The sequence below is a fragment of the Chiroxiphia lanceolata genome, chromosome 10, assembly GCF_009829145.1.
Source record: "Chiroxiphia lanceolata isolate bChiLan1 chromosome 10, bChiLan1.pri, whole genome shotgun sequence".
Lineage (NCBI taxonomy): Eukaryota > Metazoa > Chordata > Aves > Passeriformes > Pipridae > Chiroxiphia > Chiroxiphia lanceolata.
In genome coordinates, this window is record NC_045646.1 from 17,346,795 (window position 1) to 17,635,152 (window position 288,358).

Here is a 288,358-nt window from a genome sequence, read left to right on the forward strand (position 1 = left end):
CTCCTTGGGACAGCCCATCATTTTAGTGAGGCAGTTTGGAAAGGGCTTTCTTGGCTTGAAAATCCAAAAGCCTTCTGTGAACAGCATGTGCAGAGCCAGATGGGAATTGCTGCTGATCTCTTATCACATGTGTAGTCTGACTTGGAGGCAGAAGGTGTTGGATACTACTCTTGTCCTGTCAGTCTGGCTTTTGAGGGAGAGAAGAAGGGAGAGAGAGAAAGGATATCAAAAGTGGGAGGCAAGAGATGAGCCAATGTAACCTCTCTGACTTGACTTCATATACAGGGAAAAAAATCGTGGGTTTTGGTTTGTTTTTATTTTTTAATGCAGACAAATAAAAAATGTGCTTGGCTCCCAGGCAGTTATTCTAAATGCTGATATACTAAAGAATAGGAGACTGTGCCATCAAAGTTAACTGTCTCTGCATAAAACACAGTTATGTGCTGGGGAAAAAGTTATTGTGACTCCAGGTAGAGACTGAGACCACAGGTCTGTGAAGCTGCTGAAATTCTGTGTATGAGGACATCAGGGTTCCAGTGAAGGAGACAGTAGAGTGAGGTCTTGTGTCCTCTGTGTCTTGGCATAGAGCCTGGATGGCCATTCCTCAACACGTGCCATCCAGGCTCCCACTGAGCGTCACACTTCAGTTCTCAATTTGCAATCAATACAGTCCTGCTTATCTGGTATGGCCTGAGTTTATACCTGTCTTGTGTAAGCTGTTAGGATTTGTGTGTGAAGCCTGACCCATTCATTTAGTACCTGATTCCACTCTTTCTTGATGATAAACCATTAAAATTTTTCTTTGTAAAACAATATAAAAAACATTAAAAGAAATAATTCATTTATCTCATTTAAATTCCTACCTCAAATTTTAAGGCATGTCCATTTTTTCCAACTCAAGTGAGTTGTTTTAAAACTTAAGGAGTATATGAGTAGATAGGAGTGGGCCAAGAAATACCTTCCTTTGCAGGCTCTCATGTGACCTGAAAAAGAGAGATCTTTTCAAAGAGTTAGAGGCTGAAAGTGGTCTGGTTAAGGAGCAGTTCTGGTTTTAGTTATCTGTTCTCAGCTGGGTTTTAAGTAGAAAGATGTCATTGGTTTGGAGTGGAGGCAAATATGAATAAGAAATACATTTTCTAACAAGATATCACAGTCCTAAAATTCTACTTTACTCCACATTTAGGCGGTCTTTTAGAAAGTAACTACAGAGTCTCTGTAGTTGTACTTGCTTTGTATATTTAGCCTGTATTTGAACAGAAGTACTAATTTTGGATTATGGCAAGCTGTGGCTATTACAGAAGTAGAGAATAGGTTGCACATCCTGAAGATGAGGTGTGAGCCATGCAGGTTTCTATGGCTCTTGGCCAAAGTTTGTGGATGTGAGGGAAAGTTTTTCAGTGTTTTTTTAGGCTCTTTATTATATTTTGAAGAATTGGTATTTTATTAAACCACTGAGCTGTTCAGGCCATTTAACACAGAGAACATTGCTGTACAAACAACACCTCATCCAAACCCACATCTTGCTCTTAAAACCTCATTATTTTTTTTCTCTATGCCAGTTTTGGTTTTCAGACTCTCTCCCATTGGGTTAGTGAAACGGAAATTGCCTGGAAACAGGATCAGCTGCTGATAATGCTGTTTGAGGGGTTGTGTGCTAGTTGAATGTGGATCTTTCTGAAAGAAGGTAATAATTTGCTACTAGTTCTTCTTGGGAAACAGTGGGGTGGTGGCTATTTTTTTATGGCTTATTTTTAAAATCTTTGTTTCAAAAGTTTCAGCTCAGCCGGAGTTGTAACTTAAGGTGAAAATTCTTCACAGAGTTAATGCGTTATGTTTTTATTTAACTGTGTGGCAGAGAAAGGATGAATTTTGGTAGCTCCAAGTAATTCACCACCAATTTTATGGAATAATAAAAGTTCTTTTTTAAAACAAACAAACATTTTCTTTGTAAGTTAAGTAGTTATTTTTTCTGGTTTGAAGTCAAATATTTATTTTTCCTGTTACATGTTTAAGGAAACCACAACAATGCTCTTAGCTGCTCTTTAGAATATTGTGTGCTAGGTCCAGAAGCCACTGAAGTGCATTGAAATAAGGAGGTTTTCATCACCATGTGGTGATCTGCATGTGATCTGCAGTTCTCCCATTTCATTTAATCTGAGAATAATCCCACTGATCTCACAGAGGTTGAAATTGTAGAAAACTACCTGTCAAAGTGAGGAGTTACTCGAAAACCAGCAGGGTGCTTCACCTGACTTGGAAATAAGAATGTGAAAACTATTTATATGCAAGTTATAAATTCATTTCACTTTTTGTGTGAAGAGAGTATTCTGAGAAAACCCTTTAGGGGTTAAAGCTCCAGACACGTGGGAGTCTAGACTAGCTTCTGTCATTAGCCTGTTGGAAATCCTTTAATCAGTCTTTTGTATAATTTTTCCTCTGTTTTCTTATTTGTCAAGTGGTTGCAATTTGTTGATGCCATCAGTAAACTGCTGTGGGATCTAGTGGGGAAAACCTCTGTATTTTGGCCACATACAAGTGTGGTAGTAATTAAGAGTCCTCCACACAACTTCTGTATAATATTTTCCACCAGACATCAACATGAAAGAGCAAAGAAATATTGAGAAGACAAAGGCAGCAGTGGCACATGCAGTCATATTTCTGTGGTTATTTGACTTTTTTTTTTTTTCCCTCCCGTGTCCGTATGTGATGGTTTCCATTTTCAGCAGGTAAAGGCAGGAAACGGCACTTGTGAATTGGTCTTTCATGTACTACTCCCTAGAGGGTGCCAGACACCTACTTTCTGCAGCCCAGTGCACTCTGCAGCCAGGTGACACTGCAGTGATTCTGGCAGTGCTGGGATGTTTCTGACTTGCACTGGTGTGAGCAGCACTTGCTGCTGGAAGGTACGATGGACAGAAATGAAGTGGCTGAATGGTTCAAGCACCTCTTGTATAGTTATAACTCTCATTTGTGAGTTTTTGCTGACTGTAACTTACTACATTAGGAATTGTTTGTGTTGGTCAAGGATAACTTTGTGAGAAGGAAATTTCAAGATGAAAAAGCTGGGTATCATTCAGGAGTTGTGCTGACCAGTTACTGCAGCAAAAGCCTGCTTTCCCAGATCACTAGGGAGAAGCTGGTAGAAACTAAAGAAATACAAAGCCTGTGTACTGCTGCTCTTAGTCACCTGCTCTGCTGTTTGAGACCTCAATGTGTAACCATTTTGCAGCAACATTTTGAAATACAGTGCATTAATGTTTTGAAATGAGTTGATGAGGGTATGTTATGAGTGGAAGAGGGTATGTTATGGCTTGTAGCACCTGTGAGTGCATAAGCTTTCTTTGAAATATATGCAGGATCCCCGTGTATGCTTTAAAGCTTTTTTCTTTTTTTTTTCTTCTCAAAACACATGGTACCACTGGTTCAGCCTAGCACTGCACAGCCTCTTGTGCCAGGCCACTGGACTGGATGTGAAATATTTGGGGCCTACCCGTTGGAAGAGGAGACCAGGCAACTCCTTGAAAATGGATTCTTGTAGCTCTCCAGACCTCCACGAGCAGCAGACAGAGAACAGGAGGTGGTGTTGGAAATGCTACTTCTGTGGCAGTGAGAAATACCCCTGTAATATGGAATCCACCACATTGCTTTAAGGCTACAGTCATTAGAAAAAGTGCATGGAAAGACCTGAGCTTATACTCAGGTAATATATACTTAGGATTTTTCCTCAGGCATCAAATGTGCAAGGAAAGGAGGCCCATTAACGAGAATTCTGTCATTAAGCAGACTGCCATGAAGACCTCTTGGAGTACTTTACCCATCTGATCTGGGTCTCAATGCTGATTCCTTGGAGGCTGTTTTGGATTCCACTGTTTGTTTTTAAGTAGCAGAGCATTAAGAGAGACTTTCAAACGTGGGTGCATTTTCTTCCCTCTGCTTTCCTTGTAAGTGCTTCCAAACCTTTATGAAAATAAATACTGGAGACAAAGACCTTCAATGTCTTTGAGGAAAATTCCCTTTGCTAAGAAGACAATGAGTATCAGCCCTTTTTGGTTTTGGAGGGATGATGTTAAAATGCTAAAGTTCTGAGAGATGGCACTATAGCTCACCAAAATATGAGTGATCCTCATTTGCATCAAGGAAGAGACTGTAATTTTGTTGTTGTATCTTGCTGCAAATGTTTGTCTGCTACTTGAATAGGCCAAACCTTAAGAGAAGTTATAGTAAAACTGTCTACACGTGGAGCTGTGAGTGAGAGTCACTGGCCACATTGCTTGTGTGCTGTTGGTATAGCACGTCATCATCTGTACCAGGATGATGTATATGGAATAGTAACTCATGTAGGACAGCCTTGAAAACCTGGAAGACTTGCTCTGCCCTTCCCAAAAGAACAATTCATACTTTAAAACAGTCAGGGCTTGCAGGGGGTTCTGACTCAACCAAGTGCTGTACATGTCTGTGTGTACCAGTACATCACCTGGACTAGAACCACCCCGAGCTATCTCTGGTGGAGCTGAGTGAGGTAAACAGCTCACCTGGCAAGTTTCTGTTCTACCTCTGAGGGATTTTCAGTGAATGGACAGTGTTTTACCAGTTTATTGACCCATTGGAGTTCAGGTGAATGGTCCTGTGAGTTGGCTATGGAGTGCCAGCAGCTTTGTATAAACCCGCTTTACACCAGCGAGTACCTTGCTCAGCTGGACACCTGGACATCCTTTGGTAACTTGTAATGTGGAAGGAGCCTTATCACCTGTAACAGTGCAGTTCTTGTTATTTGTACTGCTGTGCTGCCTTAGTTCCTGCTAATGGCTTGAGGCTTTTGTGGACCAGACTGAACACACTGTTGTAAACAGTTTCAGGGGTGTTCCTGTTTATGTGGATGGCTCCTGTGCTCACCCGTGTCATTGCTGCTTTAGGATTGTCACACTACAAGAGCTTCTGTGTGGCTTCTCAGTACATGTCATGCAAACACATCTTGGAGAAGGGGGGCTTATTTTCCAGAGGATTAAAAAAAAAATATTGTCATCATGTCAGCTTAGATGAGTCTTTGCAAAAGGTTCTTCTAACCTGCAGCCGTCCTCCTTGCTTGAGAAGAATGCAACCCCCCCTTTGGGGTTAGTAGGAAGGATCAGTGTTTAATTTGGAAAGTCATTCTCTCACTAAAGGAACTCCTCCAAGAGCTGCCTTTCTGCCTTCCTGTTTAAAGCCCTCAGCTGAAGACCAAAATACCAATAGGTTGTATCCTGTTTATTCAGATCACAGCAATTCAAGTGCCACAAAGAGAAAGGAAAACTAATGGAATAAAGAAAGCTGTGGAAAGGAAAACAACTTTTAATGCAGTGTGCTAATGAGGTATGAAATAGGTGTGTAAGAAAATGTTTGGTGGCATCTTTAGGAAGGCTTGCAGCTTGCAGGAACAGAAATATGGAATATTGAGGAAGAGAAATAACCCAGTCCTTGGAAGAGAGCAGGGTTACTCTCTGCTGCAGCCTTCCTGCTAGAGAAGGGTTTACCTCTTCAGGCCCTGGCTGCCCTTCTGCAGAACTGATATCTCTTTCATGTGGAAGCTGAGGCTGGATGATGGATAGCTGTTAACTTGAGGATCCAGATACCTTTGAATTCTACTTTCTTATCACGGACTTTATAAGACATGGCAAGTGTGACCCACTTCTGTTCCTGCACAGCTCTGCTGCTACACAGACACAGCCCTTGGAGTTGCCAAGGACTGGGTCACTGAAGTCCTCTGGGTTAAAACAACCATCTTACCTATCTAATTATTGTGGGGTTTTTTGGGTTTTGTTTTGTTTTTTTTCTTCACTGAGTTACCTTTAGTGGTCTGCTTTGGTCTACTTCCCAGCCTGTTACCATAAACCATCGTGCTGGTGTTACATGGTTCCTTAGCATAGCTAAAATGATGGTGGCTAAGAATGGAGTGAGAGTGAGCAGTGGAAGGCTTCCAGTGTGGATATTCCTTAGCCCAGCATTGCTGCCAAACTCTTTGTAATGGGGAATTAAGGAGTTGCTTGCACAAAGGAGTATTTTGCTTCCCAGGGGATTTCACTGAATTTTGCTTCTGGATTAAAGTGCTAATTAACACAAAATAGCGCTTGATGCTTCACTGCAAGAGTAACTAACACTGCTGATAGTTGGTGTATAAGCATAATGTATGCTAATGAGTTCCCTACCTTGGTAAAACAAAGCTGTTGATACTCTGTGTGTGTCCTGGCATTTTTAGTGGGCCGGGAGTTTCTGGTTTCTTTTCCGATGATAGTTCATGGTTCTGTGAGATTTCCTTAAAACAGAAGGGGTTTTTTAGCTCTTCAGTGGTTTCTTTTCCCCTGTGCATTAGCTGTTTTTCAGTTCTTGAATTTTGATCAAGAGCTGGAGGCTACTTTTAGCTGGCTTTGGTTTGTTAGTTTACTTGCTTTCAGACTAAGTGTCATTTTTCTCTCAAAAGAGACGAAATGCCAAGACTGTGTCATTCCTGCTTGTATCTAATAATAGCTTAATCCACAAATAATTGTAATGAAGACACTTGAGCCACTGGCAGACAATAGTTTGATCTAAAGACCACTGGAATGAATGGGATTCCTCGTGGAGAACAAAGTGCAGCTTTGGTTCAAGCCCCAGGGTGCTATTCCATATACACGTGCGTGCACACGTGTGACAGTGTTGGGCTGTGCTATGGAAACCAAATTTCATAAAATTCCCTGCCAACTCTCCCAGCTGAGCACTGGTGAGGAAAAGAGGATGCTGCACAGACAGGAGATGCATTAGCAGCCCCCAAGGTGGGAGAACAGTTACCATAACAGCCAGCAACAGATGTTACCCAGGACGGTATTGCTGCTGCTGGAATTAGGGTAGGAATAGATGTCTCCCAGCTGCCAAGGGCATCCTTTGTGTGGCCAAGGTGTCAGTCACACTTCTGGAGTAGGCAGACTGATGAAAACATAAACAATAGCAGCAGCAGCAGCAGGGTTGCTGATTTGGTGCAGAAATTACCCAGCTGTGCCACTGTGCTCTTGTAATCGCATTAGGAAAGTCAACCAAACAAGCATGATGCGAGGCCCTCTCTGCAGGGTTTGCTGGTGGAGAGGCAGATGCATCACTGAAGTGTGTGAAATCTGTGCCCAGTGAGATCCGAGGGGGAAGAGCTGGGAAGGTGCATTGGCAGGGCTGTGGGTCAGTTTGTGCAGTGCCTACCAGTGCTGCTATTTTCCATATGCACTCAAAGCAGTTTGCTCTAAAGAAATAAAGGCAAGAAATAATGGCAATGAGCTTGTTGCTTTTAAGGAACAAATCTAAAGGATTTACCTTTTCTGGGAAATGGTTTAATTAGAATTATGACGTCTTTTGCCAGATGCTGAGCAATTAAACTCTAGTCAACCCCAGAAAAGGTACTTCTATGAAAAATTTTCAGTGCAATTTCTGACTGAGATTGTGAAGAGAAGTATTATTTACCAATATCTCATTAACAGACATTATAAGGTTGCTTATGCCGCCATTGGAATTTATGACAAAACTCTCATGGCCTTGATTAGAAATCAAAACCTTTTGATGCAAGGTAAATATGGTTTTCGGTGCACATGTAATAAAGTTATACATATTAGCTTAAAAGCAGCTGCTCTGGAAACCCTATCGGAAATTCTTAGTTTTCCTAATGTGTAGCAGAAATCCATTTTCTGTAGGTATTTTTAGTGCTAACTTCCTTTCCTGTGCTATTATCTTACACTCTCCCCCATTAGTGCTTACTGTGTTTCCAGGTCAGGCATGTGATTGCCGAGCATCCCTGCCTGCTTTTTGAATGACTTGTCAGGTAGGAGCCAGAGAGGCAAGTTGTTAGTGCTGGCTGCCGGCAGCAGCTTCTCCCAGCCTGGATCCCCATTGATAACACACTAAAACACTCTCCTCTTCCCCTTATTAGAAAGTCATTGCTGTGTGGTTCAGTGTCAGACCCTGTCAGCAGAGCCCCTCTTGTGCAGATGTAAAAATGTGTTACTCTGAAGAAGGCACATGTGTGTGGGAACACAAAACAACCCCACTGTTGAGAGGCATTTCAGAGCTGCACAGGGCTGGTTCCATTAAGCCACGACTATTTTAGCATGAGCTGGATGAAGCAGACCAGGATTCTGCTTTTTTACCACTTGTTACATTTACAACTCAAATGAACTTGCTGTGCTTCAGAAAATTGCAAGAAATGGTAAAAAAAACCCCAACAGTCCAAATCCCTCAGTAAGCTTAAGTATGTCTCTTTTTTTCTTTTTTTTTTTTTTTTTTTGTGGTAAAAACCCCTTAGGCAAAGTATTTTAAAAGCAGCAGTGCTGATAATGAAAGCTAATAACTTTCCAGCGATTTGCTGTTTTGCTACATATGACTTTTTTAAAAGGGTATTTAAACTGATCCTGCCAGTTGTTGTGGATGCCTCTGTGTGCGTTTAGTGAACAGCTGGCTCTTTTGAACTGGGAATTTTAATACTTTCAGTTCCATGAAACTGGAATTGGAGGAGGCGGCTGATTGTACAAGAGAGGGAGCACATTTTCTCATGCGAATTCAGAAGCAGGGAGGGAGGGAGGGACAGAGAGGAAAGCATCATAATATTGCGTGTGTTTCTGTTTCAGTGGATCAAATCTTTCCTCTGTCTGCATCCAAGCTATTTGGTTGTGATCAGATGATCAGGGCTCAAGGAAGCGATTGGAGAGCGAGCTGGCTGCAGCTGCACTGTAGGCTGTTTTCAGGGACAAGGAGCCACTGTTTTTCAAACATAGCATAAACATAGAAGTTATTTTGTAGGCTTCAGGATGCAGATATGGGTTGTGCTGCCAGCATTGTTCTGCTCCAAGCCTTTCGTTCTGTGGTACAGAGGAACTGTCCACATATCTGCAGGCGACGACGACGAGAGGAGTTGTCACATGAAATTCTGCCGCTGGATAGCGATGATGAAATGAGCAGACCCAGGACTCTCATCATAATGGTATGGTGTACTTTAATCAAGAGGGAGAGGTGACAGAATTATTATTACAGATGTTATGTGATTATTTTTTTTCCTGTATGTATTCATAGAGAAAGAGCATTGACAGGCAGTTTGTCACTGTAGATTAGTTTGCTGGTAGATTTGCTGTATCTGTTGTCAAACATAGCTGAAATGTTACTTTGTAGGTGAAGCTGTGAGCTGCACATAACCTCTATGTAAAGTAAATATTCTGTTGTTTAATTGTTGGTGGATTTTACTGCTGTTTGTGAGATAGGCAGCACTGGAGCCTGTAGTGTGGTTTGTTTTATTTCAGACTTGGAATTCCAAAAAGCAGACAGCTTAGGAAATGTTTACTAAGTCTGTTCATCATAAAAACAAAAACAAACCCAAAAGCCAAGAAAAACAAAACAAAACTTTACTTGCACCCAGGATGCAGTTGGAATTTATATTAAGTTATATGCAAATAAACTCCCATATATCTTTGCCTCAAACAGTTTGCAGCAGTAAATTGTTTGCTGGATCATTTCTTTCCAATTTAGTGAGTTGCCTCCGTTCTTTAATGAAAGAGGGTTTGAAAGGCTCAGTCTTTGAGCATCATTTTCTTTCTGAATTAAATTGGATTGTTTTTATTTTGTGGTGGGAATATAATAAGCACTATAGGTTTATTAGGAATAAGTGACAGGGTTGTTCCTCGTTGTAAATCGCTTTTTCAGAATGAGGAATACTGCTTAGTTACTGCTCTTCTTTGCCAAACACACATATGGTGAACATTTCCAGAACCCTGGAGTGGTTTGCGTCTGAGATGGCAATGATTTGTTGCTCTGTGGCTCGCACTTGATAAAAAATATTACCAAGACACTGAAAATAATATTTTTGCCACTTTATCAGGACACATTGAAGTGGTAGAGATTTGGGGTTTTTCTATGTAAAGTGTATTTTGATGAAGTCCAAAGCACACCCCCTGATACCCCACTCTCACAGAGGGCTGTAACTTAGTTGTAAAGAGATGATGGTGGCATTACAGAATTTAATAGCTTTCCTGAGCAGTTGGTTTGAATAGAGCATTGCTGCTCATACAGAGGTGTGTGGTACAGTCATGGCAACTATAGTAGTAATGACCCAATCTCAGCAGTGCTTTATGTATCAGCTGAGGGTATTATCCAGTGCATGGGGGAGCCTAAGGGTCATAATGAGGAAGGGGATGGATTTCATCATCATGAGGCTGATGTTTAAGCTCCTTTTGCTCTAAAAGTATCTGTATCTATACAACAAACGTTTTTTTTTCCACTTAATGGTTAAGTAAATGACCTCAACAGCATTTAAACAGATAAATGTCTCCTTCCTGGTAGTAATTTCAAGCATAATGAAGTGAGAAATGTCTGGAAGCATGTCTGAGTATGGATCATCTGTGCAACTTGCTTCAGTCATGGAAGAAAAGGGTAGTCTTGGGTGTTGTGGCAGCAAACACTGTATCAGCCTCTCCATACCCAGAAGGAGTTTTTAGCAGCTTGAATTGCAGGGGTTTTTTTTGGTAAGTCCTGGGAGATCAGGTTCCCAAGAGCTACTGCAAAGACCCCTGGGCTCTCAAGAAAGTGATGCTTTACTCTGCAGTGTGGAGGGAGCTGTGGAAACTTCCACTATCCTGCAGAGTTGGGGATACCCAAAGGAGAGGCATACTGGTCAAGATGGTTTATCACTTGATGTGAGCTTTCAGGGATCCCTTCATGGCCTCAAAAGCATCCACCCATTGTACTAACAGGGGCTTATGTTTTCTGTAGCGGTGGTTAATGCACTGCTGTTTGCCCTGTCAAAAGGCTGCCCTTCCCAGGAGCTTTGTGGGATCATTTTCTCCCTCTGAACCCTTTTCAGAAGAAAAGGATGAATGGTTCAGCCCTGTCAGAAGGCTGGGGTAGGTGTAGGCAGGTGCTCTGGAGGAAAACTGCTGGACTGGGGATGATCTGGGGAAATGGTCTTTCTTTACACATCTTTCTTTTTGGGATCTGTATTATTACTGTGCCTCTTTGTCTTGAAACAGTTAATTATGTAAAAATCTAAATGAATTTGCCATTCAGCTTCGCAGTTAGGCTTAGTAATGATGTGGAGACCTAGTGGGCTGAGAAGAAAGTGCTGCTTCAGAGCAGTTTGTGACAGAATGGATGGTCCTCTTTCTGCTGGAACTCATGTTACTTGAAACAGCAGCATGAAAGAGGGCTGGAGGCCTTAATAAATCACGTTGTGGTCCTAACAGATTAGTTTTTTCCCCTTGGTCTGTTGTAGATCACTGAGGTTTATGTGTGGATAATACAGTGGAGGCAATTATGTAGATGAGCAAAAGAGTGTTTAGTTCACAGTGTCATTATGCACATTGTGCAGATGCCAGGAGCTAAACTGATCCCAACAGGTTACTGAGTGTTCGTGTCTGAGGGCAGTGAGTAATCGGAGTGCCCAAAGAAGAGAGGTGAGGAAATCCCAAAACGCAGAATACCTGAGACACACTGACAGGCCTGGGTGTGATTGCCAGCAGCATTTGGTTCCTGTCAGCTGAAGATCTGGCATTTTGTCATTTCATGCCTTCAGATGAAATGGTCTTCCTCTTTGTAGCTTGTGTGCCACTGGCTATATGCTCACTACTGGGAGTGTTAGTATTTGCTATTGATTTCAGGAGATAAACTATGCCTTCTATTCGAACAGCTTTTTCAAGTCACCAGACTGTTGTGTGTTCTTGCAAGTTTGCCTGTCCTGTGTGAAGCAAAAGTAACATCTTAGTGTTGCCTTCATGAAGAAAGCAACCCTGAGTCAGAGATAACAGAAGTCTACCCCAAAATGCTTATACTAAGTATACAGCTCTATGGCTGTGCCCCATTTTGCTTTGTTAATCACTGAAGGGGAACATCCTTGTAGGATATTCTTCTAGGAATTGTGTTTTTGCCAGTGGGACTCCAAGCAGGGGATGGTGTGGGTGCACTCCACAAGAAAAGAAAGGAAGAAGGCCCACACACCCCCTCCAGCTATTGCTTAATGACCACCTACTAATCACTGTATGAAACCTTTAGGCATCACAGCAGGTAGTTCTAGCATTCTAGTCCTTTCAGAAAGTGAGGATTGATGTCTTTATTCACAGACATTTTTTTTCCTCTTCAGTCTGTTAGTTTAGAAATCTGGTTTTACCCTTGGGCAAGACAGATAAATCATCTGTTTTAGAACTGGGCTGTTTTGCCTGGATCCACAAAACTGGGAGAGCTGTTTGAAAGAAAAAACTGAAAATGCTCTGACAATTTCTATTGTGTATCATCTTCTCTTGGATGAAATCCTGGGTGTTGCCAGAGACATGCAAAATAAGTGTCCAAACACCCTCTAACATGCTATACAAGTTGAATCAATTTGTTCAGTGACTCTGCATTTGATAGACCCTTGTTTTCTGTGCCTTTAAGAGTATGTCTGCAAGAGCTAGTTTTCAAAATAAGTCCATGAGATGGTGAGGTTTGAGATATCAGAAACCCTTATAGAGTGAATACAAATGACTGTGCATGCTGTTTCTGCAAGAAAAAGGAGAAGAGAAAGATGCCTGGAGGAAGAAAATGTAGTACATGGGATTATGTGGAACTGTTTGGTGTTTTAAAGGAGGACACTAACATTCAGGATGGTCTGCCTTTGGAATTTGTGACTTGAAGTTGAGCTGTAGCTAGTAGGTCATTCTTCGGTTTTTTTATGTGATTTATTATGAACTGTGGCAGCTGAGATTTGTGTGATAAGAGCAAAGCATATTTGAGGATATAATCCTCCTCACCACCCCCACCCCTCCTGCCCTTGGAATAAACCACATAAAAATGTAAAAAATACTGTAACTTGAGCTGACACATTATTTGAATGCAGCAACAGCAATATTCATTCACTTCATTAATGCTACCCAAGCTGCTTTTCAGGCCACTTAGTTTGTAAATGGATTTTTACTTTTCTAAAAGCAGTAGAGACAACAGAAGAGAAAGAAACAGAGTTTTCCATCATCTAGTACTAAAGTTTACTTCCAGAATTGTGTTCTTTAATTTTGTTGCGTGATCTGTGTTAATTTTCTGCTTTTATGTGAAATAATTCAGTGCACTGATTTCCTCATTTGTGTGCTTTTCCCTACTGAAGGTCTGTAGCATATGCATATAAGTGCTATCAATGGATGACAACTCTCAGAATTGCAAGACCTCTGACTGATAGCATACTGTTTTTGTAGGTGGGAGTGTGTCTGTGTGTACACAAATGGGGAGGACTTGCTGTGGCTTTTGGAGGCCAGCATGAGACTCAACTCTGGGACGAGAAGGGTATTCTCTTCCTGCAGTGTCTTGGAGAAAGGATTGTCTTTGCAAAGCCAGACTACCCAGGGCTGTGAAGTTCAAAAAAAATATTCAAAATATTCATATCTTTTTAGCTTAAGTCAGAAGCTTCAATGTGTAATACATTTTTAAGCAACAATAAACATGTAGCTTTATTTGACCTTAACTTCCACTTTGGTGCTTGACCTCAGCAGGAACAGAAACAGGCCTGTGTTTGAATAAATAAATAACTTTAGAGTGTAAAGAGGAAAAGTAGTAAGTGATGCACAAAATGCAGTTCTGCTTCAGAGCCATTTTTTGCCACTGCTCTTGTTACCTTTGCAACTTCTTTGCCCAGTGCCCACCAGACCTGTGAGTAACTGCAGTGGTGTCCAGCCCCTCCCCTCAGCTCCTCTTCTCTGGTGGGGTCAGAGGGGCTCAGCACCATCATCAGCACAGCAGCAGAGGAGGGACAGTGTCCATCACTGCTCTTCAGAAAGATGCTGAGTTTGCTTTGGTGTTTACCAGTATAGACAGCAGCTATGGCTCTGGGTGTAGTTTCTTATATATGGAGGGGAGTGAGTCCAAGACGTGGGTCTGTTTTCATTCTTGACTTGCAGGAACATTTAAAGTATGCATATGGATCAGAAAGAGATAGTGTTAAAAATGGCCTTTTTCCACTGAGCAAACCCTTCTCCATCTGACTTCAGTACTCTGAGCAGCAGTGTTTTGTATTGCTTTCAGTTCTTATTAGTGTTGCAGCAACATGTGTAGTATGACAGTATGTGGAATGTGATTACTGTGAATGTGTTAACCAAATTTCTGTGACAGCTTATGAAAGTGTGGACTGAAAGCAATAAAGTGGTGCAAATATCCTCCTACATAAGAGCAATTTATTCTTTTTCTTTTTTTAAAGAAAAAAAAGAGAGAGAGAGAGAGAAGCAAGCTATTTATTTGTAAGCAATGCATACCTGAAAGAGTAGGGTATAAATTAAAGAGGTGCAGAAAAGTCTTCGTAAGTAACAGTCCTTGGGAGTACTTCGGGAAGGCTTTGTGATTTATGCATTTGACAAAAATCACAATGTAAGATGTGTGTGTGTGTGTGTGGTCAAAATACTTCTTGACAGAGAAGAAAATTGACCTATAGAAAGGCAGTGGCACTAGATTAAAGCCAAGAAGGCAAAGAGAGAAACAAATACGCACAAGAAAAGCAGGGAAAAAAACACATTTCAGGTTTTTCAGGCTTTGGCCAACTGCAGCCACACTGCTCTGTGTCATAAGCACATATGTAAACACAACTATGCACACATATGGTTGATTCGTCCCAGTTTTGTCTGCAATGCTCTGCAGTTCTGCTTGGCTCTAGCTCTGATGGACTGTAGCAAATGCAAGCTTTCCATATTTCCCTTGATCATTTTGCTCTTTGGGTCATCCTACAGAGGAAGGTAGGAGAGTTAAGAAAAGAATCCTAATGGTCTATTTAGTCCAGGATTTTGGGATTGTGTGAGCTATGGTTGTAGGAACCTGGAGCTGTGTACCAATGGTACCCTCATACACCAAATCAGCCATGAGCATAGATTTTGCATTTATGTTTGTCTGCTTTCCTGTGTTTACCACAATATTAAATACTTGAATGAATTATAAAGAAAATATTAACTCTGAGTAATAATTAAGATATTAACATGGATTTAAATATCAAGTGCTAGGCACGGGATGAACCATCTAAAATTAACACAATAATATCTTTGAAGTTCTGAAGAGTTCACACAGAATTTAGTAGAGGTATTTTGTTTCATGCTGTCAGTAGACAGTGTAGTGTTGAACAAAAATATAAAAGATATATATGTGTATTTGGAACCAGCAGCCTTTAGGCCTGTTTTCAGAGTAATTCTATGAGTCTTTTATCCACATCTTGGGCTGCACAAGTAGTTCCAGACTCATGAATTGGTTCAAATAATTTGGTCTTTTGCTTCCCACACTGAGGTTTTGGTGCTGGGATGTGTGGCTGCTCCAGGCATTATGCTGACCAGGCTGTGTGGGTGGATTGGGTTGATAGTTAATATCTGCAGAAATGGACTGGGAACACTGATACTACCTACTGCAGGGTCTTGGCTGAGGAGCAGGGTTGTCCCATGCTGCTCAAGCTCCATTACAAGGAGCATAATCTCCATTAGCTGTGGTGTTGCTGTCTGTAGCTCACAGGAGGCTGGTTGGGGCAGCATAGACAGTATGTAGAGCCAGAAGGGTGCAGAAATCCACCTGGGATGCTTGGTACACACCCCTGGCACACCTCAGGTGTTGGCACTGCATTGCCAGCATGGGTGCATGTGGTGATGTGCAGCTGGAGCACTGCCCTGTGGCACAGGGCAGCTGGAGAGCCTCTGGCTGGGAAGGTGAGTGGCAGCCTGGTGGCAGCAGCACTTTTCATCTTAACACGTGTGCTCTATCCTTGGCTCAGGCTCTGGTAGATTGTTCTCTTTGGCTGAATTAGGGTGAGTCGCAGCTGGTTCAAGAAGAGTACAAAGGCACAGTATATTAAGCTCATGCTTTCAGAAAATTATATTAGTGCCAGTCTTCTGCCCTTACCTCTCACTGGCCTTAACTCACTGCTGACTGCAGCACTGAGGGCTGGGCTGGGCTTTATTTTTCATGCTGTTGTCAATACAGAATCCTCTGAGTAGCACTGAACTGGATTTAAATGCATATGTCTGAGCCCAGAGTCTATTTCAGACCTTTGGCTACGAACAGGGGGATATTGATTTAGCTTGGAAACAACTATGCCCTGTAAGAGGTATGCTGGGTGAGGAAGGGAGCCATAGTGACACTGGGGCCCTTGGAGAGCGCTGGCCAACCAAAAGTACTGCCAAAGTAAAAGCTGCTGGGAGAGGCAAAGGGAGGAGGGAGAGCTGTCGAGGCAAAGACAGTGTGTAAGAGAGGAAGAGTTTAGTGATGAGAGAGAGAAGTCAGGTGGAAAATGCAGTTTCTTCTCAACTGAAATTAATTAGTCACAGTACTGTTAAACTTTGGTCAGATATTTGATTTTTGAGGGCTAGCTACCACTGTTCTATGTTGACATATCAAGATATTCTGATGCTGCTTTTTCTTCCCCCCTTGTTCCTATCAAAAGCTTTGCTTTTGCTTCACAGTGAGTATACCTCTTCCTACTGAATTTAAACTCTCCTCCCTTGCCCTTCTTCCACTTCTTCCTTCCCAAAGTGGAAAACCATCTTCTGCTTTGACTTCAGCATAAATACACTCCATTCCCCTTTGGGGTGGATTGGAAGTCTGAATGGAGTGTGACAGATATGTTCCTGATATTTCTCGCTTTCATGAAGTTTCTTCTTTACAACAGCAGTCTTAATACACTTGTTCTAAACCTAGTTTAAATAAATCAGAATTCCAGTTTAGCACATTTCAGACAAAAGCCTTACGCAAAGCTTCATTACTCATGAGACAGAGGTATATCTCTGAGCCTTTATACTTCCTACTCTTTCATTTATCAGAATTATTTGGTTTTAATGTATGTGGAAAGTCTTTGTTGCTCCATAGCCTCTCCAGTAACCCCTGGGCAGCAAAGCAAGGTCACGTGGCAACAGGAGTCATTTCACTTCATAGCAGGTGCTGAACCATTCCACCATCAGCTGTGGCAGAAAGCTAAACTGGGGAGTAGATACTGTGAGTACATCTGCAGCGTAAACTGAAGTGTGATTGACTGTGTGCTGTAAAACCTGGTGTGGGTAGCTTTGGTGTTGTTATTTTTGTCTGTGCATCTCAGGGGGATTGCCACCTGATTTCTAAAACCTCCCAAGAGATTCTGACTTCTAGATTACATTTCCTGAATCATACAAGGTTTTGATGACAGGCAGCACTGCTTCATGACTAGCAGATGACTACTGTCATTGTGTGGATGAATACAGACTAGTTCTGGCTTGTGATACCTCCTGTACCTTAAGGGGAATGGGACAAACACAGAATTTGGTTTCTAATTCTTCAGCTTATCTCAGTCTGTCAGCTAGTATTAACTGGCAGCTCTACTTTCATGAGGGGAAAAAAGAAAAAGAATTCTCTGCTGAAGTACTCAAGTAACTGCACTCTTGTTCACTGCAGTACTGTGTTAGGAACACAGGAACAGGTGTGTTATCTTTAGAGTGTTTGGAGCCAAGGAAGATGAAGGAAAATGCACTGTCTAGGAAAGACAGGAACAGTTCCTGGTCTTTTAGATTTTGAATCACTTCCTTGAATAATGAAGGCTTCCAGTTTGAATTTAATGATTGGAGTGAGAAATACCATGGTAGGGAAAGGATTAGAATTCAGCATCAAAAAGCATGTCACATGAATACTTCAGGATGTTTTGGGTGGCAAAGGTCTGACATCATCTCAGGGCACTGTTCCAAGTCTAATCCAGCTGAAGCTGGCTCAGACCATGGACCCTGATCTCCTATGCTGAGGTGCTGTAGCTGTACATACGTGCACATATTTCTAGTCAGAAAGAAACTGATTCCTTCATTGTTCTGGGGCTCAATTATTTCAGTTTTGCTAGGACTCTTATTTTTAAATTCTGTAAGTAAATATATTCTATAAAAATGTGCTTTTTTTGTCCTGCTAATTTGGTGCCTCTTCGGAACAAAATGCTATTTTCTGCCTAAACAGAAAGAAATTGTGTGCAATATCTTACTTCAACAATTGCAGTCTGTTAATAATTATTGCCAATTTGTGGTTAGCTTAAAAAATAATAGATTCTCTGTGTGTGGTTTTCAATGAAAAATAGCTATTGTAATGTTTGTCGGACTTCTTTCTGCCTCAGGGATCACTCTGAATACAGTGTATGGAACCAAATGAATGGAATACTTCGTGTCTTTGGTGTTTGTTTTTCCTCACTTCTCATCTGTCAACTGCTGTGCTCATTTTCTTTTCATTAGTATTGATACTTGCTGGAAGATGAGATGGCCAGATTCAGTTCTCAGTTAAATGTGTGCAAATCCAGCAGAATAAGGTTTTGACTTCATGCAGTAAAGTGGATCAGAAGGGTAGTTCTGTGCCACTTGTGTGCTTCTCTTTCCCGAAAAAAGAGATCATGAAGTTAGAGTGGAAAATGTGTGTCGCCTTGCTGCATCAGTCAGTGTTTAGCTCTGAAACTGGGATGTTGGGAGTTGAACATCATGCCACCAATCATTTGTAACTTTCTTTGGCTGTTCAGTAAAGGTTTGGTGTTACCTTGATGTTTTCCATAGGTTTTAACTTATAAGCTAAAATTAACTCTTTCAGAGGGTAAGCCTTAACAGTAAAGAGATTAATTACTTAAGTGTAGATTCTTGGAACCAGATGCTCCACTGTTGTCTTTTGAGATGTTTCTCCCATTAGCAAATTATGTGCAAACATTCATTGCAGCTATCTCTGTAGGAGATCTGATCTTAATGGGATTACAGAGAAGTTCTGGAGAGAAACTAATCTTGGAATTGGGCCTATTCTTTCTTATTTTTGGATACTTGTGGCTTGAAGGTAAAGAGTAAGAAGTGCTCACACAGCTGATCTTCACTTCTTTCTTTTCAGTGCCTTAGCCCTTTCCCTGTCTGTAACCTATTCTCCCACATGCTTGAGGAGGAGCCTTTTCTCATCTCCCTAGAGCTCCTAGAAGAAGCAATGAGGCAGAGAGTATCCAGCTGCCTGTTTGGTCTCTCCACCTGCCAGCTGGCACTTGTGCCTGGCTTTGCTCATTCCAACTGTGACTCTTTTGGCTTTTGCAGTGCTGAAGTCCTTCTAGATGTTGACCACCATCAGCTCTTTGGTTCTAAACAATAGCACAGTCCTTAAGGAGGTGCAGTGATCTAAGCAGTTACCTAAGAGCTTGTTTGTTGCCAGGAATGTCCGGTTCTTTTGGCCTTTCAACCTTGCGGCTGGGTCTCCTTTCATCTTTGAACTGTCCTGTTATGAAAGAAACCAAGTCCCTTGTCCTCTCTCTGCTCCCAGGTGTTGTGCATGTGCTCCATAACACATCCTCCAGATGAATGTGAGCATCAGATGGGTCGGAGATACAGGGAGAGTAATCCTAACCTTGAATCTGATACATCCAGCTGGAAACATTCGCTGTTTCTCTGCAGACTTTTAATGAATACATTTTCCAGTATTTCAGATGCACAATATGTTTTTTTTTTTTGTTCATGATGCATCTGGTTCTTCATGATGACCATTTGCCCCTTGTAGCACCTGATTTTGTTTGTGCTGACAGTGTAGCAAAGACGTCAGTTGGGGAAGGACTCGTGACTGGAGTGTTTGTGCATCTGTCACCTGCTTTTGTTCAGAAACCCTCTGACCAAGCAGCTCTGACAGACAGCATGCTCATTCCTCAAACTCTTGTGTAAATGCAAAATATTTTAGCAGAATGTATGGGAGTATAGAGAAAACTCATGAACACAGTTTGAACTGAAAAACTATTTGAAAATAATAGAAATGTTTGCTGACACGTGCTTAATTCTGCTTTTTATATAAAAGATAGAAGTGAATCCAAGCCTGGAATTGTACCAATGTGTTTTTGCCCTTCCTCTCCAAATCTAATTGAAACTGTAAATATCAGTTAATAAAATGTAATTCTGAAACATTTTCACTGTATGAAAAAGCCAATTCTTGAAGAATGCACCAAACTAGACCTGCCCAAATGAAATGTCTGAGATATGAGTTGACATAAAAGTTTGTACCAGCTCCCACTGAGAAGTTTCTTTACACAGTATTTTTAAGCTGCCAAAAGCTTTTGTACATGCTAAGTGCTTGCCAATTTTCCTTTTTTAAACGAACTCAAAGGCAATTTTAAGTTACATGAGCCTGAAGAAAGAATATGAATTGGTGGCTAAACATTGCCTTTTGTAAATTGCATTCAAAACACAACTGTATTTCTTGGAAATATTTTCAAAAAAGGATTTGTTCCTTGAGTCAGGCCATGTCTACAGTGTTTCGGGCAGAACAAGGAGCTGAGTGAGGAGGAACTGCGGCAAACTCTGCTCTATTTCCCATCCACATCCCTTTCTGGTGCTTGTTTATGCCTGCCTATAGTGTGTATTTGTAGGAAATCAGAAGTTAACCTCTTAGTGTCTGATTTCCTGAACAATCGTTTCCAGCTCAAATGGCACTTAGTAGAAATAAGAGTCAGGATGTTCCAGCTATTTCTACAGTAAGAGGGGAATTTTTTGGACTTTCCAGAATTTCCACACTAAAAAAAAACCCCAGAACTTCCAAATTAAAAAAAAAGACCTCTTGGTACAGAGTCAGGTTGTTGGTGACCAGTTTAAGGTTGATGATAAGGCAAGAGCGAAGACCCAAACAATGGTCTTTGCACATTGGATACAAAGAGCAAGACGTGGGAGTGGGGAGAAACACCAGGGGAAGAATACTGGCTTGCACTCATCCCATCCGAGAAAATCATCCAGAGCAGGCTAAAGAAAAGGAATTACTATGATTCAGCTCTCTGCCTTGCAGAGGCTGGGACCTGGAAGCTTAGAGCAGCTTTACTGTGTTAAGAATGACATAGTTTTGGTCCTGTTTTCCAGCTCACTGAGAAATCATAAATAAATTTTGCTTTTTGATCTGTCCTTGGATAGAAGAGTTCCATAGCAACTTCTTGGGAGGGCTTTAATACCTCATACAACTTGAAACAGACTTACTGGAATTGGAAAATTACAGAGAAGGGCGAGGAGGATCAGCAAAATTAGTCCATGACTACATATGTACATAAAGACTAAGCCTGGACTGGCCTGAAAAATAACTGAAGGGATATGATGAAAGCCATAAAAATCAAGAATGATCAGACTTTGCTAGCAGTTTTTTTCTTTCAACATTGAGACAAATGAAGTAGGAATCATTAAATTAAACTAACAGGGGGCAAGTTTGTGAGGGAAAAAAATTACAGAATTAATATTAAAACTGGATTTGCTGGACACAAAATGTGTAAGTTTGAAGAATGACTGAAAAAATTTCATGAGAGACAAGTCTTTGAGAACTAATAAATATGCTGGTGCCATCTCAGGCTGGGAACATGCATGAGTGCGAACTGAAAGAGTATTCAGGAGAAACACTGTTATACTGATGTGTTCTGTACTTTGACATAAGCATCTGTAGACTCACACAGGTGCAGAAATCTGGGTTAAATCCTACATGTTACAACTGTGCTTCCATAAACTGGAATTTAGTGTGGCATCCAGGTGAACATTTGTACTTTGTTTGCTACTGAAACAGCACTGCACTTGGCGTGGTCTTGCCTCCTACACATGGCAAATATGTGGGCTTAGTTGCTTCTGCTCCCATGAATTATTTTGCATTTGTTGCAGGTTACAGTCCCTGTGCATTGCAGGTTTGCTGGTGTGTGGTTCCGTGTCTGTGTGTCAGGACCCACAGCAGCCCACTGGATATTCCTTTGCTGTGAGGTTGGGATAACTGAAGGAGTAGAACTTGGTGGATTATATCTCTTTTTTGCCAGAGTTGGGTTATATTTAGTTTTAATGACTTTACATAGGCTTTCACAAACTGTAGGGCTCTCCCAAGCACCCTAACCACTGCTACTTTGGTATTTTCCTTGAGTTTTTTAACCTGCTTCTTTTGGTAATACCGAAGATTGAGTATTTGTTCTAAGTCTCAATTAGGATTAGCAGTTTTTAATTAAGAAATTTTTTAAAAAGGCCTGGAAAGGTGAAACAATTCTCTGGGTCTACGGAAAGTTGTGTCAGAGTAAGAAATACCATCTCAGCTGTTGGCAGTGTCTATTCCACCATGCTGGTTTTTTTCTGTGTTCCAGGGAAACAAAGAGAATGATAATGCCAAAGGGATTGCAAGTTGTCTTTTTCTCTTTCCCACATACCAAATTTAAGTAATGTAAATTTGTCTTGCAGTGTTTTATACTTCACTCCTTTTTTTTTTTGCTAAAATAAGAAAGTAATCTTGCTTATCTGCCTTTGAAATTTGTGTGCTTTTTTATCTCTTCCAAAATGCCATTATTTAACTTTCAGTTATAGGATCCAGATGATGAATTATTACATGCAGTTGCTTTCTCAATTGCTTAAGATACCCACAGGCACTAGAAGAGAGTTGGCAGGAATCTGTGACACTGAATATATGTTACAAGTATGTGATATCAAACACAAAAACAGTTGTACAGTCAGCTTGCACATGTATGGAGGGGAGTGTGTTTTAGTACTTGAAAGAAAAAGAAACCAAAAAAAACAGTGAAGAGGATTCCAGGGTATTTCATATCAATATTATATCATTGTAGATGTTGATTGTGACCTTGAGTAAATGAGTGAGTTGCCCAACCTCCTTTTGCTTCAGTTATTCCAGCTGGAAAATTGGGTGAAAATGTGGATTCTCTTTATAAACCAGATGTCTGGTCTGAGCTTTTCTTGGTAAAGAAAATGAAAAATCATTTCTGCAGCATAGCATAGACATGAATAACAAGGATTAAAATTGCAATCAGAAAAGCATGCAGCAGAAGCCCAAGTCACGGCTGCATTGACATGTCTAGAGATAGTGTAAATTAAGATGATTAAATTATTTAATCACCTTTCATGGCCCTTCATCACTATGTGTGTTGTTATCAAGGGCTGATGCCAGTCCATGTAGATGAAAACAAAAGGGGTAATGTTTATTTGAAATTTCCCAATGGACAAAAGTAAAGAAGAAATTAAAGTAATTGCATATTTTGCTTTTGTACACATCAGCAGGACAACATTGCTAATGGAAAGTTTATTCTTCCAACCTGATTGCCAGTGTAAGAAGCAGCATTTTGTTTGCTCAGAGAGAGTAAGTGCAACCCTATTTCTACCCAACCTGTGCAAAGCCAGCCGGGACAGCAGCCTGTGGTGACTGAGCTCAGCTGTGCTCTCAGTGAGTCTGCAGTGCCACTGTGCCCCTGGGACCCTGGCACTTGCAAAGGGGACCAGCTGGCAGCACCACAGCAGTACCAGTGCCCCTGCTCTTCGTGCTCCCCCCGTGGCTCCTGTCTCCAGAGGGCTGGTGGGGGAGGTGAGGAACAGCCGTGCACATGAGCTGTGATCATGGTGTTCTGTAAGTGATACCATGTGGTCGTTGTCTCCAGAGTTGTCTCCAGTAGGTTCTCCAATGCCCTTTTCAGCCTTGTGGCAAGGGAATATGTCATATTCATGTTGGGTGCAGGTGGTTTCCAGCTTAAGAAGCTGCTGGAATGATGCTGCTGTTCTTGAAGGGTGAGCTGATAGAGATCCTGCAGTGGCAAAGACAGTGGGACAGTGTGTGCAGGGGAAGCAGCATTCCTAGGCTGTGGAGGAGGAAGGGACTGCTTCTTCCCAAACAGGAGGACAGCAAGACATTCCATAGGAGCTGTAAAATCAGCAAAGGCTTTTTGAGTGTGGACATTATTAATAAGCTCTTGTGAGTGTTTACATGGTCATGTTGAGGTGATGAAATGGCCCTTGAGCACTGCGTGAGATCAGGCTGGGAACTGCCAGATTGCCCTCCCAAGGCCTTCTCCTCAACCCCCCCGGGAACCCCTCCAACCACGAGTGAATTGCTCTGGCAAGGCATGAAGAGACTGGCACGTTCGACCTGGGGACGGCTCCTGTCACCACCAGTTCAGCTGGAGGGGGTGTTTTAGCCTTTCACACAGGGCAAAGAAATACAGCAGCCTCTCACAAACATGTTCTGCATGAGTGCACTAATATCTGGGGCATGAAACAAAGGTGAGGGCACACAGGGAGGAATCGCTGAGATCAGCACACTGTCCGGCTGGGAAGAAAAGAAGTGGATTGACATAGGTGGAGTCTCTGACATCAGGGACTGATATCTGGAAAGATCTGTTAGCAGAGCTCTGACAGATATAAGGGCTGCTTTTCATGGATATTTATGCAGGGGAACTATCCCCCTGCCTTGGAGAGCTCACCTTGTGTGCTGATGTTGTTTTAACTGTGATGAATTCCAAGCCCTTTGCCTGGTCAGAGCGAACTGTATGGATGTGTGGGCAAAATGCAAACATCAGCTATTCTAAAGGCTTTGTGGAGTGTTTGTGTGCAAGGCTTGATGTATCAGCTTAAGTTGTTAGGCCATAGGTGGAGTCGTATTTCTCAAAAAACAATGTCATTTGCTTCCAGTTGATACAGTACCAAAGTGGCTTTGCAAAAGGTTGCTTCAGATGTCGTTTTTCTAACTCAGTGTTTTTACCTTTATGTTTACATTGTTTTGGATTCATATTTTTCCTTTTTTTAATATTTTTTTTAAAGGACATTTTCAAAACACAGACCAATACTGAGCATTTAATTCCAAAATACGATCTCTTCTTGGTTTGATTTGTTTTTTGATTTTTTTGATGGGGGAGGAGGAAGAGAGGGAATGTTCAGTCTTTGACAAAGGGATTGGGATGGAGGTCGCTAGTACTTTCTGTTGTTTTTGTTAGGTGCTAGTAAAAACCACCTATCTTTTTCTGGCCCAGTGTAGTAATTTGCTTTACCTGTCCACCATGAAGCTTTTGGGAAGTGCAGTTTTCAGTCACACTCACAAACCACCCCAGAGCACACGCTGTTGCCGATGCCTGGACGATGCAGGTAAGATGAGTGTGTGATGTCCAGTCATTGTCACCTCAGCTTTGGTTTCACTGTCCCATTAGTAGATTTTTGGCACTCGTATCTGAAAAAACACGTTCAGTGTGTTGCCACTCAGTACAATCAATTTCCTGGCGGGCACTGTGACAGCAGAAAGGACAGCACGTTGGATCTGATGTGTTTGGCTTTGTCCAAACATAACTCACTTCTGGCAGCATTGCCCTGTTCAGGTTGTGACAGACAGCGATGGGGGACTTGCTGGGGGATTTTGACACTGAAGACCAGGTGAGGCATATACAAAAAGCAGCAATAGTATGTGTACTGGCACTGCCTGCATGCTGCAGGGTATGAACTGCGTTAATCTCCTCACTACTGGCCTCGGAAGTTGAGTATGCCAGCTAGGTCTCCAAGTTTTGAAAAAATAACATAAAAAAGTGAAAATTAAACCCCCAAAAATCTAAAGGGCTCTTTTTGACCCACTCCAGGGTACCCTGTTTTTCTTCTCCCCAGTACCTGAGCTGAGAGCTGCCTGCCCACCATGTGATAATGGCATGGTCACAGAGTGCAGGGTTGTCTCTGTGTCTGCCCAGGGGCTGGGTGTTGGGCAGGGCTGGCATCCTTCGGTTTTTCTTCAACGACTTTATTGCTGTGGTTCTACCAAGAACTCTGACTTGCTGGAAATGCCACAAGTCATTCAGGGGAGGTAGGCAGGTTCTTATCTGCACTGTGCCAAGTGGTGAAACGTTAAATGTGTTGGACAGATCTCTCAGTACTGGTCTATGCTACAAAGACTGTATGAATGGCAGTGTCACTGTCATCACTAAGTGCTTTTAGTTTATACATGGAGCAAGTCTTATTATGAGATGCTTGTGTTTCATTTCAGAATTTAGATTTAGATTAGGTGTAATAGGCAGTTGGTGCAGCTTGTTCCAGCAAAAGGAGTTTTCTTGCTTGTTCATAAAACTGTCTCTCAAATCTATGAAGAAGAAGGCCCAAGTCATGATTAGGTGTGTAATGACTCTGGGTGTGCAATTATTTACATATGAACTGGCATAAGTCAAGACTATGTTTTTGAGTTGCACTGTTTGTACATGTCACCATTGCTTCTGGACAGAAGTCCTGAGCTGAAGTGAAGCATTCATTCCCTGAAATTTGCTATGAATTTGATGTTTGCATGAGATTTTTTTTCTGTTCTAAATTTGGTGGGGGGCAGAGGGAGAGGGAGAGGAGGGGAATGTTTGTGTGAGCAACTGAAGCATCACTTCTCAATCCTTCTTGGTTGGAGTTGGTAGATTTTATTATTTTATAAGTACAATACAGTGAATTCAGTATTTGCTACATAGCAACCCAAATATTCAGCATGTTTTGGGGTGTCTTTTATGCTAGCTGAATATAAACACTTTAGGAACTGAATTTTTTAATCTTTTTATGGCTACTAGCAAAGCACTAGTGAAATACATTTTCCAATAACATACTGTAGAAGTGGATTAGTTTTGTTCAATTTTTTCACATATTGCTGTGTATCACAATTCAAACTGAAGTAAATTATCTAAGACAGTGAATAGATCTAGAAGGGAAATGAGAAGCTCTGGAAGAAATATAGGAAAAGGGAATTAAAAGGTTCTTTAATAACTTGTGACCCCTGTCAGAACACTTAATGCTAGTGGCTGTGCAACAAAAGGAATACATAACTATTCCTTAGCTGGAGTAGGGATATCAAATGTTGCTATTTTTCCTATCTAGATATTATAAGTTTCTGAGAAATGCTGGGAGCAGATGAACATATCCCACAAAGACAGCAGAGCAGAAGGCAATTAAACACTAAATTAACTACCTTACATAACTTATCATTTTCTGAAAGGCTTCAACACCCTTATTTTGACTATATGAATTGGGTACAGCAGTTCACAAATGTAAACCAAGGCTTGTGGTTTTCCTGTGACCAAATACCTCTTTCCTTGGGATAGGCTGGGGTATGGATAATACTTCTCACCTTACACATAGTAGTTCTGAATTTAAAAGCAGCACAGGAGCTTTATTCTTATTAACTGATTTTATTATCATCTTAAACTACTCAGTACCTTTAACAGAAAAGGTAGAGAAGTCTTGAGGAGAAATTAGGAAATCTTTTAGTCACACTGATGCTAATGAAGTTTGCTTTGTACTTCTGCTACAGGACAAAGCATTATGAGACACTTGAATGGTTTTGTTATTCCCCATTACAAGTGTAGAGGGATTTGCATTCAAAACAGATCTAAGAAAGTGGAGTCTTTATTTGCAGTTGTTTACTATTACTTTGGTTCATATCTCTGTGTGAATGCTGTAGCTTATTTGTTATTTCATTACTTCAACCTTTTAATGCCTTGGTGTTGAGAAAATGCAATGCTAACTGCCTTTAGCATTGTTCACAAAAGTCTGTCTGTCAGAGATATGGAAATAAATGAGGATTAATAGTATTAGGAATGAAAATCCTTTGGACAAAAGATACTCAGTGGAGTAAACTGGATAAGGACCAGCTGGAAACTTGAACCTAAGTTCAGATTTTGTATTATTTTGGAGTAATACAAGTTCATTAAAGTTTCAGGAAGCGCTAGTGACCCTTATCTCAGTGAAAAGGACAACCTGGAGGGGCCAGTCCATGCTGCAGGAGGCAGGAAGCTGGGAGAGAGCCTTCCCAAGGAAAGGAAAGATGGAACTCTGCTCGTTCTGTGTGCCAGTTACAGCAAGGAGTGGATAGCCAAAGGAGCCTCTGAGAGGAACTGATACCTGCCTAAAGTGAAGCCAGCAGAGCTGATGATTCCAGCGTTAAATTTAACTTCTGGCAAGGGCCTCTCATCTTGGCAGCCACGTTCACTGTGTCATATGAGAGGCACTAGGGGCTCCAGTATAGATAGTGTGGTAGTTTGAGAAAAAACAAGGGTGATTCCAACTTGGTTAATGCTGTGGTTCTATATTGGTAGCCACTTGAAATGTCTGCATACCTTGGCAAAGGGTTTCTGTTGTCCTTTCTGTTTTCTAGTGCTAGACACAGATGGTTTTTACCACTAAGTAGGAGTACAGTGAAATCTGTCTTAAGCAGTCGCACAGCAGACTGGTAACAGTTGAAAGGAGATGATCTTCTCAAAGGCAAAGCTGAATGACAAAGATAACAATGAGGTGGGGCTTTAATTCATGAGGTTGTACCATGTTTTAACAGTGGGAGAGGAAAGCAAACTGATCAGACTGATGTGGTTTTATAGTGCTCAGGTCAGACACGCTGGGCTCGGTGTGAGTGTTCTCCTGGCTCGGAAATCCAGCATATGGAACAATCCTTAGAACTTCTGCAGAGGTTTGTTACTTTGGATCAAATGTAGTGCTGAATCAAATTTCTAATGCTGAGACACATGTGAAAGAGTTCATAGAATTCAGAATTATTTGTTAGAAAGAAAAAGAACAGAAAATGTCACTCAGGATAAAGCTGCAGATCTCAGACTACTTAATTGAAGCAAGTTGTGGAAAAGATGCTTATTGTCCAATTTGCAAAAAATCCAGAATAAGAAAGCAAAAAAACTATCACTTTGTCTTAGTTATGCACACAGATATTAGGTTTTTAGTTTTATTTAATGCATGCCACATAAAAGCTGTGTTTATAGGGGAGTGTAGCACTGCTGCTGCAGCAGGATGAATCCTCAGCTGGAACAAAGAAGAAAAGGTTCTGTGTGTGTGTGTATGAACATGTGTGGGCACTGAGGGGGTTTGTTCAGTTTTAAAAGACCTTTATGCCCTGCCAGCCTTCAGACAGCCAACGGCAGAGTGAGTCTCCTACCTTAATTAAGAATAGTTTGATTGACCATGTCACTGCTCCCATTACCACTCGCAGTTCTGAGGCACTGAGTGAGAGGCTTCTAGCCTGTCAAGGTGCTGCTGGGATTGGCCCTGTGTGGGGTAGCAGAGAAGAGGAGCTGCTGGGATTGCTGTGTAGGGTAGTGGGATGGGAGAGCTGCTGAGGTGGCTCCTGTATGGGGCATCTGGGGAGCAGGCTCTGTCTGGCAGCTTTGCTTTCCCCTGAAATGAGAGCAGGGTGAAGCAACCAGTTTCTTAGTTGCCAGGTTGCAAGCATTTCTAAAACCAGGTTTCCACAAGACACAAATGCATTTTAGATACCAGCATATAAATTTCTATATTTTCCACTTTTTACAACTGTCTGCAAATTTAGGAATTTGCAGGGTGCTTCCTCTTACTGATGTTTCATGCCATTTTGAAAGGGGAACTGCTACCTTGGTCCAAAAGCAGAGATGGGCCCTGGTAGCACAAACTTGTCGCTGCGTGCTCAGTGGCTGAAGTCTGCTACCGAGGGGCTCAGGAGGAGGTGGCTGTTCTGTGAATGACTTTTTTTGGCTTGCAGATGCACATGAAGTAAGAGTGCAGTTGTTTAGGCTTTCGAATCAGAGAGGGTGGTGAGGAGAAAGGATGTGATGGTGTTTGAGACAAAGATAGATTTTCAGTTGCAGTGTTTTTTCTACAACTTCCTATTTCAATTTGCATTACAGGTGGGGGTTGGGTGTATTTATGGTTTAATGAGGCACTCTCGCCTTAATAGCACAATATTATTCACAGGAAGAAATGAGTTATTGCTGGTTTTCTTCTTCTTTCTGTTCAGTTACTGTGGATACAGCATGTAACTTTTAGACATACTTCCCCCTTGAACAGTGTACGCAGCTTCCAGTTGTTGTGCTGAAGCTGCTGAAGAAAGGAGGTTAAAGGAGCATAGTTTTTAAAGAGAGATTTGTTTGGTGCTTAATTCCTACGGATACAATGAGCTTTCGTGGGAGATTCAGAAAAGAGACCAGCGAACTGCGAAAGAAGAGAAGGACCACTAGGCGAGTGAATCAAGGAGAAATTCACAGATTAAGCTGTGTGAGTATCAACCCCTTCTTTCCCCTGTTCTGCAAAATTGCCAAGAAATTGCAGGTCAAACACCCTTCATGCTACACAGAGGAAAGCGAGGGATTTATTTCTCGGTGTGTATGTGGGATTGACCGAGTCTCATTCAATCTGTGTGGTGAGACTCTGAATGCTGGAGAACGATTACCGGAGTCTGAGACTGAAGCACTGGGAGTTCAGGAGTTTACAGAACTCAGGTGCATTTGGGAAACTTATAGACTCTCTGACACCTCATAGAAAGTGTCTGGTAGTTCCATGAAAATCCATAACGCTGCTTCTGGAGTAGAAAGTTAGTCTGTTAGTAGAAAGTTTTGGATTTCATGATCTCTGATGGGCATCTCTCAAGGCCGGGAAGAGGAGGAAGACACTGTCCTTCTGCAGTACAGGGAGCAAATAGAGAAAGGTCCAGAACCCTTGGTGGAAAGCTGGAGCGAGGTTCTACCCCACGAGCTAGATGACAACTTGGCCAGTGATGGCTTTGGGCCAGGACTTAACGTCCTGAAACTCCACCATGGGCCCCTGAGAAGCTCACATTAACTGCGTTGTGCCTAAGCTTTACTGACTGAAGCTAAAACTGCAGATAAGTTTAGGTAAAATGCTTAGAGCCTGCTGTTGGGGAGTCTTAGGCAAGTACTGGTTTTCAGTGTATTCTCTTAACTTGAGAGATTACTTTAGATCATAAAGCATTTAATGGCTTCCCAAGAAGAGGCAATGAATCCTTTTCTTCAACACAAGAGATGTTTAGTTTTCTTCTGTGGTTTTGTACATCCAATTACAAACTGTGTTTGCATGTGCGTGCTGAGGGCTCTTTCAAGGCTATTCTGCATGTCCAGTGTAACAGAATCAGTGATAATAAGCCAAGGAAGAGCATTTTCATTGAATGTTTTAAATAGGAAGGAAAAGAACTTTGCAGTTGTAACACTTGGTCACAAAGATACTTCGTGGTTCATCTAGTAGGGTGCTTCGGTTTTGCTTGTGACTAGCTACTATTTTGGACTTGTATTTTGTATGGAAGGGGATCTTTTTGACAAGGCTACTGTGCAGTGTAGTTCCTGCTGCCCTGAGCTATTGACATACAGTCCAAGACACCATGTTTAAGCTTCATGGTCTTGGGCTCTCAGAATGAATGCTGGTGGTGCTGCTGAAAGCATCTAACCTTGGCAGTTCATGGGACTTTGGTAGAAGGTAGGCACTGCTAGATTGACTTCTCCTCTTAAATCCTGGTTAGAAGGGATTATTTTCATTAATGTACAGGTTCTGACTATACTTTATTAGTGCTCACCAGAAGTGGTTGAAGTCTTACAGGAAAGTACGGCTGGAAATAAAGCCCAAATAATAACAATAAGCCAGCAGCCTGCCTGCACATAAAGAGGAATATAATTGTTCCTTTTTGCCTGTATCCTCTGATAACAGAAACTGAGTGTTCAATTTAGTGGTGTCAAAGAACCTTTAAATTTTATTGATTCTTAGAAATCATAACAGTGTATCACAGTTTGACCTAAACCTTAGAGGGCTTGTAACCCTGTGCCTGTTGCATTTAATTGGAAATAGACAATGTGCCTTTTTCATCAGAGGCTTTTGGATCACACTGCACTTGCCCTGACGTGGATGGCTGCTGTGTGTCTGGGACATAACTCAGCTTTTCAGGGGAATCTGTGCTGATTTCTGTTCTTTTTCAGACATAAGATGGGGTCACTGTGTCATATTATTCTGTGAATGTATTTCTCAATAGCTTGTTTAGCCCTTAGGAAATGCAGGCATACTTGGCTTTACTTTTGTGACTTGCAATCTGTGTCTTTCTGCCCAATATTTCATAATTGGAGCATATTAAATCTTTGGCCTACAGGCACTTTTTGCTATCAACCAGCAACCAGTTTCTCCTTCATGCATCAGTCCTCCAATGCTGCAGATTTCAAAGTGGTGTCACTGCCACTGCAGCTGTAAAGGCTTTTGTATGTGGGGACCTTACTCAGAGAGTGCATTTCTTCGTATACTACACGTGTACCTGTGTTTTCTGTAGATGGACTGTATCATTTTCTGGAAGCTCCATTTTTTGTAAGACTAATTCTCTGATTAGCTTTAATTGATTGTAGGTTGTTGACTGAGCTCAGTGTGGCTGACCAGATTTTGCTCTCATTTACATCCTGTGTGTGTAAATGCCTTGATAGCCAGATAATTGATTGGGTGGGGAGTTGATGTCAAGGAAACAATAACAATTTTAATGTCATGGTGAGAGATGAGTTTATAATGGCCATGTATAGATGATACCAATTTTTACAGATAAAGCCTCTGTGGAAATACAATAATTTACTCAGATATATAGCGTGAGAAATATCTATAACTTGTGAAGAGATAAGTGACTATAGTGTAGGCAGAGAAAGAGGGTTATTCACTGAGTAAAATGAAGTGGAACAGCATATATGAGATTTTGCCCCATGGGGCAGTGACTTATTACTAAGTACTCTAGAAGTCAAATGGTATTTTTTTTAAGTTTGTTTAGAGCTAATGCAAACATTTTTCTTGGTTGTTTTTGCTTCAGGGGCTTCTGAAGTGGTTGAGCCCTTTTCAAAACTATTTGCTCAGCAGACAGGTCTAGGTCTTCATACATCTAAATTTTAGGTTTGAATTGAAAATGTACAATGGATGTTTGCTTGTGTGCAGCATTGCAACTTCATCAGACATGCAATAGTGATGAAAGTCTTCAGCTTCGGAACACGATAAGAGCTTTCCCTTCAGTCCTTGAAAAGCAAACTCTCCTATGCACTCTAAAGACAAAGTCTACTAAAAAGAAATCTTTATTTTCAAAGTAAATAAAACTGTTTTTAAAGACAATTTTGTGCTGTGCACAGCATTATGTAAAATATGCCCCATTTTAGCAGCAGGTTTGTGCTGGATGATCCTGATGGAGGAGCAGGTGAGGTGGGATCACCCAGCATATCCTTCCTTTTGTATATTTCCTGAGCCTGTACACAGATGAGTGTGGGTAGATCGTCCATCTCCCCTATTTCATCCAGTTCACAAAGACAGAGGGGACTGGTTTGCCTGTTGCTGTAACTAATTCTGTGTAGTGTCAGAACTGGGGTTCTGCCTTTGCTAGGAGGGTCATCTGAGTGCCACGTAAGGGCAAAAATTGGGAGTATCTTTTCTTATATGTAGACTTCCCTGAGACTACAATGACTGTTTATGTGCAGTTATCTGTATATACATATGTGTATGTGTGCACAGATAGACTCAGAAGTGCTGTCTACATAAACTTTATACTGGAAGCTTAAAAGCTTTGGTCAAATCCAGTACGTGCAGGTTCCAGGCTGATTTTGTTAAGGTTTCTGTTTGCAGCCATAACTCTGCCCACCTGAGACCGTGCTAGAAAAAAGTGAACATGAAGCAAAGCATGTTTACAGAACAGCTGACCTAGACTCACTTCAGCATCCCCTTTGTGGTGACAGGGCACTTCTCCTTCCCTGGGGTGCAGTAATCATTAACAAGGCAAGTGGCTGGGTAGAACACTCCAGCTCTGTTGGCAGCTCCTCTCTGCTCTCCCACAGCTCCATCCCTTCTGCCCAATCCCCTTCCACCACATCCTACCTGTGTGTTCAGATGTCTACATGAAGAGGAGTGAATTGCATCTTTGGCTTTTGCTTGCTTTCTTTATGAATAGATTCAGTGTGGTACCTTCAAAGAAAGCCTTTTGTTGCTAAAACTGTACTTTTTTTTTTCCTAGTTAAGGTCAGGTAAGGAGAGAGAAAGTGGCTGAATGTTACCAGGTTAGAGGTTTGTGTAAATTAAACTTAAAAAAAAAAAAAACACCTTATGATGTTTTACAAAACCTTCCTGTTTTTCCCCTGAAGTGACCTATGGGCAAATATTTAGTCTAGGCTTCAGAAGTCCTCACTATTTAAAAGCTGTCATTTTTGACATTTTGAAAAGCCAACTGATTAAATTTAATTTTAAAACTTAGCAGTTCTATTAGAGGTCTTGTCAGGGGCTGCTTTTAGTAATTGTATGATTAAATGAAACTTGTTTATCTCCTTCCTAAAAAGAGTTTCCAGATATGGCATAAACAGAGAGGACAAGTAAGTTGTTGTCTTGTTACCTTGAATATTTTCTGCAGACTGTACTGATAATTTTATCCAGTGTCTAAAATGACAAGTGCTAGTCAATAAAGATATACATGCCCGTGCATATACATTCCAGATTCAGAAAGCACCACAGAGGGGCTACAGTGTCAGGTGCATAATCATGGATGAGAAACATAATTCAGGAAATACTTATGATTAAGCAGAGAATAGCACAAACCATCCCCTCTCTCCCCCCAGCTGGACGCTCTGCTGAACCAACAGTCCTGTGTGGCTTGAACGTTTTAACTGTGAGTGGGGTAGTGTTATGAGGCCTAGAACTTTTAAAATTCATAACGAAAGCAACGATAAATTCTAACTTGGGAAATAGGAGGTATTAGAAAGAGTAGGTCACTCCCAGTTGCCTGAGAACAGATCTCTGTGGTTTGAGCAGCCGTAACCGTGGTCGCTCCTTGGTCGGCTTGCTGGAGAAGCTACGTGTGCCACTGAAGGCTCTGATGGCTCCAGCTACCCTATCAGTTAAAATGAAGGTTTTCTGAGTTAGCTCATCCAGATGAGAGGTGTTTCAATTTTTCAAATATTTAACACACTGAGTTCTCTTACAGAAACTTTTAAAGCTGGAAAATATACAACGTAGATCTTTATAAATTTTGATCCACGAAACAATGGGAATGTAGGCAGTTAAGATTCATCCTATCCCAGCTGTATTTGTACAAAGTAAGTATCATTTAGTCACACAGGTCCCTTATTGGTGTCAATCAGAATTTTTATTGAATAAAGAGGCTTTAATGAATGAAAATTACTTTTCACTTTCATTATTCCCAGCAGGGTCTTCAACAGGTTTCGTTGCTTTTGCTCTGCCTGAGCTGATGGATACTAGAGTGTTTTGGCAATTTCTGAATCACTAGGAATTGGGGGGTTGAATTCTTTGTAATCCCTTGCTGTTTTCTCTGTGGCAGAATTGTGTGGGAACTGGCAATCCCCTTAATGAAATTTATTGGCACGTTGGCTTCACTGCTACCACTGAAGAGTGTATCAGTTGTGCTGTGCAACCCTGACTGGATTCCTTCCAAATACAATTCTCCAAGTTTTACTGAAAGTCATGACAAATTAAGCATATTGGACCTGACAAGTGAGTGTATTTTAGACTGGAAGAGAGGAGGGGTATGTAAAAAAAAAAAAATCTTCTTTGTTCCACTAATTTTAATAAATTTGTTGACTATGTTTCACACTGAGCCAAAGGAAGCCTTTGTAATGTGGCCAGAGAGTTTGTTGACCATGAATAGATGCAGAATAGGCCAAGCAGTCATAAAAAGGAGATCTGAATCAAAAAGAGAGGCCATCTGCCTGCTGGTTCTGGCTGTGCCTCCCTGTCCATTCCCCAAATACCTTTTGCAGACGTTGAATTGCCTCTCCTGTGCTTGAAATGTAAAATTTACTTTCCTTAAAGGAAATCTATAACATGATAGAGACTGTGTTGGGAGTGGAGAGAGGGTTTGAGAGCATTTTGAGTGGGTGAGACCTGTCACTCCCAGCTCAGCTGCTTGAGGGTGTTGGGGACACCATAATCCCCACGTGGCTGCTCTGTCTCTGCTCACTGGGTACAGATGCTGCCACAGGAGCCACTGCCAGGATCACTCTGGGTCTCAGGCTGCTCACCTGTGGTCTCGGGGGGGGGGGGGAAGGGGGTGGGAAAAGGTGCACTCAGTGGAGATATCCTTCCCATGGTGCCCACCCCAGGCACCAAACTGCTCTATTGTCTCATGGTGAATAGAGACATACCTTGGCCCTACAAAAATGCAAACGTTTTGGTGACTCTATAAAAACCAAATTGTTGTCTAGCCTCAGCTTCATCTCCTTGAGTATTTAGGATCTGTGACTATCACATCTCAGAGCTGCTGGACAGTCTGTGTCACTAGTATGTCTGAAGACAGGGTTAAATTCAGCATTTACACGACACCTCCACCAAAAGTCATGGGGTCGTGGCTGCTCTGTAGCTTCATTTCAGACATGTTTGGCAAAGAAATATTCAATTGAATTTGGCCTGCCCTGGTGGAATATAATTAACTACATATATTAACCATATAAAAAAATAAAAGGACGTGTTATGTCAGAGACAGAGTGTTTAACTGGGGAAAGGAAGAAACAAAAAAGTGCAAAAAGCACTTCACATTGATGCCATTATGGAAAGTACTTTAATTTACTGTTGTGAGTTTTAGTAGAATTGGGTTTGGTTAATAATATTAAGAAGTCTATAAAAATAAAGGAAGGCAATGCTGTTATTTTAGTAAGTGGTCCTTTCTCTTATAAGTCTGCCCATTTCCATATTTCAAGTGTGTAGTAGAATGAATTGAAATTTTAGACAAGCCATAGTTTGGATGAAGTATAAAATCAGAGTCTTACTTGATCTTGACCAATCTGACCATCATAATTGTTTTGACTCTCTTTATGAACATACAGTGGATCCTTCTGTCACAGAGGTACTTTAGTCCAGGTAACTGAAGTCCATCAGCTTAAATTCTTTGTGTTTATCTGTTTCTTTAATTTTTTTCTTCCTGGCACGTGGAAGAGAAGGAATTTATTTAAACATCTATATTAAATTCAATAAATTTTAGATACTTTGGATTGGTTGTCAGAATAATATGTCATTAAAGCATTAGAAAATCACAGCATTTGGTCTACTTTAATTTTAGGATGGGGAAGTGCTTGGGATGACTATCCAGAGACTGTTGGTCTCAGTTACATCATTTCCTCCTTTGGGGAGCGTTCACAGAAATACCACTTTAGGAGGATGATACGTAGTTATGAAGAGAAGATGGGTGCAAGCATCAGTGCACAATGACTGTGCAGCTGGCAGCAAGCCAGGTACCATATCTGATTCTGTAACATTATTTATATGAATATTTTTGCTCATTACTACTGTGGAAAAATAATGCTTTTGTACCTAGACCAGAAGATGATGGCAATGAAGCCATATATCACCGGTGGAATCTGGGCTGATTCACCTGTGTGAAATTAAGTAGAGATTATTCTCCCATGGTATTGGCTCCAATGTTCATTTGACAGCTTTTCAGTATCCCAAAAGAGTTTGGAAAAGTTGGCTCACCAAAATTCAGAACGACACGCCACAGTACTGTCAGGGTGTGAAGTAAATGGTACTGCTGAGATTGTTGTAGCAGGTGAGGAGTCAGAGAGTGCCTTTTTACTAGATATATTCACAACTGTTTCAGCACAACTAAATTCATTACTCACTTGAGATGGAGAATATAAAAAGCATTATAAAAATCCAAGCCAGTATAATTCGATCTTGGCTCAGATTGCCAAGTTGGCCTGTTTCCAAAAAGAACAGACAAGTTAAATTGAGAAGAGGCAGCACTATGGTTATTAAATTAGCTTTAAATCAGCCCTACTCATTTACAGATCTCTGCTAGTGCTTGCAGACAGAATTTGCTAATCCCAACATCACTGCTTCTGTCTGCCTGTGAGGAGAAAACTGAGCAGCCATCCCACAGCTTCTAGAGATAAACTAGAAATAACCAGCTGTGACTTCCATCAAAACTGCAACACTAAGCATTGCAGTGCTGAGCTTTGCCAAGTTCAAAGTACTGGCTCTACAAAGCATGGAGTCAGTGTCCACAGTACCCAGTCTTACAGTCTGTAAGAACGTGCAGAATTGATGGAGAGGCATCGTGTTTATTACACCACCATGCTTGTTGTTGGCAGGGAAGGGATGATCTCTGCAGCCACTGTATTGACAAGGATGCCCTATTACTTGCATCTCTGATTTATGGGAGTTGGCATAATAGAATATTGCATTTTATACAGAATTTTGCTGTAATGCCATAGAAGGAAGAAAGTAATTTTTATTGCATCAGTAGAAAAACATCACCATTAATACTGAAGTGCTTTGCTGAAAAGTTTTGCAGTCAATTTGATAATGTCACACCTACCTACATTTATTTCAGATGTGTAATCTTTCTCAAAAGACTTCTCTGTTAACATCTGTTAAAATGTTTCCCTCAGATCATGCCCTTTGCAGCACTGAGAGTAAGAGAATTAGTGCCGTGGGAACAGTGATGTTCATGCACTTGCTGTGTTTCCCTGCTTCAGGGTTTTCTTGAGTTGTATTCTTGTCTCATGTAAATGACCTCGTAGCTGCCAAGGAGAAGTTTTCCCCTGGAGTGTTTCAGCAGCTATCAGGAGTGGCTTTCTGAGCATTGCCAGTTTCTGAAGAGCAAAGCAAGGGCAATGTTACATAGCTTACCCTGCCTCCACCTGCATCCCAACATCTGTGTGATGTTAATTTTGAAGGAGATGTAGTTATGTTCACCCCAACCTTACAGGGACTTCCAGGGGGAAGAAGGAACACCTCTTAGTTCTGCAAAAAGAGTAGTTTCCACGGCCATAGAGAACCTGCAAATGCTAGGACTTTTTATGGGATCTCCCCATATTTCAAGAGAAGTCTCAAGATTTCTGGGATTTCCCAGCTCTTCCATGGTCTTTGACTTCAGTAGAAAGGTGTCTATTTATGTCATTTGTTTACTTAATGATATTTTTGAACTTTTGAAAGCTGGCATTCATGATGTTTCCAAGAAGGATCTGACCAAGATTAATATCGTATTGACATGTCTACTTTGAGAGAGTGGACATTTATGATATCAGTGGCATATCTGACTTATTAAAAGTTGATATTGTTGCAAAACAATTAGCCTGACAGTATCAGCTCTGGGAAGGGGGCATTCTCAGTGTGATGTCACAAACTTTCTGCAGAAAATGTTCTTGTTTTAGTGAAACCACTGTACAGGAAAAATGCCTCAGTGAAACACTGGTGCCTCATAAATGTCGGTGCATGTATATTTTCACTTTTACTTTGAGTTTTCCTGTAAGTGGTTGCTATAAGGTTTCCTACTGAAGGTAACAATTGCACTACTTACAAGTTTGCTTTCTGCTAAATTTAAACTGAGTGAACTTTGTTCAGACCTGGGCATCATTACCAAAATGAGTGGTACAGCATAGAGGTGCACTGGTGTTTTCTCTTCGTGGTTTCAACTCCTTGAAGCTTGTGTTTATAGAGGAATATTTAATACATAAATACAATGATAGATTTAATGATGGAGAGTCTAAAACTCCTGTTGAAAGGATACTGCACTGAGTTACATGTAATTTGAAAGGGAACAAGAACAAGCTGTGCATGGTGACATGGTCAGATGACCCCATTAAGTTCCTGTGGGAAACCACTGTCGTCAAACTACACACTGAAATCTCTCTGAAGAATATGGCAGCTACTCAACCTGAGAGCTTCTTGAGCAGGGCTGGGTAATTATGTGTCAACTGGTGCAGACCAGGCCCAAGTACCTGCTTGAGGCAGTTTAAGGTGCTGTGGCTGGGGTCATATGAAGTATCATGTGTCCTAGTAGGGCTCCTTCTCTTACCTGAACATCACACAAACCAGTGTGATGTCACAGAATCTAAATTAAACATTAAAGCAGTTTCTTCCCACGTTGCCCAGAGAAATTGCGGTTGCCCCATCCCTGGAAGTGTTCAAGGCCAGGTTGTATGGGACTATTTGTTCTATTTCTTACTATTATGTGTTGGTCTTGTCTGTCTTTTACAATTCTTTAATATCTCAGCATCAGCAGATAGTGCTTTTTACCTGTGAATGCTAAACACTAATGATTTCAGAAATTTATTAACTCTTAAGTTGACAAGCAGGACTGTGAGAGTTAATAGACTGAGAAGAGAGGTAAAAGACTGAACTGTTGAAGGAGCAGTTCTGACTTTTTAATTGTCTCTCCATCCTTTGATGGAGCTTTGATGCTTTGAGCAGGGAATTGGAGTGGATGGCCTGCGGAGGACCTGAGTTGTTCTGTGATTCTAGCATCAGCTGCTCAGCAATTGAATAACCTTCTAGGAACATGTGTATCCCACTGTTTTAATCTAATTTGTGTGGTTGAGTTACTGATACATAATTAAACTTTTCATAGATGCGTTTGATGCCAAAGGGAGTCTTGAACTCAAAATAGAAGGGTAACAGTGTTTACAAGAGCTGGAGAGAAATCTTGAGATGGCTGTGATGACTGAAAAAAAAAGGAACTCTTTAGAACAAAGTCAAAAGAGAGAAGGACTTTTATATTTGAACCACTGTATGTATAATGGACCATATGTGAATTTTATATATGTATATACCTATATAAAAAAAATCAGGTATGGTCCTTTACATATATATATGTATATATAAAAAATCAAATACAGTGGACAATCATAAGATTGTCTTGGAGAAACTTGTTTTGTGGAGGTGTCAAAGCTTTCTTTTTCAACACACCTTGATTTTGATTTAGGGAAGAGGGAGGGAAACTTGATATTAATGTAGATAGCCCAATGCAAGAACAGTGGGTAAAATACCACTTGCTTAAGGTCCACTATTGCATCAGACTGAAGGACTGTTCAGCAAAAGTGTTTCTGCATTTGCTTTTCACTAGTGTCCTTTTTCACTCTTATCATCTGCTTTTCCATCCCTCCTGACAGTTCTCTTGTCCTTTCTCACTCACTCTTTCTGATACTTACATCTTTAAATTAAGCAAATGTTGTGACTCTAATACTTGACTTCATTTGTTTAATGTATTCTAGCATGTCAGACAGGCTTCTCTTTTTCTATTTTTGGGTTGTATTTCAAGACATTGTGACTTCAGTTTTGTTTGGTGGTTCCTGTGGTGGTTTCTTACTTTACTGCTGTTTCAGGCAATAATAGAGAACTATTACGATGATACTACTCCTGTTTCTGACAAGACAGACCATGGGGGTGGATGCCAGATAGTTTATTCCAGGAGAATAATCTTGGATTATTACCAACTAAAACAATATGGTGGCATTCACAAGCTACCAGCAGTTCAAAAGGTGGGACTGTGTGAAACAGTGAAAAAATTAGTAGGTTTCTTATTCTAAAACATATTAGCTCAAAGTCATATCTGTGCTCATTTCAAACTGTCTGTCAATTTGCCTGCAAGTATTTACAGGGAAAGAGAGAGACAATTCCTGAGAATGCCAGGTAAGTTAATGTGGTGGGTTTAGTCTCTGTAATGAGCTGACAGATTGCTCTGGAATTATCAGATGGAGAGAGGCTGTTACAACTGGCAGAACTTCCTCACTTCCACTCTCTCGCATGAGCTCAGCTACAACAAACTGAGAAGACTGGAGTGAGGAGAGAAATTATTCATGCTTTGGTGTATGAAAGGAAAAATATAGCAGATCTCAGTTTATGAGAGGGAAGGAAGGTAAATTTGGATGTAGAGAGTTTACTTGATTTTTTTTTTTTTTTTCCCAAAGCAGGAAAAACCCAAACTCTTGGAGCCTCTGGATTATGAAGCTGTTATCACAGAAATTGAAAAAAGTATTGGGGACAGCCAGTTTAAGGATCTGATATTATTCCCTGATGATGACTTTTCAGTAAGTACAAGACAAATATGTGTTATTCTTTTCCTTTGGTTCATCTGTTCATTTATTTTATCTTCATTGCTAGAGGGAGAACCAGAAGTTGTCCAAGGGCTCTCTAATATTTTCTTAATTCATGCGTAACTCTTCACTTCCCTCCCACTGAATTCACTTGTTTTTGTTGTTTTTTTTTCCTTTGACATTTTTATATGCGTGACTTTACTATTCAGGATTAGATAAAGCTCGAAGCCCTGGTTGTCCCCAAATATATTTTGGGAACTCACTAAACATGTTATTCCATGACATATACTTGTCTGTATACAACACAGTGGTAGTTTGGCCAGTGCAAGAATCTCTCCCTACTGTTATAGTCTAATTTAATCTGTAACTTCTGATTCCATTCTGTTTTGATGTATTTGGCCACTAGAATCCCTGGTGCTGAGGAAGGCTCCCATGGGTGGGACACTGACAGGCAGTGGATCCCAGACCCCACAGCCATGGAGCTGCCTGACCTCATCCTGGGCTCTCCATTGCTTGTCCTGCCGAACTGCAAAAGAGCTGAGAACCTGGAAGTCCAGGGCAGCTCTCCCAGTGGCAGTGTGGGGCGGCTCAGGAGGGCAGGGGTTGCCTGCTGGGCAGCTGGGGAGGTGCATTGCCAGGCAAGTGCGTGGGCATCGCACAGCAACTTCTTCAAAATCAACCCATCTTTGTCAAATATTTAGGTTTTGATGAATAGGCATTCTCTAATGGAAATACATTTCAATTTTGTGACCAATTCTAACTGCTGTGTGAGGGCCCTTCCCATCAGCTCATGGCACTGCTACTGTCCTACGAGGCCAGCTTAATCTAATCAACTGCTTTGTTTTACTAAATGGCTCTATTTCCTTGGTGGCATTAGCTGAGTTAATGTGCTCATGGGATTGAGAGAAAACTAAACAGAATAGATTTCCTCATTATCGTTAATTCCTTTATCCATTTTGCACATTTGTCAATTTATGAAATTGAAATTTAGCATTACAAAGCTGACTAGACATACTGTGTGCCGTCACAAGGCCCTTGAGCCCTTTGATTTAGAGTAACTAAGCTCAAGTCCACAGAGCAAACCCTCTCAGTGAAAGAATCACATCCTACTGCTGAAGCTCTGTCTGTCAAGCATATTTTCATAGCCTTTTATTTCGTTTTGAGCAGTTGTTGCCTGGATTTGAGTAGCTACTTCTATTTTGTTTCGTCTGTGTTATGCTTTGCACCTATTCAGCATAATCTATTTAAATTTAAAAAAAATAATAAGTAAAAAGATTAAGACAGATGAGAGAGGTACTTGCATGGTAGAGGTGGCCTGTACTCACAGAAGAGCAGGGGTAGTAGTAGGTAGGGTCCATATCCTTGTGATAAATCTCTCTCATCTTTGTTATCCTCTGTCGAAGTCAACGGCAGTAACAAGACCCTCTGCCCCCAAACAGGACTGCAGAGCTTCCGTACCAGGCAAGTTTTCCAGTTGCAGAGTCTCTATTTATAGACCTGCTCCATCCTGCTGAAATATCACCTGTGTGCAAAAGTCTGGGTCAGCCATTTGAGTAGAAAGAGATCCACGTCTGACTGAATTAGGAGGTGCTCGGGCTGGCTCTGAGTGGTATTTAATGTGATAATGCCCCAGGAAACGGTGGACACTGTTTAACTAATGATTGCAGTTGCTGCAGACATCGTGGCTCAGTGTTGATGCAACCCCAGTTTGGGCCCATAAGTGAGCAAATCCTATGGGCAAAGTGGTCATACCTTCCTTATAACTCTCCTGCCTGCCTAAAGCCCAGTTTCCATTTCAGAAAAAGCATGTTAGCTCAGCTTCTTCTGTTCCTGGATCTTGTGAACAAATTTCCCTTCCATTGCTGTGCTGTGAAACAGTGGCCAGTGGACATTTCTGCAGCAATACATCGATACAGCACTTTCACTGCACTTCTTGATGGTAGTGAGATGGAGTTGATGGGCTTCCTGTTGTGCTCATAGAAAAGGCAAGCTTGTTAGTGATGCTGGTACTTTTGCATCCTCATCATTGGGTTACTGTGCTTCCTTCACCTTCTGTTCCCCAGGTCTGGCCACACTCCCCCTTGACAAATGGAACTGCCGCTGTCTGGCAGTCCTATTTCTCAGTTCTCTTCTACGTGTTTTCCAGAGGGGAGGCCATGAAAGAAGTGTGACACCTTCCTTCAAATTGGTCTTCCTCTCACCGTTAACCTTTTGCATCTTAGTCTTGCCCAGTTTCATTGTCATACATTTGTACTTCTGCTCCTAAGCACAGACATATATGAAAGCAAAAAAAGCTGTATCCTTTCATAAGTATTTTTTCATCCTTTCTTCATGTCACCATCCTTTGGAATTCACTGAACACTCAGCACCCTCTTTTCAAATCTCTCCAGGATCTCGAGTCTTGCATAAAATCATTGATACTCTCCCTTAGTGACAACTGGCTCAGCACCCTTTTGCTAATACCTTTGCTTATGTGGAGGTTTGGTAACTAAATATGTGTAAATGGTATGTTTGTAAATAGAAGTTAATTGTCTTAAAAAGGTAACTGAAAGTATTTAATAGGCACTCCAATTTGGTATGGTGTAAAGCATGTTAAACTCTGTGGGTCATGCAAATTTGTTCCTTCTTCTCTGCCTATGTATGATTCTTTTTAAATCTCTGTTTGAGAAGTAGAACTCAGACTTTTTTAAACTGTGTAGAAGTGTGGCCAAATGCCTGGTTTTGAACCTGCGATAGAAACAATAATTAATTGCCTTAATTTAGGACCAGGTGTAAGATGCAAAGCTTGCCTGCATAGTGCAAAACCTGAAGAAGTTCAGTCTGATATGCTTCTGATTCTTCTGGGCTTTTGAAAGCCCACCTGGGTTCCCTGTTCCTCTAAGTATCACAGAGGCCTTAGAAGAAGAGGGGCTGAGTTGTGCTGTTGCTGGTCCTTGCCATCACTGCAGGTGTGACTGTTTCCAGGCTTCTTTTTTTTTAGCTCTGAACAAGAAAGAGCCAAAATCTCCCTGATTAAAAGATTGTGAAACCTCTGCTATCTAGATACTGTGCAGGGACAAAAGATGATCATTTGGATACAGAACTTCATAACAGAATCAGATATATCTTTAAGGGAAGGGAGCAAGAATAGGAAAGGACACTGCCTCAACACATGAAACAACATGTGTGCCATAGGGGCAGCTTGAAGCACAGGCCTTGGAGCCTCCTTGGAAATACCTCTGTAAACATGACTTATTTCTGAGATCAGAAGGGTTGCACTGGTGAGATCACGGTTCATTTTCAGTAGCATATGAATTAGTTCCCACTTTCCCATGTGACAAGCAGTATCTGCTCATTCTTAGAGGAGCAGAAGTTGAGTCCATTACTCTCATGACTAATGGGATATGGGTGTTCTTGACATGCAAGTTCACATCATCCGGCAGGAGCAGGAGAGTGAGAGGTATCTACAGTTCTAGGGACACACTCCAGCTGTTTAAGTAGAGACAGCTCATGCAGTCAGCAAAGCAAGCTGTGAGCAAAGCTTAGCCTCTCACACAGAGTGTGATTTAGGCAGTGATGCTGCAAAATCCGTCCTTTAAATGTACTCTGTGCTTGCTCTCCTTTCGCTTTGCCCCACACACGTACCTCCATGGTGAGGTCTGTGCTGGGACAGCAGACCAGCACTTTGTCAGGGGGCCTCTGCACGGTGGTATTTGTACAGCATAGTTGCACATTAGACTCCATTTTAATTTAATGGAATAACTCATTGCAGGGTTTTGTAACATTAAGTAAATCTGTTTACTTGGATGAAAATGGGGCTGAGCAGCTTTTCTTTAGAGACATTGAATCTAAACATTAACAGAGAGGGACGTGTCTGCCTGTGTGTGGTTAGCTCTCTTAGGAGGGCAGCCTTTGCAGGAAGTAAATACCATCACTGTTGATGCATCCGTCAAAAGATTTAACCACTGGTAACAGTCTTTCAGACTAAAAGCTATTTAGAATAGATTCAGACTGAAAATGTTTGAAATGGCTAATGGAGTTTGAACTCCGATTTCAAATGCTAAATTCACCATGTCACTGGAAAGTAGTCACTGCCTGAAAACATTATTCCTAATTAGTTGTCAATAAGGAGCAATATTAACTTCTGTGTTTCGCTGTAAAAGGTGGGTGTAGCAATAGAAGGTGCTTAGTGAAATTGCACCTTATAACTCATTCAACACCTGGGGCCAATATCTTATGCAAGTGTGACAGCCTGGCAATGCCAGAAATCATGATTGGATATAGGATATTTATATAAAATAGATTAAAAATAATTCAGAAGAATTATAGAATTGCATGTTTTAGGCTGATACCTGCATTATTTGATTAGTTTGCATGCACAAATGACAGGGTAATTGGCCCCTGGTTTGAACAGAAAATTGCTATGATTGCCAAAGCATTAGAAAATTAGGCTGCATTCACAGCACATTTATAAATACTGAATTTTCTAAATAGAATCCTTTATTTTGTTGATGACTCTCTCAGCAGCACATAGTCTGTTGTTGAAATTTAGTTGTTTTCTGAAGTAAATAGGTTTGGGTGGTTAATGCTATGCCTGATCAGCCTTTAAGAGCATTTAACTTTGGAAGGAATCGTGTATGAACAGGAAGTGCCTTTGTGGCCTTTTGCAGCGAAGTGGTTAAACATAACTAATTCTCAGAAGGGAAGTGCTTTGTAGTTTTTAACACAAGGTTAAATATAACAATATACAACATTTTCCATGTCCCAATTCTTTGTAAATAAACCTGTGATGTTCTTTGTTAAAGTCTACAAACGCACAAGCCCAGTGTTACCTGATTTCTCAGGTTTGCACGACTGTGTTTCTTTCTTTCAAGTGTGGTCTTGTTAAGGACAGTGGGGGGAAAGTACCACAGGAAAAACAGTGGGGTTACAAGGCTTGTTCAGCTACAGTCCTTTTAACAGGCTATGTAAGAGGAAGGAGGCACAATGGCCCCATTAGGTAAATGTTAACTGTCTTGCTCAGTGTGTTGATATCAGTTGACAATAAGTGTTGTACTAGGTAATGCTGTATGTCTGATCTATAAAAAAAGATGCTGGAAACTATCTTCTACATGGGGCAGATAAGCTTTACTGTGGGTGAGCAGGACAGGTTGTTGGTGTCTCTGAAGCTTATTCACCATCATGACAGGGTCAGTGTGAGTTACAGAGTGCATCTCATGTCTCTTCTCCTGTGGCCTCCCACTCTGCCTTAGTCTGGGAACAACAGATCTTCAGCAGTGGTGTGTGTGCTGGAAGGATAGTGTGCGTGTTTTGTGACTGCTGCTGCTGGCTGCAGGGTCCCAGCCCAGGGAAGAGCTCCATCTGATGGGCCACAGGGACACTCATGGGTTTTCAGCTGTGCTTGAGGATTGTGTCTTCTTGTGACTGCCAAAAAACTGGGACTTAAAATGTCACGTATGTGTGAAGTAAAAGTAACGAGGTGCATTCCGGAGGTTGTGGGTACTGCTGGGAAGTCCCTAAGCAACCAAGGATTCAGACATCTGTTACTAAACGTGGCCTGAAAATTCATACTTCTCCATCTGCTGTCTCTTTTACTCATAGACTAAATGATTGCATAAATCACTTCACATAGAGTTGGTAACACAGCTGAGTAGAGACCAAGAACTCACACTTACGGAACTATGTTTGGTTTGTTCAGAAGAACAGGATTTTTTTCACTTTCTGGTGACTATGAGGCACTATCGTTATTCATGAGAACCAGAGTGTTTTAATCATGTATCCTGAGCTCTCCAGATGAAACCAAAAAGTTTGGGGAATCCCATGATATTTCTGTCTCAGTGATACATACATTTCTTTCACAATTACTCACTGAGAAAGGGATGGGGGGAAATCAGAGTGGTCTGTGTAAGCTCAAGGAAAAATGCAGTCAATAATCTGCAGGCAGTTGTCATGTAGAGTTTGGGTGCTTCAATTTATAGAGGAAAACCATCACCTTTTAACCTGAGACTTTTTAGTCTGAGAAGATAGGAAGGAGAGCCTCCAGGGGCACAGTAGACACTGCAAGCTGCTTCATGGTATTATTAAGCAGTGGTTCTTCATATTAAACCAGTTGTATGCCATAGGCCTTCTTCTGGAATTCATGTGCCTTTCTGTAATGGAAGAGAAAATGAACTTGGGAGGTCAGATTTATCTGGGTTTCTGTCTTGAGTGACAGAGTTACTCCGTCGCAACTGAGAGCATAATCTGGGCTGCTGGGGTTTGATTTTGTTTGGCTTACCCTCTTATGGGAGAGAAAATAAGTGGGACACATCTGTAGCTTAGTTGAAAATACCCCAAAGCTTCCTTCTGTGAGCCTTTTGCAAAGTGGCTGCTTTGCCTGACCCCAGCATGGGGGCCCTGGGTCACACACAGGAGCACTGCTGGTGGCCCTGGCCTCTCGTTGGCCTGCTGGGAATTAAGGGAAGCTTGGCTCCTTGTGGAGAACTTCTGGAGATCCACTTCTCTGTGTGGTTTCCTGCTCTGGGGCCTGACAAGCCAGCTCAGTCAGCAGCTGCTTTCAAAAAAAAGGGACTAATTTGTGCAGCTCCTGTGGAGCCTGGAAGAAAGCTGCAGGCTGTGCCAGGAGTCCCTTGTCAGCTCTGCCCTGCTGCTTGTGCCCATGGGGGCGAGTGTTCCTCTGAGATGCTGCTGCCTGGTTCCCCTTGCTTTCCGACCATCAAACTGTTCTGTGACCCTCCTGTAATTGGGAGGACTCTGCTCCTCTCTTCTCCTTGCAAAAGAGTCAAAGCTTTTGCTTCTGTCTCCACGTTCCTTGACTAAAAGGAATGAGGTTCAGAAGCGAAGTGGAGAACGCAACACTGTTGAATTTGGCATATATTTCTGGGAGAGGATGTAAGGAAGACTTGATGACTTTTATTATCAGAAACCTCAGACTGAAGCAAGTTTACGTGGAACAATTTTATTCCCAGAAATCTATTCGAACTCTGCTCTTGCTTGTAATTAATACTTTAGTTGATAGTATTGAGTAGTGTGTGTGGGCAGGGTTGCAGTTGTTGGTATGCATGTGTTGTTGGCTGCATGACAAATTGAAAAAATGCAAGCCATGATAACAAGGTTCTTAACCTTTTCATGAGACAAAACTGCTGTTCTGTCACTTTGAGTAAATTGCATATTTTTTGTTTATTGGCAGATAGACACAGTTTCACTGGAAATCAGGACACTGTATCCTTCTGTACCTGAAGATGCAGAACAAAAAGCAGAAAATTTATTTGTTAGAGAGGTAAGTATCTAGTGTGTATATCCTCTAATTTTAAACAAAACCAAGGGTTTGGGGGAGGCTTGCTGTGATTATAATTAACATCTTTTTTCTTTTAATATGCTTTCGGTGATTTGAATCATATTTGAATTTTGAAGGCCAGAAGGAGGGGGAGGGTTAACAACATATCTGCAGTTGACTATTCTGAGATTCTTGTATCTAGAAAAATTTCAAATGCACTGATCAGCTGTCATTGTGCTGTTTTCCAACTGCATTCCCTGTCACTACTAGTTCACTGATATTGATGTTGGCATTTTTACATGAGTGCTGCTTATTGGTGATCTGAATGCTCTTTGCACTTTGAAAATATTGATATCTTTCAAAAAAAAGATAACTAATTGGCACCGGTTTAGACTCTTAAAAGTGCATATCTCGTTTGGAGGTGTACACCTGAGGAGTAGGTGCACCCTGAAGGATGTGTAGGGGGTTATATCTGTGGTCAGTATTTAGAGTCTGTTCTACCTTTGCAGTAGAAAGTTGAACAAAAAGTTCTTCCATGACAGTTAGAGCCCCACCAGGAGTGAATAATTGCTCTACATTTAAAAAACCCCTATGGTTGTGTTGTTTCCGTACCTGATCTGGGATTGTAGGAGAAGATTGCTCATCCTGCTGCCTAAGGAACATGTCAGGTTGTCACCAGTATTATCCCTTCAAAGGACATGAGAGATACTGGTCACACTGTTCAGAGGAATCTGCTTTAGGTGGCTCCCTGAACCTTCCCCATCTTCCACTACAGATGTAAAATATAGCTCACCATGTGCATTAACAAAACAGGTTTATGAAACCAAGTTTTTGGTCAGCTTCTACAAGGAGTTTAATTCCAAGCATTTATAACTAGCCCATAATGTGTACATTCTCTACCTTTGTTTCCCAGATTGGGATTTTTCACACCTGAATTTCTGGTTTGAAAAAATATTTCATATGTGCTACAACTACAAGAAAATGGGGGGAGGAAAAGTCAGTTGCAGACAAACACAGGGTTTGGAAAACATAAAGTCCAAGACTAGGCAGAAATGTAGCTGTTGAATTGTATGCAACATGACATTTTACAGACTGGCTCTATTTCTTTTCAGCAGGTCTAAAAAGAGCAGTAACAATTTACTGCCAGCTCAGATTGCCTGAACTTTGCTGTCTTTCTTAACCTGACAGCAGGGTTAAAAGATAACATAGCTCGTGGAATTATCTACCTTCCCAGAAGCCTCACTGCCCTTTCAGCACTTTGGGGTCTGCTTTTTACTTTAAGGTTCCACAAGTTGCAAGGCCAGCATTGTGCTCATGGCTTTACAAAGAAAGTGGTGGGTCTAAAAATGGAACCTAGTACACAGAGTCTGGGAATCATTACAGCTGAGTACTCCAAGGGGGTGCTAATGACAACCTGGTAAAATACATATTGAGCACATCTATTAGCTTTCTCTGCAATACCAGTGAGCCAAGGGGAAGGGGAGAGATGAGCTATGCAGTGGAAAAAAAACAGTACTACAGGACTAAGCCTGTGCATGTAATAGGAGCAGTAAAGACCCTGTTTTAAAGTAGTAATGCATATGTTCCATTTTGCCACAAAGCCAAAATCTATATATATGTGTGTATATATATATATGTATGTATGTATATATGTAATAAATTAAATTCCAGGAAGAGGATGGTTTCTAGTCCAAAATTAAGTAAAACTGAGCATGGGGTTCTGTGAAGACCTGTGATTGTGGTCCACTGCAGCAATTGTATGAATGTGTACTGACCCAGCAGAAGCCTGTTGTGTTCCTGGTGGGTGTTCAGCACTTCTGGATGGATGTGCAGGAATGGTTTTTTGTTTTGTTTTGTTTTGTTTTTTTGAACCATGAAAAAGCCAACGCTTTACTCATTGAAGGAGTCTCTTCTTTCTTCAAATATAGTATGGTGTCGTGAACAGTGGAAGTCCATCTTGTACACACTTGACTCTCTGTTGGTCATCTGGACTTGTTACAACCCAGAATCAAATGCCTAATTCCCAATCAGACTGGGGGGGAAGATATACAAAGGCAATGTACAGCTTCATCTTGCTGAAGCCATTTTAGGAACAATTGTCTCTGACTGTTCACTTATGTTACACTGTCTCAGTGGTTTAGCAAGTTGAGACACAAAGACGTGGAGCGAGTTGGTGAACTGCAAAGGAAGGGTCTGGTGCAGTGTGAAGACATGGTACTGAAATTATTTCAAGAACTCAGATCCATGATGTCTTGTCTCTTTCTTTGTTGGCTTTCAGATGGTCTTTTCTACAAGGGCTGTCAAAAGTCTGTGGTAATGCCTTAAAATCCTGTCTCTTCCTGGGTGTTCATTTCTCACTGGTGACAGTAGGAAAGCTTTACTTCCATCTCTAGATCTTTCATTGCTGGAGTCCTTCAAGATGAGGGTTTTTTTCCTCAGCCCTCACCAAGATCCATACGTAAGACAGCTTGGGAATTTGATCAAATTTCCCTTCCTCAAGTGACTGTAAACAGTACTTAAGGAAGCCATGATGACTCAGTTGCCTGTGCAGTATCAGTGTGTGGACTCAAGAGCTGACAAGCCAGATGAAGGAAGATGAGGCTGACATTGCTGAGGAAAACTTTCAGTATCGGTGGTGTTTGATGCTGTCCACCTGTAGTGAAAGGGGTTTGCCTCTAGCTGTCTGTTCGGTTTTCTTAATACTGCTTTTAGATTCCTCAGGAACTAAAAACTTTCACTTTTGGAGATACTCAGATGTTATGGCAATGGGTAAGGCAGAACAATTCATTTTAAATTAAGATGTCTGACCATCTATCTCTGTGTTTTGCTGAAACTGTAATATGAAAATTTTAAAAATAAAACAAAGGTGATAAACAGTCTTTGATAAGTATTTTCTGCATGCAAAGAGAATAAATATTTTACATCTTATGATTGATTAATATCTGAGTCCATTTGTTAATTTATACCTAATTATCAGCTATATTTTAAAGGTAATACTTTGTGAATTGGTTATTCTTATACCTGTAGTTGTCTTAGGATGTTTTTCTTGTGGACTTTTCCACCTTAACTTTTCTTAGGCAGGAGGAACCTGATGAATTAAATTAGGTTCCAAGAAAAGAGAAGTTTCCAGAAACTTATAAAGCCAGAATTAAATTGTCTTCAGTGGGTTGGGGTTTTTTTAAGTATTCCTGGCTTCCTCGAATTCTGTACTGTCATCATGCTGTGTCCTTCCAAATTCTGAAATTTCTTACTCCTAACAGAGTCAGCTGCACATTTGCTGTATTTATGCCAGTCAGCATTGTCCTCATGGTCCATAATTTTGGCAAATAGAAACATTCACTCCACAAGAAACAAAATAAAATTCTTCCTTTTAGAAGGAATTCCTAATATCACCTTTCCCAACTCTTTATCCTGAATATTTACATCAAATGTCAATTCTTTGGATTTTCCCTGCATTTCATTTGGAAATATAAGGGGATAGTGTATTTTGCAGTTCAAAGTATTATTTAGTCTGAGGAACTTAAGCTACCTAATTGCAACATATTTAATCCCATATTGGCTTACATCAAGTCAATATTTTCAGGAAGCATGTGGGCATGTGAACAGACAGACACGCTCTTGTGATATTTGTATCTGTATCTATAGGAATGAAATTCTAGGTAGTTATGAAATAAAAATCCAGAAAGTAAATAAATGTTAGCTGTCAACTGTCCTTTATGAAATGAGTTTAAGCCAGATGATCCTTCTAAAAATGATAGGTGCTACTTGGATAAGTTTTTGGGAAGCCTGTTTGCAGAGGGGCTGGCCGCAAGGATGAGGAGGAGTGTGTAGGAGCTGTGCAGGGACAGAAGGAGTAAGCTTCCTAGGTAAAAAACACAACATCAAAATGGAATAACAGTGTAGGAATATTGAAATTTCATTTGATGAATGATGTAGTTACTTTTGTCTCAGATAATACAGTATTCATGTGGATGTCTCTGAATTTTCCTGTGAGGGTTTTCTAGATGCGCAAGTGGGAGTTGTCACTTGTAGTAACCTTGTAGAGCCCTTGCCATTCATCTAGGGGGTTTTTTTATTTGAGATTTTGCAAGTTGGGTCTATAGGATCTGTAAGTAATTATTAAACATGAGTTTTATTAATCACAATGTTAAAAGAGCCACAGCCCCCTATATAACTTCTGAAAGTTGTCCTGTGTCCATAAAGTTGATTTCTGAGGCTTTTTGATTTGAAGGCTAATCTGCATTGCTCTTACCTCTTTCAAAAATTAAATTAAAATGGGAACTCCTGTTGGTAAATGTCACCCAGAAAGTTTTGTTATTGCTCATCGCAGTGTAAATTTCCCCAACTTCAAAATCTAAATTTTTTCTGTACTTGGGAGAGCTGTGGTGTCAGGACATAATATGTTACTAAAGGATAGTCATTCTTTTGATACCTTAAAACAATAGTGTGTTTTAATGTTTTGGTTTGTTACATGGCTCTGTCATTGGACTTCACTGTATGTGTGAACCGTGTTATTTTGGGAGCGGTTTTGAGAGGTCCAGAAGAAGATCCAGGTTGGAGGCAGCTTGTCGTGATGCTGCCATGCTTGTCATGGGCATAAGGAATCTGGGGTAGGCCTGGGTGGAGGGCTGAATTTCAAACCAGGGTGATCTCACCACCTTCCACCTTCCCAAATCCGAGCACACTGGCTTTGGTTGTTACAGCAGAGGTCAGAGGAGGGAGGAGCAGTTGGGAAGGCTCCATGAGCAGAGCCTTGCATGTCACGGGAAGAGCACAGAGCCATCCTGCAGCTTTTCCTCTGGCACTATGTCCACATCCAGCTCTGGAAGGTCTTGGCTTTCTGTTTCCAGGCTCTTGCATAGGCTTGCCATGGCCTGTTCAATATCTCTTGTTTTACACCTCAGAAACAGCCCCTCTTAGGGGGCAGAGTTGCCCTATGCATGGAGTTCTTCTGCAAGAAGCCCAGTTGTTTCATAAATTACTTTTATCATATGTTCATCTCTATTTCTAGTGCTATCTTAGAGAGCATGTAAGCAGGGGAGTTGCCTTTAGATGTGTCAAGGTGTTTGCTTCATTTGTATTTCTCTCACTTCCCATTCCCCATTTATTTTTTTGTTTGTTTGTTTTATTTTTTTTCCCCCCTCGGAAAGGTTCATTTCAATTTCAGGGTAAATCTTTTTTGGTGCCTTTTTCCCAGTGGTAGCCATCATGCTGTCATCACCAGAGCCAGAGTTAAGAAGTTACAGGTGGAAAAATCTTGCAGGACTGTCTGTCTCTCTAAGGAAAAATTAAGCCCTCTGGGCAGCAAGAAAAAAAAAAGTAAAGACCCGGGTTTGATAGGGCCCTTGGGAATGGGCTGTGCAGCCTGCCTGGTTAACAGAGTTCATGTAAATGTGTGCCAACCCTCCCACATCCCAAAGCTTCCATTTCTCCATCTACATTTTTCCTCCCCCACAGTTCACTTGAGCTCAACAGCCCTTGCATTGGTACCTCTGCTCTTTGCCAGAAACATTAGGATCCAGCTCTGGCTTCTTGATGAAATTTCTGCCTCTAGAAAAGTTTTTGTCACTCCTCAATTCAGATTTGCAGATACTCTTCCTGATTGTTAAAATTCCATTTCCAATAATAATTTCCAATTCTAAAAAAATCTTTGTAAGTCAGAACAGTCAGCAGCAGCATTTCGAGTTGGGATATTCTGAAGAGAAAGTGCTGTACCCTTTTTTTGGTGTTAATTCTTGAGCTAGATCTAGTTTCCTCACAGCAAGCTGGTTCAAAAACAGTGGTAGCTGTTGCATTGGGCTGGCTTGTCTTCTGTGACTTTACTGAATGATACTTGAATGTGCTGCTTTGTCCCCTTTGATTTTTATTTTGATTAGCTTTTTCTTGGAGGAGCACAGTAAACCTTTATAGTTACAAGATAAAATACTGTGGCCTGCTCTATATGTAATTTACAACTGCTTTTTTGAACACATCAGCCTATAATGATTGCAATAAAAGCCTACATTGAGAATTCTCTCTGGGCTTTAATTGCATCTGTAAGTAGAATATTCAGTAATGGATGTACCACAGGAGAAAAGTGGTCCTTTCTGTAGAAGGTTCAGTTGGTTTACGCTTGCTAAGGAGTGATGTGTGAATTGGAGGGTCTGTGCTCACCCTCACAACATTCAATGAGCTTTTCATTGGCTTACGTAGAACAGAACGTATGTTGCTCTTGTAGGAGTATTCTTACAGGCCAGGTGACTATCACAGCGTTTTAACACAAATACGAGAGTGACCAAATCATTTTATGAAGAATCACAAAATAGAAAGGTTGAGGTTTAGTTGTTTTTTTTTTTTATTTCTCTATTCAAAGGCAAAGTGCAAACAACACTGGAGTGCGGTAGGAACATGGTTGTCAGGGTTAACTTTGGGCCTGTCCCTGCCAGGTGCAGAGTGAGTCAATTATGCTGCCATAATATTGTGTTTATTCTTGGAGAATACGTGATTATATTGTCTAATAGTCACACTTGATTCTGCATCCTATAAGATAATGATGGCTTGTGTCAGATGAGAAGGTAGGTACTAGATCCACGTGGAATGTGTTTACTGCCTTTGGTTGTGCTGAGCTGCTCAGTTCAGTGTTGAGGAGGGAGAGAAGTGCCTATAAATGTGCACCCACTTCCTTGCTGCCTTTTCCATACTCTAAACCAAATAAAGATGTCCTAGAAGACTCTGAATTCGCAGATGGCTTCCTAAAACAATTTGTGGCTGCTTTCTCTGTGTAATTTCCACAAGACTTAAAAAGGAGATTTGTTAACCAGTGCTAAGTAATTTAGAAAGCACCACCATTAAGTTTTCAGCCCGTCCCAGATTTGCTCCAGCAGCCTGATAATCCCCTCTCTGTCCCTCTGAGACAGAGACCACTCTGCAAGCAATGACCCCCATGGACACTTCAGGAGAGTCTGAGAATGATGAGTGGGAATAGTCATGTTTGAAGGAGTCCTGTCCCTTTATTGCCTCTTCTTCTACTTTCTCTGCATAGCTTTTGGCTTTCAGATACCTTTGATATATCCTTTAATCCATTCTGTTTGTCTCCTAGAGTCTCATCTTTCCCCCACATTTCTGTGAGACTGTCTTTCCCGTTTCCACCTCAGATTCCTTTCAATGCTGCTGCTTCTTTTTCTACTGTAGATCTCCACCCTTGTCCTTTCTGACATGCCTCCTTCTCCCTATGGTCTTGGGCAGTAACTTCTGCTGTTACATTGTAGACTGTATCTCTCTTTCTTTCCGTCTCGTGGGCTGGTGCAAATTTTGAGGTGGAGTGTGGGGAGAAAATAATACAATACTGGGGTAAATTCTTCAGTATACTGTGCAAATACCAGGTTGCAATTTACACTCTGTACAAAAAACCACTAGAAATTCTGGCATTGTGTCATTTTTCTTGTAGTTGTGTACCTTAGCAGTAACTGTACATATCTTATGCATCTTGTTGCCTTTCAGAATGTCATGTTGGATTTAACTGCATTGAAAAAAGTTCTGCGTCTGGTAAATAGCACAGTTATTCTGGTCTGTTTGACAGCATAGCCAAACCCTTAAGTATATTTTTTTGTTCAGGTCTGTTTTCCTTATTTAAGAGAGATTGATGTACTAAGAACAATTTCCAAAGGTGAATGCAAAACCAGCAAGAAGTTATTTAGGTAATAAAATCTAAAAGATGGCGAGATGACTGAGCAAATTCAGTGTGGAAGGGAAAATAAAATGAGACTGGTGAAAAATTATAGTCCTATTAATATATTCCTGATTGTTATTAAGAAGTTAAAGATCAATCCCTAAGGTCAGAACAAGAAGTAGAGGGCTTGTGCTGCAATAACAGGGAATAAAAGGAGTAGGACAAATGTATTTACAATGGAAGACTTAGGTAATGAAACAGGATGCAAACAAAAAATGTGTAATCAGTGTCCATGAAGGAAGTCAGGCCTAAACTAGATAGTGTCTTTTAAGGCAGTAAGTATATAATTTAATGATGTTTCTTAGAGAGCAGATGAGAATCAGTAAAGCATGTTAAATTGCTATCAGCCCCCTCCTCCATCTTTTATGATTCAGTGCATTTGATTTAAAAGGGAAATTATGCTTTAAAATATGGAAACATATGACTCTGACTTTCCTTTAAGAACTGTGCACCCAGCTATAAAAGAGAAGAATATGTTCTCTAGCACAAAGGACTCCCTGAGATCTTTATTGGTTCTCTAGCCTTCTTGAGTCTAAACACTTGTAGTAATTTTATTGTTGTTGTTTGTGTTTCTTCTCTTTAGGCTTGTAAATACTACAGTTCCCAGTGGCATGTTGTGAACTACAAATATGAACAGTATTCAGAAGACTTTCGACACTTACCACAGTAAGATCTAGCATAAGTTCTTCCTTTTTTTTTATTTTTTCCCTTTAGGTTGGTGTCATTTGCTAAGCTTTGCCCATATTTGCACTTTCCTTTGTCTCATAAGCTCTGCTTGTTTTACTGTGTTTTTAGTGCCTTGCATTTTTAAAAAGGGGAAGAAAAGGTCCTTTAGAAAAGTTCAGGACTCTGCAGAATTCAGTAGTATCAACAAACCCTATTAGTGCTGATTCAAATCCTTAGAAGCGTATTTGCGTATTCAAAGCACAGTTGATACGGGAAAGGTGGCTTTTCGTTTTCCTTAATAATGCATAAATGTCACTCACCTTTAGCTGTGATTAATTCTCCTTTTAGTTACCCTGTGTAACAGAGAGTAGGATTTCAGTGTTTTATAGCTGCACTGTACAGAACTGGGTGCAGTGTGTGCAGCACTGATGAGGCTGTAGAGGTGTGCAGGTGTTGGGGTAGATGGGCTTCCCTCCTGTTCTTGGAGGCAGAACATTAAAATCAGTGTAATGGTGTTGGGGGAGGAGCAAAAACAAGTTCCTTGACTTGAGTGGAAAGAAATTAAGAATCTGGTGCTCGTTTCTACATGTGTGAGTTTCTACCCATGCTCCTGTTTCTGGCAGGTTTGTATTCTGTGACCTCAGGATGGTTTTAGGGAGTAGTTAACAAAATCACTAAATGCCAAAATGAGCTGTGTTACTGCTTCCTTTCCTGGAATTTGAGTCATTAAAATCACATACTGGATGAAAAAGTTTTTTGCATGTGCATAACACAGGAATGGGTGCTCCAGGCTTGGGTTGGATGGAAACTAGTATTAGCTATATTGCTTCAGGAACTGATAAACTGATTCTTATGGCCCCTTCAGATGCTGTGTTTAGAGGGTTTTGTGCTTCAAGCCTTCCCTCAGACCTGCATTTGCTCTTGTATGTTGGTATTTTTGTGAACAGTGGATGTGGTAGTACAAAAAGCCATTAAGAGCAGTTTTGCTAATCAGAGATTATAAACATACAATTTCTTAAGTACCCAGCATGCTGATTGTTTTAGAAAGTTAATGCATTTAGTGCTCGAGAAAAACGTTTGCAGCACAGCAGTTTTTTACTTAACCTGAAACATCTTCAGTCATGAAATATGCATTTGACAGATGTGGTTGCATTACTCTGCACAAAAGTACATTTTAGCTGATTACATACATCCTCTTTTGTGAAGGGTATTTTAATATGGTGCTTAAATGTGATTTGCTTTCATGAGTTCATGCTCTAGGGACACTGTGCTGTCTTGCATCTCACTTTTTTTTCCCCCTTGCATAGAGGATTATAATGAAGCAAGATCTTGTTGTGTCTTGTATCACAACATAGCACTTAGAAGTGATTTGGATACCACAGTGGTTGATATTTCAGCCACAAAGTTATAGCATGTGTGTCTGCATTTTTTTTGCTGAAAGTTACCATGGCTTTTGAGCTTAACCTACCTTAAATAGAGCTAATTTGAGGTCCACCTCGTTTCATACCGTTCCCAGCCTCTTTGACCTTGATTTCCATGTACATGTTATGAAGTTTGGTGTTCTAGACTAAATCTTCTCTTGAAAAATAAAGTGACTGTATTGTCATTGTATTGTATCTCACTGTTGATAGGTCTGGATGCCCAATTTTCACAGTATTTTGTTTGATTTGTGCAAAACTGCTGTTGTACTGTCAGAAATTCCCTTATAGGAAGTCGTATTGGGGAACATTGGATGATTGTTAAGTGTTTAGCTTTGCATCATGGGAAAGGAACACAGATCTAACTGTGACTAAAGTAATTCCAGTCACTGAGGGTGTGCTAAACTCTCCTGGGGGCTTTCCCATTTGTAACATGCGAACTGGACTCAGCAGCCTTCAGCAACGCTGGAGGACTTCGTGCTTGGCTGTACTTGAGGCCATGCTGTGTTGTTTCACACAATCAGACAACATGTCAAGTAATGGATACATGGTGTAGCAGATTTTTATCAAAGTTATTCTTTCTGGATACTGACCCTTTCAGATTGGAAAGCAGTTGCAGTGTGATGCTGACCACCTGGGGCAGGCACGGAGTAGTCAGTGTGTCCCTGGTGCGATTCCACCGAAGCTGTGGCACCGGGCAAGAGCTCAACACCAGGTGCATGACATGACCAAAATATTTAGCAGTTGCTTTAGTTTTTTTCTGAGTGTGTTCCTCCTTGGAGATTTTTCTCAGGTCTTTCTACCCCTTAAATTCCTCTCTGTGAACTCTCACTACCTCTTTTTACACTGTATTTTATGCTTTGTGCTGGTGTGTTCTTGCTTCTTGAGCAAGTGGAAGAGTAGAGGAAGAAAAGGCGTTGCTTAGTGTGTGCTGTGGTGGCAGTCTGTCTGGGAACAGAAATAGTCATTAGCAAAATTTTTGCTGTTGTTCATAGAAAACCTGGAACGTTTGGTAGATATTTCAGGCCTGGTGCCTTGGAATTCCGCATCTTTGTATAGGTCTGAAGAGGCAGTAGGCAGAGAAAAAGAGGCTATACTGAACAGGATCCTGTGCTTACCATGCTTTATCTGCCTGCCCTAGAATGATGAGAAGCATACCCAAAAGGATTCCCATCCAACAAGGGAAATATCTTCTATGGAGAATGATACAGAGGTCTGAGTGGATGAATGTTTCATGGGTGGTCAGTGAGATCTGACACCTGAAGCAGCAGTGGTCTATCCTTATCTAAGTCTTTTTAAGCTCTACTGAGGGGACAGAAGGATTTCCTTATTTCAGAGAAACTCCCAGAGTACCCAGACTTGTGGAAGGGCTGTGGTTCCATGGGACAGGCTCACTGTCTGCACATGGAGCAGCAGAGAGGGGCAGAGTTGCTGTATCGTGTGGTGAAGGCTCAGCACCCCACTAATCCAGGAGATTTCTGACTCCTCCTTTCCCTCCTCAAGAGCGTCAAGGGGATTAGGGTTGGGGATTTGTTTTGTTGGTTCTTTTTTTTTTTTTTAAAGTAGCTGACTATTTGTCCCGACACTGGTACCAAATATGAGGGAGTGCAGTGAAGTTACCTGTCCATGTGTGGCCAGAGGGCATCGGTCAGTCTGCCTACACATCACCTCAAGAGCATTGCAGTGCACTTTAGCTCTGAATAATGAATAAGACAATGGAATTTTTGTTTAAAAATGTGAAGACTTGCATGTGGTTTTGGTTTTTTTTTTAGTAAAAGTTGGGATTTGGCTTGAGGTTTTTGGTTTGGAGTTCTTTCGAGTGGGAGGGAGTGTTTGTGTAAGAATTTTTAACAGCAGTCCTTGGTTGCATTAAAAAACATGCAGTGAATTTCCATCACAAATATTCTGAATATTAATACTTTTACAGATGTGAAAGGTGCCAATAGGTTGTTAATGTTCCTTTTATTCAAAATATTGATCAGTTGTTTACATTAAAATGCAAAACTGGAACAAACTGAGGAAAGGATAAAACACTCCTGTGTTCTGTGTGCACTTATGGTGGGGTAGGCACATCAGGAGAACACTGGCTTTGAAATGGGGAAAGTCAAGACAGCTGGGTATTGCTCATTACTCTGATCATCTGAATCTAACTGAATTATGAAGCTATGTAGAAGCTTTAAGATGAAAATTCTTATGTTCTTTTTGCTTAGAAAAAGCTATTGAAGACTTCAGTCTCATTCACTTGATAGCCTTAAATGGGATATCTCTTTGGAAGCTGTTTCAGATTTGTCGTCCATAGTGGTGGAAGAGCAGTGAAGAGAACAGGAACTGGTATTTCATCATTTGTTTAGAACAGTTGCAACTTCATAGTTCTGGGGGGAAAAAATAGATGTGGCTTAAGAAAGAAGCTGTATTTTAAAACTAGTGATTTTTAAAGAAGACAGTAGGATCACAGCAATAGGTGTACTGACATTGCCATGGGGGCTCAAGATGGTTACCTCCCTCAAATAGCCAGTACACAATTATTTTTAATAAATAATTTTTTTTCTCCCCTCCCAGAAGTGAATGTAGACCAGAGAAACTGCCATCACATTCCTTTGAAATCGATCATGAAGATGTGGATAAGGATGAAGTATGTATTCTGTTTTTTGGTGGTTTGGGCTTTTTCCCTGGGAAAGAGTTATTTATTGTTTTAATATCAAATGAAGAATGATAATTGAGGCTCATTATCTTCTATAAAATATTTCATATTTTAAATAACTCTGAAATTAATGGAATGGCTTTGTCTCTTATTTCATCCTGTGCATGGGAGGCATGTTAATAACATCTTATTTTAAAAGGAATGAGAGGGTGATTTGTTGTCAAGCAGATATTCACACATTACAGTTGTCTTTCGTCTTAGAATCCAGAAAGCAAGTCCATGCAATATTAATCATTTCTTCTATACAGGATACAACATCCCACTCATCTTCTAAAGGTGGTGGTGGTGGAGGAGGAGGAGGATTAGCAGCCGGAGTTTACAAGTCTGGATGGCTTTATAAAGGGAATTTCAACAGCACTGTAAACAATAGCATTACTGTTCGGGTAAGGAGACAGCATTATTCTTTCCTTATTCCATTTGGATTTATATCCCCCACAGAAGCACACTTGTTTTCCATTGTCATTTAGCTGTTTATATCTCATGTTTGATTACATTATTTTTAATGATAGTAAAGTAATATTGTGGTGTCTGCAAAATAGTGCAGTCAGGAGCTGCCTATTATGTAAACCCTGTGAGTAAAATATCAGTGAAAATAATTTGCAACACAACAATTTTCATTTTTCTTTTTTCCCCGCCACTTCAGTCATTCAAAAAGCGCTACTTCCAGCTGACACAGTTGTCAGATAACTCATATATTATGAATTTTTATAAAGATGAAAAAATATCGAAGGAGCCAAAGGGATGTATTTTCTTGGATTCTTGCACGGGAGTTGTACAGGTAAGTTCCAGTCTGTTTCACTGTATTGTTTGGGGTCTTGGATACATTTTAAAAGGCAAGCAGAAGAACGTCTACATTAATGAAATAGGGTCTCATTAGCAGTTTCAGGAAACGAGAGCACTGTTGATTTTGCCTTTAAATTGATGCGAGTGCTCAGACTGACACATTGCAAAACCACAGCTGAATTATGGTAGCAGATCATGCTTATGCTCTTTACATGGCACACATGAGAAAAAACACCGTGAAATGTTACTTTTCACTGAAATTATTTTCTTAGATGTCAGATTTTACCCTATGCTTACTAAGAGCATGCTTGCCTATTGTGGGGTGAAGAGATTCAGGTTACAAAGCATTGGCTGTTGGGCAAGTGGAAAATTAATCTTGTATCCTGAGCCTTTTTTAAGATCATCACTTTTGGAGGTGATAGAGAGTCTTAATGTCAGCAGATAGGACAGAACCTTGTTGTTTGTTGGAAAAATGAATAGCCAGAAATGTTTAACACAACCTTTTTTTTTTTTTTTTTTTACTTCTGCTGCCGCTAAGATTGAGTTCTTAACATTTTTCCTCCATCTTGTTCTGCCTTTCCTATAATTCTATTAGTATATCTCTGTTTTTTCTTTTTTTTTAATTCTAAACAAGATGTTATCTTGAATAGTATGTGACTATTGATTGATCTAATCCAATGTGCCACTGAATAAGGAAATCCCTTTTTTTTATCTATACTTTATTCTTTACTGCTTAACCAGTAAAGATTGATAACAGTGCTAGGTGCAGGCTGATCAGAGGGTTGCTTTGAAAGACACCTTTCAGGTAATGCAGGGGAAGACCCCTGATAAACACAAGGTTTTGTCGGTTGTGAAGTCTCTCCTTCATCCCTAAACCCTTTTGAAGCAAGAAAAACAATCAGTCAGTAACTCACTTTGGGAACAAATACTTGCTCACAGTCCCTAGCAGTCCCCAGCTCTGTGGGCAATGACCATTCCCCCTGTGTAGTTCAAAAGGGTGTTTCTTTTCCCAACCAGGTATAGAAGAGGATGGAGATAAATACAAAGACAGTGATGTTTGCTGGTACTGGTCCATTGGCTTGAAAGACCCTAATAGGGAACTTAGAAATGTAGCAGAAGCTGTAGAGGACATTTTTATACAGAAATCCTGTTTAGAAATTACTGATTGCTGCTGCTTGCTGGCAGCAAGTGCTTTCTTGTAAGGGAGGGTCTCAGCCAGAGCTCTAGTCCAGCCCTGAACATCTCTGTAGTGTGGTTTTAGTTACAAATTTAATGCTGTCCCAGTGGATGCCCGTTCTGCTGTGGTGGTGTGTCTTGACTGCAAGATTTCTGGCCTTTTTGAATAACCTCTGAGAAAAAAGCTCAAAAAACCTTTGAAATTCTCCTCCTTCTGAATTTTTGACAGCTGCCTTCTAAATCTACAGTGTTCATCCAAATTGCCCCAAACTGGTTGAACAGTGTGTCTCCTCTTGCCCACCCGCAGACATTCATTTCCGTGGTTGTTCTTTGATTGACATTTAATATGGAATGCACAAATTTATGGACTATCTTCACTAGCAGGAAGTTAAAGTCTTAGCCAAGGGGGTACTAGGTAAATTTGATCAGCTGTCAAAGTCTGTGATGAACTTAGAATCATAGGTCTGAAAACCAAAACTGGGCTTAGAGCTGCCATAAACAGGGAGGCCATATAGTGTTGAGAAAGATTTAGGTAAAACTGAATAGTTAGTGAAAAAATGTGACATGAAAGTTCTAATTTAATAAGTTTTAACACCACTATAAGTTGTTTAACTCTGTATGAATGACTTTGAGCTTCTGTTTGATAGAGGTTGAATAGCTAAATTGTAGTAAACATCCCAGAGAAATCATCTCCAGATAAAATACTACATGCTCCCAGAAAAATTCTTTTATTTTGGAAGAATGACCCTGCAGGCATTAGGCTTAGCCTGATATTTCATTTATAGCTCGTTCATAGTTTCTTTTTGAATCTTGTATTATTTCCTCCTAGAAGAAATTTTTAAACTTGAAATTAACTGTTGACGGTTACAGGTCAACCTCAAGGTCCACATACCATATGGAAGGAGTTATAGAGGAGCAAACTGAAAAATGGTACTTTTTTTTTTCCTGTTAACTGATCAGGAAGAAAATAGTTGGCCTTAGATTTGAAACAAAGACTTTGCTGTAGATCTCATCTGCTTGCCAGAAGTCTGAAGTGCAGATGGAAAAGTGGATATTGAAGTTTTCCTGCCCTGATGTTCTTAAGATTCAGCATGTGAGATGTATTGCTGTATTAGATAATGTCTGATAGTGTTTCAGTACCTGACTTAAAAGATCTTGACCATGCTATAAGGGGAAGTATATAATATAGACAGTAAATGTATTAATTTTAAATGTTCTTTGTACTTTCTGGAGATAAATTGAAACATAGCATTTTTATTTATAGATTGTGCATAAACTGGTGTACGTAATCCACTTTACAAATAATCTATCTTTAAAAAAAGGCCACTCCTAAGATTCTTGGCATAGTTTTGTTCAACTTCTAGCTCTTGGTCAAGGCCTCATGTTATATATGTAGCAGGTTTTAGTGAAATTTTAGTTCTTGTTTTACATTAGTTTGAACATATGATTGGAGAATTAGAGTGATTTCAGGATCAAGAAAAATATTGAACACCCAAGAACCAATTGCTACAAAACCTAATTCTATTTTTACCCTGTGTTTGATGAGCTAAAATTTATATCCCAGAAAGAATATTCACCTCCATAAAGTACTGAAGAGGAAATCTATTTCCTATTTAGAGAATTTCCAGTAGCAGAACTGAAAAATAACACACAGGCACACATATACACACACAGAGTCCCAGGTCAGTTTGAAAAGCCAAGATCTGTCTGACTCTGTTGACCCAAGTAGCTCCAGAAGAAGTAGTTCAGTCTTAACTGATTCCTGATCTGGGTCATGACCTGCAATATAAGAACTGGAGCAAGTGATTAGCAACAGATTGGGTAGGAATCTTCTAAATCATCTCTGCTGCTGGAAAAAAATGTTCATGGAACTTGATTCTCAGTGTCTTGAGTTCTCAGACAAATCAGTATCAGATTTTGCCTCTGTTACTCTTAAATAAAAGTATCGCTATTATCTCATCATCTGGCTTAGAAACTTCTTAGAACCTTGTTGATATAGGACCCTACTGAAAAATAGTTACAATATGTGGAATTACAGGAGATCACTGTCATGCTATTTGAGACTGTTAATGAAGAAAAATAAAATTGTGTGAAATGGCCAGTTATTAGGTTTTTTCCTTTGTCACCATCACTCCAAGGTTAGATCTGTCAGCAAAGTTGTGGCAGTTTTCTGGAATGCTGAAATCAAAATGGTGGCAATGATGTCCATAGTCAGTAGTTTTAAAAATTTGATGAAGTATTAGGGGGTAGGATGTGTCAGTGTTCTTTCAGATTTAAGCAAGGAGGAAGATGCAACTCCTTCCTTAAGACTGAGAGATATATGCCTCACTGATTTGATAAATGTGAATAATGAAGCACATTGTATTAGATCACATCACTTTGTTTAATTTCATTGAGCTATTTCAGTAACTAAGTACCTGTTAATTCTTATGACAGAAATTAATGGATTAACCATCTACTGCAGGGAAAATCCGGTGATGCAGAACAGAACTCCAAACTCAGTCTATTCCCAGTATACTGGGCATGTGTTCTTGTTCTGTACTTGAAAAGGACACCATTGCAATGACTGACTAGTACTATACCTCAGCTTTTGCCTTTTGTAAAGAGTTGTTGACATCCCCTTAGTTGTTTTTTAAATCCTTCTAAAACAAAGGTAGAGGTGGGAAGTACCCATTGTAGTCTTTTATTGTGCAGGAATTTGTCTTGTTGCAATCTTCTGGAAAGTCCTGTTCCCACTGAGCAAATGTTTGCATGACTTTGGTTTGTCTTTCTGCGAGTCTGGTGTGCTGGTAAGGTATAGGAGACTTGTTCTTTAGAGCTGTTCTCTTCAGACAGCTTTGACTTGTGTAGCAGTGCTGTACTTTGCCTTCAAAGGTCTTTTATTATTCCACTTGGGAGGTATTCCTTTCTGTAGTATTGTCCAGTCTTCCCTTTTTATGGCTAAATAGAAGATGTATGTTTGGCCACAGATGCACAACGACCCAAGAAAAAATTGACATAAACTTATGTTAATATTACACTACTTGGATTTTCTTTAAAGCCACAGAAGTTTGCTTGAATGTTATTTTTAAGAAGTGGCCATATACAAGTCCATCTTATGGATGCCTTTTTCAGTAACTTTTTTATATTAGTTCTAGTGTTTATTTTTTCTTTTCCTTTTGTTCCAACAGAATAACAGGCTTAGGAAACATGCCTTTGAATTGAAAATGAATGACCTCACATATTTTGTGCTGGCAGCTGAAAATGAGCAGGATATGGATGACTGGATTTTCACTCTTAACAAAATCCTGCAAATAAATCCAGAGGGAGCCATTCAGGAGAGGAAAAGTGCAGATCTCACTGATCTGAAACTTGGTAAGAGTAAATAGTCTCTTGTGTTGTTGGGAGGTTTTTTAATCAAACGTAAAAAATGGAACTTTCAGATATCAGTATTGAATCATTTTAACTGCCTGAGTCTGTAATGGATTCTGTACCTGCTGCTTCGTCAGAAATCAATACCAGTCTTGGCAGTCCCTGAACAATGTCAGCTAACTCCCCACAGATCATTTTCAAAAGGCTGGAGGGGAGGTAAAGCTGCTCCCCACAAAGTCAGCAGGAGAAACGTGGCTCTGTTTTGCATATGCAGCTCTTTTTCAAGTTTAGTCCTTTCTGTCAGTGATCTTGCTAGTACTTTTTGTTTTACTGTCCTGGAAGTCTGAAGGTTTTAAAGAGTTTTGTGCTGGAGAGTGGTTAGATTATTTCTTTTTCCAGCATTTTGTTTTCTTTAAAAATCTGGAGTATTATAAAAAATAATAATCCCAGCTGTGGTATATTGCTCTTTCCTGAAAGCTTATTGACTTTTCATTTCTTGCTTCTTTGAGTTTGCATATTAATATGCTTTTGCTGTGGAAGAAAGAATTGGATGCTCTGTTATACTGTACTCTTCATGTGGCAGTAACTCATTCCTCCACGTAATAAATCCATGTTCAGTTTGGATGAGCCCCAGCTGAAATTCTAAGACTGAAAACACTTGAAACCTTAATACAGATTTGAACTGTGTGTGCTCTGAGCTGAGTCAAAGCTTTGAATCCACATGCATCTGACTCTTAGGGAAGTTCAGAGCTAATTGAACTCCTTAGCCTGATGTTTATAATAAGTTCTGATTTTGGAAGGACAGGATGCTCTTCATATAGCCAAAGACATTTTTATAACTTGGAGGCAAAAGAGTCTTGCACTTCAGAATCAGAGAAGTACTTTTGAAAATCCCACCCACAGGGGATATTAATGAAACAGGAAGAAATATGTGCATAAAAGGTCAAAAACACAGGCTAACAGAAAACAGAAGTTTCTACTGGTAAAAAGACCCTAGTAACAAGCAACTGGAATGTGCTATGGAGTTAACTTGTCAAAAGGCATGATGCTTTCTTGGCAGAAGAGCCCTAAATGGCTGTAATGACTTATCTCACATGAGGCTGAACTACCTCGTGAAAAGAGAGCAGTCCCTGGTGAGCTGAGTAAAGCACAGGGCTTGCTGTATAGTGCTGTTTTCTGGATCCATAGGTTTGCAGCTCAGAGTCAGGACTGCATCCCTCTCATTCCCAAACCAAAATCTTTTAGTTGACATAACCCTTGGTGTTGCAACAGAGAAGACTGAGAGAGGAAGGTCTTTGTTGTGGGCATGAATGTTTGTCATGGATGAATGTCTTGGATAGAGTCAGACCTCTTGTTTGGAAGCTTAAACACAGACTAAGTTACAGTAAGCAGCAGTGGGAAGTGGGGTTGAGGACAACAGAAGTTTACATTAGTATCACTTCCATTTGTTAGCCTGATGAGACTAAAAGGAATGAAAAGAAACAGCATGAGAATAGGTTATTTTCTCTTTCAAACCCAGTGGTAATAGCAAGAATAATAAAACAGTCTGTATTTTTTTCTTCTCTTCAAGACTCTGCAGAAGTTTCTGTGAATTATGATTGCTCTCAGGAAGAGACAGATTCTTCAGAGAACACCTTGCACCCAGACTTTGCAAAAGTAATGGATATTATATTTATCTTTACAAGTTTGCTGAAAAGAACTTCCTAGGTGAAAAATGCCTGCCAATAGGTGATCATTAATATTATGAAAGGTTCTAAAACATAGCACAGCCCATTGCAATTATTAGAGATACAACAAATGACCGGAATAACTTTCTTTCTGAACAAATTATTGTTTTGTTTAAGTGAGAAAATCTTCACTAGATGTAAAGAGGTGCTTCACAGAGAAGTTCGATTTAGACCTGTGAAGTCACTAGGGGTCTGGTCCCTGCAGTTGTCTGTGAAATATTGCTCACCTTAAATGCACTTCAGAAGAGATTGGCCCTTGGAGAGTCAAGATTTCCCGTGTGACTAGCAAAGAAACAAGCTCTGAACTGCTCATTCCCTTCTGTAACTTCATTGAAAGGCACATGTGCTGTCAGGGGAGGCATTTTGTCCTCTGGATCTCATGAACTGCTTCATGTGGATGAGATAATTGTAGACAGTGCTAAGAAGCTTTTTAATGAAAAGCTAGGTTGGAAATGCTTCACTGCTCCCCCTTCTGTCCTCCCCTGGCACAAGTGTTTTTCTGTGGGGCTTGTTGCTGGGGTTATTTTCCCTTCAACTTGCAAATCTCTAAAATAATTTTGGTGCACTGATCCACCATTCTGACCTTTTACCCAATGGATAGCATACACGAACATGCATGAACTTGAATTATTTATTTGATCTATTTTGGGATTTCTTAGAAGTATCATGGCCTGAAAATCCCTGCTTCACAAGCAAAGAGTGCTTCAAGGCGCTTTGGGATAACTGCTGCAGAAGTGGGAAGTGTCGTTACAAGCGAAACATTGATTGTTCATTTAGAAGTCTAACAACTCTATGGATTTCTGTTCTTGTGCAGAAAACTAATTTATTATCTGTCACCACAGTATATCACAGAAACAGAAGAAACAGTGAAAGCTTCTCGAAATACGGAGCGACTAAACCTTTTCTCTTTGGATCCTGATATAGCAGTAAGCGATTTTTAATTTATTTTTTTTTTCAAATTCTTCGAACTTTTAAAGTACAGGTGGTCTGAGCTAACTGGGTTAGCTAAGTCACCAGAGTGGATTGTAGTTCAGCAAGCAGCTGGGTATACCCAGGACTTCAGCTTTGAATGGAGAGGGAAGCTGTCTTTAGTCCATAAAGATTTCTGTATAGACTCTACGCATATTTGTTTGCAGAGTGGTTGAGGATGGCAGTGACCTCTGGAGGTCATCTAGTCCAGTTGAGCTAAGCTTTGAATTAGCTCAAAGCAAGCATTAAAGCAAACTGAAAATATTACAGGATCAGAACTTTCTCTAAGACTGGCAGTGTTACAAGAACGGTGTTCTTACTGTTATTATTTACATGGAATTTGATTACACAAACATAAATTGATATAAAAACCAGTGGGAAGGTACAGATGAAGGTATGCATAATGTTTAGTGTCGGGATTCAAAGAACATTATTTTTTGCACTGAATGTAATTTCAATGGAAATTTTATTTTAGTTGAAAAGAAGGCTTAAGTAACAATGGGATCACTATATATTCAAACTTGATCCTGTTACCAATAAACTGTAACACCATTATTAAAAAATATTAATTGAATTGAAAAAGTGGTGTGGTATATAAGTAAGGGTAAAGGACAGGAGAGGTCTGAAGTCTCATTCTAAAATTTGATTTTAAGACTCTGAAAATAGGAGGGTGTTTAAACTATATGAAGAAATTAAGAGCTAAAGTTTCAGAAACAGTAAGTAAACAAGAAAAAAATCTGTTCTAAAATTAGAAGAAACCTAATTTTAATTCCTAATTCTGCCTCTGACGTTATTTATGTCCTCAGGCAATCTTTTTGGTTTGCTTCCTAATCTATAAATTAGAAATAACACTCATTTACCATAGTAATATGAATAGACCAGCAGTGACTTTTTGAGGTTTTCAGGCGCTTCAGTGATTGTCAAGACCTTTAAAAAGCTTACTTAGTTTTGGAATACAATGCCTTTTCCAGTGTATAACAAATTGGCCAACTTATTTCAGGCATTGAATCCTCAGAAAAAGGAGTTTCCAGGGACAAACTTGGTGATAAAGCCATTTGAAGAAAAGCCTGCAAAGAAGATCCTGATAACTTGCAAATCCCTCAGTTTGAATCTCCAGGCCTGTGTTACTGAAAATGAAAATGATCCTTCAACCAACGTAAGCTTTTCTTATTTCCCTGTGATTTTTCTTTCCTTTTTTTTTTTTTCTCTCTTTCTGTGCTCTTATTACTTTGGAAAGAGAAGGGGAAGGGAAATCTCTATCACACACACGTAGTGCATCCACTCCTCCTCCCCTGACTATCCCTTTGGATTGAATAATGAAACTGATTAACTTTTCATTAGACATTTTGATTTAGATTGCAGACTTTTAACTACATTTCAGTGGAGAATTAAAAATCATTGAGGGTTCTTAACAATTGCTATAAGAGAAACAAGTTTAAACTGCCAAGACCTATCTATCAGTTGCTGGTGAACTGGGGATTTTTTTTTTTTTCAGAGAGAGACCAGGAATGAAGCAGATTAAATTACAGGATAGAAGACAAAATAGAAAGGACAGGATGCTCATCTAGTGGAAAAATCCTGCTAAAAACAGGACAAAACAGAAAATTTTGCTTATTCTTACTGTAAGATAAAAGGACAGGGGAAAATGAGATGTAGATATCAGTCTATAGCTTTTAGTTCTCCTCTGAAGCAGGAAAATTTTGAGACATGAATGTCCTGGCAACTCAGCTTTCATATTACACATGAGACATTGATTTGTTTGTTGATTTGTTTGTTTTTCATTTGAAGATGACCTCTACAGCGAGTCCCTATTCAGCATGTTGTGATCAATATCTTTTTTTGGCAGGCTGGAATAACTGTTTAAATAAAGTCATGGTAACTGTACCAAGGGCATGTAATATCCAGTACAGAGGCTGAAAAGGCATAAAACATTGTACCTGCTACGCCTTGGTTTTTATCTCCAAAGTTCTAAGATTCTGCTTTCTGGACAGCTCAGGTGGTGTCATTCTGAGCCTGATGTATTCCCTCAGAACCACGGATGCTCTTTGGAGGTTACTCTCAGTCATAGGACTGAATGCCCTGGTACTGTGCCATAGAATAAGTGGGCACTGTCAGAGTGGTTTGAATGCTCTCGGTTTCCCAGCAAAATGGAACATGTGTTTCCCACAGGATAATACACCCACGCTTTTGTGTTGAGCCAGTAAACATTTTTCATCTACTTACGTTTGTCATCTTTGTGCCTCATTCCTGACGATCCCTGGAAAGCCCACCCTCACTCTTCCTTCTTTTATAATGACTCTGAATCTACATTTTAAAAATCCTGTAATGTGTTTTCTGGGGCTGTATCAATTTATTCTAACAATTAATTATCTGTGACAAATACATTTGGTTTTGATTCTGTGAGTTTCTAAAGCTGTCAATTCCTGTTCTGGCACCCTGTTAACAAACTATCTTTAAAAACCCCTAAAATCACATGATTAGAAACTAATTTGGATGGGGGTGTGTGTGAGCCTGTGTTTTTAATGCATCTCATAATTTGTAAATAATATTTATTTGCTTTCTTTTTTTCTAGTTGTGGAAACCCATTAAAAGCTAGACTTTACCCCCCATCCTCTTAGTTACCACTGTATTATGTTTCTGGTATTTTCTCCAGGTAGAGCCTTTCTTTGTGAGCGTGGCACTGTATGATGTCAGGGATGGCAGGAAGATCTCTGCTGATTTTCACGTGGATTTGAACCACCCCCTCGTCAGACAGATGATTTCAGGTTCCTCCTATTCATTAGAAAATGGCACAGTTGAAAATATAGACTCAAATGAAATGGAAGAACCACAGGTCAAAGGGTTCCCAGAAGAATGGCTGAAATACCCCAAACAGGTATTCCCCATGTGACTTGCATGATTTGGTGAATCGTGTGACTTATTTTAGTACTGTAGCATTCATTTTCATTGGAGAATTTTTGTATACTACCAGTGGTTCTTGTTTTCAAGAAAATTCTTTTTGTGTGTCAGTAGTACAGATGCTTAATTTCTGAGCTCCCTGTATAGACTTTAAGACTATTTACAGTCAAAACTTTGATAGAAGTTAGTGTCTCATTTGAAGAAACCACCCATATTTCCTGTGCTCTTTGGGTCCATTTGCTGTCCTCTCCTAACCAGTCAAACAAAATCACAACTCAAAACAACACCAAGATGCTGCATAAATCTCAAAGTGCTTCCACATTCTCACTGCTGTAAGCTCTATGCTGAAACACTAGGTATTACCTTTTTTTCTCCCTTTCATTCCCCTGAGGTATGACTGATTTAGGGTGGCTTTTAAGTACTGTCCAAGAGGAACAGTTAGGTCAGGCAGTGCTAACATGGTCACACTGCCTTTTGACTTGAGTCAGTCTGTTTGCAAAGTGTTGCATGAGCACAAGGTTACTTCAGCACTAGCACAAAGATTTTATTTTCTCTCTGGCTGTATTGAATATGTAGAGATAATAATCCTTAATAATGCCTTCTGAATTTGGTTTGTTATTGTTTCCATCAACAGGGAGCACTGGCAATATTTCGTTTCTTCAGTATTGCTGTAACTTTTTAACTGTTTCCCCTTTTATCCACAGGCTCTTTTCTCCATAAGTAATCCTCATTCTGAGATCGTACTAGTGGCAAAAATAGAAAAGGTGCTTACAGGAAACATTGCCAGCAGTGCTGAACCTTACATCAAGAATCCTGATTCTTTTAAGGTAATGTAACAGGAACATCACTTCCTCCTTTGTAAGCTGCAGCCTGTTGGAAGCTGAAGGCATTCCAAATTGTGCTGATGAATCTCAGCAGTGTGCAGCTGCTGAACAGGACAAGCTCCCAGGAGGCCCACGCTTCAGAAAGCAAATGTCCAAGTTCCATTGACTAAATGAATGAAGGACCATTTTGTCTGCAACATGCAAATGCATTCATTGTACATTGCTATGCCAGTTATGACTTAGCAGAGAGGTATTCTTTTTCAGCAATCTTTTATGAGCTAGGGAACTTGGTACACATGCAGAGTTGGGGTAGGCACCTGTTTGTCTCTGAGAGCAGGCACTGCACCTGCATTGGGTACATCACAGAAAACTGGAATAACAACTGTAATGCAGTTCTGACTAAGGGAGTGGTGACAGGGTTTAGTTTGTCAGCAGCATCATATTTGTCTTGTGTTGTCTTTGCTGTGCACTCAGAACCTTTGTTGTGGGCAGTACCAGGCCAAATTGTTTTAGGGACACTATAGCCTCTTCAACAGAGGAGTACCAGGATATAATCTGTGCAACATTTCAGATGTTAGAATGATATTGATGAAATAATTCACATTTCCTTTTTCATAGTGTGCACAGAAGGTGTTAAAATCCAATAAGCAGTTCTGCAGCAAGCTGGGGAAATACCGTATGCCATTTGCTTGGTCAGTGAGGTATGTATTTGCTCTTTTCATGATTTTATAAGCATCTTATAGCTTATTCTGTTCCTGGACTTCTGTCCCTTTGTTCTTTTTCACTTTTTCTACCTGAAGCTAAGCAAAGCTTTCTTTCTGGTCCAGGACCCCAGAAGATCCTGCAGCTTTATTATTTCATTGCCCTATTTTTCTCACAACTAAACGTCAGTTACTTTCTCATTAAATGTTACTGTGGGGGAATCTTTTCTTCAGGTATGTAGTGAAGTTGCCAGGGAGTAGCAAAGGTAGCTGACAGAATACCAATTTATTGTGAGCTCCACATTCATTGAGTGCTAAAAATTACCAAAGAGACTTCAAAGTCACAGTTCTCACAAGAATTTCCTGCAAAGATAATTATGGTCTGAAATATAGTTGCAGTGGCTACCCAGAAAGTAGGTGCACAGGTGTGAAGCTCTGTTGTGGTTATGATGCTTGTCAAGTTTTAAGAAAAATCTAACCAAGGATTTGAAGTGCCTTGGGGGTGATATTGAGGGATTGTGGTTCAGGTAGTCTCGCATTTTTCATGGTTAGTAGGTGATGGAGAATTTGTATTTTCTTGTTTGGCAGGTCAGTTGGGTTTTATGTCAGGTCAGTGACATAACTGACAGTAATGAATTTTTGTTCTTCCTCTCTCTCCTCCTGTGTAATTTCTTGCTGGTCTCACCTCAAGATGGAGGCACCCCTGTGCCTTTTGATCACCTTTTACCAAATATGCCTTTTTTTCTGTTTGTTCTCCCTTCAGATTTCCATGTAATTCCTTTTGCTCTCCTCTCCCTTTTTTCCTTCTCAGTCTTCTGTAATTTCTTCAACTTATTGCTGCCCTGGGATGAGAAAGCTCCCTGACTGAGACACTCCTTTGTGTCCCTGTGACAGCTCTCCCTTCTTTCTGCCATGCACAGAGCAGGGACTATAAATTTTTATATTCCCTATAAAAAGGAAATCTGTCAATTGCCAAGTGAAAACATTCCTTTTCCTCTGTGGCTTCTGTTCTCACAGTAGCAGGCCAGGTGGAGAGCTGCCTGAAGTTGTAGGGAGAAAGAAAGAGCAAGTGCTAGGTGAAAAAGTCATGTTGTGGCATCACCCATGACTATGAGAGAGAGCTCTGTGTGCCTCTGGTGTGGAGTGTGGAGCACCAGGATTGCACAGATTCCCATGACGTGTGTGGGGGAAAGCTTGTGATTTTAGGATATGGTGCTTAGATTGCAAAGAGGAAAACATGCTGTGAGGTATGGCCATTCGAAGAGTTCATTTATTTTTTATTGACATGCTTTTTTGTCGATATCCAGTTAGATAGGAGAGGTAAGTGCATGCTTGCTCGAGAGAAAGGCAGATGATGTGTTCTGATCTGTCATCGCAAGCTCAAGGATGCTCATAAATATTTACTACTGTGTAGCCAAAGGACCATTCATCAAAATCATATTGATGAGTAGACAGAGCCACTTTCACCTTGTAATGGACTGTAAAATGGCAAGAGGTGCAGGCTTGGCACCAGACTGATTTGAGACTTCTTATTGACTGTCCTCCCTGCCTGTGGTCTGTGGTGATGTCCTGCAGCTCGGTCCTTGCTGTACCTATCTTTAGATACAACAATGATTTTAACTAGTTTAGGGTCTGGCTAGGCACTTGTGCATGTGGAGAAGGCTAGAACATTCTTTCACACCTTCAGCAAATCTTGCCGAGAATAAAATACAGAAAGGTTTTCTTCTCATTTTGAAAGCAGTGCATTTTCCTTTTATAGGATTCTCCAGGTGTCACTCCCTAGTTGCCTGTAGAACCGTAGCTGCAGGTCTGCATTTGCTCTGCCTAAGGGAAGACAACAGACATGAGTGAAGTTCTGCTGCTATCCCTGTGAGGTGGATAGCACCATAAATGCCCATCTAACTCGGGTGCACTGAGAGAATTCAAATTCCGCACTCATTTACATCTGCTTGTGTATTAACATTACTCAGAACTGACTTTGGTAAAAGAAAAGTATAATTTGGCCCTATAAAATCTATTTCTATTTTCACAGCTTGAAAATAGAAGTTTCCACATGAGGCTATCGCACTACAGGGGAAAAAACGGTTTGGCTGTGATAAATAGCAAAACCCTGGTTTGGAAATGTGTTTTCCAGCTAGTTCATTCTGGCATTAACCACACTCCTGTTTTTGTGTGGAAATTTTCCCTCCTTTAAAGCATTGCAGATGGCCACAGAGTGATTTTTACGTATACATTCAGCAAGCCAAAATCTTGACAGTTGAGTACTGTGCATGAGACTGAAACTCTTAATTAGCTCATGTGGCACCAGTTTGTTAGCATTGCTCAAAAGTATGACTCAGGGTTCTTCTCTGATTTCTCACTGGAACTGGTGGGATCTGGTGTCTGTGTTCTCTTGCAGGTATAATTACAGTATGTGTTAGAATTACAGTGTGTCAGAGCCTCATATTCCTGCCAGAACTGCCAAAGTTTGCAAATATGTACCTGAGATACATATTGTAGATGTGGGGGGAAGTTTCATTCACTGAGATTAGTTTTTTACACTTTTATTCCTTCAAACCTTCTCCACCCTCGTAAACATCATGTTTTAGAGTCTAATATTTGAATCCTTCAGTAGCTTGTGCAGCTGCTGATTTGGTTCTCAGCTGCTGTGGGTTGATGTAGCTGAAGGCAGTGAGGCTGCATCAATTTCCAGTAGCTGCAGATCTCACACCGAATGTCTAACCCTGATGGTGAACAATTTTTCCACAAACCATAAACCACTACTTCAAAAGTACTTTTTGTGGTGTTAAATTATGAACAATGTATTGGTTTTCTGTGCTCAAAGAATTTTTAGGATTGTCGATTATCAGCTAACAATGTCACAAGAGTAGAATCATATAAACACTTTAAGTACTGAGATGATGTTTCAGTTTCTTTACTGTAATCTATTAATTTGTTTTCCCCTACATTACCACCCTTAGAATCTCTCCAAGATTTTATTTGTGTGAAATTTTTCTTATTTGAATATCTCTAGTAAATACCTGACAGTAAGGCATTGTTACTCTCTTAGGCAAATATTGGACTCCTGGACTGTAGCACTTTCTAATGCATTTCCTTTTTTTGGTGTGACAGTTGTCATTCTCAAATGCTTTCAGTATGTTCACTGTGACAAGGAGCACTCTTGCTCCATGTGCAAGGATCTAGCAAAACATGGGATTGTGGTTATTTAGCTGCAGATGTAATACATTCCATACTTGCTGCTCTGGCAATTCTTCAGTTCTAACAAACTTGGGCAATGGAGACACCAGTACAGTTTGACCAGTAGAAAGTCATCTAACTCTTCTCTGAGTGCATAAAATACAGCTTTTTAAGGAGGGTTATGTTGTTTTCCATGCACATCTAAGTTGCTCATGTATTAGTAAGAACTTTACATAAATGGAGTATTGTGTACAAGTTGGAGAGATGGAAATACTTTCCTGTTTTGTAGTGGTTTCATGACCTTAATTTTGTCCTGGGTGCATTATTTAGGCTGGAATATGCTGCTGAACTGATGAGGAGCAGTTCTAGAGGTAAAGCATATGCTACCTGGGGAGCGCTGATGATGAAGAGCAAAAGTTGTAGGCAGAATGACTCTGTTAAGCCCTTCTGACTCCAAACCAGCGTGGCCAGAAAGAAGGAGTGGATGATTGTGGAATGGTTTGGGTCAGAAGAGACCTTAAAGATCATGAAGCTGTGTCCTTGAGCCTCCTGAAAGGCAGTGCTCAGTACCACTGATCCAAAGTGAGCTACTTCCAGCTTTTTTTAACTTTTACACTTACATCCTCAGCCCTTCCTTGGTGAGTGCCCCTACACCCTGCTGTGCTGAGCAGTGGTTCGCTTGGTGTCAGAGCCTGCCCTGGAATTAGTTAATAAGCTCCAGCAGAGCCTGGGTTTGCTCAGCATCACACTGCAGAGTCCAGTGGCACAGTGGAAATCACTCACTGAATGTTTTAGTCCTCTCTGTTAGTCTGGAGGCGGAAGCAGTGCTGAGTCCAAGAAACATCATAGTGTCACCAATACTGTAATAATTATTAAAGCTTATCTTTTTTCTTTCCTTTTTTTCTTTTTTTTTCTTTTTTGACAGCAGTTTGATAGGATTTGTAAAGTAAGTGGTGACTGCCAGAAATTAGGTCTGGTTTCTCATTAATGACTTAAGATCTTTGACACAGAGTGTTGGTGTGGACCTTATTTCCCTCTAATAGCTGGAGGCAAAAATCTGATAGAGTTGATTATTCTCTACAGTTGCAAAGAAATGAAATAGGGGTGCTTCTCTCAAGTTAAGATACAGTGCATTTATACTTATACTTGGAATCCTCTTCCAAAGGTTTGCTCTGTTATTTTGCATCTGGCAACAATTTGTCCTGGCATCAATTCTTCTTCTCACTGGCAGTGGAACAGAGAAGTAAATTAAGGAAGCAAGATTGGCCAAATGATTCACAGAACAGCACTTAGTGTCAAGAACATTTTACTTTCGTTAAGCAATGTTTTTTCATACTACAGTTGAATCCAAGGTTCGTTAATTTGGATAGCTGTTACATTATCTGGTCCAGCCAGCATGTGTGATACTTGGGGATATACAAAGGGCACTGGAATGTCTTAATTAAATCTTGAAAGTGTCAATGAGCAGGAATGGAAATATCTGGAAATGTTTTCCTGTGCACACAACAGCTGATATTTATTGTTCTCAGTCATAGATTTTTAACACTTCATTTGGCACTTTGTAGCTGGTTCACCAAAAATTCAGTTGGTGCTCCACAAACCTGTTTTCTGAAGAAAAGCTAAGCTGCAGTGAGTTGGTGTCTTGCTCCTGGAGGGCACAGGACAGAATTAATGCATAGGAACATTCATTGAGGTCTCTAACCTGGTTCTGCAAAAGCATTTCTTTGTGTGGTAAGATATGGTGGTTGGGATTTGACAGCTTGCTGTGATTTCTCTTATTTAAAATTGTAATGATTTGCCTTGCATAATAACTTCTTGGACAAAACTACCTATTGAGGTTGTGAATTCTTCAAAATTATTCCTAGAAATGAGGAGTCAGGCTCTTTGTTGAAGTGAGGAGTCATGTCCTGGATGGGTGGGAAGGGTGGTGAGGTGCCATCAGGTGCAGGGTCCTGGCTCTCAGCCGGGGCTGGTCTCTCTGAGCTGGAGAAGGCAGCCTTGCAGCCAGGGCCATGGAGGGCTAGTTGGGAGCAGAGAGCTGCCTCCAGCGAGGAGCTGTGTGCTTCCAGCTTTCTAAAGTGAGACTAAACTACAGAAGAGGGGGGAAAAGTGGTGGATGTGGAGCTAGATGGAGATCTGTGCCCGCACTAAACCCCAGCGACTCCTGACTGTGAGCGGTGCCACTGCACTGGGGTCAGTGGGGACTCTGCATCACGTGAGATCAAACCAGGTCTCAAGCCTTTGCAGGGCTGGGACTGCACATGGAAGTAAACTGAAATTATCTGTGCTCCTGCAAATATACAGCTCAGCAGGGCTTCCTTGTGTGAAGATCTGCAGGGAGCCCTTGAATTTGTGTAAGAATTCATGTCGTAACCTCGTTAAAAGATTACGTGACAGTTTCAAATGTTCAAACATATGGGTGAGTGCTTATGAACATGTCATTTTTCTTTCTTTATAGACCAGTGTTTAAAGATAATCAGGGAAATGTTGACAGAGACTCGCGATTCTCACCTTTATTCAGGCAAGAAAGTAATAAGATTTCCATGGAAGATTTGATGAAACTAATAGCAGAATACAGAAGGTAAGGAAAAATGTTTAATTTGCTTTAAAAAAGAATAAAAGCTTTATAAAGCAGTGCAGAATAATTTTCTTTTTTTTTTCTTCATGTAACACAGAGTGCCAAACTGGCCATATTAAATTATTTTAAATTAGTGTTTTTCACATTAAGCTATTACCTGCCAAAGGGTGCTTTAGGTTGGACTTTCCAGGAAAACTGAAACGTCATTTGGCACATTAATAAATGCTAGTGTAAGCTAAAGATAGTGTTTCCTTAAATTAGCTTCTGTCAGGGGAGATGCAGGTGAAGTAACCAAGAAGGGAACATTATCTCAGGGAAAAAAAAATGAAGAAAATAGAAAAAAGGAGAGAGAGAAATTAAAAACATTCTTTATAGGTTTCCCCACTCCTTGCTTTTGTTTTTTTGAGTCTCCATGACAAACTGAAGAGTGGACATTGAAAGGAAAACCATCTCCAAATGTTTGACAGTGTGTAAATCAGTGAACAACAGTTTGGCTGGATAGTCTTCCACACAGATATAAATCAGGTTAATCCTAGAGCAGAGCCTATGTTTATATTGGATAAGTGACATGAGAATTGAACCATGAATTCCTTTTTGTCCCTTCTGCTCTAAATGTACCTAAAAATGAATTAATCTAAATAACTTCTGTTCCATTTGTATTAAAAAGATCACAGAAAGATTGAATGTCAGCTACAGGGAATGGATCAAGCCCACAACTTGCCATGCCATCTTATGGTCAGGAAACTTTACTGAAATTCTCTCTGCCCTTACTAGTCACCACTGCTGCGTTTGTCTCTCTAAAGCATCTCCTAATAAGAGAAATTTAGCATCATGGTTTTGGCACTTCTCAAATTTCTTGGGCACAAGGAGTACATCTTGCTCCCTTTTCATGGCACTTGCAGAAACCCTGTTGCTGTGGGCTCCTCTCATCCCAGTGCTCATTGAATTCCTTTTAGGGAACATTTGATTCAGATTTTAGAAAGAAAAAGTAGGTGAGTTAATTCTGTAAGGTTTGGTTCACCAGTTTCTTCCTCTTCTACAAAATAATATTGCTTGAAAAGAGAAGGCAGGAATGAGAACAAGGAAAAAAAATCACAAAAAATCGTATTTCTTTTCTGCTGTTACATTTGATTTTAATTTAATAACCAGTAGATGTACATAAAATGCATTTAATATATATTTATATCTTAAATCAGGGTCTGGTTTTCATTTTAGATCAATTCCTGTGATGGTTCTCATCTCCATTGTTCTAATTTTCTAAAATGTTTTCATTTCTGTCCTTGCAGAGCAGAGAAGATTAGCAAAATACAGACCATACCTGGCTGTTTGGAGATTGCAGTTGATTGTGTTCCTTTGGAACATCCAAGTATGATTCCACTTTAAAATTCATTATTGTAATTAAACAGGACATTTCATAGGCTTTCTGTATATAATTGCTGCCTCGAGACAGGTCTGGTAGAAGTGCCTGTTGAGTAGAAAAATGTGTGCAGAGGATTGTTCTTGATTTTATTTTTTTTTTTCATTTAATTACACATTGTTTGTTTTATTTTGTACCTGTTTTCAGTGTCTGTGAAAGAGAGGAAAGAGAAACCATGCTACTCTAGGTGGCACAGAGCTGCTTCTCCCCAGCCTGCTTGGGCTGCAGAGTGCCTGCGTTATCCTGCAACGGGCAATTTCCTCCCGTGCTAGTTTAGAAGGAAGTAAAATTTGACAGAAGGAAGTAAAATAGGGTTTGAGGAAGGAATCTGTATGCAGGGCTGTCAAATGGCTTTTCCCAACAATAGCTCAGGACAGCCCTAAGTTGCTGACCCCTCTCAGCTGCTTTTGCTCAAACAGCCCTTGAGTTCTCCCTGAAGTTTAAATGTCTCAGTGATTTAATGGCAGAGGCAGAGAGAGTGTTCTCTGTCCATTTTCAATCTCTCCCAATCTGAGTGATGGGGTGCTTATTTTCATCTTCTGTTTCTTGATCTTATTTCAGATGTCCCAATTGCATCATATATTTAATCTAGTTCTGCACTACTTGTTTCTTCATTTTATTTACTATGTTATTAGATAACAGAAAAACTTGAATGAGATCTTGAGCTGTAAAATTGATTAGAAGCAGCATCACTTCAGTATATTCTGTTGAAACTGTTCATATACCAATTGGGCTGTTATGCCATTAAATGTCATCAAATACTGTGTGTGTCAAAAGAGGCTTCCAATGCTGTACTGCTTAACTCAAGTGAGATAAACCATTTAAGGATGATATATTGCAATTGTTCTGAGGTAACATATAAATTTAAGGCATGATTTGACCTGTTGCATCTCATCATTACTCATTCCTTGCAAGTTAAGGCAGGATTTTGCATGTTCCATATCAATATCGCTTATTAGTAGTAAGACTGTAAAAACAAACATAATATATGATGGTTCTCTTTTCTGTTCTTTTGAAGACTGTGTAACTTCATCCTTCATTCCAATCAAACCATTTCATAATATAAAGGAGTATCAACCTACAGTGGAAGTTGAGGAGTTTGTGCAGGAATCCACAAAATATTCTCGACCTTACAGAGTGTACAAGAACCAAATATACATATATCCAAAACACCTCAAGTATGATAGCCAAAAGCACTTCAACAAGGTACAGTATGTGACTAATTTAGGCCAACAGTGGGTAGTAGGGTACTCCATGAGCTTTTGTTAGAATGAAGGGGTACTTATAAAAGAGGGGAAAATAGTGATTTCACTCACTTGGCTTTTCATCTTTTTCAGTTTTTGCAATCATAAAACACAGTACAATTTTAATTAATTGAATCTGGGTCAATTTTAAATTGTATCAGTGATTCAAAGACAGATCATGTGGTAATACTTTTTTCACAATTTTCAGAAGGGCTTTATTTTAATGAAATAGTGTGTGCAGATAAAATTAATCTGGCTAATATTTGTAGTTCTGAAGTGAAACCTGAGTACTACTTATATGTTCATAGTGGTTGAAAAATAATTAAGGACGAGACATAGGTAAGTGCTGGTCACTTAATAATCTGCTTCTACACAGTCATTTTGAGGTCTGGCTTGCATTTTGCCAGTTCTTCTTGGAGATATTATTTCTAGTGACACCACTGTGACTTAAAGGCATTGTAAATATTGATCCACCATCTGCATGTTTATCCTAGATTTTGAAAAGACCTTATTTCAGCCCTGTAGTTTGCCTGAGTTTTTATGGGTATCCCATTTCTGATCTAAGCTTTAATGCATTCCTGTCTTTCCAGGCGAGGAATATAACAGTGTGCATTGAATTTAAAAGCTCTGATGAAGAAGGAGCAAAGCCACTAAAGGTGAGCTACAAGAGTATATTCAGAGGACGCTGTTTCTGAGGACGTTACTTATAAAACCCAGGAATGAGGGCTATACTGATGGAAACAGTTAAAGAGTGAATGTTGTTGTACATCCCTCTGCATCTGTACTGTGGTTCTGTTAGATCCCAGCTTGACATGGTGATTCCACCTTACAGTGGCACTTTGCAGTGCCAGCTTTCTGACTGGTGGAGGGCAAAGAAGATGATATTAGAAAAATGAACCTTTTTTTTACAGTGCAGCTTGCTTATTCTAGAGTTTAGCATTTATCATACAGTTCTCACTGAGCTCAGGACACTTGATTGGAAAGAGTGAAGCACAAACTTAGAAGGCCCTTAGACTTAATTCTTAACTTCTGCTATTGCCCAAGAGCTATTGCGTAGTATAGTTGTAGTCTTAATTTCCCCACCAATAAATAAAATTGCCATTACTCGGTAATCAAGAGCCCCCAGACAGACTCTGCTAGAAAGGAGATTGTTAACTGGGATAGCTTTTATAACATTGAAAAGTCAGTAAGGGCACTGTATTGTGTATTGAACTGCATAAACATGAAATAGCTTTTGTAAAGGTTTTTGCAGAAAACTGATAACAGCAAAGAAGAAATCTAATGAGTCTGCATTGCTTAATTGAGCATAGGGTAATTTTCACAGAATCAATGGACTTTTACTGGAAGTATGTATAAAAAGTCCAGGTTTGATCACTTAAAACGTTCCTTTTAATATTTGATCAAAGTAACAATCAATCTTTCATGACATCGTTTTCAATGTGCATGCATATTAGATATACCAAGACTAGTATCTTCACAATGTAATTAAAGCATGTTCCTTTTATCAGTGCATTTATGGGAAGCCAGGTGGATCATTATTTACAACATCAGCCTACACCTCTGTGCTACATCATTCCCAGAATCCTGATTTCTATGATGAGGTCAGTCTGCTTTTCCTTTCATTAAATGTCTGCCAGTCCTTATGTTTACCAATGAGACAGAAAAATATCTGTAAAGAATGCTTCTGTTACAACTGCCTGTGTGTGTGGATGGGCCTGTGTTATGTAGATTGACATGCAGTCTCACATTTTGTTTTCTTTTCTTAAATCAACTCAGTGAATCATTCCTTTTGTAAGATGTTCTGAGTACAGTTAAGATGCTGTAGAATTAATTAGGAACAGTCCAGCTCTCTAAAATGCACGTCTGGATTGCATTAAGGGTCCAGCTGCATCTCTGAATTTAATGGAAACAGTAAACATTATGATGAAGTGTGGAGCCAAGTGTCAGAACAAATCCCTCTCTGAGATATAAGATCTGCATTGGGGCATTTTTGTTGATCCAGTGGTCTGAACAGAATGTACAGTGACGTGTAGTGGCTGCAGCAAGTCATTTAGCTGGTGCTTTTGAGGGTAGAGCTATAGAATAGAGTTCATAGGTTGGGCTTTGCCAAATGTTAGTCACACATGCACCTTTATGTTTCACCAACACCAAGTATTGATTCCCCAGGCTTTCTGCAGGTGAACTTAATTTCGCCCTTAGAGTGACTAGTGTGTTTGATGGCCTGTGAATGTTATGTGTCTGTCCTGGGTTTTCCACTACTGCTTTATGTGTAGTGATAGGACTGGCAAACAGCATAGTGTATATAGCCAGCCTTTTCCAAATTTTTCCATGAAAAACTTCCCTTTTCAGTAAAAATTTACTTTGATAAAATGGCAGAGCCAAGATCAGCAGGTAATGTACAACTACATGTGACGTATCAATTGTAAGATTCATGTTTAGGGACTGAGTGAAACTTAAAGCATTACATTTTCAAGATCTTGAACTCCTTGTAAATCCTTTACAAGACATGCCATGGGGTTTAACACATCTGAAGGTGCCCTTCATGTGATGCTGGTGAGCCATTTGGTTTGGGCAGATTACTTTCAACTAGAACAAAGAGCTGAATTCAGATGTTAATAGCCACTTTGGCTGGAAGAGATGTGCACCTGTCCTAGATGTCCCTAGTACAGCAAGTGCAGTCTTTAAAAGAATGTAGTATGTCAAGAAAAAAGTTATCTTGATCTCCATGTCTGAGTGCCCATTTCATATGTATGTTTATGGTATTAGATTCTTACCCATAAGCTGATTCAACACTGGAAGCATTTGTCAACAATTTCTAACCCTTACTCTAGCTTGGATAAACTTCAACATAGCTCACAAGGGCAAAGGGTCATTTTTATTAGTTCCTATGGTAACATTTTTGATTACTTTGTATTTTTATTCAAATAGATTAATAATTCCTCAAGTCCAGCAGGTAGGGATTCATGGATGGTGTGATACAGGGTTTAAGACTGAGCAGAAATCATAAATAAAAGTTTATTTCCTTGTCAGCCTTTATTACTTGGTCTTTGCCATGAAATGATGATGAAGGAGTAGCAGAGATGTCATTTGTGTTTTCAGATGGTCATCCTGAAAATATGAGCATGGTGATGGCTATTTATGACTGCTGGAGTGCAGGTGGTCACTTCTAAGCAGGGTCCATCACTCTTTAGTTCTGTCCTTATTCATATTACACTCTTTCATCATAAATGAAAATATTCATCCACAAGACAAAGTGGAAAAAAAACCTGTTTAAAGTAAAAGTGATAGATGATCACCCTAAAAAATTTCCTTAAGAGAACATTTATTACCATGGGACAAACATTACCCAGTAAAGGTACTTAGACCTCTGCGTAGAGAGACATGTCACTCATTTAGCCCATCTCTGATGCCTGGTTTAATCAATTTTTAAACTAAAGTGAGGTGTAACATTTTACATTTCAGGTGAAAATTGAACTTCCCACTCAACTCCATAAGAAACACCACATTCTGTTTTCATTTTATCATGTCACCTGTGACATAAATGCAAAAGCTAATGCCAAAAAGAAAGAGGCTCTGGAAACACCAGGTACCTGTAGTAGAATTACTTTCAATTATAAATATAAATTATGTACATTCAAATAAGGATTGCAAAGTTTTTGGCTGGATATTATTGTCTTCCTTTGAACTTTAGAAGATCATTTTTTCCAAAGAGTCATGTTTATTTGTTCTTGTGCACAGTGGGATATGCTTGGCTTCCTTTGTTGAAAGATGCCCAATTAGCTTCCCAAGAACACAACGTGCCAGTGGCAAGCAGTCTGCCTCCCAATTACTTGAGCCTTCAAGAACCAACTAGTGGAAAGGTATTAATTCATCCTTCCCTATTATTCAAATGGTGCAGAGCATTTATTTTCACATGTTTTACATGAGATCAGATTTCCATTTGCATTTACTGGGAAGTGTAAACAGTAAGTAGGGTATCTGTCTTAGAATATTCATTTGCATATCTCTGAGTATAGGAACTAATATATGTAGCAGTGGACTGAGTGGCATATGTTGCTGATTCACAGGTGTGTATGGGAAAAGTGCATTTTACAGCTGTGTGTTCTACAGTGTTATACCTAAGTTCTCCCAAATGTAAATCAGAGTGGTCAGAAAGAGCTCTCTTCCCAAACTCCAACCATATGACATTTATTCTCCAGCTGATGTGATCCACAATTGTGATTCATTCTCCAGTTTTGTGGTGTGATATCATATTTTCCCGCTGATCCTGCCCAGCTTGGATTATTTCTGCCTCCTTGTGTTTGTTTTACTATTGTCATGAGGACAGGGTGGGGCAGTGATCTGGTCCCTTGAATGAGGGACAAGCATTGGGCTTGTGTTAAAAAGTGGGTTTGTATTGCAGTAATTCTGTGTTTGTGAAAGCACAGTAGCCAGTGCAGTTCATGCACACTCGTATGCAAAGCTGTGCACTGAGAAGTTGATGCAAACTTGAATAAGTAGGAAATAGGTGGGAAAAATGTTGTTTCTGGTTTTGTTTTAATAGCAGATCGGCTGTGATGTAAAATGGGTAGATAATGGGAAACCACTTTTCAAAGTCTCTACTCTTGTTGTATCGACAGTAAATACTCAGGTAAGCCAACCTTCCTCTTAGCTCTGTTATCTGCTTACAGATAATAGAATGGTAAGGAATTAAGTGGCAAGGAATGTCTGAAAGGTGTTCTAAAATCTTGTATGAATTTGTTTCTATAACATTTAAAGGTTATTTCAATGTAGAAGGGTGAGATGCCAATGATGGAATACACACTTTAAGGAAAAATAAAAATTGCTTAAGGTCATACCAACAGAAAAATGGCGGAATATCAGTTTAAATAGCAAGAAAATAAATTGTGAGCACCAGAAAGAAAAAAGATTCTGGCCTTTGGAATTCCTTAAATTGTGAGGAAAAAAGTAATCACTGACAACAGTGAAAAAAGAGTGGTCAAAGCACCTAGAAACAATTTGTATATAGCAAGCTGTGCTGGGCAATGGCTTGGACTAAATAAGTTGATTTTCTTTCAGTGCCTCACTTCAGTGGTGGGGACATGGGTATCATAGATGATTGCTGTAATCAATTTCTGGTGCTGAATTCTAATCTTTGCTATAACACACATTAATGTGAATGTTTATCATTTTAGGATCCATACCTGAATAACTTTTTCCATCAGTGCCAGGAAAGGGAAAAGGATCTATCTCAGCCTCCTACCTCAAACTTTGTCTATTCTTGTAAGGTAAAGTAACCTATAGCATGAAGTGCACCATACAACTGTATTTAGGGCTTTCTCTCAACTCATCCATCACTGCACAGCTCTAAACAGGCTCACCAGGAGGCAGTGGGTCAGTGACAGCTCTGGTTTGATGTATTTGATGTGACAGATGCATTTCTGATCACAGAGCTGCCTCCTATCTGTTCTCATTTAGAGCACAGCTGCATCTGCCCCACCAGTTTTGATAATCCAGCCTATGCCAAACCTCAGATCCTGTTAAAGGATAATGTAACGTTGCTCTAGGAATGAATGGGAAAAGAAGTTATAGTCTGTAGAGCTGCAATATTCCTGCTAATCCTCTCTTGCCTTAAATAAATTCTATCCTTACCTCCTCTAAAAACCTGGATGCTATCCAAAGGACTGCTCAGGGTATTCTGTGTGTATAAATCAAGGGTTCTTGTTGCCTGTCAAGTTCTGAAATCAGAAGGAACATATCCTTTCTGCAAAGATGAAGTGAATAAGCAAGAGCTGCATAAAATGTTCCTGTATTCAATAGAGGTCAAAAGCTGTGAGAAGGGAGGAGCATGACAAGCAAATTAGAAAAGCAGCATGTAAAAGTAAGACCATGATTCTTTACCTGTTCATGAGTGCTGAAATTCAGAGTTCTTGCTCTCCAGTATGCTTACAGAACATTGACAGGCAGATAAGCAAGAAAACTGAAGGGTAGATGTGACACTGTTCCATCTCTGAACTGTGACTCTGACACATCATGTATATACATTTTTTTATATTTCCTTTTAGCAGTCTGTAAAATTTAATAAGTGTTTTGGGGTTTAGATGTTACCATCATGTAGGTGCTTTCCCCCTTTCCTTCATTGTTCATATTTTCCTGTATGAGTGTACCTTAATCAGATATAAGCTGCTTGGGAAGAGATTTTTACTTTAATAAATAAAGAATAAATTCCAGTAAATCATGGTCGTTCTCTGGGCAAATCCATAAGGGTGGCCACTACTTTTGTTGGTAAATGCAGGTAGACCTGAAAGGAGTGGCTTTGTTTTCAGATACTGTCTTGATGTAAAGAAATTATCAAGGGGCGTGTTCACAAATCAAAGCATCAGTGTTATTTAGAAGTTATAGCTCTACAGAACGAAGCCCTGAATTAATTTCTGGGAAGTCATTGAGCATATTAGACAAAGTTTAGGAATCCACAAAAGCTTTACAACTTTCTAGACAGTAGTTGGTTACCTAAACTACTGGAATTGCACTGTACTTTATTTGCTATTTGCAGTTTACCTGATTTCAGTAATTTTTATAAGAAAACAAATACAATCTTGTATTCAACAAGAGATCAACTATACAATATAACCAGAGACTAAGTAATCTTCCCCAGAATATTTTGCTTTTATTTATAAATCACTAATACCTTTGTTAGAAGTTCTGGAATGATTTGGAAATCACTGAAATAAAAACTTAGGAGAAATTCAAAGGAGGGTTTTGGTTTTTATAATTAAAAGCTCAATATCTTTCTTGAATAGAGAAGATAATATAATGTCAGTCCAGTCAGGTTAGCTTCTTAATACTACTTTTTACCACTGTGCTTTTAACAAAAGTATTTTAGCCACAAGAAGTTCAGTTTGTCAGATCTCTGCACAAAAAAAAATTAGTTTTCATAAAAATAGGAAATGCATGTGTTTGAAAATAGTAATTAACTTCTTTTATTGCCCTGAGATACTTATCCTTAGTGAAATGAGAAAATTCATTTGGGTTTCTTTCTTCTCTCTTCTTTTGCCCTTAAGTCAGGGTAAAAAAAAAATACTGGAATTCTGAAATTTGGGCAATACCTACAGTTGCATTGATGATCATATTTAAAACAAAGTCCGTTGGGAACCAGTTCTCAACTCAGTTGACCTGTTTTCCTACTGCTACACCAGTGCATGCAGCTTCATGACAGTTGTCAGCTTTCACTGCCTGTATTGGAAGTCTCTCATTTTCTTTCTTATATCCCTTACAGAATTTGCTGAGGATTGAGAAGATCCATGTAATTCTGAATTTTCTTCCTATAGTTCTGAATCAGCTCTTCTGGGTTTTGGTGCAAAACAGTGATGATGAAGTTACAACAGCTGTGACCAGGTATCTGAATGTTTCTTTCAAGAATGCAAATGTAGATGTCAGTCCAATTATAGCTGCTCTATGACATTTAGACTTCAGTAGGTGAGAATGCCTGCTTGCCCCTTAACACAGGGCTCTGCAAATAATGCATGTGGCTGACTGTGATACCAGCTAGGAAATCCTTTACCATGGTGGACACATCTCTCTACCCAGAGGCAGTTGTAGGTAAAGGTCTCATTTCTAAGGAGCTAAGTGCTTCCTGACAAAGCTGATTTTCAACTTTGGTTTATGTTTGGTTCTGAGGTTGTGGCATTCAGCATAGAAAGAGCTTAGCCTATTGCTGCATCTAACATAGAGTCAAAACAACCAGGCCACACTGTTCCAGGGCATTTTTTAATTAGAATATATCAGCAATAACTGAAAAGCAATAGAAGCATTTTCCAGTGAGCGGGTAAACAACTGGAATGATTTGCTGAGCCTCTCACCCCTCACATAATGAAATTGTCTTTATTGATGCTGTTAATCAGGGTAGTAGGGAAAAAAAAATACTAGAGAGATTATTATGGGTCTCTGCAGGAGGGCAGAAAGTTGCCTTCCATTTATTTTTGGCCATAATGTTGTTTTGGTTGTACTTCTGCCAGTAGCTAAACATGGGGACTACAATACTACTAGTAGGAAAAAATTACAACTGTCCCTGCAACCCTGTTAGACTAATCTGCTCTCAGTATACTTTTTCTTCCACAGACTGTGCTTCAGAATTAGTTCCTGAAGAAAGATTAATTAGGAAAACTTAAAGGAACAAGGAAGCAGAATTCCCCATCTTAGCCTTGAAAAGCTAGAGTTTCAATATGCTTTATCAAAGGATTGTGGCATTTTTCAGGGCAAAGTCCATTTTAACAACAGCTAGAAACTAGGATTAAAAGAACCTTTCCTGGTAAATGTGCGTGATTTCATCAGTGCACACTGTTTTCAAGGGAGAGAGGCCATCAGAGCTTTGTTGGGCCCCCTTCGTGGCCAACAAATCAACTGATGTTTAGGCTAGAGAGAATGAAAACTTTTGTCCCAGGCTACAGTTTCAATGTCAGTTAACTGACTAGAAAAATGCTGTAGAAGGAGCAGCTGTTTAAACTATAGTTTTAAAGATTAGATGGAAAAATGGAATGATGATAATTTTTTCATGCTTCAGATTTTGACTATACACCCACCTGGCCAAAAAAAAAAAAAAAAAAAAAAGAGAGAAAAACCAAGCCCAAAAACAAAAAGGAGAAGGATCTCTCTCAGTGTCTTTTGCTTGCATGTGTGGTAGGTTTTGTGCTGGTAGGACTGATGTCAGTGGCAATATGCATGTCTGCTATGTGTGTCATTCATTGACGTGTCCTATATATACCCACGGTGATTTTGTTCTGAATAGCTTGAAGCAGCTTGTGTTGAACTTATTAAAGGCAACAACAACAGAATGAGAGCATAGATTGGCTTATGTGTGGGGCAGAAAACATTCCTTTTATACTCTTATGGTTATTTACTTGTCTGGGGGCCCAGTCATGTCATCATTTCTCTGTCACATCTTTGCCAGAACTCATTTCAGTTTCAAAGCAGAATGAAGGCTGAAGGATTGAAATGGACACAATTAATTCTGTCATAGCTTTTGTGTTTTGCTACAAGTTTTACTTCTCCTACTAACAGCAAGAAATTAGATATATTAAAAATACTAACTTAAAGAGAATTGTAAAGCTTTTGATTCCAGTAGTAATTGCCAGGAATCACTCAAGTCACCAAGCTAGTCAAAAAGGGTATTTGTATGTGGACCACAGTCAGGCATATTAATAACCTATTTTAGTCACATAGTTACTATGCATACCCCTCAGTTCGAGATATGGTTCACTAATATTTGACATTTGAGTATCATGTCTCCTAGCCATTCTTTTAACATAAAAATTAGATTATAAAAGAGTCTTTTCTATATTAAGTACCCTGAAAAAATGAGATCCCAATAATCAAAAGGAAATTATGGTTGAGTTGAAGAAGACTTCTTGCCCAGACTTGTGTTTTCTGAAGCAGGATGATCTCAAACAAAGATGACCCAGTTACAAATTGAAGAAGAAACTGCTGAAGTTCTTGGTCTCAGGTAGTACCATGTCTGCTATTAGTAGGAGCTCAGGTTTTGGGAGTGAGTGCTGGCATGACCCAGGCAATTTTCTTCGCTGTTGCAGATTCCCAAGCTGATCTGCAGATGCCCAAAGCATCTATGGTCACACCCAGTGTCCAGCCTCTCCCTGCTGTGCAGTAACAAGAGGATGCTTAGCTCAGCCTCTTGTGCTGGGACTGGGTCCAAGGATATGGGCAAACAGTGCAGGAGAGGGGCCTACTTGGGCTTCAGCCCAGGCTTGTGTTTGTTTTTGATGAACAATGACATCATATGCAAAATATCAGAGAATTTACAGAATTAAAAAGATCTGAGAGAACCAAACAAGTAGCATTCCCAGAAAAAGGTGCTCTTGCCTCTCTGTTTCACTAACATACTCTGATTTTTGTTATTCCTAAGTATCCAAGATGTGTATAAGCTTTAGTTGGTTAACATTTTTTTTTGTTGTGATGACAGTACATTATCCTTAAAACTGGGTGCATTTTGTTTGGCCAATGCATATGTAACAGCACAATCCATGCAAGTGGAGGGCCCGAGGAATGACTGGGTTTTTTCCCAGTGGACAGGTTCTGTACATGCCCTTCATCATTTGGATCACATCCCTCACGGACTGTTTTACCTGAGCTTACAGTAACAGGACAATGTGATGCACCAGGTGGATTTTCTCTGCCTTATGACACAAAACAGCTCAATTTTTTTTCTTTTTTTTATCCTGCAGAGTTCTTACCAACATTGTTGCTAAGTGTCATGAAGAACAATTAGACAACTGCATCAATTCTTATGTGACGGTATGGTTGCCGTTGTAGTGTTAACTGTTGGGGGGGTGGAGGGGTTTGGTGGTTTTGTGCATTTATTTCCTATTTATTGATTGTACTTGTTTGTGGCTTTTCCTGCATTTGCATCATAACTTTCTGCTGTTAGTGACTGTGTGACTGTAGTGAGGAAACTAACTTAAAAACTGTTCCTTTGAGGAGAATGAGGAATTGCTCAGGTCTCCTCTGCCTGGTGCAGCTTTTTTTTCCATCAGATACCGAAGTCGAGCAAGCATGGGAGCAGGAAGCTGCAGTGCACTCAACTGATAACTAGAACTTACATTTTAGAAGCAAAACCTGGTGCAAATGCACTGCCACTGAACTGCTAGGAGTGTAGCCTTAGTGTCAGTCTTTGTGAAATGGTGCTAAACTGAGAATTTCCCACCATGCAGGGTTTGAGAAGGAAGGAAGGGGGAAATAACTACATGAAGGATCATGAAACTTCAGCCAGATAGATACTAGCAAGAGATATTTAATGCAGCACTCCTCTTGACTGTGATGAGATTTATCACTATGAAGTATCTGGCCATCTATACTATATAGGTACAGGGCTGCCTTCATTGCAGTTGAAAAGGGTCCACAAGTAATTTTTATGAACGAGGTACTTCTTGGTGCTTTTCATGGTTGCAAGGTGGCTGCATGTCTCTTAGGAACCTATAGCTTTTCAACTTCTGATTATGAAGTTACAATTTGAGTTTCAAGATCCCATGTTTTTGCATTTGCTCTTGTACATGAATTCTTTTCTCATCTGTGGAGTTCAGATTCTCACAACTTTTCCCTGTTTACTCAGCTTTTTTCATCCATTATTATTTTGAAGAATAGGATATATTTAGAATATATATGGCTATGTTCTGTGTAGGGAGTTTGGTTCTGGACAAGCTGTAGTATAACTTAAAATAACAAAGGAGTGGCCCCTTTAAAGATGATCTTGTTTTCTGTAACAGTTGAATATCCATTAAATGAGTATGAATAATGCTGTTGGCCAGTAAGTTTCTCATCATCAGTACATTTGGGTAACAGGTTTATAAGCTGAGAATTTTATGAAGCAGCGTGTTTTTAAGTAGAAGCATACGTTAACTCCTCTTACTGGCACAGGCAGAAAAATCCATCGGCACTTTAGGGTGTTACACTTATTTTTTCCCTTCACTTGCCTGTATTCTTTTCTCTCACTTTCAGTTGCAGGGGAGAGGGCTGGAAAGTTTTATTGTAGTCATACTAGATGAATCAGTAATGAGAAAGTTGTAAAATCTCTGATTATTATGTTTATTAACTTATTTGTGTATTTCAAATAGCAACATAGAGGAGAATTGCAGGTTGTTAGAAGAATTGAAGTAGATATTGCCATCACTTTGTCTCTTGACCTGCTCTGGTCAGTGATGGCAGAACTAATGGAGGTTGTGATAGCAATGAGAAACCACTCATAGTCATGGAAAGAAGCTATGAGAGACACACAGTATGATGGGCATCACACACAGTATGATGCAACAAGTAGTTTTCATGAAGTACATTTCATTTGTGGATGATGAGTAATATACGTGACATAAGTTTGGAAGGAGGTGTTTAAATTAGTTTTAGGAATAAAGTAAAAGCAAATATGTTCCTGATAAACTGGAAACTTTAGCATGTTCGTGGGCAGAATAATGAAAATAGGTTAGGAGTTAGGTTGCTAAATGGGAAAACAGTTCAATTTCAGTGTTTACAACTGTTGGTTGATATTTCCATGGTATAGATTTACTTTCATACTTTATGAATGTATGTGTTTACAGATCATGTACCTCAGCATCTGAGGTGTTCAATTTTAGTCTCAAGTACTCCAATTTAAGCACGGAAGAATTCTGCTGAAGTCCAGCAGACCTGTTCAGGCTCCAAAATAAATAACCCCTGTAACATTTGAATATAGTTAATTAAGTGGGTATTGAAACCTCAGCTACTCAATAACTTTTAAAAATTGTGGTAAACACCTACTGAAAGAACCAGCTAAATATCTTTGAAACTACAGGTGATTATTAAGCTACACCATGTAGCTTAATTAAGCTAAGTTCATGTAGCCTGTTTTCCCATTTCCAGCTGCAGTCAGAAACCAATAACTGTAATCTCTTTTTTTTTTTTCCATCTGTAAGGAAACAAATACCCAGTTTACAAATGCTGTTTTGGGGATAAGGAAGTTGAGAATTGTGAGTCACAATGCAGTAATAATGCAAAATTACCCTGACTTCAGTAACTGGACCCAGAAGTGCCAAACTGCATAGGGAGAAGCTATAGCATCTGCTATGGAAACAAGGCTGCATACTAATAAGATATTTTCAAGGGATATTCCTTTCTTTTGCCAACCTGGTTGTATTGAAAAGGTATTTGGTCCCAACTGATGCACTGTTAGAGCTCTTGCTTAAGGGAAGGCTCAGTGGTACTGAATTGCTAGCTTAATATGTTGAATAAAACTCATAGTAGATTTATGAGTTCCGAGCAACTCGGTAGATAAATTCCTTTCTTGAGGGCTTGGTTTCTGAGAGGGGTATAGTTTTCCCCTTCTATCAGCTCCAGTGGGTGCACTACACCTTTCAGGATGAAGAGTTGTTCCCAGCTCTGACTAGCTGTTGCCACTGGAAGAAAGGAGCAAGTGAAAGGTGGCCCTGACTAGGTGGGTGAAGAACCCTCCATACTTCCTCTGCTTGCTTAATCTTTTCTTTCCTGGTGAGCTGGCTTGAAAGGCAGTTTAGACATGTCAGGATCCTATGCTCTATTAAAAAAATAAATTCAAGTGCTGATTTTAAGCAAAATTTCCTCTTGATTCACATTAAGCTGAAATCAACAGGAAGTTGTGCTTGAAACTGAGATTTTGTAGGGGAGCAGTGTTGTGCCATTACTGCCAGGGAAACTAAACTTTATGTGAATGGACTGTTCGGTTGAGATATTTTGGCAACAAAGATTGCCAGCTGTTGGTTGTATATAAATAATTTATCGTCACCGACTGAGGTTTTTTTATATTTGTTGTAATGCACATTTTGATAATTTTAATTTTTCCTTTCTTCTCCAGTATGTGTTCAGGACCAAATCATTTGATGGAAGAACTGTCCATGAGGAGCTGTCCAAGAATATGACTGGTCTTCTGAAGTCGAATGAACAAGTAACAGTGAAACAGGTTTTAAAGGTGAATGATAGCTTGAATTAGCACATTTATAGTTTTACTACTGGTCTTCTGCCTGAAACTCACTTGTCTCATTTCTTTCTCCTCTCCCCTTTCCCTGTATGAGCTTTGTGCAAACCACATCCTGCAGTGATTCAACAGTCAGACTTAGCACACCTGCTGCAGGTTCTCAGCATAACACATTTCTCAGAATGTGGTTTGCATAATAAAAGTTCCTTCTGTCTGTTACAGCTCTGTCTGAGTTGGAAACCTAATTCTTACACAATATGATGTGAGCAATTACTCTCAGGATGCTTTGTTTTAATTTTTAATTTGGAAGAGGCAGGGAAAATATTCATCTGTATGTAGGACGTTTACATCTGATTTCCTCTCATAATCACCTTTGATTAACAGTTACCAAAATAGAATGATTGAGGTTTCCTGAGGTTTCTCATATCAAACCAGGTCTCAGAAATTCATACATGTGTAAGGCCCATCACTGAGCCTCTCAGTTATGGTACAAGAGCTAGCTAGTCCAGCTCAGGAATTCCCAGTGGCAAAAATACACTCACTTGTTTAAAAAGAACCAGTTCTGATTTCCTATGCTGAGCCACTGCAATGGCAAAAAGTGGGCTGAAAAAAGCAGAAATGCTAGCCTGCAGGAAGAAACCTAGGCCATCCAAAAGTGCTTGTGGTTGGGTTTGTTTAGGGGTGGTTGGGGGGTTTTTTTGCAATTTGTAAGCTTTTTGAGTGTATTTGTCTCACATATCTGAGGATACAGATATCTGTATCCCACCTATTCACTGTTACAAACGATATTTGAAGAACCATTCTGTTCATGTTTTAAACAAGTACCATCTTATTCTGTGCCAAATTCCAGTCTGCTGAAACTAACAAAGGAGTTTATTCTCTGAGATTCTCTGCATCACACTTTCCTGCCAGTTACCTGCAAACAAGCCATGAAGACCGTGCTCAGTAGGAATGGGAAGATTATAGGAGTGGTGCCTGGGGGCTCCTTGTTGCACAAAACCACAATGACAAAATGCTGATGGCTTCAGCTCTCTTAAGGACATAATCCAGTGTTACTCAAATACATGACACTTAGGTTTTTAAATTTACTTGTTGCATAGTTTTTATCATTGTTCATTACTGAGACATGCAATCCATCTGCAAGAAATGGTAATGCATCATAAAGTATTTATTCAAGTAATTGTTTTTCATTCACTCTTTCCTTCTTTTGAACAGCATTCCTGGTTCTTCTTTGCAGTTATCCTAAAATCAATGGCACAGCACTTGGTTGATACAAACAAAACAAAGGTAAGTATATGAATAACTCATCAAATAGACAATCCTTCTCTTAGGGAAAATATAAAATACAGAATCCTGGGAAATACACATATTTGAACTTTTCTCCTTGACTGGTCAATAAAATAAATGCTGTTATACTTTGTAAAATATTTGGCTTACCTAAAAAAAATTATATTACCTGCTAGGCTCAAACCTATTCTTGACTGTACAAGAACTGAGGATAGGTTTCCCGCTTCCCTGTGGAACAGATTTTTCTGTTTGGAGTTTATTCTCAGAATAGATCCATGGAATTCTAGGAATACTTTTCTTCTATGTTGAATGGCCTGTGCTTTAATGTCTTTGTTGTTGGCATGAATGTATTTTCAGGTTTAATGTGCAGCATCATACACTCTCAAGTTGATGATCTATTCCCTGCTTAGGTTTCTCGAACTCGGAGGTTTCCAGAATCATTTCAAGCTGAGCTGGATACCCTTGTGATGATTTTAGCAGACCATGTTCTTTGGAAGTACAAGGATTCTCTTGAAGAAACCAGGAATGCAAACTACAGCACTGCCAAATTTCTCAAGGTGAGATGTTTTGTCATTACAGCATGTGCACTTATTTACCCATACTTAATGCAAACTAGAAACTATTCTAGTCCAGTCAAAGGGATTAAAACCAATTCTGAGTGAATGATGGCTCAGTTTCCAGTTTCAGTGTTGGATTGTTTCGTTTTCTGTGGCCTTGGGTCTTTGAGATTGCAAAAAGCTTTATGTAAGTCTGCTTTAAATCAGTTGTAATTCATTTCTGTGTATGAAGTTTTCAGCTTTTAGAGATTCTTACATTACGTTCAAATGGGTAAAAAGTTTGGTAAGGAATGAGACTGTAGTTAGAGTTGAGCTGGTATTTTTTCTTTAAATGCTATAGCTCTGAATGACTGTGGGTGGATTAATTGTTCCTAATTGAGGAACCATGTTTGAATGTGTGTGGCAGAAGGCTCAGGGCTTTTCTAGTTTTGCAGAGTTCAGGAACTGCAGAAAAGGAGAGAACTGAAGATTGCATTCTCTATCTGGTAGGCTGACTCTGCAAGTTAAAAATGTCAGTAACTGTAGAACCAGTTACTCAAAAACCTTTACTTCTGTCAATATTTAGTCTCATCAGTCAGGAAGAGCTTGTAGTAGTAGTGTTGTACTTGGTCCCAGAGAGAAAACACAGCTCAGACAATGAGTATTGTGGCTGGACTGATTCCTCACAAGTCACTGCCCTGTTGCTGAGAGAGATGTTCAGGTCAGTTCCCATCATGTGCCACCTCTAACAATGGAGTGGTACCACATGTGAATGACTTCCATTAGATAAGCTTTCTCTAGTGCACTGTACACTGTGATGGCTATTTTAGTCTGTGGACACAGTAAAAATGAAAAGTTTGATCAATTTATTGTTACTGAAAATAAATGTAAAGATCAAGGCAGATTTGCCATTTCCCTGATTTTCCTTGCCCTGCTGAAGGCCAGCCTCATCTGCACAAACAATTCAAGTGTGTGGGTGACCCAAAGGGAACAGCCAGGTAAGTGAGGCCATGTACTGCTCCTTTTGGCTATAAAATAATACTTCTTTTTTTCCCCCGCTTTCTTAGCGCTGTTTTACATTTATGGATCGTGGGTTTGTGTTCAAGATGGTCAACAATTATATAAGTATGTTTGGAGCTGGAGATAGCAAGGTATGGTTTTGATTTATTTTCTTGTTTGTTTCTGTTTTTTCTAAAGTGATTGACTAGCAGAATATTTCCGTATTGAAATTATTTATGATTCCACGACTTCACCATGCTCAGAACTCAAGTCAGTGAAAACATTTACTGTAAATATGGATTAAAACCTTCTGGTTTCAAGCCACCTATCCCAATTTTCTGAAAGTAAATAGCCATGTTCAAACAACTACTCACTGAGACCTGTAAGAGCAGACTCTGCAGACTGCTCAGGACAAAGCATTCAAAAGGCTGAATTTAATCTTTGATTCTTGGAGAGTACATTTGTGGTTTGGTCCATAAAGATCAGCAGCAATTGGCATTAATTTTCTTTGAGGAGGATGAAGTAAGAGCATATGAAAGGAGTTACCATTGTGTAAACTCAAGTGAGACTGTAACCATGAATGCCATGTTCTTACCTCACTGATGATGCAGGAAGGCAAATCTGCTCCAAAAAAGTTTGTGCTTGCTATGAGGAAAATTCCCTGCAGCCTGAATTTCTTCTACAATACCTGCAGTAGTCACTGATATAGTTTGAACAATAAATTTCAAACAGCGAGAGGGCCCCAAATTATTCAGCTTGACTCCTTTGCTCTTCATCCATCAGGATGAGTCACAGGCTTTTTCTCTTCCATACCAGAGTTTATGAGCTACCGTACCAGAGCATATATATAGATAACAGAATGTATTCAAGATATACAATTTGAATGACTCATCTTTCCCCCAAAAGCTTACAAAACTTTCATCCATCAACTTCTTATAATTCTTTAGTGGTGATCTGGGCATTTGTAGCTAGAGTGAGATTACTTCAGGTCTCCTTTGCTTTTTACTATAACCAACTTCCTTCTGCTCTCAGGTCTTTCACCTAATCTCTGGAGCAGATGTAGAATGGAGTCTCTCAATTATTGATGTCATAGCCTAAAGTCTATAATTCTGTAAATAATATTATGCAATCTGAAAACTGTTTCCACATTTCAATCTTCCCTACATACAGTCAACCACAGAAACAGATGTTTAATTAAAAAAGCCCATTAATGGCCAATGGAAAAACCTGAGATTAATCAGTGTGCAGAGCAGCACTTAGCACCTCCTTGGCAGTAAGTGTGTGAGCATTGCCAGAATCCCTCCAGGTCCATCTGCCAGGGTGTTGGAAGCAGAATCACTGCAGAGTTGTGACAGATGTACTGCTGGAACAGGCTTTGTAGCACTTGAAAACAATAGTCACAAAATAAAACCAGAGATTTCTGACCTCAAGGAGAGAGAGGCCTTGCATCATTTTCATTTCAATGCCTAAGCAAGAGTCAGTCTTCTAAATGTGCTGCAAGATTTCTTTCTGTGTGTCTTTTGCTTCTTTAACTGGATTATTTATGTATCAAAAAGACAACCTGCAATCTGACCTCTCTTTTCAGAAAATGTAACAGTGTATATTGTTGCCTGAATATTTTGTTGGTGTACCCATTTATAGCAGTGCAGTTTGAATTAATTGTAATTCTGTTCCACAGAAATATCCCTCATGGTACTCCATATTTTGACATTTAAGGATTGTTTTGAGAAATATTTATTCAAAAGTTGAAATACCTCGTTAGAAACCAGTTCATTGCTGTGTTCCCTCAAAATGTCACAGTTCCTCTTGGGAAACGCATTTCAGATGCTTCACTTCTTTATTTGCCATTAGCATGTCCAGCTGTGTTCCTGATGAAGTGCAAGAAAACATTTCAGGGAAAAATTTCCTACTATCCACTACTTGGTAGACTCTGAAAAGTGCATGTTCCAGGTACCCTAGCCTGACAGTGGCAGCAGAAATGCTGCAATTTAATTATAGTGCAAATTAAAAGACTTTTACAAGTGCTTTCTAATGCTAGAGCATTCAGGGTAGCCCTGAATAACTGCTTTCTGCCACTGAAAACAGTGAGCTGAGAAGATGGAAATAAAAATTTGTTACTGGATATCATATATCATCTTTATATCCCAGTGTCACATCATTATAGTAGGAATGATAAATTCTTGAGGTAATTGTAAGGCTCCACAAAAGATCATGGATGGCTTCTTTGGAGGGAGATACTAAGGAAATAATACCAAAACTATATATTACCCAAATCCTTTGGAGCTGGAACTCACTGGCATCAACAGAGGAAGTTTTTACTACTCTCAGTAAGTTCTAGATCTGACCTGTTTGGCTGAAACTTTGTATTTGACTGGCAAAAAAAAGAAAAAAAAAAGGAAGTAAAAAAAAAAATAAAAAGAGAAGTCATAACTATGATGGTTTGAAATTTCTGTGAACTGGAGAAGATACTTCACTATGATTATATACTATAGTATATGTCATCAAAAGACCCAGCGTAGCTTTAAATATACCTTAAATATTTAGTTTGGATCAAGCTTAGGTTTATTAGTATGTCTTCAACGAAAAATCATGGTTGAAGAATCCAAAAAGGTTGTTCATCTGTGACAAATTCTTTTGATAACAAAGATGAAAAGCACATGTTATTTGTGCAGCTTGGCCTAACAAGCAGTAAGGTTTTGTTGTTGAGTGTGAGTGTGAAGTTTGAGGTAGAGATAAGTAGTAGTGGAGCTCTGTCTCACCATTTCCCCTGTTTTAATCTGAATTGAGGTATTGCCTGTTGTGATTTTCAGACTTTACATCAGTTCAAATTTGACTTTCTCCAAGAAGTCTGTCATCATGAGCACTTTATCCCTCTGTGCCTGCCCATAAGGTCTTCAAACATTCCTGGTAAGGTGCCTCCTGGGAGAGTTTCTATATGATGGCAAATTATTGGGAGGTTCAAAGAGCAGATAATAATTAACTCTCTCAAGTGCTCTTATCAGGCTCTGAAACCTCAGACAGTTTTTTGGGTGTGGTACTTAAGCAGTGTGATAAAAATAACTTAATTTCAGTATGCCTGTAAGTAAATGCAACCTCTGACAGGCCAATGAGGGGGGTGGGAGGCGGCTCTCACTGGAAGTTCTGAGGTGCATGAATTGGACTCTTTGTGATGACTGATTTACTAAATCAGTAAGGCTACTGCAGTAGCCATGGGAGGTGGTGAACGAGGGAAGGGTTTCAAAAGGTACAACAGAAAGGGAAGAAGCTCAAACAATGGGCTCGTCTTCATTTTACTTCAGTTTGCGGCATCAAAAAAATGCGTTTGGTTCTGACATACAGCTTTTTTTTAACAGTAGAAGCTGCTTAATTCAAATTTGAGTCAAATTTTTAAAACAAAGGCAAAGCAAATATGTTTTTTACAATTAATAATTAAAAAGTGCATTATTTTTGCTTAATTTTTATGTTTATGAAAAATGAAGACACTGTGACACCACCAGAATCAGCACAGGAATATCGAACATCAGGTATGAACAAAATGACTGCATAAGTGAGCAGAATTGTACATCAAGAGCTTTAAGGTTTACATTGACTGCTGCCACAGCATTTAGACAAAAATTATTTACTGTTTTCAAAAGTGGAATTGCTCTCAATCTCTGTGGTTTTTAAGAACCCTTCCAGCTAGGATATGGAACCAACAATTTGTGCCTCAAAGAAATTAGTAGTCTTATGAGCAAAACATTTGAGATGCTCATGTGGGAATTTATATATAAATAGTAGAGACTGCATGATTTTGATAAATAATAATATTAGATGAATTCATTCTGGCAAGTGAGGGAGCAGAATGAGGCAGTCAAATCAAGAAATCGAGGTTTAACAGTAGATGGAAAATTTGAAAAATGACAGGGAGGATGTATGTAACCTATATATTAATTTAAGCATTCTTGTCCATTCTGTTCCAAGATATTCCAGAGTACACACTGACTAATGAATTTTGCCGTAAGCATTTTCTAATTGGAGTCCTGCTGCGGGAGGTTGGTTTTGCCTTGCAAGAAGACCAGGATATCAGGCACTTAGCTTTGGCTGTGCTTAAAAACTTAATGGCAAAGCATTCATTTGATGATCGATACGCAGAGCCGGTAAAGAAACTGTTTATTCTTTTCATTTGCTTGTTTACACAAGAGCTAAACATATTTAGCCACTGGTATATGTTTAGTAGTTTCTTGAGGATTATGTTGTATGTTTCATTTTCAGGCAAAACAGGCACAAATAGCAAACCTGTACATGCCACTCTATGGAATGCTTTTGGACAATATGCCAAGGATTTACATGAAAGATATGTTCCTCTTCAATATCAATACTTCCAATCAGGTAATTCATGTGATTTTTTTTGGAGCACTGAAATGATCAAACTGAGCCATTCTAACCCAATCAGTCTGGTGAGAAGAGGTCCAAGTTTATGCTGGTCACGTATTAGCTAACAGAATGCAGTTCTGAAAATGCTGATATATTTGCATCTGCAAAGTTTCATTTGGAAAGTCTCAATTTGCAGAGCACCTGCAGGGCTCTGGGAGTCTTTACTGGCAGGGTTGGGAACAGCCTCAGGACACTGGCTGTCACAGGGCTGGAAACTCGAGGTTAGAAGTTTGGAGCCCCAGCCAGTCCCAGTACATTTGCTGCAGGCTGGGGGCTGAGGATGTGTCCTCAGGCAGGTCCCTTGGCCGGAAACTGGGAGACCTTGATGTAAAGAAAAGCTCCCATTGCCCACAGATTCTTTGCAAGGTTACGTGGTGGACCCAAAGCCAGTACAAAGAGGGACCATGAGCTATACCATGAGCAGGAGAGAGAGGGAATGCATACAAGTAACTGAAGGAGGGAAGGGGTACAGCAGCAGCTTTACTGCCACAGAAACTGTCTGTATAAACTGTGCATCTGGAGGAGTATGTTTGTTTGTTTCTTCAAAGTTTAGATGTGTTACAATTGTAGCCCTGCTTTAAAAACTAGAAGCCAGTTTCTGCAGGGGTGTTGTGTCTTTCAGTGCTTCCAGCAAGAGCCCATTTCATCTGAGCATTGCTAATGGCAATTAATTTTCCTTTCCCCGTGCTGTGTTAGTGTTACAGAAGCAAACACAGCTAGACTTGCCCGGGTCCTTTACAAATTCCACTATGAGAGGGTTTCATATTGCAAGTAACTATTTGGCATATTATGGCAAACCTTGATCCTTTGAGGCTGTCATGTCCAAACAACTGAAAGTAGGTTCTCAAACTCAGCATCTAAGCCTACTGGGTGTGCTGTCATTATCAAAGTTATGAGTGATATCACCTACTGGACTTTCCTCTGTTTCTTTCAAATACAGGGATCTAGGGATGACTTGAGCACAGCTGGAGGATTTCAGAGCCAGACAGCAATGAAACATGCAAACTCTGTGGACACGTCCTTTTCCAAAGATGTTCTGAACTCTATAGCAGGTACAAATAACAGATTGAACACACACATAGTCAGATTTCTGTGTACCTCAATCCATTGTGCTTTCTGCTTAGTATTCATGGAGGATGCCATTAACCCATTTTGTACAATATTTGGGGAAACATGGTATGCAATGTTTCTCTTCCCTGTGGGTGTTTCTGGATTGATTTTTATTTCTTTGGTGAAACTGTTCTTCTTACACTGCTTCACTTTCTCTCCTGCTCTGGAATGATGCCAGTATTCAGGCTCTCAGAATTCCCTTTGCCTGAGTTTATTCTTGTAGTCTCTGCCTGATTTAAGAATAATTCCAAGGTTTCTCCTGGAAAATTCTGTCTCTTGGAGGCAAATTTTCTTAGTTTTTCCAGGCTTAACAGAATAGTAGAAACACAACTTACTTTGTTCGCTTCCTCCAAACCCCATTTCAAAATTCAAGGAAGTGAATTCAGGCATCTTTCCTCTGATTTTTGTGGCTTTAGGTTAGGCCTGGCAGAATGCAACAGGCCATTTTAATGCCATGAAAAATGGAAACTGAATCATTGTACTTCGATTTGTTGCATGTTTTCAGTACTAAACATACCCATCAATAGCTTTGCTGTTGGAAGATCAAAGCACTTGTCTCAATCCAGCATGTGACACCTTTTAAGTTTTCCATTTTTTGTTAGTTTTTGTATCCATAAATGTTTTAGTTTAGCATGTTTGCTATGACTTTCATTTACAGCCTTTTCATCAATAGCTATCTCTGCAGCAAACCATGCTGACTCCAGAGCTTCCTTAGCAAGTCTTGAATCTAACCCAAGTACCAATGAAAAAAACAGTGAGAGAACTGACACGTGTGAAAAGGTACATGTGCAACTGTTGAAAACACTTACCAGAGGTGGAAGTCTATCACTATACTAAACAAGGCCCCTTGCTGTCACTTCAACAGATCATGAGACCTTTGTCTTTGATTGGATCAACTCTTCGTTTTGACAAGTTGGATCAAGCTGAAACCAGAAGTCTTCTTATGTGTTTCCTTCACATTATGAAAACCATTTCAGAAGGTAAGAAAATGTGCGCTCACCACTTAATTTATATTGTTGTAAAATACTGTGAATGCTGAATTAAAACACAGATTAAATTAAAATAATTATCAGTGTGTTTTGCAGGCTTTGGGTCAAGTTTAATTTGCTATAACAGATATATAATATATTTTAATATCTCCCTTTAGATGCACTGATTTCCTACTGGTTGCGAGCACCATTCTCAGAAATAACAGACTTTTTCAGCATATTAGAGTAAGTTTACTTTGTGGTTGTTTGATTTTAATGTTGAATATTCTAAAGTGATGGCTGCAAACAATTTCTCTTTGGGTTTGTCCACCTAGTGGAATAGGCTGAGATATTTTTCGTAAGTATGAAACCATTAATAGACATAAAATGTGTTGTTTTATCTTTCAGGGTTTGTCTGCAAAATTTCAGATATCTAGGAAAACGCAACATTGTAAGGTAATTCTCTAGTTACAGACTGTATGCTATAGTATTTAAATATCACAGCATTATATTAGACTTAAATGAGGTTAACAGTGTATCTATGAATTTTCTTCTGAAATCATCAGTTTGTCATACTGAAGCCAATGTATGCTTCATTTTTTCTTTTATGGAAACAATCTTATCAGGGTGTTCTGGATGTCTGAATGCATACCTGCTACAAAAGATTAATTACATGCAATGATATACAACCATTCTTGCATTTATAACCCAAAATACTGGGCCTTTCTCAACAGTATTTCTGTTCATATGCCAAACAAGGGAACTTTGAACACTGGATTTCTATCCAAGTCATGGAAAGAATAGTTGTAATGGGCATAAATAAATGTTTCACAGCAATAAAAAAAAATAATGTTCTGCCTCTCTGTACTCTCTGACAAAAAAGGGGGGTTGTGTTCAGCTGTGAAATGTGAAATGCATGCTTTATCTCAGTTGATGTTTCATTTTTTATTTTATGTTACCACTGTGAACTGATCTATATGTCATACAGTGTAAAAGTTAAAGGTCGCCAAATAAACCAGTTCATGCTCCACGGCAGGTTTTGTCAGGCCTGCATTTATTCTTCAGGGACGTGGCAAAAAATCAATGTCACATTCCGTAACAGATTAACACTTATTTTCTCTTAACAGGAAAATTGCTGCTGCTTTTAAGTTTGTTCAGGCCACCCAGAATAATGGAACCCTGAAAGGTTCGAACTCCTCTGGCCAGGCATCGGGGCTGCTCTCCCAGTGGTAATGTCACATTGTATTACTAACTTGTGTAAAAACAAAACCTTTGTTGTCACCCTCCAGCCCTCATACCCTGCCACAGCATTGACCAAAAAGAGGCTGACAAAACATGTAACATATTTCTGAGCCTCCAAAGCTGTAAACTATATGAGTCCCTTTAACTTCAACTTGACTTACAAGCTGCTGTTTAAAGTGTAATGTTCAGAAGAATTCTTAGTTACTATCAATATTGTTCAGTATTGCAGAAATAGTAGCTGTTGTTTTCAGCTCAGATCCTTTAAAAATTATTATAATCATTAGTATTTTAGTTCTAAGCTTCTCATTATAAATTAATGATATGTTTGTCAGCATCCAAGAGGATTAAAAGAACACATGCATATGTACACATATTTTTACTGTCATTGTCAGTTTGTCAAAATTTTTTCACCTAAGAGTAACCATATCGTTTCTTTCTTGAGCAGGATATATTTTTCTTATATTCTGAGCTAACAGAACTCATCTCAGTTTCTCTTCAACCAAAGACAGTTTTCTAAACATCAACCAGCTATTTAAGCTGGTGCTCTATTTCAGTGCTCAGTGTATGTTTTGTCCCCTGTGATCTCAAGAAATCACAGCACCTTTGTTTTGTCCACCTCACTGATTTTCTTCATCTTTGTTTCTCTGAAAAATTTTGCATCAGTTTGTTTAACTCAGCCTGTGAGAAGTACTGCAGTAACTGACACGGAAAAATTCAGAACAGGCATAATAATATATTCTTTTTTTCTGTTTTTAATGGTACCTTTCAATTTCAGGATGCATTCTACTTCAGGTCACGATGGCCACAAGCACCACAGATCTCAAACATTACCAATAATCCGTGGCAAAAATGCACTTTCTAACCCCAAACTCTTGCAGATGATAGACAGTAGCACTGCAAGTAAGTACAGAAATTAGTTACTTCACTCTGGACTTCTGTGGGGTTTAGGTCGGGCTCTGTATAGACTTTTTTATGGCAGAAGGTTCTTAAAATTATGAGAACAAAGTTGTCTATTCCACTTTTCAATTAGGTTTCTCACCTCCTTTGAGGATGAACAGAAACAATGCAAGGATATACTCACATCTCTGGTGCAGCCAGTGAAAGTTGGCTCGAATTTCCCCTCCTTTCATCTCCTATAAGCAGTTTTCTTCAAAATATCCCTTTAAGTGTGCAGTTAGAACCCCATCTCTACTGTATGATACTTAATGACCAGACTGAGAATTAAATCATCTTCAGCAACATTTAGAAGATTGTTTGTCATCTTACTTTTTATATGTTGCAGGTACCTCCAGTGAAACAGACATTGTGCAGTACGTCGACACAGAGGCAAACATTGCTACAGAAGTGTCCCTCACAATCCTCGACCTGTTGTGTCTTTACACTCTGAATCACCAGGTATATTTTGCTGGGTTTGTTTTCTGTTTGAACTGGTGCCATGTGGGATATGTGGTGGAACGAAGCAGGCACACAGAAAACTTGGAATGCCTGGGGCAGCAGGATAGGGAAATAAGACATGCCAGTCCTCAGTGAAGGTCTTTTAGAAAAGAATTGACTCATAGTATCCAAACTGAATAGAAGGATGTGGAAGAAAAACACATATCCAGGGCTAGGTAAAACCCTGCTCTACTTGAAATTGTCATGCATCTACTAATACAACACCTTTTCTGACTCATGGTTATCCCACTAGATTTCAGAGATTTTTGACAACAGATTTCCAAGCTGATTATTATCTATATCTCTTCAAGTCAGCAGATAGATCCTCTGCTTCTTTAAAAACTGCTCAGATTGCTTCAGCAAGCCCAGATGACTTGTTGGAGGTCTCACAGCCACAATACAGCAAACAGGTCCTTTTACATTTTCGTGTTCCCTGTCTGCTACCCAGCCCTTAAATACAGTGTGTACAAACCACAGGCATAGAAAGTGCTGTCCTTGAAGAACTATAAGGAAAGAGCCTGTAGCAAGCTGAAAAAGCCTGATTTGCAGAGATTTTTACATTGAGAAAAGCATCTCCATGGGACCACTCCGATGTAAAGTCCAGCTGATCCTGCTTCTGTTCATTCACTTTAATAACCAGAATGTCCTGTCTGTGAACTTTTCAGAGGCAGCTCCAGCAATCTGATTGCCAGAATGTGTTGATGAAGAAAGTCTTTGACACACACATGCTCTTTTTGCAAATCAACCAGTCAGCAGCAGCTCTCAAGCATGTCTTTGCTGCCCTACGGCTGTTTGTGGGCAAGGTAACTATGGTTTTATCCTGTTAGTTGTGCCTGTAACAAGTACATCTTGGGGGCAACTGGGTACTTTGAAAGAGTTCTGAACTTCACTGTATTAATACTTATTTCTGACAAAGATGATCTTATTTATTGCTGATTAATAGTAAGAGGTTTACAATAGCTGAAAAAATTAGTTCTGGTTTTGAAAATGAAAAATTTACTAAGAAAGTTTTAATGTAGATAGATGGTGTTTGGCTGTATCATTGACTTTCCTGCCTCTACCACTTATGGAAGACAGCTTGAAACCCTACAGGTCCACAGTCTTTGTGGCAGATACCTGATTTGCAGTATTCAGTGGTGAATGACTGCTGCTGTCCCCAGAGGAACTAGCCGGAGAATATTCCATACACTTAACCAAAAGTTCATCCAAACTAAAACAGTTTTACAAATACATAGTTTTAAACACAGAAGAGTTTTGGGGCAAAAATATGCTGATGTGTCAACCTGTTCCTTTGCTTGTATTGCACGTATGTAAATGATCATGGGCAATTTGGCACTGGGTGCCAACTGCAAAGGCTGCACAATTTCCAAGTCATAGACTTAGATGAGATCCTCTTAAAAAAAGCAGAATGTAGCACACAGATAACAATTGCTATGGGAAAGAGAGAATAAGGAAGGCTGCCCTCATCTCCTAAATGTTCCTTTGAAACACAAGAGTGTAGATCAGTGGCCTCACTCTGGTTGGTATCTCAGGGGAAAGGAGGAGGAAATCATGTTTCTTCTAGTAATGCAGCTTGAAGACATGGGGGAAACATGAAGTAAACCATCCACAGACAGCTTTAAATTACATACCAGACAGTTAGGAACAGAAGAGCTCTCTGCGTTGGGAGAATAAATATATATCCAGAATTGCCCTTTAAATTTATCCTATAGCTTAGGGGATTGAATTCTCTCTTCATAGTTCTGTGGGAACAGTGATCAGTTGTGGTTCCTGCAGCAGAACCTCTTGGGAAGTACTTTAGATCTGTGGCCAGTATGAATGTCCTTCACCTCTCCTCACTCTGTCTTCTGTTGCACTCACCCTGTTGATAAAAGTAGGTATGGCTTGGAAAGCCATCCTTCACTCTCTGTTGCCTCCTGCTGTTCAAACTCTTGACCTCTGGAAATTCACTGACTTTGCTACTCAAAGAATATTTTCCTTCTCCTGAACAACTTTTACAGTAGTACAGAACTCCCCCCCCCTGCTTTTCCTGGTTAGCCATCCTGCATTCCTTGTGGAGAGGCTGCTCTGCTGCTGTGCTTGCTGTCTGCCAGCTGCTGTCTGGGTTTCCTGGAGGCCAGTTTGATGGCATATGGTGTTTGTATGAAAATCTGTGTGCATCTCTTACTTAATCTTAATTTGCACGTGGGATTATGTTTAGTTTAAACCCTGGTGTGAATGACTGTGGGAGAGCTGTTTTTACTGCAAGCTTAACAGAAAAAATTGTTAACTCAGAATAACTGCACCAAGGCCTGAGAGTAGTGCTGAACATATTCACACATTTCTTTTCAATAGTTCCCATCAGCATTCTTCCAAGGGCAAGCAGATCTCTGTGGTTCCCTCTGCTATGAAATCCTGAAGTGTTGTAACCATAGGTCACGTTCGACTCAGACAGAAGCATCTGCTCTTCTTTATTTTTTCATGAGAAAGAACTTTGAATTTAACAAGCAGAAATCAATAGTCAGATCCCATCTACAGGTAAGCAAAGTGTGAGATCATCGGTATTTAACTGATGTGCACTGGTTTTTATCATTATTATTTTTATGCATTGAAGCAAGGCAATTCTCAGTGGCAGCTTGATTTTCCTGCCAAGTGTGAAGTTGGACTGGATTCTCTCGTGTTTTTTGGGCTGCTCAGCATTGTCCAGGGAGAGACAACAGCTGCGAATGTGGCTATGTCACCAGATAAATGGCTCTTCCTGATTCACATGCATTGCTTACAGCAGTGAGAGCAGAGCTGAAAAAGAAACTAAACAGAATCCTGATAGTACAGGAACAGAAATGTAAAGTCCATTAATAACACGGTTACTCTGCAAAATGTGAGCAGTTGCACACATTGGAAAGATTATTCACAGTCCTTGCCGTTGTATATGCTGTCTTTTAAGACAGGTAGCACAGTGCACTAGCCTGCTATATCAAGTGATACTAAAATAGGGGTTAAAAAGTATTCTGAAACTCTGATTTTCTTTGCTAATTGCATCCTGTGTTTGCTCCCCCTGTGCAGCTCATCAAAGCAGTGAGCCAGCTGATAGCGGATGCGGGGATTGGCGGATCTCGTTTTCAACATTCACTTGCAATTATAAATAATTTTGCTAATGGAGACAAGCAGATGAAAGTAAGAAACATTTTTTTTTTCAATCACTGCCTCTTGGAAAAGGTCAACAGTTTCACAGGAGCAAGTGTTTCAATGAATAAAATTGCTGGCTCTTATTAGCCAGTGATTTATGCATTCATAGTGTGCCTCTCTCAGGCAGTCTGAAATTCATGAAAGTGCTTCTGACTCAGAAGCTTAATAACTGAAAAATAGTTTTCTTCAAACAAAAAGGATTTTTATTTGAAAATTGTATTATTTGTTATTTATTGCTTATTTTGTTCATTTGCCTGATGTCAGAGATGTCCTGCATTGTGACTAATGAAATGCAATTGCAGTCAACAAACAATTTTTAGTCTACAAACATTCCCTTTCCTTTCTTCAGTAAGTGTGTAGCAAAAACAGGCACAACCTGAAAAAGGCACTTAGCACTTATATGAGTTACCACTGCTATTATAATCATTGTCTATACTAAAATTGTTGAAAAAAGATTCTGGTTTATAATTTTTGCAATTCCTGTCCAAACATTTGTCAACATGCATTTTGAATTTCGTACTCTGGAGGTGTTGTTCCTTCTCTGAAGGTGACTTCAGGGTAGCTCCACTGAGGTTAATAATAAAGTTAGTATAAACAAATGGGTAGATAATTAGCATAAGTAATTTGATGTCTTTGTGTAATAAGATGCAGTTAACAATTGTATTTGTTTTCAAAGTCCAGCTTTGATTTCACAGCACTGCAGTCAGTCACACTGCTTCTGTGGCATGCTCATCTCTGTGTGACATAGAGGAGGGAGCATTTAGTTTCGCTTACTTTTTCTGGATGTTTTTACTTTTAAACAAAGCAAAGGAGGGAAACAAGTCTGAAAACATCAAGAATTTGTGTACAATGTGTATGTTCTGTGGAACTGTGACTCTGCTTCCAAGCCTACTGAATTAGGGAAAGGTACAAAGGTCTTCCATGAGCAGAACTCTAGCTCATTCGGGGTGCTCCGTGTGACTCTCTGGATGGTTTTAGTGATGTGTTGCTTATCTTTCCCAAAGAACGTTAATTTCCCAGCAGAGGTGAAGGATCTGACCAAACGCATCAGGACAGTTCTGATGGCCACAGCTCAGATGAAGGAGCATGAGAAGGACCCTGAGATGCTTGTGGATCTGCAGTACAGCCTAGCAAATTCATATGCTAGCACACCTGAATTACGTAGGACGTGGCTTGAAAGCATGGCCAAGATTCACGCGAGAAATGGAGATTTATCAGAGGTAAAGTACATACATGAATAGGAAATCCATTTGTCTTTAGGCTGAGGTGTTCTGATGAAAAGGGCTTTGAAAGACAGACAACAGCAGTCATTTAAGAGAATCATACAGTATCTGTCACATACTTGAAATTAGAGGAATACAGGTTTGAAAAACACCCAGAGATGTGATTTGCTCATCCCAGTTTACCTGATCATGACTACCTGAGATGTGCTTGAGCAAGACTTGGAACTCTCTGATGGGAAAGCTGTGGGCATTTCTTTGGCATTTCTGCTGTTAAACCCTAATGGGCACAGCAGCTGTAGCGTAGCAGGGGTTATGAGCAGTGAATAACTTACATAGAGGATTTTCTTCTCCCCCACTATGGCATAAAAAAGAAGCTTTGTTTATAATGTGCTGTCCTGTTCATCAAAAACTAAACAGGTGATGCAAAACTTCACTGCATAATCTAGGAATATCGTATTTATTGAGTAATCTTAATGGTTTTCTTGAGCAAATCTATGTATTTACATAAGACACATAGTGAAATTAACGCTCCAGAAGGATTTCATCATTTAATCCTTTGTTTTCTTAGTTAGATTAGTTTTGTCTTCCCTTTTCTGCATCAAGACCTGGCAGTGGTGAAAGTATGTGCTCCGTATCACATGTAATCTGTAAGTCATACAGTGCACTTTTACATATCCATGTATGCTGGTCTCTCCTTGCAGGCTGCTATGTGCTATATTCATATTGCTGCTCTCATTGCAGAGTACCTGAAGAGAAAAGGTAAGATCAATGTATTCAAAGCCAACTATGTATCTATAAACGTTATTTTTCAAAATAAGTTTTGGCTGTCCTGCTTTCCTTCCTTATATGTAAAGTATTCTTAAAGTAGCTTGAATTCTTCCCAAATATTTTATTTTTAAAATATATCATAAATGCTAGTCTTAACACCGGAACAGTGAAAGTGTGTGTTTTGTGTAAAGAGGGTTAATTAAATGTTTGGCAAGCTAGTGCTAAAAGAGAATGCTTCACTTGTTAGTCTGTTTTTATTACATATGCATGTATTAACACATACCAGTAGCACTATACTAATACCATCTTACACTATCATAGGTTACTGGAAAATGGAAAAGATTTGTACCTCACGTATGCTCCTGGAAGATGGTCAAGTCTCTGATAGTAATGTGTTACTAACAACTCACAATGGAGGAAGTGAGTGCTCTAACCGTGCCTGTTTATGGGTCAAATAACATAACTAGGAAGTCAAACTATTGTTCTGCAACTGCTCTGGAAAAATACCAACCAAAGCAAAACTATTTCTAGTGCATGTTGAAGGCTGTAATAGAAAGCAAGTAATGTCAGAGACGTGTTCCTTTCCTTATGTTCTTTGGCTGGTTTGATGGATTGCTCAGAATGTCTCTGGTTATGGGCTTTTTCAGCATGGGAGCAGTTTGCTCTTCATTGGCAAGAGAAATCCCTCTTGGATCAGTTGGTGTTTAGCATGCAAATCCATGTCCAATTCCTTGGCTATCCAAAGCTGGGAGGGCAGGGGGATGGAATTAATATCTGGTTATCCATATGTAACTTAAGGTTTTTTAAATCTGTGATGCTTATTAGAGAAATAAAGTGCAGGCTTATATTTTTTAATGCTTCTATGCCAATGGATCTATGGTTTATGAAATGTGTATTTCACAGTAATTCTCTGCATGAGATACAAGGAATTTCCTCAATGAGCAATTTCTAGGGTCAAGGGCAAATATCTGGGGAAGAGAAAACTGTTAGTTTTGGAAAGACCATAGTTTTTCACTTGGACTTGTCTGTGGGCAAGATGAAAAAAATACATCCTTTTAGAGGGAAGCTTTCTGTGAAGAGCAGTATTTCTGAGGTAGTTCAGTAGTGGTAAAATACTTTGCCTGAATAACAGATTACAGTAGATGGAGTGAAGAACTTGGGTCATATTAAACCACTTTCAAAACTTGAAAGAGGAGATGTAGCCTCCTGTCTCAGTGTGTGTGGGTTAGCTTTTTTAATTGTGCCATAGTAGCACTTTCTTACTTTTTGATTGAACATGAACTGTGCCAGGAGTTCATCATCTCCCCTGGCACATTTACCTTCTCTGTTCGAGAGCAGTAGTGAAATCCTGGTTGGCCAGACTTCCCCTGATCTGTAACATTCAGTGCCTGTGCAAGTAGTTTCTGCTGCAACCACTGCACTAAGGCCTTAGCTTAGCAAATACTCGATGTAAGCTCAGTTTGATTCCTTGTGAGCCTTCCCATCAGCAGCTTCTGCCACCAGCCTGAGCTTTCTAAAAGGGAGTTTCTTGGCTGGGGCCGTGACAGCCCTGCTGGCCCTGAGCAGGACATGACCTCTGCTACCAGCAGCTTGAGCCCAGCAGAGGCACAGTCTGGTCCAGAACAGCCATGTCCCCATGGGCTGTGGTGATCCTGGGGGACTGTGCAGGTCCCAGAGTGCAGGTTTCACAAGTACAAATCGTGTTGCCTCAGCCTGGGAGGATAATTCCTTTGCAAGGACTGCTAGCACTGCACAGCTCAGGAACCAAAGAGAGGAGTAACATTGCATCAGGAAAATGTTATCATTGCCCTTTGCCTGGACAAATGGATTTATATCATTGATAAAATGTATAATAGTGTCTGTCACAAATTCAGTCAGCTTCATTTGTGCTTCTCATTACTTAGGCTGTGAAAAAAATAACTAATCTAGTCAAATAAAATCAGCTCTGTTTCAATGGCATCCAGTAATTTCTTCTGGTTATTCAGTCATTAATTGACTTTGTTATGACTTGCCCTTCAAGGCTTATTTTCCATGGGATGGCCTGCTTTTCTGAGCATTACCCCCAACATTAAAGAAGAAGGTGCTATGAAGGAAGACTCTGGGATGCAAGATACTCCCTATAATGAGGTCAGCAACACTAACATTTATATACCTGTTCTTATTAACAGAGAGTGTTAATTCTAGCAGATGCCTGTGCATGTTACAACAAACTACAGTGAATGTACTCACACAGTATTAAAAGGTGCACAGCTTTTGAGTGAAATGTCACAGCTGTTGTATTAAGCAGCCAGGACTGGTGTTTAGCTAACAAGAACATGAAGTACCAGAGATGGAAGTCAGAACAGGGGAGAGCCCACAAAGCAAACCCATTCTTCTGCATGAGATGTCAAGTATTCAAGTATTTTCATGTTCCTGTTATATCAGGGTTTTTTTCTACAGAAAGCTAGGTCAGCAATAACTGATTAAACATCGTGTCATTGCAATAAACCTTAACATAGACGTTCCAGAATAAAAATGAAGTATTGGTTATGTGCTTTGGTGGCATTGCTATTAATTAAATGCCACCAGCTGTCAAGTCATTGAACTATTTGTATCTGTGAAATTGCAGAATATTCTTGTGGAGCAGCTGGAGCTGTGTGTTGAGTACCTGTGGAAGTCTGAGAGATACGAGCTTATTGCTGAGGTTAACAAGCCTATCATTGCTGTTTTTGAAAAGCAGAGAGACTTTAAAGTAAGTTGGTGTTTGGTTTGGTTTTTTTTAATTATCCTAAAGCAACAGAACAGATCAAAATTTTTAGGGGAAAAAAGAGTGCTTTCTTTAAAAGGAATGTTTTCTTTCTTCCTGTCTGTAATTTCTCCTTTTAATGCTTTGTGCTGTGAGAAAATAAAAAACTCTGGTATCCTACCTTTCTCTTTTCAGCATCAATACAACAGTAAATTAAAAAAAGAAATTCAAACCTCTTGTCTTAGCCAGTGGATGTGATTTTTTTACATGGGTTTTAAACCAGGAGCACATTTGCATTGTTTTTAAGTTTAGAAACTGCTGATAAATTGCCTGATCTCTTCACAGTTTCAGAGTTTCTCGATTTCTTATTGACTTGGCAATTTCAGTACGTAATGGATAAACAGATCAACATCTCATTTACTGATTTTTCTGGGTTTAAATTTAAAGAAAGCCAAAGTGGTAGGTAGCAATAAGGTGTATGCTGAGTAAACAGGTCCTCATATTTTAACTTAGGTGAAATTTGGGTTCACTATCCTAGGAAAATGCAGCTTAGTGGTAATTTTGGATAGCATATCTTTGCATGGAGTTGGGAGCTGATTGGAGTTGTTGGCACCTTGCTTTCACCTGCACGACTGACACATGGGTTCTCTGACCTCTTAGTAGGTCTGTACCACTGCTTGGTAGTGGGATGGTTCTCTTCCTGTGTGACCCTGTACCCAAAGGCATCCAATGCCACAAAACTGGTCAGAAGATGACAGAAACCTTGAAATGAATCTTTAGTGACTGCTAACAAGGTTAAACTATTCCCTTAGCGTGTACAGCCATCTTGGCAAAGGTTTGGGAACCTGGTTAAGGCAAGCCATGGTTGTGCAGAGCTGTAGTGGTGTTTCCCAAAATATGCTCTCACCTTCCCTCCCCCTGCCTGTCTCCTGATGTAGAGGCTGTCTGATCTGTACTACGACATCCACCGCTCGTACCTGAAGGTTGCAGAAGTGGTGAACTCTGAGAAACGTCTCTTTGGGCGATATTACCGTGTGGCGTTTTACGGGCAGGTAAGTCAGCTTGTGGTCTTTTGTACCCACAGATTCCCAAGTTTCAGTCCTGTTCTTCTGTTCCTGACATATTTCAGGGAAGCCAAAACAGGCAAGCACTTGGTAGTGAATCACGGGGTAGAAACTGCCTTGTGGGTCAGACTTCCCAGCAGGATTTTACTCAGGAGAGAGAGCACTTGGTTGCCTCTGTCTAAAACACTGCTGTGGATTGAGTGGTGTAGTGGAGAACAGAGTTACTTGTATGTCAGCTTTAGTTCTTGACTTCATCAGTCAAAACTGAGACTGAGGCAGGGCAGGATTTTTCGAACTAAAACATAAACAAAACCAAAGAAGACATCTTTTATATATGGCACTCTCCTCTAATAGAGCTTAAAGTAGAGCACTATGTAGTAGATGTTTCTCTCTGACTGACTTCTTCTTCCAGGCCACCTCTTATTTCTGTGCAATGTACTGTAGAATAGTTTTATTCCCTCTGCTGTGCTTCAGCACCCTTGAAGCATTATTTTGTGCTCTCTTCCACTACAAACTGGTGTAGAAATCCAGCATGTTCCTTTAAGTCCTGGTTTTGGCAAGCATACAATTTCCTGTATTCTAAAATAATAAGATGTGTAAACAACAGATTGATGTGAATCATTCTGTTTGCTAATTAGATTTTAATGCAGAAATTTGCTCTTTTCTCCTTTTGATCTTATTCAAGGCTGTGGTAAGTCTAGTTCTTTTGCATGTTTTGTTTAATTCTCCTCACACATCCTTCATCCTTCCCTGTACTCTTATTTAACATTAACTTTCCTGTGCTCTCAATTCTTTGGTTCATGGCAGATGAAATAATGTTGTTTCATTCACTGCTGCATCCTGCAAACTAACTTTTGTTTGTTCAGTTAGCTGAATTACCAAGCTGTATCTGTTGTCATGTTTTGTGTGCACTGTGGGGCTCAATGCTGCATCATCTCATCTCAGTGGAAGTTTCCCTCACCTTCACTGGGAGTGGGATTGGACTCCTTCTTTCTCTGTTGAAAATCTTGGAGTAGCATTAATGCTGTTTGAATGCAAGCCTGCTTTCCTGGCCTGTGCAACAGCTCCAAAGATGAAGGCTGTTGTGTCAGTCCGAGATCCATGGCAATGGTAACTGGAGCACTCTGGGCAGGCTGCAGCCATCATCCTGGTGGTCCCTTGTAGGAGCAAGCAAATGGAGAGTCAGAGGGAAGTGGTGGCTCCTGGCTCTCGAGACAGATTAGCAAAGCTGGACTTGCCAATTGCAAGTAGAAAGTGAGCTGCACCTTAGGAAGGGCAGAGTATCCTTATACCTCCAAATTGGGAGCAGCACAGGGGAAAACGTGACTCTCCTACTTGCAGCTTCTTGCCAGGGCTTTCCCAGGGGGCAGTGGCTCTCCCAGGGGGTAATTTAGCTGAAGCACTTCTGCTGAACTGGGTTAACGTCTCTGTTACAGTGCAATGACTTTCCAGCTGCCAGTGCCACAAGGGCAACTTCATTTAAACAGCTTTATTGCTCTAAAGCGTATGACTTTGTCACAGCTGTGTGTTGCTCCGTCTGTTCCCTGGTGCCCCCCAGTCACTGAGCTCTGAATACAACAAGCACAACTTTCTCCTCGCCCTTTACAGGAGAGATGTTATGTGGCAGAAAGTGGGACTGCTCTGTATGGCTCCTTGCAGAGTTATAGTGACAGAATTAATTAAAGGTAGATCATTCCTATCAGTGTTACTTGTGCCTCATTGACCAAGATAAACAGGTGTGGGTGTGGAGAGGTGATAAAGGAGGGCTTACCTGTACACAAAGCACCATGGCACACATGGGAGCTACAGATGAAGCTTGACCTGGAAGGAGTGACAGAGGGAACAGATTGTTCCCATACACTGGTTGTGCCTGCATATTTTTTCCCTTTGGAAGGTTTTGTCTATGTATTTCTGTCAGTCCCTTTTTCCTGTGTGCCACTTGCTTCCATTCTGGCTGTGCAGGTGGAAAGGTATGGGGTCTTTTGGTCCTTCTATTGCCAAGAGTATTGCAGGCCTCCATGCTGAGATCAGCCTCAGTGTCCAATCCATTTAAAACACTAAAAGCAATTCCCTTTCTTTCTGCTTCTGGCAGACTTTGCACACTTTCTCCCAAAAGCTAATAGCTGCAGGTTTTACTAGTATTACAGAGTTAAATGGATGTAAAGCAATATGAATCACTTTGCTTAGGCCACTACAAAAGGAATGTCACAGAAGTAAACTCAGTGTTCAGGTATGAGATTCCTTTTCAGTCATACACATACAGTATTCTTCAAATAACCAGGGGTAGATACATATGTAAGAGCATTCACGTTAAAAATATTATTAAATATATACATTTATGCAATAAACATTTTTTTCAATTGCATCAATACTAAATATATACATGCATACGTTTTGTAAAAATGGAACACTGCTGTTCCTTAACTGAAACAAAAGCTGCAGAGGAAGCAGATTAAAGGACAAGCGAATAACGTAAATACTGTTTGCAGGGAGAGTTTTGGGGGTTCTTAGTAGAAAAAGACCTGCAACTGTACCTGAAAACCACTCTTCATGCAAAGGCAGAGACATTGCTGCATTGCTGTTGCTGCAGGGACCCTGCACAAGGATGGTTTGAATTAATGTGGTCCTCAAGGAGGATGCAGTTGACTGTTTTCATCAGCAAGCTTTATTGGCCAGTTCAGAAAGCTGGATCTCATGGCAGCTGCTGGTTTAGGCTGTGAAGTCTGTTAAGGGCCTTTGGTGACAGCATCTGATTGCACCCCCAAGTGACCACACTAGCCAGCACATATGATTTTATTCACAGATGAGTATTTGAGAAGTCAGTATCTTTCTTGAATTAAAAGCCAAAAAAAAAAAATTCTGTTAAATATACTGAAGAGCTGAGAATTTATTGTGTTGATAAGCGAAGCCACTCAAGACTTGTTTTTCAGAGCAGTGTTAGGTTAAGGTAGAGCTGAGCCTTTGTTCTCCTGTGTGTGCAAGAAGCTGTAGAAGTTGGGAGGGCAGAGTTTCATAGTGTTAAGCTGAACTGCAGGTGTATGTCTGAAGAGCAGATGATGTGTCCCATTTTCCAAAAGTGATAGAACAGCTGTAGCTTCCCTTACCAAGGAAGGCAACATGCTCACTTACCGTGGGAGGAGGCGCTCAGCTGACATAGACAGGGAAGGATCCATTAGATGCTAACTGTTGGCAGGTAAAGCAGAAGGCTTTTCCTCAGCATGTCAGCTCTGGGGATGGTGTGTGTTCTTCCAGCAAAGGGCAGAGAAGAGTCCGATTTACTGTGAGCACCAAGGGCTGTGTCTAGGGGTGTATGGGGAGGAAGAAGAGCCTTTTCAGAGCTCCCACAGTGGTAGCCCTGGGTCACAGCTTGCCTCCCTGGAAATCAGAGCACAGTGGAAACCAATAACCTACTGTCCAGGAGGTCATCTCCCTTCCATTACCTTCAGCTGTAACAATTTTCATCTATAAGGCTGCGCTGTCCTTGTAGGGCAAAACCAGCCAGTGTGAAAATAATCCAGGGATATGCATCGATAATGTAACCTTAGCTGCTTAATATTTTGAAATCCTGAAATTGGAGGATATTTGGCTTCTGAAAAGTATTTAATCTTACTTTCAATAGTCTTTGCCAGACATATAGCATATGGCAGACGTGATTATTTATAGCTCACAATTAACTTCTGCCTGTCACTTGTCAGCCAAAATACTGTAGGGAATATGTACTCAAATGATGTCTCTTCCATTAGAGATAAGACTAAATCTGTTAGATGTTTGTTTTCAGGTATTTTTTTTTTAAGTAGAACTATTAACACAGATATCATCTTAGTGTGCCATGAAGCATCAGCACAGAGATTTGGCACTTACATATAAACATTGTGTTCCAGCATGCAAACATAGACTGAATCAGAGTTTAAGAGCACAAACTATATTCTAGCTTGCTATGTGATTAATTTGGAAAACATGAGGGTTTTTGTTGAAAACACTGAATGCTAAAAGAAAACAGATGTCTTTTGACAGAAACAGTCCTGAGTAGAGTGTTTAAGTATGGTTGTATTGAACTAATGAGGTTTTCCCACATAAAGCAGTTTTGCTTGGGTGGAAACAAGATGAGAAACCAGATTATGATCCTGCAGATCTTTTCTCAGTGAAATCAATAGAAAGTTAATTGCCTGCCCAGCTCAGTAGATGTTTATAGGGTGTCAGCTTTGGAGCTTGAGATTTGTTCTGTAATTACCTGTGAAGTTCTTCGTATGCCTATGGAGTTTAATTGATAATGTTGTTAAAAGTTCTGCAATGTTAAAAGGTCACTGTGAGACTGATTAAGATACTGTCAGATGAGCTGCTGTTGCAATTAGTCATTGGTTTCCAGTAATGCCCACAGTGCTCTTGGCACTGGCCTTTTATTGCCCCTCATCCTCCCTGGAGGAGAAGCCACAGATACACTTATTTGTTAATCCCTATTGAAATAAAGTTGAGGGGTGGGGTTCAACAAGCATTGAAATTTACAGCTATTTTTTTTTAATTCAATATATTTTTGTGAACATAGTGAATAATTTTGTGAACATAGTCAATAATTTTAGTGGCCAAAGTTGAAATACACTGCAACATGAAATGGGTGGATTTTGCATGACTACCTTCCAGAGAGATTTTGGAGGTATCTCTTGACTTCATTAATTTCTCATTCTCTGTTTTTTAACAGATGGCAGTTTGCCAGGTATATTGTAGAAGTAGCTGTCCAAGCCACATCATGTTAAGTTTAAAGGGCCTTGGGTCTGACATCATTAATGCAATCTGCCTTTCCACTTATCCCTGCAGCTTTGGGTGTTTTTGTCTGGGTCACTTTGCATTAAGGTGAAAGGAGGAGGCTTTGAGTGCAGCTGCAGTGGTACACAGCCAGATTTCAGCAGCAGCATATGAAATCCTAGGAGGAGGGCTGGTGCAGCTCATGGCATTGGGATAAATCCAGTCCTTGTTAATGGGGCACCTGCTGCTTTCTGCTCAGCTGGGAGAGCTTCTCCCAGGGTGTTGATGTACATGTCCATCATGTAGCAGTTGAATGTCTCACCTGCAGGGGATGCAATGCTGTGTAAAGTTTTTCTGAAGCCTGGCAGGTTCTTGTTCAGCACGTTGATTGAGCTTTTTATTAAAGCTCTGCCAAGTCCATCCAGTGTATTAAGTAATGACCTTAACAAGACTGAACTTTTTTTTTTGCAAAGGAGCACAGTCTGTGAGTCTTTTTTGCTTTTCTTTTTCTTTTGAAATGTAAATAATTTACTAATTGTCTCTGAAAATGCTGCAATTCTATATGACCTTTCAAGATGCCACCAGAGTTCCTCTTCAGCTGTCCTGAAGAGATGCAGACCAGTTCCCAGTTGCTCCCCATGCCATGGCCACAGGCAGCAGTGCCCAGCCTTTGCCTGCACACGTGGCTCCCAGACAGGATGTGCTGGGTGTGTCATGCTGCACACACCCCAGCTGGGCTCAGCATCCAACAGAGAGCTATTATACTCATGTGCTGTTAGCACCAGTGCTTCTCAGATAGTTAATTTTTAACCAAATTATTCCAATTTAAAGAATTTTTAATGTCCAGTTTTGATCCATGAGGGTTTTGTCATCACATACACATCAGCATTCTCAAGAAAGCCCTTTACTCTTTAAGCAGCTCGGTCTCTTACATGAATAAACGTGTAGGAGTTATTTCCTGGGTAACTTTGGAGGCTGCAGACCAGTATAAATGCAGACCTCTGGGTATGTGTCTGCTAGGACTGGAGAGAGGTAAGCTTTTAATTTAGGTGCTGGAAGTGGCCTACTGGATGCTCTGGTGGGTATACAGGCAACCTTGATTCCTCATGTAAGCACCTTGTTTAAGCTTTGCCCTGCCTGTTGTGTTCACTGTATCCTTCCATTTCTTTCCAAACAGGGTTTTTTTGAAGAAGAGGAAGGTAAAGAGTATATCTATAAAGAACCCAAATTAACAGGCTTGTCTGAGATCTCTCAAAGGCTGATGAAACTTTATGCAGACAAGTTTGGAATAGATAATGTGAAGATCATCCAGGATTCCAACAAGGTATGGAAGACATGAAGTTTTGCACGAGGGAGAGAACTGAGTATTGATGGTTCAGATTTTGAGAGCTGTGTTTAGAATGAATGTCAACTGAGTGTATGTGTAAAGTACTATGAGCTAGCTTGATGACCAAAATAACCTTACAGCATGGCAGGTGCTATATGGAAATGACAGGGTTATAGCAGGGCTTCCCAGTCAGTAGGAGATGAGCAGCCAGATGTTTGCTGCAATGCAGAAGCTGGGTTTTTTCTGTCTCATTTAGCTTTAATCCACTTTTGTCAACAGCTGTATTCAAAGGTTCCACTGTTCTTCGGGGCCTCTTGGTTAAATAGCTTTGTATTCATCTGTGATCTAAATATTACATTTGGAGGTCTCAGTTTTTACCAGTATAGCTATGATAGATAAAAGCATCAGCAATGTAACGGATGCACTGGAAGCTCATCACACTGAACATTATTATGTTTGCCACCTTTACACAGGTCAACCCCAAAGACCTGGATCCAAAATATGCCTACATCCAGGTGACGTACGTCACACCTTTCTTTGAAGAGAAAGAAGCCGAAGATCGAAAGACCGACTTCGAAATGCACCACAACATCAACCGCTTCGTGTTCGAGACGCCGTTCACGCTGTCGGGGAAGAAGCACGGGGGGGTGGAGGAGCAGTGCAAGAGGCGCACAATCCTGACAAGTACGTTCACTTGGCTGCTCCCTGCCTCCCATCACACCTTTCCCAGCTAAGCCCAGCAGTGCATGTCGAGTGCCAGGTGTTCTGCAGTCAGTGGGCACAGCGTGTGGTACAGGATGATAAGTCATCCTTCCAGTGTTGGCAATCTGCTTTCTTACAGACCTGCTGACCGTCCTAGGGAAAGCTATTATCATTTGTGGAGTCATCAGCTGCCTTATTTTCCCTTATAATTGGCATCTTAACTGTTCTTGCAGTGATGTAATTTGGGAGTGGTTCTGCTGGAGGCAGCTTACCACTCAGAACCACTGTTCTTTTAATAATAAACGAGTCAAAGGAAAAGACAAGTAGGGTGGCTGTTCTGCTAAGAAGAGTAAAACTTAGCAGATAGAATTTTTTGTTCAAAATGGGAGTAAGATACATTATATAGAATTTTTTTTAAGTGAGATGTAAGATTTCAATCGTGTTTTAAGACATGAATGTGAGGAGCACTAGATATGCCTGCTCTTACTGAGTCATATTAAACTGAATATTTTTAGTTTCTTATCATGATTGAAATCTCTTTTTAAAGAAGCACCTTTCTTGAGACTACTACTGAAACTTGACATGCCTGAATTTTGATGTAAGAGAAACTGTCTGAGGTGGAGGCATTGTTCTCATGGGCAGCCGTGGGCAGAGAGGCTGATGTTCACAGCAAAGGCTCCCAAGCAACAGAAAATCCAGTTCCCCACTGACTTCAGTGCATCTGCTTCCCCCAAAGGACAAAGTGAAAAAAACTGCTTACAGTGCAGGCATAGTCACCTAAAAGTTTTGTTCTGGCAAGTCAAGGAAGAGGTACTGATGTCTGAAGCTGTCTTGTTACATGACACAGTTTTGCTTGTAAGAAGAAGAAAGGAGGAATAGCTTGTGTGGGGGTTTTTTAAGTGCTTGAGTAGCAGTAGGTGTTTTGAGATCTATATTGAAACAGGTAGTTGCACTGACTTGAAAGTGCAGCTGTTATGGTCTGTCTGGCAAAAACAGAGAGGGTTGTTCTTCCAGCAGATTATTTTCCCTGGGTTATTACATGCTGTCATCAGCTCCTACTACTCTCAGCCTGGCTCCATCTTTGGCATTAAGCAGGAATTTGATGACCTCTGCTTCTCCCCTGCTTTTCCCTCTGGCTCGCCTCAGTGCTTTTCTCTAAAGGAAACATCCTTTTCTTTTCTTTCCTTTTTCTTTTTTTTCCCCCACTCCTGTTTGATAAAATCATGTTATTTTCACTTGCTTCCTAAGTAAACTTATGTGCTTTTAGTTTGAGAAGTGAGGCTTACCGGTATGACTGGAGGAGCAATGGAACATAATTGTGCTTGAGTGGCTGGAACAGAGCCTGCACAGCATCTCTGCTCCAGAGCCTGCTGGGCAGAGGGCAAGTGCAGTCTGGCTGAGGTCTTTGGTTCACAGGCTCTCTGCCATGCCTGGCTGTGACTTGTGCTTCCAGCTCTGGAAGTCCTGAGTTTCCTGCTCTCCAATGAGACAGCCACCCTGTAGACTGGAGCTCATTTAGGTCTGAGCTGACTGAAAGCAGATGCTAACTGGAGAAGGATATACGTGGAGTTTGAGAGGCCTTCCAAGGCATGTAGGGTGATCAGGACAGAGTATTAGCTTAGATTAGACTTAATGTGCCACAATGGTACCTGTGCCAAACTCTGAGATCCATTGAAAGGCTTTGAATGGAAGTAAAGAATTTTAAAGTTTAATAATTCCTCTCTCAGCTCTTGCAGAAGTATTTAGGGTTAATATCAAAGGTAACTCCTTGCTACTTTAAGGATGATGTTTTAGTAGTAATTCATCTGTGGGTGAGTGTCATGGTTTAACTTCAGCCTGCAGGTACGGCCCACGCAGCCACTGACTCAGTGTCCTCTGGTGGGACGGGGGAGAATCAGAAATGTAAAAGTGAAAAAACTCATGGCTTGAGATAAAGACAGTTTAATAGGTACAGAAAAGCCGTGCACGCAAGCAAAGCAAAACCAGGGATTCATTCACGCTTCCCGTGGGCAGGTAGGTGTTCAGCCATCCCCAGGACAGCCGGGTTCCATCACGTGTAACAGTGACTTGGGAAGACAAATGCTGTCACTCCAAATGTCTCTTTCCTTTCCTCCTCCTTCCTCCAGCTTCATATGCTGAACATGATCCCATATGGTCTGGAATATCCTTTTAGTAAGGTGGGGTCAGCTGTTCTGGCTGTGTCCCGTCCCAATTCCTTGTGTACCCCTACTCCACTTGCTGGTGGAACGGTGTGAGGAGCAGAGAAGTCCTTGGCATTGTGTAAGGCCTGCTCAGCAATGACCAAAATATCCCGGTGTTATCAACACTGTTTCCAACACAAATCCAAAACACATCCCAGTACCAGCTACTCTGAAGAAAATTAACTATCCCAGCAAACACCAGCACAGTGAGTGAAAACCAGTTAGGCCAAACTAGAGACTCCTGCCTCTAACTTGAAACATGTTTAATGGGATGTTTTGAGCTGTTTGAAGTTCTGTATGGGCTTATAATTTGGTCCTTTAGCTCAGAAGAAGAAATTTGTGGATACAGTCTCAGCAGTGAGAACCTTTTGCCACCTGCTTTGTGACAGAGCTTGGTAGCAAACATCAGTGAATTCAAAAGGAAATGCTCTTCCAGCACCATGTACATCAGAATTCAATTTGGACCTGCTGTGTCAGTTCCACTCATTTGTTGTTTAAAACTTACTTTTTATGGATTGATGAAGAGTTTGGCAAAGTCAAAAGTTAATCATTTGACTTCATTGTTTTGCTTTCTTAAATGCTCTCTTGTTGGGAGAATTCTCTGATACATTTCTTTCCTTTGAGTAGCCAGTCACTTGTTTCCTTACGTGAAGAAGCGCATTCAAGTCATAAGCCAAACCAGCACAGAGCTGAACCCTATCGAAGTGGCAATTGATGAGATGTCCAAAAAGGTCTCAGAGCTCAACCAGCTTTGCACAATGGAAGAAGTGGACATGATCCGACTGCAGCTCAAGCTCCAAGGAAGTGTCAGTGTCAAGGTAAGGACAATTTGCTTTCTTTTTTCTCCTTTTTTTTCAATGCTTTTACTTAAAATTTTATGCTGATTATTATAATTTCAGATACATTTTGTCTGTTTCATATATTTGGTCATATCTTGTATTCCAGTGCTGTTACATCCTGCTCTAAGCGAATGGAAAGCTTTCCACTGGTGTAGATCACTGCTGGATATATGTGCAAATATAACTATTTCAGTCAAGTCTTCTTTAAATAAATGTTAAGACCTTTCTAAAAAGACCATCATATGTCACTTGAGAACACAGCCCAATACACAGCCAAGCTTGCAGATTCTTTAATGGGAATTTTGTTCAGATTGGCTGTGTCATTTTCAGTTTAGGAAAGCTGGGACTGGGGAGAGGTACATGTATTTCAGGTACCCTCATTAAAATGTCTTCCAACAAATCTGTAGCTGTCTAGATGGTTAACTAGCTGGGGACTTACAAAGGCCAGCAGGGATCTACAGCTTATATGAGGTTGACCAGCTCCCTTTTCTTCAGCAAAACTCTTCAGCTTCCATCCAGGTTACAAGAGGAGTGAGGTGATATTCTTCTCACAGGCTTGGTTGCCTGAGGCCGGTCCCCAAGCCTTGGAACACAAGAGAAATGACAATGGAATGGCTTGTTGCCCGTACCTAAGCTGTGTATTTTTCCCCCAGGTAAATGCTGGACCAATGGCTTATGCTCGAGCTTTTCTTGAAGAGACAAATGCTAAGAGATATCCTGATAATCAAGTTAAGCTTCTGAAGGAAATCTTCAGGTAAACGTTAATTTTAGGCTTTTCACCCCCTGCATAGCACATAGTATGCTCTACATAGCATGAGTAGATTGGCACAAAAAATTAGGCTGAATTGAACCAGCCTAATTTACATCTGCATTTACCCTATCTTACAAATCATTCCTAAGAAAACATTAAGTTTTGGGCTATCCTTGGAGCCTACGTTCCTCTGAATCTGAGATTGAGTTCTGAAATTCACTTCCAACAAGGTATAATTTGCAAGGGAGAGAAGAGATGCGGTACTGTGTCTATATAGATATAGATGATAGTTTTTTTATTATTACAAAATTTGTATGCTTGTTTTTTGTGTTTTTGTACTTGTAGGCAATTTGCTGAAGCATGTGGACATGCTCTTGATGTCAACGAGCGCCTTATTAAGGAGGACCAATTTGAGTATCAGGGAGAGATGAAGTCTCATTATAAGGACATGCTCAGCGAGCTCTCTGTAGTTATGAATGAACAGGTCAGATCATCTGTTTTGGTGCTGGTTGGGCTGAACGAGGGTGGCTGATTGTGTCTTCTAGTGACAAAGGAAGCTGTAGAGTGAAATACTACAATGCAGCAGTCACTGAGAAAACAGTTTACTCTTTTGTTTGTTTGTTTCTTCCTCTCTCTCTTTTTTTAAGTCCAGGTATATTATATATAATGAATCTGATCAACAAAGATCTGTCTACTGCCTGTATTGCTACATATTGAAAAGCTGAATGTTCATGGGCCTAAATGCTGACTGAGGTTGAGAGGCATAGAAAGATAGTCAGTTTAAACTAGTGTTTTATGCTTTGCTTGCTTTGTCCTGTGATGTATTTGAAACAGTAAATTGCTCTTAAGATGTAGCTTATAGCTGGAGGAGGTATCTTTATAGTTTCTATTTATATTCAACTTTCAAAGAAAGTTAATTTTTAAATTTTTTTTATATTTGAGTACACTTTCAAAATAGATGCCACGTATTTCAGCTGTTAGCGGCTGCAGAAGGATGAGCACACATGGCTACTTTATATAAAGTGTATCCCAAAATTCTGAACTGGACTCCAGTGCACACTTGCAGCTATTGTACTGCTGTGTCTAGGCAGATTTTTTTTCATTATGTTTTTTTGGTTTTATGAAATATTGAGTGATCCTGCATACTAAAGTGCAAATTAAACAGTGCTTAATTATATCTCTGCATACTTATATGTAGGCCACCTTAGATTGCATCTAAGAAATAGTTCCTCTCTAGCAGTTATGCTGCATTTCCAGGTGCCTGCAGCATCCATAAGCACTGTATGTGTAGAGTTACTTGGTTTAGCCACTGGTATCAGTGGTGGCATCTCACAGAAGTGTCTTAATTGGCACTTAACTGGCACCCCATTATACAATGCTGTATTATTCATCTTCACATATGAGGATAATAAGGATTGATCTGAATTTTTCACCTATTGTTGTACTTACTGTGGAACTGAGCAAGTTTTTCACTGGGTGGGCAGCTTGTAATTTCTTGGAGGTTTGGTGTGTGCCAGGTGGGGGTCGAGCTCAGTGGTGGTTACTGTTCTGGGAGTTGTGTTCCCTTCTTGTTTAGGTGTATAAAGATTTGTGAACCTCAAGCATTCTAGTGATTTTATCATAACTAATATTTATCGCTGCTATATTAAGTGTGTAAGTATTAAGGATGTTATTTGTTGCTCAATGTTCACGCCTCTCCCATGGAAGTTATTTTGGTCATCCAGTCAGTGTGCAGAGGCAGTACCATATGTCCTGTGTGAGCTACTGTTCACCACAAGAATGGAAGATGAATGTTCAACTCAAACGAGGCATGAGCAGCCCATGAGTTTCAGCATTCATAAAACATTTGGGGAGTTCTATTAAATGCTTATACTTGTATTTATATCAGTGAGCTCTGAGCTTTCTTCACGTAAATGAAAATACTATATGATACAAAATTACTTGCACAAAACAATGCTAATGTGCAAAGTTAAGAGTTCATCCATCAAAAGTCAAAATTGTCATCTGTTTTACCAAAATCATCTGAATTTGAAAGTCCACACTGAAAACCACTTGCAGTCCTGTGGGGAAGCCTTAGAAGTGCCAGCCCAGTTTTTGTGGCAGCATGGCTTGTTGGGAAAACTCTACTGCTCTTACACTGAGCACGTGAACTTCCTATTTCTGAGCTGAGCATTGCCTCAGAGAAATCACATGCTATAAACTGTGGTTGAAATATTTATCTCGCAATTGGAAAGCTTGAGGCTCTCTTGCAACTGTGCTGTTTGCTTTACAGCAGAACTATTTGCCATCTTTCCCATTGTCATACTCAAGAGAGCTTTGTTTCTCACCTACAGACAGTGACTCTCATCACCATATGTTTTTCTCTTTTTTTGTTTTCTTTTGTTTTTCTTTTCTGACAGCTCTGTCATGGTCCTTGCTTATACAGCTTCTCTTCTTCCCTGTCTAACATTTCCCTCAATACTATAGCCAAAAGTGGTATGTTCATTTTTCTTACATCTATTTTTTTTCTTTTAATGTCATGTACTTTCCTCACTTGCTGGTTTTTCTACCGGGTGTGTTTGTTTAGTTTCATGTCTAATGACTCCCTTGCTCAGGGAGTTACAAAAAAAAAAAAAGAGTGCTGCTGTATATGTGTGATGTGTTGTCCATGAGCAGTGTTGAGAGGCCTGTTCTTTAGGATCCTAGTTGTGAGCTTTGGGGAGGCCAGTGGGGCAGCTCAACAAGAGCCTCCTAATGCAAAAGCTGCCCACGCTGCTGTCTCAGGCACTGAAGCTGAGTGGTCGTGTCTGCCCAAGTAATAACTGTGGTATTGACCCACAGCCCTGCCCCAGGGATAGCTGGGGGTTGATGGCATAAGGTTACGCCCGGAGCTTTGTGAAGGGGAGAGGTTTCTCTTCCACTGTTGATGCTGTGTGTGAGTTTGCAAAATGTAGGTGACTTCTCAGTTCTGTTTGTATGAGAGTTGTGAGAGTAAAGCAGTTCAGGGAGCCCCACAAAGCACCACTTGGCAGAAGCCAGTCACCTCAGCCTGGTCCCATTTTTACCCCCAACAATGAGAATGTCATCCCTGTCACTGCAGGCTCCATTTACTGGGCAAAAGTCCTTTTCCTCTGTCAGATCCTTGGCATCACTGTGTAATAAATAAAAAGTGGGAAATCCTTGGTTAGACAATGGGCACTTCAGACACCGGGCTATTCAGATCTCTCTCACAGTTGCTTTTTTTTCCCCCCTTTTTTATGAAAAGATTGCATACAAGGAGGACTCAACAAAACATCAAGGGATGGAGCGCACGTATTCACGAGTCATCCATAGAGTCAGCTCATCTCTGCCAGCAGCAACCACTCCAGCAAATCCTGATGCTTGACTGCGGCGCGGGGAACATACGGCCTCAGGAAGATCTGGGGTGGCAGGGTTGGGGTTTGTTCTTTGTTGTTTGGGTATTTTTTTTTTTTCCTTTTAGATTAATAGTACTGAAAATTAAGTTGATCATGGACAATACCAGGAGAAGGATTTGTGGGTTAAGATTTTAACTTATTGGAAGTCTTCACGGTGTTATTTTTAAAAATGCAAGCTTGAGAATTTTTTTTTATTTTATTGCCTGCCCCAATATTTGCACATTCCCTATCTTTTTTTTATGTTGTTGTCACTTTTTGGTTTTGAGAAGCCTTTATTAAGCCAGGCTGATTACAGAATTCCCATTGAACAGATAGGTACTCAGCAAACCCTAAGTTTGCTATAAATTATAATATATCTAATACTAAGTCCTAGTATACATATATTTTAAAGGTCAGAGTGGATGTTTTATAACATTTAAGTATATTGCAATTGTAAATAGAAGATGTGTAAAATATGTCATTTTTACAAAATTTAAAAAATATCTTTTTAGTTAATTATGACAGTACTAAGAATATGGATAACATTTCAGTTACCATTATATTAAAATATTTGTGTATGTGTATAAAAGCGTCCATAAAATTTTTTCTTTGAAGATCTCTGCATTCGTTGATTCCCATGTCAGTACTTTCCAGAGCAGTGGAGATCAGGATGCTTTCTGCATCCCTGCTGTCTATTGTGTTGTGCATGCTGATAGGGACACTTATGACCATCTCCAGAGCATGGCTTCACATTCTCTCCACAGCCCCAGACTGAGCCCACCCTGGGAAACGGCCTCAGTGTGGTTCTCCTGCTTGAGGCCAAGAAAACGCTGATTTTCCTTTGAAGTTTGTAGTCCCAGATTTTGCTCAGAGCACTTTGGGAAACCATGTGCCTCTAGTGAGATGTTTGTTTTGGTTTCTGCATCATGTTGGGATGAGGTGGAGCAGTTCTGGTAGCTCTTAGGAGTTCCCTTTAATCTGTGTTCCCACACTCTTTCATGTTCATTCATAGAAAATCCCTGCTTTCAGGGATCCCTGCTCATTGTGCCTATGTGTTGGGATTCCTCTTTCCTATGCATGCAGTCCCCATGATTCTGTTAAGCTGGTTTAGCTCATTTTCCCTGGAGAAACTCTGGGGACTCCCCAGAGGCCTCCACAGGTTCACAAATATTTGTTCAGGGCAGAGGTCTGCACTATGTCTTTCGACCTGGGGTTATCAGGAGGATTTTTCTGCTGCATTTCCTCATTCTGCCCTCCTGTCTCTTCCCATAACAGCCCCAGTTTGCAACTGATGAATCTCAGCTCAAGTTGTACCCTGGCCCTGCAGGCCAAGCCAAGGATGGCATCTGAATTCACCCCATCTCTGTGCAAGGTAGAAGTGCCATCATCCAGCCTCTGCCTGCTTGCCAGTGCTTCCAGCACTTGCTGCTGTCCCACTGTCAGCAGATGTGGGGTTTACAGAAGAAATCTTTGCTAAGGGTTGAAACCCACATGGTGTCCTTGCCTGATGGGGGATGGAGGGGAGAGGTTGGGACAGGCACCCCATGGTTTGGGGTGGCCCTGCTCCAGCACTATTGCAGAGACAGCCTGAGCCCTCACCTGGGAATTGGTAAGAGCCCAAGTTCTCACCTGTGCTCTGCACACCAGCATCAACCACGTGGCTGGACAGGGAGCTGAGCTCCTTGCTCATCCTCACCAGGACGAGCCCAGCTCTGCTCTTTGGACACTGCACTCTTCAAAACCAGCAGTCTACTGAAAGGAATGATTTCTAGCCCAAATTTTAACTTTCTTTGTACCATATATAGTGATATGATTGTATCATACATAGTGATAGATGAAGTTACCTGTTTGTTTGTATATATGGGAGGAACCAGCAATCAGTGGTGACGGCAGGAATGCACCGCACAGAGAGGTAAGTGGGCATCGAGTCCTCTTGTCCCTTGGTTTGTTGGTCTCCCTGGACTCATTATGTGTTTATGATGATTTGTGTTTATGGATGGGTACTTCAGAAGCCATCAAGGTGATTTGGAGACAGACTGTCTCTAATTAATGTTCACAAGAAATGAGCAACTACATCTGTTGTTGGGCATCTTTGGGAATAACTAGATTGCAAAAGCGTGATTTGCACCAAGGGAATATTGCAGGATGATGCCAGGCTGGTCTGAAGCCAAACTGTGGTCTGTAAAGCAGAGGTAAGGGAATCAATCCCTGGATTATTTTCTCAATAGCTTGCACACAAAATGAGTTTCATGTGTAAGCCCAAGGGCTGTTGAGTTTGGTTTATTTTAAGCAACCAGCTCTGCAGGCCCCTCCGGGTTTTGAAAATCCAGCCCATATTCTGGGGTTACCTTATTGCTGGTGTTAAGAGATGCTGAGGCTTGAGTGTAGCTGGGTCCTTGTTCCAGATGGCTCTTCCTCTCTTGCTGTGTTCAAACACTTTAAACTTAGTCGGGTGAAAGCAATTAGCAAAAACATTAGCTTTGAAACAAGGCTGCAGCAGGGAGAGAAAACAAAGCATCAAACCATGGATGGTCCCAGCGTTTGAGGGGAGAGAATGAGAGAAATGCAGGAGGCATGTCAGGCTGTAGGATGATTACAAAGACATCCTACAGGTAAAGGGTTTGGCCCTTTACCACGATAAAATTCAGTGACACAAACTGCAGAAGTCAGATGTGTAGGCACTGAATCCCACATCCACCATGTCCATGGCACTGTAGGAAAAGGCTCTTCATACAATTGCTGCTTTTCAAACTCATAGGATTACACAAGGTCTGCACCTTTTTTTTTTCTGCCAAGAGCTCCCCTTTGAGACTCCTTTTGTCCAGGGCTGCCACAAGATCATGGTCAGCTGTTCTCAGAGCAAGGGTTTCTCCAGTGAATTGTTTTGCAGTTTATTCTTACTTACACTTATTCCTCCAGCTGGAGGAGGCTCATCCCCCTGCTGCTGCAGGCAAAGCTGGTGAAAGATTCCCTTTCATCTGCGGAAGGAGATCTTCCCGTGTCAGACTCAAATCGAGCTTCTTTAAAAACTTTTCAGAGTGCAAAAGAAATTATTCATGTTTGTTACTTAGTGGAAGGTCTCTCAACACCCCAAAAGGAGTTAAGTGTTATACATATTTTATGTTTAATCACATCTTTAGTGACACCCAACCACAACCTAAGGCTTAAATTTCAATTAGAGGGAGATGTATTAAATGTTTAATAGGAATCATTCCTTGCAGGGTAATTATATCTTAACATTCACTGGAGAGATGTTACATTGGCAACATAGTGTTCATCTGAACAGGAATAATTTTTTTTAAAACTTTATTTTTGTATAATGTCCAAATGAGAAATGGGAGGTGATCTGTACCATCCTGACACACTGCCCCTGTGCTGGCCATCCACAGGCCTGGATCTGGGAAAAAGTGAAATAACATCCATATGTAGCTTTAAATGGGGCTTTTTTGCTCTCAGCATGAAAAGTATTGTTCTACATGTGCTGAGTATTGTTCTACATGTGCTGAGAAGCTCCAGGATGCAGTACCTTTTACTTCAGTTTGAACAATTTTTTGAACTGGTAACTGACTACTCAGTATGTCAGCTGTAAGTAATGGGAAGGTGAATCTTCAAGACAAAGTATATCTTTAAAGTATCTGCTATTGATTTGAATGCATCTACCAATTTTTAACAAGTTTGGTATGCATGCAAAAGATTTTTCTCATAATATTTAGATAATCACAAAAATAATCAAGGCCACACATTTACAACAAGCAAATTAAAGCCATGAAGTGAGCTTTGAACCTAGGCAGTTAAAATCAAAGAATGTTAAAATCAAACATTGAATGAGAACAGAGAAATGGGATTTGGAGGAAAGCATTCAAAGCTGTAGAAAAAGAAAGGAAAGAAAAAACCCAAACAAACTATGTTTCTTATTTAAGAGAATTGTATGGAAATAAATAAAATTAATCCAAAAGGCCAAGCCCATGTAGAACTGTAACCATGACCAGGAAGGACCTTCGGCTTCCCCATCATTGCATCCCCTCTGCTTTTGCTTGAGCAGGAACCACTTGGCATGGACCTCTTGGCCCCACACGAGTTTCCTACTCCTTCTGCTTCTTTCCTGCACCTTGGCTGTCTGGCAGCCACAGCATGGAATGGGCAGGGGTTTTTTGGTTTCTGCTTTGTGGTTCTTTTGCTTTTGCAGTGGCCCCAAGTACATACGTCCTGACAAGAAGGGCTCCCTCTCTGGTGAGCACACTCGGTGCAACAGCAGAGAGAAAATCTGCTGTGGGTTTTTTGGGTTGCAAAGATGCTGGGGGTCAGCTCCTGTGCAGCAGAGCACACACTTGGCTTCAGCTCCCAGGTAAGCCCTGTGATGGGAACAGCCACTCTGCCTGCACCACACAGAACACGGCTCATGAGAGAGATCAAAACGTGAGCACTGAGTTAGGGAGAGTGGGTCAGGACATCCTAGAGATCAGATGTGCTGGAGCAGTGCATTTTCTAAGCTGCCAGGTCTGGGACATTTAGATTACAAGGCAGTAGGATCATTAGCCCCTGCCTCATTACAAGCCCTATGTATTGGCCATTCACACAGCTCTATTCCCACTGCTTCCCTCAGGGCTGGGTCCCACCTCCCCTGTACTTGAAACATAGAATCCCTCTTACTGGAATACACGACTGAAATTATTTGCTAGTTAAAACTGAACAGAATAATTTGAGTTGGGAAAAGCAGGGGAAACTTTGGGAAATGCCAAATTGATGCTTTTGTTTCAAAATGACTTAAATTGGGGGGGTGCTGGGGTTTACTCCAAATGAGGCTGGTCCCTCTGGCTGTGCCCTCCCTGTGGCAGCCCCTGGCAGTGCTGCTCACCCCAGCAAGGGGGGCTGCTCAACCAACCCCTCTTCCTGGTGCAGGCAGCAGCATGTACAGCAAAAGGGAAAGGGACACTCGGTACCATTTTTGGAGTAGAGGCTGTGACAGGACAGGGTTCACCCTGTGTGGAGGGAGTGGAAAGCCAGGTGGCCACTGAGACCAGGGTGGGCTCATGGCCAGCAGCAGAGGATGCAAACCCCAGTCTGGGTGCCCACAGCTCTCCCACAAGGGGCCTTCTAGCATGGCTTTGTTTGCAGTCTGCAGAGAGTGGCACTGGGGAGGTGGTGGAGGAAATGAGAACGTTATTATTCTTTTCAAGAAAAGTCCAGCACAGTTCCTTGGTGAAATATTAGCTATGGAAAATAGCAAGTAACTTTCCTACCTCCCAGGCATGTTGGAGTATTTGGAGATGAGGGAAAAAGTAAAAGTAAAGTGAAATCAGCAGGGTTAGGGGAAGGCTCTTGCAGTGTCTAGATTGTCAGGCAAGAGAGTGGCTTTAAGGCAGAATGGTAGAGAGCTCACCTTGGAGAGCCTCCTAGTTTAGTAAGTGGTACATCTATTCCATATATACAGCCTCAAGATGCAAAAACATTGATACCTGAGCAGTTCTGGCTCATGGCACTATGGGAGGAGTTGCTGCTGCCCCTGCAGGGATCCCAAACAGAGGTTTGGGATCAATCCTGTGCAGCCATCCACATCCCATGCCTTCAGGAGCATCTCTGAGGCACAGTGAGGTGAGATTCAGAGTAATGAGTGTCTGTCTTTCAGTAATGAGTGTCCTTCAGTCCTTCAGGAGTCATAGCCCACATGGGATATGTGCATGGTTGCTTGTAACGCTTTCATTAGGTTGACAACGTACAGGTATTTTTGGAAAACTTTCAGTAATGCAAAGGTGCAATCATAATTACTGACTTTTCTGTCCAGGTTGCTGAGGTTCTTCACATGATTCTTAGTTACTCACTAAAGCATCTTGAAGTTCTCAGTGTAAACAGCATCAGAGTATGAACATCTCCCCCTGAACAGCATCAGAGAAATGCACACTTCCATTTTTTCTGATTAATTACCTCCCCAGCTTATAGGAACTGCATTTCAGGTGTGCTTTTTGAGCTGTGCTCCCCATGTGCTGCTTCAATTAACTATAATCACTCATTTTTGTTGGAGAACAGCTGTGAGGGTGTTACTTGCCCTGTGATGTCCTTTTGTGACCTGCAAATGCCATGTGGTGTTCCCTATAGTTCTGAGTCATGCTTTAGGTGTTTTTGCACAGATTAAATATGGCATGATACAGCTACAGAGATTCAAATACCCTCACGTACATTTTATATGGTGTGTTTTGCTTGAGAAAAGAAAACCGAATAAAAAATAAATATTAATAATTTTAATTTTAGGCTGGATTTTCTGCTTGGGGCTGCTCTGTAATCACAAGGCTCTTTCCCATGAGTGAGGGCTTGTTTTAATTTGAAAGCCATCGCAAGCTCTGTGCAGGTGACTGTGGGCCCAGTTGCAAGCTCCTCGTTATGAAAATCTCCAGCTGAGCTTATACATTCTCTTGCATGAGGCACGGTTTTGTACTCTGTAGCATATGTTGTGCTTGCAGGGAGCTGGCATAAAAGAGACTCGTTGTGATTATTCCACACTAACTTGAGGATCCATTTAAAGGGACAGAGATCCAGAGCCTTGGAAAAGCAACAAGAAGCCCTGAAGTGCCCTCTGAAAAGTCTGAAACTTTTCTCTAGCCTTGCTTCGCTGCCAGCCCAGTCCAAAACCATAACCAAGGTTTTCATACATGACTCACGTATCTCAGTGTTTCCATTTCCCATGTTCAGGTTAAGCCTGGTTTTTCGAAAGTGTTGAGCATCCCCTGCTGGAATTCAGACCCCTTTCAGAAACCTTCAGTGCTCAAAATCAAAGCAGCACTAATAAGATATGAGGCTGTATACATCAGCCAAGAGGCTCAATGTGTTGCACAGGCGCTTGGCTCCCTGCAGGCACCAAAGCAAGCAGAGGCTTCTTTTAAGAGGGCTTGTGTGGGATTTTCTGCATCCATGTGGGTGTTAAGGCACAGTCAGGCAAATGGTCCTTACAACAGAAAAAGGATGCTTAATAGACATTAACAAGTTAAACAATTACCTTTTAATAGACTAATTAATAACTTTGGGCCATTGTTACCTAATGAGATTTTGAAACCTGCGAATGCTTTACACATATAATTGATTTTTGCCATCTTGTTTTGTTTCTGGGAGGTTGTGCAGCTTGCTCTCCACAACTGTCTCGCTGCACCCACTGTGAGCAACAGTCACTGCTCAGACATGGTTGAAAGGGAGCATTTAATTAGTCATGAGTGTGAGGCAAGGTCTCATTCAAGCATAGAAAGCAGCCAGCTCATGTGTAGCTCTCATGCCCGGCTACACATGAGGTTGGTGAGCGTTTCCACAGGGTCTGCCCTCACCACTCCCCACTTCTTCTCCAAATGTTGCTGGTCATGTCTGTGCCCCCAAGGCAGCCCATGTCCCTGTGCCCCGTATCTCCCTCCCCCTTGGTGTGCTGCTGCACTTCCTCCTCCCACTTCAATGTCAAGGACACAGCATTCATGCAGACTTGCAATTGCCTTCCTGGGCTCGTCCTGCCAATCCACTGGGTAATTTTCATTCTGCTGCCCGAGCTTGCTCAGAAAACAGCTTTGGACAGAAGTGACATGAGTCAGATGCTGCTCACGCTCCGTTGAGACGTGGGTGGCCGGTCAGGAAGGCGGCTCCCTTGCGGGTGGTGGGGCTGGCTGCAGCCCAGGCCGTGGATATGCCAGTAGGGCAGGAGCATCTTGCCCTCGGCTTGGGCGGCTTCGTGGATGCTGCTCTGTGCTTCTACAGAGCTCTGCACACAAGGGCAATGTCTCAGCCCTTTTACACAGGTGAAAAAGGTGTTTCCTTCTATGTGTAGGTGACCTGTGGTTCTGGGGAACACCCTGAAGCAGAGAGGGCAGGCACCTGCTTGTTGGCATGGTAGCACTGGCACACTCCCACATGGGTGCCCCAATGCTGGCATACATCACCTTTGAACTTCAGAAGGGGCTTAGGAATAGCAGATTTCAACTGTGGAATAGGTAAGATCCAAAATTCACACTTTTCAGAATAAGAATGGATACTTTCCAGGATTTGTAGTTGTGGGAATGCACCAAAATGGGCTTCCAGGTTCCCCTTTTGTCTGCAAAGCAATGCTGGCTCAGAGGAGGGGGAGGTTTTCCCAGCTAAAACTGGGGGTGCTCCAACAGCCCCAGAATGAATCTAGTCAGCACATAATTAGCTGATTGCCTTGGTGAGAGCCTGAGGCACTACTGCAGAAGTTGGTATGAGCTTCTGTACCTGCCTTCACTGTGGAAGCTCAGCTCTGGGAGGATCCCAGACTGACCTGAGGAAGGAGCAGTGGCCCTACAGGGATGTACCTCTTGGGTGGGTGAAGGCAGGCTGGGCACTGGAGAGTCCATGGCCAGGGCACGTTAGGAAACTATTAAACACAGGTGTGACCAGCAAACTTTGGAAGCTGAGCTGTTTATCCAATTATTAGAACATTTCCCATTTGTGCTGCAAAATCTATTCTGTCAAATCCTTTCCTCACAAGAAGGATACATTTCTTTGCATGGCTGAGCATTTGCAGATGAAATGCATTCAAAACAAACTGTGACCTGGCCTAGCAGAGCAGCACCTGTGGGGACACTGATGTGGCTGCCAGCATGCTGGGCTCAGGTGAGCAAGGGCCTTGCAGACTGTGACACGTCCCAACGCATTTAAGCTGTTAAATTTGAGTGCATGGAAGACAACACATTTGATACGAGCATCAATCTCAAACCTGATGCTAATCCTCAAGCAACAGTACTGGCCAAGTAAAGCATAGGGATAATTTAAATGTCTAAATGTCTAAACTTCAAGAAGAATGGAAAGGGAGAAATGAAAATTGGAAAATATATAAATTTACCTCTTAAAATTACCATTTACCTTTTAATTTACCATTAAAATGGAGAAGCCACTGAGAATTAAACAAGGAGAAGGTCAATATGGGATCAAATTTTGACATTAGACCTATTCAGTCCTTTCAGATGTACAGGAGCAAAATTATGAGAAGTGCATCAGCAAAAAAGAATCAGCACACAAAAAACATTTTTTGTTAATTTTTAAATCAACTGAAATATTCGTTTTTACCTCCTTAAGTTGTACAGTCAAATTCAGAAGAGAATTAGGCTCTTTTGCACCACAATGAAGCATAAAACATGTTAGAAATCAAGCAAGGACTCAGGTCACAGAGATTTCTTGCACAGTGGCCATAGGAAGGGTTTGGCATTGACCTTGACCAGAGCTGCTGTTACGCTTTTACTTGGTCATTTTTTCATAGGATGCATAAATCCAGTGCTGCTGACATTCAAGACTCATAACAGCAAACCTCCCCTGGAGACTCCAGCCCTGACAGAGATCTGGGCTTCAGGCTTGGTGCCAGGATGATGGAGCTGTGACCCATCTCTCTTCCCCAAGATTTCCTGTCTGGGCCAAGGGGCTGCTCTGCTGCTCCCCCATCCTGTCCCAGCGAGGCTGGAGATGCAGTGCAGCATTGCTGGTCCTCAGTCAAGATGCCACAGGACCAGTGTGATGTGGTGCCTTGTGGCAGGCAGGGGTGAAGGTGCAGCAGAGGCATCAGAGGGGGAGCAGAGCACCATCAGGATGGAAATCTGTGAGTTAGGAGGAGTATGTTGCCAGGCAAAAAGGAAGGGTGTTTGTTTATTGCTCAATGGTAACAGAAAGAGCCTTTCCACCTCCAGCCACATTCAGTCTTGTCCATCTCCTCCTCCTGAAGACTAAAGTCTGTGACAGCCCAGCCACGCTCTGCTCAGCACATGTGGTGGGAAGGGGCAGCCTCAGCAGTCCCTGCTGCACTAGTGCAGAGTGTGGGTGTCACAGCACTGATTTTGTGCATGTTTTTGGCAGCAGAAGCCTGGTACTTGTGCTCTCTGTTGGTCGGGTTTAGCTCTGTCTTTTTCCACAGGGATTCCCTTACCACTGGGAGGCATGACACACTGCACTATGTCATAGAAAGTATCTAGACACCTGCTGTTGATTTTTCAAGGACAAAGTGTTGTGATTTGATTGAAAAAAAATCATCTCGCTAGAGTAGCAATGAGTCCTTTTTGGTTTTTTTTCTCTCTAACCTCGGGGGAGCAAGAGAGAAGATTTGGTAAGTGAGATGATTATAAAAACTGTTCACTGTTGGTGGTGGCTGTGCAGGTGCTGTTTTCTGCTGATGGCAGTTCTCACACTGTACCTTCTCCACTGTCAGCACAGCCCTTCCCTTCTGCAGGGAGCTGCAGAATATCAAGCAGTGGCAGCATAAAGAGCTGAGCTCCCCACAGTTTTGCATGAAGCTGCTCCAGAAGGCTTCTGTGTTGTGTTCACAGGTTTTCTGCTGCAGTACTGCGTGGTATGCAGTTTGTACAGTCCGCTGAGCACATGCACGAGCAGCCACATAGAGATATTGCTATGGGGTTCCTTGAGTCCAACAGCTGCCAGGAACTCTGGTTATTCTTTCTAGTGGAGATGTTCAGATATGACTGAGGGTGAATATAATTTTACCCAGGTCCGTGTACTACCACGCACAATTTGCTGAAGCAGTTCAGGTGTGAGAAATTGGCCTTTCTGTTAAATTATTTAAAGTTGAAGTGTTTTATAGCAAAAACGACACAGCTGTAGATGTTTTTAGTAGGCACAGAAAGGCACAGTGAAGATACACTCAGCCAAAATCTGCAGCCTGCAGGTGTGCCACTGCTAAGAGGTATTGAGGACGTTTCCCACCTGTGGCACATGGAGTGGCAGCACCTGGGAGCTGGCAGGGCAAGCACACATCTTGGACCCTACTGAATTTACAAAAACTGGGTTGTGTTCACAGAGTTCTTTCTGCTTACAGGGAACACACCGATCAGCCCAGTGGCAAAGGTAGCTTTGCCAGGTTTCCCCTGTCCAAAACTCCTGAGTCATCTGGCCCCCTGCCCATCCGTCCCTGGGCAGGAGTTGCAGCAGGAGCAGCTGTATGAGGTTACAAGCCATTTCCTCAGAAGTTCCTGTTATATCAAAAGGTCTGTGCCTGCTCCAGTTCCAGAGGAGCAGCAGGCATGGGATCAGAGGAGCAGATGTCTTCAGCTACAGCAAGGGTAAGCTAATTGCTGAGTTGGCAAGTGTCCCCTGCCCAGCCAAACCCGCCTGCTGCAGGATCAGTGGTAATATTATAATTACACTTGGGTGCTGTCACTGCTCCAGTACCTGATTTGCTTGCTGGAGAAATAGACCCATAATGGTCACTACACATTGTCCCCAGCACAGGGACACCCACACTGTTATTGAAACCTGGGTGAAGACTTTTTCTAAGCCCAGCTTTGCCTACGTCTTCCCATCTGTATATTGTTATACCCACAACAACATGCACCTCTCTAGAAGGGGGATAAAAACTCAGCATAAGCTGAGACCTCTTGCTGACGTGATCAGGGTGGGCTGAAGTAAGGACTGCCACGTCCCACCAGGAGCTCTGCCAAGGTTAATGCTGGCATGCCAGGGCCAGACAGCCCAGCATGCTGGTCCAGCAGCAGGCAGGACAATGTTCAGGGCCTGATTTACTCCTCCTCTCGCATAGTGATTGCATGAAAGGTCATGGGTGCTGTGGGCTTCATCTGCATCCTGAGAACTCACATTCATTTTACTCCTCTGCATGCAGCCTGAACTATGCAGAGCCCTCTGGAGAGGTTCCCAAGAGGTGACCAGCAACTCTCATGGCTCCTGGTCCCCAGGCTTGTGCCTGTGTCACTGGAAAAATCAGCATAGGTGAGTATTCCTGCAGGTTGTACAGCAAGTCCCACCTGCCCTTGCTAGGCACAGCATGTGGCTGTGGGTCAGCAGGGGAGGGAGCACAGCATGACCTGCAGGAACCACTTTGCCCTTATGAAGCACTTTCTGAGCATGCTGCTCCAAGAAGGGAGCACTACTCACCTGGGGACATATACCCCAGGGCAGAGCTCCTCACTCCCATCTCTGGTTTTCTCTCAGTTCCAGCAGTTTCTTCCCAACATCCCAGTAGCTGCTGGGCTGCAGCACTTCCTCACAGACCCAATGGCTTCCTCATGATAGCCCTTCTGGCACACCCTCTGGAAAAAATAAAACTGAGTCATCTCTTTTTTAAAGCATCTCACAGCAGTTTTTCTTTCCTCCCCCAGCCTTCAGCAGCAGAGTGGGGAAGTGCACACAGCTGAAAGGTCTTTTCTTCTCTTTAAAATATTCTTGAGTCACTGTTGAGATATTGGGAATATCCTCAAAGCAAAAGGTGTGTTAAATTATTTTCCTGCTGACTTTCTGGCATTCTCAGTTTTGTATTTTGAAGTAACTTTTGGGGAGTGGGAAGAATGTTCCACATGTTTGTGCATTTTATTGCCAGTAGAAAGATGGCTTTAGGGACTAGGTGATGAGAGAAGCACAGAGGATTGTGTTTCTCTTTCTAATGCAAGAATCATGCCTGATCTGTCTCTTGTTACACTCCTGGGATGCTGGTGCAGGTGCTCCACTCCATTGAGCCTCCCTCAGTGCCCAGAAAGGGCCCGGGCTCTGCTGCAGCCTTCCAGGAGAGCTTTAGTGCACCTGCTTGTCCATCACCACTGCTGGCATATGTTGTTAATAGTGGGGGTCTTGCACTATATAGGCTTTCATTTGGAAATTTAATATTCCTGTGAGAAATTGCTAATTCTTTTCCAGATGCAAAGAGTGAAAAAGAGTAATTTACCCTGTGCTAAAGGAGAGAGGAATCACTGCCCCGCAAAGGGAAACTCTCCCTCTGTGCCCTGGAGACAATCACTGGCCTTTTTGGATAAACCAAAGGAAATGGGTTCTGTCCTCCTTGGTCCATGAGGAGAAAACCAAAGCCCGAGACAAGCGAGGGGGCGGGCGGGTTTTCCGATGGTGCATCAATACCGTGTTGACAGTGATTTGTGCGGGGTGTAAGAGGCCAGCGCTGCTCTGAAACTCGAGCCCCCGAATGAATAAATCATGAGCCCTCTCTCAGTAACCTGACAACTCGGTCCAGCCTTCTCAGTGCTCAGATCTGGCCCATGCTGGGCATGCGGGGAGGGACTCCCATTGTCCAGAGGATTTAAGGGCAGGGCCTGCCTGCCTGTGTGCAGGGCAGGCACTTTGCGGGAGAGCAGGGAGCCTTCTGCGTGGCGTGGGACCATGGAGGGCAATGCACACCTCCTCCAGGTCATCCGCAAGATGCGTTCCCAAATCAACAAGCTGGAGAGGGAAAACAGGGCCCTGAAGGGAGAGCTGCAGGTCTGCGGGCAGAGAGCTGTGCCACCGGAGACAGAGGCAGCGAGAGGAGGTGGGAACAGCGATGTGAGGAGCCTCGCCAGTGATGGGGAAGGACCTGCTGGCTCTCCAGCATCTCTGCAGGGAGCCATCCCAGCCAGTCCTGCTCCTGCATCAAAGGAGCAGACAGGTACCAACGAGTCGGGGCTGTCTGGGGCTGTCCATGGCACCCACGAGTGCTGCCCATGCAGGATCTCCCAACCTGGCTGTTACGTGTCTGCAGGGAGTGAGGGATGAGCTACTGGTTGTCTGTCTGATCAGCCCTGTGAAAGTGCTCTGGCTGCCTTCTGTGCTCACACCTAAACCCACCATAACTGGGTGTCTTGCTCTTTTTAGGTCTTTTTAGGGTGGTACCTGCGTCCCCCAAGCTGAGCTTAGTGGAGTATTTTACTGCTACTCAAACAAAGGATCCAACTCAAGGAGTTCAGTTTTTCTTTGTTTAAGGAGAATTGGACTTACTGCTTTGGGTTTTCACAGGCATGGACAATCCTGACCATGCCTGTCCCCTGTCTGCTCCAGGCAGAAAAAGGCCAACAGTTGTAACCATGTCATAACCCCTCTTGCCTTAGTAAAAGATGAGGAAAACGCTACAAATAATAACAAATAATGATGAGTTGGCTGCATACATCATGCCAGATGTGCAGTTTAGTTTTGCAGATAACGCAGTTAGTTCTGGCTGAGACAGAGAGGGGCCAATATACAGGAATACACTCTCTTCACAATTTTATCAGAGGAGAAAAACAGAAATGTTCCTCAGTTAGAGAAGTCTGGTTGTGAATTCTAGAGGATTTAATGAATCAGGAATTTAAGTAAAATGTTGTTTGGTGAGAAGTATCCGAGAAATGGCTCCACAAGTTTTCACAGAAACAAATCTGTGTGAATGAATAAAATGAGAGGCTGAACAGCACTAGTGGATTGATGTGAAGCCAGGTGGCTGCTGCCAAGCCCCCTGACCCACTGGCCAGGTTACCAATCTGAAGGCCTCTTAAACCAGGGCTGCTGGTGGCCATAGATGTCATCAGTTTGGGAATAGCAGTCTGGAGTTTTGGCAAGTGGGAAAGCTGCAGCTCTTCCTCTTCAGCCGCCTTCTAGGGGAAAGGGTGAGACCCAAAGGGGCTGTCTGGCCCTCTCTGCCTCTCAGCCTCACCACATACAATGATTTTTGAGCCCAAAGAAAGGGATTCAAAATAGAATGGTAGAATATTTGGGGTTGGCAGAGACCTTAAAGATCATCCAGTTCCAACTCCCCTGCTATGGGCAAGGACACCTTACATTAGACCAGATTGCTCAAAGACCCATGCAACCTGGCCTTGAACACTTTCAGGGATGGGGTATACACAACTTCCCTGGGCAACCAGTGTCTCACCACCCTCACAGTGAAGAATTTCCTCCTAGCATTCAATCTAAATGTCCCCTCTTTTAGTTTAAAACTGTTCCCCCTTGTTCTGTCACTATCTGCCAATGAAAAAAGTCATTCTCCAAAAATATATTGAGGATACCTGAATTACTGTTTCCAGCTCTGCTTTTTCCTCTGTTTCTCAGATACTGCCATGACTGTGAGACGCTACCCCCCCACCTCACCAGCTCCTGCTCCTTCCAGTGCCAGGTCCCACAGGGCCAGCAGGAAGCCTTTGAGCAACGGGCTCCCAGAGGTGCCAGGCAGTGCCTGGCCACCGGCCCCTCCTGCTGCAGCACAGCTCATCAGGGAAGAGGAGAAAGGGCTTGAAAAATCACCGCCCAGCTGTCCCTCCTACAGCCACTCCAGCAACATGAATCTGTTTCAGGAGCACATCTATAAGTGCAGGTAGGCTTGGTTTGCCTTCACAGCATCACAGCTCTAATGACATATACGGACATTGCTCTGAGTCTTAGTTTGTTATCAGCAAAATCTTTGTTTGAATGTATATGGGCAGACTGTATGCATAGACTCAATGTACGTTGAGCAGACTGGAGACTTCTTTGGGGGAAGTTGTCCGGCTCCTCCTTGCAATGTATGAAGTCTGGCAGTGGTAGCAGGTTAAATTTGCTATAGAAAGGACAGGCTAAGGGAGAGAGAAAAGGGTTGAAATCTTCACACTGATAAAGCCAGGCAGAATTTTGCAGATTGATGTGATGTTCTGACAAACTAAGCTTGAAAAGGGTTTTTAAACTTGGGGAAAAAAGCATGAAGATACCAGGGAACTCTGAACTATGCCTTTGGAAGTGTGATTACTATGGTTCATGAAATTAGATGTACTGTATTGTATTTCCCCTGTAACTGAAGCATTACAAGTTAATGCTTTCAGCTTTGAGAAAAGTAGTCTCAAGATGGCTTCTAAATTAAGTGAGAGGGCTGCTGGACAAGCCCTGAGCTCCTCTGATCATTGATGAGAAGATTTCCAACACAGGACAACAACTAAAGCTAGTAGCAGCAGTAATGAGACTGTAATATACAATAGCTGAGTCACCTCCTGGTGCTGATCTGTCCACCCTGGGAATCCATGTCAGTTCCTGGGTTTAGCCTGACTATGCTGTGTTCAAAAGCAATATAATCCAAATGGCCTCAAAGCATGTGTTCAAGCAGGGAGAAGTCCATGGGTCTGCCTGTGCATGTCCTGGGGAAGGGCTCTAGTGGCACCCTTGTGGGCTGTACACCTGCAGTGGGTTGTGTCACCTGTGTGGTTGTATCTGTCCACATGGCCCATCATGACAGCTTTTAATCTGTATCCCCTTCAGCAATATGTCCCCAGAGCAGACCAGTGCCCAGCCCCTTGCACTCCCTGTGCAAAGGCAGCTCAGACCCCAGCTCCTCGCTGAACGAGGCCAAGTTTCCAGAGGCACCTGGGTTTTCTAGTTAAGGACATTTCAGGGTCAGATGTTTTACAGCATTTAGACACCTAAATTTAGTCCCTGGCAGCAAACTCATATCATTTTCAAAAGCACTGTGACCCTGTAGCTCTGGATTTCTGCATACGCTCCACTGGGCTCAGGGAAACTCAAGACTCTGTGCACATGAACGCTCTGAGAGCTTTGCCCTTGAGCCAGCTCACGTGGAAGGCCTGTGTGGTGGGAAACACAGGGTCAGTGTGCAGGAGCAGAATGGCAACGGCAAATCCTGCTGCTTGCTCATAAAGGGAAAGAGCTCTCAAAGCAATCCAAGTAGCAGCACAGATCTGTTACATCTACTGCCTTGGGACCTACCGGTTACCCCACGGCCCCAGGACGGTGCTGATGATTTTATCTCCACCATTAGAGCTGCCTTGCCAGGCTGAGCAGCGGCCAGTGTGGCACTGTGACTCATGTCCTCTCACTGCTGGCTGCTTTAGGAGAAGAAACAGCTACAGAAAGAGCTTTTCACCAAATGCCCTCAGTAGGCTGCGTAATATCCTGAAGCACAAACTCCGTGTTTCTTACACCAAAAAAAATCTAATATGTTTTTTAGTCTTAGTGGTGGTGGCTTCCATTATATACCCAAAAGTCTAACACAGACACCAATCTTAGTTAGCTTTTCACTAGTAGGATAATTTCTAGCAATGAGTTCAGCAAGCTTATTAAGGTTAATTTTTTACAGGGATGACATTTTTGCTTCCCAGCATGCTGCTTCATGTCAGGTTTTCCCATTCTTCTTGTAGCTTTCTCACATTTTGCTCCAAGGCTATAATCCTGTATTTGATGCTGAATATTTTTGCTTTAAAATTAACTCTGTAGAAGTACCACCTTGAATTTATATACAGTGCAGTTGCATCCAAGTAATAACAGCACTGCTAACAAATCATCACTAATTTGCATGTTTAAAATATTTTAATTCCTATATGCCAAAGCATTATTTATACCAAGGGATTCCTGCTTGTGTTTCATAAGTAAAAAACATTAAATATTTGAATGTAGGATAAGAGGAGAACTGTTTTCAGGGCTATTATAGTAAAATCACAAAAGGCACAAGGCCTGTTTGGTATAAATGTCGCCACTGGGATGTTCCAGTTTGGTGGTTTCACCTTCCAGTGAGACAGATCTCAAGGGAGAAGGGGCAAAGAAATCACAGAGGTCCTCTGCCCTGTAAGCATCCCTAAATATTTTAATATTGTCATAATTTTCCTTCTTTGTGCTCCATGAGTGCCTGAGTGAGCTGACAAGCATCACAGAGGACAGTCAGAACGACAACCAAAGCTCTGCAAAACTGAACCAATCTACATGCCAAACCAACCGGTTTTGGGACACATAAAGGAAGATGTTTCTGCCTCTGGTGTAATTTACCATGTGCACACTTGGAAACCACTGTTCTCACACCTGCTGGCAGTAGCTGGGTGCTGATGCATATAAACATCAAGCCACTGGAGGACCCCCCGGGTCCATGGGGGTGCCTGTGCATCCTCAGGGTTCTGTGTGCACACAGCTTTGCACACACACATTGGGCACTGATAGATGGATGTGAGACTCCATGGAAGAAAGCGGATGCTTCCAGTAGACAGGCAGGCAGCACTGTGCTTAGTCCTTTGGGAAGCCTGTGAATGGCATGAAATCCTGCCTCCATGCAGCATGCAAGGGCTGAAAGCATTTAGCTTTTGCTTGCTGGGTTGCTTGGAGTTGTTTTTCTTTAACTTTCTTTGCATGTTTTATACATTTGCAATCCTCATAATGCTTTCTCATTTTTTTCTCCAGGGGTAAAGTCAAGGCTGTCAGTTTCCTCTTACCAATGGATATGTCACCACGTGCTGAAAAGCAAAGTTCCCTCAAAAGCCCGGAAAATCAGAGCACAAAACCTCTGATGACCATCGCTGAAAAGGATATGTGAGCCAGTGAATTTTTAAAGGGCTATTGATTCCCCGAGATAAATTGGCCTTAAACGACAGCTGTGTGTCAGGTTCCTCTATTGCAAAATGCTTTGGCAGGATGCCCACAGAGCATCACCCAGCCTGTGTTTCGGGTCACGGCCCGACATTCAGCAGGGAAATGGAAGCCATGGCAAAGTCAGCTGGAAGCCCATACACTGTGATGAAGCCACAGAAAGCAAAGGTACCTCCACACAGTGCTTCTGAGCAACACATTTCAAGGAACCCTTACCTCAGGACTGATGTAAACAGGCTGTTGAAGCTGGTTTTGATGTGTTTGTCGCAAAAATCATAATCTTTGTCGCTGCTTGTGTTTGCTGATTCCGTGGGCAGGAAAGTATTTGATGCAAATGACAAAGTAAGAGCTACTAAGCAGCCTGTGAGGTTTTCTCTGTAGGTATAACTTTCAAATTTCACAGTAGTAATAAGCAAAATCAAGAAAGCATTAGAGAGTCAGTTAATGTCACCCTGAATTTCTGCAAACCTTGGCAATGACTGTTCATGTTCATTTGAGGTTCACCTCTAAGGGAGCACAGGGGAGCGTAAGTACCTATCAGTATGAAAATGTGACTACAAATCTCTTTCTGGCTTGGTGTGTTTACCCAGATGGAGACTAAAGGCTGTACACCAAGCCAAAATAGGAAGAATTGTGAGCATCAGAATTTTTCAGGAGTGCCTTCTCAGCACAGCTCGGATCAAAAATCACTAGCAGAAATTCAGCAAACAGGTGCAAAATATATGTGAGAGAGAACTAGAGATAGCTTGTAAAAAATGAACAGTGCTTGTTAGTTTTAGTCATATGAGTACAGATAGTGTCCCATATTATTTTGATTACAAGTATTTATGGAATCAAAATACTGCACATTGCTATTTCTTTATGTACAGAGGGAACTGATGATTGAATTTTGTATAGAGAATGCATGAAGAGTAGATGTTTGTACTGATAAATTTATGGAAGATTTTCATCTCATTGTCTGATCTTAAACTCTTCAGTTTCCTAAAGTGAAAGCAGAGACCTGGTGGAAAAAAAATCACTTCTAGATTTTCCGTGAAGTTGTATATTTGTATAAAAATCTGTGCTCCTTTTTTCTTTTTGAAATTCACCATGTTTTGTATGTTCAAGTACACTTTTAATATATTCTCACCACTGAAGTAATAATTTCAATTTCACTGCTATTTTATTTGTGTATTTTTATGTTCAGCTTGGGTTCATAGAGAGTTGCACTGTAATATCAGATGTAACAAATTAATGACTTCCAGTAAATGAGGTTCCAGCTTGGAAAGTATACTGAACAGCCCATTTTAGAAGGCATTACAGGGCAGTGTTTTCTAAATGTTTTAAAGACAACATCATTGTCAGGAACGAGACACAGCATATGTGTTCAGTTAGGCACCTAAATCCAGTTGATTTCACTCAGCAAAGTAACAAACAGTCTTTGAGAATCTGCCCCCTGGACCTTTAAAGTACCCAAGTTTTTGACAAATATTGTTTGAACACCAGATTTAATGTGATTTTAGAATCCATATGCTTTAGACAACTTCCAAAAGTTTCAACTCTTAATTTTTCTGAGCCTCAGCTTCCATGAAGCAGTACTGGGAATTCTCCTCTCCCACCCTTTTTATGTCAGTTGACACTAAAAATGCATGCTAGTAAGCATGTGACAATGTCAGGGGTAGTGGGGTGCTGATGTTGCACAAATAGATACAACTTTGTGTATGGTCAAGAAATTAGACTCATTGGACATTTATTAGAGGTATAATGGTCTTAAACTTTTGTATACTTAAAGGGGAAAAAAGAACAGAAAAGATGGAAAGGAAAAAAGGGACAGGAATCAAAGTGGTCATTGACAAGTAGCAGTCGGTATATTAATGGATTTATTTTTTAATTATATTTTTGCAGTCTTTAGCAGTGCCCACCGATTTAAGAACACATGATGATACACAGGCACATTAGTTTTCAGAAGCAGTTGTGCAGATTTGACCTAGCTCTGTATCTCCAGGAGAACCAGATTCTAGCAGAGGCCACAAAGAAATCACTTAGCACATCATTTTTACCACAGTACAGCATGAAGTAACTTACCATGGAGCACTCAATGGCAATTAAAACATTCCAATATGAACCATAGATGGTTCAGTGCAAAAAGGGAAGGTATAAGCAAAGCGAGTGTTAAAAGACAGAGATGCTGGCAGCAATTACATCATGGTCCTTTTCTTTCTTCTTCCCAGGAGGATCCATACAAGTTCAGAGGAGTCTGAGCTTCTACCTAAAACTACTCTGTAGTTTAATATATCTGTATTAAACCCCAGAATATATACTAAACCCTACTCACTGATGGTCAGGCTTGTTGGACAATTTCTGACCAGAAATTCCTTTTCTCAGAGAAGTGATCAGTGGTATTCAGCCATGCAGATGTGGGACTGCAAGAGCAGATGAAACAGCAGGATGTTCCCTCCTGGACTAGCACTGGACACTGAGAGATGTAAACTCCTGTGTCACTCTTGTCCTTGGGACTAAAGTAGCTTTATATCTCCATAGTGAACACCAATAATGATGGAGTCCACCACTGCCATTTAATGTTAAATGACATGGTCTCCACTCCATTGGCACAACTAGTCAAGAGTAGTGAAATATGTCTCTAGGCTGGAGACAAAAGACTCTCATCAGAGATGATTCTAGACTTCAATCAGTGGGATAGTGCTGATTTAACTGCTATTTCACATTTGTGTCATTGTGAGAGAGAAATTGGGTATTATCTCTCTTTAGGCAAGTCTTTTTAAAGCTATGGTCATAATACAGGAGCACAAATCCATGAACAGGAGGGAGGAGTTACTGAGGATGAAGACGAAATTCAAACATTGTGTGTCTGAGGGTAGCACACAGTCAAATGTTTGAAATCTTGATCCCCAACTTAACAATTACAATCCTTAGATGCAGCATCAACCTATAGTAGATCTCTCCCTCGCCAAAGAATGAACAATGCCCAGATAGCAAAATCCAAATAAATAAAAAAGCTTTCCATTCATAAAACTGCATTCTCCCTGAATGGTGCTGCTCAACTGTACAGTGAAAAGTGCTCCTGTGGAAGGGTGTGCCTACAACAGCATTTCAGACAGAGTCAGGACTACACTCCTGAGTGAATTTCCTGGGCAAACCCACTTACCTTACTTTGTTTCACATTGTAGAGTGGTCTCAGAGCACAATAATGGATCTCTTCTGGATGAAACTAAGTCAGAGGATGTGCTTATAAGGTGCTCCAACAGCTAGCAGGTATTCAGTGCATGGGAACACACTAGAAAACCCTCTGAAATACTTGTACTTTGGACAACAGTACTGATGGTTTCACTCTATGCATCCTCCTCTAGTGGTCTGCTCCTGCAGACAGAGCTGTAGAGCAGCCAGACTAGGGAGCTACTGTCTCAGAGATTTGAAAAAAAAAATCTAACCAGGTGAAATTTCATCTTGTTATACTATAAAGAAGAGGAGATGCCTTTCATCAGTCTTACCTCTATCTGGCATTTAAACAGCCTCGCTCTTGCCATGGACACAGAGGTGGAAATGTGATGCTCCAGACTGTTACAGAGGAGCAACATTACCACCTTCTCCGGTGACTTCTTGCTCAAAGTTCAAACTGGTCTCATGCTGGCACCCTCAGACAATGAATCCAAGCCCAAAGGTAACAAATCAGCGTGCAGGATGTATCTCCTGTCAAACTCACCCACCTAGTCCAAGCTCCATTTATAGGAGCGATAGCACAATTTATGACACACTGAATTGTCCACAGCTGTTATATCCATTGTATTTTTGATCCTGTGTCTGAAATCCCTGACAGCTGAACTTCAATTTTTCTCTGCCATTTTTGATCAGGCATAATCTAAGAATATATCAGCATGGAAGTAATTCAGCTGAGCAGCCTCTGACACCAGGTAAGTGATGTTGATCTTTAATGCTGTTGTTCTCAATGATGTTAGCAACATTAATTCCAGCACTGACAGGTTCCCTCTGCAGTCTTGAAACTTTATTTTTGTTTAGCTGGATTGACAAAATGAGAAATAAACTGGAAACTCATCTGAAGGTCTCAAATAGTGCATAGGCCTTGAGCAGTCCTCCAGTGTTGTGACAAATTTGATGCTACATAACTCCACCATTAACACGTCCTTCTGCGCCCACCTACACATGGATGGCTGGTTCAAAGGTCACAGATGCTTTTTTTACTGTTGGGTGCTATCAAGTACATGCTATTTTCCTTTCAGGATGCAAAAATACGGGTTGTATTAGATCTATTCTGCACTTCTACTGCATAATTCCTTTGCCCAGCAAAAGACCTGTTAAGAGATTAAGCTGTTATCGCAGTTAAAACGCAGATCAAACTCTGCTAACCTTCCACGGGGAAGTTGTTGGCTGTGCTGAAGTCAAGACAGATGGTCACTTCAGGGAATGTTTCCTTTATGGCAAGTGCTCATTTGAGTAGGAATATTTCTAGCTGGATGAGTCACCTCTTTCTCGATTGCTGCATCAGATACCAAAAAGTGCTTTTTACACGGGGATATTCAAAGACATGGCAGAAGCTGAAAAATACATCTTCAAAGCATCTTGCAAGGGTTTCCTTCTCCAGTGGGAGTATTATACAGCACATGTAGATTGTTTAAAAAAAATAACCTCCACTGTTTTATTTTTACTGAAAACTGTGATGAAATGTTCTTTTTTTTTCTTTTTTTTTTTTTTTACAAAATCACGTGGTGCTTGATATAAAAAAAACAGTCCCACAACAGCAAAATGCAGAAAATCATAATAAATTTTTTCTGTTTAATGTAAAACTAAAAAACTTAGAGTAAAGTGCAAAAATTAGAGCGAACATTTCTGTTCTGTGGCTCTTCAGCAGCAGGTTTGACTCTTCCCTGGTTTAGAGGACGGGGACCATCATCTGCATGCTGGTTGCCATGGAGACTCCCATCGCTTTTGGAATCACAAGTTTTGCCTGAAAGGAAACACTCCTGCAGTGTGAGTTTTTAATGGCCACAGAGGTTTCTGTTTGTCAGCACATCATATACTAGATTAACTACCATGTCTAAGCAGGTGGGAGGAAAAGGAGTAAAATATTTGCTAGTAATTAGTGACAACATATTTAGTCTGTATAAAATCCACAAAACACATAAATAGGACTACAAGACTTGCTGCATTAGATTAGGCTGTTATGGCATCAAATCTGTTATCTCTTAGTATCAGCTACTTCAAAGGAGATAAACTTTGGTCACAGAACATGAGCATGGGAATAAATCCTTGTGACTTCTGCAGGAGACTGGCCTGAGGGCTGAGGTCACTCTTTCTCAGGCTTGACTCGATAAGCTTCCCCATAACTACATGTTTTCTAGGAAAAGATGTGTACATGAACAATTGGGTCTGCCCATGCGAAGAGCTGTCTAACATTTATCTGTTCCATTTGCACTGCCAGAAGGGCTCTGGGGTTTTACAGCACTGTCAGCTTCTTTCTCTCTAGTGCACAATTAACACCTGGGATTGCTCCAAAGGTGAAATTTGTTTGACCCTAAACACTGTGCAGAAGGGTTTAGTTTCACCAACGTGTATATGTTGGCATGAATTTCTGGCTTGAGTTACAACAACGGTTATTCAGAAAAGGAATATAAAGAACCTGTAAGATTAAGCCTCAGTTACTTCCTAGTTCTGTTGTCTCTGAAATGGTAACTAAATAACTACCTGTTAAATCTGCAATTTTCCTTTGATTTCTTCTTTGGAGGCTGTTTTGGGCATCTGTGGGGCCATCAACATACTTCATTGCAACAGCTGGGGTCTGGTCCTTCTCTGGCTGAGTCTGAGTAACTGAAAGAAGAACAGAAAAGGGCATTTAATTGTGTTGTATTAACATTCATTTGTTCAAGGAGGAAAAGATATGTGAAGTTGATCCTACCTGGCTGATGAGAACTTGGTATTGTTTCAGTCCTGCCTTCTTGAAAAGATTGAACAGATTCATGGCCAGAATCTAAGTCTTTCATTGGCCTTCCCATAATCTCATTCTCAGTTGCAGTTTTATTTCTAATGAGGAAGTATGTGTGCATTTTCCCTTTGCCTTTTACTTCTATTTCTCCTCTCTCAGTAATCTCGAAATTCTTGTATTTTAGGCACCTATAGTATCAGAAACAAAATGACATGGAACATGAAAATTCAAGATCAGCAAAAATTACATTGATATTTTAAAAGAGCTAAGTAATGAAATCATAACAGTTTGGGGAAAACAGTCTTGATTTGTGAACAACTGAGGGTTTGTTTCAACTGTTTATTCAGACCTGCTGTGCTTTTATATTTTAACATATACAACCTGATCAAAAATCAATGGATCACAAAGCCAAGTACTTCAGAGTGGTGGAGGGTTCTTATTGACCGGAAATTAAGGACTGAGGCAGCCAATATCAGAATTATCTCCAGTCGTTTCATCAGAGAAGGCAATCAGGTCTGTCAAGCATGATTTACTTCATTTTACATACAGACTTGATACTCCCAATTGCCTCCTTCATGTGTCCAAAAATGGATTGAAGAGGACTTGATTTTCACTGGGACTGACATGAGCATGATCAGCTATAGTTTCACACCCTGTCCTCCTTGCCATTTTTCCATAGAGCTGTAAAATCTGTCTTTCTTCAGCTGACAGTCTTGACCTTCCAAAGGTGACAGTCAGAAGCACTGCAGTGCCATCACCCAGCTCTCTCATTATCTCACATCCCATCTGCTCCCATACCTTTCCAAGGACTGAGATTTCTCAAAAGACCCCTGATCTGATCCTCTTCCAACACTGGTACTTCACCTACTCCTTGAACCCTGACTCTTGGTGCAGGGACCTTGAAGACCTCATCAGTGACTACTGAGGCAAGACAGGCCTTGAGTAACTCAGCCTTTCTTCAGGGCACTCTCTCTAAATCACCTGCCACAGCAGGTCCACATTTCCATTTACACTTCTCTGCTAACACAGCAGAAGGTCCCCTGACTGCCTTTGAACTTTTCTTGCCCCTTTCAATGCTAGCTAAGCTCTCGCTTTCCCAATATCGTTCCTGCGATATCCTGAGACAATGTTGTTGTACTCCTTCCTTTGCAGTTTGTCTTTGCTTCCCCCTCTTGCATACAGATTTTACACAGACATAAAATTCTTGAAAATTTAATTTTTACTAACATGAGTTTCAGGAAAGTAAATTACTCACAGCATGAACAGGATAGTTGTTTATGCAGTTAATCCTTAGTAAGTGTAAATAAAACTGCTTCTCTACAAATTATTGTGCTCAATTAGAGAGATTATAAAACGTTTTTTATTAAATGTTCTAAATGTTCTGTTTTTCTAGCATCTACATCACTTTATCAGGACTTCCAACTAAGCTATCACAATTATTTTTTTAAATATTTTGCTGTCTAGGATGGAGACTCTCAAATCTCTGTCTCCACATGTAAGTACAATTGGAATAATCAGAACAAATAAAACTCTTTACAAGCATTGATTTTCCTTTATAACCTGCTTAAATCAGTGACTAAGGCAGCACCGTCTACACTGCAGCTGTCAAAGCAATGGTTTTTAGCACTGATTTTAACAGGTAAAGTTTCCATCACAGTTACTCACTGATAGGCACTGGAGCTCAGATGTATTTTACTGGGCACACCGTGGCTCTCCATCCGGGAAGCAATATTCACTGTGTCTCCAAACAAGCAGTAACGAGGCATCTTTTCTCCAACAACTCCAGCCAAGACAGGACCTGTATGGATCCCAACTCGAATCTTTACAAAGACATAAAACACCCCCCAAAAATGTCACTTGTTGTTTAACATCTTTCTTAATGCTATTCAGCCACCTAAAAGTTCATCTCAACACAACACTGGACACCAGTAAGATATCAAATTTCCACATGGAGAGGCTCCTCATGAAAAATGTACCCGTGTGGGCCTCGTTCAAACTCACAGAGGAGTCAGAAGCAGCTCTTTGAGGTCCTGCTGCAATACATTAACTAGAAGCCCAACCCCAAAAAGCAGACAGACACACATGCATCATTGCATTAATGACTTACTTGGATAGGATTTCCAGAAACTGGGTTCTGTACTCCTTTAGCTGCAATTATCATCCCCAAGGCAAAATTAGCAACTCGCTCAGCGTGAGTGGGAACAGGCACAGGGACCCCACCCACCACCATATAGGCATCTCCAATTGTCTCCACCTTTAATTGAGAGGGACAAGCACGTGAGCATGCCATGTACATCTTGCTCAGGTTAGTGTTTTGCTCTTAGGGTCTGCACCAACTCCCCCCTTCTCCTAAAAGATGTTTCAATCACCGAAAAGTTTTAGCACAGGTGCGTTTCCTTGCAACAGAGATCCTCTCCTTCACTCCACACTAAAAATTTCATTGCATTGTGTCCCTGCTTACTTGACCAACTTTAGATATCAGTGAGAGAGACCCTAAGGAGTAAAGGTTGCTGTGCAAGTGTCAGACTGTTTGCCTTCCTCTTACCCAGGACAGACCTGTATGCAGAGGGCTATCTCCAGGCACAGACTCCTGAGCCAGGAGGTTATCTGATAGATTAATGCTATTAATTAGCTCTAATTCACAATTAGTGATGAAAGCATATTTCTTATTTAAGAGAGATTTGTTTTTTTTAAAGTCACAATAAAGCAAGGGAGACTATTCACTGATGATTAAGGGGTTCACATGAACTTAAGGAACCTCCAGACTCCAGGATGTCAGAGAATGCAGTGTAAGCTAAGCAATTTGAAAGCATCCTTCCTTGCAACCAACTGTTTTCCAACAACAGCTGCAGCCTGCAAGACAAATGTTGAAGGGTTCACCCTCCTTCAGGCATCCAGTCTCCTTGTAGTGCATGATAAAGGACCTGAGAAACACTTCGGATTTTGTCTCTGTACCAGAATTTTTGCTGGGAATAGGACAGGCCTGTTTGAAATAGAGAATTCTCAAATGTTTAAAATTCACTGCAGAAGATTGCTACACGGTAAGGAAATTTTCTAAACTGCTCTTACGAGACTTCACTGTCACATTTACCATCAGTAAACAAGAAAACTTTTAGATTAGACTAACGGGGTTTCTTTAAAAAGAACATCAATAGGACAGTGGAAACATAATTTAATATTTGGTTTTAATGACTTAAAACTGTTCACTACATCAGTCTCAAAGAATGTGTTCCTCTCCATGCCTTCTATAAGATAGCCAAACCCACAGTAATTTTCTGTAACAAATTAAAAACAACTGTAAAAAGCTACTAATGCAAATAGATACCCTAATTATTTTTCAGCTGTAATAGGAGATTTAATTTAAGAAGATTTATTCATAACTTCAGATGTTTATAAGCTTGGGCCAAGTTTCTTTAATCAGTTTCACTATTCCATTTCTCAATTCCCTGTAATAGTAATCTTGTCTTCCCCCTCTGTACCCTGGTAACCCCCTTCAATATTAATAGGAGTTATATACAGGCATCAAAAGGAGATCATTATAGTGACAGATCATTTACTCATGATGGATGATTTAGACAGAATACGATGCTAATTTATCCTCAAATCTGTGGGCCATATCCTGGATGCTTCAATTATTGAATACAATTTCCTTGCTGAGGCAGAAATGCCTCTGATTTCCCAGTACAATTTATGGTGGGATGACCTGCGTGCCTTGCCTGAACAAGGAATGAATTAGATTTGGATTTCACCCTTTACTATTTCTGCCTTCCTAAATATTTAATGTACTTGGGACAGACAGAAACTTAGGACCTGCTCTTCTGCTCATCAAATCTGGGTAATTCTGGAGATGTTAATAACCCTGATAGTTTAGGTCAACCAGGGCTTCTGATCCTGTGGTTTGGAGACCACAGATGTATTATAGTCTAGATCTAGTTGGTGCTCTTTGGGGTCAGCAGGAGATCAATACCACTGCTGAAGTTCTCCATGAAATTAAAGAAAAAAAAAAGGTCTAGGTATTATCTGGGTATTGGTTATAATGTTATACATCTCCACCAAAGGAGACACTTAATGACATAGTGACCTATTTAGAACAGGTTGGAATAAAGGAACTAGGAAAATTATTCAAATTAGTCCATAAACCAGGATATCCTGTCATGTTGGATAGGCTTTTGAGAAAGGTGAGAGAGAGAGATGTATGAAAGAACAGCCATTCTGGTATAAGTGTTGTGGAAAGAGATTTTAGACCATGACGGACCTTACATTCCTGTCCAAAACATTTAAACATAATTAATCACCTGTTTTTTAGTTTGTGTGGCCACTACAAATAGGCAGTATTTTATGGTTTGTAAAAAATCATGCCAGGGTGAAGAGGACTTAATTGCATTTAAAAACAAAAAAAAACCAAAACAACAACAAATTTTTTCCCCAGACTATTTCTACAGCCTTTATCAGTCAGTACATACCTTGTACACGTCATGCACAGTGGTCAGTCTGTCAAATCGCAGGTACATTGAATTTAACATGAGAACTATCTGAATAGGCTCACATTGGGCACAGATGTTGGTAAAGGTCACGACATCACTGAACAGTATAGTGCACTCCTGGAACTCTCCTGTGAGCAGAAGGACCAGTGGTAAGTACTTGTAATGGCTGGACAATCACAACATCTGGTTGAGACTTGTTTGCAAAGGTCATTCTTTTAAGGCACGACCTATCAGTTGTAATACTCATACAAGTGTTCTGAGATGGAGAAATGTTGATACAAGAGTATATCAAATACAAGAATCATTACATATCTCAAACAATCCAGGCATTTTAATATATCACATACAGGATATACTTAGCTCTTTACCTCTAGCTCCCTGTATGTGCTTCCTAAAGAGAATTTAGGCATATTCTTGCTATTCTTAATAACAATGGGAATCATTATGATTCTGTGTTTATAGATAGCATAGGGGAACTTAGAGAATTTTCTAGGAAAGACCAATTTCTTTATTCCTTTCATTTCTGAGCCCTTGTTTCCCTGTTAAAACCAAAATCTTGGATTACTGTTGAAACACTGGATGGGCAGCTGCTATCACCTTTCACCTCCTAAGGAAAAAATCTGGCAAATAGTTTCCAAAGCTTTCTTTGAAAGAATAGTCTATCTTTTCATTATCAGCAAGATTAAGGATCTGTGGTCCTCCTTCTACGTATGAATGTCACCAAGTAGAGAATGTGCTCCACAGCAGTGGCAAAGGGGCTGTGCCAGTGTCTCTGTCACCATCTCCTGACCGATGAATTACACACCACAAATGCATCCTGTTCATTCACCTGCCTCAACTCGCTTCCCCTCTTTCAGCTGGTTGGCCACGTGCTGGGGAAGCATAGCATAGAGCAGAGCTTCAGTCTTCTTCTTCTCTTCCTCCAGGTGCTTTGACAGTATCCGCAGTTCCTCCTTCTTCCTCTCCAGCTGGTTAGAGAGCTCCATCTCTGCCAGCCGCTGCTGATTGAGAAGAATCAAATCCCTGGTCACATCGTGAGGTGCAATGTCTGCAATGTGCATCTGTCGCTCCTCCAGCTCGTGCAAAGTGCGAAGCAAAGGCGAGCAGAGATAGAGCATGCACTGCAGGGACTCCATCCACATCATCTGCCCTGGTGGAGACAAGCCATGGTAAGAGCTTTCAGCAGCGTGGACTGTCACGTGACGCTCAGCATTACTGGTGTTAATTTTAGGGGATGAGTTCTAAGGACAGTTGGGTTTTGTAGGGTCTGGATCATCACAGGAACTTGTTTCCTGGAATTAGAGGTGGACTTGTTCAGAGCAGCTATGCTACGCAAGTAATAGAATCTCAGGACCCAGGAAGGAGTCACTCCCTCACTGCAACTGCTAGGCAGAGTCCAACTGTGCTCCAGCTCCCTCCTCTTCATGGAGAACCCCAGTGCTCACAACATTTCTCCTCTCCCTCTGCTCTGCTCTGCTCTCCTCTCCTGCTAGTTCTTGAGCTGTTGCTGAAGCCAGTCAGTCGGAATCATGCACAGGGGGAACTGAGACTCACAGTGACTAAGTGAAACATTTGAAATTTAATCTTACGGTGGGTAGTTGGTGCCCCAGTTAAGTCAAGTGTTAAGTGCTTTCCTTCCTGGAAGCTGGAGCTTTCAGTCCCTATCATAACCTAAATAAGCAGTTACAAAAACACCTGAAAGATAGAAGGGATTTTTGGTGGGGAATTGAATTTTTGTAGGGGTTTCTTTGCTGAGATTTGGTTATGATTTTGAAATATTTTTTTTATTATTATTATTCTTTACTTGCTTCGTAAGTATCACTGGTTTCTGAACAGCAATCTAGGAATTCCTATATCTTTCTTTCTCTCTCACCTCATCCCCAGGGCAACTGGATGAACAGCTTGAAAACTAAGAGGATTGAAACATCAGAGATACCATGTGAATTAACCCCCTACAGCATAAGAGAAAGTACAATTGTGTCCAGTTAAAGTTCCTTGTTTTGGTAGCCTCAGTTTTTTCAAGATCTCCCTAAACTCTTAATTTTTTTTCTGACTCTCAGGAATACCAGATTTGACACTCGTTATGTAAAGGTGAAAAGAGATAAGGGAAAATTAGGACATATTACATAGTTCAGAGAAGCAAAATTGAGGTCACAGAACACTTAAACCAAACGTCATTATAGTTAATTACACAAAGCAGAGGATCATACCATACTCAGTCCTCTCAGCAAAAATAAAGCAAATACATTATCTTTTTTGCTAAGATAATTTTAACTGGTAAACTCTTACATGACGTTGGGGGTGTGTGTGAAGACACAAGAAATCGGAATCTGAAAATGTGACTACAAAAAATAAAAGCACAGCTAACTAATCTATTTTTATCCACATTTGAAACCCAGCCAGTAGCAAATAACTCCCCTCAAAGGCATAAATTAAGAACTAATCATGTATTCACATGTGGGTTTTGTAGCATTAGAAAAACGCCATATTTCTAAGCCTTTCAAATGGGAGCAGTGTTGTTGTTTCTGACCAAAAGCCTTCAAAATCTGGTGAGGTAATAGCAGAATTTGTCTACAAGTATCTACTGTTTCTCTAAACAGAATCATCTAATCTCCTCACTGCCCAAAGGCTATTTATAGGACTTATGTGAGGTCAGGAGTACACAGAAAGACATCCGTTCAGCTCAGCATAATTCCTGATTTAATATGAACACTTATGCATTGATAACAGCAAAATACCTCTCAGCTCCAGCATTGGCCGTTGTTTCCATGACTCTGGCATCATCTCTCTTCTAGTTTGGAAAACAAATTGGCTGTTGATGAATTTCTGAATGCTGGAGATGGTGAAGGGTACTTCCGGGTGAACGATCCTGAAGTACTGATCCAAGGAGATGCCCATGGTCTGAATGCCAGGCACAATCTTTTGAATGCTCACCCCAGCTTGCTTCACTCTGAGCTTAAAAAGCAAATATGGACCATGTGTTATAATTCATGTCTTGTTGGGTTCAGACCAAGCTACAGCTGATCACTGTTTACACCTGTACACACATTTAGCCTTGCTATAGCACATGGCTTGTTTCTGAGCAAAGTTTCTACCTTGTTAGTGTATTACTACAAAGCTCTGAATTAATGTCCTTTACAGCAAGACACCAAAACACCTTGGCAAATACTGATCTTCTAATGGATGCTATGGGCAACTTTCTCTTAACCATTGGTGTGTAAAGGTTTAGTTATTCTCTTTTAGCCTGCTGACCATACATGAGCTCTTAATTTCTGCAGAAATGTCCTGCACTGCTCGTCAGCAGTTATTGAAGCTCTGACCTAGCTACCAATAACAGGTGTAGGACTTTCTGTCTTTGCACACTAGTAATTTTATTAGATTATGCAGATTGGACATCTTGAAAGGTTTAAGAGTCTGAATTTTGTCTAATGTGAGCAGTGGCAGGAAGCAGATTATGTGCTCTGGAATCTCTATCAGCATGATGCCAAAATATGTTCCCTGAGGAGCTGCTTTCTCCTGCTGTCCTATCCTCACCTTCTCCTCTCTTTGCTTCTGTCTGAAGCATAAATTCTCTCCACAGAGTTGGGAGCAAGAGGAACTGTAACTTGGTGGGAACCCAGGCTAATTGGAAACCCACCACAGGAAGCCCTGCCGAGGGGTGGCATAGTATGTGTGCACAGGAGAGGAGACTCAATCCTCCCCCAGAAGGTAAAGGGATTTTTGGGTTCTAGATGAGGTTGCACACTGCTCGACTTAGTAGGTAGCTGGGTTTTCCCAGTATTTGGTAACAGACAGACTGCTGCAATAAACCTTGTTGGCATATCTGTAGCTGTTTCAGACACGGCAAACTCAGTAAAGACAAAGGAGATTCCTATCTGAAATGGTCCAGATCCAGTTGTCATGCTTATTGCATGTCTCTGTACAGAGCGCTTCTGTAAATCCTACAAATGAGTGTACACTGCACACAGAGCACACACAGCAGTGCACTCCAGGACAGTCAGAACAGAGGGAAAATACTATTTGGTTTATGCAAACTAAAGGCCTTTACCACACGCTTGTCCTACCTCTTTGTCAAAAACCATATGGAAAGGAAGTCCATTGCAAAACGTTTTTGTGTCAATCCAGAGGCTCTTGGGATAAACAGGATCAAATCCTCTCAGGAGCTTACCTGTGACAAGATAAATGTGTATTTTTTAATCAGGTTGCACTGCTTTACTTGTTAGAGCTCAGTGATACAGGACCCTCTATCATAATGAGTGAAGACAAAGCAAACAGCAGGTGGGGCCAGAAATGTACACACATCTGTGCTAAATGCTCTGTAGTTCAATCCACAGCTGACTAGCAACTAATCTGAACTGGCTAAGAGTTTAAAACTTAACCACACAAAAAGCACAGAGCACTAGATGCATCAAATTATGTGGAAAAAATAAGAATAGATGAACAACTGTAGATGTTGCTGCTCTATGAGTTTGCAGATGCCATAGCAATATAACACAGCTGTATCTCACAAAAATGTGCACGGAAACAGACTTAATACACTTTGCTAGCTACTAAGGAACACTTATAGAGAAAAAAACCAGCATAATCTGGGTTTTAGTCTCCCATACAATGAGCTCGAGTCCATAGCACAGAGACCAAATCACTGTTTGGTTTCTATTTTACTTACCCTGAGATTTTTTTCAAAATGGTGACAAATCTACAGAGTAGATTACTAGCAGATACTAGTAGATACTTTTGCAAAAGGAATACAATGGGTAAAATAATCAAATGGGTTCATCTTTCGAATGAAGCACCAAAACCTTTGAACTTCACAGCATTAACTTGGATTCTCCAGTAACCCACAATAATCAACAGGATGATTATTTCAAGTGCTCTCTTTCCCCCAGAAGGTGGCTATGACAGTTACTCTAGTAAATTCTGCTGAAAATAATTCTCAAGTCATTCAGGAGACTGGTGCAAAATATCATAAATTTAGAACCCAGCTTTTAGATGTCTTACTGCTTCGGGGAAGTCAATGTGAGTTTTTCATTTATCAAAGTCTGCCTCTTGATAACTCTCACATTCATAGCTAAAGGATTTATTTTTTTTTTTAAGTAAGAATGCTATTCTAAAATTTTATTTTAAATATATATTAATTTCTTACTCAATATATCTGCCCTTGTAATGCATGTGACACTGCACCAGATGATACCAGGGTTGATTTTTCACTCCTCCCGGAATCCAGACAGCTTGGCAATACTGGGCTGGATTCTCACTCCTTCTGGGGAATCAGAAGATCCAAACTGAAAAAATCCTTTCCCTTTATAAACATATATAAACATCTAGTATATAAAGGTATGAACAGAGATTACCAGATTAGCAGTAGATTTTTGGTAGGAGGAAGTAATTTGGCTTTCAGAATTTACTACAGTTGATAACTTTGGAAAGGAGTCGCATCTACCACGTTAAAAACATGCTTTTAAATTCATTGTCTTTAAATCAAGTGACATGAAAAGGAAGAATCAAATGCACCACACAATGACATTTTATAGAAGAATACTTTTTAGATGAAAGTCCTGTTTAAGAGACAAGAGTGACAGTCATATTCCATTTAAGTATCTGTCATTACTAAGCATGCTTATTATCTTCAATTTTCCTGTGATTATCAATGTCTAACAGAAAGAAACTTAACCAGAAACATTTTGAAAATTCACAGAGGAAATATAAATGGTAACTTCCAAATGGATGGGTGGGTGGGGATAGGGAGGCTTACTGACTTTCTTACTGAAGAGACTCAGAAATGATGACAAGTTCCCTCTGAACAATTTCTCACCTTTCCCTAATGCGATTATTCCTCTTAATGTTTTCCAGTGACTTTTCTTAACAGGACAGACAGAGTTTCCTCTGTCTCCCACTGTATTCTTGGCTTTTTCAAGGTCCTGTTGAAATAAATACAAAGGGAAATTAAATTTTCATTTTAAATATATTTTAACAATATATTGATAATGAACATTAAAATACCTCTTTATTCAGTTGGCTCTCACTTTGTTTTTCAGAGTCAACAAGACATCGAGGCGAGGAAGAAAATTCTTTTCTTTCCTTGCATGGAAATACAGGGTTTTGAGTGACAAGAAAAACAATATGTTCTTTTTTCCCAGTTCTTTCCTCTTCTTCTGTTTGATTGACTATTTTCATTGAAATCTCAATGTTAAAAAAATCCAGGGCTGCTGCACCAATGATACCTGAAGGGGAAACAAAAGACAAGGTACTGCCAAAGTACTTGCCCTACAAGAACAAACCCTATTCATTTTCCCTTTTAGGGGGTCCATGGTGGAATCTCACTGCATCAGAAATCACTTTTCGAAAGGACTCTGGAAGAAGAAAGCAATGTATGTTGTCCTCACTATCACCACCATGATGAGGATATGCACACAGGAGGTAAGCTTTAAAGCTACTGTATCTTTTGCCTTGTCCGAGGACAAATGCTTATTTTCACTAGAAGCAGCTCAGTAGGATATCTGAAGAACGTGTTCAAGTAGTCATAGAGCAATAATACGAATTCCCATTAACCCAAAAAATGCAGGGAGTCTAGAGAGATTCTTCTATACAATCTATTTCAGTCATTGTAGAATATTTTATTTTGAAAGGAAGGAAATGTCTTTCATGCAGATGTACAATCAGTTCTCTCATTTCTGCCTAGGTATTAGGCAAAATACTGGACAATGACATCAAAAGCTCTGTTTGAAATTCCAAATAGTTCTGTGCTTTCAATATGAAACAAGTTTTGACAAAGTTTTGATAAACTTTTAAATTCAGCATCATCTGTGAAAGAAAGGAATACGATTGTCTCTTACAGATCTATAGCTGTTTAACCCTTGCACAAGTACAACTGCGGAGATTCTGGTAATGCTGGTAGAAGATTCAGTTTTGAGCAGGGTTCAGTAGCAGTTTTACAGATTGCACATCCTACAGGGTGGATGAATGTCTTCAAATCAACTGTAATTTCTGTAATTTCTTCACTGTAATTTAAGGAACATGAGTCACTGAGAACTAATAAATAGTTAGACACAATACACACCATGAACTTTAATTTTTCCTCCCAGAAGGGAATTCTGTAGCAGGAATGGACACTTATGGCCTGGGTTGTCATGTCATAAATTTTGATGGAAGCTACTGGGAGCTAGGAGTGTGATCAGGCAGTAGGGAAATGCTGAGTTTAGGTGTCTGGAGACTAAACTCTACCGGACTTCAATTCCATGGCCTGTCCTTAGCTGAAAAAAGACTCTGAAATCTGAGCAAAGTGTACCTGCAAATATACTATTACTCTGTACATAAACTGCATTACCAGCTGATCTGTACGCTGAATTTTGTCTCATTACCTGGTACAATATGGCACAGACCTCTTCTGTCTGAATAGTAGTGTAAATGCATTGACCCATCTTCATTCTTTTCTACTCTAAAAGATGGTGCATTCATTTCCTGAGGAAAAAACAAACAAAACCAAAGCCTCAGCATCTTTTTCAGATAAAGAATACTGATGCATTCCACTTGTACAAAAGTATTCATGTCTTAATAATATGAATAAGCTGAAAAACAGAGAATTAAATATTCCCACCTGTGAAGGAAAGTCTGCTACGCATTAGAGCCAATGTACTAAATAATACCTAACATTGAGCACTACTCAAAAATTGCCCTAACATTTTGGAGCAACCTGTTTCAGAACACAGGAGAACATGTTATAGTGTGTTTTTTCATTATTCATTCACACCTATGAGACGCTGTTCCTTGTGCTATGAACTCTGGCAGAGTCCACCCATACCTGCTCAGCAATCACTGCTTGGACTTGCCTGGTAAGAAAGGGACAGGTAGCTGTGCAATGCATCCAGGTTCTCTATGAACTCATAGAGATTTCCACCCAGTGTCCTCAGCATGTGGTCATAGCCTGAGCGCTTACAGAATTCAAAGAAATACTTTCCAAACTCTCTCAGAACCAAGTCAGCAGGAACACCTGGCAAAATAAAGACACCTAATAAGAAAGGCTTGGAAATGCTGTCAGGTGGACTAAGAGTGAAGGCAGAATATTTGCAACATAGGGAGGGCATTCCAAAGGGCACAGGAAACTAAACCTGGGCTGCAACGTCAGGCCCGAGCCAGGACAGTTTGTTTTTGCAGCATGGTGACACATACCTAATACTTTGCAGGCTTTGTCGACAAGCTGCATTGTGATCTCATCTTTGTAAACCTCAAAAGTCAAGAAAGAATCCTGGACTCCAGCCTGCAGCCTGCAACAGAGAAGACAATAGTCCTGTCTCAGCAGTGCTGTAAATATAACATGCTTGGGTGACCCAGCTGGCATTTGTTAAGCACTGTTTACTGTGAACACTCCTTAATCTCCTTCAAGCGTTATAGTGGAACACACTACTTCCCAAAATGATGTAAAATTAAAATTAAATTGCTTTAAATTAATTAAATTGCCTTAAAATGTCTGAATAGTGGTGTTCACCCCTCCACTTCTGCTATTTTATGTTATGGTGTAGCAGTAAACTCTTTCAAGGATTCAGGTATCATACTGTGGGGTACTAAAGCAATCATAATCTTAGTTTATCTTCTGTTCAGCTCCACAAAGTGGCTGGTGTTTGGTGTTTTTTTTATATTAGCTTCAAAGATTAATATATGTATGTATTTAAGTATCATTTATATATCTTTATATATTGGAAAATCTCATATAGTTCATAAAGTAAAGATAAAATCAGAGATGGACAGGTTGGATGGGCTTTGAGCAACCTGGTCTAGTGGAAGCTTCCCTGTCCATGGTGGGGAGGTTGGAACAAGATGATCTGTGATTCTATGATTTCACTGTGTTTCTGAAAGTACTAGAATTAAACTGGCTTTATATCAAGGATGGCATCTTTTCAGTGTAATTACTTCTCAATATTGTCACAGTGAGCTAGTGAGTCTATTGCACGATTGTCTATAAGACTAGATGTCATCTTTAATTATCTGATATGACAAATTAATTGGGACAAATTAGTATCAGAGTATGAAGTGTTACAAGGCAAGAAACTCTTGCTTTTGCCCTGCTAGTTACTTCTAATAATTACTTGAGTTACACATCAGCTGCCATTTACATATGGGAAATTATAATCCCCTGGTGCTGAATTCCTGAACGTTTTCTTTCAATGCACTACAATTATTGGGAACACATTACCTTAATTTTTCCCATGTTTCTTCACCATACTTTTCAACCACCAAAGACTTCAGGCATGTGTTTATAAATCCATACTGTAAACACAAACACATGAAATGGAAAATACATACTGATTGTTTAAATGCTTCCCCAATGTGCCACCTATTCCAGATTCCACCGCTAATTTTATATTGCAAAGCATAAAGTAATAATGTTTGACAGCCATTATATCTTTCAGCAAACAGCACAGCCTTTACCTCAGCGTTTCACAAGCATTCATCAAAACAGAGCCAACAGTCCACCCCGTTTTGCGGAGAAGGACCCGGGGGCAGGTCAGTGATGCGCCGTGCCGTGGATGCAGCCCGAGGAGGGCACAGCAGCCACGCGCGGCTGCCGCACCCGCGGGCGAGGTGGCTGTGCCGTGGCTGCTGTTCTGCGTTAACAGAGACAGACCCCGCGCTGGAGATGGCGGGGAAACGCTGAAATATCCCCGACTAGCCCTGTCAGCGCAGCAGCAGCCCAAGGGTGATGTGCTCCGAATCCCCCGAAGTCCGCTGGTCAGCAGCATCCTGCCCGCGGCAGCGACGGACAGAGGCTGCCCGTCTGTCTGTCTGTCCGTCCGCGGCAGGAGCTGCCCGTCTGTCTGTCTTTCTTTCCATTCCCGGCATTAGCTGCCTGTCTGACTGTCTTGTCTATCCCCGGCTGGAGCTGTCTGTCCCCAACAGGAGCTGCCTGTCTGTCTGTCTGTCCCCGGCAGGCGCTGTCTGTCCGCCCCGGCTCGCCCGCCGCCCCCCGGCCCCGCTCACCATCCTTTCGCCGCCGCGGCCCCTCCGCCGCCGGTCCCTTCTCGCCGCCGCTGCCGGCCCGGGGGGGTGGCCCGGCCAGGCCCGGCCCCGCCGCGCTCACCGGGGCGGTGACACCCGGTGGCCGCGGGCACAGACGCGCCGCCGGCGCTCGGAGCGGCCCCGGTTGGTGCGGTGCCGGGTGCCCCCCGCCCCCCCCACGGGTCTGGCCGTTTTCCCGCAGAAAACGCGCGGTTTCCGCAGCTGCCGGTGTGTCAGGGATTCCGAGCGCTGCTAAGAAGCATCCCGGTGCCGTGGCATCGCCGGCACGACGGCAGGTCACGGCTGTTCCCCCATCCCGGGTCCCGCTGCTGGAGGATGCAGCGCGCCCTGCCAGGATGTGGTGCGACCAGACCCGGCTGGATCACCTGGTCCCAATCTCCTGAGACCCCACTGGGGCAAAGAGCCGGGAGAGTGACAGGAACAGAGAAGGTTTCTGGCCAAGGCTTTCTTAGGACTGCTAATGGGGAAGGCAATAGGCACTGCTGCCCAAGGACAGGAGGCTTGTAGGAAGAAGCAGAATCTTGCATTCAACTCAGCCTTGCGTTGCGAGTTGCTATCATAGGCCTGACAAGAAGCAGGACATGAAGCTCCCTGCATGTGACTGCCATCATCCAGGCTGTGTCTGCAGCTGCCCAGCCTGTCCAAGAGGAAAGGACAGCAGCAGGAGTGTTAAGAGGAACACAGTGATTGGTGTTAGGTGCAATGAATTCATGGGGTTTAGTGCTTGGCAGAGTTACCTCATTTCCTAGGTTTATTTTTGGAAGAATTGTTTGTAGGTCACTTTTGAGTGGGTCCTGAGAGGAAAACTATTTGGGGAAAAACCCTCTCCCCTTGATAAAGATGAGCTTCTGTCCTCTGTCAGCCAGACTGGGACAGGCAGCCCTGTGGGTGGTGGAAGCCCGTGTCACCCACCTCGTCTGCTGTTTGGTGCAGGGGCTGTTGGACACTACAGAGGACTGTGTACTGAGCTAGGGCTCTGTACCAGTCTGGCAGGGAGGGTTTTTCTCTTGGTGTGGCGATTCTGAGGCACTGTGCTCATGGCTCTCTCTGTGGTTGCTCAGTCCTCCAGTGCTGTACGTGTTCAGCAGGGACATCAGAAACCTGGATCTAAGTCCTACACCAGGCAGGGTGCTGTTTTTTTAGTGATCACAGCCCTTCCACCAGGCCTGTGCTGTCCCTGCCATCCCACAGCCTCCGCTATACTCCCCCCACCCTTTCTGTCCCACACACATTGGTGACTCTCCTGTGACCTCAGTGATAATAAACCTCTTCTCAAAAGCTGTCTCTTTAGCCAAAGCCTGGTTGCAGCCAGGCCCAGGGGAAGAGAACTAACAAAAGTCTGTGCCCTGCTGTATTCCCACAGCTGTGTGTAGAGGACTAGTTTAGCACAGAAACATATACACAAATCCCTCTGTATTTCCTGGACAGTATCAAATATTTATTTAAACACACACCTGTTGGAGCTAGCATTGACCAGCACAACAGATGACCTATCTCCTGGTTTTCTGTCCCTACAGTGGTTCTAAGGAGCACTCACATCTGCTGCAGAGTAAGAAGTGGTCCCAGACCCACAGTCCCATCCCCATTGCTCACCTGGCTGGCAGTACCTAAGGGGAATAAACACCACATCATCTAAGAATCCTATGGGTATGCTTGTTGCCTTCAATGTGTAAATTAATTTCTATTATACATAAATAAAAGTAATTTTTCAAGTTTATAAAATATGAGTCACTGGAGGGATTTGTAATTACAGTAAGAACTTTACTATCTTCTCTTCTAGTACTTTAGTATTTTTCTAGTACTTTTCTTTTTCTTATTGTGTGCGTGACACCTAAATAAGCAATCCAGTGATTTTAATAACAAAGATTAGCTGCTATCAAAAAGGTTTGGAGATGCAATTCAGATAAGCTATCCAAAATGTACATTAGTACCTGTAAGCTATATCTGTATTGCATGAGGTAATTCATACTGGAATTTAATTTATTATTGGTTTTGCCCTTCTTTGGTTAGCGAATTGTCTTTTCAGGTCTGTTTGTCATTATGAGAGAAATTTGGATAAAGAATCTTTGAGCAAGGATTGTTAGTGTGCATCATAAGGCTGCTCACTCTTCATAGTCCATGGTCCTTCATGTGCCCTTGGCTACCTCTGTCATCTCTAGGTGGATAACAGAAGTCTTCCAAGTAAAAGAACAGAAAGTAAGAGAGAAAAAATCATAATACACTTCTGGTGTAACTCTTTAAAAATTCTTTATTCCTTTGGCACAATGGAATACTTCCTAGAATTTTGAGATCAGCAGCTGTCTCTGTGTATAATTACCAGTCTTTAACCAAAGACAGAAGACCCAACATATTCCTGTATCTCAGCCCACTCTGTGTAAAATGAAGACAACAATACTCCCCTTTCCAGTCTGTTGCTGTGCTCTGGTGATGGTGTTCGTGGTCTCCCTTGGTGCAGTGCATTCAGATCTCCCAGACTATACTGGACCTTGTTGCAGTCATATGGCATCGACACAAATTGCCACCTGCTGCAGCAGAGCTGGTATATTTGGGTATGTAAAGGAGAGGCTGAAGCAGGATGGCTTTAGTTTCAGAGGGTTTCTTGCTTCCCAAGGCATATGGGGTGGATGGGAATAGGTTCAGAGAGAACTGCGTGCTGGAATTCCCCTGGTCCCTCTCCTCTTGTGAGGGCACATGATACCTTCAGGTGTAGTATGGCTGAAAAGTCCTCCATGGGCTTCACCTGCACACAGCCTATCCTTCCTCCCATAACCCACTCAGCATCCAGTGCTGAGGAAGGATGTCCAAACAGCAGGCTAAGGACTGTGCTGCTGTAAAATTCTGCAAACTTCCTGGCAGTTTGTGAGCAAGTGTGCCTTATATTTTTTCTGCCTTTGTGGCAAAAGATTCATTAATTCAGAAAGGTAATGCTGTGGCCTTGCAAAAAAGATACTCATCCATACCTGACAATTAATTATATCAAGATCCCATTTCCCCTGGCCTTTTGTTGTGCTCGTACCCAGTTCTAAACAGCATCCTTGAGCTCTAGGTAGTTCAGCAAAATAAATGGGCCATCTGCAAAACTGTATACACTGCTTTTTCAATTAGATGAGAAGTGAAAATATGCAATATAGCAATTTATAGCTTCTGGTTACAGCCTTGGAGAATGCAGTCATAGACCGTCATGGTCTGTCTATGCAAGGCCATCCTCCTTTTTCTTCTGTTTCTCTCTGTCGTGTGATCATTATCAACAAGGCAAAGCCGTATGTTAGTTGCCATGGTGGAGGGGCTGCTCCCATAACCGTCTGAGCAGAGCACATTCTAAACATTGCAGTCTGGAGCCCAAAATACCACAGCAGTAACAGAATCCTTTCTCCAAGTGGTTGCCAGCACTCTCTCCTACAGAAGACCCCTAAGGACGCAGGCCTTTTCAGCATACTTCCTTCAAACAGAGCCTTACATCCGTTGTTCGGATATCATGTGTTCACATTTGTCTTGAATTAGCCTGCACAGTGACTTTTTAGAGACTTGAAGGGAAAAAGAATCTGTCCTTCCACCAGTGGGAACCAAAAAGGAAGTTATATATATATATATATATATATATATATATGTATTGGTAGGCTTCCAGTACTTCACGCTACCAAACCATGAAGACAGCTGATGCAGAGCCTAGATTAGGAATAAAAATAAACACAGGAGATGTTCTGCCCTGCATATTTTGGATGGCTCCAATTTTCAAAATACATATTTAAAACCCCCAACAGTTATATTTGAACTCTTATTAAAGACCCTGGGCAAAATTTAAATAACATTAATGTAGACTAAACAGCAGTGAAACTGTGCTAGTATAGACTTTATCCTCAAGAAAGCTTTCAAAATCCCAGCTCCTCTGCTTATCTGTTAAGCTGAGTCGGAGATGGGAGGACAGGTCAATAATATTTAAAGCATTTTTGCCAAACTGACAGGAAAAGTCACCAGCTCAGGTCCAAAACCTATTCACAGCACACCGATGGGGATGGAACTGAAGAAGTGAAGGATTTGCTCTGAGAGCTGGATAGTCTTTGGCATCATTCCCTCTCCCTCGCCTTTCCACGTGTGCTGCCATGGAGCTCTGCTCTCCCATTGTGTGATCCACCCTGATGCTTCCCTTCCCAGGCACTCCTCCAAGCTGGGGGGAGTCAGGGCTGCAGCCGGGAAAATATGTCTCATGCAAACAAGAAACTGGCCCAGGAAGTACATTGGTATGAAACTTTCTGGTTAAAGTCTTGGTGCATGTTCCTCTGGTTATTTTCTTCAGCTTGCCTCTTGTATTGCTACTTATTTTCAAGAGCTAGCATCCAATATCTTTACTTTCTACACAGAAAATTGCTCATTACTTGTATTTTCCCCCTCTGATTGCTAGTTAATGAAATTTGTTCCAGCTTTAACATCATTGCCATGAGCTACAAAGAATCATTTGTCTCAACTGCCTGGGGCCAGGCTCGTTTCTGCCGCAGCTCGCAGACGGCATAGTTATCCAGGAGACTGCAAGAATGCAGTCAAGAATAATGCAAAAATGGGTAAAAGCCAAGGCTCATCAATCTTTGGTGCTATGCTATGGCATCTGTATTGTACTCTGAGCCATGTAGCTCGAACACATTAGCATATGGAGCTGTTCGGTCACTTTCTGGCATCTTCTTCCTCTGGAAAAGTAACTGCAAATGTTAATGTGTTTGTGTCAAATGCAGAAATAGCACAGTACCAGCCTGTGCAGGCCATGCTGTTAAACAAGGTTGTATGTGAGGGTCTGTGGTGTATTTCCCTTCCATCCCAGCAGCATCCCTCCCCTGTGCTTTAAAGAGAGGGCCTTTCCCATAATATTCGTGTCACCTATCATCTGCTCTGCAACTCAGAAAACTCCAAGGACCAGTTCAAGAACCCAAAGCAATTTAGCAGCACATCCCTGATAATGTCAAAGCAACAAATGGTAAGTGCTGTCTCTAGCTTTATTTGGCTTTTGTATTGTGAGGTGTTGCTCCTTTAATTTTGGAAATGATAATCCAGCTATTCTCCATCACTTTATATTAAATATCTGGGGGAGTGTGCTTAAGAGGTGGACCCAGGTTTCCTGTGGCTGCAGGTATTAGGACCTGTAACTGTTAAATTGCAAATCTTATTAAATATGTTGATGGTTTTACTTTACTTTATGTCCCAGCCTCTATCACATCCAGCCTTGTTCCAATCAAACAGCTCTGTCTTCTAGTGAGCTTTCTCCTTGGCTACTCTTTCCCACCAAACCACCTACCACTGATGCTCTCTTGGTGCTTCAGATGTAACATTCAGCTTCCTTGTTGCTTTTACTCCTCCAAGTAATATTTTTGAATAGTTCTAATTATACAGCATGCTTAGATTTCACACACCATTATCAGCAAATACATGTTTACTCTGGCTTTCCTCGTTTCAGCTGAATCTGTGAGCTATATCCCATGTAATAACTTCAGCTGAAAAATACTTGGATCCATTCTGTGCAAAGGTGAATTTATTATCCTTTTTTGTCATTAGGGACAAATTCTTCTACACCTTTAGGTCTGAGTTTTCAGAGAACTACAGCTCCCATAATCCCCAAGAAGAACTGGACCTGAGCTTCAACAGCGATGCACTTTGGGAAGAGGAGGAAGTATACAAAAAAATTCCCTTGCTTAAGCAAGAGAAGTAAAGTTTGAAGGTAAGTAGGGAATCCTAAATAGGGAGTAGTAAACTCTGCTGGAAAATTTAGGTGGAAATCTGTGATGGTAATGCAAGAGAGTTCCAAAGGGCTGAGAGAGGCAGCTAAGGAACTCTAAGGAGTTGATTTGTCAAGTAGAAGGGCTATTAACCAGGAGTTTATACATGTTTAAGGCAGGATGGCTGATGAGTTAAAAGAATGAGAGTTCTAAGGAAGAAATTTAGATTCTAGTGAAGAGAAAGGAAGACTGAAGGCACAAAATGCTTGCTTCTGTGCCCAGTGTGTGCCCGTTGGTCTTTAGAGGCACAGTGGGATGAAGGTTCCTATTCCTCCTGCACAGGGAGAAACGCTGTGATCAGGAGTGAGGAAGGTGATAGGTGCTTTTTGACTGTTAGGGCAGCCTTATTTTTTGTATGGGGCTGTACAAGGGGTAAGGGTTTAACTGGAGAATTAAAGTGACCCACCTGTCTGTGGTATAGGGTGAGCTGCTGGGATAAGAAACTCAGATACAGACTAGCTGATAGCAATTAGTAAGAGGTAGTTGGAGGTAGCCCTGTGTTTCCTGTGTCTCTGCCTACAACTGCAATCTCCTTTTTGATCTCTCCTCTCGAAACTGGAGGTGTTGCTGATGATCTAACCAGCACCTGACTAGCCAGACATTTGTACTTGGAGGGTAGCTGCATCGTGTGATGGGGGAGTGGCTGTCACCCTGGCGAATCCTTTCGGAGGATTACCTCAAAATCTCCATAATTTTCCTTTCAGCCTTAAACCACTCCCTTCCATCCAGTCCACAATGAACAAACTTGAAAGGCCCAGTGTGTTGAGATGGTGTGCAGAGAGAAGAGCCAAGCTCTACGCTACCAAGAAAACCTGAGGATGCACTTTCTGATGTTTATTGTGTATTCTGATTTCACTGTGTATTTCTATAGAGTGAAATTATATTGTAATTCAGGAAAGTCCTCCCCATCTCCCCCAGCTCAAAACAATACAGCCAAACCAGTCAGCATTAGATGTTTAAAAAGATTCACCACACTGTTTAAATTGTTGGTCTGACTTCTTCTGTGGCTGATTACACTAATCCTCAGGAACAGAAAATACCTTTCTGTAAAATACCAATAGTAAAAAAAAAAGTCTTACTAGGTCAGGCTACCTACTGAAAATGCTTTGCACCTTTCTGACCTCTGCTGTGGCTATCTAATAGCTCTTATGGATTAATTCAGGGACAGTAGCAGTCTTTATTCTGGTTTTGGATTTGTGCTTGGCTTTGCACTGATATAAATACTAGATAAACTAAAATTGAGATTTTGAGGGTTTTAATGTTAATTGTGGAGCTACATCTGTTTGAGATTGATTTCCCTTGAGATTGATTTTTCCTCTGATAACTTCTTTTGCCAAAACCAGTGTTTTCCCTTGTTGACTTGAACCTCTTGGTTTCATTAAAACTGGTTTACTATAGTGTATCTTTGAGTAAGGCTAGAGAATAAATGTCTCTCTTATTTTACGATGAATTATTTGTTGGAGGGCTATTTTGTTTAGAATAAGAATGTGTATCTGCACCCCTGTCTGGTCTGCTTGAACTAGTTCTGCCCCAGATGGATGAAGCAGTTTAGTTGTAGCTACAATAAACTTGACAAAGAGTGTCAAAGCTGTCCAAGAAGCAGGATAAATCCCTTGAGCTCATCTCTAGGCCACCAGTAGGATCAGAACCAGTTAATTAGTGTGTGTCCCATGCTCCAGTGTAGATTTGTCACACACTGAGAAACTGGCATTGTCCTCACAATGGACATAGCAGAAAGCTTCCCAAATCCAGATATCATTAGCCTTTCAAAAAAATGTTTTTGCAAGTACAGCTAACACCTTAGTGCTGTGTGAATGCCAGCTTTGCTCCTCTTTTTTCCTGATCAGGATGATCAGTGATGCATTCACTGCTGAAAGCAGGGAAATCCAAATCCTGGTCTTTCATGGAGCGGGGCAGGGGAAACAAGGCTTGCAGTGGGACCTGGCTGTGGAATTAGTGAAGTGGGATGATGTGTACATGCACGTGCAAAATGGGAGCTGCACTGCAATAGGACCTACAGCTCAGAAGTGCAATGCTACCTCTGGCTGCATGGAATAACATGGATTCAGCAGCACCCTGCATTTTGTCTGTGTGGCCAGCAAGTACCCTACAATTTGTTTGTGTGGATGGAACCATTCCAAAGTGTGCAGGATCACGCTGCTGCTGGAGCACTTTGTCCTCCCTGCTGATGCACAGCAGTGCCTGCAGCCCCTCAAGGAGCTTGCTGGGGCTTTGCTCACCTCCTTTCTTGCTGCTTGGCTAGTTTCTTCCTTTCTTTTCTCCCTTCTTCTCCCTACTCTAACAGAGTGGGCAAAGTAAAGTTGCGTATTTCCAAAGCACTGCAATGCACATAAACCAGCTCTAAGTGAGCCTTGACTGGAAAATCTGTGCTGCACAGCATGGTCATCACAGCATGCAGTGGGTGTGAGCTGATAGGAAAGACTGCCAGGCTGGTAAGGAGCCAAAAGGACAGGCATCCTAATGGTACTTTGTCAGTGGCAGTGTTTGTGAGAAACAGATTAAAACTAATTTGTGAGTTAATTTTAAAATATTAATTTATTTTGCTTGATGGGCCTGGACACTGTATAAAGTCAGCATAAGTTACCAGAGTATGCTGTAACCTCTCTTCAAAGCCCTGCACAAGTGGTACTTGTAATGCAAGTGAACAGTGGTGTCCACATTTTCCAAAGGGAAAACAGAAGAGCCGTTCAATGGGGAATAGAGGAGATGATCCAGCACGTAACTCCAGAGCTGCTGACCAACAGATCTGTGCTCTGGATCCTCTTTTGTTAGCTGAAATAAGCAAGTACAAATGCAAAGCTGAAGAGATATGAGTTTCTAACTGAGAAGCAGAACGACCAAGCAGCTAATTGGGAGGAGACTAGCTCCAACTTGTACAGCTGTTCTGTCCCAACAGCTTGCCTGATGGTGTAATACATCAAAAACAACAATAATCCTGCTGTCCAGTAACGTGTATGGGCTAGTTACTATAATCTGAACCACAGATGAAAGCAGAGATGCAAGAAGGAACATCACAGGTAAAGCCAACCCAAATCTATAATGACAAGTCATTCAAAGGATTGGTCATTGAGATGACAGACTCTGACTTACATGGGCTTCCACCACTTACCAGACTTCCATTTGCTGCCCATAAGCCAACAGCTTCATTCCTTGTTTTGCCCTTTGGCAACATCCAGCTACCAAAATTTCTAATGCAGTTTTATGTGTGGAGCTTGCTGGGGTTCTCAGGCGACACCTCTTTTCTCATATGAAAGAGTGATCTCTTCGATGGGATCATTGCCTGCTTCCATGCCTAAAGTGAGAGAATTTTTAATTGAATAAGAAATATTTATATCTTTTGAGGCTGTTTTTCTAATGTTGGCTAACATCCTCAGCTATATGCCTTGGTTCCCATGCTTTGGGGAAAAGAGGTGGGAATAGCAATGGAATATTCTGATGCCAAAACAGTGACTGGTCCTGAGCAGCAAGGTCACTGCTGTCATGCAAGCTCCCTGATCCTTGGGCTCTTCTGACAAGTACTGCTTATGGAATGACTGTTTGAAAATCCATCCAATGTTAAGGATTGTTCCTTTAATTCCTGTGTCTTCTTGCACATTGCAAATATTTCCTTACACGATCTTTTAGAAAGGGAAAATGATGCAGAGCTCTCGAATAGCCATCCAGTACCACTTTGTACTCAAATTAATCCTGAAGAATCTTTTGAATCCATGCATGTCACCAAAATATAATTAAGATTACCCAACAGAGCTCTTGATTCATAGGACTGGGACTAATGAGCACCATTAAAGTACAAATTGTATTGGGTAATCTCTGTGTTTGGACACACAATCCTTCAAGCCAAGTCATTCTTGTAGGCCTGGGAAATCCTTGAATGAAAATTTCTGCCATTGCCACAGGTCTTCATTAAAATGCAGAGCAAAATCCTCTGTATTCCACCCACTGTGTAATACTGAGAAGAAAACACTGTGAGTAAAAATCCTGCTCTAATGGTTAAATTCCTGCCAACCTAAAGTAGACATCTTTTTTCCTTATGGCTGCAGATACAAGACCTTGGATGAAGCTCCTGTCAGCAGCTGAGTCTGATCAAGCACTGTGTGCATCTGACAGCCAGCTTGGCACCACCTCACCACATGCAGCAACTGGGCTCCAATGGATTTCATGTGCAAATAGGCCTGAAAGGCATATTAATTTTTAATTAAATGTTGAACTTTCAAGTTTAGAAGGCCTCCTCAAGATATGTCTCACTAATATGTATGAATGAGGAGGTAGTTCTTAAGCTATGTATTGTTGGTAAGCATACTAAAACTCCCTACTGAGAATAAATACATACATACATGTGTATGCGGGGGGTGTGTATATACACAGATATATATATATTTTTAAAGTAAGACATCTGGCACAGTAGCACCTTTGCAGCAAGGAGAGCCTCCTGCCTTGCTCTGGTTTGCATTCAGTGCTGCAGCAGTTTCACAGACCTTGATGGCTGGGGCAGCTCACCCAGGAGCAGGGAGTTCCTGCTGGTGCAAAGAGCTTCAATCACAAGGAAAAATCCTAAAAATAATGTCATAACCTAATGCTGACACGCATGGAAAGAGCTTGGCAGAGTTATGTACAGGACTGATTGGTGTGGTATAGCTTTCTATGGAGGGCAGGCTGGCTTGCTTGGGGTTTTTTTTGGTGATGAATATCTAGGAAAAAGTGGAAGAGGACACAACGAGAGAGATAGAAAGTGTTAATGGTTTGGGCTCTGGAAACGTGACTAGAAAATTAATGCTGTTCCCTATGGAAAGAATTGCACCTGTTTCATCACATGTTTTTTTCAGCTATTTAGTCCTCTTCAAATCACATGAGTTTTTTAGGAGTTTGGCAGAAGATATGCTGAGCCAGACTTTGTTGCACCTCTCTTCTTTCTGGATGTTTTCTTACAACTGGAAAGTGTAGGAAAAAAAAGCAACTCTGGAATATCATAGCATTTCTTCTCATAGGCAACTATACATGTTTTCTTGTTAGTCAGCACTGCATGTCACTCTTTCAACAGCCCAGTACTGTATTTACTGGAACCCAAGTGTGTGTGGTAATACCACAGCTCCTGAATATAATGCACCATTACACAAAACTCCAGTAAACAAGTCACTTTTAATCATTTCTCTCCCTTTCAGAAGTGCATTTGTATATGTGTTCTCTAACCCATGGTGAAAGAGTGTTTGTAATATATTATTAAGAGTAACAGATGTATTTGAATAAGGGATGTCTGTTAATTGGAATAAATCCTAGAAGTCAGAGTAGTTCTGAAATGTGAAAGCAGCATTAGATAAAAATTAAATTTAAAAAAAAAACCCAACCCACCAAACCAAAACAAAAAAACCCCAAACACATGGCACTCTCCCTGAGTGAAAATCTACAATTAAATGACTCACCATTTTAACTAATCAAAAAATCCTTTAGATGTGTTTCTGCTATGGCCACTGGCCCAGCATTGGGCTGATTGATGGGGCTTATGCAATGATTTTTAGGACTTTCCACTCTGGTCAAAAATCTTCCCAACTCCTAATAGCCCGGCTGGCCCAGAGATGGAGTGGGAGATGGCTTCATAAATCCTGCATTAAAAAATGCAGGGGTTTTTTTGCCAATGTAGTATGTATAAGTCTTTGGTACTTTTCCAACTACTCACTTAAATAAGATCATGTATTGAGCACTAGGTATGAAAGAAATATACATGTCTTTAAAAGCTCACAAGAAAAGGATTTTTGTTTGTTTAATTTAGAAGCTGGCATTATGCCTCCTGCTCTTTACAGTTGCTAATAGCAGTCAACTTCCATCTCTGCCAGGCCCTGAGAACAGCAAGAGATGCTGGGGACACAAGAGGACAGGATTTACACCTTTCCATTTGGCTGACTTTGCCTAATTTGGCAGAGGAAAACTCTTTGGCATTCCTGGTTTTAAGAAATCTGCAAACTAAGAGAGGTTTGCTGAACTGTTGCCTGATGTCTAGGAGTTGCTAAACTGTGACAGCATTTCGACAACAAAATGGCTAAAATAGCACAAGTGTTGCTCCTGTTATCTCTAAAACACCTCAGGACAACCCTAGAATTTACTTATTTATATTTTCCTGAACAATCTGCTACTGGAGACAAGGTTGGCAGTTCACAGTCATCCCACATGCACTTCAGTAACGCACACGTTTGTTAAATTCCTGTTCTGCTAAGATGCCTACTTGATTTAAAAAGTAGGAAGCCTTTGAGGAGGGGAATTCTTGAAGGTCTTTAGCTAAGGTGAACCCAAACGTACAGTTGTCCTGCTACTGGAGATATCAGAAATGTCCCTTATAGTGGCCTTTAAAGTAAAATGGAAGGAAATTTCAAGCAGTATTGACCAAAAACTACAATTGTATAATTTGAAAAATGCCAGAATATTTTGTTTGTTTGGTATTTTCACCACCTTTTTGGTTTTTTTTTATACTACACTCATGAAGCCAATAGAAAATAATGAAGCATATAGCTGAATCCATATTACAGCATGCTAAAGGTTTCTTATAATAACGTGTATCTATCCCTAGTCGTTACAATTTTGCAATTAAAAGAACCAAAAAAGTTGGTGAGGGAGATTACAGTTGAGCAGTTTGTAGGATTTTTTTTTCTTTTATTCCTCCACTCAAAGCTAGACATTGGCAGAATCCCATTGAACTGAGAAGAAGATAATCATATTCCAGAAATAATTCTTATTGCCTGTCTTAAAATTACTACTAGTATTCTCTCTCTGTATTGAAACAGAAGTGTTTTACAGATTCAGATTTTTTTTTTATGGTGGTATTGAACTTTCTGTTTGCTCAAATTAAGAAATATCAATGGTATGTGCAATAAAAATTGATTTTCAAGAGTGCTATGTGCAATGCAGTTCATTTGAGGAATATTGCTTTGCTTGTGCTATATGGGCAGAATCTGCAGGCTGTCTGACAGCATTTTAAATGGAAGTAGTGATTTTAGTAATGACATGAATAAAACATCTTCTAGCCATGAAGCTGGAGCCAAATAAACCTTAAGATCTGGCCACAGCTGATTTCAATCCCTAGAAAGAAACTGGGTCAGAGAGAGACACTAAGGAATGTGATTGCCAACATGAGTATCACCTGGAAAAGGTGTCACTGTTTTCTCAGTTGTTTTTTTGGTTTTGTTTTTATCAGCACAGCAGGCTTGTGTAAAGTACATCTGTAACAATGAACTTCTCTTAATACACTGCATTTGCATTAGGAAGATTTTGCCATACATCTGATCCATCCATCCTGGAAAAATAGTCTTGCATAAAGATTTTTATTCTAGCGTATGTAGCTCTTCATCCATGTTTTTTTCTGCATTTTGTCTTTTAATGTCTTGAGAAACTGCAGCCATTTCATGGGAGTGGGTCTGTGCTACCAATTATTATCCTCTCACCAAGGACATTCTTTATTTAGGTATTTCCTGAAGGTCAAACAAATAACCCATTGGCATCAACAGTTTGCTTTTACCTTGCATCTATGTCATGACTTTTAAAAAGGCCAAGCTCACACACATGGCCTGCTTTGCCAAGCCCACTGGACTCCCAGAGATATATGCATACATAGGGGTTCTCATGGATGTTAACACCGGGTTCAAGATATCTGGCATGTGATCTTTTTGGTTTTTTTCCCCTCATTTGCTTTAGGTCTCCTTCCAGACTGAAAGTCCAGGAACCATAATCCCGTTCCTAAAAACACACCTTCCTTCCCACCACACCTTTCCCATAACCTGCCTTACCTGCATCATTTGCAAGCCTTTTTATTTATTTTTTTGTGTTTGTCTAGTGCCAGATATAAGTACTGTTTGTTGGCTCTTAGATAGCAGGGTAGTAAAGATAGTAGCAATAATCTCATGGTTTAAAGAGGCATCTTCTCTGAATTTATTGTCATGGTATAAAATCTGTTAAAAAATCACTTTTTGCATTGAACTCAATCTTGTGAGTTGAGAGCTGTTTAAAGGCTGAAGGACAGTTGTGTTTTTCATGGATGTTTCACATTTTTTAAGCAGAACTAAAAAAATGGGCATTTGTACTATGCAACTTGCTTGACTACTTGGTTGTCATGTGCCATTACCATTTTGCAAACCCCTTTTATTGCTGAAAGTCTTGCTCTCTCTACCTCTGTTTTTGCATTTTCACCATAGCCAGGAGTTACCACATGCACAGCTCTGCCAAAAAGGTGTATCCAGAGAATAAATGCACACTATGTTTCAGGTGAGTTCTGCTGGGTCAGGTCAAACAGCTGACAAAGGCAGGTTTGCACTAACCAGTATGCTTTGTCTCAGGCAGGTTAGGAAAACAGTAGAACAATTCCAATTTAGTGAGCTACAGGGAGAGCACCTTGGTTTCTGGGAATGTCCATCCAGATGCCTGGCATCTTCAGCCTGCCGAACCAGGTCTGGAAGAGGATGTTTACCAGCTGTCTGTAAAATAATGACTGTTTTCTGAGGCTACAGTCACATGGTCGTTGTAGAAATGGCTTTGTGGCACCTGAAGATGTCCATTCCCAGCCATAAACTGGAAATTACCCTTTTCCTGGTACAGCTTAGATGTCAGAATAAATCATCTGGGCACTCATCATGTGTTTCAGCGCAGAGGCAGCAGGTTAGTAAGTGCTGGTAGGAGTGATGTGAGTTTACCCACCTGACATTCCACTGGAATTTAAGCACCAATTTTTTTATACAGCCCTTTATAGTCTGCCACGGGGCTGACTGTACAGCTGCTGTGGAGTGATGACAAATGCCTGGATGTTGGTCACATCTATAACTGGCACAGCTGCTTCTCCACTAAATACCTGACCCGAGACTGAAGATCAGTCACTTTGCTGTGCAAGGCTTTCTGTGGCAGTGTAAAGGACCTGGAAAGGATGCAAACTACATCTGGCGAGAGGCTTGTCCTCTGCAGAAGTAATTTTTGACACAATGCATATATTCTAGAAGAAAAAAACTCGGGTGTGAGAAACCTAGAGTTTTTACTTGGATGTGAAAAGGCCAAAACATCATGTGTTTTAAGTATGCAAGGCAAGCAAGCAATTCTCTGTCACTTAGCAAACAGGAAACGTCAAAATAGCTGAGGCGTGAAAGTCACTAACAGCCACAAATAAAGTAATCTCTGGTGAGTGTAACCATGAAAAATGTGAAATGTGTTTCTCTCTCAATCATCAAAGCAACTTCCTCCAGTCCCACAGAAACTGAATTGGTAGTTAGACACTAGATATCATAAGAATAAAAATTTGTCAGCTGTCTCAGACATTCTCCACCAGCATTGTGTGTGCCACAGCAAAGCAGCAGGTGAATGCTCCCAAAAGGCTACATTACCCACCCACATCTGCAGATGGTGCCAAGAGCTGCTGATGGTACTGCTACTGGAGTGCCTCAGTAAATCCAGAGCTTCTGGAAGAACGTGGCATTACTGGCTAGTCCTGAATAAACTCACTCCATATGGACTCTGACTTGGTATTTTGCAAGTTACTAAGCTTCATTTGACAGGTTAAATAATGAAGGATCTGTCACATATGTAGATAAATAGTTGTAAGGAATAATTATCTTTGGTGTTGCATTGTTTTTGATCTTGCTTCAGTTTCCAACCAATTTGTTGGGCTGTCTTTTCCTACTTGATTTAAATGGCAGCACTCTTACAAACCACTTTCCCACGTGGGTGCTTTATACACCAAGACCAGGTCACCCCTAACCTTTTGGGTTGCCAAACAACACTAACCTTTTGGTAGGTGTTGGTGTAATATGATGGTATTGGTGCAGTGTTTTAGCTTTTACTTGGGTCGGTGCACAATATTTTCTTCCATGATTTGTGACAGAAACTATTTTTGTTTTTTTCCCCTGAAAATTTGCCTTGAGTGTTTTGAAGCATCTGGCCCTTTGAGGCTGTCTTCTGACACAATATGTACCCACATGTTCACCTCTAAGAGCAGGTTGTTGTGATGCAATACAAAAACTTCCAAACCTGAACCAATTGTCTAACCACACCACTGCAGCTTTCACTGTTGGTTACAACTACTGTACCATGATTTTTTTTTCTAATGTGAGCCTTGAACAAAAGGTTTGTTCCAGCCAGATCTCCTGTCACACTACTGAAACCTGTTTAAAACTCTCCCCTTGACAGTGAAGCAGTGGTTTCACAGCTAGAAAATGGGGCTGTAACCTGAGTCTGCCTGTTCTTGATGTGAGAGCCTCCCCTGTTGTAGCTGTCACAGTGTAAGAGGTCACAAGTATTCATACAGCTTCAGTGTACTGCTCTAGTCCCTGTTTGACAGAGACCAAGGCAGCGTGTGAAAGAAGCTGATAATACAGTTCTTACAGCAGTTGCTGCCATAAGAGAAACTGCAGTGCAGGTGAATTACAGGCCATTGCTTGTGTCTTTTGCAGTCACGTTGTGCAAGATCGCTGTCAGACACATTAGAGATGTGAGTTTGCACTTGAACTGAGGCTTGACTTTGTTAAGAACTTCAGTATTATTCCAACAATCTTGAAGTGGGTCAGGTACTGAATGGGAAGCCAGTGCTGGTTGGACAGCATTAATTTTGGTTATTATGTGCATTGTCTGGTTAGACCTGTTTTTGAAATGTGCCACTACATGATGTGCTCATTACAGCAACCTCATCATCTCTCCTGCCAGTCCTCAGCACGCTGCCTGTAAACAGTCCACTCTGAGTCTGCTGGTGCTGGAGGCAGATCTTGTGCAACCGGTGGTGGTGGAGCCTGCTGTTGGGTTGGCTGGTGGGATGGAAAGCGATACAGAGCTCTGAGGGAGAGCCTAGGTTAAGCTGTGCCCATCAGCAAGAGTTTTGTCTGTAAGTCAGGTCAGTAATAAAGATAATAGTGTTGAGACAGTACCTCAACATCTCTTTTTCTTCCTGCTCGCGAAAATATTTGAAAGTAATTTAGTCTGGTTTAATTTTGAAGCTGTTGAGCTGTTTAGACTGTCATATTTCAGCATTTACTCTGTTTGTGGGGGCATTTAAATGCAGCAGAAATTAAATTTAAACACAGCCCAGCCACATGTTCCGGGCAACAAGTTTCCATGAGGGAGCAAGCAAATAACTATGCTGCTTGTTTTCCTTCTTGTCTTGCCACTCCACTGCCTTTCACTGCACCTCCAGGCCTCTCAGCCACCCCTACTGCCTCCAACATGTCAAAAAAGACTCCAAACCAAACAAAAAATAAACCCCAACTATGCTCCTTTTTAAAGCAAATAAAATGGTGTGTATGTTATTTCCATAGGAGGAAGAAATGAGGAAAAAACCCAAAATAAAACAACAATTGCAAACTTACAGATCTACCTATATTCAGGTAGCTTTATTACGGTGAATTGCACCTCTGCCTAATCCTCTGAAGCAGCGACAGAGGAAAATAAAAACAAGCCTTTTCTTTATCCAGGACATATAGGAAAGAAAACAAAAGGTTTCTAAATGGATAGAAATTATGTGAATCACTATGCCTTGAAATAATTCTGTTTCTTCAAAGAGAAATGTAGTAATGTCCTGCTAAATCATGTTTCTGAATATTGATCCTGTTTTTACAGGACCCTGTTGTCCTTGTACCTGTTGAAGTCTATGCAACTTGTACACAAATCAATCAGTTAGTTTTGATTTGCAGGGGAGGAATTAGGGCACTAAAAGTATACATTTATCTGGCCATCCTGAGCTTTTTTTGTTCTTTCACTGATTTGGAATAAAATTCTGCTTTTGGCAGAATCCTCAATATGATCTATTAAAAGCCACTCTGTGCTTCTTTCATTTTATGCTTGTTTTGCTGGTGTGTATCTCTGTGTTGTTAAAAAAAAAAAAGTGTATATATATAAATATATATATATATATTTCTCTTCAGATTGCAGGAATTGTGATGAAAAGAATGGTTTGTTTACTGAATCTCCCAAATTAGTAACATGGGAAAGGGAAGGAACTGTCTTATACATACTGTGTCACACATCAGTCATGCAAATCTCAAAGCAACCATCATATGCAAAGTGATGCAGGCACATAAGAAAAAAAAAAAAGAAAAAAAAAAAGGCAAAAATTAAAGAGTGGAGGCCCCTCCCTCCTCCCTGTCCCCCGAATTCTGGGCTTTATAGAGAAGGATCTCACTGTTTTCCCACCACATAAGCAAAGGTTATTTAGTTCTTTTTTTTTTTTTTTTTTGGGGGGTGGGGGGGGAGTGCTTACAGTGAGTTCAAGCCCTGAAATGCTTACCCCTGTGTTTGCAGTCAGGCATTTAGGTGCTCTGCAGACCAGGATGTGGTCAGTCTGTTTCCTGCTGTGATAGAAATACCTTTTTTTTAAGGCTTTTCTATTTCAATGGTCAAATATCACTGACGATTGCAGGGGTGAGGAAATATGTAAGAAAGGCCTGAGAATATGTATGTATGATTCCTTGGAAAGGATGGTCACTTTAAAAAAACCCCCATGATTCCTGGCTTTGGTGAAGCACAATTAAGCCTTATCAAGCAAAACGTCACCATTTGAAATTATATTCTTTTAGGTACATAGAGCACATTTTTCTGAAAGTTAAACAAGAGCTATGTTCTTTTAAAGGTTCTTAAAGCTTTTAAGGGCCTGATTATAAAAATGTAAATTTAGATTGATTCTAATGTAATGTGCACTTTACATTCTTCTAAAATTTCTGACGCCCTTCACATGATTAAGATTATATATTTTCACGTGGTTAAGATTTTATATTAAGGTATAAGTCTGGTTATAAAACCAGTGTTTACATAATTAAGGATTTGCTGTAATCTTCAAGATACACATGTCAATGTAAAGCACTATCCTTCTTCTGCTGGCAGAGATGGTGATGTGTCATTCAGGTGGAGGTATTTTGTGTGGATTGGCAGGCACCTGAGCAATGTCCACTGTTATTTAGGGATATCATCAGTATCTAAAATCAGAGGACTGATAGGACCTCAGGAAAAAATAAAAACAAACTGCTTTGGATAATGCTGAGCTCTTCTCTGCACAGTGCAAGTTATTTTGGGGGTCTTCACAACCCTGCATGTTGTTGTGGTTGGTACAGGGTGGGTTTAAGGCTGCTGCAATGCACAGATATGAACTTTCCAACAAGGGTGACCACTCCTGTGCACAAGAACCGTTACCTTGTGGCTGGACTACCAGAAGGGCATGAGATGTATGGGAGATAGCTGGGATGACCCAGTTAAGCCCTAGGGTGGCTAACTCTTCTTATGCTAATCTGTCCTCCTCCACCTTCCTGCCTTCCTTCTGGCTTGGACCCACCTGGAATTAACATTATAAGCACTTAACAAGCATCTAAATTAGTTCTCTGCGTAAGCTCAAAGCCTAATTTTTAGTGAAACCTCATTTTGTATATTATGTATGGAAATAGAAAATTTGCACCAGAAAAATAGTGATCGTCTCCACTTTGGACAGTCACAGAACAGACCTCAGACATGAAAGGAGGAGCTACAGAGGAATCTGTGGATAGCAGATGTGACCCACTGAGTCACAAAGCTGCACAAAAAGAAGCCTCAGACTGCAAATTCTGCTTTAAGTAATAAAGTTAGAACTGTCATTGTACTTGTGCTAGTGGGTGATAGCTATATGCTCACACGTAAAATAAAGCTATTTGACATGAGAACTGACATCACTTGGTAGGAGCACAGTTTTATTTTTTGTTGAGTGTGCTGGACTGAACAGTGTCTGAGCGTGAGTCAGCACTTCTCCACTTTAAGATAGAAATGTGCATTAAAAGCAACCTAGATGAACAGAAGGCAAGAGGCTGGTGGTCCAGGGCTGCCATAAGCACAAGGCCAATATCAGAAAGCATAGAAGCAGTAATTAGAGAAGTTAATCTAGAGCAATCTGCAGTAATGGGTACCGTAAAAGTTGTTCTTTTTCTTCTTTCTTGAAAGAAGAAATGCCAGTTCCTCAGAAATGGTTTGTGGGGAAAGTTTTGGGTTTTGAAACAGTACTAAGTTTGTTGAAAAGTACTCTTGTAACATTTTCAAAATGAAAACTCTGTGTTTCAGTACAGATTGACTTCTACTTTAGTTCTGCAAACTGGTTTTGCAAGAGTCAAAGTTAAACCTTTTCAAATGACTTGATCTTAACTGTCATGGAGTGGAAAAAAAAGTACTAGCATGAGAGGTTGTCTTCATTTGGCAAAGGAAGTACTTAGAAGGAGAAATGAGACTGAAATTATATTGAGACAATGTGTAAGCCATATTCTTTGTATTAACAACCGGCGATCTTTCCCTTCTCATCTCATCTTTGTTTCATCTGCATTTTGACTATACTGTAATTTTGAAAAGGACTGGTTCCTATTGCATAGTCATGTTGCAATCATTGTTTATTGTGTTGCTGTTATATAACACCTACTCTAGGCGTATGTGCCTAATTTTGATCAGGAGATTAAAAAATATGTCATTTATGAACACACATCGTCCCAATGGGAAGTGTTTGTAAAAAAACTCAAAGAGACAAAACTGGTGACATTACTGTTACAGAAGGGAAACTAGCTCAGAGAAGGTATGTTGCATCTGTTCCCTGAAGGCATGTGTGGTGTACAGGCACCTGAAGGAAAACAGCAATGATGGAGGTACATGGAGCTGGATGAAAAACGTACATCACACGATGCCCTGGTATTCAGAGTCCAGTTTAAGAGTCACCGGAAAGAAATTCTCTTCCTGGCTATGCCACACACTTCCTCTGGGGAATCTTGAGCAAGACATGTTTTGACCCAGATTTCATTTTCAAAACCCACTAACTTTTCAGTCAGTGCCCTGGCATCTGGGATCTAGATTTTTTTCTGGCCTACCAGCCTAACTTTCAGAGGTGCCACGCTCCTAACTTGCAGAATCTGACATTTTCTAAACATTCTTCCCTTCTAAAGCAACTGCCCTTTGCTGAACGACCTATATTTAACTCTGGGCATATGTAAGCGTTGCCTCAGGTGGCACCGTCATTTCTCAGGCACGCACTGCAACACAGACACGGAGCATCAATAAGTACACCTGCCTTGCAACACGGCACCCTGTGAGCACGGAGCACCAATACATACACCTGCCTTGCAACACGGCACCCTGCGGCGGGACCCGCCTGCCGCTGACATGATTCACAGGGACCGGGAGACTTCCAAGGGCAAGGAACAGGAAGGGTCCGCTGTTCCCTTTCCAGCAGTGCCCAGCCCGGTTACCGCCGGGTGCCGGGCACAGGGCAGGCGCTGCCCACCTGGGGCTGTGTCCTGTTTACGGCTGCGAGGCCCATCTGAGGCTTCCCTGTCAGTGCCAAAACTTGCACTTTAAACCTCATGAAACACCTGCCACAAGTCTGACAAGTGGGATATTGGTCGGGCATTGGAAAAGTTTGCCCAGGGAGGTGGTGGAGTCACCATCCCTGGAGGTGTTTAAGAAGAGACTGGATGTGGCTCTCAGTGCCCTGGTCTACTGGATAAGGTGGTGTTAGGCCAAAGGTTGGACTCGGTGATCTCAGAGGTCTTTTCCAACGTAATCGATTCTGTTATTCTGTAAGAGGCATCTGGATCTGGCGCTGGGTCACGTGGTTTAGTGGCTTAGGGGTTGTTACAGTGTGGACGGCTGGACTGGATGATCCCGAAGGTCTGTTGCAACCTCGATGTCTCTATGACTGGGTGACTCTGCGAGGCCACGGCTCCGTGACACGGCCGGGGCGGGACACTCCCCCCTCACGACCGTCCCGGGCACCCCCATCCCCGCAGCCCCTCCCGGGCCGGGCCGCCCTCGGCCCCGCCCCTCCCCGCGCGGCGCCGCTTCCCGCCAATCAGTGGCGCCCTTCCCGCCCCTGACAGCCCGCCTGAGAAAGGGGGGGGGAGCGTCTCGCGAGAGCGGCGGAAGTCTCGCGAGAGCGGCGCGGAGGCCTCCCCCCGCCCCCGGCCCTCCCACCGCCCCCGCCCCGCCGCGGCCGGATCCGAGCGCGCCGGGCGGTGGGAGGGGAGGGAAGGACGGGAAGGGAAGGAGAGGAAGAGAAGGGAAGGAAGCGAAGGGAAGCGGGGGGGGCGCCCGACCCTGCGCAGTGAGCGATGTTTGTCCGCCATCGCGGCGGAGGCTGAAGGGAAGCGCCGCCAGCGGAGCGAGGGGCCCGCGCCGCCGCCGCCCCCGCCCGGCCCGGCCCGGCACCCCCGGGGGCCGCGCCCGCACCGAAGGTCGCCGGCGGCCTTTCCCTCCCGCAGCCCCGGCCCCGCGCCCGGGCCCGCCGCCCCGCCGCGAGTCCCCCGGCGCTGCCGCCCCGCGCGGGAGGCGCCGCCGGGCCCGAAGATGTCGAACCTGAGCAAGGGGACGGGCAGCCGGAAGGACACCAAGATGCGGATCCGAGCCTTCCCCGTGAGTACCGGGCACCCCGGGCCGCGGCGGGCGGCCTCCGCAGGCCCCGCCGCCCCGCCAGCGGGGCCGTGCGGGTGCGAGCGCGGCGGGGGGAGCTGTCAGCGGCCGCGGCACCCCGCGAGAGGCGCGGGAGCTGCCCCTCGGGGGAGCTCCTCCAGTGGGAGGCGGGAGGAACTGGTCCCCGCGATTATCACCCCCCTCATCAAACAAATCAATTATGAAAATCCACGTACGGCTTGGGGAGAGGGGGGGGTTGGGTTTCTTTGTTTTCAAGGAAAAGGCCTCCAAGAAGGAGCCGAAGGTTATATACGCCTACATCAACAAAATTAGTTAGCCCCGGAAGGGGGAAGGGGGGCGGGGGGAGTATTTATTTATGTCTTCTGCAGAGTTTCCTTTTCGAGAAAATTTATTTCGCTTTCCGCTCCGTAAAAGAGGCTATAAGTCGTATGATTATAAGATTTAGGTGGCACAGTGCCAACTGGTTCGGAAGGTGCTACTATAAACATGTAGGCATAGGTAACTTCGTTGCAGGTTCGGCAGAGCCGAGAGCGTGCCTTCCCTTTGAGCTACAGAGGAGAAGGAACCAGATTATTAATTTAAAGTGCCGTAGCTGGCTATGTTTTGACAGTTGTTTCAATTAAAGCTTACAACAGAGTAACAGCTACAGCACAAGTAATGGTGTTGCAGAACAAGAGAAACAGAAAAGCTTCAGCCTGCCAGAGGATGGCCAGGAAGTGTGTATGTGTTCAGTGGAGTGTGTGTTATAAAGAAGACACTTAGTCGAGTCTCTGGCTTTTAAGGTTTAGTGTTAACTTCTCAGTGCTACGTCTGATCCCGGTAGGCAGTGGTGTAGAACTAATGTGCCTTGCCTTTATAAAGGAACTGGACATACCTGTTTATCTCACTTCACTGGCAAGGAATATATCAATATATTTGCTTCATCAAAACCCTTGCTGATGAAATTAAGAGATTTCTTTATATCCTCAGCAGCCAGCTTAATCACAGCAATCTGAGTTACACTGTTTTACTGTTTCCTCTACTTTTAATCACTGACAGTTGCATTTAGTGGGAAAACTAAAAAGAAAAAAGTGGGCTATGAAATTAGGAATTTTAGCTGATGAGAGGTTTTTGATCTCCCGATTTCGCTTAAATTTCTTTAAATAGCCTTTTCCAAGAGTGTCAATTTTGTTAAGACATGTTGGCTTATAGAAATAAAGAAAAAGACTTGCTGCAATGTAACCAGGGTTTTACTAGCAAGCAAAATAAACCATAGCAAACCCAATGTGTATGTTTTATAACAAACTGCACCAAAAGATATCAGTCTTTTAATTTGATAAACAGATTCATGTATTCCAACTGTGAATATGTAGCTATGAGTCAGCCAACAAAGGCAGACTTAGCAATGGGATAAAGTTAGGTTTGTGTTTTTCACCACTTTTGTATGTGAGCATATGAAATTCGTTTTGGGAAGGTGAAGAATGCTCTAAGGGAGCCCTGTTCTTACATAAAGTTAAACACTGGAATCAGGTTTTTTCTTCTGAAACTGTTTTTACTAGCATTGTCTTTCATTTCAGTTGCTTAAAGAATATCTAGGTTAAAACTTTAAAAAAAAAAAAAAGTTTCCTTCCTAAAATAATTCAGTAAGTAACTAGTCATCAAGGCCTACAACTGTTTGGTGACATTTGTTGAGAGCAACTTGGTAAGTGCTCTGCCCAATAGATGTTCTGCTCTAAGACAGTTTGTTGACAGTGCTGTTGATCATCATGGCTCAGCTTTGTGAAGGAAGATTTGGGAAGGGCTCTACCCACATTTGCTACAAGCACGTGTTGATCAAGTGTTTACAGAAAAGAAGCATGTACTTTGTTGAGAGGTTTGGAACAGTTTACCTGTCATAATTGCAGAAGTCAGTAGCTTTAGTTCGTGTAAAGATCCTGTTGCAAATTTTGGCGAGGCCTAAGTGGTTGTAGAGCTTTGGTCCTGTGAATGGTGCCAGTGACTGCAGGGAGAGATATATTCATATCAGCAAGGTGCATTTTTGTGGGGGGTAGAGTCTATATTTAGAAAATGTACTATTCCTACAGCAGCTTCTTCACTCTTTTATCCCAAATTTGCTAGTTCTGTGCTTTGGTTCTGAATTAAGAGTACTTCCAGAGGTGACTTTGTAGGCTGCTTCAATTTGTCTTTTTATTGATCATCTTTCCTCAGGGGGTGTACCTGTTTTAGATTAGTTTGCTGCTTGCATGCTCCGGAGGTAGCTACTTACTATTACATTAAGCTACAAGTAGCCAAATTGAAGAGTTAATGTTCCTGGAGCATAGCAATGTTAAGGTAACTTCCTCCACGTAGGTTTTTTTTTCTTTAATATTTTATATTTTTATAGTATCTTTCATACTTCTGTTATTGTTATATTTTATAGTAACTAAAGGAAAGGAGAAATAGTACTTTGCAAAACATTACTAAAGTTCACTTTTTCTACCTTACTAGAAATTAAGTAGAAATTGACCAAAACATTGGAAAACCAGGAGTGTTCTACCTAGAGATCCTAATACCTTGGAATTCGTTTTATTCTAGATTTCTTCTTTATTTTTTCTGGTAATTGGTGACAGATTATCTGCCATCCCAAGTGTCCCTTAATATTTGCTCCTGGTATGTGCTGTGACGGTGCTTTTCTTACCTCAAGGGCAGTGACATGATGTGCACTGTTTTGCTGAAGTGACTTGTGTTGTACAGTAATCAAAAGTAGTTGAGAAAACCAGTTTTCTGTTTTTCTGTTCGTAATAGGAAAAAAAATGCATTTTTTCTAATTTATAAACTACCTTACTTAAAAGAACTCTCTTGTGTTCTCTTGTTCATTATGACTTAAAGGCAGTGACAGTCATCCAAATGAGAATGCATTCTCTGAGACTTCAGACTTGAGCATATTTCAAACTTGAGAAGTGTAATAGAAATACATTTTTATGAAAGTTTACTTTATATTAAGTAGAGCAAACTCATGAGATTAAGTTTAAGTATCCTTATGTACCACCATAGAAGACTTCCAGTGGGCTACTTTCAATAACCACTTCTGGTACTGTTCCATAGCTAAGGTCTATCCAGAGAGCATTCAGGGTGGTGGTAAAGCAGGAGATGGAACAGTGTAAGAGGGCTTTTTAGTGACTGTACATTCCTTTTTCTTAAGCAATATTCAAACCCTGTTGTTTCAGATTCGTAAACATGCAGCAGATATGAATACAGATGCTAAAAATAACAAAATAATTTCTGAAATGTCGAGTAATTGTCTGTGATGTGAGTTGACTATAGTTAGTAAGTTGGGGTTTTTTATAATTATTTGGAAGAGTGCAGTAGTCTACTCAATACACAGTATGTGCATTATACAAAATGCAGGTTTGATATTCCTACAAAATGTGAATTAATTGAACTTGTTTTGGAGAAGTGTAGGGGGTTGTTTTCTTCCCTGGTTTAGTTTAAAGTACTCTCAGGGTCTCAAATTGGCTCTCACTGCTTAACTCTCAGTGAGCCCATTACTACTGCCTAGAGGAATACCTCCAAAGCTCTCAACCAAGCTTGCAGCAAATCTAATTTTAAGGTGATATATTTGATCTGTGAGAAGTGTTGCCAGAGAATGCTAGATCTGCAGTTAAAACTTGGAGAGATATGATTTCTGTAAGAGAGATCTAACATGTATAAATTATGTTTCCTCCAAGTGTGTTTGAGCTCTTTTGCTGTGACTGGTTAGCTAGTGGAAGATAGTAGCCTTAAATGTGCTTTAATGGAAAAGTAGAAAGTAAAAAAATGCACATTTCTTACAGAAATAAACAGTATGTGAGAATTCAGAAAGCATTTAGGGAATTCATTTTCAAAATTTAAGTAACATTAAGCTTCATTGAATGAACTTTTTTGCAGGAACTCATTCTTCTCTCTGTACAGGTGTCACCATAAAATTGGTTGGACAGATCCTTCTGAAAACCAGCAGGACCCAACGTAGGGTTTGATCAGTATAGCTGGAGGGGGTTTTTTGATTGCTTTCAATAATTTTGCCTTCCTGCAGAGCTGTCTTTCCCCTCTGGAGTACTACTACAAAGTGGTGTTTTGCCAGTTCTCAGAACTATTTCAGTGCATCAGTGCTACATGGTTACAGAATGAATTCTGGACAGCATTTGGGGAGATTCTACACATGCACTTGCAATAGAAGGAGTCTTTAAATATATATATATATATATAAAGCTTCACTGACTAATTTTATTTGAAATAGCTGTGCCCAAGAAAATTCTCATTTTGTTCAGTCTTATGCAGAAAGACAGACAGCCTTCCCTTTCCTTCAATTCCGTTTATCAATTCATGTTCTTCCTCCAAGAAAGTTATGTAAACTTAGAAGTAAATAACTCCAGCTCTTCCATGAGGAAGTATTAAGACTCATGTTTTCATTGCCAGTGTTCCTTTCTCCTGGGATCTAACAGCCACTTGTTCTAGGCTTTGTGTAGGCAGAAGGCTTTTTTTCTTCTCAGGGAGCGCCGGCTGCTGCTGTGGTTTGTTTTGAGTCTTGGGGAATTGGTGATGCAAGTTGAAGATGAGCTTTGTTAAATTTATGCTTCAACCTGTAATGTGCAGATCTGTCAGTTCCGGAAGTTGATGTAAATTTTGTCCATCTTGAGCGTCTTAGAGCAGATAGATCATAAAAAAAAACAGTGAACTGTGGTTAAATTTTTAAGCATTCCAGTTATGTAAGCGGTACGTGTATTTCTGCTTTGGCTTATAACCCCTAGAGCATTCATGCTGTGTTGGTGAGGGAATGGAGAGGCATGGAGGGTGGGACAAGGGTGGAATTAGGGGGTGGTTTACTGCAAGCTTTTTCAGCTCTGAATAAAATAATATGAACCCACCAGGTTCTGCAAGATCACTTAGTTAACTCCATGTTTTACATGGTTGGCTTGTGAATCTTGATGGCTTTGTATTCTCAAATATATTTCTAAGAACATGTTAGCTATTAACTAATTCATGTAGTGTTCACAGTAATAATAAGTTAATATTCACGACTAAAATTTTAGTAGGCTTGAACCCTAGAAATAAAACAAACCAAAAAACTGAAACACTGTTTTTCTTATTCAAAGGAAGAAAGTGTTGTTTTGGTGCAAATTAAGAAAAGTGTAGAAATACTTGCTGTTTTCTGGACGGTTAATCTTAAGTCCTTCCAGTTTTCACAGATTTCTTTTTCTTTAATGAAATGTGGTGAGCAGCCTGAATGTCCTAATAATACATTTACAATTTTTAAGAGGGGATAGCACTAATTCCAACTATTCTTTGAGTAGTTGTAGCTAGGTTTTTGTTTGGTTGGGTTTTTTGTAACACTGTGCATATTATCTTTTAGTTTTTGTCTAACCTAATCTCAGAATCCCTGAGTTCTGTAGATGTTCAGGTTTCAGTTGCAATTTTTCTTGGTTTTCCACGTTGACTGGGTCTGAAGTTCTGAGCAATTAGTGTTCCCATTGGTCTAGAGTTTTTTGCAAGTGCCTCTGTGTGGTAGTGGAGGGAGTACTGCCATTTATGGATCTTGCCTTTATTTGAAATTTGCTTGATTTTTGTGCAGGAGTATAAAGCTAATGCCAGTAGTGTTCTATTGAGATTTTGATGCTGGCTAATTCAGTCTGAGCTTTTTCCAGTGGTTTTGTTAGGCATCTCCATCCCTTCACTCTTGTGTTGTATAGTAATGCATTATTAAACAGGAATTACTGTTTTTCCCTGGTAGTGGTAGGTAAAAGAACTTTGAGAGTTGCTCTAAAACTGATAAAGAATTTTCAATATTCTACATGAATAGTTATATGTTATATGTAATAACTTGTATAGAAAAAAGCCTATTTTTATTAATTTTTCCTTTAATCCGTTCTGGGCAGGTATACACAGCATAAGTGACCCCATTGTTCAAAATTTCCAACAGGTATTGTAAAGCCTTTGGCTTTGATCTGTAGGGCAGGTAGTCTTAGTGCAGGTGCTTTTAGACTTTCATCACCATGACTGATGTGCAGTGTCAGATAGTCTCTCTGTATGTGGTGAAAACATTTTCTGATAGACTGGGACAGATTTTTCTTAAGATAGTTTGATTGAGTCCATTCATAAAACTCACAGTGGTTGTGTTACAGTCTAAAATAGGTTCTTGACCTTGTGCATATGGTCACTGGATCTTATCTCTGATTTCTAGTAGCTGCACTAGCGGAAGAACAGCTCTAGAGAAGCAAGCTCGTGTTTTTCAGCCTGAGTCAGGTTTTGTGGAAACGTAGAGTAGGAGAGTGGTGCAGTAGAAAACTACACCATGGCCAAACTGTGCTTTTAATCACAGGGTTATTATGTTTTTCTGAAGGTCAGTTAAAGCTAGCAGAATTTTTAAATCACTAATGTCTCCTTTGTAAAGGTGCAAGTACTGGCATCTCAGCATAAGTAAATACTGTTAGATGACTTAACAAAAGAACCCCCATATTGACATTTTTAATGTTTTAGGGAAGAAAAAAAGTGCATTTAGCACCTGAGTACAGCAAGGAGGACAAAACTGTAATAAACACTTACATTTGGATGGTGTTTGCAGTGGAGTGGCCTAAATTCTTTAATTAGCTGTGTGTAAAATTAGTGTTTGAGGGCTGAAACTGCTTTGTGTGGAGTTTAAATAAGGTATAATACTATGCAAAATGTGCACAAATAACTTACTTTATTTGTTTATGGTTATGGATGAGATGCATTTGTGGAAATGCCAATTTTTGTTTAATCGTAATGGTAAAAAACATAAATGAAGACAATAATTATACATGTGAGTGATATGAAATTGGGCAAAATTACACAATACAAAATTCATATGTTAATTTCTTAGACTGTGTAGTGTGAGTATAGATTGTGTGTCTTACATTTTGTATGTGAGGAATCTTTATTGAAATAAGTACTTTTTACTTTTACACTACTTTTGTTTTTAAAGTGTTGGTAGCATCTGAGTGGACTTTTCTTTTTGTTTTTTTATATTATATACATGGCTTTAATTTCCTATGTAGCTCTGATTTTTTTCTATTGCAGTCATTTCAGTGTTAGTGTTCCAGGCACTGCTGATCTGTGCATCCAGTCATGGTGTTTTCACTGTGATGCAAAAATCCCCCAGAGAGAGGTTATTGTCAGAATGCAGAGATATTGATTATCTGTAAATCTGTAAGTGATTTATTAAGTGTATCTTCCTTCCCCTCACTGAAGTAAGCTGAAGGGGAAAAAAATTATCCTCTGTTGGCCTCTGACTACCATAAAATTTTATTTTTCTATTCCTGTGCAAGTTCTCAATTTGTTATGCTGTTGTTTTTATGGAGGAGGAGTTGTCACAAATCCCCCAAAGCCTCTGAAGGTCCTTCAGCCCCACCATCCCCCTTTCCTCCTTCATCCCCCTCAAGTCATTCATTGTGTTCCTTGTTTTGAAATGACTACAGGAAATGTGTTTACAGTCTGTATAAGTTGGTGTGTATTTCACTGATTTCCTCTTTAAATAGTGTTGATTTTTAAACAATTGTAAAATACCGAGCTACTTGTAGGTAATTGAAAAAAACCCAGAAATAATTCTTGTGGGATTTGCAGGGAGTGTTGGGTAAGCAAGGAATGGGCCATTTGTGGTTCAGGGAAGCTTTCTGAATTCAGGTCATCAGGACTGGAAAGTTAATGAACTAATGGATTTTTTCACTTGGAGAGATGATACCCCTGAGGAGACTTTGTGCCATCCACAGAAGGCATGGATGTGCAGAGCAGCACTCTGGCAGTTCTTAGCTGGGATTGAGACATGCAGCATCTCTCTCGTTCTTTAAGGTTATTCTAATGTTAATATTGTACAAGTCATCAATAAAAAAGATTTGCTATAAAAAATTCATTAATTTTTTTCTTATAAAATTAAGGCTTTTTGATTTTGCTTTGTAGTGTTCATTGGGTGATGGGCTTAAAACTAATAGACATATGATCACATACTGAATCAAAGTTTCCATCTGTTTTGACTGGGCTAAAAAAAAAAACCAAAACCAGAAACAACAACAAAAATAAATATTTCTATTGGTTTAGAGTTTGGAATGATATGAGTAGTTGTCTGGGGTGTAATGATGCTGCTTCTGTTGACAGTGACCCATTGTCAGTTATGGCAGTTTCGAGACAACCTGCTGCACATCGCCCGGAATGCTGAAGTCCCACACTGTTGTAAAAGGAAATTAAGAGAGCCAGGGACTTAAATCCCGTTGAAATTTGAGATTTTCAGCAATTTTCAGCTAGTAAATCTTGTTAGGTTATAGATAAGCAAACAACTTCCCTTTCTGCTTTCAGTCTTTAGTAAATTGGAAGTAGTTCCAGTGGAAGAGGACTGAGCCACCTTCTTCCTGCAGCGTAAGAGCCGCACATGGCCCGTGATCCCGAGTAAGCTGCTTTGAGGAAATTTGCAGTTGAATGTACTCTGTGGTAGTTTGCTTGTAGTCACATAGTCCTCAGATTTTGAAAAGCATGTCCTTGGCTGTTACAAGCTTTTATTGCAGTGGAATGCTAAATTACTTGAATGAAATGTTTAGGATTTGGCTCTGTTTGTAAAAGGGGAAAGGTATGCCGAGTAATTTATAAAATTTTGTGTCACTGTTTCCACTGTCTGTCATTTCACCTTTGATAAGAGCCTGTTTGACAGCCACAGACAAACAGCTGATCTGTTTGAGTGCAGAACTACCTGTCCCTCCCCATGCCTTCTAAACCTCCAGGATCCTACTGATATATGGGAGGAGCGATTCACTCCCAGAAATTCAGCTTTTCTTTGTTCCATATTCTGCTTTTCTAATTAGGTTCAAATATTTTCTTTTAATACCAACTTTGTTTAGGATAGAAACAAAACTATGGTATTACTTTCAGGAACATATTTCCTGCTGTTACCTTAGCCTTTTTTGGTGTTTTTTTTTGTTTTGTTTTGTTTTTTGTCCCATTGCTTTAATTTGAGGAAAGTTGATTTAGGATTACTACTTCTTAAGTGAATCAAGAGGACTCTGAACTTCTCATTAGTCTTCAAAATATTGATACTAATTTTTATTCTTTTTGGGCAGGAGAGAGGGAGTTGGCAGATTTTTGGTGTAAAATCCTTGTATTTATTCCTCTGTATCGCTCAGAATAGGCTTTTCTTGAGTTAAGCAATCCTGGCCTGATACACTCTTTTTTTCCCCCACACATGTTATTTGCACCGTAAGTGTTCAGTACATATACTGAAATAAACCAAGAACTAACTTCAAGTCTGAAAATGACTTTGTTAATTTGCAAAGCTAAACATGAAAGATCAGACTTTGTGAACTGTAAACTTAGATCTAGACCTCAGCTCTAACAGTTTCCTGGCAAGGTAATGGAGCATTACCTGGCAAGGTAATGGAGCAGATCATCCTGGGTGCAATCACACAGCACCTACAGGATGGACAAGGGATCAGACCCAGCCAGCACGGGTTTAGGAAGGGCAGGTCCTGTCTGACCAACCTGATCTCCTTCTGTGACCAGGTGACCCACCTGGTGGATGAGGGGAAGGCTGTGGATGTGGTCTATCTGGACTTCAGCAAAGCCTTTGACACTGTCTCCCATAATATACTCCTGAAAAAACTGGCAGCCCATGGCTTGGACAGGGGCACTCTGTGCTGGGTCAGGAACTGGCTGATGGCCGGGCCCAGAGAGTGGTGGTGAACGGGGCTGCATCCAGCTGGTGGCCGGTCACCAGTGGTGTCCCCCAGGGATCAGTGTTGGGCCCAGTTCTGTTTAATATCTTTATCGATGATTTAGATGAGGGCATTGAGTCCCATCATTACCAAATTTGCAGACGACACCAAGTTGGGAGGGAGTGTCGACCTGCTGGAAGGCAGGAGGGCTCTGCAGAGGGACCTGGACAAGCTGGAGAGATGGGCTGATTCCAACGGGGTGAGGTTCAACAAGGCCAAGTGCCGGGTCCTGCACTTTGGCCACAACAACCCCCTGCAGCGCTACAGGCTGGGGACAGAGTGGCTGGAGAGCAGCCAGACAGAGAGGGACCTGACAGTGCTGATTGACAGGAGGCTGAACAAGAGCCAGCAGTGTGCCCAGGTGGCCAAGAAGGCCAATGGCATCCTGGCCTGTATCAGGAACAGTGTGGCCAGCAGGACCAGGGAAGTGATTCTGCCCCTGTACTCAGCGCTGGTGAGGCCTCACCTGGAGTGCTGTGTCCAGTTCTGGGCCCCTCAGTTCAGGAAAGATGTTGAGGTGCTGGAGCAGGTGCAGAGAAGGGCAACGAGGCTGGTGAAGGGACTTGAACACAAGTGCTGTGAGGAGAGGCTGAGGGAACTGGGGTTGTTTAGCCTTGAGAAGAGGAGGCTCAGGGGAGACCTCATCGCTCTCTACAACTCCCTGAGAGGAGGTTGTAGGCAGGTGGGGGTTGGTCTCTTCTCCCAGGCAATCAGCAGTAGGACAAGAGGGCACGGTCTTCAGCTGCGCATGGGGAGGTTTAGGTTAGACATTAGAAAGAAATTCTTTACAGAGAGGGTGATCAGCCATTGGAATGGGCTGCCCAGGGAAGTGGTGGATTCTCCGTCCCTGGAGGTTTTTAAGATGAGGCTGGACGTGGCACTTAGTGCCATGGTCTAGCAACTGTGGTGGTAGTGGATCAAGGGTTGGACTTGATGATCTCAGAGGTCCTTTCCAACCCGTCTGATTCTATGATTCTATGATTCTATTCCAAGTAAGTAAGAGAGGTTTCAGCAGTATAGACAGTTCTTCTTTACTATTGTTAGTTTGAAGTGTTCTCAGGAAATAAGTAGTTTCATTATGGGTGCTTTATAATCCTCCTCCATTTTCAGATGCCATAGTAATGAGCACTGTGGAAATGTCATTGAATGTTTTTAAAAGAACCTTGGTTAATAATACAGGCAATGTTGCTATTTTGGCTGTATAAGCACTTCCATTCTATGGCAGTGACAACTATCTTTTGAACTAGAACTTCCTATATTTAACCTCTTACCAGTTCAGTTCTTCTAGAAGCTTGAACAAAACCAGTTAATTGTGATCTGTTAAATACAACTTTTTTAAAAACAACTTTCATACTGTAATGTCAGAATGGGGAGAAGCTTGCATGATGGCAGGGGGAGATTTGCTAATTTTACACCTCATGTCTTCTGATATTTGGAAAGGCATTGAGGTTTGTCCGCAGATGCTGGGGAAAAAGAGGTAATTTAAAAATTTGGATTTCTGCATTTTATTAAATACTATTTTGCTATCCTCTTTGGGCAAAGCTTGCAACAGTAGAATGAAGTCTCTAGTGTAATTAGTAGCACCTTAGAAAGTTTGTTGAGAAGAAGTTAGTTTTGGTATGTTTTCTTTGCTTTTCCTCAGTATCCAGCCCTGTTGGAAGACAACATCCATCAGTCCTTGCTGACTAAAGCATAGGTGTATTTCAAGGCACTTAGGTCCTGTGGAAAATAATTAGTAAGACAGATGAGTGTGTAAAAGACTATTAAGCTTTGTATAAGTGATTGTAGAAGCAGTTGTTTACTGACTGAATATTCCATGTTGTTATTTAACTAGCTGATACAGTTTTTATACAGAAACTTAAAGATTTTGTGAGTCCATATACAAACTGGATGAAAAATGAGATTGATGAGCTAGCATTCATTTTTCATTGACCCACTCAGACAAGTAATATTCTGCTTTTGTCTGTATTATTGAGAGTTCTTTATATCAGTGAGAGTGACTGAAGGTGCATTTTGTAAATTGAGCGTCATAAGTTGCAAATTGAACCTGTAAGTTGATTTTTGGAGAGTGTAACTGAGTTTGTAGTTCCTCATTAGTAGTCACAAACACTTAGTATTAGTGTTGGGGAACTGTGCGAAGGTCTGTAACAGGAAAGTTGTTTATGTTCACAGAATCACCACTGTGTACCTTTATATTTATTTGTTTGCTTCTTCAGACTGTCTCTGTTTTTGTTTTTTAAAGAAATGTAACAAAAACCTTTAGGTTATCTTTTGCCTTGTTTATCTGAAAGAGATGGCTGCTCAGACTTACATAGTTCATAGTCATAGTTCAGATGAAGCAGGTGTTTGGGAGGAGTTGTTTTTCTCATTTTTTCCCTTTTAGCATATTATGTTCCACATATTTGCAAGACTGAAGTTGAGGAGGGGCATTTGGGAAAAGCAAAGGAACTGTATTAAATAGAAGTTGAAACCTAGAGTAAGAGAGGTATGTTGACAGTTCGAGATGAGTTCAGGACCATTCTTGTGAATTGGTTCCTGAAATAGAAAAGATACATTAATATCTGATCCTTAAATTTGTTCAGTTGCCTAAACATGTCAAAACTATTGCTGCAGTATGACATTTTCTATTAAAGACTTGTTTTAAACTTTTTGTATAGGCTGTTAAATTGCTGTTGTGTAGTGAAACTCCTGTCAGGCCTACCTATAATGCAGACAAGTGTAACCTTTTGAGAGGAGGAACAAATCTTTTTTTTCTGGCTTTTAAGTTTACTTGAAAAAGGAAGTTCTTGGAGCATATTACAGTTTGCTATAAAGCTTAAAACCAACCAACCAATTCCATTCCTCTTCAAGCTTCCACCCAAAGCAGCACTTGTTTTGTGATGAGACCAGCGTGCTCTGAGACAATGCCGTGGAGGTAAACCAAACCTCTGAATGCTTGTGCAGGAGGTACAACTCCTTCTTTCAAGGAGCAATCACTTTTTAGTTCACTTAACCCATCCACCCCATGCTGACCCAGTAGCTTTTCAGTGCTGCAGAGCCCATTCAAGCAAAGTGGATAAAGAGTGTGTTTTACCTAAAATCCTACAGCTCTTGGATGTTTCAGTTGACAGAATTCCTTTTTGATTTAATTGCATGTTCTGCTTGCTTCTGCTGAGTAAAGCCTGGGAAAGAGAATTGGATATTAGAGTTCCTGTATTTCTGTTAGTGGTAGAGTATTGTCATGGAGCCCTCTCTGCAGAGGCTGGAGCCTCTTTGAGGGTGAGACTGAACTTGATTCTTCCTTTGGCCTTTAGGGGATTACTCTCAGCACTGGTTGCTCAGCTCACCTTCTGAGCCTGGAAGGAACACGGTGCCATGAGTATTCCTTGCAGGAGGAATTTGGAGAAGTTTAGTGTAGTGTTTGCCTACCCAAACAAGGGTAAGGCTTGAATATCAAGGGATGAGTGAAGAAGAAAACACAGATCCTAAAAATGGTGTCAATATTTAATCTTGTAGATAACTGGCAGGTGTCAGGGGAATCTATAGGCATAGATCCACCACCACCACCCACACCCTCTGAGGGACTGTAATAGTGTAACAGGCATTTCCTGACACTCCTTAGGAGACGTGGATAACACTGTATTGTCATCTTCAATTGCTGCTGAAGGTCACCTAGGAGCAAAGCCTACTTATTAGGGCTAGTTTTGGTAGCACATTTCTCTGACTTCCCTGTGACTCTTTCGACAGATGTCCAGAGTGAAGTAATAGCCCAGATGCAGGAGAACAGCAGTGAGACAGTGTGACCCTTACTTTCTTCATGCTCCTTCTCTTAGCTTCCAGTCATGTTTTGGTGTGTAACAGTCAACCTGTTCAGACAAGACTACTGAGGAACTTTGTGCCTGATGTTTTTAGTTGTTCAGAGATGGGTTGTTTTTATTTGTGAGAAAGTGTATGTAGCCAATGTGAGAGCAAGAGATTGTGAGCCAACATCTTCCAGATATGCTCGTTTTTACACAGTGATGAAAACTTCAGAAAAGTCTTAATATTGAGCTCTTCATTTGTCATTAATAGAAGTACATTTTATCTGCCCTGTACTTGAAGAATATGTAGTTCCATATCTTAATGTGCCATTTTTCAGAGATATTCTTGGAGCAAACGCTAGACAATATATCTCTGTCACTGTAAATTCTTGTCTTTTAAATTAACAATATTCAAAGGGTTTATAAAAATTCAAGTAGTGATTAGATTCTGAGGCAGGAAATAGGCTGCTCTTGCCCTTTTCTGGATAACCTCAGCCAAATTTCATTCCGAATGAAGGATACGGGCTAAGGATGCTGAGTTACTGTGTAACAGACTATTTAATACCAGCTTGATGAATGCCCCCTCTTGCAGTGGAATTGAAGACCATTGGTGGGAGTCTTCCTTGCCTCTTGGACTGTGGGTCAGGACCCCGTGGTGGCAGCTTTAGATGACAATCAGACCCCCCCTCATTTTGTCTGCTGAGGGATGGGAACAGGGGGATTGAGAATAGGCTGCAATTATTAGGTGCAAATGTTTACTCCCAGCACTGCTGACTAACTATAATTGTTGGTATCTACTCACTTCCTTCCAAGGTAGAGAGGGTAAACACCTACATTCTGTAATTTCTGTTGGTTCTCATTCCAGTGCTCTGTGGTGTTGGACCTGTAAATGATGTCATGGAAAGGAATGAGGCAGATGATTGCGTTTTTTGAAAACTTTGAGAAACTTTGTTCTGTAAAAGTAATCCCTTTCAGATCGACATGTTTCACCTTGTATTTTGTAGAATGGTGATAAACACTGCAGCTACTCTGTAGAAAAAGTGAGTAGTGGTGTTTGTGACTTTTTTGAAAGTAAAAATGTCCTGCAAGTGTGTTGACAGTCTGTTTAGAACCTCTGAGAATTAACAGTGGCCTATCTGGTCTGAGATCTTTGTGGGAACTTCACAGAACTTGTCTAGAAATTTTTTTTTCAAGAAGGATAAGAAGCTGTCTGTGGTCACTAGTCTTGAGAGTACTAGTTCGTGTGTCTCCTGTTTCTGCTGATGGGTAAACCTGTGGATACTCCTACAGAGATTCTGTGGGACATCTATTTACCTCTTCCTCACTTCTTTCTTAACCACCTCTTGGTAAGAAGACTAAATAGCTACTTTCAGTAAAAGTAAGTTGGTGTAAACCTTCTGGAATCAGCAGGCTCTTAACAGTTTACCCCTGTAACTCTTCCTTGCAGTTCACAGCACTTGGAGCATGGTTATATAAGTAAGAGGAGCAAGCTCTGTAGTGTTAAGGGTGAAACGATCAACTGACAAGAATATGAAATGAAGTTGCATCCAAATGGAACTGTTGTAAAAGTTAAAGTGTACAGAATGGAAATTACACCCCAAAGCATTTATTTCCATGCAAAGAATTTCCAGCAGTAGATCTGTTGGATTTTTGTGAGTCTGAGAGTTTTAGTGTTGTTCTTTGACTGCAGTTGGTATAAGCCAGGGAACAAATGCCTGGTTCCACTGGGGACCACAAGTTGCTCACCTTTGTTATCCCTCAATGCATTTCCTTTGGAAGACTGGTACTGGCAGTTTTAAAAGGTCACATTTACTCAAGGAGCCCTGGTTTTCTGGCTTCCTCAGTGTACAGCTTTAGTGTGTATCACCAGATCACACGGGGATTGAGGTTGGAAGCCACTTCAGGACGTCGCTTTGTCCAGCCCCACTGCTTAAGCAGGGTCACCTAGAGCTGGTTGCTCAGGACTGTATCCAGATGGCTTTTGAATCCATGTCCAAGGATGGAGACTCCACAGCCTCTCTGGACTCTGTACCAGTGCTTGGTCACCCTCACAATAAAGTTTTCCTGATGTTCAGGGGGAATCTCCTGTGTTTCAGTTTGTACCTGTTGTATCTAGTCCTGTCACAGGGCACCTCTGCAAAGAGGCTGGTTCCCTCCCTCTTCCGTACACCCTCCCACTGGCTTTTGTATGCACTGATTTGATCCCTGCAGGGTTTCTCTAGGCTGTCTTTCTCAGCCTTTCCTCATATGAGAGGTGCTCCAGACAGTGGTCAGTGGCCCTTCACTGGACTCTCTCCAGTATGTTCATGTCTCTCTTGTACCTGGGGAACCTTGAACTGGACACACTACTCTACATGTGTCTCTCCAGTGCTGCACAGAGCCCTTGACCTCCTGGCAACACTCCTCCAAATGCAGCCCACAATACCATTAATCTTCTTTGCCTCAGAGGCCCATTAGTTCATCTTCAATTTGATGTCTGTCAAGTGCTCTGGGTTCTTTTCTGACAAATCTGCTTTCCAACCAGTTGACCTCAGCAGGTCTTAACACATGGAGTTGTTCCTGCTCCCTAGAGACAGGATGTTGCACTTCCCTTTGACCTACATGACTAGAAGGAGGGTGATAATATTTTGTATGAAGTTGTATGTTAATCAGAAAACTCCTAGAATTGAGCTGTTCTGTTGTGATTGATGCCAGTAAGTTACTCAAACAGGTGCCTGTAGTGTCAGCTTCTGGGAGGGAGACACTGAGAAGTCTATTCAGGACTGTCACCAGCTTTACCTGCTTTTCGGGTGATAATGGCAATAGATTGCTGGCAGTGATTGTTTATTTGGTCTTGGTAATTTTTAATGTGGTAGACAAACACTGTTAAAGGAAGGGGCTTGAGAGTATCTGATCCTGCATTGTGGAATAAAGGACCTTTTGAGTCCTTTGCAGACTTTTTTTTTTTTTTTGGTGAGATGATTGCACTTTCATGTACACTGACATTTTAGTCTAATTTCCTCAAGATGTCCTTGTGCTGTGCTCTGAGTTCAGATGTTTGTGTTCGAGTTGCATCTTTGAATCATTAGCATTTGGGCAGCGGTTTGTGGAAGTTTTCCAACTAGTGGCTTCTTATAAACAGCTCTCTCTCCTGCCAATAACAGACTTGGTCTCTCTCCCATTCCCCAAGAAAGGTAATGTTCAGATAAGCAGGAGTACATTAACACATTTCCTCTATTTGGACACTGGCTTCTTACTATCTTAGTGAATCTGGGTGTAGACGCTACTGAAGTTAATGGGATTTTGCTTCTGAAAGTCTTTCCAGACCTGTGTGTTTTGTTTTGGTTTTTTGGGTTTTTTTTCAAAGCACCAGCAGAAGCAGCAATCTGGGTTCTGCTAAATCTGCAACAATACGTGACACGAGCAAGGCAACTGTATTAAAAATGTCGAGTTCACTTTTAAAATATAACCATTAAAAGAAATCTGGGAATGAACATGGAAAAACAGCAGGGCTCTAATTCTGTATTCATATTTGTGGAAGTCTATCACTCATAGAGTAGGGATCCAGAGAGTTGCATAAATTTTCCCTGTTGAGTCACAGCTCTCTAATAGTGTTTTCAGAGATGCTTTTGTACAGAATTTTGAAAAATGGCGAAGTGTTCGAGTAGTGTCAAAAACGTATTTATTGGTTAGTTGTTTGGATTTTAAGTCTGCATACAAGCCTGACTTAAGAAAAAGGGGATGAAAAGAGATGAACCTGTGAGTTAAATAATCCAGGGGTAGATTTAACCATTGCAAATCTTACGTGCCTTTGAGAATACAGGAAGACCTCTTCTGTTCAAATGGTACACAATTTTTCAGCGGTGGAGAGGAAATAATACATTTTTGCTCAAACTTTACTGCAGTGACTTACTGCCAAATAGAATGGAATTATTTAAAGTGTTAGGAGTCTTTGCTTTGTTAGAAAACACTGCTGCAAACAAACCAGCTGTGCTAGAGCTTTTTTGGAAGACACTGCTCTTCTAACTTGATATCCTAGAACTTGAGCAAACCTGTTCCCATAAAACCTCACAGATGTTAATCTAAGTCATCAGCAGAATAGGAAGCTGCACTGAAAAGCAGAGTCCTTCATTCTTAATCCTGAAAGGTAATAAGTTTATAATACTTTTTCAAATATTTCTGTATATGTATCCCATGGAGGTGTGTACTCCTTAAAATTACCTTTTATGGACCTTTCCTGTACTTCCAGAGCAGAGCAGCTTGTGGTGTGTCAATTGTTAAGTGGCAGAAAGCTCGATGTCCATGTTTGTATTCAGTGAGTTTGGAGCAAATAACATTACAGTCTTTCCTTTGTTTTTATAGCATTTGGATTAAAAGTAGAAGAATTAAACAGTTCACTTTTAGTTTTTTCCTGAACAGATCTGAGTTATCCAAAGTGCTGCTTTATCTGTAACACACAGAGGTGTTCACTGTGACCAGCCCAGGAGCAGCAGTGCTGTGACACCTCTGTGAAGGAGCACCTGGTGCTTTGCTGGATTTATACAGATCACACCTTTTCTAAAATACAGTGTGCAGTTAAATTGCAGTTGAGATAAAAAGGTCGTGTTGACTTGGAGATTCTTGATTAGCAAGGGGAGGAAAGGACATTGGGAGGTGTTGGTTTGAGTCTATGCTTTGTTTGAAAACAAAACCTCATTTTTTTGAAAAGAAGGCTGAAAAGCTTTTACTTGGATTGCTGTCTGCAAATCTAAATGCTTGCCTTCATTATCAGTACTTGTAAAATTGCTGGTTCAGGAAGGCTTTAGAAAATAATTTCCCTGAAGAGGCACCAATGTAGCAAATGCAAATTAAAAACAGAATTACTGACCTTTCAGTATTACACATAGCAGAATAGGCAAAAAGTGTGGAGGGACACATGACGTTCCATCCGCCATTCCTCTGCTACTTTGAGGCTTTACTTTTGGGAGATGGGGAGCTAAGAATTTTTGGATATCTAACACCATATCTCAAGTTTTTGGTACATAGAGTTGAGTAGTCTAGTGGATCTGGTATCAGAGAAGTGGGAAAAGTAGTGATAGGATTATTTTTATCATAAAAATCTTTGTATTTAACCAAAACTCCAGAAGACAAGCAGGATGCAAGATTGTGTGTTGTGTCTTGTTTTGATTTTGTTCAGCAGCCCATTCCCTCCCAAAGCAAAGAATGGCTTCTCTTTATTATGAGCAGTACTTTTATTTGTAATGCCTAGAGAAGTTGATATGATAGCTTGAAAATACATGTAAAAATGTACTTGTTATGAAAAAGTTCTGCTAATAATTGTGTTTGATTACAAATGCAGTCAAATCTAGTTTTCCATATTTTTCTTCTGTTAATGGTTCTTGGGTGGAAGGGGAAGGAGAGGTAGACTTCAGCTGGTCATGATTTTCCTCTGTAATGTCATACCATTATTCTTTACTCTTTCACTACTTTAGCTCTTATTTAAAGGCTACTTTGACGTTATTGGTAGACTGATATCTGGGATATTGGTAGATTGGTGTGTGGGATATTTTCTTTTTCCACAGTAACTGTGGGAATAGCAGCTTTTTTCTCTTCACTCTTCATCCTTTTTCTTTAGGTGTAAAATGCTAACTCAGTTCCTGTTTTCATATAAACTAAACCAAACTGACTCACAAACTTTGAGCAATCCTGACATCTGATAATTTTTTGCTACACTTACTTGCAATCCCAGATACTGTTTTATCTGACATATTTTGAAGCACCTAGTGGGATCAAGCAGATGACTAAGTTTGCTAACTCTGTGTCAGACATTATCTGTTATCATACAGGTTGATTTGGGGTCTGGTGAAGCAGATTAGTGTTGCAGTACAATTTAGGAGGCACCAAGTAACGTGTAATATGGGATGAGAGTTAACCATCCATCATTGTTAGCACTGGGGAGGAAGAGTAGGGAAGAAGCTCATGGCCATGAATACCTGCCTTTCTACCTAAAAAGGCTCTGGAGTTGGGTTCTGTGGATTTTCAGCTCTGAAAGGAAAAAGCTTTAGGAAAAACTTTAACAAATTACAATTTCCGTAACTATTTCTTTAAATCCTTGCTAGTTTCATAAACACTATTTCAATAAAGTTTGAGAAAGCTTGTGATAATAAAATCAACAAGATGTGGCAGAACAATTAACCTTCTATTATCTATATTCTTTTTTGATTCTAAACAATAACATGTTGTTTTATTTTTACAGATGACTATGGATGAGAAATATGTGAACAGCATTTGGGATCTTCTGAAAAATGCAATCCAAGAGATCCAGCGTAAGAACAATAGCGGTCTCAGTTTTGAGGAGCTGTATAGGAATGCATATACAATGGTGTTACATAAACATGGTGAAAAACTCTACACTGGACTAAGAGAAGTGGTCACTGAGCATCTAATAAACAAGGTTTGTCGTTTTATTAATTACAATGGAAGTATCTTATAGGAAAGAATTCTGAACAGTTATTTAAAGGACAAAAAAAAAAAATCTAACTTATAATGTTGCCTTGTGTTGCAATTGTGTAGCTTCTCTCAGAAACAGTAGCACAGAGCTAACATCCAGCTCAAATGACTTCATGTTCCAGGTACTGTTTTTTGTAAGTTACTAATGGAGGACAGACAATAGAAAGTGTGTGAAAGTGTATAACAGGAAGCAACTTTTGTTGAAGAATAACTGTTGAGAGCTGGGGATCTTTTTTTTTTTAAAGGTTTGTGGCCTTTTTGGTGGCATTTTGTGATTTTCTTAGGCCAAATTTTGGGTTGTTTTCGAGTCAGTTTTTTCATCTGTGGAACAAAATAAATACCAGGGTAAGAACCTGTTTGTTATGGGCTAATGAACTAATTCACAAGTTAATGAGAGAGTTGTGGTAGGATTATGCTATTTAAAGAGGCAGTAGGCACTGTTCAAAAACATCAGCTCAGCAACAGCAAAAGTCCTGAGCAGTCTGTATTCTATCATTTCAGCCCTTGCAAAAAACCAGGTAATGTGGTCAAAATGACATGCAGAAACTTCTTGTTTCTGAAGATGTATTGTCAGAGAAAAGGACTCTTTAGGTCTCAGGTTAAACCATGGAACCACCTCTCCTGTCTTTGAGAGAAAAGTTTAGAATTGATTTAATAAGTATGTAATTGAACGAAGTTAAAACTCACTTTTTAGGAGTCCGTGTAATATTTAGGGATAATTGGAATTCCAAGTCTGGAGAGATGCCTGCCTTGCTCCATATCTGCCTATCTTTGAAGAAAGACACATGTCCACTCTGACCCCATGTACTGGCTGTTTTTACAACATCTGAAAAGCAAAGTCGTACACCATCATGTGTGTTGGGTGATTATTTATGGCTGAATTACAGAGAATGGATGGGAGGTTTATGTCTAAATAATGCAGAATTCTTGGGAGTTTTTTGTACATTCCAACTGGAGTTACTGCTGTGGATGAGAAATGTGTTATTTTCTTTCTAAAATCTTAGTTTCAAAGGTGTGCTCTGAACAAGTATAGTCTAAAACTGCTTCTAACATGGACTTTTTTACTGTTGCACGAGAGGACACGTCCTGTATGAAGTGGCTGGATAATTTATGGCTCTTTTCTATAATTGTAGCACATCTGTGACTCTCAACTCTTCTGTTTTCATAATCTGTGCATGCATAATCTGTACTATTCATATAAAATGTGGCAAATATCTGAGACTTTTTGTGCCTTGAATATGCCTGTGTTTACAATCTGTATGTAATAATATGACAGTAAATTTTTATTATTCCTAGGCTTTAGTTTATCCTGGTTTAATTTGAGGGGAGATACTTTGTTACTAGGTATTCTGCAACTTCTTATCTTAGTTCCTAGTTATTTTGCATATTAAAAATTATCCATTTGCAAAAAATTATTCTAAAGTGCTGATAGTGGAAAACTAACAAAAGAGCAGAAGATCCTGAGTTTGTACTTTCACTGCACTGGGTGAGATGACTGTACAAATAGCAGTGTAGACTAGTGCCTTTCTGACACTTAATGCTATCATATTTGATGCTTTAAAAAAAAGTCTTTTCCAGTGACCTAATATTCTGATCTGTAGTGTGATTCAGCAAATTATAACCATGTGTATGGGTATCATAAACATGGATGACCAAGATTTTTTTAAATAAAAAGTCTAACTACTGAATTTTAGTAGTTAATTGTTGTAAAGGCTAAATTATTCTGATGATGCTGTCCTATAAATTAAATAATCCAAGGAAAAGACTAAAAAAAAAAAGAAAATGTGACTTCTGCCAAAAATTTCTGAACAATAAAGAAAACTTCTGTAGGCTCAAAGCTACTTCTTGTCCCTTTTGAGTATTTACTTGGGGATATTATGTCAAGGTAGTTATAGATGGAAGTATGGAAAAAATAGTGCATTGTTTACTAAGAATAGGATCAGTTCTATAATGACATCTTCTGTTTGTGCTATTAGTGCTTCTGGTAAGACAGATAAAAAAAAAGGTTTTGTTTAACCTCACACTTTGTCACAGAAATTTTAGAGAAATCTTTTCTGTTCACTGTCTCTTCCCAAGGGCAATTCTCTGTTAAATTTTAAGTAGCTAATTAACAATAAATCCTCTCATCACAAGTCTTTGTAAACTTCTATTCAGAGACTCAGTGGTGAATGCTAGAATTTAGGAGAGGGAGATTTTGCCAACTGAAACCTTCATTAAATTTCATAACTTTTATAAAAGTGAAAATGTGCAGAAGTGTGTCAGTTTTTACTGAAGAACTACACTCAATTCAGGGAGCACTGCTGAGGAGCCAAACCCAAATCTGAGATTGCTAGAATCCTTGAAACATTATTGTCCTTTGCTGTCTACATCTGCTGATTATCTTTTTACAAAAAAGCTACATTGCTGTGGTGTTCTTGTCTTGCTGGCTAATTAGGAATAGATGAAGAGACTGGGTAGAGGCAAATGTGTATGTTCAGATGTTTTTACAAGTAGCTTTAAAGCTTGGAAAGCACAAACTTTTATTGTTGGTGAGACATGGTTAGGAGCTGTGTTTACACTTTATGCTTGTTTAACCATGAGTAGAAAGTTGTGTTTATTCAGCATTTTAATTAGAAACCACATACTTTTCTTATAAGCATTTAACTTCTCAACAACAGGACATAATACAGTGTACTGTCCTTACAGCCTGTTTAATTGTAAATAAAATGATAGGTGCAGATGGAAGGGTACATTCCTGCAAGTGAGTTACTGCCAAGTGTGCTTGGTTTTGAACTTGCACACCCTAATGGCTTGAAAGTACTAATCACCAGGTTCTGGCTGCATGATGAGGGCAATAGAAAGGCAGGTACTCTGCATCACTGAGAGGAGTCAGCTGTCCTGAACTACCCTGTTTTTACTACAGGGTAAGGACATGCTAAAACTTGTCTTTACCTGTGTATTGACTTCATTATTTAAGTAGGGTACAAGTAGACCTATTTAAAAAATACAGTTGAATTTTGAAAGTACTGAAGCCTTTCATCTTAATTCAGGTATTTAATTCCTGTGCATCAGGTACTTCACTGATTTCTCCCTTTCTTGCCCACTCGATGTGGACAGTCTTCCTTCACAGCTCTCAAATCTAGTTTGTTACTTCTTCATACAAATGTTAAGTGGTTTTTTTAAAACAGAGCTTAATTTACAGTTCTCTAAACCATTTGACAATGAGCAACATCACTTGTGTTACAATAAACAAAAATCTCGACGTTAAAAAGTTTACAGGATAATATTCTTGAAGTTCCTTTTATACATAAGTCTTTGAGACCTGATGAGATGCATCCTGAGTCTTGAGGGAAGTGACTGATGTAGTTGTCAGGCCACTCTTCCTGATACTTGAGAAATCATGGCTGTCAGATGGAGTCCCAGGTGGCTGGAAAAAGGGAGACATTGTACCCATCTCTAAAAAGGGTATAAATGAGGACCTTGGGAACTGCCAACCTGTCAGTCACACCTCTATGTCCGGGAAGATCATGGACCAGATCCTCCTAAGAGCTATGCTAAGGTACATGGATGACAGGGAGGTGATTTGGGACAACCAGCATGGCTTCACCAAGGGCAAGTCTTGCCTGGCCAACCCTGTGGCCTTCTATAATGGAGTGACTACCTTGGTTGACAAGGGATGGGTTACAGATGTAATTTCTCTGCACCTCTATAAAGCCTTTGACATGATCTCCTACAACATCCTCTCTAAATTAGAGAGAAATGGATTTGATGAGTGGACTGTTATATGGATAAGGAATTGGTTGGACAGTTGTATCCAGAGGGTTGCAGTTGCTGGCTCAGAGTGCTGATGGCCATCAGTGACAAGTGGTGTCCCTCGAGGTCCATACTGGGACCAGGGTTATTTAATATCTTCACTAATGACACAGACAAAGGAATTGAATGCACCCTTGAGAAGGCTTTGGGGTGACCTAATTGTGGCCTTCAGTACCTGAAGAGAGCCTACAAGAAAGATGGGAGAGGAACTTTTTACACTACAGGACGTGTAGTGACAGGACAAGAGGTAATGGCTTCAGACTGGAAGAGAGTAGGTTTAGATTAGATATTAGGAAGAAATTCCTTACTGTGAGGCTGGTGAGACACTGGCATAGGTTGCCCAGAGAAGCTGTGGATTCCCCATCCCTGGAAGTGTTCAAGGCCAGGTTAGATGGGGGTCTGAGCAACTTGGTCTAGTGAAAGTTGTCCCTGCCCATGGCAGGGGATTTGGAACGAGATAGTCTTTAAGGTCCCTTCCAACCCAAACCATTCTATGATTTTTATGCACACATCATAGTCTAGTGAAATCTAAACCCATGACATGCAACATACCATAAACATTATATAAACTGTGTGTGTGAAAAAGGAATTCACTGATTTGTTGGCCAAGCCCAGTAAAGTCTTGTTGATTTTTCTGTGTGTACATCAGATTCAGAGATGTAAAGGACTGTCCTAAACTTAAATGGACTGAAATATGCTCATTTGGGGAGACACTAGAGCATTTCTGAAAAGAAAGAGCTGCTTGGGATATCCTCATGTCCTGCAGTATGTCTTGCTCTTACCAAACATCTCTGCTGCTGTGCCAGAATTGATACAGCTGGGGGAGTTTGGTAGGGACAGTACCTGCTATTTCAGAATAATAATACAGGCAAGCATGCAAGAAATTGTTTTTTAGGGAGGGCACAGAGCTGGTCACTGTGGCAGCGTTAAATGCAGAAGGAATTGTGTGGGGTGCTGGTGCAGAAGGTGTGGGCTGAAGGAAGCATGTCTGCTCTGGGACTCAGTTGTGTCTGGGATCCTTTGCAAGCTTTAGAATTTGCTATTGTGGTGTCACAGAGAGAAGGATAGAGATAAGAGAGGCATCTCCTACAGGGAATTTGAAATTATTTCCATAACATCAACGAATAGGGAGGAATGACACGAGAAGTTGTGTAGGAGGCGAATTACCCGTTGAGCATTAGGGTGTACTGTAAGCCTGACTGACAATGTATGAAGTGTTATCTGCCTTTATATTTTCTTAATGATGTTTTCAGATGATCTTTTGCAAGTCTACTATTATATGGAGGGCAGAAGAATGTGAGGGAATTGCCAGAAAGTAAGTAACAGTTCAGAATCATCAGTATTCTTCAGTGTTGGTTTTTTTCTTTCAGCTGTAGGATAGCAGCTGCAGGGATGAACAGACATTTCTGGTAAAATCATAGTTAATCTGTTAACTTACTTGGGACTCTTTAAGATTTTAGAATATGGTCTTTTAGACTACTTGGATTTTTGTAGAAGGTAAAGAAACTCCTTAATAAAAGTTTTGAAGGCTTCAGACCTTAGTTCAGAAAGTGCTGTTCTCTACTGCTGCTCTCCATAGAAGGTTCTGGCTGTCCTTACAGTAGTGGAAATTACATAATTGAACTATTTGTGCTGCTGCATCAGGCCAGGCAGTGTAAGAGAGAAAATACTAGGCCATAAGTCTGCTTTGTGTACACTTGATAAAGAGTTATTTAAAGGTATTGAAAGCTTCTGCCAACTATTCTTAAGAGACTGGGGGAAGGGTTCTGTATTTCCTGAAGATCTGTATCAAAATGCAGTTGAGCCTGAAGTTATACACTGGATTTCATCCTTGCAACTATAAGAAGACCTTACATAGATTATGAAGCTGCTAATTTATTTTCAAGTAAGTCTTTATATGGACAGTCCTATTTAAACTGACTTCCCTTGCCAATTTACTGTATAGCTGCAAATATTGTCACAGAAATCACTACAAGCTTCGCTAATTCATAGTAACATTCTGCTGATAAAAATCTTTGAGACTCAGATTTTCCTAAGGCTTTGGAAGAGTAGCAGCTGTTTCTCTGAAGGGCTGTCTTCTCTTGTAGAAGAGTATGGATATCCAGGTTTTTTTACTTCAAATGATTTATTCTACCAAAGTCGTTTGACTCTCCGTCTTTGCATAGCTAAGATGTTATGTGCATTTTAGTAGTTTTCCTGTAACATTGTATTCATGGCCTATACAAGGAATGTTTTGAGCACCTATTAACTAGACAGCTGTTGTAAGAAATAATTTGGTGGTTTTTGTGATAGCTTCCCAAACCTCTCTGCAGCTTAAAATAAACCTTGGAGGATGTCACTGAGAAGAGATACTCTTGAAGTAGTTTTGTTGTACAGCACCCATTCCTGACTTTAAAACACATTTCCAGAAAGCCACATAACATTCTGTATGGAGCAGAGGTGGCACTGCTGTTGAGTGTTCAGGTGTCTGCTTGGAAGCAATTCATCACTGCTACCTGGTGGCAAGAACCCCCTTTTGCTCCCAGTTGGTGCTTGATTTGACACTGGCTGGCCCAGTAGCATTAGTGTGATGGATTTGTGCAATCACAAAGGCACACTGCCTCTCTGTTGTTTGAGAAAAGTGTTGTAAAAATTAATGTCCCTGGTTATCTGTGCTTATAAGCTAATCATGCTTTGGTAAAGTTTACCTGTGTGGGTGACCTACCAAATAATGTTTTCCATGTTATTACATACTGGCCAAAGAAGTGAAAGCAACCATGTCACGTGTGTTTCTCTTGTTCTGCGAGGTTCTGCATACTCTTCACAAGTATGTCTGCTGGAGTTTTTAATGCATATTTATGTTTTGGCTAAAAACTACATAGATTGGATGTTAACAGAGCACACATTTGGGAGACCAAAGGGTAAATGATGACCATGATCAGAAAGAATGAGGCAGCTAAGCAGTGCTTATAACTGCATATTATGTTTTCCAAAAGTAAAAAGGAGAGGCCTTGCTCAGGTCTGCAGAGTGGGTATTTGAAGACTTCAGAAACCTTTGAACAACCTACAGATACATGTGTTGCTTAGATTCAGGAACAAGGTGAATATTGTTGGGATAAGCTTCAGAGATTCTTGAGAAGAGACCATTGTGTTTGTGTGATGTACCGTGCTCTCTTTCTGGTTTGCTCATCTAAGTTTATGGAGTATATACAGTAGTGTGGCAGACAGAATTGCTTGTTATGCTGGTTTGGCCTAATAACTGCATAAAACTTTAACAGAATGAAGTCTCTCAGGTGGTTGCATGTGATGTTGGTGCAGTTTGTGGCTGCTTGCTGTGTGCATTCTGTTTTCCTCTTTGAATTCTCTGTGCTGAAATTTGCACTCACCCAAGCATAAGTGCAGATCTGTAAATGTGAGAATGCATTCTGTTGGGTTACAACGAGGGCAGAATATATTCTTCATGTTATGTCAAAAGTCAATTCCTGCATTTTGTTAACTCTGGAATAATTTTTTTTTTATGTTTCCATGGGTTTCTCCTTTACATGAGTTTAAAGCTTGAGCACTGTAGTATATTTCTGCTGCATAAAATCAAAATATGAAACTGGATGCTCTTTTTTTATTAGCAGGAGTAGTAGTGGCAAAGAAGCATAAAGTCTGAAGTTGAGACAGATGAATCAATGAGCAAATACATTTGTATAAACAAAGATGACTTTTTTTTTCTCATTGCTGGAGATTATGGACCGTCAGTGTAAGAATCTGGTCTTTACTAAGTGATGGTTGTTTGCTGTAACTTTATGCTGTCTCAGCTTGTCTCTCTAAATGTCATCATGGCCAATTTCCCACCTGTACTTGTTGCTGTTTGTAATATTGACTGCTGCTACCCAGTATTCTGAAATTACTTGTGATAGTAAAGTTAGTATTTCTTTAAACACTATAGCATAGGAGATAAAACCTTTGAAGAGTTGTAAAAAAGTACTTTTAACATTTAAGATTTCAGGAATTCCTTTCAAATTTAATATCCATGTTTATTTTGTTCTTCTTGGTTTTAGTCTCATTTTTCTTACATGTGTGAAGTCATATTTTTCCACAGAAAAGTTCATAGAGGAGCAAGGAAATTTGTGCTGAAGCTAAGTTTGTTAAGATTTGAATGCTGCAGGAGAAACTGGCTTGAGTTTATGGCAATCTATTATTTTTTTTTTTTGCTTCAGGTGAGAGAAGATGTGTTAAACTCCTTGAATAACAACTTTCTACAAACACTAAACCAAGCGTGGAATGATCATCAAACAGCAATGGTGATGATTAGAGACATTCTGATGTATATGGTGGGTATTCTGCTATTTCACACATTTAACTGTGCAGTAAATTGTCTTTTGACAAATCCAAACAAATAAAATGGAGAGATAAAAAGCAAGGCTTGCTTACCACTCCTTTTCCCAAGACTGTTCTCTGTCCTTTGTTTTGAATTTCCCATGCAATACTCTTGTATGCACAGGTGTTTGACCAAATGTAATTGGTTTCTTCTTTTAGATTATCTCATTATCACTTGAAAAATTAATCTGAAAAATGGTTGAACTTTGCAGTTCTTAAAAGCTAAGCTGGTCAGACCCATTGTGGCAGGTTATAGATGTGACCTGCATGTTGTAGTTCATGTAGCAGTGTTTTCTTACTGTGGAAAGAATGATGATGTAAAGTCTCCTCAGACTTCCAATGTAGTTGTTCTTTAAGGTTAAGGATTTGAAGAGGATAACTTTAGTACAGTGTGTGTCCTTGAATGTTAAATTCTAACTGAATCCTTTCGTGTTCATACAGAGCTTGGTACAAGATCGTGCTGTACATAGATGAGAATGTGATCTCTGGTTGCAGGCTTGCAATTTCTTACCTACATTAAACAGAAAAGGCTTTTTTTTTTTGGAGAGAAGGCCTAACGTTTTTGTCTCTGGATTGTGTTATGCTTTAGGTAGTTGGTATGTATTTAAATTCCCATAATGGTGGGCATACTCTAGGATGCAGGAGAGTATTTTTGCTTAGCTTCTAACGAAAGGCTTTGACATGACAAAGAAGAGAAAAACTTGTTGAGATGCTGTGGTTTCTTATATAAAATAATTTTTTGCCAAAATATCATACTACAGATAGTACTTTATGCAGTATTAGACAGTGAAGGACAGACAATGATGGCAATTTTTTGGTCAAAAATGGTAATTAACTGGAATTGTGCTCTATCTGCTGAAAAACTGGAGTTAAGATCTCATCTTGTAGCTGTTAAAGATCTCACCCTATGACACTGACCATGTTTGTATTAGCTGTGAAGTCCCCTTTGGTTAATAAGCTGCTAAAAGTTAAAGAATTTGGAGTAATTAATAACATGATTATTTTTTTAATGGATTTAGTGGCCTTCATGTTTGGGGTTGGTTTTGTTTTATTTCAGTTGGGAAAAGACCAAAATCTAGAGGGCTGGATAAAATGCCTTCAAGTGACACTGAACGATTTGTGTATTTTTATCTTGCCAAAAGGAAGATGGAGAGATTATTTTCAAGATGTACTGTCTTTGCTGTGAGAAATCCTGGAATCTCTAATCTGTTTGTGAAGGACAAATACAAATCAATTGCTGCAAGATGCAACTAGGCAAATTCAAGAATAGTTAAGGATTAGATTAATCTACCAAAGCTAGTGGTGAATTTTTAGAAATGTTAGAAGATGGAATCCAGAGCTTTCCAGGGGAGTAGCTGTTGTGTTTTAGCCAAATATTATATATTATTTCAGTACAGAAGGTGCTGGATAGTCCAAGGTAATGGGTAATGCAATGTTATCTCCTACTCTTAAAATCAATAATTTTTTGATCCTTCAAACAGTGGCAGACAAAATTGGCTTATCAACTTTTCCTGTTTCAGTGTGTTGACCAGTATATTAAGGACCAAAGGGCTCCCTCTTTGAGGAAGGGATACATACTGCAGTTACCACTTCTGGGGGAAAAGGAGAGCTGTTTACCAGTTTACCAAGTTAACCAGTTTACCGAGTATTTTTTACGCTCAGAGAGCAACGCCTTGGCTTTGGTTTAAACCTTGTGAGTGCTGTTCAAACATCCAGACAGCCTTTTCTTTTCTGCCAAAATTTCAGGGGATGGAAACCTGCAGCATTCCTACAAGTGCAAACTGAACTTCATGGGTTATCTTTTAGATTCAGAACAGAATAATAAATAAACTTTCATACCTCTGGACTATTTTCCATGTCCATGTTTAATTATTTCAAGTGGGTGTTCAGTTGAGCCCTCTGCTTGACTAATTATTTGACTTCCATTGATTTTTTTTTTTTTCCTTGTACCAAAGTAAGACCCAAAGAAACAGAAAAAACATATCTAAAATAAAATATATTTATAGTAAAATAGTAAAAATACAACAAAATTTTCTTCCAAAATGCTTATATAAACTTGTCAAGCTTTAGGAGTGCTGTTAAACCTCTGTAATGTAACATGGGGTTATAATAGAACTGTCTAATGCAAGGAGCTGATAGAATAGGCAGACTCCCTTCTTTTCTTTGACTTGGAGGGGCATAAGACAAATTGTCAATGGAAAATACATGCTTTGATTACAAACTAAAGTATAAGCTATAGTTTAAAATAGGATTATTTTCAAAGATTCGCAGTTTCATCTTTGTCACTGGGGTGTCATCTTGAGTCAAACACAGTTCTCTTCATTCAAAAGAGACTTTAGAGCAGGAAACTTCCAGCCTTGAGTATGTGTTCATCCCAGAAGTTTGGAATTCTGGAATTTAGTTTTGTAGCTGCTAGTGCCACAAAATCATACAGTGACAGAACACCTGTGAAAGATGAGACCTGACTGCTCTTCAAAGAAACAGTTTTGAAGAACTTTATAAAATAAGGAATGATTTGTTCTTTTATGATGTTGAGTCTGAGTGACATGTGGGATTATAGTGATATGCTTATGTCACAAGTTGTTTGTACGTTTTTATTCAAGCACAGCTACTATAACTGACAGGAAAAATATTTTATCTAAAAAAAACCCAAACAGTGCATAAACTCAGTCACCAGGCACTGTTAATTGATATGCTTGTGTTCTACCAGGAGAAATATATGCAATTATCGTATGTTTGTAAGTAAAGCATGACCCAATCCTCCTCTTATTTTGTAGGCCATCTCAATTACCCATCAGTCTCAGGAAATGTACCTATTGCCCAACAGACCGTGTGACATCATGAAAGTAAAACATTTAACATCCTCTTGAATTCTGGTCTTACTCTCTTAAATTCTTACTTCAGCCTAGTGATCGTACATCTTAAAGTAAACTCTTCCTGTTTCAATGCCACATTTGTTTTCCAGCTTTGTTTCACCCACTGGCTGTCATATGATTTAAGTCAAAACAAACACCTCTCCAACCCACCTTAATCTCTTTCCCCTGTTTAATTTTGCTACTTTTGAAATAAAAATAAATTCAAATAGATCTTTTTTAGAAAGGCATGAGTTTTGCACACTGGGGTTTCTGCATTATGATACTTAATGACTAGAATACTTGCTGTTTGAGGTTTATGGCAGGAGTTCATTGTATGTGCAGAACCTCTTCCACAAGCACTAAATTACCTTGTCTCTTGTGATACTCTCTGGTGAAAGTCTGTTGGTTTCAGGTCTGTTGTAGGTGTAGTGTGAGGTTTTGTAACGTTTTGCATAGTAAAGATTTGTCGTGACTTTATTGAGACGTTCCAGTTTGCACGACTGAATTTCAAGTTTATGCAGTTCCAGTCTACGTTGTAGGATACAACACTAGCTCTCTTCCTTTTGCTTTGCATGTTCAGGCTACAATAATCAGTGCCAGAGTAGATGTCATCCTCTCCATAACTTCATGGCACTGTCTGCAGTGAGCAGTGAGGCACCAAAGCACCCGAGTCATGTTCTAAGTAGCATCTTTGCTGAGTCAGGTCACATACATGTTGAAGCAGTGAAGTGATGCACTACAGTTGGGCATATCTGAAATTCAGCCTCACAGCAGCAGTGTAAGCATGTCCACAATGGGTTTATTTAACTGCTGTATGTAATGGTAGCAGTGGAGGTGCAGTTGTTTGGTCTTCAAGCAACAGTGAGCGTGAGAATTCTTAGAATGTGTGGTGGAAACTGGGTTAAACTGGATTCTGTGGTGTTCCTTCTCTATTACTTGTACTTGCTAAATTTAAAGCAATTTCAGGTATGTGAGTGCAGCAGTCACACCCCTGGCTGTGGTATAGGCATATGGGCAGTGCCAGTTACACACTGTCAGAAATGAACAATTGCTCCTGCAAATACAGCTGTGTATTTTTCAGGGGGCAGAGAATTCCCTTCTCATCTGTGCTGTGCACAAAGATGATTTCTTTTTTTTTTTTTAAGACAGCACTGACAGATTGGATATGCGAGTTTTGACCTCAGGGCATGTGTCTCTTACTGTCCATACCTTACACACAAGGTAAAAGGGAGAAATTGTTGTTTTTATTTCCAGAACTAGCATCAAAGACACTTACTATATATAGTATATACATAGTCAAGGGTGTCTGAAGGCTGCACCATCCAGGTAGTGTGCAGAGATGGGTAAAACGTAGCTGGTGATATTTTACAGTAGGTAACTTTAGTTCAGATCAGAATTCTGCAGTATAAGCAGGACTGTAGTTTATGAATAATTGCTGTCTGAAACTCCACCCTTGTCTTCTGAAAGTTACTCTTACCTTTAATAACCCGCTGCTTCTCCCTGTGGGAGGTGATTGCTGTGCAGCAGTGTGTAGCCTCATCAGTCAAACCTGTTCCCCACTGGGGCTTTCTCTCTATGATTACTTTTTTTGGACTGGGAGAGCTTCCAGTAAACAGTAAATGTGATCTGTTACCAAGGGTGAGCAAATCAGCAGTATCAGAAATGTTAATGTTGCTGCTCTGGTTTGGGTATTGTAGAGTGGTCTGGCTTACTACAGAGGCGTGCTGATACACTGAGAGGAGTTTCTAGTGCAGTTACTATTTTGTGATGGCACTGTTTAGCACTGCCACAACAGAAGCTATGCAGATGAGTCATGGCTTTAATCCTTTTAGATACCCTGCTGCCCGTGCTTTAGAGGCCTGAATATTTTTGGGGAATGATATATTCTTTTCTCCTCAAGTCACATAGACGTTACTTTTTAATTTACTCTTTCATCTCTTTGAAAATATATTTTAAGCTTGTCTCACTTCAGAATCCCATTTACTTCTGTTCTTGATGCAAGTGTGTAAACAAGGAAGTGAAATAAACAACCCTATTTGTAAATAATGAAAAATGAAGTACATATTCCAAAGACCTAGACTACTATGTATCACTAAACTAACTTCATGAGACCAACTGGTAAACATTTTGCTTTGAGGCAGAATTGAGCTTCCTTCACGAGCCACAGAGAAGGCATATCTGACCTGTTCCCAGCTTGTTTTTTTTATTTAAATGAAGTGCTGCCTGTCTGAAGGGAGAGAGTGGGAAATCATTCATTAATAGCAGAACCCAGTGTTTTGCTTTCCTCTGGTCACCAAGTGGCAATCTGGCACATAATTAATATATAAAAACTTCACCATGTAAGTTCAGCTGCTAAACTGTGTGCTGTCTTTTCCTTCTGTTTTTTTGTAATTGTGGAATTTATATAAACTTGTGATTTTGTAATCTTTTTTTCGTAGTCCAAAGCATAACATTTGTTCTTTTAATGGTTTCATTTTCTAGGTGTTTGAGTAGCTTTACTCTGCAATACTGAGTGTGATAAAGCTCTTAAGATAGTTGACAGAACCAGTGGAGAAGCTGATCTTTATACACAATCTCAAACATTGACCTTCATCCTTTATAGAATTCGATTTTTTTATTATTATTTTGTTATAGCTGTGTACATTCTCAGAAAACCAGCCAGATTTATGAGTGGGTACAAAACTCTTTTACTTTTTCTGATATCATTACCCTGATGCTTAAATGGTAGCAAAGCAGTATTTTTAGTAATTACTCAAGCTATGATTTTAGAGGAATGGATTATTCCCTGACAGAAATGAAGAAAAATAATTATTGCTCATCTCAGAAGAAGGTTGTAAAAGCTCACCATTTTTCTGCTCTTAATGTTGTTTTGAAGGGTCTTACCTAGTACAGCACTAGTGACTATTAAGCAAATACATGCATTTTCTGTCTGCTAGTAACTTTATTAATAGCCTTCCTTTTCTAGAGAGTTGATGAGGAATAGGAAAGGGGAGACAAATTTCTGGAGCCCTTCTGTGGGTGGCAATAAGAAACTCAGGATCTGCTCAGTAATGTCTCAGTCAACTCCATACGATGGATTTTGGGCTATGAGGTCTTGGAATGCTGATCTGAGGATCAGTGTCAGTTTGTAAATGTAGGTGGATAAAAAAGTAGATAGTTGAGGAACTTGATCATTCCTATAGACTGAGATTATGTAGGGAGATGGAATTTAAACCCATATTGAAACAAAAAATATTTTTCTTTTGCCATTCTTCTCTTTTTTGAGTGTTTGTGTATGTGTGCAATTATAATGAAACATAACTATTCCTCAAGTTGAATGAAAGTGAATTTTTTTTCATGGGAGGGAAGGGTGTCAACAGAAGTCCTTCTGTACAATTTTGCACTACCAATCCATAAAGATTGCGATTGCAACTCTTCTCATTTTGGCTTTACTTTTTCTTCTGTTCATCTAATGATGCTCTTTCCGAAGATGTCACTGAATATTGCATTTTGGTTGCCTAAAAGGAGTGGTAGGAAGATGCATGGGGAGGTGGGGAAAAATTTCAGGAAAATTAATTAAGATCAGAAAGGGGTGGATGGAAGGGATTTGAGTAGGTGAGTAAGACCTTTCAGAATGTAAACTCTTTCAGATTGTGCCCTGAGTTTTGTCAATAGTTGGAGGTTCCTCTGCACCCAGACTAAAAAGTGTCAAGGCTGTAGATGTGTTCTGCCATGCTTTAGCAGTAGACTTCCAGTATAAATGAAGTTTTGGAAAATGGAGGACTGGTTTTGAATTTTGAGGGTATTCATAATTTTTTTCTACAAGGAAAGGCACTGTACAGAAATAATCGATCTCTTTTATTTTTGAATAGCACAGATGCACTGAATTTACAGTTTTATTGCTGTGTGTGCCTTTGTAGGACCGTGTGTACGTGCAACAAAATAATGTGGAGAATGTCTACAATTTGGGCTTGATTATTTTTCGAGATCAAGTCGTTCGCTACGGCTGCATTAGGGATCACCTGCGGCAAACTCTGCTGGATATGATTGCAAGAGAAAGGAAAGGAGAAGTTGTAGACAGGTAAGATGTTTGTAAGTGACTGTCTTTAGTTATAAATAATGAGTGAGTCAAGAACATACACAAACAATTAATTAGGCTTAAGGCTGCACAACTCAGATTTCTCCATAATCTGAAATATTTCTCGTACATTAAGTTTTAGCATAGTGGTAAATGAAGAAGTTTGTTAATACATTTTTTTTAATATTTATCAGATGGTTTTTATTTAAACTTTTGTTAAATGTCTCCATTATCACAATGTGCTGGAGCGTTTAGTTATAAAGCAGAGTTTTGACAATTCTCTGCCTCTTGTTTGCTATCGTGTGTTTTCTCTGTATTGAGAGGTTGTTTAATTTTTTTGTACCTATTTATTTATTTTTTTATTACATTTCCTCTTTTAATTCCTTTTCCTTTCGATGCATTTGTTTCTTGGTAGGTGAGTTGCATCTCTAAGCTTTTAAAATCCATTTCACAGCTTCTCTGGCAAGTTTAGATGTGGAGTTTTGTGCCACACACTGCAGATACTGCAGCTGAAGGGACTTCAAATTTGCAAGTTTTCTTGTGCTTCTCCAGTTTCAGAACAGCTGTTGGGTGTGGGGATGTGTAAAATCCTTGCTACTTTGGCTGCAGTTCTGTGACTGAGATTGCCCAACGTGCAATTTATGAAGAGAAAGAATACTCCCTGGCTACAGCTGTGTATTGTCCCCTACTGCCAGGAAGTGGAATTTTTTTTCTGGATGCAGTTCCTTTGTTTTCATTAACTTGCTGATACATTTTTATTTTGGTGGGGTTTATTTCGTGTTTGGTTGGGGGGGGTGTTTTGGTTTTTTTTAAACAGCCAACCAACAAAAAATACTTAAACTTTGCACAGCAAATTCCATGTGTGCAATTATTTTAAATTGCTCAATTCTGACCTACACGTGCAGTTTTCTTTGAAGTAGTATTTTGGTTTATTTTCCTATATATTGAAATATATTCTTCATAGTCTTGCAAGCTAGTAGAACTTGAGACCTGCTTCCCTATCACTGCATTTAAAGCATTTAATAAACATTATCAGATCTTTAGTTTTGAACAAAACCAAACAATGTTGCTGGTATAATTTTCTTGAAAATGTGTAAAGTATCAAAACAGATTTAGACTGGACTTTCTATTACTATATTTTAATTAATATCATGTTACAAGTTGTTATTCTGCTTTGTACTCTGTTTTACAAGCATGTTGATTTCTCAAGTTGTTAACAACTTACTTTTTGGCAGAGGCGCAATAAGAAATGCTTGCCAGATGTTAATGATTCTAGGTCTTGAAGGGAGGTCAGTCTATGAAGAAGACTTTGAGGCTCCATTTTTGGAGATGTCTGCAGAATTTTTTCAGGTATGGCAGTGTTCTAATCTCATGTTTGGAATGTTGTTGTAACTCCCTGGAATTGTGAGAATTGATGTCCTTTAAATACTTATTGCTTATTTGATGAGTATGTCCATATCCATTAAATAAGAAAAATAAGGGCTAACTGTGCAGGGGAAAAGTAACACATTTTCTACAGAATTAGCATAATTTGAATGTAGTTTTGAGATGTGGGTGCCAATAACGTGAAGTAATCATTATGCTAATCTTGTGCCTGCTGCTTTAGGCTATTTCATGCAACTGAGCCTACCCCTGCATTGCCCTCACAGTCTTTTTGAAATACCAGTAGCATGAAAGGTTCAAACTATTTCAGGCTGGGAAACCTGTCAAACTGCCTTGGAGGAAGCTTTTTCCCTCATAGTATCTACATTTGTGAGCTATTTTTTGTAATAAAATGAACTGAGTCAAGGAATTAAGCGTAAGCAAGTGGCTCTCCAGTTGTTGATCAGCCACCAAATAACACATTTTAAATATTCCCTGGGGTTTGTTTGTGAGATACTTTGAGGAGGAAAGCCAGTTGATTGCTTTTTGAATGTAATCATGTTCATCTTGCTGGAAATTGTTATAAATTTTAAGAGCATGTTAAAAGATATCTAGATGAGATAATTTGTCAGTCTCCCAATTCTTATGCAGGATCAACTGACTGACTGTTCTATGCTCTGATCTCCAACCTTTTTTGAAAAGCTGAATCATATGTTGTACAACCATTTAAATGTCATTGTGTACTGGTTTTCTTTGATGCTACATAAATTTAAGAAAACTAATTACTTTCATTTAAGTTCCATTTCTTAGCTCTGCCTTAAAAATAAAAAAATAAAACATCTTTTCACCAAAAGACTATGCTGACCAGTATGGATAAAAACAGTTTGACATGAAATAATGTGCTTAGCATTGTCACTAATGGGAATGATCACAACTGACATAAACTGGTATTTGAAAGGAATTTTTGCCTCTTCTCTCTCCCCATTGTTCTGTTTTCTTTGGACCTGTGGCTAAAACTCTGGTTGGTAACTGGAAACTAGACTGGCTTAGGATGAAAAATATAGACCTTGTTTATATTGCATGTACCCCCTTATGTAACACATTTAGCATAATAGAACCTTCATTTTGTGTTAAGTGTGTATGTAAACCTTGGGTGTACAATGTGTTGGACATGCTGTGTTTGATTTGAACTTGCTTATAAATGCTGGTCTGACAGAACTAGTATGTTTTCTTTTTCTCTTTAAAAAAAAAAAAGTCTAAAGTATTAATTTGTGTTAATCACAGATGGAAAGTCAAAAATTTTTAGCTGAAAACAGTGCTTCTGTATATATAAAGAAAGTAGAAGCTAGAATTAATGAAGAAATAGAGCGGGTGATGCATTGTCTGGATAAATCAACAGAAGAACCTATTGTGAAAGTTGTTGAGAGGGAACTTATTTCCAAGCATATGAAAACTATAGTGGAAATGGAGAACTCTGGGCTAGTCCATATGCTGAAAAATGGGAAGACAGAAGGTAAGACTGGGTCATGTGGGAGACAGAAATGTTTATGATACTGCTTATTGTTTTTAAACATGGGATAAGTCAAGCTTAATGATTGTGTTCCTGTGTAATTGTGAAAACACTTTGGTGGCTCTGTTCTGCAAACATCTGAGAGTATTACTTCAGCCTTTTAGAGGGCTCTTAAAACAGAGACTATATGCTTAACTTAATTCGATTTAGTACCAGTCACAGGTACTTTTTTTGATTAAACCAGGTATCTCATAAAAAAAGTACAAATCTATTGCAGTGGTCTTTGTTACCAGTTTTACATGAGTCATTTTATTACTTCCATTCCTCTAGTATATATCTGTCAAAATACATGAATTTTTTTTTGGCCCACAGGGAGTTATTCTAAAAAGTACTTGTGTAAAAGACAAACAGAAGCATTGCAGGACCAATTCTTGTGGAGAGAACATTGTTGCAGGAAGGAGTTGGCTGTTTCTAAAGGATAAGGAGCAGCTTATTGAACTGGTTGAAAAAAAAAGGGCTTGGCTTGATTTGGTTTTCCCTAATAGAGGTTAATGTGGGACAGAGTGACTGAATGAAAGTTACTATGGAAAGAAATAGAACATAAGTTTCTAAAGTAGCATAATGAAGAGAGGGATTGTAGTATCTGTATTTAGAAATTGGTGCTCACACTAAAGCCATGAGAATGGGGAACAGACTTACTGCTTAGATTAATGGCCTTTGTTCATTAAAGCAGCTTCACAATTACTAGGTGATAGAGCAACAGAGTGAGTACATTTCTGATCTGTAAGAAAAGATAGTTACTGTATTGAAAAGGAAAGTGATGATACCATACTTAACATTTTTTTTCTTTAATATCCAGTTTAGATGGCCTTCAGGCTGAGGGTGCAAGGATACTAAAGGGTGTTCATAAGCTATAGGAATTAATTTAACTTTTATAGGCCTTAGTTTGATTGAGTTAAATAGTAGAGCGGAAATACTTGCTGCATTATGATAAGATTTTGCATAAATGTGCGAGGATGGATTGCTCATTTGGAAAGCCATGTTTAGCCTAAGCCACTTCTCATTACTTTAGGTGAATCTTTTATTGTCATCTTTTGCTCTGAGATGAATGAGTTACACACATGTCACACAAGAGGTGTCCTGCATAATCTCTCATTCTTGATTCCAGACCTTGCTTGCATGTACAAGTTGTTCAGCCGTGTGCCAAATGGTCTGAAGACGATGTGCGAGTGCATGAGCTCATACCTGCGAGAGCAGGGCAAAGCACTAGTTTCTGAAGAGGGAGAAGGAAAGAATCCAGTTGACTATATTCAGGTAGTTAAATATTTTAACTTTTTCTGTCATCATTCCCACGTTCCTCACAGTAGCAGTTCACCACAAACACGATTTATAAGGTAAACCTTAATATCAGTTCAAAAGGCATTGTTATTAATAAGCTAAATTTAAATTTTTTTTAAAATGTACGTTCTCTGAATTTTCAGACATGTTTAGAACTCTGGCTGAAGTTGTTTGGAAAGTACATGCTCAGTTTTTGGTAGCTGCTTATATTAAACAACATATTCAAGCTAATTATCTAACTGCTGGGACCTTCTTAGATTACCCTAAATGATATGTCTCCAGAGTGAGTTCTATGTGTGCTGACAAGTAGCTTTATAGTGTCCATTTTGATTATTTTATGTAACACTAGCTATCAGTGTTTGTTGAGACAAAAATCACATGGCAATATTTCATGGCAAGATTAGCTGTGATTGAGAGGTAAATGTGTTTATCAATCATAACAAATTACTTGCTTCGTTCTCAGTCTCTCTGAGAAACAGAACACATCAGCATGTTAAAAGATGTGAGTGTTCTTTCTTGTTCTCCATCTCTCACTAAGTGATGTGTACCATTCATTCATCAAGATCACAAAATATGCTTCAGGAGTGTTTGTCATCTTTTCCATTGTTTCTGGGAAGATGGATTTAAATTTGGACATAAAATCTTAAGAGTTCATTGAACTTTAAGGATATGTTTCTGTAGCTGGAAGATGTCTTATATTTAATCTGAACATGTATATTCATTAAACATTAAGTTTGAGGGTTTTTTAAAATGTCCAGTTGAAGTCCTTGTGTCTGTTCTTTATGAGAAGCATTTAATGTATGTCTGTTAATCTCTGCTGTTTTGTTTGAAAACAATAACTGTGCTAGAACTGGTTACTATTTGAAGAAGCCATTTGAGTATAAAAACATTTTTGATTGGATTAATAATTTTCTGGCAATGCTGAAGCAAACTTCTTACCAGGTTTGAACAAGAATTACCTCTTCAAGGACTGTTAAAAAGCAGAGAGAATATCCTTTAAAATTTATTTGGGTAAATGATTAAGGGCTGTTATGTTTGTGGTGGTATGATTTAAAAAAGAAAGGAGGGGGTCAAATGATGTGCAAAATAAGTACTTTGAAGTAGTTTTCACTCTTGATGGGCCTAAAGAGGTATCATAAAAAAATTAACAGAGAAAGATTTATAAACTTAATTATAAAGATGGTATCGAGGTTTCCTGCTGCAGAGGCAAACAGCATAATGAAGCTGAGGAGGACTTGCAGCTGTGTCCCACATGTTTTGGCAGAGCTCAGCCCTTAGTATGTACCCCAGCCATCTCAGGAAGATGTCCTAGGGAAGGGGTTGATATTCAATTGCTGATAAACCCCCAGACAGGTTTATCACTTCCACTGAGGTGGTGGAAGAAGAGAGAAACACCTGTGAATTGAGAAACCACCTTGTACTTTTCATCTTGGCCGTGTTCAGCTGAATCTTTCAAGGACAATAGCAATAAGAAGACAGACATGGAACCTGCATTATACCATCAAGAAAAAAACATTCATCATAGCTCAGCACTGCTTCTGCAACATGACATCACTAAACCCTGAGCAGAATTGGCAAGATGGTTGCAAAAGCATTGCCAGAGGATTAGGTTTAAACTTCGTATAATAGTTTGAAGGGATGTTGAAATGCTGTTTTAATTTCAGGTACTAACAGTTTCTCCTGTTTAACACCAGGTTGTTCAGATGGTGTACTCCTGGAGAGGAGACATAAGCTAACCTTGGTAAACAGAGAGATAGTGGGATTTACTTTGAATTTAAAATTTCTAATACACATTAATTAGCCTGTCTAAAGGCCATTCCTTTAAGTGAGATGGTGAGTTCCTAAGAAACATTACTACTACTTTGAGTAATTCTTGAATGGCTTCTTTAAGTAACCACATATGAATAATTTCTTAAGAAACTGAGAACTTTAGTGTTATTTAACCTGGACAGTTTTTGTGGGCAACTGTTATTTGTGACAAATAGATTGAAAATTTCAAGTGAAATTTTCTCTCCCTGCCAAATGCTGTCTTAGTTATGTCTAAACCCTGTGTGTGTCATATACACTTAATGCTCAGATGATTTTAAGATGCTTCCCCCTTCCACACTCCTTTGCTTTAGCTCTGAATAAAAATTATGTTAAGAGTCCAATGATTTAGCTCAGAGGAAGTTGTTCAGTCCAGGCCTGTGTACTTCACACTGTGATAAGTGGAGAGCTATTGCTTATATCTACCTTTCATATGCTCACAGTGACTCTTAAAGGTCAGCAAGAAACATGTGACTAAATAATGCAAAACACATCCCTGGATTAAATTAGAGGGGGGAAAAAGCCCTGACAAGTTTAGGCCTGTTGTTGCAGTGTGTTTTCTCCTCAGACTTGTTCAGTAGCTCTAGGGATGCAGTTGGTGGGTGCTTAGCCTGAGCTTTTTCACATATCCTGTATTTATGGTAATGACTTTGTCAATGTTGCTTGACATGGACAAGGCTTAACAAGTGCAACAAATACCTCCTTTAAGTTTTAGATTTAAAAATGCAGTACATCAACCTGTTTACCAAGGGTGTTTAAAAACATTTCTTAATGGAGAAGTGTATTATAGCAAACTGCACCAGTATTTGATACCAATATTTTAGCAAATTTATCTGAAAATTGCCTAAGATATTTATGGCAACAACAGAAATTTAAAAATGGAAATGAAATTTCCAATACTTTCTAACGATGCCGAACATAGAGTGTTGCAGAATCTCTGACTGTAAATCTGGTCTTCTCTGTCTGTTGTTACTGGTTTCCAGCTTACAACTTCATATCAGTGAAAACTGTTTTTCTTTTTTACTTTTTTTTTTTTTTTAAGGGTTTACTGGATTTGAAGAGTAGGTTTGATCGCTTCCTTCAAGAATCTTTCAATAACGATCGACTCTTCAAACAGACTATTGCGGGTGACTTTGAGTACTTCCTCAACCTCAACTCCAGGTCTCCAGAGTACCTCTCATTATTTATTGATGATAAGCTGAAAAAGGGAGTCAAGGGAGTAAGTATAAATGACCTTGTAATACCATGCCCTTTGCTGTGTAAACTTGGATGAAATTAAACTAAGCTACATTTCTATGAATTATTTTTATATTAAGAGAAATGGCAATACTAGCTAAAAAAAAGTATATGTAACACATCTGAGCTCATAACACTTTAGATCTAAACAGAAAAATCAGACACAAGGAGATCAGTGTGGCTTATCACCTACCTCTGAAGCAACATGTGTGAATTACTTCTAGCAGATACTCTCTCAAAAATCTTAGGTTGTAGTAGATTCTGCAACTCCCTTCTTTTGAAACCTTAAGTATCATTTCCTTAAATATATTGATATTTTGGCAGCTATTCCCAATATCTAGTAATTTCTTTTGAAAATTAACTTACTTGGTATGGGGAAACGGTTTGTCTTAGCTTCTTTTTACTGTTTTTATATATCAGAGGACTATTATCTGTCTCTTCTAGTTTAAGTAGAGCTGTGTCCTTCAGACTTAGCTTCTTTCATGAGATTTTTTGAGGTACAGAACCCAGAACTGGACAGGATGGTTCATCTGAGGCTTCAGTGGCTCTGAATAAAGCTGAATATTAGTGCATGCAATTTATGCTTTGGGAATCAAATGGTAGATTCTATTCATTTATAAAATAAGTAATAATTCTATTTGTTCTGGCACTAGGTGGGCTTTACAAAACAAGTCTTAATAGTTAAAAGGTTTCATTCCAAACTAACCTTTCATACTCCTAATAGTGATTTCCTTCGTGCTTTTTAAAACTTACCCAGGAACTTTTACTATGTTTTCAAGGCATTCTACCCATTTCCCTTCTCTCTTGATATTGCCTTTCCCTTTATTTTAAGTCTATTTCTTACTCCACTTTATTGAGTTTGGGCACCGTTCTTTTGGCTGTCGATCTCATGTTGGACCAGTTTTGTTGGCTTCTGTGTAGGCTACTGTTAGACCATCTGCTGCTGTGAATTACTGTAAGTGTTTGGGTTGTCTAAGACACTTGTGCTGGAAGATTAAAACCAGCAAATTATTTGTTTTACAGCTAACAGAGCAAGAAGTAGAAACCATATTGGATAAGGCAATGGTTTTATTCAGGTTTATGCAAGAGAAGGATGTTTTTGAACGCTATTACAAGCAGCACTTGGCAAGAAGACTTCTCACGAACAAGAGTGTTTCAGATGACTCTGAGAAAAACATGATATCCAAATTAAAGGTAAGACAGTACCTGCATACTTCTTAGGGTTTTTTTCTCTTTCTTTTTTATTAGTCATAGATGTGGTTTCTTCTGTTTTTACATAAGAGATTTATAGGTAACGTTAATCTTGATTGCTGTTAGATACAGAGTTGATTTTTAAAGCCCCAGCAGAAAATACAAAAGGTTTTTCTGACTAATTTCGTGGAAATAAAAGGAAGTAAAGTAGTGGTGAACACCTGTGATGAGAGTGCAATCTAGAAAACAAAATAATTTTTTTCAAAACTTATTAAGATTTTCCAAATAAGAGGACAACTCTAGTGACTGAATTTGAAGATAATGCTATGTTTTATCCTAGGTTTTTTGTTATTCACAGTAGAATTTTGTTGCTGCTTGTGTTGTTGGTTTTTAGTTGCCTCCATCAGCAGACCGGTGTTAATGCTCAATTCATCCTTGATTAAGTAGTTTGAGATAGATTGAAAAAAAATCTTCATATCAGTTGGTTAAATGTACTGATTAAATAGGCCAAGAGATGGAGAAGAAGGTAAAGCCTCGAGCGGAAAAGTCCTTGAAGCAAGTTCTAATGCAGCTTCTTCTTAAGTTGCATGATAAATGGCTAGAGAACTTCTGAACCAGAGGGATCTGATCCCAAAATCAAAAATCACTGGTCCTCATTTTTGGCATATATATTCTATCAGTGAGCAAAATCTGTGTGCATCAGATTTCTCCAAATTGTCAGTGTTAATTCCTTTCTGATTACCTCTCCACCGCTTTTATCCTGGTGATTTAGAGGGCACAGGGCATACATTTGCCAGATGAGTCAGTGAACCTGAACTGCCCTCTTTTCTTATGGAATTGCAGAGTGATCAGGATGCTGTGTCTGTGTGCATGTCCCTGATCCTCAAAAGGCCTGGTAATCTCACTGGCTGGTCTGCAGCCAGCCTTTAAAACAAAACACTCCTAGAACAGCAGGAGTTTGCTTCTGATATATTTCCCTTTACAGTATAATGCTAAAAGGCAGGTGGAAGTGTATATCTTAATTTGATAAGCTTTCACAGATTTTTAAATATGAGATGGAAAGCGAAAACAAAATAAAAAATACGATAATGGAGAAAAGAGAAGGAAAACAGGTTTTGATCTGTGTAGGGTTAGATCTTAAACTTTTCTAAAAGATCTGAATACAATGCAAATGGAAATCCCAGTAACAAAATGTACAGAAATACAGTTTTTGAGATTTATAAACTTAGTCTTGCAGTTTGCATATCAGAAGCTTTGTTTTCATAGTGCTAGTAACAACAACTTATTTTGTGTATTTTCAGACTGAATGTGGATGTCAGTTCACATCTAAACTGGAAGGAATGTTCAGGGACATGAGCATCTCAAATACAACGATGGATGAGTTCAGGCAACATCTTCAGGCGACAGGGGTAAGAACGTGGGGGTCTGTGTGCTTGTCCTTTTACTTCAGTACAAACCCTGAACTTCCGTCGAGGTTTGTGGTTTTTCATTTGTTATTCCACGCGTCTGCACAGAAGGATTTTGTCAGCTTGTGGAAGTCAGTTCCTTTTACTAGGTTTCTTCCCTTATAAACTACAATAGCATTTCCCAAGATGCTTTAAAGCCGGTTCAAAGCTTGATGCACAGCTCGAGCAGTGGCAGTTTCGTTCCCTAAAGCCGTGTTTGAGCTGCAGTTGTGCCCGCGCTGCAGGGGCGGTGGGTGCGTGGCGGCTCTGCCCGGCGGCGGCCGCCAGGGGGAGCGCGGTGCCCGCCCCGCGTCCAGCGGTGCCCGCCCCGCGTCCAGCGGTGCCCGCCCCGCCTCCAGCGGTGCCCGCCCCGCCTCCAGCCGTGCCCGCCCCGCCTCCAGCCGGTGCCCGCCCCGCCTCCAGCCGTGCCCGCCCCGCCTCCAGCCGTGCCCGCCCCGCCTCCAGCGGTGCCCGCCCCGCCTCCAGCGGTGCCAACTGCCCGCTCCCCACTGCACTTCCCAGCTGCTGTGTCACCAGCAAAGCCTTCCCATTCTCCTCCTTCAAAGCTGGTCTCCATCGTGACCTGTATTTTTTTTCTAACAGCAAGAAAAATATCGCGTGCTGACGGCGTTTGCAAAGCGCACCGCCTGATGTTTTAACTTTGCGATGAATGCCTTTGCTAAAAGCAAAGCTGCCGTTTTATTCAAATTGCAAATATGGACTTAGTTGTTCGTTCAGAAAAAATTTCACCTCGTAGTAAAAGTGGGCCTCTGGAATACTGCATAAAGGAGAGATTGCTTCTATTGGGATATCAGTTCTCTTGCTCTAAAACACTTTTTTTATACTGATACACAGTAGAGCTTAATCATATATAATAAACATGCCTGTCTGCAGGTAAGTAGGTCTGTACATCAAGCATCCTTGAATCAGTTTCAGAAGTGAATGCCAGGAATATGTTTGTGGCTGTACTCTGTCCAATGTCCCTGGCTGTGCAAGGTGATATGAAGTCTTTGCCTTCTTGAAGCCCTCAGTGGAAATCTTCTTCATCAGCATACTGTGAATCATCCTGAGTGAGGGAACAGCATGTTCTCAAAGTGGCTTCAGAAAAGGTTGTAGAGGATTTGGATAGTTATAAAAGTGTTTGTGGACAGGCAGTCTTACTACTGCTTTTTTTTTTTTTCTTTAGGGGCTAGTCATGTTTTCCTTCCAGAATGCTTGAAATACAAATTTAAAGAAAAAATTGTAAGAGCATTCCCATTTTTTAGGTAGCATGCCAGACTCGGACATGGGGTGGGGGTTGTGTTAAAGATTTATGTACTTTACATGACAGTCTTAGATTGAGTTAATAAATGATATCTGTATCTTCTTTTTAGCTGCATACAGCTAATAAGATGAATTTAAAATGTTAACAGATGTCCTGCTAGGCCTTACTTGAAACTTCATCTTTTTCTTGGCAAGAGACCAGGAGCTGATGTGATGGTTGCCTTTTGGTCAGCCTAATCATGGCCTTTTAATGAAATTTCTGGAGTACTTATTTATGACAGAAGAATATATATTTCTTTGTAGGTCAATAATATTTGAGAGGAAATACAAACAGGAAGATTTGAGGGGGGGTATGTTACTGTTAACTTGCTCTTGATACTGTTTTATATGCAATAGTCTGTTCTACTTCTTTTTAAACAATTGTGTACCTTGAATGTGTATGGCATCTCCTAGAGGAGTCAGGCAGCTGCTTTTCTCTAAATAATCCTACCTGTAAAGTTTCCTGCTGGATCCTATTTCCTGAGATACAAGCAGTGCCAAGTTCTGTGTAGATGATTGGTTTGCCATCAGTAAGTGGAAAGCTCAGCATTAGGGAAGGTCCAGGCTCGTAGACTATGAGTAATTTCTACAACTGTGATCCTGAAACATTTCTTGGAGTCCCGTAAAGATTAGATCCCTTCAGGGCACTTTCCACTAGTTTGTACCATTTTTATGCTGAAAAGACATGTTGTAAAATAAAGTGCTTCCAAAACTTTTTCAGTGCTCTGTACAATGTATGATGTGAGGCATTCTAAATTATTGCTGTGTTCCAGTCTGGCTAAGGCCAAAAGAATTTGGGAAACAGTTGCCATCTCAGCTAAGATCCTTCAGTTCCAGATAAATATATTTTCTGTATCCTGTCTGCACTGATGGCCTTTCTCTGTGCTTTGGCTAGAAGAAAACTGTTGAGGCTCCTTTTTCTTTTTATTTTTTTTTATTAGATAATGGACAAATTAACTTAGTTTTCTGTGTCTAAATGGCTGTTTGAACTTCTCTTATGAGCCTCATAACATTGGTGATACAAAATTAGAAGGATGGCAGTAGTGTTGGCTACAGAAGAACCCTTATCTGGATCTTTACATACTTCTGCAAATTGTTCCTGTCAGTCCCAGGGGTTTCTGTAGGAGTAGTCTGTCATTGGTTTGTTTAGGTTTTTCAGAAGTTTCCTGGGCACAAGGTGGTTGATGCACACAGGCATTCAACATGCACAATACAAAAACTCTTCCACAGTGCATGGAAATGCTTCTCTGCTGTTGGATAATGGAAATTTCTGAGTTCAGGTTTTGACCTTCTAAAATATAATGTGTTCTGCTTCTGTGTAGTAAGTTTATATAAGTTGGATATTGTAGGCTCTGTTTTTTCTTGTCCGTAATGTGTGTTCTTTGAAGGTATTTGGTTATACCTCCTAGAACTGAAAACAGACAGCTTAAATAATGCTCAACTGACTTGAGATACCTAGTGAGGTTTATGCCTCACTGGTAGCTGGATCTTTATCACCTGCTAATGCATCTAGTTTATAGGTAAAATAAAGCACTTCACTTGTGGAATGTTTGCTCACCAGTGCTGAATATTTACAGTAATAGCTGTCTTTAGGGAAAGAGGATAGGTGGTGTGTGTAGAAGTAACTGTTTGTAGTGCAGTCCAGAGGTGTGATTTAACACCAGATATTCAGTACTTACACTCTACTTCCACAGAGTAAGTTTAGAAAGAATTACTTTGGAACTGCCACATTTCATGCAACCTGGCTTTATTGCATGTCATCCAAAAACTATTCAGAGAGATTTGTTACACGTATCATGAGTTCTGTTTATGATCACAGACATTTTGTTGTCGCTTAAGAATTTATTTGGTTGAATTCTGTGTGCTCTTAACTGCCAGAGGGGAATGATGTGGAGGAGTTTTGCTGTACCATCTACTCTTACAGTGATGAATTAATTTATTTGTCTGGCTTCCTAAAAATAATATTTCTAGATATATATCGTTCATAGTATATGAAAATTCTGTGCCAAAACTGAAAAAGTGAGGAAACGTGGTCCTATTTTAAAATGGTGTATGTTTTCTTCCAATTGTCCTTAGGTCTCATTAGGTGGTGTTGATCTTACAGTGCGTGTCCTCACAACAGGTTACTGGCCTACCCAGTCAGCCACACCAAAGTGTAACATCCCTCCAGCTCCCAGACATGCTTTTGAAATATTTAGAAGGTATGTGTTAAAACAGATTTTTAGGTAGAGGCTTTAAGAAGAAACCTTCTAGATTTAACTTCACAGATATGTTGTACTGTTGGCAGTATGCTGGCAACATGCTGACATACTCTTTTCTTCAGTTCATGTGAAAATTGGAGAATACAACAGTCACATTACGATGCTCAAGTTTTTGGGAGATTTTAAGTAAAATTCTAACAAGAGTTAATGTTTTGAAAAAAAAAAAAAAACCAAAAAGAAGTTTCTTAAGAGCGTCCTAATGGTTATGAAAAGTCTGTGTAACTTCTTAAAGCTTTCAGTACCAAATGTGAAGTACGTATTGTTTTCAATTATATTACAGATTTTATTTAGCCAAACATAGTGGGCGACAGCTGACACTCCAGCATCACATGGGTTCTGCAGATCTCAATGCCACTTTCTATGGGCCTGTCAAAAGGTAAGGTATCAAGGTTGGGTAAATACTGTATCTATGTAAGCAAATGCACATTTTTAGTAACTTCAGAATTTTGTAAAATAAGAGCTTACCCATTAACAATATAAGAAGAAGATGCCTTCTGTCAGCCTTATGGTCTGATTCTTCCTTTGTAGAAGTTTCGGTTTAACTTTTTCTTTTCCCCCTCTGAATCTCATTTGAATGCATCACTCAGGATCACCTTTTACCTTGTAGAAAAATAGTAAATTTGGTCTTGAAGGGACCACAGTGGTTTGAGTGTTTGGAGTTTTTTGGCTGTAAATGACTCAAAAGTGAAAAGAAACTTGTTTCTTTTATAGAGTTATTTTTGTTAAGCCAAGTTTAGCCTGCTTTTCATATGCAGAGTGCTAGCAATGTAGGCATCATTTTTTCAAAAACAAGAATCTGAGCAGAGTTTATTGAAATACAATGCTTAATTTGTATGTATGCAAGAAAATAATTTTCTAGTGATTCATACCAGTTCTGAAGTGCTAAGCTAGAGGTAGCAGTGGCATGACAACTGGCAATGTAGAAGGCAGTGCAAAACAAAACCAAAATTCTTAAAGTATTAATAATGCACATTTGTGAGAATGTTAAAGTTGTGCTACTGTAAGATAAATATTTTGATAATTTTGAAGATAAGAGTAAGAAAACTTGGAGGGTGGGCAAGTATTGAAACAGAGGCCAGAGAGGTGGTAGAGACTCTGTCCTTGGCAATGCTCAGTATGTGACTGAGGGCTCTAGGTGGCCTGGCTTGGAGTGATGGCTGGACCACAGGACTTAAGGAGGTGCCTCCAACTTCAATCCCCCTGATGTTCTAAGACAGCTGCTGGAGCAACATTCTGCTTATGCCCCCGGGCATATGCTGTTCTATTTCTTGTGTAGACTGATCTCCTGGATAAATTTTTCATCATGTAACTTTCATCTTATCAAGGTAAAATGTTTTTCAGTGGAGAATAATCTAATAGTAGTTTTGGAATTTTAAAATAGGAAGATGGTTCAGAAGTTGGCGTAGGAGGTGCCCAAGTAACTGGCTCAAATACACGGAAGCACATATTGCAGGTCTCCACTTTCCAGATGACGATATTAATGCTCTTTAACAACAGAGAAAAATACACATTTGAGGTAAGTGTTGTGGTTGTCTTACCTCATTTTAAATGACTATTTTAGGCACTTTCTTGTTCTCTTGAATACACTGTTGAAGATCAGATGCCTCTCGTTCTATTTGAGTATGGATCAGGCCAATAAACGCAGGAAGCAGATCGTTAGCAGTGCACCTATTTGGGAACACAAGTTTTCAGAATTGTTTGAGGGTTGTGAGTGTGGTTATTTCTAGGCCATCGAGCTGTAGAAAAGCTGAAGTTGGAATGCAGCAGGTGGCTCCATTTCCTCATTTATCTTCAATAAACTGCAATTTAGAGGCCAAAGGGTGGAGAAGGATTTGCGTCCTGGCTTCTTGAATACTGAAGTGCTTAAACTGGCAGGCTGGAGTGAGCTATAGGGTGGTTCAAAGAACTTTCAGCCCTTCTCTGAGCTGGTTAGCCAGAAAAGGCAATGAAGAAGGTCCAGATGGATTCTTAACAAGGAGACTGAAGGGGTGTTGCTGGGAAAGGTTGAGGTGTCAGCTAATGGAGGATGGTGAAGGTGGCTTTAGAAGCAGAGGGGGATCCTGTGCTATGAGATCTGAGCATTGTATTGGTAATGTCAATTAATAGTTTCAGTTCAGACATTATATTCCCTTCGAGAGAGCACTGGCAGCCTTGAAAAGCAGCATGGGTGCAGTTTGAAACAGTGGATTTCCAGGTTTTCTCATCTACTTTGGCTGTGCAGTGCATAGTAATCATTTGCCTTTTGTTTGGATTTTGTTTTCAGCTTATTTGGCATACTTCTAGCCTCTTAATAAAGAAAGTTTCTTTGAAAGTCTCAGTTGGGATTAAGGAAGGGAGGATTTGATAAGAGGCTCTTAAGAAACTACTCAAAAAACATCATTTTGGAGCACAAAGTCCTGTATGTTGTGAAATCTACTTCAGGAGCATTACAGCTTTGAGTACTTTCTCTGCAGAATATATGAGGGAGCAAAAACAAGGAGGAGGACTTAACAGCTCTTTTTTTTTCCTGAAGCTGGTTTGAAATTGAGCTGAAGGCTGCCTTATTCCATCAAATTGTAGGCTTTATGAGTAGGAGAGCCTCACCCATATATGAATAAATAATACTTGGTAGAGCAGTGAAAAAATTTTAATACATACTCTAAGTTATAGTTTATTTATTGAGACCAGATGATAGAGAAATATGTCCACCTGCTTTAAGTTGTGTGTGTTTTGTTTATTTCTGGTTTGGGAGTTCTTAAGCTGTTACTTTGTGTCCCACTGTAACTAAAACATTAAGGAGGCATATTTGTTTGGTTTGGTTTCTTTGGTGAAGTGTGTAGGAGTTGTCTTTAACTCCAGCCAGGAAAGCTTATGGAAACTTAAGAAGAGAATGAATTTTATCTTGTTCATTGATAATTGAATACCATGATTAAGTGCTGAGTGCTGGGCAACCATTACTTCTCTGTCATGTCAAACTGGTGCTTTCACTGCAATGCAGCATGTGATCGACTGTGGTGTTGTGCTTGTGTAAGCCTAAAACTGTCTGATATACAAGTGTTTCTGCAGATTCACAGCTGACAGATTAATTTGAAGTTGCTTTCACAGTTGAACACACTTTGATGGTTTACTTTGCATTCAGTGTGATTATTAATTGCAACTTGATAAGATCCTCACAGTAATCCTAACAGCCATTAAGGCATGTGATTGATGAGAAAAATGGGATAATGATGATGCAAAAATTATGCATCAATTGCTATGGAAACTTAAAAGATTATTGCATAGAAAATTCCTTCACAAAAAAAGTATGAATTTATTGTATTCCTATGCAGCAATATTTTATTTGTATATGCAAAATAGCTGGTGGCCCTATGGGTCTAGGGTAATGCAACTAAAATGGAAAAGAAAGGATCTTCATGCAAGCCTTCAAAGAATGCTAATTATTTCAAAGAATCCATTTTTTTCTAATCAAATCTCATATAATACTCTATATTTTTCTGTTAGTTTTAAGTTACAGCTCGGTATTTTAAATGGTGAAATGCACGGTTTTTTGTAATGACATCAAAATCAGGTTGGTTCTTTATGTTTAACAAACAAGATATGCAAATGTGGCTGTAATAGAAGTTAACTTGTTGAATAATTCCACAAAAATTAGAGATTAGTACTTGAAACTGGATTATCTGGTTCCTCTTTTGCTAATGTCTGCTTTGGAAGAGATACAAGTTGAAGCCTGTAAATAAAACTCTAAAAATACTTTTTATTATTTCAACAAAATTACATAATGCATTTCCTTCTGCACATTTTCCTTCTAATAACCTTTTTTCTTGTGTAGAACTGAACAGAGGCAATTCCATACCTAGAGGGATTTCTCTGGTAGCCTCCCGATAGAGCTCACTTGGTAATATTTTTAGCACTGATTGTGTAATCAGTACTGCTCCTGTGCACAATCTAATGTGGCCTTTAAAAGAAGTCATTTTTTGGAGATGGGGAAGAAGTATGCATTTTTCACTGTTACATCACATATCTGTTTAAAAATATGTTTAGAAAAACGTTATGCTACAGACTGAAGGAAAGAGAGAGCACAGGAACATCTGTTATCCCCATTTACATTCATAGCTACATTTTTTTTTTTAATCCAACTTCAACTTTTTGGCTCCTTTTGAGGCAGCATATTGCAGTGCAACTCTTCATGGTTCTTACTTTAATGCTGGCTTATAAATTCTGAAAACCCAAATGGTTTGCATGTTAGTGGCTGAGTTGAAATGCTAGAGAGTGAAGTACAATAACAGAAATACACAGTGGTCTATATAAGGATGGCCAGCATCAAACACCCCTCAGAAGGTCCCTTTGGCTCTTTAATTCACTTTCACCAAAAGGAGAGTATATATATTCCCTTGTAGAAGTGATTTAGTTTTGAAAGGATTAATTTTAACTGTTGATCAGAAATTAAAGTTTGGAAACCTGTATGTCACAGCTTTACATCATTAAAAAGTTGGGTTTGGTTTGTGGCCTTAAGGCTTTACATTTATCTAAGTCCTAAAATCTGTCACATTCCCTTGGTTTGTTAAATTTTATGCTGATCCACCCATTTCAGTAAGACTTTTTGTGTTACCATGTAAAGGATTATAGTTTTTTAGGGTTTCTTAATACTGCTTCGTGCTGAATCCGAAAAAAAAAATATGTGAGGGTGACAACAGTGTTTTAAATAAAGCAACAAAGGAAGAAATAGTAACTTCTGTGAGCAGCTTGAGAAAAGGCATTTTCATACTAGCAAATAGTTAAGATATGTGGATATACATCACTTATTTCAAGTGGTATAAATATTCCTGAATGCTTATGGTAAAGTACTCTTAAGAACCCTTTATTATTTCCCAATCACCATGAACGGGAGGTGCCAAAATTCTGAAATTTTTTAATTTGACCTTACTAATTTTATTTTATTTCATTCCAGTAATTTGAACTCATGTCAAAAACAGTTTCACGTAAAGTCATCACTGTACATGTAGTGTTGGGTCTAGTTGAAAAGTAATGCACGTTGTGTCTGAGCCTCAGCATCACTGAGACCTGGTGGTGAGATGTTGTGTATGAGGTGCACTGTAATTCATGCTAGAGTCCAAGTCAAGGCCAAGCACATCCAAATTATTTTTATTGCATATTGTCAGTGGTGAATGACAACAGAAAAGTAGCATTTTTTTCTTTGGTTGATTTTAAAAACAACTGAGTACACTCAAGAAATAACATTATTTGATAGAACTAGTTGATTTTTCTGGTCGCTGTTTAAAGAACTTTTAACAAGTTCTTTCTAGTTCTTACAGTTCTTCACTTGGACTTGTTTCTGCTGCTTTTAAGAACACTGACAGAGGTGCACCAAGTTATGTACATCTTTTACAAACAGTCTTCTTCAGAGTTCATGTTTGCTGCACTGTGATGGGGTTTTTTTTTTTGTATTTCACCTGGAGAAGTCCAGGCCAAGGGCATCTGGGCTGTAAATAAATTATTTCGAGGTTATTCAGAAAGGAGGTATAATGATCTAGATTATTCCCTGTGTTATGGTGAAACTAGACATGGTTTGGTTCCATTTGTAGAGATTTTATTTTCAAGTGGCTGAATGCAAAAGCATTTATGCCGCTCTTGGTCAGGAATTGTCAACAACATCATGGATGTTTTCCTTCACTAGTTAGTTAGAAGGTTTTCACCCTGTTCAGCAAACCTTGGAAACAGTTAACAAATCCTTTCAGCCTTCTCAAAAATCACAGGGAAATGAAACAGCTGGTTAGTCATTTTTCTTCCTCCAGCTCATGGTGACTCTTCATTTGACAAAATTCCCTGTCTCTGCATTGACGCAGGTGGATCGTTTTGCACAGAACACACTGAGACTTTGCTGCTGAATGAGTTCTAACCTTTCAAGCCCCACAACTGTCACAGTATTATTTTGCACGCTTGAAGGTGGACATTTAAGCAATCCCTGATGTTGTTTGCAAAACATGATAGATACTTCTGTCATATCCACAAGCTAATTAAGGTGTTTTTCTTTAGGAAATTCAACAAGAAACTGATATCCCCGAAAGAGAACTGGTTAGAGCCCTACAGTCCCTTGCATGTGGCAAACCAACACAACGTGTTCTCACAAAAGAGCCTAAATCAAAAGAAATAGAAAATGGTCATATATTTACAGTGAATGATCAGTTCACATCTAAGCTACACAGGGTCAAGATTCAGACGGGTAAGTGAGCTTTATGTTCTACTCTCTTGCAGTCCCAAAACTGCCTTAAAATTTCAAATTGTCTTTTGCAGGGTTGATGTCCATAGAAGTAAAAGGAAGAGAGAAACGCAGGGGGTTTATATATGATGATTAGTTGCATCAAAATGAAAACTCTAATACCAAGAAAAGTATGGAAGTCAGTTAAGCCTTTTACTTTACAAACTTTGTAACTATCTCCTAAAGAAAATATTGAAAGAAAAATAATTCAAATCAAATAATAAAATAAAAATTATGCTACTGATTGATTCAGAAATAGGAAAATTGCCTCATAAGTTGCTGTACTACTGTGAAAGTGAGTGTTTTAAGTGCAACACTGGTAATTCACATGCTGTTTGTTACACATAATAGAACTTGCTGGGCTTCTGTGCAGCAGATAAAACCCAGTAGTGCCTACACAGCTGACCCTGCACATACCCCTCTGCGTGAGTGGTGTCCTGACCCCCTTCACACGCATGCAGATCACTGCACTGGCAACACATTTATCACCTCTGGAGGCTTTTCCTGCTGAGCAGGAGCACAGCAGCCAAATTAAAGCAGATTGTGTGACAACTCTCTGAGCTTTAGCAGAATTCTGCCTTTTCATTTCCACTCCACAAGTGTCTGTGAATGGGGAATATGGTTTGGGTTCAAGATGATTTTAGAGCAAACTACATAATTGTGGGTTTATCTTTCTGACATAAGAAAGGTTCTTATGTATAGCTCTTTAAAGCTGATAATAGTTGGGGCTTTTAAGTGAAGAAGGGCAGGGGGAAAATGGTGTACCAGTGCAGGAGGAGGGCTTGGTTGTAATGATGCTTGGGTGAAGGGCAAAGAAAAGCTCGGCCTAAGGGCAGAAATAAAACATAAATAGAAGAGAACAGAATACAAATAGTTGAGTTGGAGAGGATAAAGTTGGACTATTTCTTCTGACTGATGAACTTTTAAACTGTTTACTAGTTTGTGAAGTAAATTTTCAACCCTTTTTCTACTTCAATTGATTATTTGCTATATTAAAGAGAAAAATATGTAATGTGAGCATGAGGGTATGGGGGTTGGTGGTGCCTGTGCCTGTAAGAACATTTGAGTACTGTTCAAATTTTAACATACTAGTAATTAAATAACAGATTGTTATCTTGTCACTTGCTATCAAAATATGCCAGAAACTGTTAATATGTTCTTGTGGCTGCTTTTCATAGAAAAAAAAAATCAACTTTGAGAATGTCAAAACTCAGGAAAATATAACTTGATGTCTAGATGAAATAAACAATGAAGCTAACACACAATGAAATAAATCTTAATTTTGCTAGCATAATTTACATTCTCTTTCTTTTCTTTAAGTTGCTGCCAAACAAGGAGAATCTGATCCAGAAAGGAAAGAAACAAGGCAGAAAGTAGATGATGACAGAAAACATGAGATAGAAGCTGCTATAGTTCGGATAATGAAATCTAGAAAGAAGATGCAACACAACGTGCTAGTAGCAGAGGTATGATTGTACACAGCTTGGATATGGACTCGGGAATTCTTTTTGCTTTTCCTATGAACTCGTTGAAGTTACACAGCTCTTACTAACGTGATTCTGAAAGGCCTTTGAGAGATGCTGTAGTTAACCTATCCTTTGTTTTTTTCTCCCTGTCTTTCTGAAGACTTCTAAATCCTTACCCTTCACTTTAGGATGTACTTATGGGTATATCTGATTTCCCTTCCTCCTTTTAGTGCTATTATGATTTTAAATCCCTTGAAAAGCAGTTGACAACGAAAAACACTATGCTTAACATGATTATTTTCTGCTTTGATCTTTTTACTGCCTTTTGGGTTCAGTTTTGAGAGATTTGAGCTCTTAGCAGAGAGAGAAGTAATCCTTCTGCTTGTAACTCCTAAGTTCAGACAGCTTCAGGACATTAGTAATGTTTAGTAACTTCAGGATTCTCAGGTTGTGACCACGCCTCTGTAGAGCTTTGAATCATACCCAAACATGAGCAAGCAACTTGGGGGACTGTCAGAAGTCTGCAGACTTCCTCTTATGCTTCATAGTTGTAGCCATCTCTGTCTTCATATTTTTTTTTTCTGATTATTGTGGTCTGTTAGGATACTTAAAGATCTTACTTGCCCTGTGATCTTATATTATTGGGTTTTATTTTACGTTTCAGGTAACTCAGCAGCTGAAGGCCCGATTCTTACCAAGTCCAGTTGTTATTAAAAAACGTATTGAAGGACTTATTGAGAGAGAATATTTGGCACGAACACCTGAGGATCGCAAAGTATACACTTACGTAGCATAAAATGCGTTCAGAAAATTTGATTTATTCTTGGACTGTACTCTTCGCATGAACTGGGAAGTTCTTTTAAATCATTAATATTAAGACGACCATCTCTTCTATGAAATTACAATACATGTTCTAGACCATTCGGATCAAGCCTTTTACTCCTTTTGAGAGTTTTCAACCTGAATTGATTGAGCTTCAGGCTTTTCAACGTTATCCCTGTAGAGATCATCCTTACAATTCTTCGGGAAAATGTGAATGTGCCGCGTTTGTTTTCAATACTGTATGAAAACAGAGAAATAAAAACAAATTTAGAAAATACAGCTCATTTAAAAAAAAAAATAAAATTGTTGGAATTTCATTTCCCCAGATCTTCAGTGTTGATGTAAATGTGTTTCTGTAGTGTTGCTTAGCACTTCGCGCATTGTATAAGTTGGGTTCAAAAGAAACCACGAGTGGTGAGGCAAAATTCCCACTTATATTGCTCTGCTTCAAATGTTTCTTTACCTAGACATGTTTAATTTAAATACTTGGTAATTTTTTGAAGACCCGAGAAGACAACTTGAGCATGTTTCACTCTTCCAGCTGCACTCACTGTTCCAACAACATGAATCAGGAACTTCTGGGGGCTCAGAAAAGACCATAATAATTTTGGCTTTCCCTTCTGTAATTTGAGTTCTTCTGAATTAAACTCTATATTGATTAGGTTTGTTCTGGTTTCTTTATAGGAAAAAGGACAAGATTTTAGTGTGTATAAACTGTATAATAATTTTTGCTGTTGTACTCACTGCTGATGGTGGATTGTACAGGGCGATGTTTTTATTTCACTAAATGTAGACAAAATAAATTTAAAATAAATGGATTTAGTGTACACAAACAACTAATTCAAGTGTGTTAGAGTACAGGGTTGACAATCTTTTGGAACTAAATAATGTCCCCTGGGGAAATGTACTGGGATTATATTTTGTTAATAAACATCATAGATGGATCTGTAGCCCCAGGGCTTCCCATCATAAGTGCATATTTCAGGAGATTAAAGTGAAGCCAGAGTGCACTATTTGTTTTTAAAAACGCATTTTAAACATGCAATAAAAAATTGTTACTGCAATGAAATTTTTAGTTCTTACCCTGGAACTTTTTTTCTTCTTGACAGTGTGCTGCAAAAATAGATTAAAATTAGGAGTTTAGTACCATCATTTTTCTTGTAGTTAGAAATTTTCAAGTCTGCATTGTACTGCAGTTTTTATTAAACCATATTTCTGACATTCCAATGCACATATTACATGGTTTTACAGGCATAGCTATTTTTCTGATTTAATTTAAAACAATATTTTTTGTCTAGGTTCACATTACTTTCATCCACAGATCTTGAAAAATATCACTGGGATGGGCTTTCCCATATGTAGAGCTGGAAGTGAAACAAGAAAACCTTGGTTGTAGAACATCATGGATCTGCCAGAGCACTTCTTGATGAGCTGTATTAAACAAGTGTGTGGGGCTGGTGCAATGTACCAATGTGACTGGAGGGTGTTTTTCATGTGTTTACAATTTCAACCCTCTCCAGTCTGTTGAGATACAAATCCTGGGTATGGTTCAGGAGTAGGATATTTGTTCTGAAGATGGGAACTGGAATTAAGGTGATGTCTTAGCTCAGCTATTCAGAAGCTTCTTTTATGAAGCTTAAGTTTACTGCACACTCCCAACACACACACAGAGTAGTTTTTGAGTCATCAGAGGGGGGAGGTGGCTGAGGGACCTTCCTACCCTTGTCCATCAAGAATTTAGCCCCCAAAAAAATCAGCTGGGCCATCAGCCCTTCTGGAAAGGTGTTTACTGGCCATTATTAAAACACCGGTGCCTCTGCACAGTATATGCAAATGTTCAGTAGAGATGTTGTCATTGTTTAACCAGTACTAAACAGGTTGGAGCTGATTTGGGGGTTTGATTTTGTTAAAAATCTTCAGAAGTGTCTTCCTCAAAATGTAACTCACTCTTCCATGTACGGTATGAAGGTTTTCTTTTATGCATATCTTATTCTTCAATAGCATTAATGTTGTGATATTGCATGTTCATGTTTTCCCATGTGCTTTTCAGGGAGAAATGGGTGTTCAAGTGCTTTTCCCTGTGAAGCTTTTAGAGACATTAGTGTTGTGATTTAGGACAGGAGGACTTTGTCCTTTGCATTGCCATTGTACTTTTGCTGTGCATCAGCTGGACCTTCCTAACTCTGGTGGCTTTTGGAAGTGCTGAGCCTGAATGTCATGGGAATGACTGTATAATTACATGTTTAAGGGTGTTTTTTTACAAGCTACGTGGGTAGGAGTGTTTGCCAGAAGAACAGCAGGTGGTGATGGCAATCTTCAATAACAAATACTAAGAGTATAGTTTCCATTGTAATAGAATTTTGGAGACACTATTCAGGAAGGGACTTGTGCTGAAGTCACTTGCTAGAAATGTGCTCTTTACCACTGAACAATGAGATTGTGATGCTGAGGACTGAAAGATGGACAATATGAAAACTCCAGTCAGAGAGAATAAGACATTACTAGGACTCTGCTTAAGGTGAGTTTGATGTTTATGTGCTTGTATGTTAGTGGGATTTAATTTACAATCCATAGGAGAACTCTGCTATGCCTTGTCTAATTTCATTTCCTTCCTTAGTTTCCACTTAAAACTTCTTCGTAATTTTATTAAAATTTCTTTAGTAGGATTGTAGTTACATGTGTGACTGTAATTATTAATAAGTTTGCATTAATGTGCAGTTAAATGCAGTAACAAGACTTAATAAACATGGAGTTTAATTCTTCAGAATTTTTGAAAAGTAGATTTTGGAGTTTATAGCTGTTTGAAGATATGTAGGCATGCACTTTCCTTGTAGACAAGTTTATTTAAAAGGATTGAGAGTACTCTTAATTTACCACCATAATAAATAAGATGATCCTGTGGATCTCTGATGGAGTTCTTGCTCTTTTCCATGTTAGAGGTACCTTTACAGCTTTGATTTGCTCCTTGTGTCTCCTAGAATTAATCCATACAATTTCCCCATTGGCTACAGCACAAATGAATGCTAAGCATGTCTGCTAAGCAGACCAAGTCTGGGGTGCTCAGCTGCTCCAGTGTCTCTCCTCGCCCCCTTTCCTAAAGACAACTTTGCCCTGTTGACCCTAAAGCTTTCAGTGCAGTACAGTCTGTTCTCCTTACTGCTGCTCACTGAGAATTGGCAACTGATGTCAGATCTATTCCTGCACCTGTGAAAACAGAAGCATTGCATTAATTATGCTGGATGACTGAAGTATTTTTATTCACATGTATTGTAATCAAATTGTATAGTACCTGATAAGTGGCATTTATATGTATATATATATATATGGTAATAGAACCTTTCATGATGCATAGTTTTGGGGATAAGCTTTCACAGACTTGGGGTTTCCATTTTTTCAAAAGTAGCAAAAACTGGAACTACGTGTGGCCTCTGCATGTCCAAAACTGGCCTGAACCTTTCTAGCTCAGTTGAACTCCTTAGCTCTGCTTTGTTCTTCATGGTGGTTAGAGGTGAGGTGGGCTTTCTTTTCCCTTTTCTTTCTCCCCCTTTCCATTTTTTTTCTTCTCCTTCCTCCTTACCTGTTTCTGTCCCCCCTTTTTCTTTCCCCCTTTCCCTTTTCTTTCCTTGCCCTGACTAAAGCTCCATTAACCCCCCAGTAGCATCTTTAACAACCTGCTCCTGCAGTTTGTGTCTCAACTGTTAAGAATGTGTTTTGGAATAGCATTGATGGGGCAGGAAAAGGAACTTCTCTTCCCATGTAGTATGACATGTTTAAGGGTGAGGTAAATGAGGACTGAGAGTTAACATACAAGGCATCAGGTGATGAAACAAAACACTGTTAGATCTGTCATTTAGTCTGAAAATCGTGACTTTTCAATCCAGTTCATGGCGCACCTTCTTAAGTTATAATGCCAGATTTTATTTCTTGAATATGTTCCTTACAAGCTGAAAAAAACTTTGAGACTTCTGAGGTATGTGGATTGGTTAGCAGTGATAAATATACTTGTTATGTTTATTTATTACCTACTTATTTATTTTGCCTTCTAGCTACTGTAACCACATCTTTGGAAAAGTGTTGCAGAGTTGGGTAACCTGTGAGATTTAGCACGTAGTGAGAGTCTTGTGCATCCTGAATTTGGAGTGGATTTTAAAAAATGAACAGAAGAATACTAACAATGCTGTCTAGGCTGAAATCCTGGTGCCTTGAGCTCTGTAGTTCCAATAGTTGGTCTGCAATTATATGTAACAGGACTTGGGCTCACTAGTTAATGCCTTCATAAGGAAACATGTATTGTGGAAATCAGCGAGGGATTTAGCCCTCCCAAAATGAGTATTTCCCAAACTCTTGAACACAGGGTATCTCCTGTGCGTGTTTCCTGTTTTCTGAGCGAAACATTTTAATAATTAACTACGATTTTTCAGTTGAATAGAAGCTCTTAACATCAAGTGCTGCACTGAGCAGAATCACACTGACACTGCAGGTTGTTCCCCAGGTCCATCAGTCAGCAGTGAGCAGCTGGTCGGTGCCCTTGTGGTACTCGCAGGGCACGGGCAGCACCCAATACACTAAACAAAGTTACCCTCTGCATTCTTTAGCACTGAGCCTTTGTGAGATCCCTGTTATGTGTGTACTCACCACAGGTGCTTCTCTCCTGCTGATGCTGCACAACGCTGTTTCCCGTGAACGGTGCTATAACAACAGCACGCTGACCAACACCACTGCTGATTGTGTCCCAGCCTGAGCTGGGAAACAACCCTGCTGACGTCTGTAGGAATTCCTCCCAAGCCCCAGACTGCGTGATTTAGGGCTGGGTGCTCTGTGAAGAGAGATCCCAGTTGCTTGTTCTCTTGAAGGATTTGCTACTCGTTGCGCTCTTGGATGAAGCTGGGAATTGTATTCCTCCAGGGAAGCAGATTTCACAAAGAAGCAAGTATAAACTCTAGTTCTAGGAAGCCTGGATTCAAATTAAGCTGTGAGTCTCTTCTGAGCTGAAACACAGGTGAGGGACTAATGTCTGAAGCTGCACCACTCTGCACTTTTCTGGCAGCTGTGATACAGAACACTATCAGTATGGAATAATATTTTATACTCAATCTGCTCAGGTAATAATGGCATCATAAAATGAAGAGCAATGGAAAAAAATTAGCTTTTAGCTAGGAATTGGTGAATAATAGACAGAAGAGAGTGAAAATGCTATTCCAAAGGGTAGAAGATAGGCTCCAGGTTCTCAAACCACTGCACTTCTAAGTATTTTTAGCTTCTTTGGCATCTTCTGCACTTCAGCTGCAGTAGCAGGTGTGCTCTGAAAATCCATGGATGTGGTCTTCTAACCCCAGGGACAATTAATGCTTTCTGTCCAGGTAGGCTGTTAGGATCACATTTAGTCTGGTGGATTTTTTTACCCTCCTGTTCTTAATCTTAGTTATTCATTTATTCTTATTAGGTTAGTATGTGGAATCTTGGTTGTGACCACATTGTATTTATCCTGTATGTGGCAAGCCACAGCATTAGTCCTTGCTTTCAGGAACTTAGATGTAAATATGATAATGTGAATGTCTGTGTTTTTACAACCTTTGAAATTAAGCCAAGTTTTTCAAGGACAGCCCAGCTATTTTAGGGAAGTACATTCACAGACTGATGTATGACAGCATAATATTTCTCCCTCATTCCACACTAAGGCAGTGAGGTTCAGGCAGGTACTTCTGGTCCTTCAGTCTTCTCAAACACAATCTGACCTTTCTTTTCACAGGTTTTGCCTGCAAATAAAATCTTGCCAATGGGGTGTGACTGTAACTAACATAGCAATATCTGCCTGGGTCTCTAGACAGCCTGACAGTCTGCCTGCTTTCAGCAGCTGTTTGTCCTAAAGCAGGAAGCATATTGCTGTTAAGGAGAGATGGGCTTGTTTCACCTTCTTGAGGCTTGGAACTACTGACCTGGATTAGCTGTGGACAGGACCAGGAAGTTATCTGGAGAGGTGGTGATCTGGGAGCCATGTAGTCCTGTCTGCCTGAGGGAATGAAGGGGGATCCACCAGTAGATGCAACTTCCATCCCCTGTTTATGAATAACCTTTTAGCAGGCCTGTTCTTGGGAGGAAAAAGTCACAAAGGGAGGCCCTGAAGTCCAAAGTAATGCCACATTAGAGCCTGCTGGTGCCTTACTATGGCTCTTGATTTTATGTGCACCTTTTCCTGTGCAAAGTTTGCTAGAACATGCCCCAAATCCCAATAACACCTGAGCTTCTTAGACCTTGAGAACCACTTTGCAAATACTTGTTGGATGTTTGGAGCTTGCTTCTTTTGAAATTCTGTTAAAGATGAGGCTAATAATCTCCTGCAGCTTGTCTGTCACAGCATTTGGTAACAACTTAATTATGCAAATCTTCAGTTCCAACATAATGCGGGATCCAGGCCAAGACTGGGTTTTTCTAATGAGAATTTGGGGTGGTTTATTCTGTATCTCAGGAAAGGTTGTCTTCAGGAAAGGGAGTAATTAGAAGCCTTCACACTGCGTAGGTCAGACTCGCTCCTTAAGCTGGAGCTTGGCTGTGCTGGCGAGCTCCCCATCTCCTGGGGACCTGCTCTTGTTAGCGCTCGGCAGGGAGCAGCTTCACTCAGAGGCTGCTGCCGGCCTTCCAAGAATTTTGCTTTGAGTTGTCTTCAACAATGCTAAACGTTAAGCTGATTAAACAAACACTTTGCTGGGCCGTGCAAGTCTCGGTTTTGTTTAGATCTGCCTGTTTTCTTTTTCTGGAAAGTTTCTAATTGAGGTGTAATTTATATAAAAATTGCTGGGTTAACTCTTTCAGAAATGAGTCCCTGAAGCAAGGCACTTATATTCACGTGTAGGCAAGCTGACTCCCACTTTGTGCCACACTGACCTGGACCTCATCAGTGTATGTAAGTGTCTGAAGGGAGGGTGCCAAGAGGATGGATTCAGGCTCTGCTTGGTGGTGCCAAGCACTAGGACAAGAAACAGCAGGCAGAACCTGATGCACAGGAAGTTCCACCTGAACATGAGGAAGAACTTCTTTATCGTGTGAATAACTGTGCACTGGAACAGGCTGCCCAGAGAGGGCGTGGAGTCTCCCTCACTGGAGATATTCAAGAATATCTGGATGCAATCCTGTGCTGTGTGCTCTGGGCTGACCCTGCTTGAGCAGGGAGGTTGGACCAGGCGACCCACTGTGGTCCCTTTCAAACTGAACCATTCTGTGATTCTGTGATCTCACTTTGTTATCAAATACTCATTTCTGATATAACCTCCAATTGGCTCATTATGTTTAATGTATCCTGGTTTGGGTGCATGGAGTGCTTTGGGTTTTTTTGAAATATTTTAGACAAACTGGAAACCGAGGGAAAATGGATCTGTGTGCAAGTGCCCTGTAACTGGCTGAGGACACATAGCCCAGATTTGGGGGAGCTGAATACAAAAGCCAGTCAAGGACATGGGCCTTTTAATTACACACTTTTTACTAATAGAAAGTTATCTCTGTGTCTCAGTGCTCTCTCAGCCTTGCACTTGCCCCAAAGTCTGTGTTGCTTGAGGATAACTTCTCTGCTTTACTTTTGTTAATGTAGTCACTAAGTGTATGTACAGGGAAAACACGGTTTAATCCTGATGTCCCTCTGACAGCATGCACTGTAGTGCCAGGAGGACGCCTGTTCCTCCGGGCACTGTGGCTGAGTGTTAAGAGGAACCTCTCTCATTTTAGTTTACATTTTATCTCCTGTGAGTCTTGAAACTCTGCGTTGTCCGTGCATCTCCCAGCGCAGTGTTTCTCACGGCAGGAGTCTCCAGTCGCAGTGTCCCGGCGATGGGAGGAGTTGCAGCCTGTGCCGAGGTGCTGCCAGGCTGGAGCTGCTCCCAGCCGAGGGGCAGCGCTCCCGTAGCTCGGCGAGGTAAGACAGGCTGCAGCCTGCAGCAAGCTCCCATCACCTTCTCCCCTCTATAACTGTGCTTTGTTTCCTTTTATTATTTGTGTGTGTATGTGCTTGGATCCTGACTCGCAGTGTGTGGTGGAGCTCTCTCTGTATTTTCTATGTCTGCTGACAGACCCTTGCTGGATTCCTGCTTTTTTGACAGCTGGTTAAAAGGAAGAGAAAAGAATCGTTTGAGAGAAAAGTCTACTTAAATAAAAGCAGTAGGTTAGATGGGGTTTTGCTCTTTTGGTCATTGGCTCCTAACTTTCCTCCAAAGTGATGATGAATTGGAATCACAAGGTTTGGAGCTAGACATAAACTCTTTGGAAAGATTATTGCAGTCCAGTAAGGCCTTAATCCTGATTTTTGTCTCAGTACTGTCTATGTTGTACATAATTGTCATCTAGCAGGTTAATTTAGTGGTTCTGTCCTTGTTATAGGCAGAGCTTGAGATAGGTGTAAAACAAAAAAAAAAGTCTTCTTTTAAAAGAAGTTAGGAAGCCCAAGTCATGGCATGTATTTAATGAGGCCTTCTCCCAAGGCGCTCTAGGTAATTCTTACCCAGTCTCTCTCAAGTTAATTATGTTCTAATAATCCTAATAAAGTACCTTCCTTACAGATGTTACTATGAACTTATTAAATCCTGTGATGCATCATCAGTCTTGGTGGTGTGAGCTAGAGTGAAGGGCTCTGAGCAGCACAGAGGACGAGGCACAGCTTAAGAATTCATTATGAAAAGGAATTTTTAATTATTGTGCTGTGCCTTTCCACGGTGTAGTATTTTAGATGTACAGCAGACAGTGTTCTCTGAGCCTTTGCACAATAAATGTTTGCTAGTTGTTTACATTTGGACTTTATTTTGTGCAGGGCTTACCAGTATATGTATTAGTGCTACATACAAATACTCATATTTGACTACTTCTTACACCAAGCTGGACTGCCCCAGCAGCTTGTAGTGTGTTCTGCTCTGTTACCAGTCCCTTCCATGTGGGAATGGGGCTCCAATATATTTTTTTTAAGTACCATATCAGAATTATCCTCCCCTCCTCCCCTCAGCAAAGTGACTTCTCACATAAAATTGCACTGCTATTTTTCTAATCTCTTGAAGAAATCTTTCTTGGCGTGTTCTGTTGGTCACTATGAATAATGTGCTTTTCCGTTTGGCTGCCAAACTGGAATGCTGGGGGAAGGGGAAGCAGAGAGGAAGTCAAGGACTCGTTCCATTCAGGGATCGGGGTGAAATCAGCACTTTACTTTTCTTACAAGATCCAGCAAAAGCCAACACTTTGTTCTGATGGCAGTCAACCCTTTTCCACCCAAGACCTCCTTGGTGCCTCTGAGAAAAGCAGTGGGCAGAAGGTCTAAACTCACCAGGCTGCAGCAGTGAGGGCCATGGCACCCTGGCTTTATCCCAAGGTTTAGGGGCCAGGGGGAGCCATGGATTGGAGATGAAGTGAGGACATGAGAATCCCCTTGTCCGAGGCTGAGGAGCGTGGATTTGATCCCTTTCCCATGGGCATTTAGAGGGCAAAGCAAGTGGAGGAAGAGCAGAGTGCTCCTGTGCCAGACGGTGCTCAGGGCTGCCCTCCTCTGAGGGAGGATCAGGTAAAGACTGAGGTGCAGTTCATCTCATGCTCCACAGGATAGGAGTGGTGGCTATTCCTGACCTGGAGCTGCAGGAGAGCTGAGAACCAGCCTAAAACTGTTCTCCAGTCAGCTCCTTCAGATGGAGTTCAGAGTTGAGATTGTTTCCCTGTCCCACCCCAGCAAGCGCAGAGGAAACAGATGGTGGCAGGGATCAGGATTTAACCCTTTTTTTGTGAATAGGCTCAGTGTTTTGGCTGTTGTAAAATGTGGTGATTATCGAAGTGGTTGGCAGCTACAGGAGACGTGCTGCTCACCTTCAGCAGTCTCTGTGGGAGGCACCAGCCCATCTGGAAAGCAATTTGGCTCCCTGGCTACAGTGGGAGCTGGAGAGTGATTCGGTTTGTGCATTGCTCCCTAACCCCCATCCCTCCCGGCTCGCCAGCCCTTACTCCTCACGACTGCTTTGCAAGGGTTCACGTTACAAATCCTTTATCACCTTCACCACAGGGCTGGAGCTGCCCCCCCACCGGGATTTTATCCAGCGGATTGGAGCGGGGACGGGGCTGCACACCATGTGAGAGAGCAGTTCGCAGGAGGAGGAGTGACAGGGTCCTCAGCCCCATGGGAGAAGGGGGAATGCAGGGCAGGTACAGCCCTGGTGATCACAGGGGAGATCACCTGGGGAGGGAGCAAGGTGCAGGTGGGGGGAACCTGCTCACGGGAGTCTGTAGCTGCTTCCAGCTGCAAACCAAGCCCTGCAGAATTCCCCTTCACGTGCAGGAAGGCAGATGTCTGCCTGCCCTTGCCCTGTAGCAGAGTTGATGAATCATTTCCCTTTCCATATTTTAGTGAAATTGTGTTGTTCAGAGCTCATCTGGAGCGTTTTAATGTTTTGAGCACTTGCACTCTTCTCTTCACTCTCTTCCTGCAATTGTCTGAAGGCTTGATTTTTAATTTTTTTGTGTCCCTCCCAACAGGGTTGTTACTTGCTCAAAGTGTGGCAGGTGGGTGCAAATTAATTTTTTTCCTCATTTTCCTAGACAATCTTTTTTATTTTTGTTGTACACCGGTGTTAGTGCAATTTTTAAAGCATAAATGTGAGATTCTACCAGTGAGAAGGATCTCCATAAAGGAAACCAAGGATGTGCTGCTTGTACCTTTAGACCTTGGAGATTTTGCTCACTTGAATATGAAGTTAGTCATATTAAAAAAAAAAACCTAGTTCAGTGTTTTGAATAACAGACTTATTAATGCTGGGAGTTCTGCACAGGGAACCACTGCTTTGTGTGCTTGGCTGTTTGAGAGGGAAGTTGGCATATCAGCAGAGAGAGATGTGCTGCTCTTAATTAGATGGAGCTGGATACACCATCAGAGGCCCTGGTTTTGATTTTAATACTGGCTGCAGTGGGAGCAGTTGTGTATAGGAAATGGGGGTTGGCTTGACTTGTCTGTGTTGCTCCTGGGTTAGCAAATAAGGAGATGAAGGGACAAGGTGATTTATTGTCCAGTCACTAGAAGAAGCCTGGAAAGAGGTGTATTTTCAGCATTCCTGTTGCAGCTTACAGAGTAAGCTAAATTAAGTACCAATAGGTAAACCCAAAGAACGAGGCAAAAACCTTGGACTTTGCTTAAGGTTGCTGATTACATGGGTGTCTCAGCATTTAAAAAAAAAAAAAAGTGCACTTGAAAGGGGGAAACCTGGTAACCAGCTTCTATGGGCTATGTACAATAACCCAGGACCTGGTTTCCAATTAGGCACCAAGCTACCTGTGTTGTGAAGGGCGTAACTAGGAGTCCAGGATTTTTCCCAAAGCTCCTCTTTCCTAAGGCTGATCTATATCTGCCCTTATTGTTATCTGTTGTGTTCACATGGTTGGCTTTTTTTTTCTTTTGTTAGTCTGCTTTCCTTCCTCTTTTTAAAGAATAGCTTATCTGTATGCCCCAGAAGGGTGTGACTCACAGAGATCACAGGCCTTTTACAATGAGCCAGAACCAACCTGCTGACTACAAGAGAATGTGCTGAGGGTTTCAGCCATGAGTGCCATGACTGTACGGGGATGCACACTGGTGGGACTCGGCCGGATCAGGAGCGTCCACTTCCACTGCTGACAGGCAAGTCCACTCCCAGCACCACCCTGTCTTGGAAAAGCTCTGCTCTGGTGTCTCAGTGCTGTCCATCTCTGCTGCCCTGCGCTGTGAGGGACAGGGGCAGCAGGACACAGAGCTGTTTCTGGACACTTTGGTCATGTGTGTACACAGTGACCAGAGCTCCAGTCCTGGGAGTCAGAAATGACCCTTCACCTGAGCTGTGATGTGACGTGAGTGACCTGGGACCACTCACTTAATGCCTTGTCACTCTTCACCTGCCACCTCGTGCATGTTCGCTTTGCTTACCCATGGATTTCATTTGGTTGTTGCAAAGCCAGTAGAAGTCTGAATTCACTCTGTTCAAGTCTTAGAGTGCACCCTTGTACAACAGTAGGAGAGGGAAGGCACCGATTTGTCTGGTTTTATTTTTCTGTCAGGAGGCTTTGCAATGGATGACAGAGCAGAGTCTCTGATGACTGTGCATCTTCTTGCCCATTTGGGACACTCATTTCTTCTGCAGCAAACTCTGGATCGGCTTTTGGAGTGGATCTGCCTGGACATTCGCCTTTTCCTGGTGTCTGAGCGAATTACTCCACTGAAATACTATGAGAGGTATCGCAGGCGAAACTGCGGCTTTCCCGGAATATCTGTTCTCCTCTTTCTACACGAGGACTTGGGAGAAGAACGGATTTTCCAGGTCCATGAGCAATTCCAGCATCCACCCTGGCGGTACCAGTGTGCCCAGATTACTAATGGGCAAAGCCACCCCTATGCCCCAGCTCACCAGGACTTCTACGCCCTGGATGACCGGCTGCCTGTGTGGGGCATCAGGCGGGTGCACTGCGGCCCCGAAATCCTGCGTGTCACCCTCTACTGCAGTTTTGATAACTATGAGGATGCAGTGAGGCTCTACGAGATGATCCTGCAGAAAGAAGCAACTGTGCAGAAAAGTAACTTCTCTGTTTTCGTGCTGCACACAACCCAACACGTGGCCGTGCAGCTCTGCCTGAAGCAGCTGCCCATCGGGGTGGCTGCTGAGCCCAGGGACTCGTCAGCCTTGCAGTTCAAGGTGCAAGAAATTGGGCAGCTGGTGCCCCTCCTGCCTAACCCGTGTGTTCCTATCAGCAGCACCAGGTGGCAAACACAGGACTATGAAGGAAATACAATTCTGCTTCAGGTATGTGTCTGTGGTGCTCTGACAGAAGGGGGTTTTTTTTGTTTGGTTTTTTTTTCAAGGAAAGCAGGACTGGTTCAAAATGGAAATTATGATTTTGCTTGTCCATGTTTTCTTTTGAATTTGCGAGCGCAGTAATCAGTGTCTGCCAGTGCTGTGATGCTTTTAATAAATACAAGCACTGAGCCTTGAAATGTTTTTATACTGTTAAATTAACCTCATTACTGCTTGCTTGAAATGGAGAGTATTAATGCTTTTTAGAGCAGGCTAGAATAACATCTTCCCTGCCTCAAACAAATGATCATAGCAGCCTAGTCTTTTTCTGACAAGTCATTGCAGCATAAATGTTTTTGAAAGCAGATTTTTGGCATCGAAAAACAGAAACCTTTTAAGTATAGTGTTGATACAACATCGCCTGTAATAGATAGTGTGAGCTCTTGAGTGAGTTGCAGTTGGGCAAAAGTGCTGAAAAGATGTATCACAGGAAATCTCTCCCTTTTCTGTTCAAGTGTGCAGCCCAGGGGTTATATGAATGCAAGTAAATAAAAAGACAAAGTCTGTGCTGAGATGATATGTACTAGGAATTATACATGTGAGCAGGAGGGCCGTTTAGCTCAGTGTGCTTTCTTTCAGTCGTAACAACCCCTCCCAGCTCTCATTATTTTTTCCTGTAATTTGGGGGTTAAATTATTTGCCCATGCTTTTTCTTTTTTCTTCCAGGACTCATCTATTACAGATAAAGTTAATTTCTCTGTTCAGCCTATTTTTATGCTACTCTGAACACTAATCCTCAGGGCTACTCTGAACAGTAATCCTTGCTGCCTCATTCAGTATCACTTTATAAGCCAGTTTTTCCCCTTCTTGGGCTTCACAAGGCCCTGGGCATCTTCACAAAGCTTTGAAGTCCTGCCTGGAGCAGGGGACTGGGCCAAGTGACCTCCAAAGGTCCCTTCCTAAATCACTCTGTGGTTCTTCCTGCTGTAGATGCAAGGTCTTTAAGCTGACAGTTGTACATGAATTCACTGGCAGGAAATTCAGAAGATTTTTTTGGGATGTAGCCATGCTGCACTATGCTCCTCACAAATGAAGGTGTAACCCACTTGAACTTGAGGATGTATCTTGTGTCCATGCTCCACGCATCAGGCTGGGAGCCTAGTGTGTGACATTTTAATCTGCAACTCCTTGGTTTATTCTGCAAATCTTTATTCTAAGTACCTGCAATTTACCCCCCTGCCCCAAATTTCTGTCATATTGCAAAGGGTCTACTCATGGGCTCCACATGGAGTTGTTACTCCCCCCTGATGCCAGCTGTGGTAACTCCTTTTCAAGCGTTTATGAAGATTCCCCATGAAAACGTGAATTTTTTGTATCCACATCATACTTCGGCAAGGACTTCCCCAGGTCTGCTGCCACCTTTCTTTAGCTGGAACTGTCTCCAGCTGACTTCATTTTGTGGCCTCTTCTTCTTGCATTATACAAGATCCTTCAGTTTCTGCAGCTGGCTCATGGTGTTTTCTCCTCTTCCTCCTAAACTGGTTTTTGTCCAAGATTTAAAATTCCCATCTTACCTGATTGTTTCTTTACCGTGCTTGCAATTACCCTTGTTGTGCATTTCTGATCATTTTCAGCTCTGCAATGGTCTGCTGTGGCTGCAGGTGGTCCTGCTCTGGGACCAGAGCTACTTCGTGCATAACAATGTTCTCCACTCTGCTAGGAATAATTCTAAAGATTTCATTTGCTTTCTAGACTGCTGTCAGGCACTGGACTGATGCTAACACAGAGCTGTCTGTCACAGAGATGAGACCCCAGTTATGGTCAGCTCACGACCCAGCGCTTTGTATGTGAAGCTGGGGTTGGTTTTCTCCATGTGTATCACATTATCTGCTTTGTTTCATCTGCCATTTCTTAGGCTTGCAAGACTCCTGTGCTGTTCTACTGGGGCTCTGACTGACTCACATGCAGGTGACCCCAGCACAGTGAGGCTGGGTGAGAGCATCATCACTTGGTCAAGCTACAACTATATGTTAACAGGGCTTTCTCTGAATTTTCTTCAACAGGTTCAAAACAGCTCCAAGTACCTTGAAGCAAACATTGGGCTTTCCCATCAGCATAATAATACGGGCAGTAGAAAAATCCTGCAGGACTTTGTCCCGGCCCCTCTCCCTGGAACGCAGGGAAATCCTGGGCGGAGACGCCAGGAAGTCAGAGCTGTGAAGGGTAAAACAAAATCTGACCAAAATGAAGTCCTTGCTCCTGAGCAAGCCGGCGGTGACCTCCACAGGCACTTCTGCTCTTCGCACAGTGTTCCAGCGGCCCGGTGGTGGTGGGATGCCCCGTCCCTCCGCAGGCAGGTGAGCAGCAGGATGCGGGCTCCTCCCCAGGAGAGCCGCCGCCGGCGGGCGACAGAGACCAACGTCGACAGCGGGCTCGCCGTGGTGAGTCCTGGGAGTGGCCGCTGCCCACTGAACCACTTCTCCAGGGCCCTGCGGAGCAGCCTCCTGCAGCTGCAAGCCCCCACGGATGGGGCCGGCAGTGCCCTGCCCTCCCAGGACGGGACTCAGCTGCCGCTTGCCGCAGCCGAAAGGAGCCAAGGGGCGGGACAGAGAGCTTTGGGCTTCCACTCCCACACACCACAAGCCGGTCCTACAAACAGAGCAGAGGACGAGGAGGAGGAATTCTTTATATGACTGAAAGCAAACATGCCAGATGGACTCATCCTTCCCAAATGACAGCAGAGCACTTTTGGGCGTACTGTGCCTCCTTGTGCTGTGACTGCTGCTGCTCAGTGTACCCCTGTAGCTGTGACATCTCAGTAGCGGATGCATCGAGATAGACACTAACTTTCCATGGACAGATGTTAAGGAGGCTGGAGGCAAAGCAGGAAAAACAACACAGTATTTACATAAAGTTTGGGGGTTTTTTTAGTGCAGAATAGATTAGGGGATTATTGTGCAATGAATAGGAATAAACCATATGACTGCTAGAGCTGTTCTAAGATGCTAAAAAATAGCCAGTGACATCTTCAGATGGGGTTTGAAGGTGCAGTTTCCCTGAGCTGCCCAAGCAGCTGGATGCCCCCAGCCATGGGGACTCACTCTGCCTTGCCAGGACATACTGGGACAAGGTAGTGGCATGGTCACAGTGGTTATGCTGATTTTCCTCTGTGTTCCTTCTCACTTCCCCTGTTGTTGGTATTTAAAATCTACCAATGTTGTCAATTTTATGCAAGATGTGAAACATAGGAGTGTTTTTTTAAATATTTTTCAAGAAAAACATTTCTAGTGAGATCTTTTCCCCAAATTAGCACAGCACACACAAAAAGCAAACGCTTGCAGAGAAGTGCCAATAAGACCTGCTGTTGCCTATTCATATGACACTTAGCAAAATAAACCCAGCAACAGGCCAGGCTTTGTTAGACCAGTGTGCAGTTATCAGCAGGCAATCCCAACTGGGTTTTAATTAACAGAAGATAAGAGAAATTAAGAATCTTGGAGGGAATTGCTGAGTGCTGGAGAGTAAAAGGGACAGAGGAAATGAAGTAATGTTTCAGCAACAGATGCTGAAATAACTCTCATCTTGATCAGCAGTTTTCTCAAGTAGTATTAAATAAATCCCAAAGGAAAAGAGATGGGAAAAATATGATAGAGAAATGAAATTATTCAAAGAAAAGCCACATCTGATAATACTTATCTTCCAAAGAGTACAATAACAGGTATTTTCTCCTTTAAATATATCTGAATTCTGCTATACACAAGAATGTGAATTTGTTTGGAGAGTGCCTTCTCATCACCTCTTGGCTCAGAATTCAAGTTTGACAGGCAATGGCTTCTTGTGGCCTGAGGAGAAGCAGGGGGCACCCTTCCTGCAAGGGGGTTCCACAAATTTTATGGGTATTTACATGCACGTGTGCCAGCTGGGGACAGCCTGGGCTGCACTGCACAGCTTCCTTACCTGCCTCTCTGCTGCTGGTGGGCTGTGCAGCCCTGTGGGGCTGGAGAGTGATGCCATTGCTGAGTGTTAGCTCAGGATTTGGGAGAAGTTTGAAGGCACAGCCAAGTTGGTCTGAAGAGCTTTGGGGGATATAGAGCAGTCCCTACTCCAGGCCTCCATGCCCTCCCAGCTGGTGCTGCCTTGCAAGTGATGCTCCTCCATGTTTTCACAAGCTCTGTAAGAATTTTGGACTTTTTAATAAATCATACTGTGGCATTATACATCTACGAGGGTGATTATTTAATCTTATCTAGCACACTAGAAACTCAGCCAGGGCTTTTCAGAGCTGGAGAAAATGTCTGGTCAACCAGGGAGGCAGCCAAGAGGGGACCTTGCAGGTGGGCTGGCTCTCTGGGCTTCCTCTTGTGTGTGTGAGGGAGGGCTGGGAGGGACAAGGAGAGAGGAGGGGGACTGGAGCAGGGCACTGATATCTAAACATGGGGATACAGCCCTGACAATGGGCACAGACAGGGTAGTCATGAATTCAGGAATAAAGGCAGAAGTGGGATTCCTGGGAGAAACAGCTTGAAAGAGATATTTCATGGCCTTCTCTCTACTCCCTCATGCCAAAGGTACTTCAGGGTGACTGTTTAGCATAATCTTATTTTACCTAAGAGAAAGAGGGTGCTTAACAGGCACCTTCAGGTCAGAATCTTGCGTAGGGGAAATGCTCCATCATTTAAAACAGAAAAGAGGACAATGATACAAGTTTGACCTGCCTGCAATAGATCACAAGTGAAGAGCTTTAAGTCAAAGGAAAACTGCTTGGAAAATACTGCTTTTAACAGTGAGTGTATAAAATACATGTATTTTAAATACAGGATATACAGCATTTGCACTAGGTATGTGAGGTGTCAGAGGGCACAATTATTCCGTGGATGGATTCAGTATTGGAAGGCAAAGATTCACATTTTCCAGACTGTTCATATCTCTGCAGATTCTATTTTATACTTCTTCCTTGCATACTGTGCCATTTCTTTCAGGTTTTTAAAAAAGGCCAGTAAGGAGTGGGGGTTGGCAGGGGTCTGCTGGAGCTCTGTGTCCCAAACACCGAGCAAGGAGCTTCCAGGTAAGCAGCCAAAGTGGGTGGATGCACGAGGTGTGTGGGGCTGGCAAGGCTGGCAGCGAGCTCAGCTGGGGCTTCCCATCCCATGTGCTGATCCCAGCAAAGCACACCAGGGAAAACAGCCTTGGTGGGAAATTGAAGAGAGAGTTTTAAAAGTTACACTTAGAGGTATGGCATCACAGCCCTGAATGAAGGGAAACACAATGGGGTTTTACCTTTCGTATGTGTCATGCTTGATATAAATGATTCAGTCTGGTGGAAACGACTCTGACCTGGCTCTGACCACTGGGGTAATGGTGCTGTGGACACCAAGCTGCTGATTCCTCTGATGGACCCCTTGATGGACAGCAGCCAAGGTGGTCAGTATTGGTTGACACCCTGTAACCAAGGTTTTAATTTTGAGCTGTGCACTTTGTGAGGGCGGTGGGCACCCAGTGATGTGTCAGGCAGTGTCACACCCAGGAGTGGGAGCATGATTCCAGGACTCCTGTGAGCCCTACCTTGGGTGACCCCATTGCCAGGAGGGAGCAGAGATGCTGCCATGGCTGTGATCACAAGGGGGGATGGTGAATAGGCCCAGTCTGAAGGGAAAGGCTTTTCTGCTGAGTCAGTTGCACAGTCTGGGTGATGGAGGGAGGAAATCCGTTCTTGCAGGAACAGGGTGTGAGCTGAGAAAGGGAGCTTTGGGCAGCAGGGATCAGGGGAAGCAGGAGAGTTCGCTCTGGGTCACCTTAACATAACTGCAGAGGTGATTGCTGTTGCTGGTTTTGTTTTGGCCTCTGGCTACAGAAATTGTGTTTTTTGTCTCCTCTGAAGCAAGCACAGTGGTATTTCTGAGGGATGAGTTGCCGGGGAGGAGTGGAAACACTCCCTGATGCCTGGAAGGCAGGGGGTGCTCCCTTGCTCTCCACTCCTGGCATGGTGCCATGGCACAGGCAGGCAACCAGGAAACCACTGGAGTCGGCAGTGAGGCCACAGGCTCAGCCTCTCATGTTAAGAAGAAGCTGGCAAGCTTGACTCTTTTGGGGAAGCAAATGCTGAATGCACTCTTCTTTCCCAAGTTCTGGGCCAAATTCATCTTTCATGAATGCCTTTGTAAATTCTGAGGTAGTCCTGTGAGCACAGCCAAGCTTCCCAGATTTACACTGGTGGGTCTGTGGTGGGAATTTTCCTTCACTCAGCTCGGGCAGGATATTTGCATCTCTGTTGGTGCTGTGCTCTGTACCCAGGACAAACAAAGCTTCACACGCAGCCACTTGGTGGAGGAAAATACACTGCATGTATCAGAAATCTTGCATTTGTGATGGGGACACACAACAGAAATTGTCATTAGCTGAAGACGAGCGTGGCAGCTCCAGCCCCTCCACGGGCTGTGCCGTGGTGTGCTCCTGGCACCCACCAGAATGCATCCCCTGCCCGGGCAGCGGGGCTGTGGTGCCGCAACCTGCACGGGAAAGGTGAGGCTGTGACCGGCTGATCCCACTGCTCACCGTGGCAGTGATGGTCATTTTCCTCTATTGTCCCCTCACCTCTGGTCTTTGCAGAGTTTGCCAGATCCCTGCTATTCCTATTACTCTGTTCGTTCGTTTTCTGTTGTTTTCCCGCGGCTGTCGCGACCGAGCCGCCCGCCGGGGCGTGGGCTGGGCGGGTTCCCGGAGTGCGGGGGCTGCGGGGTCCCGGCGAGCCCGTCCCTGTCGCACCAGCTCCGCCTGGTGCCCGCAAACGGCATCTTTGCTCCTATGGCTTCACAGCCTCAACAGGGAGGTGGGAGCTGCCTGCAGCCCACCCCGGCCAGGGGTCCATCCGTGCCCTTCCCCTTCCTCCCCCGGGATTTGCCTTTCTGCAGCCCAGCCGTGGTCCAACGCGTTTGAGCTCCTTATGAGGCTTCTTGTAAGGCTCTTCAGTCCCAGTCCCCACCCTTGCAGTAATTGAGGCTTTTAATCTTCACTTTCATTAACACTAAATTAACCTGATACAAAAGAAAGCAATAGAGAACCTAATAACGAAGAAAGACAATTTATCTCTCACTCGTTAATTTTCTCTGACAGCAAACTAGTTAATTAAGGAGATCTGTCATGTAAGTGACAGGGGGAAACAGAGCTTTTCCTTACCATGTTCTGTTGTTTTGCTGGCAGCTTCAGTGTCGATGCCCTGTGATGCCATGTGGTTGTTACTGTGCAGCTGCTGTGTGTACAGAAAAGTTAAGAAACGCTACTGACATGCTTCTTACAAAGATGTTTTGCTAAAAAAGGCTCTGACTTCTCCCTTCTCATCAGTAGTTGAGCACCAAAGGATCACTCTTGGATTGTCATGATTTAACCCTGTTCCCATTTACGGAGGCCATGGCCCATTTTGTGATGGAGCAGGGCAGGGAATGGGACTTTTGCTTTGGTGGGGAGGAGCAGGAGGATATACAGAATGCTCCAGGTAGTGGCTGCACTCTCTGTGCCTTCCTTGCGAAGTGGATGACGAAGCTCAAAGGCCCTGAGGCTTTGCTTTTCTCTAATAATGAGGAATAGGAAACTTCTGCTGAAGCTGAAGTGAAGCCAAGGAGAGGTCTGGGCTGTGAGAGGGAGACAGAGGGCCTGGGTCTCCCCATGGCACCCTCTGTGTGTGGCACACATCCTTCTCTCCTTCCCTCCCTCCACCCCTGTGATGCTGTATGGGTTGGCAATCAGGAGGGTTCTCCACAGCCCCTTTTGCCTGCAGTGCTGCAGACAGTGCTGGGGTAGGAAGGCCATTGCCCTCCTGCAGCCTGGAACTCCCTGCCCATCCCTCCTGACACCTCCTGCAGACAGATCTGGCTTTGCAGAAGTTGTTTGGACCTGCATGGCAAAAATGTAAGGTCTTGCTGCTGGATTTTTCTGAGTAAATCTCCAGACATTAGTCATGACTGTCTGATAGACCAGATGGTGTGGGACATGCAGCAGCAGAGTGGGAACATGCACGTGTCAGGGCTGGGGGCTCAGCTGGTATGGAGCTACCTGACCTGTGCATGTTCCCAAAGGAGTTCTGCTTTTGTCCCCTTTTCCAGTAAATGTTTTCATGCAGGGCTTTACAGGACCTTTCTTTTGTCCTCAGGGAAGTGAAAACTCATTTTTCCTTGAGTCTTCTGGGCCCTGATATAAATGTAGAAGACACACCCCTACCTCAGGATGCTGCTTGCTTGGTGACAATCAGGGAACATGGGAGGAAGACTTGGCAGCAGGACCTTCCTGAGGATGGGGTGGGATGTACAGGAATGCCATGAGTGCCCCATGGGAGCCTTGGTAAGAAACCTGGAGTATGATGTGCTTCTGTTTGACAAAGACCCTGCTGGCTGTGGGTTCTCTCCTGGTGCAGGGCAGGTTCACCCCTGCAGTGGCTCAGTGTAGTGGAGGTGCTCTGCTGCTTTGTAACCCCTGTGCCAGACACACCACGGATAGAAATCTGAGATGAGAGAACAAAATGCCTTTTGCAAGACCTGTCTGCCACCTGCAGTGTATTCCTGGGGTGATAACTCTGTCAGGCCCCTCTTCTGCCAAAGGCAGGTGTGCCTGGAGCCCAGGCTTCAGGAGCAAGCGGTGTCCCAGATCTGTCCCATTTTCAGTGTTAGCTGTTCCCCATCAGCTTTATTTTCAGGGAAAAGCTCCTCATTTCCAGTGCCATATCCCAAGCTGAACATCCCAAATACTTAGTACCTCAATGAAGCGTCAGAGATATTCCCCTGCCCGCAAAGCATAAGAGCAGAAATACAGAATAACAAAATACAACAGTGGTTACAATAAGAGATTTTTTCCCTGTTCCCATGTATTGGTCTTCTTTAGGCACAGAGGATGCACCTGATCCACTTATCCTATTTTTTACAATAGAAACAGAGATCATACCCAAGTTTGCAAGGGTATCTAGAAGAAAAAAATCAATGTGTTGGGAAGCTGTTGGTGAGGGTCTGTTGTCCTGGGCACTTCCAGGAGATAGTCACATCTTCCAGAAAATTTATCAACTTCCCCTTTCAGTAGACTCCTCCCGACACCACAACTGCATTGCAGTTTGCTGTGCTGTGCTTTTAATGTTTAATTCTCATCATTTGAGAGAGGGTTTGAGAGGTTTCCATCTCCCATGGAGGACTTGCATTAATATTCCAGTTCAGGATCTCAGTTCTGCTGCTGATTACAGGCAAGGACAGATCCGATTCCTATTAGGGTGAATTAATATTCTTTAAGAGTCCCAAAAGCTTTCTTCTCCCCTATCACCCTCCTTCAGGCACTGGCAGCCTGGCTGTGCTGGGAGGCGATTAGGTTTTTAAATTTGTTCCTGCAGACACTCAGTGACACCATTAGTTTTCTCATCTCACTCGTGCAGCTGAGACTGTGACAGCCTCACTTCTTTAATTGGGATCATCTCAAGTAGCATCTCGGCATCAGAAGAATCCTCATAGGGCACAGGCCTGGGTAGGCACAGAGCAGGCAGGAGCTGCTGGGGCTGTGAGCCAACAGAGCTGGTAAAGGTTGATCCTCTCTTTCCAAAACTGCAAGATAGGATGTGAGATACCCTGACAACTGATTGGAGCTGGGAGATTTCCCTTGCTCTGAAGTAACCCTCCCCTGCTGGCATAACTGGGTTTCAGCACCTTGGTGTGGAGAAAGAGGAGAAAGTCGTTTCTCCTCCTCTGGTTTTGAGTTTGGCTCACTGCTGCTCCCTTGGGAGTGGCAGGAGAGATGGAGGAAGGATGAGGCATCCAAGGCATCCCAGACCTTCTTCCACCGTGTCCCTTGTGCCCTTGTGTCACTGGCTGTGATGTGCTGGGATTGTCCTTGGTGGGTGGTGGTGATGGAGGAAAGTCTATATTTGGGCATCTGGGCTGGGGAGGGGAGCAGCTGAAGCTGTGACTCCTCAGTGGTGGCTTGCCCTGTGCCTGGGTGACCTTTGTCTCTTCCTTCACATGTTGGCAGTGAGTACTTGTGCTGGGCTGGGGGGACCAAAGGTCTCTGCACAGCTCCACACAGTCCTGACTCATCCTTGGTCTCTGCAGGTAGGGAGACACCCAGACACGCCTTGGGGAGAGGGCTCATGTGCCACACCGGGCTGCCCTCGTGCTGCCAGAGAGAGAGCATGTCAGAGCTCTTATTCTTGGACACAGATTTGTATCGCAGCATCACCACTTCTTCTCTGTTCCCTCCCCCACTGTCCTGCAGGTGATGTTCATTGGGTCTCACAGATGGGTGCAGGAGAAGGGGCTGACAGGACCTGTGGTGTGGGACAGGAGGCAGTGGGTGACTGATGTGGGCAAAGGGCAGTACTCTGCCTCTGCTGCACTGTTCCTAGGAGGAGGGAATGGGGTTGACCTGCCTGGGGGGAACTCAGCCTGAAATTCCAATGTTTGTTTGAGCCACCAGTAAGGAAAAACCTTGGAGTAAGCAGCAGCCTCTGCAATGCACTTTTTGATCTGTATGGGAGAATTGTTTTAGGGCCTGAGAATTACTGGCTGGTGGGATGTGTGACTGCAGTTTAAAGTGATACTATATTTATATGAAACAAAACATTAAACTGCAGCCTAATCTCCCCCTGGACCTCATAGTTTAACCATTCCCATGTGCCGGTGTTGTGCTGCTTGGCCAGAGGCTGCAGACACAGGATGGCTGTCAGCACTCCCCAGCTGGAGTCTGCCATGCTCGTGGCCTTCATGGGAGTGACTGGATCGGGTGCCTGGGCCATAAATGCTTGTCCATGGTCTGTTCTCTGAGGTGGTTGAATCCCATCCTACCGCTGGCCTCCCCAAGGGCTGTCCCTGGCAGCCCGTGCTCTGAGCTGCCCTGCTGCAGCTGGAGCCTCCCGTGCTGTCTGTCCCCCGAGTCCATCATCTGCAGGGGAGTCAAAGCCACTCTGGGGGGAATGAAGGGTGGTTTTGAAGGCTGGAAGTGGGGAGGCTGCAGAGGACAGACTCAGGGTGCTGGGATTGCTGCTGGAGCCAGTCTCCTCTGGGGATGCAGCTGCAAAGCCTGAGGAGGTGAACTGGGGCAAGCACACTGGGTCTCGTGGGTGCAGTGTGTGCCCGCCAGCTCCTGGATCCTGCCAGCAGTGTGAGCCAGTCCTGGGTGCACAGCTGTTGTTGTTAAACACTGGCTTGTTCCCATGAGCTGGTCTTGCACCTCACCATGGAGGGAAGGCTTTCCTCCTCTTCCTTTATTGTTGCTGGGAAGCAGAGCTGGGAGAGAATGTATCAGGGTCAGAGTGGCCAGGAGGCAGTAGAGATTGTCACCTGCCCTGGGTTTTGGCTGTGAGCCTGCCTGGCTGTTGGACCCTCCTCAGTTTGGACCATGGCTGTGCAAATGCTGCTGCCTGTTGTGCTCTATGTGCCAGGCTGTTCTGTCCAGCAGTACTCCCAGCCAAGAGCACTCAGCCTCAGGGAGCGAGCACTGTCAGGCTCTGCTCTGCCTGCCATGTGGGCAGCTGCCCTCTCCTGCCTGGCAAAGCATCAATGACTGTGTGATTAATTCACTCACAGGTGTTGGAGATTCACCTCAGCCATTGTGTTCATGTGTTGCTTTTTAAACCTGAAGCTTCACCAGTGGATGGTTGGAGTGGAAGCGTGGTTTGTGTTTTTGTTTCTGCTTTACCAGAATTGGCTTAAAATTCCCTAGGGTTTCTCAATTAAAACAAAAAAAGGAGATTACATTAAAGGAAACTCACAGGACAACACAAGAGATGTAATTCTGAGTGTGCAGTGAGTACAAAGGAAACGTTTTGTCCATCCCAGCAGCTGGAAGTTTTATTTCCAGCCTGGCAGTGGATCTAAGCAAGCAGATCATGTTCCTGTCCTGCCCTTATTTGTTGGCTGTGTTAGATAGAAGCATCCTCACAGGATGACCACATGTGTTGGGAACAGCACCAAGAGCAGCTCACTTAGAATGCAACGCTGTGGAAACTGCTAATGGTCACTGGGATGGGTGTAAGTAACTGGAATTAAGTGTTATGAAACCTTGTGCTTAGATGAAATGCAGAATTTCATGACATTGATATTCCACTTCCTAGGGGCTTCCTTATCTATTGGGCACGGTGATTGTTGTGTGGCCTATGTGGCTTCCTGCCAGTCCAGCCAGTTCTTAAAACTGTTGCTGTACTTTCCAGAAGCGAGTTGAGTTGTTGAAAGGTGACTGATGAGATTGGTTCTGGCACCACCAGAAGTGTCTCAGTGGATCAGATGTAGGCTGGCACTGCCCGGGCTCCACTGAGGGTCCTGCTGGGTTCCCACTGGCCTCGGTGGAGTTGTTTGGCCACCAGCTGGTTTCACTCATAGATTCAGTGGCTTCACACTGAGGAGTTCACTGGACTCACAGACCTGCAGCCAGCTCCCCAAAATCTACAACCCTAACCTAAGACAGATTATGAGGGTTTCCAGGCTGTTTGTGTGAGCTGGGAAACCAAAGGAGAGGGGTAGGATGAGAGGTTCCCTGACAATTTCACTGTGGTTTTCCATCTTGTTTTAATTCAGAGCTACTGGACTCTGTGGAGGGAACAGCTGACTGCAGAAACGCCTTATGCTGATGTTTACCAGATACTGTTTTCAGATGGGAAAGTCATGAGAAATTTCACGAATGTTAGCTTTTTTTGCAAGTTGGAGTGAAAACAGATTTCAGGAGGTTTAGACTTCTCACAAGCTTGGAGGTTCAGCCACCCTGAGGTGCAGCTCTCTAACACCTGCTCAAGCTGCTCAGCCACCTTCTTCTGAAGCACGTGGCACAAGGTGATGAAGCACTCGAGAACAGACTTGTGCTGTGGGAAACCAAGCATTTTCTAGTAGGGAAGAGCAAACCTTTCACTTCTTGTAGCTGTTTTGATTCAGCAATTGTCTCAGTGGAGATTTCTATTTTCCAGTTTCATTGTTCAGCTCTTAATAACCACTGTTGTGTTTGCAAGTTCTAAGCCGAAAGCCTTCCCAGCATTTAATTTCTTCCTGTGTCAGTGTGCTGGCTTTGCCTGCCGTCATCAGCACCAAGGGCTTTCTCTGCCTTGCTCTGCTTGCCATGTAACCAAGCTGTGGACAAGCCCTACCTTGTAGTGTGCTGGCAGAGATATGCAGTCCCTCTACCCCCCCACACAAGGGATCCCTCAATCCGTGTTTCAAGGCACCTCCCATTCAAAGATACTTGCTTTGCAATTTGCTGGCATCAGTAAGGTGGATGCTCAATGCAGGCATCCTGACCGACCCTCATGCTCCTTCTCTGCCCTACGTTGTGTTTGGTTCCCGGGTTTAGTTTGGAAAAAGGGAATTGCTGCCAAGGCATCAGTGGGGGGAGGAGGTGTGTGGGTGTCAGAGGTGTGGTAACTTGGCAGTCAGGCTCAGGCGGAGGGAAGCAGGGAAGGCAGTGGGAGGACATGACAGGGGCTGAAGTTGGTCCCTCTCCATGTACCAGGGCAGGCTGGCCATGAGGAACCAGCTTCTGCCCCTCCTTGTTGTCCGCAGGTGTGGCTGGCACAGCCTGTCTCTGTTGAATCCGTCCGGGGGAGAGCAGCACACTCAAACCCAGCAGCCAGTGTGACCCAAGAAGCAGCACACATGGTAGCTGGGAGCAGAGAGCAGAGAGCTCCTGGGATTCAGGTTTCAGAGTGGGAGCTGCCGAGTCAGGAGCTGACGTCAGGCCGGCAGCCCCCCGCAATACCAGACAGCGTCGTCACGGCCGGCGCCGCCTGCTTGCACAGGCTGGGTTACTTCAGCTCATGAAGGATGTGGAAAGCTGTGTCCCAAAGAAAATCTTGAGCATTTAGCCAAAAAAAGAAAAGGGAGGAGAGGAAGGAAGGAAGGAAGGAAGACCCATAAAACGCTTGCCTCCAACATCTTGCAGATTCACAGCCCTTGCCCCACTTATCTTGCTGCTGGGCTTTATTCTCAGCTGTTTGATTCATGAGAGTGTGTTTCAGAGCCTTTGGAAGTGTGCAGACCACTTCCGTCCCTCCAGTGCCTCATGGTGCCATCCATGGTGAGCCAGAGAGGCTTCCATGGTCATGCTCCCCAGGGAGGGTGGGGGCTGCCTGCACCCCTGGGCTGCTGCAGTGCTGCCTGGCAAAGTGATTTGCTGCAGCTCGATCACACACAGCTTAGCAAAAACAGAGCAGGATGGGACTTTTTCCAGGCTTAATCTGAGCTTTCTTGATTCTGGTGTAGCTGTGATATTTGATGGACTCCTGTGTTTTCCATGTTCTGCTGTGCTTTTACGGCAGCAGCAATGACAAGCCTCAGAGCAGGCTTGTCATCAAAAACCGGGGTTGAGTTGTTTGTGCGGGAAACTGTATTGACAGTGAAAATACTTGGGAAGTATTGCAAAGCCAAGGTTGAATGGAGATCTCCATCCACACCCACCATGGAGATCTTGGACCTCCAAGAGATGGGTGAGGATGGCAGCAGTGGCTGCCCACGCGCAGCTGACCCACGGTGCAGGGAGCGGGTGGCTCCTGGAGACTTGTCTGGATTTCTCAGTTGTTCTTCTAGATGGGGTTTGTCTGCAAGAGAATCTATCATAGCTTTGATTCAATACACAGTTACTGCTCGGAGGGTGATTATTTGAGAGCATTTGTTCTATATGTTTCTCTTTTGTGTTCTGTCTTGCTTGACCTACACTCAGCAATGCTCGTTGGCAGCCTCAGTGTCCATCCATTATCATTAATGCTCCAGCATGTGGTTTTACTTTACAGAGGATTTCACGGTGTTGCTGATGGTAATGGGAAAGGAGATGTTATGGGCAGGCAACAACCCCTTTTAACGTCAACATCTTGGACAGTTTTTAAAAGCCAAACAGTCACCCATTGTATGCTCTAAAAGCTATTTGCCTGTGATTTTAAATTGTAATAATGATAATAACAATAACCTTGCTGATGCAGAGGTTGTGTGGGAGAAACATTGAAAATTTACCACAAAGTTTTGCCAAGCTTGACGTGACTTTTTTTTCCCCTTTTTTCTTTTTCACGATCGAAAGCCATTTCTCACAGCGGTTGGTAGCAGTTCCAGCTGTGACATGTCAGCAGAGCACAGGATTAGGCTGTGGAGGCAGCACGGCTCTGTGCAATATCCTTTTGCAAAGCATGTAGGAGGCAGCACAGTGATTTCCCCAGGAATGCGGGAAACAAAGCCCTGGATGTGACGCCCTTCAGTCCGGCAGGTTGTCAGAGGAGTGGCCCTGTCCCCTCCCAATCCAGGTGTGCCCAGCTCCCGCATATCTGCAGCTCACAGAGCTCAGCCTTGAGCTCAGCCTTTCCTTAGTTCCTCCAGCATGGAGACTGCACAGCTGCTCCTCTTGCTGGGCAGGATGCAGTGCACCAGCCTGCTGCAAAGAGGCAGGTTAAAAACCGGTGACCTGTGTGGGACCGTGGAGGTCTCGGCTGCACAAATGCAATTTAACGCCTTGGAACGGAGCAGGCACGTGGGTGTGAGGGCAGGAGCGTGGGAGCTGGCGGGGGTGCGGAGCAGACCCCGGGCTCCAGCCGCCCCTGGGACGCTGTGCCGCCACACAAAATTAATGAGATTGTCATAGGCGCAGCCGCCCGGTCACGGTCCACGAGCTGCTCCCGTCCCCAGCCCCTCTCCCGGGGCTTCCAGCCTCTCCAGAAAATTACCCTGTAGAGTGTCATTTCTCATGCTTATTCTTAGCCTAATGGTGTGTAGTTGGTTTGGGTTTTGGAAGTTGGATGAAAGTCAATTCATTTGAGTTTAGAAATTCAGTCAATCAGACGTGGTTGGCTGAGTTGGTTTTTCTTTCATCTCATGCTTCACAGACATTTTGGTCGTCGGCATTGTGAACATTAGGGATGGAGATTTAAACCTGTCCACTGGGTAGGAAAATAGTATTATTCCCATTTTATTCAGAGGGAAATGAAAATAAAGGGATTTTGTACAGCTTGCCTAACATCACAGGGAGAGTCCATTTAATAAAAAACAGATCTCTCATCTCTTAATCTTACAGATTAACTGCAACAACATCCTTCTTCCTTAATCCTCCTTTCATACACTTCAAAACTTTTCACTAACAGTTTGTTTTTGTTGGGCATGGCCTTGATAAGTGATTTCTTTGAACAATAGCCAATTCACTGGCTATTGTTCAGCGGTAATGAGCTGGCTTAACATAAATTCAACAGCGTGCCAAGACTTCACACCTGAGCAGGCATCCAGAGGTTGGAACTCTGTCTGATATTTGAAAAAAAAGAACCCCAAACGTTATTGTTTAGAAAGAAGGATGAGAACAATTAGGAAGAGGATAAATACAGATGTATGGCATAAATACAAACTGCAGTGATCTCAGGTACTCAGGCTGGTTTCTCTGTTTTCTTATGCTGTACCATTGCTCCCTGTTTCAGTTTTTATAATTCCTCTTTGTCAGAGATGTGTTGAGACAATGATGTTGCCTCTAATTGGGCATGCTGGGGGCTGAGAATGGCTCTGTGAAGACTGGTCAGTGGTGGGTGGAAGGGAAGGAAATCTCAGCGTCTGTAGGAGGAGAAGGGGCTTTCGGATGACAGTGAGGAAGTTGTTCTTGCTTGGAGCAATGATGAGCTATTCAGTGCATCTTTCTTCCATCTAAAGTAGGAATTGGGAGGACAGCCAGCCTACAGTTAAGATTCTTGGTGAATCTGGGCATCCACAGACAACAGGGGATCTCAGAGGGATGTGAACAGTGGGATCAGAAATTATGCATAAACGTTTTTATCTCCATGTTCCTTATGTGTTTACATGTGTTAATTGAACTTTTTTTTTTCCTACTGTCTTTGGAGGTGCTTATTACTACAGGCTGCTGGAAGATCTGTGGAGAGGATGGTACTGTTTTGTCAGGAGCAGTGATTGTGCTTGGAAATTAAGTTCTAGCACCACTCACTTACCCTAGTCAAGAAGTGCCTGTTCCACTTGTGTACTGTGCAGTGATTTGGATTCTAGGGAGGTAGATCCTAAGGTATCTTTGCTGTGCCCATCTCCTGTGGATTTATGTCACTCAGCCAATGTATTTTTGATGTTGACTTTTGGAAGTTCCACAACTGCAGTAGCTTTGCCTCATCCTTCAGGTGCTCTGGTGCTGAGGAAGCCCCACATCCATTCATGGGTGCCCTCCTCCGTGTGCAGGTGGAAAGTGCTCATTCCCAGGCTCCTACCTGTTGGTGGCAGAAAACAGATGCTGGTCTAGCAGCGTTGGATATTGGGAATAGTGAGGCCACCCCCACTCACGTGTTTCCCTGCAGAGTTGTGTAGTGCTGGTTCTCCAAAGCATGAATGTAACTGATTTTGTTTGTTGCTCACAATAACTTTCTCCTGGGGTCATAGATTAGGCAGTTTTGGTTTGCTCTTTTCCCAGTTTGGTTTTAATTAGTATTTGACCTCCTCACTGCTGGTTCTCTTCTGCACTTGCTGTATTATAGTCATTTTGCTCTGGGCTGTTTTCTGAGAAAAACTAGGACATACTCAGTGCCTTTAGTAGATGTTATGCCTGGAAGGTGGCCCAGTGCTGTAAGAAATGCTCGAGAGTGAGAAATGGAAGCCAAGAACGAAAAAGTTATCACAGCGTTCCAGTTAAAACATGGGAGTACCTCATGCCATTTCAAAGTGGCTTAGCCTGTGTCATCACAGTACCAAAAGAAAGGTGGGTCTGGAGTACTGCTGTTCTCAGGAAATCATTGGTTGTGGAAATAATCACTCACATTAGGAGTTTTCAGTGATAGCCTAAAGCCACCCATTCTCTCTTGCCTATGCCCTTTGCTAATCTAGCTGGCTGGCTGGCCATCTCTCCTCTATAGGACTTGAGTGCAAAGGACATGACTGCAAGCTCTGTATTTATGGACAGACAAGGCTTTGCCAGGCTTTTTCCAATGGGTGTAGTTTTAGCCATAAGATTCTGCTCTGCTTCTTGTGTCCGTGGTTGTTTAAATCTCTTCCATGTGTGTTTCCCAGGGCGACAAGATCTTAGTGGCACAATCTCAGCAACAACAACTGAATTTAGCCCACCACCTTTCAGAAGCCTCTGCTGTCAGCAGCAGCCAGCGGTTCCTCCTGGCCCAGGAAAGCTCCCTGGGAGAGCTGCCTGCAGCAGAGCGCTCTGCAGGGATCACACTCAAGCAGGGAAGCTGGAATGGGCCATCAGTGCAGGCAGACAGCTGAGTGATGGAAATGTTAAATGAGGTATCACTGTGCCTTTTGAACCCCCATCTGGGTTATGTAGAAGGTTAAATCGTAGAAGGTAAACAAATACTGTTTCTCTTAGCCCACAGTCAGAGAGTGATGGTCATTATCTCCAAATCAGAGTTAGGGGATATGCAGCAACTTTAGGGCAAGGGCAATGGCAAGAGAACCTTGGGTGGAGATATCCTGTTTAATTGGGATTTGCTATAGGTGACTTTGTTGCTGAAAGCAGCCAAGCTCCAGTGTGCTTTTGTCAGTGTGATTTCTCTTGGCCAGAACTGGGTCTTCTGCTATATCTTTGTGAAGTTCTTCACTTAATGAGGCTGTGCCTTGCTGATGATACTGCTCTGTGATGGGTGAATACTGAAATTTTAGTGTCTAGTGCTGGACAGGTAAAAACTTGGTATTTTGTCATCCCTTTGTAATTACATTTAGGACATTGTTGAATAAGATACCAAGTTGTCAGCATGACTTCATTTTCATCGAATTTGTGCATTGAATCTAATCTACAGACAGTGGTGAGCCTTGCACTCTGCTGTGGAAATGCTCCTATTCTGTGCCTTATGCCCTTTTAAACAAAGCAACCTACAAAGTGTTTACCTAGAGGCACAAAAGCCCCCTTCATAAAGCGATGCATATCCCAACTTCGTAACACTTGTAATAATTTGCTTATTATCCATCTGAAGAAAGGATCTTGGGAACCCATAAACATGGTCAGAATCATCTTGACCTAATTTACTAAATAGTTTTACCCAATTTACTAAATAGTTTTGCTTGACAATGCAGATATTTTCTGTGTGTTCAGCAAAAGAGGGGTCAAACCCTGTACCTGGGCTTACTATTTCTGGCAAAACCCCTCATGTTTTTAGTCATTTTTGAACAAAACTATTCTGAGAGATTCTTTTGATTTATTAATGTAATTGTTTGAACACAGAGAAACAATCTGGAGCTGCAACCTTCATTCAGGAAAGTGCATACTCAAGCATTTCTGCCCTTTAAGCTCAGTGCAAAGTGAGTGCAGGGCCTTGGTGTGCACAACAAGGCTTTTTGGAGACACAGATAAGCCTATGCCTCTCCTCTGCGAGGTTTGGGTATGGCTGGCTCTTCTGAGCTCTGTGGGGTAGTGAGACCTACCCCATGCAGTTCCCCAAATGAGGTCTGATGGAGGGCCCCGCTCGTACCTACAGACCTCTCCACAGCTGAGGAATCCGTGGCCAGTGTAACGTAGGGCTCTCTGCTCTGGAGAAATGTTGACATGGGCTGAGCTTGCCTGGAGACAACGACAGGGCAGGTTTGCAGCTGGTGGGGTTGCTGTCTCATTGAGACATTCAGCTACATTAAGTAATCTCCTCTCTCTCTCCAAGGCAGAGAAATCTCCTTTTCCTTCATGCTTTGGGAACGTGTGATGACATAGCATCAGTATCTCTCCCATTCCCTGTTTGTCCCATGGCAGTATTTGAGGGGTCCCAAGCATGGGGACACAGACACAGCACAGAGATGGACACTGTTCCCTCGAGCCTTCAGGGAAAACGTGCATCTCCAGTGAGTGGCAGGATGAATAATGCTCTGACCATTTTCTGCAGAGCCCTGCAGCCTGTGTGACAAAGCAGCAGTCATCTGGGTCGTGAGACCTCCCTTCCTGTTACTCACAGACTTACTGACTAATTCACACATTTCTGGGCAACGTTTTTCCAGCTTGGCTGCCTCAAAGAAGGCACCTCTGATGAAAGCAGCTGGGTCAGGGGGTGTTAGGGAGTCCCTGCTGCCAGAGTGAAACACACAATTGCTGGCCTACGCTTTCTTTATTAATTGCAAGCTCCGTAAGCATTATCAGTGCGATTGGAACTGGGTATTCTTTTTGATCCCACAGAGCTGATCTGAGAGTGCTGCAAACAGCCCAGAAGTGACCAGGATCAGCGGTGGGAGCTGTCTCTGTGGGGTGGATGACAGTGCCACTGCTGCTGACAGAGTGAAGTACACGGTAGGTGTCTGGGGAGGTGTCTGCTGGATGCAATTAGTGCTTCTTCTGCAGGATGGGTGTTGGGAAAGGAAACCGATGGAAACAACAACAGAATCCAATAAACAGCCTTGTATACAACAAGCCTGTACATTGTCCATTTTGTAAGAAATGGCAGTTGTTCAGGGCCAGTATCATAAACGCCCACCTCGGAGTGCTGCTCTGCACGCTGACGATGACCAGATGTTTAGTCAAATCTGACTAACCTCTGTTTCACCAGTTCAGGCTTTTCCTGTGCTCCAGGCCAAACCCAAAGCTCATGCATGTGATGGAGGGCCTCAGTGGGACACAGGGGCTTCGAGATGTTTTCAAAGCCCCGAGGTTGTTTGTATAAATATAGGAAAGCTGTTTTCAAGCGGCTCTCACTGTGCTTTGAATGCTGTTCATTTCTAGGTTTTGAAAGTGTGTCAGATGTAGGCATTGGTAAAACCCAGTGTTGTTAGTGACACTGGAGTGAAACCTGGGGGTAGGAAAGGACAGAATTAAAACAACTTAGCTCACACGGCTTGTGTTACGTCTTGAATACGTTTCTCTCCCTTTCTTCTCCAGAGAAATCTCAGTGGGCACCACTGCATTTTAGACATTAGCCAATGATGTGCTGACTTAAGGAAAATTAAATTTTGGTCCTTTGTGCTCTTCCCCAAAGCATGTGGTTTTAACTATATTTTTACTTAGTTTATGATTTGCCGTAGTTTTTAATTATCAGTCTTGGCTGATCCTCATGTGGCTTTGTTAGTTCAAGAAAGGCCTTTTCTTCATGAAGCTGTCTCTGTGGGCCTGTGGATGAAGTCCAGAGAGGCAACAGAGAGTCCTGTGGACTTTGCTTCTCATTTCAAACCAAGAAGAGTGGAGCTGGCTGGCCAATGGCACAGGGAGGGTCGTCACCTTTGTCTCCCAGTGAAGACGTGTTATCACGCAGGTAAGTGTTTCCCAAAACCCCTTTTCACCCAGCAGTGCTGTGGCTGGTGCAGTGGCTCTGAAGGAGGATCCAGAGGCAGACTGGAATTCATCTCTTTTATGGTTTGGTCTGTCAAATGGCCAGGACTGAGAGATCCTCAGCTGGATCAAGACTGAAAAGGTCTGGGATGGACATTGTATTTCATGCCTCGGTCGCCCCGTAGTCAGCATACAGCAGCACAACAAAATTGGCTGGGACACAGAGCTTGTCAGAGAAATTTCTCTTTTCATCCATAAATGGAAGGCTTCTGACAGATTTATTCTGTTTTCACATATCCAGTGGTGCCTACTGTGGCCTCTTTGAAATGATAGTCTGGCTTTGTGTCCCTTTGACAATTGCTCAACGTGTAGGTGCCTCCTGAACATCCACACTGAAAACCCAGAGTGTTTTAGTACAAAACTTCAATGCTTAAATTTTACTTAAATCCTCTAATTCACATACTCATCTAGAAAATCCTTAAATATTTCCCCTTTATTCTATCTCTTCCCCTGGCCATCCCATTCTCATATTTTACCCCTATCATAACAAGGCTCACCAGAGTCAGGGAAAAATTGTCTGTAAGTGTGCCTGAATTATTCTTCACCCCTCTAGGGAGTCCTTAAACTCTTAGATACTGCATATGCACACCAAACAGTACCATAAATTACTTCCTTTTCTGTTAAGCTCCAATAGAGACAATTTTGGGGGTGGGATGTGTTTGGTTTTTTGAACTTCCATCTGTTTTCTAGAATTGCAACCTGCATAACTACAGCATATTTCCAACACAAGAGAGCCACATCCAGGAGTTTGAATTGTGAAGTGATGAGCAGAACCCTCAGCTGCTCCACGTGTTTCTCCTTGTAGATGAAGATCAGCACAATGAAGCTGGCTGGTGTCTCCAGGTAAGCTAAGGAGAAGGTTTAGCAGGTCAATAAATAGCTGTCTGTTAGTAAAACTTGGGGTGGAGATCTTCATGGTGAAGAATGAATCATGAACTTGTTGACTACCTGGTGTTCTTGTCTAAGGAAACAAACAATTTGTTGCCAATCTGGACAGTGATTTTTTTGATCAGGACTTGTTCTAAGCCAATGACAACAGCATGTCTCATCCCAGGTTGCTGTAAGAAATCCTACATTCAACTGAGCTCTCTTAGTAGTCTGTCTACTCATTTGCTAGGAACAGAAACAATAGTAAATGCTTTGTATCATTTCCCCTCCACTATTTCATATAACAGTGCCTGCACTGATGGCTTGCAGTGTGTATCCCAAGTCCAAACCATAGAAACAATGTGCTGCTGTTGACAGACATGCCAGCAGGATTTAAAAGGCTGGCTGCTGCTCACCTGGCAAGCTCTTTCAGGTCACTTGGTCTCCCTGTACAGCCCCATCCCTGAAAGGCCAAATGATGCCTCTTGGGCATGGAGGGCTGTACCAGGCAGCAGGGACCCAAGGGGACCAGAACTGTGGCCTCTGCCACCTTCCTTGGCAGCACCCAGCCTGTGCATCAAGTCATGCATGGCAGAGGAAAGCCAACCTCTGGTTTTGGGGGCCATTCTTGTTCTCAGGCAGTGATTCCATGTGGACCAAAACACCCATATTGTGCAATACCAAACCTTGCAGACAGCCCAAGGAAAGTTAGTTTCCATGTACTTGATCTGTGGGCTGATCAGTGTTTCTCTGGGATGGATAAAGCTGTCTTGCAGGTCTGGCCTGGCCTTGCACCTGCTCCTGGCAGAGGAGAATGGAGCTCTTCATTTCTGTTTGTGTGTCTATCCTAAGAAGAAGATCCTTCTTAGTACTGACTGTAAAAATTAGGAAACATTGGTGTTTTATAGCTTGGCAGGCATGGAAGCTGGGGCTTGACTGCTGTGGCATGAGGGGACAGCATGTCCACCCTTTCACTGTTTAAAATAGGTGGATTTGAACACTATAACAGATTAAGGCACTGTGGGTGTTTAAACTTTCAGGATGATTGATCACCTCTCGGAGAGAGGCAGATGGTACAGTGACGAGTTCCAGATCCTTTCAGTTGAGCATCTCCAGGGAAAGTGTTGTGGACCAGGCTGGGGGGAGGGTGCTCTTAATTTATTTAAAAACAACAACAACAACAACAAAATCTACAATGTAGGATTTCAGATTAAATCCTCTTGGCTCATAAACAATAACTCTAAAAATTGACTCAATTTAAAATAAACTGCCTGAGCCACTCTAGGATGAGATCCAGGTGAAAGCGCTTTTGTTCACAGCCCCACAAAAGCTTTGTGCTGTGGTCTCACCTCAGTGCTACTGCCTGGCCCCTGAAGGGAGCCCAGGTCTCATCCCAGCCACATGGCCTTAGATGATGACCACTGTCAGCTCCTGGGCTTTGTCAAAAGCACCTGCATTAATGCCCCTGTTTGGATCACCCTACTCAGAGAATTTTGATCCCTGGAGTAGGAATGTGCTTTCCAACCCACTTAAAATATTCCAGTGGCTGTACTGGAGCCAATAGTCCAGTAACCCCACAACAGGGCTGATACTCAGTGAGCTGCCATTGACCTTCATCAGTGAAAAGCAATGAGCAACTAATGAGCAGAGCTCAGCAGCTTCCCTCAACACATCCCAGCTCTCTGCTAGCCTTGGTTCTCTGAGAAGGGGGAGGATTGATTAGAAATGATCATTTGCCTTCTTGCTTCCTGGCATAGCTTCTCATACTTCTCAGCATGTGTGCTGTGCGGCCAGCAGGCTTCTCTTCATCTGAAGCAGGTTCCCCCCAAGCATCCCCCGGGGCTCAGTGCAGAAGCATTTGTCTTCGTGTCAGGAGCTGCATCTCCATGTTCCTCTTGGTCCCCACCATTTCCTGGAGAAGGTGGGAAATCACACATTGGCTTCAAGTCACAAACCTTTATGTGTATGGGCATTTGAGGAGCCTGTTAGTTTTTTGAAGGCAGTTTCTGGGCTTTAGGTGATGTAAAGTTTCTTCTCCGTAAGCCGAGTTGGCAGCAGTGCCTGTGTAAAAGCCCATGCTGTGTCACTCTTCCTTGAAGTGCTTCTCCCAGCTCTGTGCCTGTGTAGGCTGTCTGGCTTGACTTCTGCAATTAGTAGAAAAGGTATTGTAGGTTTAAAATGTTGCCTGCTTGGCAGTATCTGCAGTCCCTTAAGCAGAGATGCCTGTTTATTGTTATAACACTGCCTAAGCACAACGCAGAAAAGTCCCTGTAGAAAGACCGTTTCAGTGAAGTAGGGGTTTTGGGTTTTTTAATGAAGTCTTGGCTGGCCTCTGAAACTTAAAATGCCATTGGAAACCAGTACTGGTTTACTTTTTTCTCCATAAATCACGTCTCGGAGCTTTTGTTATTCTGCTCTCATCCTGTCGTATTTTCCCAGCACTGATAAAGAAGACTCAGCTGCTGTTCCAGATCCCCAAGGGATGAGCAGAGCCCCCGGGGCTACTGGCAGGTTTCCCAGAGGCCAAGTGAGCCCCTGCTTTGGCCACAGGCATCTCATGGGATGGGCACTGTGCCGGGTGAGCCCATGGCCAGCCCAGTTTGCCAGTGCTGGTGGCTCCATCTCTGCCTGCACTGTCTCTAGTTGTGCCACGCAGGCCCGCTTGCCAAACAAGTTCTCCAGCAGCGTGTTGGGCTGGGAAAAAAGGATGGTAAGCACCAAATGACTTTCCACTACCTCCTGTGGCCTGCCACCCAGCCTGCTCAGGCACCTGGGGTGCCAGCCTCTGCTGGGAGCCACTGGATCCCAGACCTTCGGGAACAGCTCCTCTGGGACTCAGTCCTTTCAAACTAAACACCAAGCCACCAGAATAAGCCATCTCCAAAAGGAAGAATTCCCATTGTGGGATGGGCTTGCATATAAATTAAAATAAGCAAATGCCCTGAAATCTATTTTGGGCAGATCTTCAGAGGAACTGGAATATCCAGTTCAGTATGAAAATCCCTGCATCCCTCAGCATGAAGCTGGGGACCGCTGGGAAGCGAAAGCCTGTCTGTCAGGATGTTTCAAGGGTTTGAATACTTGTGCATTTTTATGTGTCAGAGCAACACCATATATATGTGTAAAATGTATGTGTCGTTTGTTTTTTCCTCTCCAGCACACTTCTTTGAAGCTTTCCCAACACTCCACTATGGCTGTGCAGAGGAGGAGCCAGCCCAGCCTTCCTGTGTGCCTTTGCTTCACACAAAGATGTGAAGATGTGAAATGACAGGAGATTTCAGTCCTCCACCCCCTTGCACCCGGCTGGGTGCATGCAGCAATCCTACTGCTGGGAGGGAGGAATCAGGAATTGTGCTTTGCTGGGCCCCAAAATGTTTGCTCATTTCTGATTAAGCCAGGTAATCCTGGATCATCGTGATAATGTGGAATTAATACTGAGGACTTACTAATTTTCCAGCTCACTATAGAAGACACTGATGCTGCGTTCTCTCATCCATCCCTACTGTCAACCAGCAGGGCAATCACAGGTGAAATGGAAATATCTGTGCAGAGGTAACGCCTGCCTGCACAGCCTGTGCACTGCCTGCCTGCCAGCAGGAGCTACTGAAGGTTTTTTCAGTGATCTGGCACATGATGAACTGGAATGATTTCTGATTTCAGTCCTGACCCCCTCCCCCCCACATCATGCATGCATAATTTAGCAAGAATAATGAGCCAGCTCATCACGTCTGCTATGATACCCCAGCTGATGAAGTGGCCTATCATCTCCACAGCTCACAGCGCATCCTGTGCGAGACGTGGTTTGAACGACTTGGCTTTTACTGGAGCTCTGAAACTTCTGAGTGGATTTATTTTGCTTTCCTCCTTGCATTTGATGTGAATTTCATGCTAATGCATTTCAACTCTCTTGATGTTCCTGTCATTATCCCAACTTTCACTATCGTTGTCAGTAAGGAGCAAATCAAGCCCCTAAAACTTCACAGGAGTTATGGTTTCAAAACAATTGTTTGTAAACACATTACTCAAGGAAGACTATTAGCAGAATATTTATGGTATAGGTTTATCTTCCAGAAGGAAAAAAGAAATCAGGCTTAAATTTCTGTTTGCTATATCTGCCATACTTTCCCTTTTGGGGCTCTGTAACTGCTATATGAGATTCTAATATTACATAAAAGTAATTTTGTTTTTAAGAAGAGATGAAATATCTGTTTAAATTCTGAATTGTACTGATTTGGGTTTTTTATCCTGTCTTGTTAAATGGCAACTGTAGGCATGATCTTTTTTGAGGGGGAGGTTTTAATGGCAGTGTATATTATACCAATGTTTTTCTAAATGCATGAAGTGGAATTTACACTTAAATTATCATTTGATTAGAAGTGGAATTACGTGAGCTCACAGTAATGATCTTCTGTGAGGATAATTTCTCTCTGAAATTATCTCCTCTCTGAAGGAAAGCTGGGAGGAACCCTCCTGCGATAATCAGGGTCACAGTGTTACTGTGAACCTCCTAATGTTTTGAAAAGATCTTGGGACAATAGATACTGGAAATACAGTGCTGATACATGTCTGTAAAGTTACAGTGCATCCATTGCCCTTCCTTATGGTGGGCTGCAAAAATCCTTTGTAAAGGTGAGGTTGAATACTGTGATTTTAAAAGATTTTTACAGGAGTTTAAAGATTTTTAAACCCCTCCAGCAGCACTCCACTGGGCAAGAGTTCCCTGCAGCCCTTTGCTTGGCAAAGTCCCACCACTCCACTGCTTTCTCTGTGCCATTTTAGGAACCTGCATACCTTTGGCTGCAGCCTGGAACTGCACAGGATGCTGCGGAGCCTGTCGAGCCACTTGAACAAGAAGCAGCTGTTCTGCCTTCTTTGGTCTCTCTGGTCTCAGAGGTAAGATGTTTCTCTCCCAGCTCTGTTCAGATGTCATCTTCAGGCAAGATAAACATGTCTGGCATTTCCCCACTCAGTAGTACATGGATGCCTCACATGCCCCAGGTTACTGAAGCTGCTTTATGCTGGGAATCTTGGGGTCCTTTGCCACTTTGCCACTGTGCCTGAAACTCCACCAGGTATCTGTGTCCTGCACAGCTGGCATTTCAGACAGTGTGTACCCTTGCAGCTTGTCATCCACAGCTCACTGGCTTGTTCTAGGGATGTAGCTGGTTGCAAACACAGCAGCTTCTCTGGAATTGGTTTGGTAGGTTATGTCCTTTGAGAGTTATGGTTGTGCCATGGGCTTTGTAATAAATTAATTTTGATACAAATATTAAGTTCTATCAGAGAGGTAAACAAAATGTTTTTGGGGTAGTTATGTCAGTTTTAAGCCGCTTTCCCATGTTAATATCCCATAAATAAAAACCTGACAACATATTCCTTGTTCAGAACCATACACAGACTGTTGCACAACATCCTTGCTTACTGCAGATGAGCTTTATTTCCTATGACTTTTGACTCACTGTAGTTGAAGCATGAGCATCCAGGAGCTGGGTCTGAGCAGAAAACAGCCTTGGGGAGGGGGTGAGCCCGGTGGCTACAGGAAGCTGGGATGGCAGCAGGGATGGCCGTGGTGGCCGGGGAGGGCTGTGCTGGCCCTGCCAGTGGTGGCTGCTGTGGGCACACACCAAGAGCTGTGCCCGGCAGAAGGAGCCCCTGTGGGTGAAGGTGCTCCCACACATCCACAGCAGTTGATGCTGTGCAGTGGA

The 288,358-nt window shown here is 41.3% G+C and overlaps 5 protein-coding genes and 1 long non-coding RNA gene across 18 annotated transcripts; 5 read left to right on the forward strand and 1 right to left on the reverse strand.

Moving 5' to 3' along the window:
• The first annotated feature begins 8,756 nt into the window (after positions 1–8,756).
• Positions 8,757–130,778, forward strand: DOCK10 (dedicator of cytokinesis 10). 10 transcript variants are annotated; one of them, XM_032697896.1, is made up of 57 exons: positions 8,757–8,968; positions 41,141–41,260; positions 48,435–48,524; positions 56,813–56,895; positions 60,873–60,945; positions 61,263–61,397; positions 61,658–61,792; positions 66,144–66,327; positions 67,895–67,980; positions 68,894–68,977; positions 70,021–70,176; positions 71,674–71,895; positions 72,623–72,745; positions 73,361–73,443; positions 79,079–79,201; positions 80,485–80,564; positions 81,634–81,821; positions 82,450–82,515; positions 83,368–83,460; positions 85,322–85,445; positions 85,598–85,719; positions 86,403–86,489; positions 87,034–87,126; positions 89,115–89,233; positions 92,074–92,143; positions 95,202–95,315; positions 96,537–96,608; positions 97,019–97,165; positions 98,212–98,295; positions 100,954–101,050; positions 101,623–101,667; positions 102,104–102,279; positions 102,395–102,511; positions 103,497–103,608; positions 104,352–104,446; positions 104,532–104,646; positions 104,814–104,880; positions 105,043–105,090; positions 105,762–105,863; positions 106,652–106,776; positions 107,159–107,271; positions 107,976–108,113; positions 109,645–109,827; positions 110,353–110,463; positions 111,480–111,695; positions 112,400–112,457; positions 112,788–112,886; positions 114,487–114,593; positions 115,075–115,197; positions 116,130–116,243; positions 116,941–116,946; positions 122,173–122,319; positions 122,796–123,006; positions 125,853–126,043; positions 126,718–126,818; positions 127,161–127,299; positions 130,060–130,778. In XM_032697896.1, exons 1-57 carry the CDS (start codon positions 8,804–8,806, stop codon positions 130,177–130,179), a joined length of 6,597 nt encoding a protein of 2,198 aa, XP_032553787.1. In that variant the 5' UTR covers positions 8,757–8,803; the 3' UTR covers positions 130,180–130,778. The 10 variants fall into 10 exon arrangements, with proteins under 10 accessions (XP_032553787.1, XP_032553790.1, XP_032553792.1 ...); XM_032697892.1 differs by having other exon boundaries at positions 8,758–8,968; positions 104,325–104,446; XM_032697895.1 differs by having other exon boundaries at positions 8,758–8,968; positions 104,340–104,446.
• A 12,434-nt stretch (positions 130,779–143,212) lies between these two features.
• LOC116791746 (putative coiled-coil domain-containing protein 195) lies at positions 143,213–148,537 on the forward strand. The gene is made up of 3 exons (XM_032698039.1): positions 143,213–143,558; positions 144,971–145,232; positions 148,067–148,537. The coding sequence occupies exons 1-3, from the start codon at positions 143,294–143,296 to the stop codon at positions 148,197–148,199; spliced, it is 660 nt and encodes a 219-aa protein (XP_032553930.1). The 5' UTR covers positions 143,213–143,293; the 3' UTR covers positions 148,200–148,537.
• Positions 148,538–153,011: 4,474 nt separating this feature from the next.
• LOC116791876 (guanylate cyclase soluble subunit beta-2-like) lies at positions 153,012–168,686 on the reverse strand. 2 transcript variants are annotated; one of them, XM_032698308.1, is made up of 16 exons: positions 168,644–168,686; positions 167,859–167,932; positions 166,838–166,932; positions 166,498–166,658; positions 166,030–166,129; positions 164,672–164,892; positions 164,484–164,589; positions 162,736–162,839; positions 161,410–161,626; positions 159,501–159,821; positions 158,651–158,799; positions 156,295–156,441; positions 155,853–156,007; positions 154,161–154,375; positions 153,950–154,072; positions 153,012–153,212 (listed from the first exon to the last, which is right to left on the reverse strand). In XM_032698308.1, exons 1-16 carry the CDS (start codon positions 168,644–168,646, stop codon positions 153,061–153,063), a joined length of 2,343 nt encoding a protein of 780 aa, XP_032554199.1. In that variant the 5' UTR covers positions 168,647–168,686; the 3' UTR covers positions 153,012–153,060. The 2 variants fall into 2 exon arrangements, with proteins under 2 accessions (XP_032554199.1, XP_032554200.1); XM_032698309.1 differs by lacking the exons at positions 166,498–166,658; positions 167,859–167,932; positions 168,644–168,686 and having other exon boundaries at positions 166,838–166,905.
• A 375-nt stretch (positions 168,687–169,061) lies between these two features.
• LOC116791628 lies at positions 169,062–178,664 on the forward strand. Its single transcript, XR_004358797.1, has 4 exons — positions 169,062–169,111; positions 170,200–170,329; positions 174,221–174,383; positions 178,503–178,664. It is a non-coding gene; the product is annotated as an uncharacterized LOC116791628 (long non-coding RNA).
• Positions 178,665–190,681: 12,017 nt separating this feature from the next.
• On the forward strand, positions 190,682–248,473 carry CUL3 (cullin 3). Its single transcript, XM_032697497.1, has 16 exons — positions 190,682–190,815; positions 210,534–210,731; positions 218,767–218,880; positions 225,681–225,841; positions 227,074–227,188; positions 228,485–228,713; positions 229,879–230,024; positions 232,897–233,073; positions 234,114–234,284; positions 235,583–235,690; positions 239,105–239,229; positions 239,570–239,664; positions 240,669–240,805; positions 245,302–245,488; positions 246,845–246,990; positions 247,655–248,473. The coding sequence occupies exons 1-16, from the start codon at positions 190,750–190,752 to the stop codon at positions 247,784–247,786; spliced, it is 2,307 nt and encodes a 768-aa protein (XP_032553388.1). The 5' UTR covers positions 190,682–190,749; the 3' UTR covers positions 247,787–248,473.
• An 8,863-nt stretch (positions 248,474–257,336) lies between these two features.
• FAM124B (family with sequence similarity 124 member B) lies at positions 257,337–264,725 on the forward strand. 3 transcript variants are annotated; one of them, XM_032697498.1, is made up of 4 exons: positions 257,337–257,721; positions 258,301–258,327; positions 259,221–260,588; positions 262,643–264,725. In XM_032697498.1, the coding sequence occupies exons 3-4, from the start codon at positions 259,860–259,862 to the stop codon at positions 263,270–263,272; spliced, it is 1,359 nt and encodes a 452-aa protein (XP_032553389.1). In that variant the 5' UTR covers positions 257,337–257,721; positions 258,301–258,327; positions 259,221–259,859; the 3' UTR covers positions 263,273–264,725. The 3 variants fall into 3 exon arrangements, with proteins under 3 accessions (XP_032553389.1, XP_032553392.1, XP_032553390.1); XM_032697501.1 differs by having other exon boundaries at positions 259,269–260,588; XM_032697499.1 differs by lacking the exons at positions 257,337–257,721; positions 258,301–258,327 and having other exon boundaries at positions 259,151–260,588.
• The last annotated feature ends 23,633 nt before the right edge of the window (positions 264,726–288,358 follow it).

Coding starts and splice junctions, on each gene's coding strand:
- DOCK10 (XM_032697892.1), top strand. CDS start 8,804: ATGGGTTGTGCTGCCAGCATTGTTCTGCTCCAAGCCTTTCGTTCTGTG. Junction 83,461..85,321: donor ATCCTGATTTCTATGATGAG/GTCAGTCTGCTT, acceptor TTTACATTTCAG/GTGAAAATTGAACTTCCCAC. Junction 127,300..130,059: donor CTGTAGTTATGAATGAACAG/GTCAGATCATCT, acceptor TTTTATGAAAAG/ATTGCATACAAGGAGGACTC.
- LOC116791746 (XM_032698039.1), top strand. CDS start 143,294: ATGGAGGGCAATGCACACCTCCTCCAGGTCATCCGCAAGATGCGTTCC. Junction 143,559..144,970: donor TGCATCAAAGGAGCAGACAG/GTACCAACGAGT, acceptor TCTGTTTCTCAG/ATACTGCCATGACTGTGAGA. Junction 145,233..148,066: donor GAGCACATCTATAAGTGCAG/GTAGGCTTGGTT, acceptor TTTTTTCTCCAG/GGGTAAAGTCAAGGCTGTCA.
- LOC116791876 (XM_032698308.1), bottom strand. Junction 164,590..164,671: donor AGAGCCAACTGAATAAAGAG/GTATTTTAATGT, acceptor TTATTTCAACAG/GACCTTGAAAAAGCCAAGAA. Junction 153,213..153,949: donor GAAAATTGCAGATTTAACAG/GTAGTTATTTAG, acceptor GTTTCCTTTCAG/GCAAAACTTGTGATTCCAAA.
- CUL3 (XM_032697497.1), top strand. CDS start 190,750: ATGTCGAACCTGAGCAAGGGGACGGGCAGCCGGAAGGACACCAAGATG. Junction 210,732..218,766: donor CTGAGCATCTAATAAACAAG/GTTTGTCGTTTT, acceptor TTTTTGCTTCAG/GTGAGAGAAGATGTGTTAAA. Junction 246,991..247,654: donor ACAACGTGCTAGTAGCAGAG/GTATGATTGTAC, acceptor TTTACGTTTCAG/GTAACTCAGCAGCTGAAGGC.
- FAM124B (XM_032697498.1), top strand. CDS start 259,860: ATGGATGACAGAGCAGAGTCTCTGATGACTGTGCATCTTCTTGCCCAT. Junction 260,589..262,642: donor GAAATACAATTCTGCTTCAG/GTATGTGTCTGT, acceptor TTTCTTCAACAG/GTTCAAAACAGCTCCAAGTA.